Genomic DNA, 262,523 nt, shown 5'->3' with positions numbered 1-262,523 from the left:
TGTCTTTTATTTTGAAAACAGCATCAGTTCCTAGCTTCAGCTGCAAGCTTTACAGCTCAGATGCCGTTAGAGCCGTGCTCCTCTGCCTTCCAGAGCCAGGCTGGGTCGCCAAATACGCATAAATATGTGCTTTGATAATATCACTTGCGTACTGTAGTTGGACAGTCTGTCTCATATCAAGCTGTCTTAAGGTTTTTTCTTTTGAGAGAGAAAAAAACTTAGTACAGCTTGAAGTAGTACAGTATGGAGGACCACAAGAGCCACGCGCATCGAAATAAAAATTTCTGTGCTTTAATAATGAATTGTAGAATAAATTCTGCAATTGTAAATTCATTTTTGAATTCCAATTTAATAAACTGCATTTCAAAATCCTTTTTCCACTTGCATTTCAAAAAACTTTTTCCAATTGCACTTTAATAAACTACATTTTAAAATCCTTTTTTCAGTTGCAATTTAATAAACTGCAGTTCAAAATCCTTTTTCCACTTGCAATTTAATAAACTGCAGTTCAAAATCCCTTTTCCACTTGCAATTTAATAAACTGCAGTTCAAAATCCCTTTTCCACCTGCAATTTAATAAACTGCAGGTCAAAATCCTTTTTCCACTTGCAATTTAATAAACTGCAGTTCAAAATCCTTTTTCCACTTGCAATTTAATAAACTGCAGGTCAAAATCCTTTTTTCCACTTGCAATTTAATAAACTGCAGTTCAAAATCCTTTTTCCACTTGCAATTTAATAAACTGCAGGTCAAAATCCTTTTTCCACCTGCAATTTAATAAACTGCAGTTGAAAATCCATTTCCCTTTCCTGTTCGCTCCTGGATTAGCTGCTGGATTAGCTCCTGGATTAGCTGCTGGATTAGCTCTTCGATTAACAACTTGCTGGAGGCTATTCAAATTAGCCACACCGTGGGATGTAAGGAGCTCTCTGATTGGTTGGTCAGACACAGGCTGTCTGCCAGCCTGGATTTTTCTAGCTCATAGTTTCGCCCTGCTACGAAGCGTGTGTGCTTGTACAAAGGCCGTTCAGCGTCGGGATTTACACTCGGCTCAACACAATGAAGGGACCCTGCAGCGAAACGGAGAGCCAACCTCTGACTGAGTGCCCGTCTACACAGTCTGACCACCTGTTGAAGGTAAGGTGCTAACGTGGCTAACGCTAGCATCACCGCACGTAGCCCCGTTATTTTAAGGTCATCTTAGCTAATGAAAGTTTTACGTCGCAGCTGTACGAGCTCGCTACGTGTTTTGTAAGCTGCTGTGCTCTTCACAAATAAAGCTGGAAGCAGCTCAGACTGTTAGAACCAGCACTGAGCCCTGTTACATTTATACAGTGTTAGAGCAATGGCTGCAACCTACAGCCTTTAAACTAGCGATTAAAATGCTGACAGTAAACTCGTCAGTCCAGATGTTACCACATTACTCTGTGGTACTTAGAGTTAAAACAACTGAGACAGGCTGATTAAAATAACAGCTGTCATTTCTCTCATTCCTTATATCAAGACTGGAGATCACACTACTGATTTCAGTTCATTTAATATGTGAGTGCACAGATTCATTCTCAACTGGACATAAATGATGATCAAAGGTTGTATATATGATGAATTCATCAAATCCCAGCCTCTAACACAGTGCGCTGAATCTTAGCTTTGAATGTCCAGTATATTCTAATCAGTGCAATGTAAGCATTCACTGAACCTACAGTATCTACACCTGTGTGGTAAAGATACAGATAATGAAATTTAATTATTAATACAATATACATCATGGAAAATGAAAGCTGAAATTGATTCAGTTTAGTACTTTTCTCTGTATGCTCTGTGATTATAAAGGCCTTAAATTCTGTGATATATACTGTGAATGATTTTCACAGAGGTCTTAAAGTACTTAAATCACTGCTGATAGTCTGGTTGTTTATATTTTCACATGTTTTTGTGTCTGTAGGGCTGTTTGATGACGATTTGGACTCCTCTGGGAGATGAGGACACACCCACATCTGTTCCATACTGCAGCCATGGATGGTGTTACAGCTCTCAGTCAGCTTTGGGCCATCAGACGCACACACTGGAAAACCAGCACCTGGACTTCATGCAGGAGAGACGGCCTCGGTGTTGGACTCTGCATCCTCTACTTTACCTCCTAATCTCTTTCTCTTTAACACACAATTAAAATCAATCCAAAAGAGTGTAAACTTACTGAGGAAGTCTCTAACTTGTACACATTTGTACTTTTACTTGTTTTATGAGTTATTTTTAAGAAGAGTAAAGTTATTCACATAAAGTTGTTATTGTTCTGTATTTATTCTTTTGTATCATGTACCACAGTCATACTGAACTTTACAGACATGGTGAATTGGAGAAAAAAAAGATCACACACACACACATACATACACACATATATATATATATATATCATTCAGCTTCAGCAGTATTTCTATTCATCTTATGAATTCCAGTCTAATGTCAATTCACTGAGTTCAGTTTTGGTCTTAAACTCCAGAGAATACCACCTGGTTCAACAATGTTTTTTTATCTGATTATTGGCAAAATGTTTTCTTCTTTCAGAAGAAAACATTCTTCTGAAAGAAGAAATTGGGCTCAATTTTGCCTGAGGCTGAAATTGAGCCCAAAGAAACAACAACAAAGTTTAGTTCCTCTGGATTTTCCATGGAAAATTGTTTTATCACTCATCCAGGTGACTTCTCCAGTGTCACGGATGAGTGATGAATGTATCTCCCACTGGAAACCATTGTGTCCAGTTAAAGTCAATTGACTTTTTTTTTAAGGAGAGTTGTTAGATGCTGCGCTCATGAGGACAATGGGTTTTAACTTGCAGCACAACACAAAGCTGCCATACTGGATCAACGATCAAAACACTTAATTGAGCAGAATTAAGGCAAAATGTAATATCCTCATATGATGACACATCACACATGATCCAGCATTGCTCTAAGAATGCAAACTTTCTTATTGGAAGTTTCCACAGCTGCCAGAAAGGGACAGATTTCTGTATGGTCTTAATGAGTGGTCGTTGCTCTCTCGTTGTCTCTGGAATTGCTGCACAGAGGATGTAACACCCATGATAAGCACTGAGGTTTGTGTCCTTGTCAGAAATCAGCAATACTCAGCTTCCAGGTAAGGAAAAGTGGAACCAGAAGATATTCAAATGCATCTCTCCACAGCTGCTGATGAATTCTACGAAAAACAAAGTTAGTTAAAAACATTTGCAGGTGAATCACCACTGATTTATCAGTGACATCCATTTACTCAAAAATTACTGACAAGTGGATAACTAGGAGATAGAGAGATTATATATATCTCTATATCTCTCTCTCTATATATATATATATCTCTATATATATATATATATATATATATATATATATATATATATATCTCTATATATATCTCTATATATATCTCTATATATCTCTATATCTCTATATATATATATATATATATATCTCTCTATATATATATATATCTCTCTATATATATATATATATCTCTATATATATCTGTATATATATCTCTATATATATATATATCTCTATATACAGTTAAGCCCATAATTATTCATACCCCTGACAAATTTTGACTTAAAGTTACTTTTATTCAACTAGCAAGTTATTTTTCGACTGGAAATGACACAGGCGTCTCACAAAAGATAATAAGATGATGTACAAGACGCATCATTGTGGAAAAAAATATTTCTCAGCTTTTATTTACATTTGAGCAAAAAGTATCATGTCCAGAATTATTCATACCTTTTACAAACTGTCACAGTCTCTGGGAAAATCCAAAGTTCCATACCATTCCAAATAGTCAAAGCTGTTCTAAAGCATCCTAATTACCCTGATTAATTGGAAATAGCTGTTTTGATCAACTATACAGGTGAAAAACAGCAGCTCTCTGCAGGTGGTCTGTGGACATTCATGGCTAAGACAAAGGAACTCAGTGAGGACCTGCGGCTGCGCATTGTGGCTGCTCACAAGTGAGGAATGGGCTGCAAGGCCATATCCAAATGTTTTCAAGTTCCAGTGGCTACAGTGCAAAGTATTATTAAAAAATACAAGATGTTCCGCACTGTGGAAAATCTCAGAGGACGTTGTCGGAAGCCAAAAGTGAAACCTGTGCTGGCCAGGAGAATAGTGAGAGAGGTGAAAAAGAATCCAAGGATCACCACCAAGGCCATTCTGGTGAATCTGGGCTCTGCTGGTGGCAATGTCTCAAGCCAGACAGTCCAACGGACACTGTTGGGTTCCAGGGATGCAGACCAAGGAAAACGCCACTTCTCCAGGCACTTCTAAGGCATGCAAAAGCTCATTTGGCCTTTGCAAATGCTCATCTGGACAAAGAAGAAGGTTTCTGGTCTTCAGTGTTATGGTCAGATGAAACAAAAATTGAATTATTTGGTCACAATGATGTTGCCTTCATTTGACATAAAAATGGAGAAGCCTTCAACCCAAAGAACACCATCCCCACTGTCAAACATGGTGGTGGGAACCTAATGCTTTGGGGGTGTTTTTTAGCCAATGGACCATGGAACCTAATCACAGTAAACAGCACCATGAAAAAAGAGCAATACATGAAGATTCTCAACAACAACATCAGGCAGTCTGCAGAAAAACTTGGCCTTGGGAACCAGTGGACATTTTAGCACGACAATGACTCAAAACATACAGCAAACGTGGTGAAGAAATGGTTAGCAGACAACAACATTAACGTTTTGCAGTGGCCTAGCCAGAGTCCTGACTTGAATCCAATTGAGAATCTGTGGAGGGAGCTAAAGATCAGGGTGATGGCGAGAAGACCCTCCAACCTGAAAGATTTGGAGCTCATTGCTAAAGATGAATGGGCAAAAATGCCTGTGGAGACATGCAAAAAGCTGGTCTGCAATTATAGGAAGCGTTTGATTGCTGTAATAGCCAATAAAGGCTTTTTTCTATTGATTATTGAGAAGGGTATGAATAATTCTGGACATGATACTTTTTGCTAAAATATAAATAAAACCTGAGAAATATTTTTTTTTCCACAATGATGCCTCTTGTACATTGTCTTATTATCTTTGGGGAGACACCTGTGTCATTTCTGCTCAAAAAAGAACTTGCTTGTTGAACAAAAGTAACTTTAAGTCAAAATTCGGCAGGGGTATGAATAATTATGGGCTTAACTGTATATCTCTATATATCTCTCTCTCTATATATATCTCTCTCTCTATATATATATCTCTCTCTCTCTCTCTCTCTCTCTCTCTCTCTCTCTCTCTCTCTCTCTCTCTCTCTCTCTCTCTATATATATATATATATATATATATATATATATATATATATATATACACATATACACACACATACATACACACACACACACATATACACATAATTTCAAAAATGTCCTGTACAAAATGGAACTGTATATGACAAATGTGGTGTGGTGCTTGTGGAATTTTTAACAAGGACCCTACAAAACTTTACAGTACTCATGCTGCCAAACTTTTGACAGCTAGGTGTGCAGTAAGGCTGGGTATCGTCACTTATTTCTAGAATCGATTCATTTCCGATTCACAAGGTCCCGATTCAATTCAATTCGATTCAATTCGATTTGAATCTGGGAAATTTTGACAGTCAGAAATATAATTAAGATCAGTACATTGACATATTTTTGTATCTATAAAAAGGAAGCTGACACACGCAAGACTATCAAAGGTGTGAGCGTCACAGCAGATTTCTTTGTGTCAAAGTAGCTGAAGATAAAACAGAAAAACATGAAGGTGGTTTTCCTGGCCTGAGATTTTATAAAAATATGTATCTGCAGTACATCAAAAACGAAAGAAAACCATTAATCAACATATGAACGTTACCTCTGACGTTACAGCGGTTTTATTAGAGACACGGCTAAGCGTTTTGCATTTCGCATAACTTTAAAAAGTTTAAATATGTTCAGTATTGAACGGCAGAAATTAGGTTTTCTTTTCGGAAGTATGTAAAACGAAAAAAAAAAAAAAACAGCGGCCGACAGCGCTGTAAACAACAGTAGAGTTGCGCATAACAAGCAAGCAAATAATGCAGAAAACAGTACAGAGAGAGAGAGAGAGCTGTGCATGAAGTTTGATTTTATCGTGGGTGAAGCAAAACAGTAAAAGTCAGAGGGAATTCATGACGATGTTTACGTGAAGCGTAGTTTGGATCTTCTTTTGCTGCTGGTTCGGTCAATATTTTTTGGAGAGAGATAAAACTAACAGCTTTAGAATCAGCGCAAAAAGGGCGTGAACACAAAGTGCTACCCGCCGAAACATCAGAATCAGCGAGCTGTCGGCTTTCAGCCCCGACCGTGTCCGTGCAGTTGTTGTGCCAGAAAGTGATTGCCGTCGCGCGCAGACGCTTAAAGCTGCAGCGCCCGTCGGGTGAGAAAGGCGACATCTCACTGATTCTGATCCGCGGGTCGCGCTGTGTGTTTACGTCCTTGTGCAGAATCCGTGTACCTGCTCTCATTTACTGTCTTAGCTGTTTGGTGGTTGTTGAAATTTTGTGAGGTTTCACCTGAGATTCTGGCGTTTCGGGCAAAATAAATTTATATTAAAAAATCGATTCAGGATTTTAATGAATCGATTTCACGTTATCCAAGCCAGAATCGATTTTAATCGAGGAATCGATTATTAAAACCCACCCCTAGTGTGCAGTTCCTGCTTTAAATGCATTCAAAATCTAAGTGATAAGAGGCCAGAAATGTTTGAACTCGCTTATGAACCTACATCACTGAGGCCGTCTCTCCTGCATGAAGTATAGGCGCTGGTTTTCCAGTGTGTGCGTCTGATGGCCCAAAGCTGACTCAGAGCTGTAACACCATCCATGGCTGCAGTATGGAACAGATGTGGGTGTGTCCTCATCTCCCAGAGGAGTCCAAATCGTCATCAAACAGCCCTACAGACACAAAAACATGTGAAAATGTAAACAACCAGACTATCAGCAGTGATTTAAGTACTTTAAGACCTCTGTGAAAATCATTTACAGTATATATCACAGAATTTAAGGCCTTTATAATCACAGAGCATACAGAGAAAAGTACTAAACTGAATCAATTTCAGCTTTCATTTTTCATGATGTATATTGTATTAATAATTAAATTTCATTATCTGTATCTTTACCACACATTTGCCACACAGGTGTAGATACTATAGGTTCAGTGAATGCTTAAATTGCACTGATTAGAATATACTGGACATTCAAAGCTAAGATTCAGCGCACTGTGTTAGAGGCTGGGATTTGATGAATTCATCATATATACAACCTTTGATCATCATTTATGTCCAGTTGAGAATGAATCTGTGCACTCACATATTAAATGAACTGAAATCAGTAGTGTGATCTCCAGTCTTGATATAAGGAATGAGAGAACTGACAGCTGTTATTTTAATCAGCCTGTCTCAGTTGTTTTTAACTCTAAGTACCATAGAGTAATGTGGTAACATCTGGACTGACGAGTTTACTGTCAGCATTTTAATCGCTAGTTTAAAGGCTGTAGGTAGGTTACAGCCATTGCTCTAACACTGTATAAATGTAACAGGGCTCAGTGCTGGTTCTAACAGTCTGAGCTGCTTCCAGCTTTATTTGTGAAGAGCACAGCAGCCTACAAAACACGTAGCGAGCTCGTACAGCTGCGACGTAAAACTTTCATTAGCTAAGATGATCTTAAAATAACGGGGCTACGTGCGGTGATGCTAGCGTTAGCCACGTTAGCACCTTACCTTCAACAGGTGGTCAGACTGTGTAGACGGGCACTCAGTCAGAGGTTGGCTCTCCGTTTCGCTGCAGGCTCCCTTCATTCTTCACATATCCGTGTCGAGCCCAGTGTAAATCCCGACGCTGAACGGCCTTTGTACAAGCACACACGCTTCGTAGCAGGGAGAAGCTATGAGCTAGAAAAATCCAGCCTGGCAGACAGCCTGTGTCTGACCAACCAATCAGAGAGCTCCTTACATCCCACGGTGTGGCTAATTTGAATAGCCTCCAGCAAGTTGTTAATCGAAGAGCTAATCCAGCAGCTAATCCAGGAGCTAATCCAGCAGCTAATCCCGGAGCGAACAGGAAAGGGAAATGGATTTTGAACTGCAGTTTATTAAATTGCAAGTGGAAAAAGGATTTTGAACTGCAGTTTATTAAATTGCAGGTGGAAAAAGGATTTTGAACTGCAGTTTATTAAATTGCAGGTGGAAAAAGGATTTTGACCTGCAGTTTATTAAATTGCAAGTGGAAAAAGGATTTTTGAACTGCAGTTTATTAAATTGCAAGTGGAAAAAGGATTTTGAACTGCAGTTTATTAAATTGCAGGTGGAAAAAGGATTTTGAACTGCAGTTTATTAAATTGCAAGTGGAAAAAGGATTTTGAACTGCAGTTTATTAAAGTGCAACTGAAAAAAGGATTTTAAAATGCAGTTTATTAAAGTGCAATTGGAAAAAGGATTTTGAAATGCAATTGGAAAAAGGATTTTGAAATGCAGTTTATTAAATTGGAATTCAAAAATGAATTTACAATTGCAGAATTTATTCTACAATTCATTATTAAAGCACAGAGATTTTTATTTCAATGCGCGTGGCTCTTGTGGTCCTCCATAGTACAGTACTTAGTACATTGCTAAAAAAAAAAAAAAAAAAAAAAAAAAAAAAGTAAAGGGAAGCTCTAATATTTACAGTACAAACACAAAGTCAGTTAAACTTCTTTTCTCTAGATTTAGCATGAGATAGTACTTGCAGCCCATTTACATTGCACAGGAAATCCTGCTTCTCCAGTAAAGCACATCCATACGTGCCATTGCAAGGCTTTCTCTGACTACTAGCACAGGAGTTTGCCAGTGGGGCACTTGTACATGTTTCTGGCTAAACTGTCAGATGCAGAATCTCTGAGGGAGGTATGAGGGTCCAAGGTCCTCTACAGGGAGTCTTGAGATTCCATTGATTCACAAGACTATTTCATGCCTGTCACATATGCTCAGTGTGAACTCGCTGTCATCTGTAATACAGGTCCCAGTAAAGGATGGGGAGTCATACCTCAGAGTCTATTTCTGACGGTTTGGTCAGAAATATGGACGTGTGTAGTCTGCTGGAAATATTTTTGCAGGGCTCTGGCATTGCCCTTCATGTTCCTTCACTAACAAAAGAGTCGATATTGGTTGTGCTGCTTAGCTGATGTCCTTCTCCCATCCTGCCCAGCTTTCCTAGTGTAACAGCCTGTCTCCTCATATCTCCTCCACACTCTTGAGGCTCTGCTAGAAGACTCAGCAAAACGTCTTGTGATGGCTCGGCACATACAGGGAGTGCAGAATTATTAGGCAAGTTGTATTTTTGAGGAATAATTTTATTATTGAACAACAACCATGTTCTCAATGAACTCAAAAAACTCATTAATATCAAAGCTGAATGTTTTTGGAAGTAGTTTTTAGTTTGTGTTTAGTTTTAGCTATTTTAGGGGGATATCTGTGTGTGCAGGTGACTATTACTGTGCATAATTATTAGGCAACTTAACAAAAAACAAATATATACCCATTTCAATTATTTATTTTTACCAGTGAAACCAATATAACATCTCCACATTCACAAATATACATTTCTGACATTCAAAAACAAAACAAAAACAAATCAGCGACCAATATAGCCACCTTTCTTTGCAAGGACACTCAAAAGCCTGCCATCCATGGATTCTGTCAGTGTTTTGATCTGTTCACCATCAACATTGCGTGCAGCAGCAACCACAGCCTCCCAGACACTGTTCAGAGAGGTGTACTGTTTTCCCTCCTTGTAAATCTCACATTTGATGATGGACCACAGGTTCTCAATGGGGTTCAGATCAGGTGAACAAGGAGGCCATGTCATTAGTTTTTCTTCTTTTATACCCTTTCTTGCCAGCCACGCTGTGGAGTACTTGGACGCGTGTGATGGAGCATTGTCCTGCATGAAAATCATGTTTTTCTTGAAGGATGCAGACTTCTTCCTGTACCACTGCTTGAAGGTGTCTTCCAGAAACTGGCAGTAGGACTGGGAGTTGAGCTTGACTCCATCCTCAACCCGAAAAGGCCCCACAAGCTCATCTTTGATGATACCAGCCCAAACCAGTACTCCACCTCCACCTTGCTGGCGTCTGAGTCGGACTGGAGCTCTCTGCCCTTTACCAATCCAGCCACGGGCCCATCCATCTGGCCCATCAAGACTCACTCTCATTTCATCAGTCCATAAAACCTTAGAAAAATCAGTCTTGAGATATTTCTTGGCCCAGTCTTGACGTTTCAGCTTGTGTGTCTTGTTCAGTGGTGGTCGTCTTTCAGCCTTTCTTACCTTGGCCATGTCTCTGAGTATTGCACACCTTGTGCTTTTGGGCACTCCAGTGATGTTGCAGCTCTGAAATATGGCCAAACTGGTGGCAAGTGGCATCTTGGCAGCTGCACGCTTGACTTTTCTCAGTTCATGGGCAGTTATTTTGCGCCTTGGTTTTTCCACACGCTTCTTGCGACCCTGTTGACTATTTTGAATGAAACGCTTGATTGTTCGATGATCACGCTTCAGAAGCTTTGCAATTTTAAGACTGCTGCATCCCTCTGCAAGATATCTCACTATTTTTGACTTTTCTGAGCCTGTCAAGTCCTTCTTTTGACCCATTTTGCCAAAGGAAAGGAAGTTGCCTACTAATTATGCACACCTGATATAGGGTGTTGATGTCATTAGACCACACCCCTTCTCATTACAGAGATGCACATCACCTAATATGCTTAATTGGTAGTAGGCTTTCGAGCCTATACAGCTTGGAGTAAGACAACATGCATGAAGAGGATGATGTGGACAAAATACTCATTTGCCTAATAATTCTGCACTCCCTGTATTGACGAGCCATCCTGTAGGATCTGAAATAGCTGTGCAATCTGAATAGGCTGCCTGTACCATCTCACGCTGCCAGTAATTACACTGTGACATTATCACAAGACAAAACTAGAGAAAAAAACAGTCAGGAGAGATAAGGACTAGAGCTACATAGGTATCTGCTTCCTAACACTGTGATGATTAAGAGTTCCTTTAAATTTTTTGAGCTATGTATTTCATCTTTAACAGAGAAAAACACTCTCTGTGGTTTTTTTGTTTTGCAAAGCCATATCAGAATAGAGGATATAGGATTTACAGCAGAGGAACTAACTTCTGCAGTTTTGAACTCAGTTACTCATCAAACACAGAAAAAACTTTCTTATCTTTAGAGAGAGGTCATCCAACAGAAAGCAAATGTACATGGATGTAATGTTAAGAAACACGTTAAAGTAAAGAGCTCATCTTGTTCCCTTGAAATACTAAATCAGACACAGATTAGTGCTGTCAGAGACATCATTTCTCTCATTTTATTCATGTTTGCAGGCTGTTTGACAGGTCTCTTAGTTACACTCAAGTCTCTGTAGCATTGGTTACCACACAATTTATTCCCCCAGAGTAATCATTCAAAACCAGCTAGTAGAAAAATCTGTCCCTGTGTGCACTGTTGAAAAAGATAATAAAAACAGATTTTCATTTAATTTGTAACAAATTAAATATATTTTTCACAAAGTGCAGCTTTGTAAAGAAAACACCTTCTTTGCATAGTTTTGCATCAATTACACCCATCAAAGCTGATAAAAAGAGACCTGACTATAGTGGAAACAGGCCTCTACAAAAAGCAGCACACTTGCTTGACCCAGACTTATTGCCTTGCTCAGAAACAAACAAACAAAAAAACCAAAACAGAAATGACCAGCCCACTTCATCACAAGAAAAAACTTATCATCCAGAGCTACGACGAAAAGATTCCAGAGATTCATAAGGGGAAAAAACCAAAAAGACATTTACACCGATAAAATTTAAAAAATGGTATAACATGCAGAACATGACTTAGATGCCATTTGACACAGAAAGTTAGTTAAGTGTCAGTTAACAGAGTGATATCAATTCATAGCAGATGATGTGTTCTAAGTTGACAACAAAACTAAAAATGTGTAATTTGAACATCAAACATCCCTGGCAGTTAGAATTACAAGGCACTTTGAAAGTACAGTAGCCTGTTACTAGTCAGCAATATATTTAAAGTTAGAGTCATGCAGAGACTCAGTCTGGATACTGATACAAAGAAGAAACAGCATAAATTTAGTTCAATCTTTTTTTCTTTTGTACCTTACAAGACTTACACGTCCCCATGCTGCAGTTCACTCATAAAAGCAACAGAATTAAAATAAAATTTGCAAGTAATTTATAAAACAAACTAATTAGGAAGAGATACTTCATCTTATTCCATAACCTGGATATACGGAGAGCAAAATGGCAGTCTTCTATTTTTTTAAAAATACATTTTCCAAAAACATAAAATCGGGGCACGCATCCCCTAAAGGACAATTGCATTTCTAACTCCTGAGATTTGCACAAAGTGCTTATGGCATGTTGTGGAGCAGTAACTGCTTTTTCCAGGCCCCCTAAACACATTTCTGCTTCGCTTCTTTCTTGCCACAGTGTTCAGAAAAGTGAAAAAGCGAACCAATGGTTTGCACCAAAAAGATTGCACGAAACATTTAAAAATAACCACAAATTGTATTTTTTAAAAAGAAAGAAAATCATTCTGTGTCTTCATAGACAACTTTTATAGTAAAGTATTTGTTGCTTCTGAACAGTCTTATCAATGTCATATTAGTGTTACTTGCGGTGACCTTCATTCCTTAACATAACAACGTTTTTGCTAAAACAGAAGTAAAACTAAAACTACACCTTAGACTACCAAACTTGGCAAAAAACAAAACATACAGCTTAATTAACTAAATATACTTGAACTAAAGGCATGAATATTACTTGGTGCATGTATTTTTTTTTTTTAAATACCCTAAAAGTTGCATAGATATTTTTGCTTCTAAAACCTTTCTTGACAATATTTTGCATAGGCCACAGTTTACCTCAAAACACCAACACCGCACTGTTAAAGTGGTAAACAGCATTTTTTGGAATAATATACCTTGTTTTGGAAACAAAAGAGGACGTGGTCAGTGATTAGCCATAATGTCAGTTCTCCTTTAGGTTTGACAGTGGCATCAGGATGACGTCTCTGGGGGCAGAGTGAGAGTGAGAATGAGGGTTTCACGGGCAGTCGCTGCCGTCGTAGATTATAGACTTCTCCATGGTCAGATGGTAGAAAACCTTCTTGGAGATAAACCTGTTGAAGAATAGTTTTGTTTGAAAAGAAATTTAAAAATGTAAATTAAAGCCAAACACAAATGCCGGCACACATAACGGCATTTCTGTAATTTACACGCTTCTGCAAAAAAACAGGAACACACTGTTCTAAACTATCGTGACCTACCGAGAGAAAGAGTTGTCAAAGATAAGGGTGTAGAGACCAGGATGCCGAACTTTCAGCTGTCCTTGAATGGTTTCTTTATGGGAAACGCAGCGAGTGAGAGGAATCAGGACCTGAGAACAGAACAGAAACAGGCCTTTAAAAATAATCTCAGTGCACAGGTGAAGGATTTGCCGCAGGTTTTCATAACAAATATAAATAAAGAATACGACGGTCATCAAATTTGAACTCAATCAAATTAAAAAAACAAACAAACAAACATCAGGATATACCGACAAGGGAGGGAGTGGATAGAACACGAGATGAAAGGTCACAACTCATTTAAAACCTCTGACATTTGAAGTAAAGAATGTGCACCTCAACCTGCTGAGCAACAATGGCTTCCTGCAACGGTTTTCTTCAGTCAATAATGTTTGAAAAATAAAGCAAAAAGACCGTGCTCTCTGTAGGGGGTGACCATGAAAGCACACACAGGTTCAACCTGTTGGGTCTGGTGATAACTTCTGCTTTTAAATCATCACCTGTGAGTGTGGGGTATTTGAGTTTTGCAACAACCGAAAAGCCTTTCATTCAGGCTTGTGATTTCCTTCCACTTAAAATGATGTAATCTGCAACAGTTGCTTTTTTGGACGTTGCCAGTGGCAGACTTACAAGATGTGCACATCAACACATGCTCACAGTGTTTAGGCCTCTACACCGTGTACTCTGAGTCTCCAAAAGTTGATTCTGTTCATCTGGACGTAAATGTGGTTATCCCAGCTGGACTTTTGTTAAAGCAGGAAAGGCACCTGAAGAAAGCTCCAGTCGATCCAGGAGAGAAGGACAACCGCTGCCCAAGTGAAAACCTGTAGTGATCCCATATGTGTCAGGAGTATTGGAGCAGTTGAGACGCATTTTTTCTAAACACCGGGTCTCTGTGGCTTTTAAACCCCAAAACACGCTGTGCCAAAAATTGGTCCACCCCAAGGATCGGGTCCCCCGACACAAACAGAGTAACATAGTGTACGCTGTTAAGTGCCAGGAGGATTGGCAGGATTTATACATCGGGGAAACCACACAACCTCTGGATAAGAGGATGGCACAGCACAGCAGAGCTACCTCATCAGGCCAGGACTCTGCAGTCTATTTACACCTACAGGCCAGTGGACACTCTTTCAATGATGAGGATGTACACATCCTGGACAGGGAAGAACGCTGGTTTGAGGGCGGAGTCAAGGAGGCCATTTACGTGAAAAGGGAAAGACCATCTCTGAATCGAGGAGGGGGCCTAAGGGTACATCTGTCACCATCTTACAATGCTGTGATTGCAGCCATTCCCCAACTCTCTGTGAATGGGACTCATGGACATTGATCAATGGTTGTTGATCAATGGTCATGAGAATTTGCATAATTATGATGAAGGAACTGACCTCCCAGCCCATTGTTCCTTCAGTGGGCTGGTTTCAGTCATTATGCAAATGTACTGTTTATAAGATTGGGGAAACCTGCAGTCAGCTGAGACTGAAGAAGTCACCTGGATGAGTGACGAAACGTTTCTCCTGCTGAAAACGCCACGTCCAGATGAACAGAATCAACTTTTGGAGATTTACTTACCTGGATGATTGAGAATGCATCAAGACGTGTACTCTGAGGGCCCACAAGAAGCTATATAAAAAAAAAAGGTAGACAGAGATTTCCTGAGCTCACAGTAAGTTAACTGTACCTTTGACTGTTGCACCGGAGTGTCAGTGGACTCCCGGTAAACCACACTGAAGGAGATGCTCTTGGGCTCGGAGGAAAACATCCAGCTTATAGTTGGCCCAGAATCAATCACAGCAACAGTAATAACACTGTAGCTACTGGACTTAATGAAGAGCTCCCGGGAACTCTCACCAAACTTAGAGATATCATCAATGGTGAGAGGGACAGCCACCCTGTAATGATAATGAAGGTTTATGATTAGTGATCAGAATCAGAATCAGAAGACTTTATTTATCCCCAAGGGGCAATTAACAAACAACCGAGCAGCATACATTGAAGATAAGGACAATAAGAACAGGCAATAGGAGGGAAATAATAAATACACAGTATATACAGTTTTAAAATTACACAGTTTTAAAATTAAAGTGACTGAAAGGTGAATAAAGTGTCGGTAGTGTAAGAAGAGTGTAGTTTATGTTTATGGGTGTGTGAAATGTTCTTATCGGCTGGAGTTAAAAACACGGGTGGCTTTGGGGACAAAGGTGGCGCTCCTCCTATCAGTCCTGCAGGAAATGCAGCGGAGGCGTCGCCCACAGGGGAGCCACTGAAATGCGGGGTGAAGAATGTGAGAGGGGTCGTTGATGATTTTGGCTGCCTGTCTGAGGGCCTGTTGGCTGAAAACCTGTGCCAGAGTTCTGACAGGCAGGCCAATGATTTTAGAGCACACTGATGCAGTGTGCTGCAGTCTGTTCTTGTTCTGAAGGCTGAGGGAGTGGAACCAGCAGGTGATGGAGAACGTCATGATGCTTTCCAGGAAGGCATAGTAAAAAGTCATCATGATGGGTGTGCTGACTCCAAAGGAGTTGAGTTTCCTAAGGAGGTATAACCGTTGTCGGCACCTCCTGAGAATCTCCTCTGTGTTGGCAGAGAATTTCAGGAGGTTGTCAAAGATGGTTCCTCAACTACCTCCACTGGCTTCCTGTGGATGGTGGTGGTGACTGAAGCAGCCAGATCCCTCTGCCTGCTGGAGAAGCTCACCACCATCTCTTTGGCTTTGCTCACGTTCAGTTCAAGTTTGGAGCTGTCACACCACTCTACAAACTCCTGAAGAGTGGGCCCGTGGTGTTGTGAGGGGCCTGACAGCAGTGACAGGAGAACTGTGTCGTCAGCATATTTAACCAGGTGACAGTTGGGCTGTGTGGATCTGCAGTCATCAGTGTAGAGGATGAAGAGCAGGGGGGAGAGCACACAGCCCTGGGGGAGCCAGTGGAGGTGGAACGGAGACCGGAAAGTTAGTTGTTGACCCGAACTTTCTGAGTCCTGTTGGTCAAAAAGTCCAATATCCACAGGATTAGCTGATCATCCAGGTGAAATCGGGTGGAAAGTTTAGTGGCCAGGATATGAGGCTGCAGAGTGTTGAACGCTGATGAGAAGAAATCAGCAAACAGAAGTCTGGCGGAGCAGTCAGGGAGCTCCAGATGTTTGTGGATGGAGTCCAAGATGAAGATTTTTGCATCATCGACACCTCTGCGTGCACGGTAAGCAAACTGGAGTGGGTCCATCAGGGGGTCGGTTGCTCTTACGATGTGCTGTTTTATGATCTTCTCCATGGCCTTCATCACCAGGGAGGTGAGGGCCACAGGATGAAGATCATTCAGAGACTTTGGGTTGTTTCTTTTGGGGATGGGGATGACTGTGGAGTGTTTCCACAGCTGGGGGACGGTGTGACTGTGATGAGACCAGAACCAGAACCCATAGCTTTTAATGGACATTAAAAGGATACCTTTTAATAGCAAACTTCTGACTTCAGGCTTTCCAGCCATATACGATTTATTGCCAAGAAGGACAGCAAAGAAATAATCGCCCAAGTAGGGCTGTGCGATATGACCAAAATCTCATATCCCGATATTAAGACATTTATCGTCCTGATAACGATATAAATCACAAAAATGTAACATTTTCTGTCAATTCTGTGAATCTCGGGCAGCTCGACTTGCGTGAAGTGTTTCCAGCTGGGCGTCCTTTACCTGTAGTCCAGTGTTTTAACTGATGCATGAAACGATACATTTTTAGACATAGGTTGTAACCGCCGCCGTTTTCTTTGTATTTATTACACAGCGTGCTGCGGGGAAAAGCCTGTTCTAACGTTTGAGTCTAAGGTTTATTTTTTGGCTTCTTTTTGCTTCTTATCTGTAAACTCTGTATACTCTTTCACGTGATTTAGTTTATTTTGAACAGTCTCAACAGGGTCTCGAGCTTTATTGTGAAAGGTTTACGTGGAAAACAAACAAGTGGACAGCAGAGCCACGCGATGGTTTTACCATCACTGTTGCTAACGACACGTAAAAACAGGCGCTTGTCCGTCCGTAGTGTGGTTATATTAAATATAAGAGAAAGAGAGAACTTTAAGAAGTCAATATAGCCACTACAGTGACCATCAAAATGATGAAAAGATATTGCTGTAAACAGTTTATTTTACGACACCACGAAACAAACGATAGCGTGATAGGAAACGACAGACGTTTTTATATCGTCATCCGATATATATCGTTATATCGAACAGTAGGACTGGGCGATATATCGAGTTTTTAAATATATCGATATATTTTTATACGAGATATGAGATGTGACAATATCCTTTATATCGATATAGTCTATGTTACGTTATAATTATACTACAAGTTTGCCTCTTTCGTCCACTTTTGTCTCTACGCAACGTTACTCCACCTCGCCTCTCCTTCACTGAACACAACTCCCCCTCCCCCATCGCTTCACCTGCAGGCAACGACAAGATGGACACGGCAGCTATCAAAGAGGAGCTGGTCGGTAAAAAGAAAACATTTGAAGATTACTATTTTAGTGCTGTCAGCGTAACGTTAACGCCATAACTGCATTAACGGGGCAAATCTCCGTTAACGAGTTACCGCGGATCACCCCGTGCGTGGGGCTGGACGGCGTTAACGAGCTAACCGGGCTAACGTGTTGACGCACGGCCTAAAATCCTTTCATTTTCTCAAAAATCGACAGTGCGCCTTATGTATGAATTCTGGTTGTGCTTACTGACCGCGAACCGATTTTATGTGGTACACGGCGCACAGAAACCTTTCAAAAAATGTTTTGGTACGACTTTGGTAAGCTACGAAGCCGCACTGCTTGATGGATTGTCGGAGCATTACGGCTGCCGAGGAGCCTCGCAGAGTAATACGTACTGTGCTTCAACGTAATATTACCGTACTGTGTGTGTATAACGACCACAAATGGCTCCTGTTCAGAGACACGGTTACAAAGAGGATTTCAAACTCCAGGCTGTCAGTCACGCAGTAGAAGTTGGGAACAGAGCAGCTGTGAAATCTGTCTATGTTATTATGCTCAGCGTCTGTTAGTTTACATTTTGACTGCACAATTGTGAGCTCTTTGTTATGCACAAAACAACATAGTTTTCTTTTATTTATGGATCATTATTTTAATAAATGCTGATAATTTATTTCGGAGTAATTTTTTCTTGTACATCTGCGCTGTATGATAATAAAAGTGCCTGGTTGAGATTTGGGACACAGCTTTGACTAAGAACTCTCTTTTTGTTCTTACTTTATGGCTTTAAAAAAATATCGAGATATATATCGTATATCGCCATCCAGCTAAAGAATATCGAGATATGAATTTTGGGTCATATCGCCCAGCCCTATCGAACAGCCCTACGCACAAATACAAATTTCCTTAAGTTTTGTGCTAAGTTTAGGCATGATAAGTATTTGGACCATATGAAAACTCACGTGACTTCTCCTGATTTGAGAAGGTTGATCTCTGAATCCTGAACAGTGGGAACTTGCTCGTCATCAGGGGTTACTTCTCCTGTGCTTCTGCAAAATCCGAAACGAGACACAGAAAACAATAGTTATGAAAACTGTTATGCAACATTTCAGTGGCAAAGACATATTAAACAAAATAACTTGCATCAACATAAAACTCTACACTCTACACAGTGTAGCTAATTTTGCTGGGACATGCTCAAACATCATATGCATTTGAAGTGAAGTGATTTGTACCCACGGTTCAGTACTTTTGCATTTTAATGGATCATTTCTGCATGTTTTACCTCATTTCACCCAAACACAAATGTTTAATGTTAACACTGCCAATTACATTGATTTTCAGCAACCTCACATCTTTGCTGCATAAATGTTATGATGATGCTGGTTAAGTAACTTGTTTTACACTAATAAAGCACTTTTTTGTTATAAAAGTTTCTTTACTTTAAGAACTATTAAGAGCAGTACACACACGTGTTCTCCAGAAAATGAAAGTAATCTGGTGGTAGCGCTTCCTTCTCTTATCTGTAAATACAACCCAGCAAACATGATCGAAACCCCAACATAATATCCCTGGTCAAAACCGGTCGCGGTAGGACTGCAAACACCGAACCACAGACGGAAGCATGTTGTTGCTGTTTCCATGTAGAACAGAGTGTTTTTAACAAAGTGATACATTTATTCAGATTATTGCAACGAAGGAATTAAATGCATCTGTCTTTGTTTTTTTTAGAAACTGACAGCTAATTTGGTTAATGCGGGATTGTGAACAGATGGCCGCACATCTCTGTGCACAAAAACAAGCATTACCAGAGTCTCCTCTTTTAAAAAAAAACAGTTTTAGGTTATTTATGTTTGCAGGTATCTAAATGCTGTTTCATTTGTTGCAAGCTGAATTGAACTTTTCTATCTGTGATGTCAGCATAATAAATCCAGGGAACATAAACTAGTTGAGCAACAACTCAATTAGCTCAGTAGGATAAGATCATGGCTTGTGCATCGCCACTGAGGTGAATGTTTGTTCTTTTTATTCTTGCTGTAGACAATATTTTATTTTGTTTTATTATAATTAACTAAGATTATTAGAAAATAATTATCGAATGCCTCTTTCTTATGAGGCCTCTCAAAGTGATGTCAGTGGGGTTTTTAAACCAGGACTGGACGTTGACAAAAACGCCATCTGATGGTTATTCAACACTGAAATGCTTGCTTTGAAGGGTGTGATAGTGCCACGTTTATAGTCTTTTCTAAGAGCAAAGTGAGACACTCACAACAGTTATGTGTTTTAGACAGATAACGATGATGTTACTGTTGATAGTATAAGTTAAAAGCTGCTTAATTACTTGTGCTCAGCACTGTGGTATCTTGTGTTTTTACTGACTGATCTCTCCAGCTGAGTTTCACCTGAGGACCCTGATCAGTTAATGACAGAGTAACACGCTGACTCTGAAAACAACACGCAGAGCAATGACTCATCGGCATCCGCTCCGCTTTGTCTGCCCATTGACGCTGCACTCACAAATCCAGCGCTCCTGGATGCCTGCGGTCTTGTTCTCCCTCCAGGGACCCTGCAGTGGTCTGAGAGGTGGTATCACTGTCGTACACACCATTTACCTCCTCTTCTGTGATGATGTCAAAAGCTTCAGATGTGTTACTAGGATCTGACACTGAGAAGGAACAGGTAAATATAGCAGATTAAATGACTGAAACGGAACAAAGAACAATGTGCAGTTTGGAGTAAATATAAAATCATGCAAGTATTAAAAAGGAAAAATGTAACAGGATTGAATTTTGAGACTAATTACGCAGTTTGGGGTTTTTTTCTGAATTTGAGCCAAACTGCGTTTTTCTCTGAATGAAAATGTCATCATCTTCCCCATTTGTCTATTGCACAGAAATTCACTGTAAAGGTTTCTGTCCCCCTTCCTCAAATTAACAGTCCAGCTTTTCACTTCTGCTTACATGTTTACTGTTTACACAAAAAAGAAGAGTGAGAGCCAAATACGTACACCAATAAACTATCGGTCCATGTGTACATTTGTGAAATTAGTGAGTAAACATGTTTCTTCTTCTCACCTGTGACCCTGGGAGTTGGTATATATGGAGCTGGTTCGGGAGGTGGTTGAGGTCCAGGTCCAGGTGGAGGAGGCTGCACATCCGAGGGGCTTAACTCTGCTGCCGTGAACCTCTCCACCACTGCACTATGTTGGGTGTAGCAGTGCCTGCAGCAGCGCTCCTTTTTCCCACTTTGCTTGGTCACAACATAGTTGTTGCTGCAGTAGTAGCAGAAGATGCGGCCACAGAGCCTACAACATTACAAATAAATAACTGAGCACACATACACAAATAATTTTACCCATAATCCACATTTTTATCGTCACTTGAGTGTGAAAGTGGATTTGATTCTACGTGACATGCAGTGTGAAAATCAAATCAGGGTATGCACAAACATGAAAAGGAGAGGAGGCCTTGGTGCAGAACCAAACCTGCAATGATGTCTGCGCAGCCACCAAGTGAACTGGCCTTTGCAATCGAGACAGTTGGTGGCCTCCTGATCCACCAGCCACCAACGCTCCTCTGCTCGCAGTTTCTGCTCAAATTCCAGAGCATCGGACTTCTGCCACAGAGCATCTTTGTCCCTGATGTAAAGCACAAAAATGACAATTAAATGTCAGATTTCAGTCTTGTCTTCAGTCTAGCCTTTAAATTTTTTGTGTGGGATGGATTTGGCTCAGTTGCAACTCAATATTCAAAGCAGTTGAAGTATCGTGAACAATAACTCACTGAACAAAATTTGTCATTTAGTTGGACTTCACTGCTTTTATGCAAAAGAATGCATACAAACTGAAACATGGAATATCTCTCCATTTCTGAAACGATGCAATTAAGACAAATAATGAAGACGTGCATAATAAAAGAGCACAAATGGAAGAAATAACGTGGGCACATCTCATGGGAGTTGAATGAATCACTGTTTTTGTGTTTCATTCTATGCAGAGTATGAAAGCATTTGAGGTTTCTGAATACAGTGAATAATGGTACACAAAAAGCTGTTGTTTATGTCAGTAGAGTCTCTCACCAACATTTTCTGCTCTTGTCTCCATCAAAGACTTTCTGTCAAATCCAATCTCAGTAATTTAGCTCAGCATTTAGAGAAGCCTTTTCCCCTCACCCTGCTCCTCAGACCTAATGACACCTTTCCTCACTAAAATTTTCTCTCCTTGCTGCAACTGACAGTCTTGCAAAGAACTACAAGAGACAATGGTCATACTTTAAGAGCTCGATGAGCCGCTCTTCAAGGTTCGTCTTGGTTCTGTTGAGGTCATCGATCTCTGCAGTCATCTTCAGATGACTGCTTTGTTTGTCAGCTTCCGTTGTCTTCAATTTCTCCTTTAATTCCTCGCAGGTCTTTTGTGCAGCCAGGAGTGCTTCTTCAGCCCTTCAGACACAAGAAAATTAGTTGAGATCCCTTTTTCCATTAAAAGTTGGAATTCACAAGTATTACTGATTATGAATGTACCTGGTTGCTGCGTCTTTGAGTTGCTGAATCTCGCTTTCATTCTCACGAATGGTTGCTTCTGTCTTGGTGATGTGAGCATCTTTCTCTCTAGTTAGGTGCAAGTATTCCTCATTCTCAGCCTTCGTAAAACAAGGATTTTCCATATAAAAAACAACCCTATTAATAATTTATTATTTTTCAAAGCCCTCTTGCTCTATAGGAGGGTACAGAAAAATAAATGGGAGCAACAACAGAAACCTGTGTTAAACCAATATTTGATCAAATTAAGGCCATTAAAACACCTAACCTCATGCACAAACATATGACCTCAAGCACACTTAGGTAAGCCATTTATCTGATAAGGATCACAGAGCTTGTGTATCTACTCCACTTTTACAACTAAAGAAAAATTGTTCTTACAATAAACATGTCATTACCTGTGAAAAGAATAAAAGTAAAAGAGACTTAAAAGAAATCTGCTGAGGAACAAAACAAATAATAGAATTTGTCATATTTTATGCAATGTTTAGCTTCCTTTGCTCCAATCATTATGCAAATAATCAAAATGTTGATGTCTGCTCCAGGCTATATATTAAATATTAGACTTCTTGGTGATCTAACTAGTATTTTTCCAACATCACTTTGTATCTACTTGTGTTGTTGCCATAAAAGGATGGATTAGACTGCATTGAAAAATAAAAACCTCTTGTTCAGAAACTTTAGCCTGCAAGCTGGACTTGTTCCTCTGCTCCTCCTGTAGCTCGGCCGTCACCTTGTCCAACTGTTCGTTCAAACTCTGAAATGTGAGCGTGAGAGAAGGGTTTCACAGCCATGCTTGTGTCTTTGAACTAAACGATAATGAGCTCACAGATTATAATAACAATGTCAACATGCTGTTACTGATCGCCATTTTATTCTAGGGTGTTACCTAAAAAAAAGCTTAATGTGCTCATTAGTGCTAAACGCAAAGTACAGCTGGAGCTGAATGTTTTTGATCATAAATCAAAAGCTCTGAGACCAACTGAAATTTTATCGAGTCATGGCTCTAGATGAAAAAGCCAGAGGACGCCTGAAGGAAACATGTACACCAATTATTCTGAAGTTGTTTCATCTGAATTAACAATGACAACAGGTGCTGCTGAAGAGAAAGTCAGGGGATGACCTAAGTCATTAGGTCCAATCCACTGGTGGATGTGAACAGTTTTCTGAGCATTTTTTCTGAGATATTCTGGTGAAAGCAACGAACTGACTGAGATGTCTATCCCTGAGTTCAGTCATTAAAACGAATTACTGCTGGTTTAAGACAAGTCATGATTAACAAGTTTATTCATCTCACCTTTATCTGCACTTGATAGTTCATGCTCTCTGAGCTCATCTGGAACTTGATGGCCTCCATCTCCTCTCTGTTCGAGTCTTTAATGGTTTGCACTTGGTTTTTAGTCTTTTCCAGTTCTTCTTGGAGCTCCATGATAGTCTGCGGAAGTGCCTCTTTCTGTGTAAGCTCCTTTCTTAAACTGTTATTCTCCAGCTGTAGTTCCTCCATACACTTCTCTAGTCGCTCCACCCCTTTCTCCAGCTCTATAATCTTCCCAGAATCGCCTTCCCAGTGCCCTCTGACCTCCTCTTTTTCTGCACTGAGTTTACAGATGGTCATCCCCAGCTCTGCCATCTCAGTGTTTGCCCTGTGCAAACCCTCACGGATCTCGTTGTTCTCTAAAGCTAGCTTACTATTGTGTGCCTTCAGGGTAGACAACTCTTCTCGCATGGCAGCTGCAGCTATGGCTAGCTCGGCATGAGCAGCGACTTCGTGATCATGCTTTTCAATGAGCGCCTCTTCTTTCTTTTTGCACTCCACAAGCTCTGCAACATGCTTCTGATTCAGTGCCTCTGTCTGGGATTTAAGTTGCTCAGTCAGGGTCCTGAGCTCATTTCTTTGGGCTTCTGTCACCTCCAGCTGTGCTTTTAATTTTAAGTTTTCTTCCTCAGATCTCTGCACCTGCACCCTAAGGTCCAGGACCTCCGCCTGGAGTCTGGACACTTCTTTCATCCTGACTTCCAACTGGCCTTCAACCACAGCTAGTTTTCCGATTATTTCCTGATTTTCCTTGGCTTCGACAGCACTCCTCTCCAACTGCACCGTCTCCATCGCCTGTTTCTCAGAGGTCACACTTTTAAGCATTTCGCTCTGTTTAGCACAGGTGGCTTCAGCATCAGCTTTGGCAATCTCAAGTTCCTTCTCCTTGGCCTCCAAATCGTTTAGCCTGGACTGCAACTTAACAAGGTCAGTCTCTTTACTCTCGAGCTGGGCCTCTTTCACTTGAAGCTGTTCCTGAAGACTGGCTTCATTCTTGCGTGAAGCTCCTAAGTTTTTTTCCAATTCTCCAATTTGTCCATGAGCATTCTTCAAGTCTGCCTGGACGAGGTTAAGAGCTGCTTTCACAGTATTCTGCTCCTCTCTCAGACTCTGATTCTCCTGCTCCAGACGCTTCAATGTGGTCTCTGAGAGCTTTGCAGCCATGGTGGCTCGCTGCAGACTTTCATCCAGCTTACAGTTCTCTTCACGCAGTCGCTTTTCTTTTTCATCTACTGTCATCTTGGTGTCATCCAGCTGGCTTCTAAGTTGTTTCTCAGAAGCTCTTAAAGCTGCTAATTCAGCCTCAAGCACTGATCTGTTTTCTGCCATCTCCTTTTCTAGCTCGGAGTACTCCATCTTGCAGCTTTCTATCTTCGTAGCTTGTTCTTTGACATTCCCCTCCAGCTCAGCAATCCTAGTATTCAGTTTGTCTCTCTCTGTGATCAGACCCTGGTTCTTGCTTTGCAGCTGTTGTAGTGTCTCAAGGCTGGAGGCTAGCTCCACCTCTTTTCCTTTAAGCTGTTCTATAAGGGAAGCAACTTCTGCTTCTAAAGACTCTTTCAAGTCACCAATATTTTTCTGCATCTCATCTTTATCTTCTTGTGCCCTCTTCTTCACCTCTACTACCTCTTTCTCTTTCTCCTCTAGAGATCGTTGGAGGTCTTGCAGTTGCCTCTGTAGGTTGCTAGCCTCCTTCTCTTTCACTATCAAGGTCCCCTGCAACTTGTCAACTGTAAAGCACTGCTCTTCCACTTTTTCCTCCAACTTGACTTTCTCCTCAGACACAGACGAAAGTAATGCTCCGAGTTTTGTTTCAGCATCCTTTGCAGATGTCTCTTTGACTCTAAGCTCCTCCTCTAGCCTTTCTGTTTGCCTCCTCTTCTTCTCAACCTCAGCTACTGCTTCTAACTTCCCTTTCTCTGCTTCTTTCAACCTGTCCAGCAACTCATGTATCTTTTGTGCAGAATCAAAGGACTTGGCTGCCTGCTGGCCCTTCTCATTCAGAAACCCATCCAACTTGGCCATGAGCTCTATGTTCTTCCCCTCAGCAACAGCCAGCTTTTCCTGAAGCAGCAGCTGCTCAGCCTCCTTGGCTTGTTCCCCAGTTCTGAGTGCTTCTACCTCTCTGGATAAAGCCGTCTCTCTCTGCTGCAGAGCCTGAAAGTTTTCTTGCAAGCCCTTTTGTTGCTCATTGAGTGTAAGCGATGCATCCAGCTGTCTCTGCAGATCTACAACAACTCCCCTCAGCTCTTCACTCTCCTCGCCAAGCTGCTGCATCTTATCAAGGAGTTCTCGGTGCTTTAATTCTGAACGGTCAAGCTCAAGTCGAAGTTCTTCAACTTCACTGACATCTTCTCTGCAGGCAGGCAGCGACTCATTCAGGTCATTCAGCAGACCCTGACCATAGTCAGGGCTGGAAAGGAACTCAGATGCTTGCTTTATGGTTTCAAGGGAAACCAAAGAAGAAGAAAAGGAATAATGAAAATCTTGCAATCATTTCAAAGTTAATAAAAAATTAAATGAGATAGATAGAGACAGACATCAGTTACCTGGGAGTAAGAGCTGGCCAGACTGTTAATACTGGAACTGCGACTGGGTGGTTTCCACATATGGCCAGGTGAGTTTGCACTTCCCAGTGTCCTCCTGTTAGTTATAAAACAATTCAGATATTGATAAACACTGATTAATGCCAGACAACCTGACTAAGTGGGTTCAAAGGCAGAGATATATCACCTTTTAATGTTCTTTTAATTTTACATTATTTTCATTAGTTATCTTGTTACCTTGCAAAAGTCGGCCAGGAGGCATCAAGGTCATAACCTCTTGATGCTACGTCAAACTGGACTTCATTGAGCTCGTACAGGTGACTGATGATGTCCACACTAAGGTGGGGCTTCAAGAAGGGACTTCTTGCATAGTACCAGTCACTGTGGAGACCGAGGTGAGAAAGACATCATGACAGCACACAGCAAAACCACTAAAAATGAATTAAGTTTAAAAATTGAACTTTAATAATATACTTTTGAAAGTAAACACTAAAGAAAGGAAATGTCACCTAGAAAAATATACACACACACACACACACACAAACACACACACACACACACACACACACACACACACACACACACACACACACACACACACACACACACACACACACACAACACACACACACACACACACACACACACACACACACACACACACACACACAAACACACACATGTTAAGCTTCTTAGACTGTAGTAAATAGTCTGTAGCATCAAAAAGCAACCATATTTCTCTTTAAAGTTAAGATTGAGAATTTTGCATTTTTCCATTCATTAATATAAGTCTACCGCACTAAACACACTCATTTCACTCAAGTAAGTGACTGAACTGAAAATGTCTTACTTCATAATAACTAGACTGTTATACATACTCTACTATTATTTCCTAGGAGTGCTACTTCTAGGACGTTCATTAAGAGAACAGAAAACGATGACGTCAAACAGAAAAATCAACATCTGATTCACTTTCAATGAGTGTCAGCCATAAACAGCTGGCTCACTTCTGCCAGTGTTCCATGGGCTTCAATTCAACTTTAACAATCTTGTCCATTTAATCAAATGTGTGTGTTCTTTTGTTTTTTAATGTCAGCATAGAAATAATCGGGCTGTGACAGGCTTACCTGGTGACTCTCTGGTTCATTAGGCACTGCTGCAGCGTGTCAGCCAGTCGCTGATGTACGAGGGAGTAGCGAATAAATGCTCTTCCCTTCCCCAGAGATGTTTTTAGCTATTAAAGCAAATCAGAGATTATTACACATGGTCCTTAAAAAAACATACTTACTGACATTGCAGGGAGTCAAAGACTACAAAGAAAAATATCTTTCTGTTTAGCCTTTCCAAAAACAAAATGAACTCTAGTCTCAGTTTGTGAAGTAATGATCTAAATAACCATACAAAATCTGTCTAACTGAAAGACAGGCACAAATAATATAAAATTCACAACACGAAACACATTAAAAAGTAAACAAGAAAATTCACAATATGTTGTGAATTAAAGCCACAGGGATGAACAATACTTAAACTACTAAAATGTGTCCTGGGTTATATTCATATTGTTGGGATTTAGAGATTCTTTTATTGCTACCATATACTCTGCCTTATGATAAATGCATTAATAACATGTTCTACAGTATTATTTTATCAGTAATATTGTTTACAGGGTTCATATTGCATTGAATATGTTTGTCATCACATTCATTCTATTCACAGGTTTAGTTCATTTTATACACATTGCATAACTGTGCTTGTTTAGAGTTGATGTTCCATCCAAGAGGGTTTTAAGCTTCACTGGTGAGTGTCCAGGTGATACATGTTGAGGGAAGATGAGAACATAGCAGGTTAATTGCATGCATGCTTACAATACACATAAATCTAGTAGCAGGCCTGAGCGAGGGCCCAAGTGTCTTCTGCTTCTTATTTGAGACCTGCTGCAATTCAGTCTACTTAGTGATTGAGGACGAGGGTCCATTATTAGCCCTTAGAGGCCCTGAAGCTTGAAGTTATTACCTTAAAAGGAAGGTGTTATCAAAAAGAGAAGTTATATGTCTGTTCATAGTTATTAGAGATGTATAAGATGTACCCTTGTCTGTAAACAATGACTGGACATAATGTATTTTTGACCTGTATTGACGTGTATGTGGGGGTGTGATCCTCTATGCTATAAAACCAGAACTCAGTGTATTTTTGTCAGAGCAAATAAGCCATATGCTGATGGTTGTTCTCCGTTGTCAATAAACTCATCGTTTGATTGCACTTTTCTGGGGCCTCCGTCGTTTGTTGTCTGGTCTACAGTTGATCGATCTCGCTTCATTATATATACAGAGTACACACAGCAAAAGACTGTTCGCCGTTAAATGCAGAACTGACCCCCACAGGAAATCCTTCTTACCTGTGAAGGTAAGACTACAACTCTTTCTCGCTCTGTAGATGACTTTTTTTAGGATTAATATTAATGTAATTTTTGTCTTTTTACTCAGATTGTGCATTATTATTATTACTGTTATTCATCTGTATGTTATTGAATGTTTGTTACTGAATGTTTTTCTCATTCCCCCATTATATGCTGGTACTCTATTTTTATTCATTGCACCGACATTATGTCACTTGTATTCATAGTTATTTTAATTTATTTTATTCTATTCTTGTATACTAATTTTTTCCCTCTTGCTGCAGTGAACATGTTTATGACAAAAGAATTTCCCTTGGGATAAATACAGTTCTTAGATTCTTCAGATTCTAAGTAGCAAGACAAAAATTGAAATATGTAACTAACATGAATGTTTTAAGGCCCTTCTGATATTGTCACCATGCAAGCACAACTATGTTACTCTGTTTCCACACATCTCATTACTGTTTCTCACAACTGGCACAAAATCATAAATAGTCAACTTCAGATGGTTGAGATTAATGTGCCGCCTGAGGACACATGATGCCGACTCATTTTCATGAAATCACTTGACTATTACCTGCTCTATTCTCACGCGGGTGCACTGTAAGGGTTATAGGGGTTTAAGGTCTGACCCGACTGTGCTGGACACCTCAATCTGGTGATGTCTAGGAAAGTTCACAGCTGCAGTGCATTTGTGGAAAGTGGCTTTAGTGGTGTCATTATTAACAAATCTCACCTCAGTGATGGATTTGACAAAGCGAATACCGTCATTGGCTCCTTTGATCTTAGCCAGGCATTCACTGAAGTAATCCCAGTAGTCTTTCTTTGTGCCAAGAAATGTGGTCTTCTCCTTCTGGTCAAACTGAAAGAAAGGTATCAGAAACTGTAAGAAAGAGACATGGCACCCAAACTATCCTGAATTGAAGTCTATATGAGATTTCCACAGCTGCAAAAATGGTGAAAGAAGTATAAAGTTAGGTCCACAGGCTGTAAGACATCTTTTGCGGTTTTGACTGGATTTTTAAATCAAACAATCAAGATGTGATTAAAGCGCAGACTTTCAGTTTTAATTTAAAAGTATTTTATTAACTATTAAGAAATTAAAGCCACTTTTATGTATTGTGTGTATAGTTTCCAAGGCTCAAAAGTAATTGAACGCCTGACTGATAAATAGTTTTACAGCCAGATGAAGCCTGTATTAGACATAAAGGTTCTGGAGTTGACTCAAAGTGTTCAACTTTGAGGTCCAAACAGTTGCCAATACATGCGAATGCATTTGCCCGCTCAACAACACCAAAAGGCCTGAACGGCCACAGAAGACAACTAAAGTGGATGACGAATGAATTACAAATAAGATACACACCTTCATAACATCTAACCAAGTCAAGAGCAATCTCAGACAGGTAGGTGTATCCCTGTCAAAGTCTACAATCAGGAGATGCCTTTATAATTGTTAATACAGACCGTTTACAACAAGGAGTCTAAGGAGCTTGGAAAGAAAAGCGTCCAGACGCTTTTCTTTCCAAGCTCCTTAGACTACGATGACCTGGATGACTGAGAACCTTCACAGACATATTTACAACAAGGAGCAAACCACTAGTTGCAGTCAAGAACAGAACAGCTAGATTGGACTTTGACAGAAAACATCTGAAACTGTCTGTCCAGTTCTAGGGAACAGGAAAAAAGTCTTTGGTCAGATGAAACATTTAATGTATACCAGAATGATGGCAAGATGGAGAATGGAGAAAGAAATGAATAGCTCACCATCCAGAGCATACAACATCACATGTCAAACATGGAGGAGGCAGAGTTATGGCATGGGTTTGTATGGTTGCCAGTGGAACCAGGACACTGATGTTTGTTGATGTGATGGGTGACAGAAGTAGCAGAATGAAGGAAAGCTTACAAGGCCATGCTCTATGCTCAGATTCAGCCGAATGCTCCAAAACTGATCAGCGCTTCACAGTGCAAATGGATGATGACCAAAAGGACACTGCAAAAGCAACCCAAGGGTTTCTCAAGGTCGAGAAATACTCTTCAAAGGTCAAGTCAAGCCACCTGATCTCAACCCAACAGAGCAGCGGTGCGGGAACTCCAGGCCTCAAGGGCCGGTGTCCTGCAGGTTTTAGATGTGTTTTTGATCCAACACAGCTCATTTAAATTGCTAAATTACCTCCTCAACATGTCTTGAAGTTCTCCAGAGGCCTGGCAATGAACTAATTATTTGATCCAGGTGTGTTGACCCAGGGTGAGATCTAAAACCTGCAGGACACCGGCCTTTGAGGCCTGGAGTTTCCCACCCCTGAAATAGAGCATGCAATATCCAACTGAAGACAAAACTGAAGGCAGAGAAATCCACAAACGTCAACAACTGTAGATAGCTGCAATAAAAGCTTAGAAGAGCATCTGAAGGGAGGAAACAGCTTTTAGTGATGTCAACGGGTTCTAGACTTTAGGCAGGAAAGGATTTGATCAGAATACAAACAATCCTTATATTTAAAATTATGTTAGTCTGTCCAGTTAATTTTAAGCTTCTGAAAATGGGGTTTACGATGTATGATAAACAGTTAATGCAAATTTTCTGTTAAATCCCATAAATTAAAGGTGAAAGGTTGCACTTCAAGAAATAAAGAGAGGGAAAATTACAAAAAGTTGTCACAGTCAAAAAACCATTTGGACCTAAACTTCCTGTTGAAGAAGACTTTTTTTTTAAATTTCATATCAAGGCAGCAGAATTTTTTAGCATTTTTGACTCCTGATTCAATTTAGTGCCTGTAGAAGTCAAATGGGGAAGTAAGTATTTACAGACACTAGTTATGAAATTATGTTTCATCTAAGAAACTACGTGTTGTTCCTTAGCTAGCTGTATAACCTCACCTGCAGCAGGTACTCCAGTTTGTTGGCAAATTTCTGGAGATTGGTGCTGTCATCTGTGATTGGCTCCCCAGTTTCTCTGTATTCCTTTGCAAGCTCTGCAACAGACTCTGAAATAGACATAAAAATAATTCCAAACCGATCACTGACAAAGCAGGTAGATTATGTTGGAAAACACAGAAATACATAAACCACAAGTATCTAATGGGAACTGTTCATACATTTTATATAAAGCAAACTTAAAAACAGAAAGAAGCAGCATGTCTTCATTCAGCTAATTCATTAAGACAGGAAACTGAGTGAATGCAAAGTGTACATTTTGGTAATACAAAAACTCAAAAAGTCCTGGTACCTATAACTCTAACCACTTCTACTGTCACTCTCTTCCAGTAAAGCTGATTTTTACATAAAAACTTGCCTCTTATCCATCGTAAAAACTGGAAAGACACCCGTGATGGATGCACTCTGAGCACACATTCTCTGTCTCGCTGCATGCTGACAGAGGCTGCCACCACACCCTTACTACACAAACATGAGGTCAGATGCCTGTGCTTCCAAATGGTTTGTTGGCAAGGGCAAGTCAGTCAGTCTCCCTCTGCTAAACTGTACTCAGACTATACTCTAAGGCAGACACAGCTTGCTAACTGTCTTTCTCTTCTTCTCTGTCAGGCCATGTCAGTTAACAACTGACGTCTGCCAGTGTAATTGCACACACACAGTCAAACACACACACACACACAAAGCTGACGAACCATGCAAATCTCGGATAATCCTCTGGAGCTGGTTCTCCTCGACCCTAGTCCCCGCAGCCATGGCCCCACCTCTCGCTCCCTGGCAACCAGGGGTCACAGGGTCATATCAAGTCTGCTGAATCAGAAAATCAGAACAATTTAGGAACAAAAGGAGGATCACGGCTCCCTCTTTATTCTCTTATGGACACATATGATCCACACAAATGTGTGTGATGATGAGTACACTTCTCAAAATCTTTGCAGCAAATGCAGTTTAGGCCAGAAATTCAATCTAACAGAGGTACAACAGTTTGTGACAGAGCACTGTATATACTGTGGATATCAGGTTTCAACAAAAGGCTAAACATAAATACATCCTCATAGGTCTCGACTACAAAGCAAGTTTAATGCGTGGACGGTATCTTTCCGTTATCTGGATTCACTTCTCCTAACATTAGCAATCAGGATAAGCAGTCACACAAAGCTGGTTATTAATTCACTAAGTTAGCTCATCTAATCAGTGACAACTGTTGATAAGTGTACTGGCAACAGAGCTGCTGATTATTAAAAGTAAGATGAAACTGTACTATGAGAAAATACATAGCAGTTAATACAAAGTACAGACTGAAAGAATAGAAGAAAAGAGGTGCTATATTAATAACATAGTTTAACCTAGTTGAAGTCAGGAAAGATTGTTGACTGTGTAAGTTAACAATCTTATCAAAATCAGGTCTCTGTCATTACAGACAGGAGAATCTGATGGATTATAACTGAGTATTTTATTAAATTAATGTTCAAAGTACAGTTTTAGTTCTTATTCTTTAACCTACGGCCTCAGTGGTGTTTAACAGTCTGAGAGTAAAAAATAAATATATTTAAAAAATTCAAGCTTATCTTCAGGCTATGTGCAAATTTGGTCAGCAAGTTCAAATAGCTGTACTGTTTTAGGATCATACATTAACGCTTACAGAAAAAAAAAAGTTTTGTTTTTTTTTCAAATTGTTTGAAGCCATCAGGTTAAAAAAAATCAAACACAAAAACTTTAGAAGCTATTAAAAAACTTCAGAGCCTCTTACGATCTGAGGACAGAGGTCAGAGGAACCGTCCAGGAGTAGTGAAGTTACCTGAATAAAAAAATATCCTATTTTATAGTACAGGCCTCAGATAATTGAAACAGTAAGGCACAAACATTTGAAGGATCAACTGTAAAGGCAAATTCAATATTGTTGCTCACACACAGAGTAAACCTCGTTGGGGTGGTATGCTGGAAAACGACGCATATCGGCTTATAGTATTTATTAAAATTGTTGAGCTGTACATAAATACATTAAAACCACAACCAAAGGAAGTTAATACACAACGTGATAATCCTGTCAGGGGTATTACTTACAGCAGGCATTTCATAATTGGTTTGTAATTAGTATTGTATGTGTCTAAAACTTGGGAATGTAAGATAACACCCATTATGATAGCACGACGACCATTTGTGGTGTCGTCAACGTACGTTTTGGTTTAACGTTACATTTGTATGCTACCTGACCAGGTAATGGGAGTCTGTTGGTAACAACGTTCAAAACGCTGGTAACAGTTGTAACTAACTCTTCACTATCGCTTCTCCAAACCCCTTATAACCATACCTTAGGACACACAGCTGGTATATGAAACTCTTAATCACGTTCCTTTGTGTTTTTGTCACGGTGACGTTACTTTCGCTTCGACACATTTAACGGGTATTTTGAAAATAACCCTGACATCAGCGGGAAAAGCTAACTTAAATAATCTGACATGTTTCTACATAGCTGCTTAATAAAAATAACAAAAGAACAACAACTTTAACATACTTTTAGAGGTTCAACTCAACCCATAACAACCAACTCAGAGGGCTTAATGCGTCCACACAAACTTGTTAGGAGTGTCCTGATTGACAGGAAGTCACCCCATTGAGAAAGTGACATTCGATCTCCCCACCAATCACTGCGGGGCTTGTAGGCGGGCTCTAGATAAGCACTGGATAGTTTGTTTGCCTAGCAAAACAAACTATCCTAGTGTCCCTAGTCCCACGAGTGTCCCATTTTACTTGTCCTTTCCTTATACTCTTGTCAGCAGAGCAGCTTTGTGATTAGAAAAGGTTTGGTAGATTATTATACTCTACAAATCTGCCAAAAAAAAAAAAAAAATCTTTGCAATCAGCACTGCAACATCTCTCGATCAATGTTTGATTCATTTTTTATTTGTGTTTTTAAATATGTACCATTGTTTTTATATTTTATATTTATGTATTTATTACTTCTTTTTAAACCTTGTACTGAGGTTTTTTCTGTTTGTTTTAATCTGAGCTTGTGCATCGTAATTTTGTTCTGCATTGTGTCCTTGAGGTTGTGCTGAATGACAATGAAATGACTCTTGAATCTAATAGCATAAATCAATATGAATGTCCTTCAGAAAGCTTGTAATTTTTCAATATACATTTCATTCTAATTCATGAGTGTTTTCTTAAATAAATTTTCAAAAATTGGAAAGCAATCATTTGTTAATAATGTGGTGTGACGCAGAACAGACATCGTGACATCTAATTTGGATTTCTGTTTCTGTTTCTGGCATTTACTCTCTATTTTAAACCTTTACAACTTCCACAGGAGCACTAATAATTAGAAATGAACATTTTGGTGATATTACTATAGTTGAGTTAAAACAAAAAACAAACAAAAAAACCCCCCTGAAGATTCTGGTTTATGGCTGTGAATGCAAAATTTGGATTTTCTGTTCTTTGAGAAGCCAGAGAACTTACTTTAATTTTACTACCTGAACATTGAAGTGAAAGTGTAGTGAGTATCAATTCTCATTTCTAAAAGTGTAGTTTCATTTAAACTACAATACTCCCTGTATTTCCCTTACTTATAATAGTTTGTGACCATGTTGATTATTTGGGTTTTAACTGCTTAAATTTTTAGAGGAAGAAATAAGGTCAATGCCATTTGAATCAGAATCAAAACCAGAATACTTTATTAACCCCTAAAAAAATATGTAGTACAGTTGCTCCAATACAATAAAAGTAACAATAACACAATAACAATAACAATAACAGTTCTACGTAAGTAAGTAAGTAAGTCTAAGTAACACACTAAACTGAATTAAAGAATACAATATATTAAAAAGTTTCCAAAATATAAGAAGTAGCTCTAAAATATACAAATAGCTCAATTATAAATATTCAGATTATTACAGAGAAAAAAATACATATGATTGACATTTAACTCTAAAATGTAAAATTTTGTTATTTGCTATTTTCACTGTAGAGCATGCCCAAAAGTATGTAACTATAGCCCCTTTTCCATTACTACCTACTTGGATCGACTAGCCATGGATCTCCACGACTCGTCCCACGACGTAATTAATATGTGACACAAATGCTACACAAAAGGTGGACGTCGAGGCAAGAATATACTGGCTGCTCAGTCTGTGGCTTTTCGTCAGAGTCAGGGGAAAACGGCATTGTTTTTTGTAGGCATTTCCCTCATTTGCGGGTTTCAAAAATGGTGGATTTGATTTTTGTGAATGAGTCATGACTCATCGAGTGACACTACTGACCAGCCAATTGGTGGCATGTAGTCTGACGACATCATATTTTAGTACCTGCTTAGATTGCTTGGAACCCCGGGTGAGCAGCTACTAAAAAAGTATCTGGTACAAGGTACTATGACCTAATGGAAAACCCTGAAAACTGTGGCGAGTTGATCCGAGTAGGCACCAATGGAAAAGGGTTTTATTTCACAAGGAGTTGTAAAGAGAGATAGCCACAGGCAGGACTGATTTCCTGTGTCGTTCAGTGGTGCATTTGGGTAATCTCAGTCTCTCACTGAACATGCTCCTGTGATTGGCCAGCACGTCATGGAGTAGGTTGGAGGTATCGTCCAGCATTGACTTTATCTTGGACAATATCTGCCTCTCCGACACCATCTTAAGGGAGTCCAGCTCCAACCCCACAATATTACTGACCTTGTGGATCAGTTTGTTGTGTCTGTTGGCATCTGTGACCCTTAACTTGCTGCCCCAGAATGCAACAGCATAGAGGACGGCGCTGGCCACAACAGACTCATATTAAGTCCTAAGCATTCTCCGACAGATGTTGAAAGACCTCAGCAGCCTCAGAAAATAGAGACGACTCTGGCCCTTCCTGTAAAGTGCAGTGGTGTTTTTAACCCAGTCCACTTCATTATCTATGTGTACTCCGAGGTATTTATAGTCCTCAACAATGTCCACATTGACCCCCTGGATATAAACAGGGGTCACAGGTTCTCCTAAAGTGCACAATCAAATCTTTGGTCATTGCTATGTTGAGCTACAGATGATTCTGCTTACACTACGTGACAAAGGAGTCAACCACAGCCCAGTACACTGTCTCAACACCCTCACTGATGCATCCAACCACCGCAGAGTCAGACTTCTGAAGATTGCAGGTCTCTTTGCAGTGGCTGAAGTCTGTGGTGTATAGGGTGAAGAGGAAAGGGGAGAGGACAGTCCCATCTGTTGCTGATCACCTTGTCAGACATACAATGTTGAAGATGCACATATTATAGTTTTTCCTGATTGTTGTCAGGTAATCAACAATCCAGGACACAAGAGAGGACTTCACCTGCATCACCGTAAGTTTATCACCCAGGAGGGCTGGCCCGATGGTATTGAATGCACTGGAAACGTTGAAAAACACGACCTTCACAGTGCTCGCCGACTTGTCCAGATGGGCGTAGACATGATTGTGCAGGTAGATGATGGCATCATCGCCTCCAAGGTGTGGTTGGTATGATGATCCTGATGTGGCCTGACAATAGGTCGGAGCTGATCAAGGAGGAGTCTTTCCAGAGTCTTCATGACGTGGGAAGTCAGTGCCACAGACCTTTAATCCTGGTGGTCCCTGGGAAGTGGCGTTTTTGGTACAGGAAGGAAACTCTGCACACTCAGACTCATCATAAACAATGTATGAAAGACTCCACAAAGCTGGGGGGCACAGGCCTTGAGGACACGGAGACTCACCCCGTCTGGCCCAGCAGACTTGCCTGAGTGGAGTCTTCATTGTGTTTGAACCTCCTCATGAGTGAAAGTGATAGGTGGGGGACAGATGTCAATACTTTTACAGGAGGCTACGGTGCAATGTGGAAAGGGAGGGAGGGAGAGTAGTGTGGCTGTGTATTGCAGGCTGACTACAGGTAAATCAGTAGGGGGTGAGCATTCACTGCAGTTTTGAATCTGCTGAAAAACACATTAAACTCATTAGTTCTGTCCTCCTCCGCTGTTAGATGGCCTGAATCCAGTGATTGTCTTTGTGCCACTCCCCACCTCTCTCATGCTCTTCTGGTGGAGTTTACACTCCAGCTTTCTCCTGTAATTGTCCTTAGCCTCTCTGATCTTGCCTTATAATAATGCCTGAAGCATTCTCAGCTTCTCTCCATTACCTGCTCTTCTTGTCATTGCAGAGTGCTTTCCATGTTAACCCACTGCTTGTTATTTGGGTAACAATGGACACTCTGAGCTGGGACAATGATGTTGGTGGAGAAGGTTATGTAGTCAGTGATACACTCAGTAAACCCAGTGACGTCCTCACCGAGTGTTCCCATGTGTTCACACAGTATCTTCCAGTCACTTCAAAACAGCCCTGTAGTTCTGCTAAAGCCTCCTTCGACCACCTCCTAATACTTCTAGTGGTCACAGGCTCGCTCTTCAGTAGGCATGGAGCAGGGGGGTGAGGTGAATTAGTTTATGATCTGACCTACCCAGTGGGGGAGGAACTGTATTCATCCTTGACATTAGCGTGCAGTAGGTCTGAAATTCTCTCTCTAGGACAGACCACATACTGTGTAAAGTTTGGAAGTTTAGTGTCCAAGGTGACTGAAGTCAGGGCTGTCTTGGTTGACATGCTTCTACAATGTTGCATAGAGATCAGGGGCAGAACCTCTGGATTGGAAGACCGGGGTGGTGGTTCACATCTTCAAGAAAGGGGACCGGAGGGTGTGCTCCAACTATAAGGGATCACACTTCTCAGCCTCAGCCTCCCTGGGATAGTCTATGCCAGGGTGCTGGAAAGGACAGCCCATCAGTTAGTCGAACCTCGGATATGGACTGAAAACAATGCAATTTTCAACCCGGTCATGGAACACTGAACCAGCTCTTTAACCTGTTGTCGATACTTGGGGGTGCGTGGGAGTTTTCCCAACCAGTTTCATGTGTTTTGTGGACTTGAAGAAGGAATTTAACTATGTTCCTCAAAGTGTTTTGAAGAATATGGGGAGTCTGGTCCCTTGCTACGAGTCATTCAATCCTTATACAATCATTCCAAGAGCTTGGTCCACATAGCTGGCAATAATTTAGACTCGCTCCCAGTGGGTGCTGAACTTCCCCAGGGCTGCCATTTGTCACCAGCGAAGTGGCGGTAGGCTTCCACTTGGGCAGTCACAGAATCTCGTCTCTGCTTTTTGCAGACAATGTGGTTCTGTTGGCTTCATCACATGGTGGCCTCCAGCTCACACTTGATCGGTTTGCAGCTGAGTGCGAAACGGTAGGAATGAGAATCAGCACCTCCAAGTCTGAGGCTATGGTCCTCAGTAGGGATGGGTACCGGTGTCCGGTGCCATGATGGCACCGGTTCTGACATAAACGGTAGTAACCAGACCGAAAAGCAGCACACATTTCGGTGCTTTATTTCGGTGCTTTTTTTTTCCTGAGCCAATTCTAGCCAATCATTTTACGTTTCCGAGGATAGTAGGCGGGCCCAGGTACGTACGTTCTTTTAGAGCAGAGCTACAGATTAAAAATGCCCAAGGCGAAGCGGTCAAAAGTCTGGCTGTATTTCACAGCAAAAGATGCAAACTCAGCAGCCTGCAACAAGTGCTTTAAGCTGATACTGTGATACTGTCAAAGGAGGTAACTCCTCAAATCTGATGAAACACCTGGCGACACATAGCGGTTTTTTTTAAAGCCGAGAAATGCGCCGTGTTTGATAGCTTGCTGCGAGACCTCACACCGTGCACATCTGCTGCGGGTGTGGTGCCTGTTATCGGACCTGGAGTTAGCAACATCCCCCAAAAACCCGAAGGGGAGAGTCCTGGCCCCTAGCCCTGCCAGCGTAGCAGAAATGATGAGGATGATGATGGCAGCAGCAGCCGTTCTTCTCTGCGTGAGTAGCTTAATGTTGTTCGTGTGTAATTTACGTTGAGTACGCTAACCACATTATTACATTAATGCATGTAAGGTGAACTAGCAAACACCGTCGTCGTTACATGCGGCTGTCTTCTTGTTTGACGGCAGATACTCCCTTCACCCTGGCCAAAAAGGCTAAAATGACCAAAGAAAAAGTGGGAAACAGCTAAACATGAGAGGTTTTTGGACAAAGTTTGTGTTTTTTTCATTGTTTAAGCACTGCTTCCAGCGAAGAGTGAGACCATATATGCCCTATAGCTGCAGAAAAGGCTAACATTGTTATCTTTTTACAAAAAAAACAGCTGAACATGAGAGGTTTTTGGACCAATTTTGTGTTCTCCATTCTTTAAGCACCGGTTTGAGCACCGTTTAAGCACCGGCACGTTTCAAAAGTACCGGTTTGGCACCGGTATCGGATAAAACCTAAACGATACCCATCCCTAGTCCTCAGGGTGGATGGACAGCAATTAAAGGAGTGGGATCATCTAGCTTGTTATCAGCACATCTCTGATGGTATGGGGGTACATATTAGTGTCCATGGCAGGAGCAGCTTGACATCTTTTTTTTTGTTTGTTTGTTTGTTTTTGCTTGTCCTGTTCGGCACTTTAGCAATCAGAATTATTATCTGCAGGCCAAGAAAAATGCCTCAGCAGATTCATTTTTCCAAGTCGAAAATTATGGCTTTGCCATACTGGTCCACTTGATTGATGTTTATTATTATTTATTTAAAAAATATTTATTTATGTATATATTTATTTATTTATTCATTCATTCTTAACTTTTAAGTTATTATAATTGGAACAGACATGACTGGGGGATAGGAAAGGAAAAGAGATAGACAATTGACATCTTTTCTCAGGGAAGGTTTTGGAAAAATTTAGCAAGGCAATGCTAAATGGTATACCACATCTATATTCCAGGTGCTGAACTACACTGCCTGCAGTCCAGGTCCTTCACCAAACATCTGTCCAATCATGAAACAAAAACAACCCAGAATTGTTAAGCAGCTAGAATCCTGTATCAGAAAACAATGGAACAACATTCCTCTCATAAAAGTCCAGAAATTAGTGTCCATAGTGTCCACTTATTTACTGACTGTTGTTAAAAGAAGGGGTGCTACAGAGTGATAAACATGGTCCTATCCCAACTTTTTGTTAAATGTATTGCTGCCATCAAATTCAAAGGGACCTTTTTTTCTTCTTAGAACCGTACACTTTCTCAGTCTGAAACATCTGATATCTGATTCATTTCAGATATATTTGTGAATGTAAATAACTGCATTCTCTTTTATTGACATTTATTGACATTATTGTGGTGGGGCTTGTTTATTTGTTTTGTTTGTTTTCTTTTGTCTTTGCTTTACGTTTGCTCCATATGTTGTTTGTTTAATTTAAGGCTAAAAGAAAATTAAATCAATGAGAGGTAAAATTTGAGGGGGTACGGACTAATAAGTGCATACTTCTGCCTACTCCTTTTCAAACAAAAGAATGGAATGATATTTTGTAATGATTGTGAATGCACATGTTTGAAATAAAAATGAACTGAACATTTCAGTTCCAACTTCTTTAGAATTGGGGTTGTAAAATCTCAAAAACAAATGTATCCTGAAGTTGTATATTTCCTTGTTTTACCTAATGATATATTCTGGGAAAAAAAGACGCAGAAGAAACAAATGCAGAATTTTGGGCTCCATCATTATAAAGTCGGCAAATTTCATTTCACAGATATGCGGATAATGCTACAACCAAAAAAGATCACAGGTCACCTACTTACTATATGAGCAAAACAGGTGTGGCCACAAAAACAGAAGTAGGAAAAGAAAATGTCACGAGTTTATAAATGATTCTCTTTTTAAGCTTCCACAGAAGGTATCTCATCTAGGAAGCTATCGATTTCATCAAGCAGAAGGTACTTTATTTGAAATCTTTTCCATGCTGTTTTTTACTCATAAAGAAAAATCTATTGTAACATGTCACTAAAGTCATTTACTTATATTTATTTTGTAGGTACTGGTTTGACAGAAATGAATACTTCAACTAATGCCAGCTATGATCCATTCAACTTCAGTTATGACGATTACTACGAGGATGAAATCTGTGATAAGAGTGGAGTTGTGATATTTGGATCCTTTGCCATTCCGATTTTCTTCTCTGTTGTGATCACACTGAGCCTGACAGGAAACATTCTTGTCCTCATAATCCTGGCTTTGTATGAAAATCTTAAATCTCTGACCAACATTTTCATCCTCAACTTGGCCATCTCTGACCTCGTCTTCACCATCGGTCTTCCCTTCTGGGCCATTTACCACGTCCAGGGATGGGTGTTTTCTGAAATTCTCTGCAAAGTTGTGACTTTTATCTTCTTCACTGGGTTCTACAGCAGCATTCTCTTCCTGACCATCATGACCATCTACAGGTACCTGGCTGTGGTCCATCCTCTGTCTGACCTCAGCACACCTAAACACTCCATCGGGGTGTTTCTGTCTGTCCTGATTTGGATAATCAGCACTGGAGCAGCCATGCCCTCCCTACTCTTCAGCTCAATCACCAAGGTCCACCACAAAGATAAAGAGTCACAGGGCTGTGAATATAGTCATCCCATGTGGGAAACTGTTGGTGTCATCCAACAGAATGGTTTCTTCCTAGTTGCTTTTGCAGTCATGACTTTTTGCTACATTCAAATACTAGAAAGAATCACAAGAACAAGATCTCACACGAAGAACAGAGCAGTCAAGTTAGTCTTCTGTATAGTCACTGTGTTCTTCATTGGCTGGGTGCCGTACAATGTTGTAATCTTTTTGAGGGCCTTGCCTGCTCATGTGGTCCCGTCATTAGATGAATGTGAAGCAAGCATCCAGCTTGACTATGCATTTTACGTGTGTAGGCTCATTGCTTTCTCCCACTGTTGCCTGAACCCCGTTTTTTATGCATTTGTTGGTGTGAAGTTTAGGAGTCATTTAAAGTTAATGTTACATCGATTCATCCGACGACAAAGTCCAGTCGAGGAACAACAGGTTAGAATGCAAAACTTAGTCTCACATGGATCAATGTACTAGCTGCCCAGTTCATTTTCTTGCATTTACTGTAATATAACTGATTATTTCCCAAGTCCAGTGTGCATTTCACAAAATTCATTTAATCTACAGAAGAGATGAACTTACAGCACGGCACGTAGCAAGCTGCAAGCAGTTTCAACTGTTTTTGCTTGTGTGTCCATCTGTGTTAACATTTCGTAACATTTCTTATAGGATACATTACTTGGATAGTTACCTAAATGTGTTTTTTTAAATGTAAAAATAAATTTAGTCAAACAGATGTTGCATTTAATACTGCAATACTGAATTCATGCAATGACTCTTTAGAACAGGCTAATGCAGTTGATTAGTTTAAAATCCTTGTGTTGTAATGTTGGCAAAAATCCTTGTATATAATAATAGTAAAAATGATCAGCAGGTAAATATCAGCAGGTACTTTACATGCAAATTTGTGTATAATTACAATCATTATGGTGCCATTTGTCAGAAAATCATGTCATATAGAAACTACAGACAAAGTCAGTCGATTCATGTTTTTAGGGGTTTTTATGCAATAAATACAAATACCAGTGACTATTTTAATTAACCACGCTGTTTTTCTTTCTTTACAAGTCTCTATCAAACAGTAGTAGTGCAATATTATTTGGGGGCAATAATTTGAGGAAGCCAAGCAAGACCTACACGTATGTTGTTATCTAACTGATGCACTGTCACACAGTGTGCTCCCTCTCATAGTGATTAAAAAAAGAAAGATTCCTAACACAGTCAGGGAATTTTTACATTTTTAACTTTCACACCATTAAGGACCTCTGAGTTACATGTATTAAATCACAAACTCAGCTTTAATTATCTGATATACAAAAGTCCTGTTCATGTTTCATTATCATTCAAAACTAAATCAACTGTTAAGTCCCAACACAACAGACTAAAAACAGCACAGATCTTGCAGAGGCTCCAAACAACCACAGTCTAACCAGGTATCATGATTGCTTCCCTGCTGCGCTCTATTCCTGTGTAGTAACAACCACATAAAAACTGTTACTTCAGACACATGCAGCTAAATCCTCCCAGGCAATCTTCAGTGTTTACTGGCCTTTTCAATGCTATTTAACAGTATGAAAAATGCACACATATATGCATGAGAAAAATTGTATCTGTATAATAAGATCTGAGTATAATCCGATATTCTAGGATTATTTTTTCACTTGGCTTCTTCAAACTTAACCTCCGACTACTCCACTGCTATCATATGGTTTTCATTTCATAATATTAACAATAGTAAATAGTTTTCTGTGTGGGTTTTTTTAGTTTTTCTGTGTGTTTGTTTATTTTTTGTTCAGCACCTCCAGTGTTGTAGTGGTTAACACCTTTGCTTAGCAGCCAAAAAATTCAGATTCACAAATCTCTCTGGGAGTGTGTCAGGAAAGGCTTCTGGTGTAAAACTCTGCCAAATCAAACATATGGAGCTACCGGCTGTGGTGACCCCCTGCGGCAAAGGAGCAAATGAAAGCTGTTGTACATAGTTGTTAGTTAGCTGTTGGTTTTTTTGTTTTTGTTTTTTTAAATAATAATAATACTTTAGTCAAAGAGTTTATCAGTTGAACATTTGGACAGTTCTGTGTGTATTAAGTATTAACAGCCAAAGTGTATTTTTTGTTAATTTTTTTAATGTGTATCTATTAAAGACAAACAAAATGCATGTTTGTGAGACTTTTCTTTCTACTTGATCAATAAAACTTTAGTTATGTCGTGTAAACTTCTGTAGATTGTCATGAACTGGCTGTGTGCAGGCAGGAGAAGGACCCAAATGCAAAACTCATGGAAACAGTACGTGACCTCAAAAACACAGCTTTATTGCTGGGAAAAAGGCAAAATGCTACAAAAACTAAACTGGGAAAATACTCATGGTACGTACACGGGGAAAACAGGGAGTGTCACACAGCTAAGAAGGAGGACGCGCCACGGAACTGAGGGAGATGCGGACATAAATACACAGAAAGATAACGAGGGAGTGAGAACGCACGAGGAAAACAGCTGATACTAATAACCATAACAAGAACGGGAAACCAGACTGAACAGAATGAACATGAAAACACGGGACCTTCACAATAAAACAGGAAACATGATGCGGGAGTGGAGAAGAGGCTGACGAGAGGGAGCGAGGGAGAGAGCGAGGGAAACATGGATAAACATGATGGAATAAAACAAGGAGGGGGAACAGGGCACACGAACTTACACTCCTATATAAACACAGACACACAGAGAGACACAGAGGGCAACGACACAGGGGGAAATCTAATAAACAAAATCTAAACAGAATAACCTAGGGACTAAAGAATTAACCTTTAGAACAACGAGTGGACTTAAACATAATGTAAAATTACAAGAAACAGAGCAAAACTCAAACACTGGGTCAAAAGACCCAGGACCATGACATAGATATTTAAATAACAAGACATGGACTGAATGTCAGATTAAAATATTTTTTAAATAACCTATTAAATAGTACTCCATAATATGCAGTGTGATGTAATGTGTGATTCGATAATTTGCAGGTAGTGGATCTCCAGGTGGGAAGATGCATCGCATTAGAACATTCAGACTTTATTGCAAATCTGAACTTGGACTGTCCATTAATGACTGTTATAGAGCTGAGTCAATATCAAGATCTAAACAAATCACAGTCATGCTTACAAAACAAAAATTTGCTATGGCCCTGTGCTCAAGTTTCACTGCAAAATAAAGAGCAACACTACGTTTACATGTATTGTAATAGAAAACAAAAACAATGTTTGGGGCATTTTTACCACACAGTATTTTATATCATCTTCGAAGGGTTCCTATGGATTAACTTAAAACTGACAGATTTTTTTACTATATGTCTAAATATCTTATTTTTATAATCTCTAATTATTTATACGTTGAATGCAATTCATTTATCCCATATATTGGGATAAATGAATTATGCATAACTGGAAAAATATATATGAAAAATCTGTCTTAGGCTTCACATTTTTAAACCGTTCATGATGTTCATGTACATGTTCTTCACACAAAGTCAGCCATCAATTTTCTAATTTTTCTACAGACTGAAAATACAATTTAATTCAGTTCAGTTCAGTTCAATTTAATTTATACAGCATCAAATCACAACAGTTGGCTGAAGGCGCTTCATATCGTAGGTAGACCCTACAATAATACAATGGCTTTAAACACCATACAAAGGTTAAAGATCATTTTCCAAGGCTGTTAATGTAATAGCCTTGTAATTAACTCGTCTAATTAACCTAAAACTTGTTGGTTTGCCCATTATGTAAACTAAGGATTATTAGCAATGTGGCTTATATGATGATCATTCATTGAACACTTTATTTAAGTAAATCTAAAAAGGCAGTACAAATCCTGAAGTCTTGAATTTTCTCTTGTGTTTCTTACTAATGCCTGTCAAACTGTGTTATCTTTGACATTTTCAAAATGTTAATTAATAAATTAAAAGCTACAAAACAGGGGTTGAGTAGTCTGTCTCACTGTATCCATGGCAACATTATACCTCTTGTTTTTTTTGTCCGTGACATCGAAATATACCAAAACAAAAATAAAACCAAAGCCATAAATATTCGATGTTCAGCCTCGGATGTATTAAATTAAAACAGACATTGGCACTGCATTCTTTTTATTAAACACTTTGTATTCTAAATAGAAAAAGACAGATCAATGATTTTCATGTCCAGTTGGTGGAATTTATATTGTCAGTTGACTTTCCTGCTTTTGCTGATGTGGCTGCCATCTTATTGGTTGGATTTGAGTTGTTTGTTTGTTTGTTTGTTTTTCCGATGCTAAACTTGGGTTAGAAATTCAGTACTGTGCAAAAATCTCCAGCAACTCCTCATTTCTTTATATTTTATTTCCAAGGAGCCAGACTTCTTCTTTTTCTTTTTCTTTTTTTGTCTGTTAAGCCACTTAACTCTGACCTATGAGTCATCCAAGCATAAAAACAGCACCTAACTCTGGGAGTAAATCAGTGCTTTATCTACACATAACAAACCACTCAACAAGGAAGCTGGACTGGAAATCAGTGGCGACAGCTCGTATGCAGCGAAGAATGATTGGCAACGGCTTCATTTTTCAGCATGACAATGAACCTGAGGCATTAGACACCATGACAGATACTGTCAGATACTGACAGATTTGCACATAGAAATACTACATGATGCGGCTCATTTCATCAGTGTCATGACAAAGTCTTTGTCTGAATTTGTGAGAAACATTTAGATAAAAGTGGCCTATGTCTATATGTCCAAATAACTGCACTTTAACAGATTGCCATTAAAGCAATTTAACATTAAGCAATACTAAAAAGTGCTTTAGCTCATTCACAAGCCATGACTCCTGCCATTGCAGCTGCACCATCCTCCTCTTTAGAGCTCTTTCCTCTCGTTTCTCTAAAGTGGCTGCCACCTCTCCTCTCTCTCTGGATCTGTCGCCTCTTCCTCTCCCCTCTCTGCTGTTGCTGCCCTCTGCTGTCCATTCGTGCTGAAAGATTCTGACATGAGTTTGATTTCCAGTTCTTTCATGCAAAACTCAGATTTTCATCTGTCTTTAAACTCTTTGGTAATTTGAGAGATGTGTTGTTTAAAAGCTATAAAGTAAAAAGTATTCCAATGTGAGTAAGATGTTGAAATAATTTAGAAAAGAAATTAATAACATATTCAGAGATTCACTGTGGGTTAAAACATTCGTGGTTATAAATAATTAAAGCGTTTATACTATTTTTCTCTTGCCATGTTCTTTCAAGGCCAAAGAAGTAGGAAGTGTTTTTTTCTCTGTGTGTTCAATTCATTGAAGAAGTTATCTAATTCACCTGGAAGATTTTTTGGTTGTTTTCTTGTGTCACTTTTACCAAATGAAACTTGTCCTCTCTTCGACTGCAGAAGTCACCTGGATGAGTGACAAAACGTTTCTCCAACTGAAAACACAACGTCCAGATGAACTGGATCAACTTTCTGGGATGTTTTTACCTGGATGATTGAGCGTGCATCGTTATTCTCTCTTTGTTTTTGACATCTTCTCTGTTGTATAGTAAGGTATAGTCTCTAAAAAAAAACAGAAGAATTTTTTTTTTTTTTTTTTGCTTTTTCGATTTTTCTTTATTGCGATAGATTTATAAATATTGGAATTGAAAAAAACATGGAGCATGTAGTGGACATCAGGTCTTGTTTGATCACAGAATGATGTGATGTAGTAATGTTTCCATTGTGTCTGCATTTCTGGTAAAAATAATAATAATAACATAAAAATATTTTATTTAATTAATGCAGGTGAAGGAAAACAACTGAACAAAGTTAAAACATGTTAACTTAATTTTAAAACATAATTTTAACAAACAACTTCTCATAGCTTTTTAAAAAAAAAAAAAAAAAATTAAACTCCACCCTGCACACCTAACATAATAGTCACCTAAACCTGGGCCATGCCATCCACAGCACTAACAATGATCATGGCTGGTATGACCAAGGTTGGGTGAGGATTTTAATCAGAACTGTGGAAGTGTCGTCATACTTAGTGCTGTCAGGAGATGATGTGGAGGAGTGACACGTCATTCATGCAAGAAGGTGAAAGCTCAGAGGAGCTGAAGCAGGGCTGTGGCAAAATGATGGCACCCAGTGTCCATTATGGTTAAAAAGGAATGCGTAAACTTGGGCTCTGAAGTTGTGGGATTTGGTTTCCCAACTGCCACCGGCCTGTGAAGGGACTCTTTCCACGGTCTCAGCAGAATGAGGCAGTCTTGTTTCATTTTGTTTAAGAGAGTGCTTTTTTCTTTTTTCCTCACCAATAGCAAAAGAATGAAGGTTGTTTAATTAGATTAATGGAGTCTTATGTTGATAAAAACACAGATATCATATTCTTGTTCTTTTTGATGCTGTTTTATATAATTTGGTGCTAAAATCTGCATCAAAACAACTCAAAATTTTAATCACCCAATTCCACAAGAGGTTTGATTAACATCAAGGACCCAGGACCCTTTGTGACCGTTTTACTACATCACATTCTTCTTCAAAATGCCTTTATGGAAAAAGACTAATTTAAAATTGTTAATGAAACTTTTTGTAATCATGAGATAAGTCAGTTCAAGTTGTGATATCTAGATAATCATACTTGGGTATGTGGATATAACTGCATTAAAAACAGTCACTATGATCAAGAAATAAATGAATATACTTATTACACATGTCCTGAGGTTCTTGATGAAGTTATGTGGCTGCCTCTGGTTTGTGTGCTCTGACATCTGTTTTCTGTTTGATGTAATCAGAGGACCAGCTGTTTTAGTTGTGGGAGCGTTGTCCTATTTTCAGGTTTCATAAAGCTATATAACCTATAAACCTATTACTTTGCAATAAATAAATAAAAACATAAACTAAATCTGAGTATCGTTTATTGTCTAAACTGATATAGCAGTCATTTGCAAATAGTAATAATTACTCATGCCAAATGTGGATTTAGTTCATCCTTTTTAATTTACATTTGTTTTGCCCTTTTCTGTGCGTATTTCCAGATTGTGTGGAATACATGCACCCTTTCCAAAACCAAAGCAGTTTACATGTAATTGTTTGTCAACACAATGTTCTTATATTTTTTGGTGACTTTGGGAAAACTTACAACAGACAATTAGAAAAGATTTTAAATTTTAAGGAACTTTGCTGCTAGCTTCCTGTTGCAAAAACAGTTGTTTCCATTTCTTTGGCAAAAACAGCAAAGATAAAAAGCTCAAAATGGGTTTTTTTAATACCACAATGATGATCTCAAAGCTTAAAACTGTCAGGAGTTTTGTTCTTTGCAGCTTTTTGTCTCCTCCTCACTGCTCTCTCTGTGTTTGTTTTGTTTTGTTTTGTTCCTCTGGTCCTTGATTGGACTCATCGCATGAGATTGAAACATGTGGGAAACATATAAGTACACTTATATTTGTTTCCTAGATTTCAGTTCAACAGAAATTGATTATCTAATAAATTGCAGCTACGACCATGAGGAGGAATCTACACTCTTAGAAAGGATGTGTTAAAAAATGACACAAAAAATGTGTTGTTACACTATTAACACATTTTGTGTGAATTTTAACATAACATGTGTAAGAAAATGTGTAAACATTGAAAAAATGTGTAAAAAGCTTAACACACTTGATGTGTTGCACAGTTTAACATATTTTGTGTGTTATTTTCAGAATCTAACAACAGGACCTAAAATTAGCAGCGCTGTAATTTGATGCTAGCCCTGTGTTTAGTGAAATAAATTGTAGATGAACAATGTATTATAAGTATATTAACTGAGTAAATAAAATGTTTACTTATTGTTTGTTTTCCATAATCCTTTTCTTATTACTTTCAACAAATAAAACATTTTATAATGTAATGTGGACCAAGGTGTGTATGGTGTACTAAAATTCTGAAAGAGGATTAATTTTTTATTTCTCAGTGTGTATGGCATACCAATTAATGGCCATGGCTATACTATAAGCATAAGTATCCACACAGAACAGGCTTAATTTTGACCGTAACATGTGAACGAGGGCAATACAATTGAAGCAAAAGTAGAAAATGAAATGAGTAAGAACACACATGCTGGAAATTGAAACAAATTCTGCCCAGCAACATGACATACCAGCGGCGGGAAGGGGGCGCTATCTTTTCGCGCCACTGAGACAAAGGAGACAAAGATGGAGGTTACTTCGCCTATTATGTTGTCAGACCTTACAGTAAGTATAATTTAACAGTTTATCTTAATGTACTGAAAATATGTCGGGTTTCTGGAAGAATGTGAAACTTTGAATTTATATAAAATATAGGAGTTATGTAGGAGTTTTGAGTTTAAGTTAATTACTGCTTAACTATACCTAGCTAACCTTAATGTAACAGTCTTGCTAACATATCCTACTCTTAATTTTAGTATTAGTTCTTGGCTTTTGTGCCATACTTCATTAGAGTTAATGTGTTTTGGTAGTATTTTTATGTATTACTTTATTCATGTATTTATCTATTTACTTTATTTATGTATTAGAGTATTCAGAAATTGCCCTTAGAACCAGTGTTGTAGTTGAGCTAGCGGCTCCGACAGGCATTTTGGTGTCTATGAGCAACGCCAGAGTCAGCGCCTAACCGTAGCAGTGTTGTGTAAAATGACAATATTGTTGTTAGCTCTGAATATAGCAAATGTAGTTATCACCGAGACCATTCGTTTACTAGCACAGAATAGGAATAAAGACTGAGTAACTTTAACATGATATACCTCCTATTGACAGAGATAATTATTTTTTAAGCAGTTAAAGCAGTTTTTGCATCTAGTATGATTAACTAAAGTATGTGCGCATTCGTTTTTAAGGGTTATTGCTGGAAACATGCTCTGATATAGTTTCTTTTTTATGCAGAACTTCTGAGGAAGTAATAGTCAGTGTTAACAAAAAAAACAACAACAGCAACTTGACCATGCAAATTATCTTACTTATTCAGCCATTCGTTTCTTTTTTTCAGCACGCATATGACAACTTAGAATCTGTCAAAGTCCTTGTAACCACTTTTATAGATGAGAAGTAAATTTTTGTAAGTAAATTTATCATTTTAATAATGTAAATTCCACTACATACTGTAAATTGCACTTGTTCCCACTTACTGTGTATCTTTTAACCTTTATCTCATTATTTATTAGAGCTTTTTTTTCTCAGTTAAAATTGCTCAGCTGTTACCCATATACCTGTGTCCTTTCTTCCTCAGGAGCATTATTATGATCCAGTCTCCCATTGTGGATTCCTAAACTGCGCAACCTTAGACGGAATCTCGACCAGGGGCAGAGACGTTATAAGTAGCGAAAAGTGACAGATGACTGTGGTGAAGACAAGAAGCTCAGGCAAGAGGATGGGAATACCAGCAGCACAGATGAGTGGGTCACCCTGATCAAAAGATTGCGGCCCTCAGCTGAGAACCTTCCACCTATCATGTCAGGCATGGAGGAAACATAAACCAGTCGCAGAGCCTGGATTAGCAAGGACTCCCCCACTGCCGCTGAAATATTCAGAGAGTACCCACGGTTTTTGGACATGCCAAGTCTGGTAAGTTGCTTGGTTTCCTGGTAATTGTTTATGTACTCCTTCTTCACTCAGTTGTGTTTTGCATACAAAGTATGTAACAGGAGTGGATACATTTGGAGCTATGTTTATGAGCTCCTAGTGAATATTTTGAAAGTTTTATAATTTCAGAGTTGGATCATTATTCACTGGGCTTTTATTACAATGAGCATCACTTTTCACATGATCCAAAATCTTACTCGTACCACCAAATGACTATAATAGTCGGGACATCAAATGACAATGTAGAAGTACTGCTCATGGAAGTGAAAAACCTACAAAAAAATCACCTAAATCTGTATGAAACTCTGCTTTCAGCAGCACTATTTTCAGCACAAAAAGCTCTACAGGACAAACCGCAGACAGACAAAATAAGAAATTGGCTGCTAGAACATCAGCTAAAAAGTCCTAATTTTTTTCTAAGGGTCTGATGGGACCCAAATCATAGCTAAAATTAAGGAATAATGGACTTGTATTCAAATACCACTCCAAGTAAATTGTTATGTTTCAATGTGTAGGTAAGCTTGATGTGGAAGTGGGTAACAGAAATGTGATACTGTAAAGTTTGATTTTAGCCATACAGCTACCAAATGGGCAGAATGTACTTTTGATTTCATGTATTTAATGCTTTATTTTCAACTTAAACACTGTTTTTTCTCTCCATAAGGTGGACTTGGAGTTTGGCAAGCTTACAGGAGGAAAGACGGATCTCTTTTTATGGAAATGGGAAGCCAGTATCATTCCGAAGCTCAAATCAGTAGCTGCCCTGGAAACAAGAACCCCCCCCCCCCTCGCGCGCATGTTAACACACCTGCTCCCAGCAGTTGGTGCCAGTCGTTGCAGCTTTAAATCAGCTATAACGCACTTGGTTGATTTTGCACTGGTATGTATTCAGTAAAGTTCACATGGTATTCACCTGAGGAAGGCATTTGTCTACACCTCACTGAATACTTCTCTAAAAATCTATCTTTATCTTCCCCATCTCCAAGCCTGGAACAAGTATTACATCGTTTTGCAGTGATCCTGAAGCATCATCCACAACACACCAACCCCAGCTGATATGCATCGGTGATCTAAAGAGTGCAACCAGGGAGTACATCATTGTTGCTAAGAATGACAGAGTAACCATTTCTCTGAATGAAGCCCAGACGTGTGTTGTGGATAAGCTTTTCAAACTGTACTGGGTATGTAACTTGTCCTATCCAGCACCGCTTGTCTTCACCTTCTTTGAGTTTGTCTATGACCTGCCGCTGTCCACCCAAAGGAAAACCAAAGTACTGGAGCTGATTGCACATATTAAAGCATGCAAGTAAAATGTTCATCTGTCCAAAATGTAGAGAGTCTCTGTTCACAAAGGTGAGAAACCTCATTTGGCATCTTTGTCAAATACACTGCTTATCGGGACTCTGACCATTTTTATGCCTATGCAGTGGAAAGGTCAGACAATATGAACTGATTGGCTGAAATTTTTGATTTTCTGCCTTTATATATAGTGACAAGCTTTGATGCTAATAAGCTGTATTTAAACCCAAGGTACATAATTGTATAACCTGGATGCTATATTCGCCAAAATGTATGTTTTTCTGCTTGCATGCAACCTCACATTTGTTGAATGTTGACAATTTGTTGAAGATGACAATTGTTACCTTTAAAAGAATTTAATTCATGTATTGTCTGGACATGATTATATCAGAACGTGTGTGTGTGTATATGATATTTTGCCCTTTTTTCAATTTTTTTTGACATTTTAATGATCTAGAGAGATAGAAAATTAGTCAGATATGAATTTTGTTTGATTTTGTCAAGTAAAAATTGTGATATAGCTTTGGCTAAAATTGAATTTAAAACATTTTAATTGAAAAGATTCTGACAGCTGTTGTTTATTCAGTTTGTAATGATTTATAATATGCTAAATAAAAAAATGGAATTCAATAAATGTATAATATATACCCATCTTTTTTCTCCTTTTTTTCAAAAATTGAAATGTACACATTTTAACACATCTTTGTGTCAAAATAACACATCCTTGTGTTTACGTTTTTTAACACAGAAGATGTGTTAAAGGAGCAGACACATTAATTGTGTTAAAACTGACACATCATGTGTTGTCCCTGAGCTGATGCAGCACATGTGTTAAAATTTAACACATCATGTGTCAATTTTAACACATCCCTTCTAAGAGTGTATGATAAGAGTGAAGCGGTGATATTTGGATCTATTTCCGTTATGATTTTCTTCTCCTTTGGGACAAGCTGGAAGAGGTGGCTGGAGAGGGAGGTCTGCAGACCTGGTCCTGGATAAGAGGAAGAAGATGAATAATTGGATGCATGTAACATGGGCAGCGATTAAAGGAGAGGGAATGTCTAGCTTGTAATCAGCACTCAGTGCAAATGTCTGCACCTCTGAAGTACATTTAGTGTCCATGGCATAAGAAATTTGCCCATCTGAAAAGGCAGCATCAACACTGAAAGGTATCCTCCCATCCAGATGATATCTTTTCTCAGGGTGCATTCTGCTTTTATTTACAATTTATTTTTAACTTCTTAGTAATTGGGGTTTTAAAATCTAAACAACAGATATATCCTGAAGTCTTATATTTTAATGTGTTACCTAATTAGATATTCTTAAAAAGAAGAAGATAAAAAGCATAATTTTGGCTCTATGATTAGTTGGCAAGTATTATTTCACAGATATGCAGATAATACTACAACCAAAGAACCACAGGCCACCTGTTTACCATGTGAACAAAACAGGTGTGGCCACAAAAACATAACTCGGAACTGAAAATGTCTTTGACTGAAAATGACTTTATAAGGACATGCTTTAAGTTACTACAGTCTCATCCAGCAGCCTATCCATTTCATCTAGTAGGAGGTACGTTCATGTTTCATCTTTACAGTAATGTTTTGTACTCATAAACAGAAATCTGTTGTAACATGTCACTTAAACAAACACTTATGTTTATTTTCTACGTTCCAGTTTGACAGAAATGGCAAATCTAGTCAATTTCAGCTATGATCCATCTAACTTCAGCTATTAGGATTATTATGAGGATGAAATCTGTGATACGAGTGAAGCAATGAAATCTGGATCCATTGCCATTCCGATTTTCTTCTCTGTTGTGATCACACTGAGCCTGACAGGAAACATTCTTGTCCTCATAATCCTGGCTTTGTATGAAAACTTAAATCTCTGACCAACATTTTCATCCTCAACTTGGCCATCTCTGACCTCAGCACACCTAAAGACATCATCAGGGTGTTTCTGTCTGTCCTGATTTGGATTATCAGTACTGGAGCATCCATGCCCTCCCTACTCTTCAGCTCAATCACCAAGGTCTACCACAGTGACAGACAGACACAGGGCTGTGAATATAGTCATCCACTGTGGGAAACTGTTGGTGTCATCCAACAGAATGTTTTCTTCCTATTTGCTTTTGCAGTCGTGACTTTTTGCTACATAAAAAGTATGGAAAGAACAAGATCTCACACAGAGAACAGAGCTGTCAGATTTGTCCTCTGTAGAATGGTCATGTTCTTCATTGGCTGGGTGCCGTACAATATTGTCACCTTTTTGGGGGTGTTGCCTGCTCATTTGGTGCCACTATTAAATGAATGTAAAGACTAAGACTTTTGAAGTCAGTGTGAGTTACAGTGGAAAACTTCAATGTATCAATGTCTTAGGTGCTCAGTTTGTTTTCTTGCATGTATTGCTTTTTTGTTTTTTCCCAACATCTAGTGTGCCTTTAGTAAAATTTCTTATATTAAAAGAAGATGGAAATGGCCTCCCATCTCATTATATATAGCAACTTGCAATCAGCTTCCAAATTGTACTTTGCGCGCGCGCGCGTGTGTGTGTGTGTGTGTGTGTGTGTGTGTGTGTGTGTGTGTGTGTGTGTGTGTAAGTGATTTCAACATTTTACCCCATTTTTTTGTTTTTATGGTGCAGTTTTTAATAATAAACATAATTGTAATATATAGCAGTATAAACCACACTGAACTGTGTGAAATAAAATAATTTCTTTGAAAATAAAAAAAACATACCTCAAACATGCATTGTGAAAAATGTCAAATTTTTGTTTTTGTTTTTTATTTATAGTCTGTATCACATTTAAATGGCAAATGTTGATCCAAACTGCATTAGAGACAGGCTTATTTACAATCCAACAAAACAGAGTTTCAAAATACACAAAAAACTAGTTGTATTAACTAATTATTGTTAAAAAAAAATAAAATAAAATAAAAATCACAGTCATTTGGTGGTCATTAAAATGTGTTCAGAGTTTGCAAATTGAGGATGATTCATCTCATAAATCACGACACACTGCTCTCCCCTACATAACCTGCCTCTATTATTTAAAAGTATCGGTGAGTAAATAAATACCAAAAAATAACAACCAAAAACTCCACATGGGAAGACAAAGCAGCACCACTGTATCTGCCTAATTTTTCAGACCAGGAAATTAGACTTTTATCGTCGTTTTGTTTTGGAGGCAAAGCTGGTGTGGCCACGAGAATCAAACTAGCAGTGATGGGCAAAGAGACTTTGTGAAACAATGAAACATTTAAAGCCGAAGTTGTATCGAGGTTTCCCAAATATCTGAAATCAGTTTCCACAGTGACACCTACTGGCCAGTTTTGCTGTGTGAAACAATGACGCACACAAGTTAAGTCAAAGTAAACTTTATTGTCATCTCGGCTGTATCCAGTGCAGCATACAGAGAGACGAGATGATGAGCCTCAGTGCAAAAACAAGCTAATAAATAGATATAAAAAAAGAGAAGAAAATAATAAATATACGCTTAAGAGTTACAATTACAATTTACAGTTTGGTGTGGTTTTAAGCGTTGCATAATTCTAAAGAGGGCTTAAAAAAATACCAGGCTTTAAATAATGATTGACAGATGTTTTGGAGAAGTACCAAAGAATGAGACTGTTAAAGAAAACGAACTGTGACTGTATGTGCATCAGAAAATACTATTTTGTGATAAAAACACAGTATTTCAGCTGTTAACTCCCGAACTTTGCAATCCTCAAAGAAATGGTTACTGAAGCTTTCTGGTAGTTTCGTTTGGTTTGTTCCTCACACTGTTAAATAAAACTAGAAGCTGCCCTGATGTTTTATTTTTTTGGTTTTATTGGTTTGGTCACAGTTTCTTCATAAATAAGTATTTAAATACACAAGACTAAATTTGCTTTCCTTCTAAATAACTAAAAGACAAGTTTCATTATGTTATGGTATGTTTATTCTGACCAATTACAACAGTTCATTTCACACTGGCCAATTCCTTTTTAAATCTGAACATGTCATGGTACAGAAGTGGCTCATCGGAGGATAAAGAAGCCTTTTCTCACTTTATTTGTAATTTCCGGTGCCGCGGATGCTGTACCTTGTGACGTGATATGACGTCTGACTCAGTCTGAGTATCATGTTTTGATTTCACCTACCTTTGTTTGTGAGATATTTACAACACGTGTCAGTGGGAATTAAAAAAAGGAGGTGTATGTGAAGGTTAATGTGTCTTTTCTTGTAGTTTTGTCTTTAGGCTTTCACACTTTTTTCCAACAGTTTCTGGCTTAAGATGAAGTCGCTTAATGCAGCAAAATATTTTATATTTTCAGTTGAAAGTCGAGAAAAAGAGAATAGATGGGATATAGAGCTGAAAATGATTTCCTGCTTTATTTTTCTCTTTGAAAGCACAGCAGGTTTCTATTGCAGTAAGTTAATGAATGTGCCGCTCTCGCTCTCTCTGCTGATCTGAGTTAGTTCCGCTCACTCAGCAGTTCGCTTCTTTTTCTCATTTGTATCAATTTGTGTAATTAAGTGGATGGAAAGTTCACACTAGTTTTCACAACACGGCAAAAATGATAACGACACAGTTGGTATTTACCCTTATCCATGCGCGTGTGCTCGCTTGTAACAAACAGTTAAAAACGTGAATTCAGTCATTCATGTCAAGGTAAGTCACCTGCCGAAGCTGTGGCTAAACGCACCAAAATCTGCGTTTAGCGTCACGTCGCCACACGGTCACGTGATGCGGGTGTTTGACTCACACTTGGAAGTAGTGTTTAGAAACATCGGCGCTTCAGTGGCTCGACACACTGCAAAAACGTCAGCATCGAGTGTCTCATCCCAACGTACTATTGCAAAAAATAAATACATAAAAAATAAAGGTACCGCAGAAGGTGTTTCAACCAACAGACTTTTGGCATTTCATCAAGCAGAGGTACGTTATTTATTTATTGTCTTTACAATACTCTTTTGTATTTATAAAGAGAAATCCATTGCAACGTGTCATTAAAGTCATACCCTTGTCTCCTAGATTCCTGTGTGACAGAAATGGCTAATCAAGTCAGTTTCAACTTCAGCTATGACGATGACTACGAGGATGAAATCTGTGATAAAAGTGAAATGGTGATATTTGGATCCTTTGCCATTCCGATTTTCTCTGTTGTGATCACACTGAGCCTGACAGGAAACATTCTTGTCCTCATAATCCTGGCTTTGTATGAAAATCTTAAATCTCTGACCAACATTTTCATCCTCAACTTGGCCATCTCTGACCTCGTCTTCACCATTGGTCTTCCCTTCTGGGCCATTTACCACGTCCAGGGATGGGTGTTTTCTGAAATTCTCTGCAAAGTTGTAACTTTTATCTTCTTCACTGGGTTCTACAGCAGCATTCTCTTCCTGACCATCATGACCATCTGCAGATACCTGGCTGTGGTCCATCCTCTGTCTGACCTCAGCACACCTAAACACTCCATCGGGGTGTTTCTGTCTGTCCTGATTTGGATTATCAGCACTGGAGCAGCCATGCCTTCCCTACTCTTCAGCTCAATCACCAAGGTCTACCACAAAAATAATTACTCACAGGGCTGTGAATATAGTCATCCACTGTGGGAAACTGTTGGTGTCATCCAACAGAATGGTTTCTTCCTAGTTGCTTTTGCAGTCGTGACTTTTTGCTTCATAATAATTATGGAAAGAATCACAGTGACAAGATCTCTCACGAGGAACACAGCAGTCAAGTTAGTCTTCTGTAGAGTTGCTGTATTCTTCAGTGCCTGGGTGCCGTACAATGTTGTAATCTTTTTGAGGGTCTTGCCTGCTCATGTGGTCCCACTATTAAATGAATGTGAAACAAGCATCCAGCTTGACTATGCATTCTATGCTTGCAGGCTCATTGCGTTCTCCCACTGTTGCCTGAATCCCATCTGTTATGCATTTGTTGATGTGAAATTTAGGAGTCATTTAAAGTTATTGCAGGTTAGAATGGAAAACCTCATATCACGTAGAACAATGGACTAGCTACTCAGTTGATTTTCTTGCATAGGTTAATTGCCCTGTTAATTTTTTTCTCTCCCAGTGTGCCTTTAGTAAAATTTCATATCGCGTATTAAATTTATCTCATTAAAAAACACATAGGAACTGCTCCATTTGTAATATGTTGCACCCTGCAATCAATTTCAAGGCTTTTATCATGTGTGTGTCTGTGTCTGTGTGTGTCACACAGTAGGAAGTAATTATTTGACCCTGTGTTGTTTTTATAATGTGGGTTTTATTAGTAAACTTAGTCACTGTATTTTGTCTCCTTGTGTTTTGTTTCTTAGCGAAATTTCAACTCATATCTCCCCAGAAACTTTTCATATGACTGAAAGTCATGTAGAAACATCTTTTTTATTAAAAAAAAAAACAAAAAACATTTTCAATAGGCATTATATAAAGTGAAAAACAATAATCTGCTGGAATACCATGAAAAGCATACAACAATTGGACACAAAGGGTCACGAATCGCTGTGTGACAGGCAGGAGATTGGACCCAAATGCTGGACTCATGGATAATGAAGGAGTGAACTAAAGAAGGCAGCTGTAAGGCTGTAAAAACTCTTCTTACAGAAAACAAAACCGAAAACGGGGAACTAGAAATACAAACTTAAATCTAAACACTAAGACACTGGGAAACAGAGTTGGGAAATAGAACGAGCGCAGCATGTTGAGGGTTCGACGCAACAACAAGCAGGGGATGACGGGACTAAAATACACAGCAGGGTAATGAGGAAACAGGACACAGAAGGGAAACACAGCTGGGACTAATTGGGCAGGACGAGACAAGGGAAGCAACACAGAATACAGACACGTACCTTCAAAGTAAAACAGGAAGCACACCAGCAGAACTTACAGACTCAGAGACCCGATACTGACACAGTAGAGAGGGAACACAAGGAGAGGGATAACTTAGACAGGAGACGTGGGACCAGTGCAGACACAGAGACACAGACTAGACACTAAACAGAGGGAGCACAGAAACCAGAACCTAATAATAGCAATTCCGAATAAGAATTAATCCAAAACATAAGACACTCTTAATCCAAACAAAAACACTGATTCAACAGACTCAGGACCATGACACAAAGTTAGGTTGAGTCAACATTTCATTTAGTATTGTTATAATTTGTGATCTCATACTAATTTACCATGAAACAGTTATGTTTGCATTTAAAATGTTTTACGTTATTTCATGTTTAACCAATATAAGTTTTTATTTTAATCATATATTTTTATCATATCATATATATATACATAATATATTCTGTTATTATATCTGCTAAACCACTATCCACAAATATTTGTATTTTTTCAGCATTACAAAACTGTAAGATCATGGGCCAAAATATCCTTTGGCTTGATGAGCTGAATCTCAGAGTCTAGGAAAAGTCAATATAACAGCACTGACACTCTCACTGGAATCATCCTGGAAGAGAAGCACACAGAAGTGGAAGTGATCTCAGCACATTGTGGAGTCAAGTCTGCGTCCCTTTCTCCTGTACTTCATCCACTGAACTTCCAAACTATGCATTATTGAATCAGATTTTAAGTTAGTGTTAAAGCTGCACAGGTTGTGTGCCCTATCCCACAGATAGGTTCACTGACAGGTCCAGGAAGTCTGTGGTATAGAGCACCTTTGAAAGGTGATGCATCTCAAGATTTGCAGACTTCCTGTTCAAAAAAGAGTGTGGAAAAAAAGAGTCTTAAAAAGACTGTTGTTGTTGTAGCACTGCAGTTATTTTACTGTATTTTCATCCATATTTCCAGATGAGAGTGAGAGAAAAAATAAATACATTTGCCACATCATCATACAGAACATTTTTTGTTTACTGTAAAATACATTTCATTTTCACCACAGAGAGGTAAAGCATTCAGCACATTTACTCCCTGAAAATAAACCATCCATCCAACCTATTGGTGACACATGAAAGAAATAAAGTGATTCTACATATTTTTGTGTGAGACAGACAATACGTGTGTCGGTTCAGACTCTAGACATGTAGGAACACGTGAATTTAACCATCAAATGTTTACATATTCCTTAGTTTGTTCTTTTGTTTGTTTTTACAGACATAATTTTATTTCAAGTGTACATAGCTAAGGCAGCTCATCAAAATGTCAAAAGGTAAATTAAAATGAGTGTGATGAAGCCTAGGGTTAGAGTTAGTCCTGAAATCCTTTGTAGGTCAGTCAATTATATATATGACTTTAGAATAATAAATGAAATTACACAGATTTCCCCTAAAATGATATCTAACTTTCCAGAAATATTCATTGATACACACAAAAAACACAGAGTTTAGTAGTGTGTTTAACTAATGCATTAGACTTCCAGTCATAAAAACAAGAAAACACAAATATTTTAGAAATCTGTAGAAAAAGAAAACTTGTTTAAAACTGAAAACTGTAAATAACAAACTGAATTCACTTTTTAAACCCAAATCTGAGCCTGATCACTGGACTTCTCTTAGAAATCAGAAATGAATCAAAAACTATTTCTTTTCCTGTTTAGACTTAGACACCAATTTAAGGTAAGGCCATAACCTGGTGAGCTGAGGTGTAATGCTAAGTTTGATTAGGTATGTCTCTGAAGCACATGTATATGACTAAATGCACTCACTTGATGAAGTTGGAGCTTGTTGGTTTCCCCTGCCACACAAACACCCACATACATACATGGCATAACATGGCAACTAGCAACAAGTAATTAGATATTTTTAGGTACTGTTTCATTTTATCAGTAAAAAGGATTTGACAAGTACACAACACTCTCCTGAAAATGTATCAAAACAGAACTACTGTTACAAAATTAAGAGCTTTTGTTCACTAAAGCAGTAAAGCAGTTAATTTGAAAATGAATATGAAGAAATACAAAGGAGCAGATATAATCATCACCTCAAGACAGCTGGTGAGTGGGTCCATAGTGTAATGTTTAGCTCACTTAACTCACAAGTGAACAATCCACGGTTTGAGAATGGAAGGTGAGACAGAGGGTAAGATGGTTGTATTGCAACATTACACGTGTGCTGCCCCAGCAGCTGCTGCAGTTTTGTGGTGATGCCATAGCCTAATAATAAAGCAAATAATATAATGTCTTGATGCTCAATCATCCAGGAAAGTAAATCTCCAAAAGTATATTCTGTTCATCTGGACGTAGCGTTTTGTGGGAGAAACGTTTCGTCACTCATCCAGGTGACTTCTTCAGTCTCGGCTGACTGCAGGTTTCCCCAATCTTATAAACAGTACATTTGCATAATGACTAAAACCAGCCCACTGAGGAACAATGGGCTGGTTTCAGTCATTCGCCATCTTACAATGCTGTGATTGCAGCCATTCCCCAACTCTCTGTGAATGGGACTCATGGACATTGATCAGTGGGTTTTGGTCAGTGGTTGTTGATCAATGGTCATGAGAATTTGCATAATTAAGATTAAGGAACTGACCTCCCAGCCTATTGTTCCTTCAGTGGGCTGGTTTCAGTCATTATGCAAATGTCCTGTTTATAACGTCTTGATGCATTCTCAATCATCCAGGAAAGTAAATCTCCAAAAGTTGAATCTGTTCATCTGGACGTAGCGTTTTGTGGCGTTATGCAAATGTACTGTTTATAAGATTGGGGAAACCTGCAGTCAGCTGAGACTGAAGAAGTCACTTGGATGAGTGACGAAACATTTCTCCCACAAAACGCTACGTCCAGATGAACAGATTCAACTTTTGGAGACAAATAATATAATTAAAACAAATATCAAGATTCCATCCATCCATCCTGGAGCCCTGAATTGGGTTCATTTTTCTTATGAGAGAAAATGAGTAAACCCGAGTATACATTTTCAAAATGTATTAATATAAAGGTTCAAGTTAGTAACAGTGTCTCCTCCTCTGTTCAGCATGCTAAACAGAAAAAGAGCACCGTAGCCAAGCAGTAAACACTTTTATTATGAGACAGAAACAGAATAGTAATATGAATGGTTAAAAGTCATGGTTCAGACTTGGCTTCTCCCCTTATTTGGAGCTGGGTCCGGCCCTTGGGTCATCTTACATCTCCTGGAGCGGACATCTCCCTGTAATGAGAACAAAAACAGCTCCTCCCTACTTTTGCAGTTTCTATGGAAATGTTTTCCTCTTGGCTGGTGTCAGCCTTTACCAAACACCTTAAAGATCCCGTACCTTGCTGTGCTATCTACACCACAGTGCAGGAAGCATCCCCCAAACATTCCTAAGGCGGGGGCGGGGGGCTCCTTATTTGTGCTGCGTGTGTTGTATGGGTGTGCCATTTTGTTTCAACACTATAATACATATTTGTGTAATAAAAGATAAAATATTCTGTGATTGTGTGATTAAAAAAGATGTGGCAATTATGGAATATAAAATAATGAGATATATAAGCATCAAAGATAAAAAATAATAGATAAAAAATAGAAACAGATGACTATTCATCCTTAAATTAGTATCATAAATTAACCTAATCCCACACATGTCTTCAGACTCTGGGAAGAAGCCACAGTTGAAGCTTATAAAGTTGGGCAAACCTGCAGTCTGCTGAGACTGAATAAGTCACTTGAATGAGTGATGAAACATTTCTCCCACTAAAAACACTAATGTTTTCTCTGCAACATAAAAAATAACCTATTTAGCTGAATGAAATATTCACTTTTATTGTGAAAATGACATGCACAACACCTGCAATGTTGTTGTTGTTGCTGCAGAGCTCACTTGTCATGCTCAAAGGTGACACCCGATGGAAGTTGAGCAGAACTTTAAAAAGTATAAGAAATTTTAAAATTAAATGGTAACCCTTCAGGCTAGCTTACATGAATTTTTAGAAAAGTGATTATTTTGCAAGAAACATGTCTTGCATGTAAAGTATAATTAATAATTAATAATGCCAAAGTGAAAGAACATGATAAACATATAGAAACGTAAAAAAGGATCATATAGAAAACATGAAAGTTTTGTTGCACTCACATGAAGTTTGAGTATACTGTTGGAGCCCTGACAGGAGATTTGTTGCAACTTGTTGTATATTTTATATTAGATAGTAAGTCAAAATAATAGGAAATTTTGTGCGCGTGGCTGTTGCTATAATAATAATTTTACTGGATAAATTAACAGCTTCCTGAATGGCTTACAGAGCTGGGATGGTGATCACGAAGGACAATGAGAACGTTCTTACAAAACTTGGGTCTAAAAAGAATTTTTGCCTGATTTGAGGAAGACAAACTCATCATTTAAAATTCAAGCAGACGTTGTACTAAAGTCTAACAGTACAGTCAAAGTTCATTTCAAATATTCACAGTAGCCTCAAAACTTATAGTCGAGATCCTGGAATACTTTAGTATAGTCTTAAATATATGAACACCAGATAGGTATGGGTTTCATGTTTTTTTAGTCCTAACTTTTAGCTTTCATTCCCCCCCAAAAGGAATATGGTTGGAAAACAAATGTACCAAGAGCAATCGGTATACTGAATAATGAGATGCTGTGATGGTCAACACTACAATCTTTGGTTTTCATAATTTTCCATTGTTAAGATGCTCACAAGATGTGATACAAAGCTCTCCAAGGTTAAAAATTAGAAAAATGTTTGAGCATCTTCTTCAGACTCCTTTCATTTGAGTTAGTATTTCCGATAGATGTTTTAAAGAAACTGGGTGAAAAGATTCCATAATTATGGGGTGTGGGAGAGCACAGTTGAATGGGCTATCTAAGGGAGTTATATTTCCTCTTAGGCCACTGATCTTATCTTGAAAAAAGCTTAAGAAGTCATTGCAATCCATATCTGAGAAGACTGGTGTACATGGAGTTGGAGAAGAGATAATCCTTTTCACTGTATCGAAGACAACCTTAGGGTTTCTTTTTCCTACTGCAGGTGGTTTAGAGAAATAAGTGGCTCTTGCATCTTTCACTATATCGTTAAAGGTAGATAATAGTTCTTTCAAGTGGAGCTTATAAACTTCAGGTTTTGTGGCTTTCCAGAGGCGCTCAGTTTTACAGCAAATTAGCCTAAAGCTGCAGATAGCTTCTGTGAACCAGGGCAGGGATTTAACAGTGCCACCTTTCCTGATTTCAAGAATTTTTAGACATTGTGAATTGAAGGAGGCCACATGCTGTCATCAGTTCCAGGTAGATTATTATCAAAAAAATTCCACAAATTCTTCCACAACAGAGTCAGTAATTAGTCGTAAATGCTTCACATGAACAAAGGGCAGAGAGTCGCAGATAAAGGAGAGATCAAATAAAAGGTATTTATGATCGCTTATAAAAATGTCCTCACGACAGACTGGTCTGATAACCAGACCCAGTGACAGAATCAGATTTGATTCTGTGAATCTGATTCTGCCACAAAAAAGGTCTAAAAGATTAAGAAAATCAGAAGCAGCGTGGCATAAACTGTCACTGACATGGAAATTAAAATCCCCTAGCAGCAGGATTCTTTCCAGCTTGATGGTGGACGATAAAAAGTCCCCAAACTCCACAAAGAAACTCCTAGCTAATCCCGGTGGTCTATAGATTAATATCAGATAGAAAGGGTTAGTGCTATTAGGCTTCATCATCTGAATCTCAAATTAGTTAAAAGAAGAGGTCTTCATCAGATGACAGTTTAAGGAGTTTCTTGCTCTAACAGCCAGCCCACCTCCATCTCCTGAAAGTCGCGGTGTGGTTAGACAAATACTTGTAATTCAAGTATTAATAAATGGTGTAAAGAGGAAGTGGACCACTCAATCACAAGTTTCATCCACTTGAAACTACAGCATGTGCTGCAAACTGAAACCTTTGTTTATGTCTATGGTCCATTTGATGACTCACTCAGTTAAACTCTGCCAAGATACAGAGATGCATTTATCAACTGCTTAGAAAATGATTAAACTTGCTGTAACTTCCTGTTGTTCTTAGAGCCGTACTAATGTTCTTCTAGCAGCTTCAATGTATATCTTCATTTGGACACATGTAAATAAATGTAAAGAAATATTCATACTTGGTGTCAAATCTAATTTTAATGTTATCTATATAAAACATAGTGTCTGTAAACATAATTGTGAAAGGAACTTTTGAACTTTCAGGTTTCTTAAGAAGTGAGTCGTAACTCCTGCTTAGTAAATGATTGACTTCTTCTTGTGCTGAATAGATGTCAAGTCCTAGTTTCAAAGCTGGAGACTTTAATTTTTAGCAAACAGAAGGACAAGTTACAGCCAGTGGATGCTTTATTAGAGACCTTGCTGTCTTAATTCTTTGTGATTTTGGTCCATATTAACATCAGAGCCTCACGCAGTTGCTACGCATTTGTCGTGATCTAAATCTCCCATTTCATCACATCCCCCAAAAAATAAATGAGTAAAATTTGAATTACAAGTTTGCAGCTCTCAGTGTATTTGTGTAGATATCAATCTAAACATTTGTGAATGTGTTTTCTGTAACTGTAAATTTAAAACACAAGTGTGTGAAGATGAAAACTGAAAGTGAAATTTTAAAAATAAAGTTCACTGTTTTCCACACATTCTCACATTTAGAACATTTTTACCTTCACAAAGATCCTCTAGTGGATCTAGATTTCTGTTTAAAAGACACTATAACTGCATAAAAGTATTGCTAGGAATAACACAAATCATGCTATTGCATCTGGCTATCTTGAAAATTAAATTCATTACAACTAAATTATTTAGAGAAAAATATACTTATGGCTTTTTCAGGCAGATGATTGTATGTGACACTCTGTGACAGCATTTAGCGTATTTGTAGCATATATGAGAAAACAAGATCCCTTCTGTTTGTAAGAGAACTGCAGGTTATGACATCAACTGAAACAGAAACGTTAAAGACGCAGCTCATAGCTTCACCTCGAAACACTGGCAGGTTGTGGCATCACCCTAAAGAGCAATGGGATCATCCCCAAATGTAATGGTACCATTTTAAACACCCGTGGTATCGTCTACAAATGCAGCGGCATGACCTCCACATGCATCACCAACAAAATGTCGAGGATGTCATATCCACAGTCAGCAATGCCAAGGAAACTCACCCCCAAACACCGAGGCAAACACCGAGGCATGTTGTAGCATTTGAAGGCACCATCTCAAGTCACGGCTCAGTGTTCATTATGATCTCGACACACCCTTTCCAAAGAAATTTGACTGCACCATAATCACTTCTGATTAACCACTATTATGCTTCCACATCACAAACAAAATGCAATCTGTGTGTTTTTCTGCCCTCTGTTCATGTTTTACCACATCATGAAAAATACCTTTAGATGGGTTATGATTTAAAGCACTGCTGTAGTCCTTAAAATGCTACAGTGTATGTTTGGGTCGTTATAGAGGAAAATTCATGCCAAACATTTTTTGATGTTTCTTTTTGTTTGTTCTTTCTTTCTTTCTTCTGGTGGATTAACTTTAAACTGGACGGCTGCTTGATCTGAGGTGTGGATCAAGACGCTTCATGTACCTCAGATTTAAACCTGTATGGTCCTGTCTTTGTTTATGATTAACTATGAGTCGCACTGATAATCATAATTTGGCTCACTCACATCTACAATGACAACATTCACACAGCTCAGATCCTTCATAATTTTCCTGATTGGTTGTAGTACAATAGCACAATATATATGGACCCTAGACCAGTAGGGTCCACTAAAGTCAATGAATCTGGGACGGTCTGAATAACTTCAATCCAAAGCCTTACACATAACAGTATATCTGCTCACTGAGCCAGATTTATTGAACTGGTGATATGGATGTTGACACACACAGACACACTGCATTTAACATTTACTATAAGACATGTCAAAAGATTTTCTTAAGAACACCTTCAGGATACGAGGAAGTGAGAGACCAGGAAAATAATCTAAGATATGTTTTTCATTTCACAAGTGAAGGGAAATGTGTTTTGTTTATCACAATGTTCCAGCTTCCTCAATTACAGCTGTTGCACCGCCCACTAACACACATTGCAACAACTATAACTGTCCTGGAGGGTGGACTCATTTCTTCTGAGACATTTGCAGGGTTTCTTCTGTTTCTCTTAAAGGGACTTTCAAAGAGGAGATGTTTTTCTTTGTCAACTCAGATTTTCAGGTTTATTGAGATTCTCTCAGCTCTTTACAATATTGGATGTGGTGTACAAACATTTACTTTAAGGTAAGAAACAGTTCTTATTCAGTTGTTTTTGTCAGTCTGTGTTTAATACTTGCCAGAGAAATGTTGAAATCATTTTCTAGTTTAATGGATAAAACTGAGAGCTCTCTAAAACGGCCTTTTCCCCCCTAATAGTTTTCCTAGAGAAATCCACACACACTACCTCATGCTGGCTCTGTCCTCCAATAAAACTGAATTTGTAATCAAACTGTAGTTATATGGCAAAAAAGTTTTAACCTAACATTTATGTCCAGCAATGTGTCGGCTGCTCAATACTTGCAAATCTATGAATAACAATGAAATTATACTCTCAGGCATCTTTAAAGCAAACACTTTCAGTGTAATCTGCCTCTAGAAGTCTACATATATATGAATACTTGCAGAAGTAAATAAATATTTAGAGTGCCAATGGATGACCAGGTATCACTGTGATATTTATTTTACAGATGTGGATATGGATTCTGATTAGTCTTAACATCATCTCAAAGCTGCATGCGTATTCAGACGGTAGCTTGATAGAAGCATGTGACTCAATGTTACCCAATCATAATGGTGCAGCTCCTCAAACCACAGAACCCCCCTTCATGGTTGAATATGTGCCCGGCAGCTATCCCGGAGAGCCTGTTACAGGTACAGGGAACGTTGTAGTTTTTATTTTGTTACATTTGTTTATCACAGCAATCTCTGGTGTAATTGTAATTTACATATTTTTTTTTTTTTACAAGTTATTACAATTTCTCTTCATTCTCTTTTTCCCAAATCTTTGCTTGGATGAATTTTTGAAACAATTTTCAAGTTTTGCTCAAGAGCGAGGAATCCACATATTTTAGGGGGTTTATGTTAGAGGCTCGAGAGGTTGCAGATGAAAAACGTCTTACCGGAAAATTTGTTCTACTTGACCCTGAACAGACTCGGCTCCTGACATGTGGTGGTTTAGAAGTAAGTAGTTGGAATTTGATTCATTTATTGTTTTCATTTTTTGTAAATCTGAAGCTCTCTTAAGTTTTGCCACTCTTCTCAGGGTTCAGCTGTTAGTCACACACTCAATCTCGACAAAACTTTGATCCGAGTTAACTGGACTGCGACAGAAGCAGAGCAGGACATCACGTTCAGGTGACTTTAAAATTTCTGATATTCTGTGGCTGACGTCCGCGGTGATTTCTCTAATATTGCAATGCAACAGAAAATGAATTATATCAGCATTCATTCCTTTCTAACATATTTCAGAGCAACATTTCTTCACACTTTTGGAATATTTTGGGAAAATGTGAATATCATTTTACCTCAGCGCACTACTACTACAACTACTACACCAGAACCAACTACTACACCAGTACCAATTACTACACCAGAACTAACTACTACACCAGAACCAACTACTACACCAAGTACCACAAAGTGCAGCACCAACATAGAAGAAGTAAGTAACAACAGGTGGATTTGATTTTGTAACACTGTACACAAAGTGATTCATTAATCTTGCAAGAGCTTTTTTTGACAACACTGCTCCCTGTTTCTGATTTACTTTCAGCGAGCAGGTATTGCACTGATGTGTTTTGATTCTGTTTTGGTGGCAGAGATGAAAGTAAGTAGGATATTTAACGATACTCAAGTCATGCACTAAATGCTATTCAGCCCCGTCTTAAAAGAACAAGAGGAAATGTCATTGCGTTCTACTTCATGTCTTGTTAGGTAATATCCAATATAGGCAAAGTCTTACTGGCCAGTGAGGCTGTTTTTCATCATATAAATAAGGTAAGAGCTGGGGGCCTTTTGTGCTCACAGTATTTGATTATCTTCTTGTCCTGCATGTTTATATTGCTTCCAAGAATTCTTTGAGTATGTAGTTAGTTTGAAAGACGGGGGCTCATGGGGTGTTTTCATAGGGTAAAATATGGATTTTCAGGCACAAGGCTGTTTAACTTATAATATGCACTGTTTTTTTTATTTTTATTTAAATTTTGTAGGTGTGTAAGGTAGCAGGCAACGTGCTTTGTGTTGCTCTTGAAATCTCATCCCTGATCTTGTTTAGTATCGGTGATTCTTTCAAGGTGAGCAACAACTGGTGGTGTAAAACACGTCTCAATAACAACATCTGTTTTATTTTTCCCACATGTATTTTTCATGTGTGTGTGTATGTGTTTTTTTAGGTCATCTTCTTTGCTCTTGTGTGTGTGATGATAGTGATTAACTTCACTGGAATAGTAGTTGTGTCTCTGGGGATTAGAAGTGGTCCTGAAGGGTACGTTTAACTTCACTTTGCATGTGCAAACATATCAACTGACATGCAGTTTGTGCAAAATGTTTATTTCATGTTTCATGTTCTCTTTAAGAAAGAAGATTTGTGAATACGCTGCCAATGTTTGTTTTGTTATCCATAATATTTTTACAAGTAAGAAAATTCTTATACTTCTAAATGTAAGAGTCTTAACTTTACACCTTGAAAAAAAGAGTTTGGACTTTTCTGTGAAACTAGTTGCCACTGCCTTTGTATTGCTCTGATTTTATTTCCATGTTTGTTTTGGGCACAGTTGCTGTCATATTTGTTGGTGTTATGGAGAATGACTGCGGAAATAACATGAGGGACTCTTGGCTTCTGAAAGTGATGATTGCTTTCACAGTATGGGATTTCCTGAATGTAATCTGGATTGTCATTTTGAGCAGTGAAAAAAGAGGTGAATGCCTTGTGCCTGTCTAAATATAAGAGTCTGCATCAAATACAGCATGAATTCTAATGAGGAATAATAATATTCATATTTTTCTGTTACAGGCCATTTAGGAATGAGTGAGAGAAACAAGCAGCAAGTTCGTGTCTGTTTTTCTCATTGTCAGAGGAGACTCAGAGATGCTGTTGTTAATAGTGTATCAGTAATCCTCTTCGCTGGAGCCATTTCTTTTTCTATAGCCATCATTGTTGGCATATTTCCTTGTCAGAAACAATAGTTTTGTGGTTTGTTTGAATCACAATCATATTTCTCTTGTAGTTTATTTAAAGTATGGTTACGTCACACTTACTATTCAGAAAACTGAGCATATCACACTGTTTACCTGCTGCTTCCTCATTTAATGCAAGTAGTGCTTGAGGGTCTTATTTATTGTATCTCGTAATTTCTCAATACACCAGGCAGACTACATATTGCTTTAGCACACTACAGGGGCGATTCTAGGGTCAGAGCTTTGGGGGTGCTGAGCACCCAGAGAGCTGCCCAGCCAGGCACAATAAACTTTACTCGTCACGATGAGACTTCTTCCCCGTCTCTGTCAGTCCCTGCATCCTTAAATGTCTCCAGTTGTCCCGAGTTCTCTCTGACTGTCTCCTTGGTGCATTTAAACCCCTGTTCCTCCCTGTCCTCATCGTCTGTTGTCTTCATCTCTGTTATCAGTCATCATAATTTTACCATCTCTGTGCAAGTCTGCAAATTTCTTTATTAAATCATAAAATTCTTAAATTCATCAAGTCTCTCTGTGCCTGGGTCCTCGTCACAAAACATGACATCACTGTTTTTTACATTTTAACACAATTTAATCCCCACATTTGTGAAAGAAAAGCAAAACACTTTTTTGAAAAGTCTGTAACAAAACCATCAAATCTGATAAAGGTTATTTAAATGCTGCAAAAGAAGAATGGATTGGAATAAAAAAAAAAAATACATATCCTAACCGTAATTACTGGGGGAGAATAATGAATGATGCTCATAGTGAGTAAAAAGTAAACTGAGCGCATTATTTGGACAGAGATTCACTTCTAATGTGTATCATATAATACAGATACATAAAAAATACACTCCAAAAATAGAAGAGTCCTTGAAATGTACAAATGTACAAAATATTAATTAAAAAAAAGATAAAAATGGAGGCAACTTTGCCTGTGGTACAATATATACTATGTATGAAAAGATCTTTACTGCAGATACTACTATGGCTCTGCAGATTTTTTCTTTTGTTTAACCTTTGCCACCTCACCTTGAGGTTTGCAAATCTGTCTGTCACTTTTTGGTGGTCAAGTCTCTCAAGCATCTCTTTGCATCTCAGTGGTAACAACAGTAGGTTACGGACAATTTTAAGTTGTAGATTTTAAATAGGCTATATAAATTTCAATGGGAGCAACAGGACGGTCATATGTCGCTGATTTTACTAGTAGGACGAATTGTAGGGAAGCAAACATAGTCAGAAAACATGTTTCAACACTGCAGGTTACCTGGGTTTAATGTTTTTCAGCTAAAAAGATCTGATTCTCTGGTCTGACTCCCACCTAACTTTATAAAGAGTAACTGAAGGTTAAATGCAGCTAACATGTCCTGTTTTAAGCCAGGCACTCACACCTCCGCTCCGCTGCGTCTCAGCCACCATCGCTCTGGCAGAAAGGGCGCTAGAGCCAGAGGCGAGCTGGAACAAAACATTTTTTTTTGGGGGGGGGGGGGGGTTCCATACAGTACTCAACCAAGTACTGTATGGTTTTTATATTTTTAGTAGTGTGTCACACAAACAGCAAAAAAAAAAGTAAGAAATTTTGGGGGGTGCTGAGCACCCCCAGAAATGGGCTAAAAACGCCCCTGGCACACTACATAGCTTGTTTTTCATTTTCAAGGGAAGTTTTCCTAAAGTAGGTTAAATTATTTCTCAACAAAGTTAAGCACTACTTTGAGGATGAAGTTAGACCACCTGTGTATTGCCATTTCAAAGCCTTGCTGTGTCTTGGAGACATTTTCTTGCAGTCAGATTAAGAAAAAAAAGCCTAATGAAAAGCCACACAGAGGAGAGACATTATTAGGCAGTATATATTTAACAGCAGAGTGGAGAGAGTAGACAATTTCAGATACCTGGGTTTTCACATCACACAGGACCTGTCACACTAACACTCTGAAGGTGCTCAAGAACTTCTACTCATGCACCATCCAGAGCATCCAGCATCCAGAGCAATGTAAGCGTCCTGTTAATGTCGGCGGTGTCAGTTACACAATGGACCCAGAGCCAGCAGTGCACGGGCAAGGAATGCATTTCTTGCTTGAAAATTCCGACACAACTTCACATTTAAAGAAGAAAGGGATGGGCGAAATCTGACTGTGCAATGCAAACTCTGCCAGCAACCAAGCTGCTCTCAGTTTCAAAAGACTCCAAGCTAAAGAAACATCTGAAAGTACGTTTTTTAAAAAAAAACTAACGTCAGCCTACTGCAACTACCTTGTTTTAGTTGTGGTAGCTACCTGGGTTATGTGCCACTTCAGTATATTCAATGTAGGTTAGATCATAGACTGCTTTCAGAACTGCACATGATTATTTGCAGGTAGCAGGTTGTTAATGCTAATCATCAAGTCTAACAATCTGCAGTCTATGAACTAAGCTCAGCTAACACCAGCTAACAATGTTAGCTTCGTGGCGAGTAGCCTTCAGTAATAGTAACAAATCACACAGCAATAGTACATTCATGTAGTTGTAAAAAGCATGACAATATATTAAGTAATCCAAAGTATTCAGAATGCGTTACTCACATTGAGTAACTTCACGGAATATGTTCTAAACTACATTTTGGGACATGTATTCTGTCATCTGTAGTGGAATACATTTTACAAGTAACCTTCCCAACACTGCATATCACATCACTGTATCACATCACTGTGCATGCACTCAATAACAAAATAATGTATTTCAATAATTGTTTTTGACTGTTCACTGTAAATCTGCACACTGCTGATTTGCACACCTTTTTAATTTCCATTTTTAATTTGAGGTCATTCTTGTATTATTAATGGTCGACCACTATCAGTTGTAGAAGATAGGGGGTTAGAAAATGTGCTACAGTTAGGTTCAGGTGATCCAACTTTCCAACTGCCATGCCGAAAGACTATTTCAAGTCAAATTAAACAGCTTTATGACACTGAAAAGCAAGCAAAATGAGATGCATTACAGACAGCCCTGCTAATATGGAGGAACTACACCAGGAGCAAACAAGACTGGGGCAACAGAAAGAGCCACTCATACAGGATGTTTCCATGCTGGAGATGGTTTCTCGTCTACTAAAGAATCAAGAGGCTGTTTTTGCTGCTTTAAACAAACAAAAGCACAAGCTAGTCATTTTAACTCTATCAGAGCTGGTAAACTCCAAAAGCTGGCGACTGTCCTTGAGCCATGCAGGTAAATAAAACCATTTTTTAACTCATTGTTACTGCTTCTTCAAAAAGCTCTATAGTTGACAGTTATTGTGTAATAAATACTTTCTTGAACGGTCTACTACAGGTTTGTGACTGAACTTCTTGGAGGTTAGACATATGTCTCATGTTCAGTGGTTTTACCTGCTTTCTGCCACCTGCATCACAGCATGGAGGTCTCTGGTAATGACTCAAACTACATGGTGAAATTTAAGACTGCCTTCACAAAGGACCTATCCCAACATGTAGCTACACTCAACCATCAGTGGCTCAAGACAGCTACTGTGCTTGACCCATGCCTTAAGGATTTAAAGAGTCTTGCAAGGGGAGAGTGAGGAGAGGTTTGGGCCAGCCTTGAGGCCCTCCAGGTCAAATAACCTTTTATGTTTCTGGCATATTTTTTAAGAAGAAAAACTGCACTTTATGTTGAAATTTTTATTATTATTTTAAAGACAAATTATGAAAATGCACTTAAAGTACTTAAAATAGCACTTTATGTTTAAGTCTGCTCAATTTTGGCCAGGGATATTATTTTTATTCTTCTGTTTTGAATTGAAATGCAGTTTAAATGCTTTTTTCCCCCAGAAATTAAAAAAACTTGAGTTTACAATATTCATGTCCATGTTTATTATTTTATTCTATCGCCCACTAAAACCCTTTTAGACTTTGGGGGTAAATTTTCTTGTGCGATTAAATGCAATTAATCGAGATTAATTAATTACAAAGCCTGTAATTAATTAGATTATTTTTTTAAATGGAGTCCCACCCCTGTTAATAAACATAAATGGAAATATAAAATAAAGAGGAAGTGGACCACTCACTCACAAGTTTCGTCCCCATGAAACTACAGCATGTGCTGGAAATTGATGTCTCATGATTCAGCAGTAAAATGGCTTTTCTTTGGTGGTATTTCACTTTGAGTTCAAAACACTAAACACACTGCTGTGTAAAAGGTAGCCTTTGTTTATGTCTATGGTCCATTTGATGACTCACTCAGTTAAACTCTGCCAAGATACAGAGATGCATTTATCAGCTGCTTAGAAAATGATTAAACTTGCTGTAACTTCCTGTTGTTCTTAGAGCCGTACTAATGTTCTTCTAGCAGCTTCAATGTATATCTTCATTTGGACAAATGTAAAGAAATGTAAAGAAATATTCATACTTGGTGTCAAATCTAATTTTAATGTTATCTATATAAAACATAGTGTCTGTAAACATACTTGGTGAAATGGACTTTTGAACTTTCAGGTTTCTTAAGAAGTGAGTCGTAACTCCTGCTTAGTAAATGATTGACTTCTTCTTGTGCTGAATAGATGTCAAGTCCTAGTTTCAAAGCTGGAGACTTTAATTTTTAGCAAACAGAAGGACAAGTTACAGCCAGTGGATGCTTTATTAGAGACCTTGCTGTCTTAATTCTTTGTGATTTTGGTTCATATTAACATCAGAGCCTCACACAGTTGCTACACATTTGTCGTGATCTAAATCTCCCATTTCATCACATCCTCCAAAAAATAAATGAGTAAAATTTGAATTACAAGTTTGCAGCTCTCAGTGTATTTGTGTAGATATCAATCTAAACATTTGTGAATGTGTTTTCTGTAACTGTAAATTTAAAACACAAGTGTGTGAAGATGAAAACTGAAAGTGAAATTTTAAAAATAAAGTTCACTTTGTTCCACACATTCTCACATTTAGAACATTTTTACCTTCACAAAGGTCCTCCACTGGATCGAGATTTCTGTTTAAAAGACACTATAACTGCATAAAAGTATTGCTAGGAGTAACACAAATTATGGTATTGCATCTGGCTATCTTGAAAATTAAACTCGACTGTGCAATATTTACTTTTGATTAATCACTATTATACTTCCATATCACAAACAACATGCAATCTCAGTTTTTTTTCAGCCCTCTAGTCATGTTTTACCACATCATGAACAGTACATGCAAAACACTATTTTTTTCATCCATCCATTTGCTTCCACTTATCCTTTTTCAGGCTCGTAGGGGGGCTGGAGATGCCCTATCCCAGCTGTCTTAGGGCGAGAGGCAGGGTACACCCTGGATAGGTTGCCAGTCTGTCACAGGGCTAACACATAGACACAGACAGCCATTCGCACTCACATTCACACCCGTGGGCAATTTAGAGTGTCCAATTAACCTATCCCCACTAACTAACTACATATCTTTGGACTGTGGGAGGAAGCCGGAGTACCTGGAGAGAACCACACAAACACGGGGAGAACATGCAGACTCCACACAGAAAGACCCCGGGGAGTTAAACTCAGGACCTTCTTGCTGTGAGGCAACAGTGCTAACCACTGTGCCAACGTGCTGTATTTTGTGTTATTTTTAAATGGAACACAGAATGTTTGTTCCAATTTCTTTCTTTTTGTTTGTTCTTTCCTTCTTTCTTCTTGTGGATTAACTTTAAACTGGACGGCTGCTTGATCTGGGGTGCGGATCAAGGAACTTTATGTACCTCAGATTTAAATCTGTGTGGTCCTGTCATTGTTTATGATTAACAATGAGTCGCACTGATAATCATCAACAGTGACAACATTAACATAGCTCAGATCCTTCATAATTTTCTGATTGATTGTAGTAGAACAGCACAATAAATATATACCCTAGATAAATAGGGTCAGTGAACGTCCATAAATCATGTATCTGGGAGTGTAAAACTAACTTTACAGAGTAAAAATCCAAAGCCTTACACATAACAGTATATCTGCTCACTGAGTCAGATTCCTAAAGTTCACATTTGCTATTAGACATGTCAATAAAATTTTCTTAAGAACACCTTCAATACACGAGGAAGTAAGAGACTAGGAAAATAATCCAGGATATGTCTTTCATTTCACAAGTGAAGGGAGAGGCGTTTTCTTTGTCACAATGTTCCAGCTTCCTCAATTACAGCTGTTGCACCGCCCACTAACACACATTGCAACAACTATAACTGTCCTGGAGGGTGGACTCATTTCTTCTGAGACATTTGCAGGGTTTCTTCTATTTCTCTTAGAGGGACTTTCAAAGAGGAGATGTTTTTCTTTGTCAACTCAGATTTTCAGGTTTATTGAGATTCTCTCAGCTCTTTACAATATTGGATGTGGTGTACAAACATTTACTTTAAGGTAAGAAACAGTTCTTATTCAGTTGTTTTTGTCAGTGTCCTCCAATAAAACTGCATTCGTAATCAAACAGCAGTTAGATGATGAGAAAGGCAGGACGGTGGCACAGTGTTTAGCACTGTTTCCTCACAGCAAGAAGGTCCTGAGTTCAATTCCACTCTCAGGCAAAGGGTGTTTCTGTGTGGAATCTGCATGTTTGTGTTTCTCTCCAGGTACTCCTCCTGAAGACTTTCAATTCAATTTGTTTTATACAGCACCAAATCACAACAACAGTTGCTTCAAGGCGCTTTATTTTGTAAGGTAGACCCCACATACAGAGAAAACCCCAAGAATCATATGAACCCCTGAGCAAGCACTTTGGTGACAGTGGGAAGGAAAAACTCCCCTTTAACAGGAAGAAACCTCCGGCAGAACCAGGCTCAGGGAGGGGCGGCAGTCTGCCGTGACCGGTTGGGGACAGAGGGGGAAGACAGGATGATCATTAACTTTTTGAATGGTCTTTTTCATCTTAATCTCTCTAAGTCTCCAGCTTTATGTATCCTGGGTCTGTTACCTGACAGCATTAATCTCTCTGGAAGACAGGGGCTATGGGTGCGTATGGCTGTTATGACAGGTTGCAGGATAATACTGAGGCACTGGAAATCATCTAACTCTTGTTGTTTTAAAGGGATGGACTGAACAAATGACCAAAATGGCATTATATGAACAGGTTATGCACAGAGTTAAGGGGAGAGAAGATATTTTTAATCAGGTCTGGGGTCCCTTTTTGCAGTACATAGACGATATGTCTGTTAGATAAAGTGACAAGTGTTGTTCTTCGTTTTCTTTTTTTGTTTGTTAGTTTTGTAGTTGATTTCGTATCTTGTTCCTTTTGGGGGGGGGGGGGCAGATACCTGCCAATATGGTGATATTTATTCCTGTAGTCTATGTTCTGCTTTCAATCCAAATCATGAATAAAAAAACAGAAGCACACACAGTTAAAGTTGTTTAACCTGTTTAACATGATGGTTTGTGTACTGTGCAAACATTAGCTTTGATCTGTGTTTATTGCTAATTAAAGAAAACAAGCAGTGACTAAAAAAAAAGGAAGAAATGATACAAGAGATGCTGTGGAAGAGAGACAGACATTAATAACAAGTATGATTCTATATAGAGAGGTCTATTAACAGTGAGAAACAGTGAGTGAGAAAGGTGACTGAAGAAGAAATACTCAATGCATCATGGGAATCCCCCAGCAGCCTACAACTAAGGGAGGATTCAGGGTCACCTGGTCCAGCCCTAACTATATGCTTTAGCAAAAAGGAAAGTTTGCAGCCTAATCTTAAAAGTAGAGATAGTGTCTGTCTCCTGAATCCAAACTGGAAGCTGGTTCCACAGAAGAGGGGCCTAATTTAATTTAATTCTGGATTTAACAGGAAGCCAATGAAGGGAAGCCAATACAGGAGAAATCTGCTCTCTCTTTCTAGTCCCTGTCAGGACTCTTGCTGCAGCATTTTGGATTAACTGAAGGCTTTTCAGAGAGTTTTTAGGACTTCCTGATAATAATGAATTATGCTATGCCTTCTGATGATGCTGCCTAAGGGAAGCATGTATAATGTAAACAGAATTGGTCCTAGCACTGAACCATGTAGAACTTCATAATTAACCTTAGTGTGTGAAGAGGACTCTCCATTTACATCCCCCACGACCATGAAAAAGGATGAGCGGAAGCGATTGGATGGACGGATGTTTATGTCCAGCAATGTGTCGGCTGCTCAATACTTGCAAATCTATGAATAACAATGAAATTATACTCTCAGGCATCTTTAAAGCAAACACTTTCAGTGTAATCTGCCTCTAGAAGTCTAGGCAAGGCAAGGCAAGTTTATTTATATAGCACAATTCAACAACAAGGTGATTCAAAGTGCTTTACAGAGACATTAAAAACAAAATAGATAAAAAGCATGATTTAAAATTGATTAAGACAAGCAAACAAACAAACAAACAAACAAACAAAACAGTATATAAAATCAAAAATCAAAACAGTATATAAAATCAAAAATCAAAACAGTAGATAAAATCAGAACAGTAGATAAAATCAGTAGTTAAAATGTAAGTTTTGGAATTTAAGCTTAAAAGTGTGGATTTGGTGCTTTATTCAAAAGCAGCTGAGAACAGGTGAGTCTTCAACCTGGATTTAAATAAACTGAGTGTTTCAGCTGATCTGAGGCTTTCTGGGAGTTTGTTCCAGATATAAGGAGCATAAAAGCTGAATGCAGCTTCTCCGTGTCTGGTTCTGACTCTGGGGACTGATAACAGACCGGATCCAGATGACCTGAGGGATCTGGAAGGTTCATACTGGGTCAGGAGGTCACTGATGTATTTCGGTCCTAAACCATTCAGAGCTTTATAGACCAGCATCAGAACTTTAAAGTCTATCCTCTGACGGACAGACAGCCAGTGTAAAGACCTCAGAGCTGGACTGATGTGCTCCACTTTTTTGGTCTTAGTGAGGACTCGAGCAGCAGAGTTCTGAATGAGCTGTAGTTGTCTGACTGATTTTTTAGGTAGACCTGTAAAGATGCTGTTACAGTAATCAAGCCTACTAAAGATGAATGCATGGACTAGTTTTTCCAGGTCCTGTTGAGACATCAGATCTTTTATCCTTGAAATATTCTTGAGGTGATAGTAAGCTCATTTTGTTATTGTCTTAATGTGTTTTTCTAAGTTTAGGTCTGCATCCATCACTACACCCAAATTTCTTGCCTGGTTTGTGGTTTTTAGGTGTATAGATTGAAGTTCTCTGGTGACCTGTAATCGTTTTTCTTTGGCTCCAAAGACTATTACTTCAGTTTTGTTTTTGTTTAGCTGGAGAAAATTGTGGCACAGCCAGTCATTAATTTCCTCAATGCATTTACCAAGAGCCTGTACAGGGCCTCGGTCTCCTGGTGACATTGTGATATATATTTGTGTGTCATCTGCATAGCTATGATAGTTTATTTTGTTGTTCTTTATAATCTGTGCCAGTGGGAGCATGTAAATGTTGAACAGAAGGGGTCCCAAGATGGAACCTTGGGGAACTCCACATGTGATACTTGTCTGCTCAGATGTGAAGTTACCTATTGATACAAAGTATTTCCTGTTTTCTAAGTATGTTTTGAACCAGTTTAGTACAGTTCCTGAAAGACCTGCCCAGTTCTCCAGTCGTTTGAGTGGAGTCTACATATATATGAATACTTGCAGAAGTAAATAAATATTTAGAGTGCCAATGGATGACCAGGTATCACTGTGATATTTATTTTACAGATGTGGATATGGATTCTGATTAGTCTTAACATCATCTCAAAGCTGCATGCGTATTCAGAGGGTAACTTGATAGAAGCATGTGACTCAATGTTACCCAATCATAATGGTGCAGCTCCTCAAAACACAGAACCCCCCTTCATGGTTGAATATGTGCCCGGCAGCTATCCCGGAGAGCCTGTTACAGGTACAGGGAACGTTGTAGTTTTTATTTTGTTACATTTGTTTATCACAGCAATCTCTGGTGTAATTGTAATTTACATGTTTGGTTTTTTTTTACAAGTTATTACAATTTCTCTTCATTCTCTTTTTCCCAAATCTTTGCTTGGATGAATTTTTGAAACAATTTTCAAGTTTTGCTCAAGAGTGAGGAATCCACATATTTTAGGGGGTTTATGTTAGAGGCTCGAGAGGTTGCAGATGAAAAACGTCTTACCGGAAAATTTGTTCTACTTGACCCTGAACAGACTTGCCTCCTGACATGTGGTGGTTTAGAAGTAAGTAGTTGGAATTTGATTCATTTATTGTTTTCATTTTTTGTAAATCTGAAGCTCTCTTAAGTTTTGCCACTCTTCTCAGGGTTCAGCTGTTAGTCACACACTCAATATCGACAAAACTTTGATCCGAGTTAACTGGACTGCGACAGAAGCAGAGCAGGACATCACGTTCAGGTGACTTTAAAATTTCTGATATTCTATGGCTGACGTCCGCGGTGATTTCTCTAATATTGCAATGCAACAGAAAATGAATTATATCAGCATTCATTCCTTTCTAACATATTTCAGAGCAACATTTCTTCAGACTTTTGGAACATTTTGGGAAAATGTGAATATCATTTTACCTCAGCGCACTACTACTACAACTACTACACCAGAACCACCTACTACACCAGAACCAATTACTACACCAGTACCAATTACTACACCAGAACTAACTACTACACCAGAACCAACTACTACACCAGAACTAACTACTACACCAGAAACAAGTACATTTCTTCAGTCTTATGGAACATTCTGGGAAAATGTGAATATCATTTTATCTCAGCACACAACTACTATACCAAGTACCACAAAGTTCAGCGCTAACATAGAAGTAAGAACCCACAGGTGGATTTGGTTTTGTAACACTGTACACAAAGTGATTCATTAACCTTGCAAGAGCTTTTTTTGACAACACTGCTCCATGTTTCTGATTTACTTTCAGCGAGCAGGTATTGCACTGATGTGTTTTGATTCTGTTTTGATGGTGGAGATGAAAGTAAGTAGGATATTTAACGATACTCAAGTCATGCACAAAATGCTATTCAGCCCCATCTTAAAAGAACAAGAGGAAATGTCATTGTGTTCTCCTTCATGTCTTGTTAGGGAATATGCAATATAGGCAAAGTCTTACTGGCCAGTGAGGCTGTTTTTCATCATATAAATAAGGTAAGAGCTGGGGGCCTTTTGTGCCAGTGTTTTATTTTCTTCTTGTCCTGCATCTGCATCTTTGTATTGCTTCCAAGAATTCTTTGAGTATGTAGTTAGTTTAAAAGCCAGGGGATCGTGGAGTCCCTACCACAACTGTCATAGGGTAAAATACGGATTTTCAGGCACAAGGCTGTTTAACTTTATAATATGCAATTTTTCTTGTTTTTTGCTTTAATTTTGTAGGTGTCTAAGGTAGCAGTCAACGTGCTTTGTGTTGCTCTTGAAATCTCATCCCTGATCTTGTTTAGTATCGGTGATTCTTTCAAGGTGAGCAACAACTGGTGGTGTAAAACACGTCTCAATAACAACATCTGTTTTATTTTTCCCACATGTATTTTTCATGTGTGTGTTTATATGTGTTTTTTTAGGTCATCTTCTTTGCTCTTGTGTGTGTGATGATAGTGATTAATTCCACTGAAATAATAGTTGTGTCTCTGGGGATTAGAAGTGGTCCTGAAGGGTACGTTTAACTTCACTTTGCATGTGCAAACATATCAACTGACATGCAGTTTGTGCAAAATGTTTATTTCATGTTTCATGTTCTCTTTAAGAAAGAAGATTTGTGAATACGCTGCCAATGTTTGTTTTGTTATCCATAAGATTTTTACAAGTAAGAAAATTCTTATACTTCTAAATTAAAGAGTACCGTATTTTAAGGCGCAGCGGATTATAAGGCGCATTATGGGAAACAGCATCCTGCCATGCGATTGCATTTGTCCCTAACCATCAGGAACCCTCACGTTAACTTTTATCGAGTGGAAAAAAGTTAGCGTTCATCCTCCAGCTTCACTGTGTTTATGTTATGCTAACATAGCTGTGTAGCTAGCGATCACGTAGCACATCATTATATACCAGCTAGTCCAACTTCAGTAACCCTACAAACATCACTGCTGTTTAGTAACTCAGTGATCCCGTATTGTTTGTTTAACTTTGGGAATGAAGCGGACAGAGCTTTGGACCCAGATTACTCCGCGAGGCTCCTGACTACAGTAGCCGTAATGCTCCAACAATCCATCAAGCGGTACGACCTCTTAGCTTATTAAAGTCGTACTAAAACATTTCTTGACAGACTTTTGAGCGCCGTGTACCACATAAAATCAGTTCAAGGTCAGTAAGCACAACCAGAATTCATACATAAGGCGCACTGGATTATAAGGTGCATTGTCGATTTTTGAGAAAATAAAGGATTGTAAATGTGCCTTATAGTGTGGAAAATACAATATTAACTTCACACCTTGAAAAAAAAGAGTTTGGACTTTTTTGTGAAAATTGCTCCTGTGCCGTTTTGTCTGAAAGGTAAATGAGAAAAACTATACCTCTCTCACTATGAAGGCTGTAAACAAGGCAAAACAGCTCACTAGTGTATCGTAGGAATACAACAAATGGCTTTCAAACTGAAGACTGTGTTTATGTTACACATGATGCCAAAACTTATGTTAACTTTTTTTTTTGTCCAATATGTCCATTGTAAGAGGGGTTACGGACATAAACAGAGCAGCTCAAGGTTTTCTAGATCCAGTTTTAGAAGAACCTTTTGTTTTCTGCTGCAAGCTGTAGATGTTATTTAGCAAATATAAGAGCAGTATTGCAGATCCTCTCATCTAACTGTGGAAAAGCATGCAACCATATCTATTTTTATATTTCCCTTAAAACTTTGCCTTAAAACAAGAGACCAAAATTGGGGCTAGACCCATGCCTTCAGATAGTTGCCACTGCCTTTACATTGCTCTGATTTTATTTCCATGTTTGTTTTGGGCCCAGTTGCTGTCATATTTCTTGGTGTTATGGAGAATGACTGTGGAAATAACGTGGGGGACTCTTGGCTTCTGAAAGTGATGATTGCTTTCACAGTATGGGATTTCCTGAATGTAATCTGGATTGTCATTTTGAGCAGTGAAAAAAGAGGTGAATGCCTTGTGCCTGTCTAAATATAAGAGTCTGCATCAAATACAGCATGCTTTCTAATGAGGAATAATAATATTCATAATTTTCTGTTACAGGCCATTTAGGAATGAGCGAGAGAAACAAGCAGCAAAGGAAAAAGGTGAGAACTTGTCCACGTCATGTCACTATAACATGATGTAATTTGCTAATGTTTGTAATGTCACACTAAGTATCGAAGAGATATATCTATAACTTCTGTTCCCTGACGGAGCGGAACGAGGTACAACACATAAGTTTGGGATGTCACGCCCTCATGTGTCCTGGCTGAAGAAACCTTTATTCACGTCTTTAAGGCGGATGACCTGTGATGGCCTCCACATATACCCCCTGTCATTGTAGTCATCCCTCAGTTTGATAGCCGTTCTTCACCAAGCCAAGCTGCTCACTGGGTCCACCTTCTGTTCCTCTCCTTCAGGGAACAGAAGTTATAGACATAACTGTTTGTTCCCTTTCAGTCGATTGACTCGGTACAACACATAAGTATGGGATATATATACACGCCCCGCAGAGCAGCCACCGGACTGGAATCGGACCAGCACAACTTAGTGTGTGGTAGACCGAGCAGAAAGGACAGTATGAGCCACCGAAGGGGCTGTAACGTCCAAACGACAAAAATGTGTGGTGATGCCCAACTAGCTGCCGCACAAATATCAGCTACAGGTACCCCTTTGAAAAGAGCCCATGAGGTAGCCATTCTCCTGGTGGAATGAGCTCTCACTCCCTGGGGCAACACAAGACCCTTAGTGCTGTACGCCAGTAAGATAGCTCCTATACTCCAGTGGGACAGCCTCTGTTTACACAGAGCTCTACCTCTGGATTAGCACAGCAGACAACCAGCTGGTCAAATAAATGCACATTCTGAGTGCGCTCAATGTAGGTGCGTAGCACACGCACTGGACAAAGAGAATACATCCTCCTCTGCTCCTCAGATGCAAAAGGAGGGGAGCAAAAGCTCAGCAACTCAAACTCCATTGAGCTATAAGATGCAGGCATGACCTTGGGAAAATAGGCAGCATTTGGATGCAATACGACCTTGTGACCATCAGGAGAGAACTGTGTGCAGGAAGGATGCACAGACAGAGCATGAAGGTCACCCACTCGCTTTGCCTAAGCCAAAAGGAGAAGTATTGCAGTCTTATATGAGAGAAGTTTCATATCCACAGACTCAGTGGGTTCAAAAGCGAACCCCTTTCAGAATACGCATGGCAAGGGGATGTGCACCTGGTGTCACCCTTTCAAAGCCAATATGACAAGCAGATATAGCTGCTAAATAAACCTTTATTGCCCTCACAGACCCTTATCCAGCAGCTCCTGCAGGAATATCAAAACATCCACAATAGAGCACTGAAATGGGAGAGTGTGGTGGTCCTGGCTCCAATTCAATTCGATTTTATTTATACAGCACCAAATCACTCAAGGCACTTTATATTGAAAGGTAGACCCTACAATAATACATACAGAGAAAAACCCAACAATCATATGAACCCCTATGAGCAAGCACTTTGGCGACAGTGGGAAGGAAAAACTCCTTTTTAACAGGAAGAAACTCTCTAGAACTGGAGATATCATTTCCACTGGGGGGAAATGCATACAGGAGCACGTCTGGCCATTGGTGTGCTAGTGCGTCAATGCCCAAGGGTGTATTGTGGGCGATTATGGAGAAGAACGGGGCAGTGAGTATTTATCCTGGAGGCAAAAAGGTCTACTTGCGCCTTTCCAAATAGATCCGAAATCTGAGCCACTATCAAAAGGTGGAGAGGTTGGAGACAAGGTCTGCCTCCTCCGGAAGTGACGCGATGCACACAGGCGGTGAGAGAAAGTGCAGCACTGAAACACTCTCATCTTTAAAAGTCCAAGTGGCACTAAGGCGATCACAGATGCCATCATGCCCAACAAATGTAATATCGTCTGGAAACGCAGTCTGCGTCTCCAGCTGAAAATGAGCAAGGCAGCAGCCACTCTGTGCTCTGACAAACATGCGGCCGATGTCCAGCACATCAACGTCTTCCTGGGGAGCGCTGATGGGCTTCAACCCAGGCTGGAGCCTATCAGCAGTCCTGCATAGTTCCAGCTCCTCTTCTGTTAACTCATCAACGTATTCCATGTGGTCAGCCCAGCTAATTGTGGGGACATCAACCGGATAATCCTCGTATTCGGACTCTGATGAAGCCGGGGCTCCAGACTCAGAGAGGAGAGGTTCATGCTGTGCAACAGCCGTCTGTCTCAGCACTTATTCCACGTACATCTTCCATCTTTCTGGCACGTGCAGGTTTTGGGCTCCGTCAACATTCTCCTAGCATGGATGATTCCCAGGGAGACAAGTCAGGCATCGTACTGGTCGCTGTTGTGCAAAGAGAACCCCTGAGGAAAGGGGTGAACAGAAGATTTCTGCTTTGTTCGCTTCGGTTTGGAGTCCATTCCAAAACACAAAGCGAAACGCTGCATAGGAAAACTTGCAATTAGCGCTCTGCAGGCAACCTATGCACCAACTGCACTCTGGAAGCTAACATCAATAGGGGCAGTTGAGCTAAGTTCAAGTCGGAGACAATGGAGCTAATTAGCAGCAGCTAGCTAGCCCAACTCAGCAGAGGTGTTCTCAGCGAGGTGATGAGCGTACAAACTGAGGGATACTGTGATGACAGGGGGTATATGGGGCAGTGTGCATGTCATCACAGGTCATCCACCTTAAAGGCGTGAATAAAGGTTTCTTCAGCCAGGACACGCGAGGGCGTGATATCCCATACTTATGTGTTGTACCGAGTGATTCGACTGAAAGGGAACTGGAGTCTGTGCTAGTTCATGTCTGTTTTTCTCATTTTCAGAAGAGCCTCAGAGATGCTGTTGTTAATACTGTGTCAGTAATCCTCTTCGCTGGAGCCATTTCTTTTTCTACAGCCATCATTGTTGGCATATTTACTTGTCAGAAACAATAGTTTTGCGGTATGTTTGAATCACAATCAGATTTCTCTCATAGTGTTTACATATAGTATGGTTACATATACGTATAGTTATATCACAATTATTATTCAGAAAACTGATCATATCACACTGTTTACCTGCTGGATCCTCATTTAATGTAACTGGTGTTTAAGTGTCTTATTTATTGTATCTCACAGGCTGTATATTGCTTTAGTATACTATATACCTTGTTTTTCATTTTCAAGGTAAGTTTTCCTAAATCATTTCTTATCAAAGTTAAGCACATACTTTTAGGATGAAGTTAGACTACCTGTGTGTTGCTATTTGCAAAGCCTTGCTGTGCCTTGGAGACATTTTCTTGCAGTCAGATTCACTAAAAAAAGCCTAATGAAAAGCTACACAGAGGAGAGACATTTTTTAGCAATATATATTTAATGGGATCCATCACATCTAATAACAGCCATCTGATAAATGTTCACTCTGCTTTGATAACTACTTATAACTCAAATATTAATAAACATAATTGGTGTAAAAAGAAATTGGACCACAAGTTTGGCCCACATGAAACTACAGGGAGTGCAGAATTATTAGGCAAATGAGTATTTTGTCCACATCATCCTCTTCATGCATGTTGTCTTACTCCAAGCTGTATAGGCTCGAAAGCCTACTACCAATTAAGCATATTAGGTGATGTGCATCTCTGTAATGAGAAGGGGTGTGGTCTAATGACATCAACACCCTATATCAGGTGTGCATAATTATTAGGCAACTTCCTTTCCTTTGGCAAAATGGGTCAAAAGAAGGACTTGACAGGCTCAGAAAAGTCAAAAATAGTGAGATATCTTGCAGAGGGATGCAGCAGTCTTAAAATTGCAAAGCTCCTGAAGCGTGATCATCGAACAATCAAGCGTTTCATTCAAAATAGTCAACAGGGTCGCAAGAAGCGTGTGGAAAAACCAAGGCGCAAAATAACTGCCCATGAACTGAGAAAAGTCAAGCGTGCAGCTGCCAAGACGCCACTTGCCACCAGTTTGGCCATATTTCAGAGCTGCAACATCACTGGAGTGCCCAAAAGCACAAGGTGTGCAATACTCAGAGACATGGCCAAGGTAAGAAAGGCTGAAAGACGACCACCACTGAACAAGACACACAAGCTGAAACGTCAAGACTGGGCCAAGAAATATCTCAAGACTGATTTTTCTAAGGTTTTATGGACTGATGAAATGAGAGTGAGTCTTGATGGGCCAGATGGATGGGCCCGTGGCTGGATTGGTAAAGGGCAGAGAGCTCCAGTCCGACTCAGACGCCAGCAAGGTGGAGGTGGAGTACTGGTTTGGGCTGGTATCATCAAAGATGAGCTTGTGGGGCCTTTTCGGGTTGAGGATGGAGTCAAGCTCGACTCCCAGTCCTACTGCCAGTTTCTGGAAGACACCTTCAAGCAGTGGTACAGGAAGAAGTCTGCATCCTTCAAGAAAAACATGATTTTCATGCAGGACAATGCTCCATCACACGCGTCCAAGTACTCCACAGCGTGGCTGGCAAGAAAGGGTATAAAAGAAGAAAAACTAATGACATGGCCTCCTTGTTCACCTGATCTGAACCCCATTGAGAACCTGTGGTCCATCATCAAATGTGAGATTTACAAGGAGGGAAAACAGTACACCTCTCTGAACAGTGTCTGGGAGGCTGTGGTTGCTGCTGCACGCAATGTTGATTGTGAACAGATCAAAACACTGACAGAATCCATGGATGGCAGGCTTTTGAGTGTCCTTGCAAAGAAAGGTGGCTATATTGGTCGCTGATTTGTTTTTGTTTTGTTTTTGAATGTCAGAAATGTATATTTGTGAATGTGGAGATGTTATATTGGTTTCACTGGTAAAAATAAATCATTGAAATAGGTATATATATGTTTTTTGTTAAGTTGCCTAATAATTATGCACAGTAATAGTCACCTGCACACACAGATATCCCCCTAAAATAGCTAAAACTAAAAACAAACTAAAAACTACTTCCAAAAACATTCAGCTTTGATATTAATGAGTTTTTTGGGTTGTTGTTCAATAATAAAATTATTCCTCAAAAATACAACTTGCCTAATAATTCTGCACTCCCTGTACAGCATGTGCTGTAAATTGATGTCTCTCGATTCAGCAGTAAAATGGCTTTTCTTTGGCGGTATTTCACTTGAAATTCAAAACATTGAACCTGCTGCTGTGTAAAAGGTAGCCTTAGTTTATGTCTATGGTCCATTTGATGAGTCGCCCAGTAAATCTCTGCCAAGATACAGAGATGCATGTATCAACTGCTTAGAAAGTGATTCAACTTGCTCTAACTTCTTGTTTTCAGAGCCATACTAATGCTGTTGTAGCAGCTTCAATGTATATCTTCATTTGGACACATGTAAATAAATGTAAAGAAATATTCATACTTGGTGAAATGGACTTTTGAACTGCCAGGTTTCTTAAGAAGTGAGTCGTAACTCCTGCTTAGTAAATGTTTGACTTCTTCATGTGCTGAATAGATGTCAAGTCCTAGTTTCAAAGCTGGAGACTTTAATTTTTAGTAAACAGAAGGACAAGTTGCACCCAGTGGATGCTTTATTGAATACCTTGCTACTAAGAGTCTCAACAACTTTTTGCCTTCAGGACTGTCTTAATTCTTTGTGGAATAAACTGAACAAGGTGCGTGTAACAGAGATTTTGATCCATATTAACATCATAGCCTCACGCAGTTGCTACACATTTGTCGTGATCTAAATCTCCCATTTCATCACATCCCCCAAAAATAAATGAGTAAAATTTGAATTACAAGTGTGCAGCTCTGTGTATTTGTGTAGATATCAATCTAAACATTTGTGAATGTTTTCTGTAACTTTAAATTTAAAACACAAGTGTGTGAAGATGAAAATTGAAAGTGAAATTTTAAAAATAAAGTTCACTTTTTCCACACATTCTCACATTTAGAACATTTTTACCTTCACAAAGTCCTTTACTGGATCAGGATTTGGTAACTGTGGAGCCAATCTGAGTACAGTAGACAGGTTTGAGGTTAACTGAGCTTTGTTACATGGTGTGTTATGTTGTTTAATGCAGGTGGCTATAGTGTGGTCATAAACAGATGGACATGATCAGTTACAATACTCAGGTAGACTGTGGCATTTAAGCAATGCTCAACAACTATTAAGACTCTAAAATATGCCAAGAATTACATCGCCACCAACACCTTGACCGTTGAGAGAAAGAGGGATGGATCCATGCTCGCACGTTGTCTATGCCAAATTCTGACCCTACTGTCGCAACATTACAATAGACTCATCAGACCAGGCACCATTTCCTCCAGTCTTGTCTGGTTTGGCTGAGCCTGTAAGAACTGTAGCCTCGGTTTCATATTTGTACCTAACAGTAGTAGCCTAGCTCATCATTATCATAAACAATTAGACAACTCACTCCTCTATGTATCAAAATTATCTTTATTGATAATATTCAGGTGTTTATGAGCAAAACAAAACGAATCTCAGAATAACAAGAGGAATGAGATGTATGACAGGAAACAGCACAAACAAGTTCTGATGTTGTCACGTGCGCTGGTATAAATGACTGGAGAAAGTTTTTACTCTTATTAAATACAGTGTATTCTTCATATGTGTTTAAGGCACAGTCTGGGACAAGCTGATCAGTATTTATCCAAAATATTTTTTACAAATATAAACCACATTGCGAGTAGCTCACAATGTGAAGTGACAACACCTCCAGTGGTTTCTTTTTTGACAACATGTTCAAAAGACCATTTAATATCAAATACACATATATACACAGCTATAAAAAAAATACCTCAATCCAGGAAACATGTCACAAATATACATATTTAGAAAAAAGCAAAGAATATAAAATATTCACCTTAAAAAGCTGGTACTCAAAAAGACGGACACTCAAGTCAAAACCAAGCGATTCCAGCACACACACAAAATAAAGAATTAAATGAAGTTACCTGGTTGTCTTGGACAGCAGAATAAAAGATGAAATATAAATTTTCACTGAAAACAAAACTTTTTTTTTTTTTTAGTTCCAGTAAAGAAAAGCTGAGGATGATGAAAAAAAATGAGATAGTCATTAAAAAGCTGCTGAGAAACGATACACAAAAATTAAACAGCTCAGTCAGTCTCTGTTTCGTAGATTGCATGCACATGAGAAAAGATTATCACCACACTTGTGAGGTGGAATGATGGCGTAACACTGTAACCTCCTTTAACATGCATGCATGAGTAAAAACTGTTCAAACTTTTGTGCAGTTGAACCGAATCATATGCATTTGACTTCAATTTAAGTACAATGTAATCTCTGAGAGAAAGAGAATAATACAATTATCGAATGCTTTAAATGAATTATCACAGCACACATCATACTTCCACGTTTCTCCTTTCTCGTAGCTCCTTCTACAGTGCAAAGAAGAATCAGGCAGCTTGTTTGTTTTAGCATCCTTTCTTCTCCACCTCAGACACCACAGGCAGGACTACATGGGAGATGCGACTCCACAGGCCACCAAACTTATCATTATTCATTATATTGAAGGAAGTTTGGCCACCGGTGTCCACCAGCCTCTCCTTAAGATAGTCTTGCACCATCTCTTCCACCTCCTTCACACTCTTTTCCTTCGGGATCTCATCTTGAGGCAGCAACACAGAAAACAACAAGAAAACCCGCTTATATGCAGCATTCTCGTGGTCGCAGTAGCGATAAAAAATGAGAGTGGAGCCTGGTGGCAGCTCTTCCAAACGATGAATGATCGCCACAGGTTTTTCTCCCTCAAACGCTGCTTGCAACTGACTGTCAATGTCTAACTTCACCTTATCACTGTCCTGGTCCGCTTTGCTTTTTCCATCAATGTCAAGGAAAGAGGCATTGAGGGCAGATGAGAAGGAAGCAGCTAGACCCCGAGCAAGGCACTGCAGTGTCCTCTCAGCCTTTTGACCTGCAGTGAAAATCAGACTGACTGGCTCAGTTGGATGGGCTGTTTTAAGGTGCTTCTCCAGGTGGATTTTGCTCATCTTCCACAACTCAGGCCGCTGACTGGGGAACTGAGTCTGAAGATCAGACAATTGATCAGCAAACCTTTCTGGCTTCACAGCCCTGGATGACTGCCCTCCACCACGTGTCATGTCTTGGAGTAAAGGGACGATCTTGTATGTCAGCAATGTCCCAATCACAAATAGTACCAGGAGAACTAACAGGCGAACTAAACCCCACAAACACCACATGAACCCTTTAATAACACAGAAACAAAAGAACACACACAAAGTTAATAAATAATGTTTAAAAAGCATCATCAGGTCTAAAGATAATAATTAAAATGACTTACTTACCTCTAGAGGAATTTCTGGGGCGTGTCTTGGTAGCAACAGGTTTCTGTTTGTCTTTTTATAAAAGAAAACATGATTATATTAATGCACAGATGTCACCACTATAGCAGGTAGGGCTGTTCGATATAACGATATATATCGGATGACGATAGAAAAACGTCTATCGTTTCATTTTACGCTATCGTTTGTTTCGTGGTGTCGCAAAATAAACTGTTTACGGCAATATTTTTTCATCATTTTGATGGTCACTGTAGTGGCTATATTAATTTCTTAAAGTTCTCTCTTTCTCTTATATTTAATATAACCACACTACAGACGGACAAGCGCTTGTTTTTTATGCGTTTTCGTTAGCAACAACGACGGTAAAACCACGGCGTGTCCGCTTGTTTATTTTCCACATAAACCTTTCACAATAAAGCTCAAGATCCTGTTGAGGCTTTTCAAAATAAAACGAGTCACGTGAAAGATGCAGAGTATTAACGGATGAGAAGCAAAAAAGAGCCGCCAGGTGCTAAAAAATAAACCTTAGACTCAAACGTTAGAACAGACTTTTCCCCGCAGCACGCTGTGTAATAAATACTCACAAAGAAAACGGCGGCCGTTACAACTTACGTCTAAAAATGTATAGTTCCATGCATCAGTTAAAACACTCGACTCCAGGTACACGACGCCCAGCTGGAAACACTTCACGCAAGTCGAGATGCCCGAGATTCACAGAATTTATAGGAAATGTTACATTTTTGTAATTTATATCGTTATATCGACGATAGATGTCTTAATATCGGGATATGAGATTTTGGTCATATCGCACAGCCCTAATAGCAGGTGGTGCAGAGGACTTTAATACTGAGATAAAGCAGCAATACCAGATTCTTTGGGATGAATGGTCTCTTTTCTTGGAATGTTATTCACACGTCTTGGATACACACTTGGGGTAAGGTGGTTAACTTTGGATACATCTGAAGATGAGGCTGAATTTAGAAAAGAAAACATCTTTTCAAAGATCAAAATTCTTCACGCAGATGCTCAACCTTTCTATACAGAATATGTGCAGCACAATACCAGCGCTCTGGGCTTTGAGCACCATCATCCTCCTGTAGTCTTCCATGCTGGACTGCTTGAGAGCCGGTGAATCATGTTTGTTCACTGTCGCGCTGATATGTGCGACAGGCTTGGTGGGGGGTGCAGGTGCTTTAGGCGCTGGTGTTGCTGAAACTAAACAAAATAGGTTAGGTCAAATAACTTATACTATAATGTAACACTCTGAATGTCAAAGAAGATGGTGCATTTTTCTACCTTTCTTGGATTTCATCAAGTCAGGATCCTCAGTCTTTAGACTGGGTCTGCAGCGCTCACCAAGCACTACACGGGGATTTAAGTTCCTATCTCCGAGAGCATCTGTTTTAAGCAGAAGATTTTTAAGATAAAATCCTAATAAAGTCATAAAAGAAAAGTAACTTAACACAAAGTATTTGTATATTATTATATGGCATTATATAGTGAAAATAAAGTATTGGTCCAAGTTGTTTGCCTTTGTTTGTTTGTTTTTTTTTAATTTAAATGTGATGCATTCTCAATTACCCAGGTAAGCAAATCTCCAAAGGTTGATTCTGTTCATCTGGACGTAGCGTTTTCAGAGGGAGAAACGTTTCGTCACTCATCCAAGTGACTTCTCTAATCTCAGCTGACTGCAGGTTTCCCCAATCTTATAAACAGTACATTTGCATAGTTTCAGTCATTTAGCAAATGAACTGTGTATAAGATTTTGGAACAGATTGATGAACAGAATCAACCTTTGGTCATTTAAATGTGGTGTTTTGATAACTTAATTCAGTCCTGTTTTATTTACACTTTACACAGCCTCACTATTTCTTAAGTTACTGTATTATCCATTTGTTCTTTACATTTAATAAAAATAAATTAAAAGGGGATATTATATAATCTCTATGATTTATTTCATAATGAATAATCACTAGTTGTAGTCCAAACCTTTGTGTATGTTTGGCAGATCAGTGACTTTAAAGGAATCCTGATCAATATCCATTTCCTGGTCTTCATTTTCCTGAATGTCTCCAGATGATTCCTCAACGTCTCCAGATGATTCCTCAACATCCATCTTACTTTCAGCGCTCTTGTCAAACACTGCTTCTTCAGCATCCAGTCGGCTCTTCTTGCTAGGGGACTCTGTTAGATAACAAATAATAGACATGGATTGTTTGTTTTTTAACAGTGCCGAAAACAGTGAGGGTAACTAAGGGTAATCAGCCATTAAAATTAGGCAAATACTTAATTCCAGCAACTAACCTCCATCTTCAAAGTCAGGCTCCCCATCTTTGGTACCATTAACTGATGTAGGAGCATCAGCAGCGTCAGCTTGTGCTTTTTTTCTTTTGGTCCTCTTTATAGGCTGCCTAGGAGTTGCCTCAAAACTCGACCCTTTTTTAAAGACAGGATTAGAATTGAGTATATCACATGGGCAGCTCAGGATAAGTTATGTAGAGAAATAGAGAGGCAAGGCTGAGATAGTTTGGACAAGTGCAGATGAGGGATAGTGAATATACTGGGCAAAGGATGTTGAAAATGCAAATGCCAGGCAGGAGGAAAAGAGGAACACAAAAGAAGAGATTCCTGGATGATGTGAAGGAGGACATGCAGAGCTAGGGACAGGGTGAAAAAGATGAAGATGATCCCCTGTGGGGACCGCTGACGGGAGCAGCCAAAAGAAGAAAAAACCCTGAAACAGCACTGGTGTCCAGCCAGCCTCTATTTTGCTTTGTGTTCCCTATGTATTCTTTTTTTTTTTTTTAAACATATGTTTATTTGTTTTTTTTGTTTGTTTTTTTTCAACAGTATCCAACACAAAAATATAATGAACATATGGCAGGTATTAAAATAATAATAATAATAATAATAATAATAATAATAATAATAATAATAGAAATGTTAATCCTAAAAGAATTCAAAATAAGTGAATAATTAAATAATTTAAGATATCAAACAATACAAATAAATACAATTTCAAAAAAAAAAAAGAAAAAAAAAATCATAACGTAGGTTACACAGTATATTCCCAACAACAATTCAGACATTATTCATCATTATCTAGTTATCTTATTCACTCACCGCCCCCCCCCCCAAATCCCCACACCTCAGTAGATCTAGAAATATCTTCCAAATGTTGTAAAATTCAGAAGCCTTCTTTCTAACAATATAAGTCAGTTTCTCAAGAGCTAAACTCTATGTTAAGTTGTTTAACCAGTGGTTAAAGGAGGGGCAACCAACATTCTTCCAACATAATGCAATACAGCGTTTGGCCTGTAGCAAACAAAGATCGACCATTTTTCTTTCCTCACACGACAGAGTACAGTCATCTGGATACAAGCCTAAAATACATAACTTAGGGCAAAGTGGTACAGGGGAAGTTGTGATCTGAGAGATATATTGTAATGCTGAGCTCCAAAATTTTTGAATCTCTTCACATTTCCACAGGCAGTGGTATAGTGTACCCTGATGTCTATTACACTTATAGCATAGATCAATTATATTAGGATCAAATTTATTCAATTGCACAGGGGATATGTATGTTCGCATTATCCAGTTAAATTGTATCATTCTCAAACGAGTGTTAATGGTTTGAGTGTGTGCTTTTAAACATATTTTACTCCATTCAGTAGATGAAATATCTTCTTGTAAGTCACTAATCCACTCCCGTCTTCTGTCCTTATGGTTTTCAACTAACATGCTATAAAACTGGGACACCAGTCTTTTACCAAAACAGTTTTTTGTAACATGAGTTTCTAGGATGGAGAGTGGGGGTTGATGCACTGAGTTGTTTAAGTGTGCCAGAATAAAACTTCTAAGTTGTAAATACTTAAAGAAGTGTTTCTGTGGAATATTAAACTTTGCCCTTAATTCACTGAATGACATTAGAGAATATTCCTCATATAAGTCCTGTAATTTCGCAACACCCTTGTTAAGCCATTCTTTAAAGCCCAAGTCATTCTTAGCCGGAGCAAAGAGTTCATTACCCCAAATTGGGGAGAAACAGGACAACCTTGGAGAGTCATTCAACATTTTTTGTACTTCATGCCAAACAACAACAGTGTTTTTTACAAAGGGATTAGTAGTAGTTTTCTTTAAAGTTTTAAAGGGTGCTGAGTATAGATAGCTATGTAATGACAAACCCTTTGAGGACATTTTTTCAATTTCTAACCAGGGAAGGAAAATATCGTTTGAAAACCAAAACATAGTGGTCCTCAGCTGAGCAGCCCAATAATACCATTCTAAATTTGGAAATTGTAGCCCTCCTCTATCATATGGTAAATACAAGAGGGAGAGTCTGAGTCTTGGCTTCCTATTGTTCCAGATGAAATTAGAGAGGAGCTTTCTGGTCTTGGAAAAAAAAGGAGGAGGAGGGGCCAGCGGAATTGACTGAAAGATATATAGAAATTTAGGTAATATAGTCATTTTTACTATGTTTATTCTTCCCAGTAAAGAAAGAGGCAATGATATTAATCTAGTGATCTCTTCCGACACCTCTATTACCATGGGCTCATAATTGGCTGAACTAAGATCGCTTATCTTTGGGGTTACTCTGATGCCCAAATATTTAAATCCCTCTGTGGCATTCACAAATGGATGGGACACAACTGGTTTCATCCTCTCATTTACATTTAAAAACATAATGGATGATTTTTCTTTATTCACTTTGAACCCAGAAAAACTGCCAAATTGATCAAATAGCTTCAGGAGAGATGGTATTGATTCTGCGAGGTGTGATAGAAACAGAATAGTATCATCAGCGTACATTGCTGTTTTGTGTAGCGTCTCCCCAATCTTAATAACATGGATTGAAGGATGTGATCTAATTGCTATTGCTAAAGGTTCCATGGCTAGTACAAAAAGCAGAGGTGAAATTGGAAACCCTTGTCTGGTGCCTCTAAATAGCTCAAAAGGATGAGAGATGAGATTATTGGTAGATACCATTGCAACCGAATCAGCAAGTAAAATTTCAACCCATCTACGGAAGTGATCACCGAATCCAAAACGCTTAAGCACCTCAATTAGATAGGGCCATTCAACTCGATCGAATGCCTTCTCCGCATCGAGTGATAGTATTGCAGTATCAGGTGACTCTTCACATTTGTGGATTATATTGAGAACTCTCCTCACGTTGTGGAACCCCTGACGATTTTGAACGAAACCATTTTGATCTCCATGTATAATGGCTGGAAGAGCCCTCTCCAGCCTCATAGCCAGAGCCTTAGCTATGATTTTGGAGTCAGAATTTAACAGCGATATGGGTCTGTAAGAACCGCTTTCGACTGGCGCTTTGCTTGGTTTTAAAATGAGAGTGATTAGGGCACTACGTAATGTAGCAGGGAAGCAACCTGTTTTAAAGGATTCCAAATAAACATCTAATAATGGGGGAATTAATTTTGCTTTAAATAGTTTGTAAATGTCTATCGGAAGCCCATCAGGACCCGAAGCCTTACCTCCCCTCATGTTCGTAATGGCATCAGAAACGTCATTGAAATTTATTTCTCTCTCCAATTCATTCTTCATACCCTCAGAAATACAAGGAAAGACCAATCTAGGAAAGTATTTTGGTTCACCAGGTCTAGTGGACTGTCAGAATTATATAGGGTTTTATAATATGAGACAAAGGTGTTATTAATTTCTGTGGGATCCGTAGATAATTCCCCTTGATCGTTCCTAATTATATTAATGGCTCTGTCAGATTCAAGTTTCTTTATCTGCCAAGCTAGCAGTTTACCCGGCTTTTCTCCCTGATCATAAAACGTCTGTTTCAATCTTATTAGACCATCTTCAGCTTTAAGCATAGACAGCTCCTCGTATTTAGCTTTAAGGGTCAATAATTCCTGTTTTTTCTGTGTTGAATCATCTATGGTAACTTCTCTCTCTAATTCTCTAATTTTATTGTTTAATTCGTTCATTGTCTGTTTAAATTTGTTAAATTTAGAGCTGGTGAAACTTATCATTTGTCCTCTAATATATGCTGTAAAAGCTTCCCATCTAATGGCTGCAGTTGTTTGAGTTATATTAATTGAGAAGTAGAGATCAATATGTTCTCCTACAAATTTTATAAAGTCAGAATCATGTATCCATTTAGGGTGTAAGCGCCACTTGTTTGAGCGGCTATTCACTTGTTCTACCTTGTAAAATAGTGAGGTTGGGGCATGGTCTGACAATACAATGCTGTCATATATACACTTAGTTATATTGGGTAGCAAAGATGAGGAAATTAGAAAATAATCTATTCGGGAGTAGGATTTAAATACTGCTGAATAGCATGAGAATTCTCGTTTATTAGGGTTTTGAATTCTCCATGGATCACAAAGGTTCAGATCTTTCAAATATTGTTGTATTTTTTTCCTTGTTTGAGAGTGTGAAGTGTCTATCCCTGATGAGCGGTCAAGCTTCGGGTCCAAAGTACAATTTAAATCTCCTACCAATATTATCTTACCAGGAAGGGTAGCTATCAATAGAAATAAATTCTCAAAAAATGAAGGGTTATCATCATTAGGGCCATAAACATTAACTAAATTAAAAGTTTCTTTCAAGAGAGTTCCTTGAACCACCAAAAATCTGCCAGCTTTATCATAAATAGTGTTGTTTACTTGGAAAGGCACTGAATTATGAATTAACACCATAACCCCTCTCGAATGAGAAGGGCAACAGGATGCTAGCACTTTGCCTGGCCATCTCCTACGTACTTTCACCAGATCCTCTCTGAGTAAATGGGTCTCTTGGATAAACGCTATTGATGATGACTCAAGTTGTTTAAGCCTGGTAATAACCTGTTTTAGTTTAACCACTTTTACCATTCCTCTCACATTCCAAGAAATAAATTTAAAATTCTTATATGAAATCCTCATTCTTAATAATACATCAGATTGTGCAACATAGTATCATCTTTTGGTTGTTGGTAAACCTTTCAGTATCCCTAACTGTTGTGTTGGGAGTAAACCAGTAAAAAGCAACAAGTTGTGAAAAATACAAAAACACAAGCAAACAACATAAAATCTGCCATAAATGAACCCCCTTAGCTGTCAACCTGAACGAGACAGCCCCTCGCCTTACCCCACCCTCCCCCTGACCTTGGGGTGCAGTTAAGTGCACACGCTGATCCATCGTAAACAAGGGAGCAGCTAAACCGAACCGAGCTGACATTATGGTCAAACAAAACCAAACCACCTGGATAATTGCGTCTCCTGACGAAAATATATATTCTACATGAACAAGTATGCATATAATGATCATTACAAACTTTCTTGCAGCATAGCTCTCATCCCGGAGAGCCGACTGTATGGCGAACAATCAACACTCCAAGACACAAATGAAAGCTCAAACAACGAGTGGACGTGGCCATATATCTATAAGGGGTAAATAAAATGCCCATTACATCTGAGGAGAATGAAGGAATGGTAAACCAAAGTAAACACAAAATAAATAAATAAAATACTCTCCCCAAAAAATTTAACAGCAAGGATAAGCAATATTGGCCAGTAAATCCAACAATTTCAAATTACAGTTGTTATGGGCAGATAGAAAAGGATTAGACAGTTCCCATAGATAATTCGTTATATCTCTGTGTTCTGCAAACCTTGGATGAATTTTTCCGCATCTGCTGGGGTCTTAAAGACATGCGTATGTCCATCAGATGACACTCGTAGCTTCGCTGGGTAAATTAATCCGTAACGTAAGTTCATCGACCTCAGCTGCTGTTTTACCCGGTCAAAGCCCCTCCTTCGTCGGTGGAGATCTGTGGAAAGATCCGGGAAGAACATGACCTCTTGGCCCCCGCAGATAACTTTCCCTTTGGTCATAGCCGCTCGCATCACCCGAACTCTGTCTTGGAAGTTTAAAAACTTCACGATGAGGACTCTCGGTGTGGGTGGTCGATTGGGTTGCGTCCGGCCAGGCAACCGGTGAGCTCTTTCGATGAGAGGTTGTCTCGGGAATGTCGCTGGTCCCAGCGCTTCGGGGAGCCACTTCTCCAGGAAAGCCACCGCGTCATTTCGACGAGAACGGTTTTCGAGGTCCTCGAGTTTGTTCATAAGGAGAGCCACTTGTTTAACTAGCGCCTCTGTCTTGCCTTTCTCTGAGTTAACGGTGTCCTCCACGCTGCTAATGCGCTTCTCTGCCCCCTCCATGCGCATCGAGAAGTCCTGCACGTCCCTTTTAACATCTTGGATCGCTGTCAGGACCACATCAATTTTTGTGGAAAAGTCACTTCTGATCCCGTCGAGTATTTGAATAACATCCAAGTTGTGGGCCATTCCAACACTCACGTCTAAGAGACACCCAGAACTAGCATCACCTGCAGAGTTAGCTTGATTGTTAGCACCTGAGACGTCGTTTTCCTCACTCGGAGAAGAGTGTGCTTTAGATTTATTTTGTGCTTTCTTTGCCGGCATAATGTCGATAATAACTCGCTACAAGCAGTAGTTATCACTGTTCACGCAGTTAAAGGACAGTTTTCAGGAACTTACTGAAACATCGCCAGGAGCTCACAAAAATACGTGTGCCTAGTTCAGCAACATAACCACTCTCCCCTATGTATTCTAGTATTACGGCAAGAGACGTGGAAACCTGATTTCAAAATAAAAACCAACTTCAAGTAAACTTAGCTTGAACGTTAACCCTGATTTCAAAATAAAAGCATTCGAAACCTAATTGCAAAATAAAAGCCAACTTCGAGTTAATTAACAGACATGTTAAGTACATAATAACAAATATCATTTAGTCTTGTTTACACACTTCCATCCAAATGACACACCCTTGTACTCTAGTAGCGCCCCGTCAATGCCATCTTATTTTGGATTTCACAGTAAAAGCCTGTGAATTTTCATTTTTGAACTACTCTTTCAATGACTTCAGAATGCTCTTAAAAGGAAAACTCATATTTCCACAGACTAGTTGCACTCAATATCAAGTCAGTCTGACTTTGCTTTTCACACTGATATATGGGCAATTTTGAAATTGCCCATATATCAGTGTGTTTAGCGGCTTAATGAAAAAGCGAAAAGCGAAAGTTACTTTGTGATTTTAATTTCGCTTGTGCTGTAAACTGTTTCGAGACACAGCGCTATAAAACACAAACAAACAAACAAACAACAACAATAAGAAAAAAACCTCACATACATAATGGCTAATATATAGCAAAGAATTGCAATGTAACGAGATAACTCATTGGTTTTAAAGTTGTGCCTGAACTCGTACCAGGAATTGAAACATTAAGTTCATTTTAATACAGATTCCTATCTGAGGATAATTTACACCGGTGAAGCCTGCTAACATTAGTCAAAGCACCGATCCAAATCTGATTTTCTTTTAAACTTATGCGTAATAGGGAGCTAATTCCGACGGCTAAGCTAGTTAATTGACATACCACTCAAACAGTGCTCGCCTTTACCTGACATCCGTCGTGTCGATCTAGTCATGGGACGAGAGAGCTTATCTTCAGAGTCTCTGGTATCCATTTGTAACTCCAATTCAATTCAACAATGTCAAACAACTTCAACTAAACAATGCGACGTAACATCGCGCGCACAAACAAGCTACAATCACTGGACTTCCCTGTAGCTAGGGGGACATTTCTTGACAGAACACCGTTGCCGTCCGGAAAATAGTGCAACGTTTAGTTATCTCGATAGAAACAAAGGCACTAATAAACGTTCCGCTTCTGAATTTTGTCTGCTATGAATGCCACACATGCTAACTGAAAGCTAAGGAAGCGTATGATCTACGGCGATATGATCCATGACATATTAGGTATGGACCAGTAATCAGAAAAGCCCACGTATCGTTATGGCTTTTGAGTTACACGAAGGCATTTTTTTACAATAACACCCAAGTAATGCTTTGGTAACTGTTGGCTAAATTAGCATCTCCCTGGCTGGGCTAGCTTAGTTATCTTTTGTCACTTAAATAGCTAGCTCCCCTTAATTATGGTTACCAACAATTTACGTTTCGTGCATGTCATTAGAGCTTAGTTACCGGCGAGTAGTTATTTCTCTTGCAATAATTTATACTAGCTTTTCTTCGGCTTGCTTACTGTCACCTCGCAGCAAGTTCAGTTTCAATTTAGCAGCAAAGCATTATTTAGCAAATCCACGAAAGCACAGCCGCAAATTAATACTTCCAAATTGCAATGTTCATATTTCCTTTTTATTTAGTGTTTGAAAAGTTGAGGAGCGTAATGGTTGTTCTTGTTCTTCTTTAACTTTAGTGAGACTGCCTTTGAGCTTGGCTCTGTTGACATGCACGTAAGCAGATTTACAGTATTTGTTTGGACCTTTGAACATGTGACGACAAACTGTAACTCGTGGCTTCGCATAAAAAGAAAAAAATGTAATGTTAACTGGTTTTATACACGCTTGAACCATCCAGTGAACCCTGAGTGAAGAAAAGGAAGATCACCTATCTAAAGACATGGAAAACGAAGTCCCCAATCAGAACCCAGCAGGTAAAATTCTAATATTTCCTTGTTGCTCAGGCAGTGTTTGCTGTTTGGTGGTCGACTCGCTGCATTATTAAAGCAGTACAGACATAACTAATGTTTATCTCTATTCCAAGAAATACTGAACACATGTACGTTAATATTTGGCATTTACTTCAGTTATAGCATGTTTCTGAAATAAAATGTTATTTGTTTCTCGTGATGAAATATAAATGAATGCTAAAAAAATCAGTTATAACCAAGATCTGTATAGAACAAATGTATAAAAAAGGAATTACTGTAGCCCTGGGCTTTGGTAAAAGGAATCTCCATTAAGGATGCTGCAGATGCCTGATCCAAGATTATTTGGGGGGCACAATAATATTAAAAATGTAGAGATCGGAAGTCCTAGGTTGCTATGGAAGTTAAACTATTTTTATTTCATCAGGCACAAGTCAACCCGAGACACAGGAAGCATCTGGATCAACTGTTTCACCAGCCCAAGCTGTTGTTAACGATGGTGGTGACTGCAAACCAAAGACACCAAAAAAAGCGACATCAGCCGCAACAGAAGAGACAGGTCAGTGTTTCTGTCCAAGTGTTACAGCACATAATTCAGATATTACTCAACAATCAGTTATATTATATACCCCACTTTGGAACATCATCAATCAGCATTGTTTGTCTTAGTTATTAGTCATTTGTAAGTTTTGCTACTGCTGTGCTCCTAAAATGGCCAGATTCATTTTACAAATCTTGTTATAGACATAAGTCTTGAGCCACCCCTCACTTTTCCTCCTTTCTTTTTTCTTCCAACGAGGCAGACTTTATTGTTAAATAGCAATGACAGAGTTCTGCGGGCTTTCTGAAAGACTTTTAAAACGTTTCTTTGGACACTGGGTGCTTTTTTACTCATTTTCAAGGGATGAGCCGCTGTTGTAACAGACAACAAAGAACTGATTTTGATTTGTATTTTTAGGACCTTTGTTACTTTGCTAAAAACACATAATTTTTTCCCCCAGAGCTCTAAAAAAATGCTAAAGATGGGCATTTTGCACTAAAACAGGTGATTCCCAAAGAACTGTTGAGATAAAACTTGACATACTCAGCATGGTGTGTAGTGTGTTCTTAAAAAACAGAGGAAGGTGAAGAAGTGGAAGACAGAAGAGGAAAAAGCAGGACTCTGTCTTCCTGTGTCCCAACAGATTGCAGCTTTTCTTTTTGTTGCTGCTGGACTTAGAACAGATTTTCAATGATCAGGATGATTTTGATCCCTCAGCCATAAAAAGCTAATGGGGTATCATCGTCACCCTGCCAGGTGGGCGGGGCTAGCACCCAAGTTTTTGAATGTGATAAGTCGAGAATGAGGCGACATAGGATTTTGGAATTCATACCATAGGTACATCTAATAAAACCTTGGATGAGTTTGAATCTCAGTGACTTCAACTTAAGGTCAAGGTTGGAGGTCAAGTTTTCTGAAAGTGTTGCAAATGAGATTTCTTACCTAAGAGTTATTATCAGTATTATTGTTCTAAGATTGAAAAGTGAATTACTGTAGCCCTGGGATTTGTTAAAAAAAATCTCCATTAAGGATGCTGCAGATAACTGATCCAAGATGATTTTTGGGGCACAATAATATTAAAAATGTAGAGATCAGAAGTCCTAGGTTGCTGTGGAAGTTAAACTATTTTTTATTTCATCAGGCACAAGTCAAACCGAGACAAAGGAAGCATCTGAAACAACTGTTTCACCAAACCAAGATGATCAGATAGATGGATGCCAAGGTGAGAAAAGTGAAGAAATCTCAGCCATGGACAACACAGACTGTCAATCTGGAGACGGTGAGTCTGACCTTTCTGAAACATCACTGATTAGAATTCTTTCAACTTTTTGCTTCAGTCAGCTAACTTTCTGTGACCCCACAAACAAAACTGTGATTTCTTTTTTACAGAGTTCAATGAAGGAGAACTGTCAGCAAATACAAATCAAGACGGATCCTGTGAGGAGAACTTAGACAGTGATCAGGCTCCTTGTCAGGAAGTTACAGCAGGTAAATTGTTTGACCGTTCAGAGTCAAGAGAAAATTTGTTACCAAATGTTTCTACTGATCAAAAATTGCTTTGATCCTATTTAATCAGTCACAGCTTTACCATCTCAACGTGCTGACTGTAGCGACACTATTCAAGGTAAGGAAGGAATATTAAAGAGACCACGTGTGGGATCTTGAATAGATATGACAGATTTCATGGGCAATTAACATGAATGAGTCATGTGCTTATTGCAGACAGGGATTCGTCTGAAACAGAGGTGCGATCTGTTGCAGAAACAAATTCTCCCATTAAGGACAGCACACGGACGGAGAAGAAAAGCAATCAAAGTCAAACTGATGGCAAACAGTTGTTACCAAAAACTGAGAAACAAGTCACGATAGCGCCAAAATCAGGTTAGTGTTACTGTCAGAGTATTGTAACAGCTGATTCAGATATTATTATGGATTTATTTGAAAGACAAAGTGTATATTTAATTTGGTTTAAAACATACATTTAGCCTCGTTGTTCTAAGATTAAAAAGGAAACTACTGCTGTAATAAAAGTTTTTTAGTCATATTTAAAGATGAAGCACTTGCTTAATCCTATGGGACACAAGAATCATAAATGTTTAGAGATCCAAAGTCTTAGGCTGTTGTGAAAGTTAAACTGTTTTTATTTCATTCTAGTCTGAACTTGTTTTTTCCCCGTGAACAATTTTTCCGCTTCAGAAGAAAGACGGGACAAACCTGAGAGCACAACACAGGACAAGCAGCAGTTAGATGTCCGCAGTAATGATGTTGAAAACATCGGTCCTAACACCCCAGAGGCTACTCAACCTGAAGATCCACAAGTTACTGGCGGTAATCTTAGTACATTTGTTCTTTTGGTTTTTTTTTTAAATAGTTTTTTTTGTTATGAAGTAGATGCTTAAATAACACAGGCCTTTTCTCCGTAGGAAGTGGAAAATGCTGGCTAGGAGTGGCTATAGCAGTGGGTATAGCAGTGGCAATTGCTGCTATCGTGCTGCAGCATTTTCTTCAGCCAGAATCTCCGCTTCAGACGAATGATGTACGGCAGATAGACGTCTTCCTCAGGCAGCTGGAAAAAGTAAAGACTCGGTTTCCTAACCAGCGTGCCGAGCTCTGGAATAGGGGCAGGATCCACCTTAAGAGACACCTTCAGACCACACAGCCCACGGAGCCCGTGAGTCTGATTCTCACTGCAGGCCTCAGAGCTGAGAAGACGCTGAACTGCTTAGCTCGGGACCTGGCCTCCGCCTACTCTTCTGCCCGGAACGCCTCCGTCCTCCACATAGATGGAGCCAGCAAAGCCAGCCAGGACAGTGACCAGGTCAAACTGGACATTGACAGGAAGTTGCAGGGAGCTTTTGAAGGAGACAAACCTGTAGCCGTCATTCATCGCTTTGAAGAGCTACCTCCGGGCTCCACGCTAATTTTTTATCGCTATTGCGACCACGAGAATGCCGCATACAAGAACACTTTTCTGATCTTCACTGTACTGCTGGGGGAAGAAGACGAGATTCCTGCTAAGATTAGCTTGTGTGCTGTTGAGGAGATGGTGGATGACCACCTTCAAAAGAAATTCCTCACTCATGGCCACCCAGTGTCTTTTGACATGATGGACCTGGACAAATATGGTGGACTGTGGAGTCGTATTTCTCACCTTATCCTCCCCGTGGCAGCAGAGGAGAGAATAGAACTTGAAGGGTGCTAGAGAGCAGAAGCATTCATTCTAGTCTGAACTTTTAATCTGGGAACTAAGCTGGGCAATTGATCATTTGGGAGGCAGTAGACCTCAAGGATATTGAATATACAGATGTGGACTTCCATAATGAATGAGAATCCTTATGGTATGGGATTTAAAGTAATTTCTCTGATCAGATGTAATTATGAACAGATAATTGCAAGTTTATTTGGTCTCTGCATTATATTTAAAATTTTGAAGGTAATTTCTGCGTTTTAATAAATACTTGGAGTCACATGATAGAAGGAACAACTATTCTTTTGGTATCACGGCAATGGGCTTTTTGATTGTTATTGCAAATGTCTTCTGTGATTCAGAAACTTGCATGGCACCGACATGCCTTAACTGAACATACAAAGTCCTTTTTGTCTATATGTAGATGTACACGTTACACTACGGGATAAAGGATGAAGATAAGTACATAAATTATATGTGCCTTAAAGTAAAAAATAAACGCTGAAGAATTTTAAATGTCGTTTGTGACTGGAGTGAACACTGTTGCCACCAGAGGGCAGCAAATCCACATCTGAAACTTGTCTCCAGCGTCTGTGAAAAGGTTTGGTGGCATTTTGAAAAGCAGCATAAAGTTTGCATATGAAGTCAAACTACATCTTCTTTAATCTGGATCTGCAAATTAAATTGAACCTGAAATAAAATCCGAGTTTGGGGGTTGCATTTTAATCATGACTAACACTAACAAGCTGCACATCATGTCTCTGAAGTCTTTTGAAGCAGTTCAACTCCTCCTCGCCAGTTTGATCAGGCCCGCCTCCTGTCAGCGTTGCTCCAGCACCAGATGCCGGCTGCTCTCCCACAGGGTGCACTCTTTCTTCAGTCTCATCAGTCTGCGTTCATTGTGACTCTGAAAAAGATGACCCATGAAGCCTAATCCGGATATTTGATGTCATGTTTTCACGCACTCTCTGATTTCTAAAATCAGAGGTAGGGCTATGACTTTTTCGTGCACCTGAATTTATTGGTGACGGGCTATTTGTTATTTCTTTTATCTACGAGCCTCACATAATGTATAAGTTAGGCTTTGTCATTGTGATAAGCTGCGCGTTTGTTCCATGGGGATCTGGAGGGCCAAAGCCCCTGGCTGAAAATCCCAGGTCCCAACTTGAGAGCAGTGCAGAGCAAAATGACAGACTGCAAGAGGAGATAGAAGGCCGACAGAACATTCTCTCCAAGGTAGGATAAATAGCTGACTTAATTTGTTTCCTTATATCCTGCATTGTACACTTTGTGAGCAAAAAATGAAAAGTTCCCGATTGCTGTTGGAAAATACATCCGTCCTCTTCTCTTTATAGCTGCTGGGTGATTATGACAAAGTGAAAGCCCTCTCGGAAGGCTCTGACTGTCGGTGTAAATGTGTTGTCAGACCCCTGAGCAGGAGCGCCTGTCGACGGATAGAAGAAGGGAGCGCCTCCGCGCAGGACTTCTACACCGTGGAGACCATCACTTCTGGACCGGAGTGCAAGTGCGCCTGCATCGCCCCACCATCAGCGGTCAACCCCTGCGAGGGAGAGTACAGGCTAAAAAAGCTTAGGGAAGCTGGGAACGAAAATGTGAAGGTGAAGTTTCCTCCTGACCGTTTATCATGCCAGAGCCTCCGGTATCCACAGGTGTTCATGCTCCAGAGATATCTGACTGTTGATTTGTAGATGGACCTGGACCCCTGGTGGCATGGATGTCTGATATTTATCAATTTCCGAAAAGGATAATCCAATATTTTATCACAACCAGACTCTGAGTTTGAATGGACTGGGGATGTACCTTCATGCATTCTATGATTTGAATTCTTTAACTTTAACGGAATTCACTTGATCATTTTTTTTTTAGCTGTCCACCATACTTGAGCTGCTGGAGGGATCCTTCTATGGCATGGATCTACTGAAGCTGCACTCCGTTACCAACAAGCTCATTGATCGCGTGGATCACATCGAAAAGGTAGCGCAACAGGAAACACATGCAAACTCTCACTAACAGGTGTGCTTGTAGTGGTGGCTTCTGGAGGTCCCGTTAAAGACTCCCTTAGGTGCTGTTTTCAGATTTACAAGAAGCTTGACCAGGAAGCAGTGCTCGGAATTTCTGTTACATGTGGAACTTTATCTGCCAGAGCTTTTCTTTGGATCTTTGGATCCTTTTTCTTAGTCAGTAAATTACCAGACATTTTTATACAGTATGTGTTTGTTGGGCTTTAGTCTATAAACTTACACAAGAGCAAAACTGTAATTACAGCACGAACATATAAAAGTTCCAAATTACCTAAAAGCAGCACATTTAATACATTACCTGAATGTTTATGTTTATGTTCTTCTCATATGGAGTTCGAGTGAAGCAGTTGGGAGTTTGCTGAACTCGCTAAACTCCATATACTGGAATGAGCCAATAGCAACATAAACCATCAAGTTTTTCCCCTCGAACAGGTGCAGCAAAATGAACCAGAGGGTTGCATGCTTATGCAGACGAGAGTATAACTCTCATAACTGAAAACACCTGTCAGAGTGTGCTGTCAGTCTGTTAGCCAAAAACTAAAGATAGGAGCCTGCACCTACCAAAGTTGAACCACAGAGTTGAAATGTGGTCTACAACTGGCTACAAGATGGTTTTTTATGTGTGTCATTGTTTGCTGCTTTAAAACTTTGACTGGTTTCCTGATTTAATTCATATTAATATATTAACCAAATAATTTTTCTCCCTCTGCTAGTGTTATGATTGCTGATCATTAACAAAAATATAACATTTATGTTAGTAGCTTGATGTATCCATGTTTGCATTTAGGCGGTGTCTCTCAATCCGTCTTTGGATGAGGTGAAGACCAGGGAAGGTCCTACTAGTCAAACAGGTTTAACTGAAAGCCCGACTCCGCTTCCCCATCAGCTTCAGGATGGAAAGATAGTTGGAGAGGTTAGCAGAGCAGCAGCATATCAAGACCCAGAGGTAAGTGTAACATCTTAACATGGATATATCACAGCCTTAACCTATTGAGACGCTGTAATAACATAGTAACTACATAACTACTGGGTTCCACAGATAATTATTTGCCTGTCTTTAGCACCATAGCAAACTCTGTCTCTGCTTGGTAACAGTTGGTGTAAAATGTGAATATTATCAAAGGGAAAGCAAAATACAGTAACTAACTATTCCCTATTCATTTCACAAACCAAGAAAGTTTTTAGTTTTTGTCATTAAATTACACAACAAATTATGCCTACATGAAGTACATTCATCTCTAACTAGCACTTTTTACTCCACTTGAGCATTTTATACGATGTGCTTCATTCACACAAGCGCTTTTGTCTGTCTAATATTCATACTTTAATGAACCCATCGAAGAGAAACTTGGGGTACAGTATCTTGTTCAAGAATACTTTGGCATGCAGACTGGAGCAGCCAGGGATCAAACCACCAACCTTTCAATTAGATGACCTGCTCTACCTCTCGAGATACAGCCCCAAACAGCTTACTCACCTGATGGCTTATACTCAGGCATATCTAATGTTATATTCAGAGCAATTATTTCCGTTTATAGCAAATGAATAGGTCACTTGTAGAGATGTGTGGTAATGCCATAAATAGTGAGCAAAGATGCTAATCACACTGATTGCTAAACTGTTTTAGCACTTGTCCTTTTCATAAATAAGGACAAAGATTTTGACACATCACAGCAGTAAAACTACTCAAATGAATGATGACTGAATTCTATTGAGCTGCGGTGGTTTCATGATTGTTTATTGTCATGACTTCCAGTTTCAGTCTCTGCAATGAAAGTCCTATTGATGATCTGAGGTCTTTGACCCCCTAAGTTTTCCTTCCTCTGTTTCATATACAGCTTTAGAGGTTAGTGGTTTAATCACCATCATGTCTTTGGGTATGATGCATCCACTGGAGGCTGAAGATGTGTAAATGTTAGAAAATACTTAAATGTAGAGAAAAATGAATGAAGCAAGGCGTATAGAGTGCTTTGAATACTCAGGTAGAGTAGCAAAGTGCTATATAAGAACCAGTCCATTTACTTTTCACCATGTTTGCATGCAGTTGGTGTCTCTGAATCCATCTGTGGATGAGGTGAAGTTTTGGGAGAGTACTTCTGTTCAAGCAAGTGTGACTGAAAGCCGACCTACTCCTCTTCCCCATCAGTATAAGGATGGGAAGGCAGTTGGTGAGGTCAGCAGGGCAGCAGCAAATCAAGACCCAGAGGTAAGTGTGACAATACTGATATCACAGGCTTAACCTACGGAGACGCTGTAATAACATATTAGTAACTAAACAACTACCGGGTTCTACAGGTAATTATTTCCCTGTATTTAGTGAAATAACTGTTTGCTTATTAACTATTTAAAATACAGCTACAGTAAAATCCTTTTCAACTGTAAATGTTTTTTACTAAAAATTAGTATACCTACATTGTTCAGTAAGTATTGCATCAAGTACTGCAGAATTGCAGTATATCATGCCATCATAGGTAATATACTGAGATAACATTGTATCAGGAGTCACTTTTGATTTGCTCCACTGATATTTCATATTGAATGCAATGCTTTGACTGAAGGAAACACGTATCAAAGAAGTGATCACAGTCAGATGTTTCTGTTTAGCCTGCTAACATTCCTCCAAAGCAAAAGGAACAATTACGTGTTCTTTCCACAAAGTCCTTCATAAAAATCATTGTCTCCATGATTAAGGCCCAGAAATGTGTAAAAGAAAGTTATTGATGTAATTGAAAGGGTTGGCAGGACAATAGCAGACCTCAGACCACAGAGCATACCGCTGGGCCCTGACAGCTTCAGTATAAACTTGAGAGCCCATCCAGGAGGATTGCATGGTCTTGGACTCTAAACACAATTGATTCACTAGAAAATTTACAGGAAACATCCAACAAGGTTATTAAAGTGACAGTAAAACAAGGCAAACGTTTTAGATTAGGTTTTTGATTAAAACTTTCCTCTGCACTTAGAGATAATTTGGGATCATTGCAACTTGTTGGAGTTTCAGCTCTTCCGTGCTATTCTTCTCACTAGATCTGAACACAGTTTCTTTGCCACACTCTGACTCATTATTTACACAACTCCAAATTTTCTTTTGATGGTAGTGAAAAATGAAAAAATAACATACTTTTTGAATAACATGTTATGATTCAAGATTTCACTAATATCTTTGTTACACCCATCCAAATTCTTGACAGCTGTTTGTACAGTTTATAGCCAAAGGGTCGTAATTGATCTCGTCTTAATACGGAGTGAATTATTTCCTTAGAAGTTGTGTGTTCCTTGTTGTCTAACAGGAAAAGTATGACGGGAAACCCTTCTTACGCACAGACGGCTCTGGTCAGATCATTGAGGTCGGACCTCAGGTGACCCTCAAAAGTAGCGCTGATAAGGAGGCTTCTCAGGTGTCAAAGGCTGGATCATCTGGAATGATTATCAGAGGAATGACTTTTTATAAATCTGAGCCTGATCCGATGGTGGCAGATGATGGGGAGCCTGGAGAGAACTGTGAGTCTAATCTGTCTGTTACCTTAAGTGGCATTAAAGCAACGAAGACTATAGAAAAGTGTTTATTTGGGATGTATAATTATATTAATTTGTTCAGTTCAGGATGTGTCGTAGCAGTGAGAGATGGTCACAGAAGCTTTGCTGGCTCTCAGCTAACAAACAGCAGAAATTTGATTGTATTTCAACTGTGCTTCTAACATTTTCTTGTGGTGCTCAAATCTTTTTCCTCCCTTTCTTTTAGTTTTTGAGTATCATGGTTTGAGCGGTGACGGCCCAGATAACCTCTTTATCGAAGAGAATCTGCTTCAGCCCAGATCTCCTCGGCCCTGGACCAGAGAAGGACTGAGATTGTTTCGACCAAAAACAACAGGTCCTTTGCACACGCCTAAGAAGACCAGCCAATCAAAAAACACAAAAGAAACTGAGCCCATCTTAAAAACTCATCAAAGCTTTATCAGTGCCATGGGAACCACATCAGTGGATGTGTCTTCAGTTGCACAGAGTGACACATCCACGGTGAGAAGCATCAGCTTTGGACCACCCATCGCAGAAAACAAACAAAGGACCACGAACATCGCGCCTCAGACTACTCAAACAGTCACTGCTGGAATCACCAACAGGCCAGTCCCTTCGCTGACTGAAGCAGCAGACATTTCGTTAAGTATTACTCAACAGAAAAAGAACAAAACCTCAGTCCAAGCCTCTGAAAATACAACGACGGAGGAAAATGTACAAACATTCACAACAACAAATACACCCACCAGTGTGAAGGAACCCTCTGGTCTGGAGCTAAACCACCAATTGCAAACCATAGCTGGCAGTACTTCAGCTAATCCAGGTTCTGTTGAACTAAATCCAACAACAAAGCCTTTAACTACCAGCCTGGAGTCTACTATGACCCTCACAACCCACGCTGGCCCGACCACAGCACCAGTACATCCCACAACAGCTTCCACAACTGCTACCTCCACACAGGCTGCTACTACAAAACAACCAGAAGAAACAACATCCACCGACGTTTCAGGCTCAGATTTGCCACAGACACCAACAGCTTTGCTTCCTGCAGCATTAACTACCTCGTCTTCAACCACCACCACCAGCACTACTACCACCACTACCACTACCAAACAGGCTGCTCAGGTCAAACAGAGATACAAAATCAGCTGGGAAGAGGAAGGACACATGGAACTAGACGAACCGATGCAGAGGCATGAGGAATCCAGGCCAAAGAAACCTGGTAAATGATAAAGAACTTTGTGCCATCTGTGGCCACCTGCAGCCAGAGCCAGTGTATAGCCAGAAATTATTGTCAGCATGTGCCACTTCAAAAGTACGGACTTACCTTTATGTTTGTCACGCACATTTTCATTTAGAGAAACAGAAACTGATATTTGTTTGTGAATGACCGAACTTTACAAGACAGGGCTCTCTTCTCTGTGTTACCCCTCCCCTTTCCGTGATTCAAGCTGGTTAAAACAAAAGCCTTTAATTGTTTTCAGACCCTTTGACGTAGGTCTGGATGATGTTAAAGTGCCTTTAAAACTTTACTCAGAGCTCTCTGTCTTCTTTACAGAGGAGTGCAAGGACACTTTGGCAACAATCTCCGAGCCAGTCACTCACAACACCTACGGCAGAAATGAGGGAGCATGGATGAAGGATCCAAAATCTGATAATGGCAAAATTTATGTGACAAACTTCTATTATGGAAACAACCTTCTGGAATTCCGCAACCTGGAAGTTTTCAAGCAAGGTAAGAATGTGAGCTTTTTGGAGTTAGAACTAGCTTTAATTTGACATTTTTTGATAAGATTATGTAATAAATCTCATCTTCTACGTATCTTTTCAAGGCCGTTTCAGTAACTCTTACAAGCTTCCTTACAACTGGATTGGCACAGGCCATGTGGTCTATGGCGGGGCCTTCTATTACAATCGCGCCTTCTCCCGTGACATCATCAAGTTTGACCTACGACAGCGTTACGTGGCTGCCTGGACCATGTTGCACGATGCCCTGTATGAAGACTCATCGTCGCCTTGGGATTGGCGTAGCCACTCGGACATCGATTTTGCCGTGGACGAGAGCGGCCTGTGGATCATCTACCCGGCGCTGGATGATGAGGGCTTCTTACAGGAAGTGGTTGTCCTAAGTCGACTGGACCCCTCAGACCTCACCATGCAAAGGGAGACCACTTGGAGAACGGGGCTCAAGCGAAACCACTTCGGGAACTGCTTCGTTGTGTGTGGCGTCCTGTATGCTGTTGACAGCTATAACCAAAGAGACGCCAACCTGGAATATGCCTTCGACACACACACAAACACTCAAATGATTCCCAGAATGCCCTTCATCAACAACTACACCTACACCACCCAGATTGACTACAATCCTAAGGAGGGTGTTTTGTACGCATGGGACAATGGACACCAAGTCACATACAACATAAAGTTTGCCTATGTTGATGCTCAGTAAAGATCTGTTTTAAGTGTAATTATTAATACTGTGGTTTATGGATTGTAGATCAGTCCACATGGCTTTATGTATGGAGAGAACGGAGGGGCCAAATGTATAAAATTCAATATATTGTGTTCAAAATTGTTCTTATTAAGATTTTTTTTTTGTATTTCTACTTAAAATAAGTTAATAAGACTTACTCCTCAGTCCACACATCAAGTTGAGTTCTATACTCTCATCAGCCACTTTATTAGGTATACACTGCTGCCTTAATTCTTCATGGCACAGACTCAAGAAGATGCTGGAAACATTCCTCAGATTTTGGTCCATATTGACAGGATAGCTACACACAGTTGCTGCACATTTATTGGCTGTACCTCCATGACGGCAATCTCCCATTCAACCACATCTCAAAGGTGGGTTGCGATCTGGTGGCTGTTGATGCCATTTCAAGTTAACTAGTAAACAGTGAAGTAACAGGGAACTCATTGTCATGTTTAAGAAATGACTTTGAGTTCATCTGAACTTTGTGACAGGAAGCAGCCACCAAAGGATGGGTACACTGTCGTCATAAAGAGATGGATATGGTGAGTAATAATACTCAGGGGCACAAAATTGGAATAGAGCCTTTTGGTACTTTAAGGAGAGTGTGCCAAGAAACTCCCACAAGCATGGATGGCTCTTTCATGTTGTTTACACCAAATTTTGACCCAATCATCTGAAAGTTCCAGCAGAAATGGAGGCTCAGACTAAGAAATGTTCTTTTCAATCTTCTATAGTGCAATATTGATTAGTCTGTGGAGACTGTAGCCTCAATTTCTTGGTCTTTGCTGATAGCACCCAGTATGGTCTTCTGTTGTCGTAGTCCATCTGCTTCAAGGTACAACATGTGCAATCAGACATGCTCTTCTGCATAGCTCGGTTTTAATGAGTGTTTGTTTGAGTTACTGATGCCTTGCAACAGCTCATACAGTCCTCTGATCTCTGGTATCGCCAAGGCATTTAGAACTGCTGCAAACAGGATATTTTCTCTTTTTTTTTGGAGCATTCTCTATAAAGCCTACATATGGCTACGTGGGAAAACCCCAGTAGTTCAGCAAAAATATACAGACCAGCCGACCTGACAACAACAACCACGCCAAGTTCTGCAAAGTCTCCTAAATCACCTTTCCCCCATTGTAATGTCTAGTTTCACCAGATGGATAGGGCCGTTTCCCCATGCCTAAATGCACTCAGCTGCTGCAGTTTGATGGGCTGCATTAATAAGCAGTTGAACAGGTGTACCTAACAAAGTGGCCGGTGAATGAACATTGGAATGCTACAAAAGAGTAGCTGAATAATGTCGAAATGTTTCTGATCAACAGCTCTGTTCAAAGAAACAGAATTCATACACAGTTTTGTATCCTTTTTGAACTTTCAGCCTTATTTGCCACACATCCTTCCTCACATGAAAGTGCTTACTCCCTCCATATCAGACTGCTTTGAGGAGACTGCAATAAAGTTTTGAGATGCTAACAGAAAATGTCTTCATTGTCTGGCTAAACACGGATAATACCTAATTGGCTCTAATCATAGCTTGCACGTATTAATTAAACTCAAATGCTGTGAGGATAGAAGGAAACCAGGCAGGAAAGGACTAAAAAGAAAAGAACATAAATACAGACATAAAATGAATGACTGTTCAAACCTGTAATTTAAACCACTGTTACTGGTTGTAAAGTTATTGTGGGAGAAAATACCCTGGAACGGCTTTTCTACCTGAGGAAAAAAACAAATGTATTCTGTTTAGGGTTTCCCCCAACAGCTCAACAGATACGAACACACGGCTACAGAAAATCCAGTGTTTATTTTGGTTTCTGCACATACATAAAAAAAAAATAAAACAAGTTTTTTTTATTGTACTTTTTCTTTGCCCCCATATACAGCAGGGATGCAGCGAAAACACTGTGGTGACCCAAATGTATTTCTGTAAGCAGAAAGGAATTTACACACAAAGAGAAGGCCTGTGTTGGTAAAGAAAGAAAAAACAGCACAGCACAATCCTGCAACGAAAAGAAATTCACTTTTAGAGATACAGAGAGGACTTCGCTTTATCGCTATGTACAGGAACAGGAAACGGGTTACTAATTCTGATCACATATTTTTATCTATTTATTTTATGTGATTTATTATATAAGATCTGTCTCTATTCATAGCTTAACAAAAAAACAAATATAAGAAATTAAAAGCCAGAACAGTACATCCAATGTTCTGCATTAATTGTGCAAATTTTACCCTCAAATTAGCAAAACAAATCATAGACCATCATAATTAAACACAAAAATGCAACTGTTCTCAAATGCAGTAAATAAAAGCAGGAGCTGTGTGGACGGAGAAGTACTCACAGTTTGTTTTTTGAAACCAGTGGTTAAACATCAGGCCTTTTACTGTAACTATTAAGTGTTTATGCAACTGAAAAAGGCATTTTTTGCCATTATATCAATTGGGATTTATCGTCTCATAAGTTCAAGTTAGTAAGTTGAAATTTTGATATAGAAAACTGAAACTTGTTGAATGTTTTTATTTCAGTGGCAAAAACGAGCTTTTATAAGATATGATGAAGCTTTTTTTATGCCCTGGGATAAAATTTGAAGATGTCCACACAGTGAACTGAATAGAAGCTAGTTTTTATGCATAAATAGATTTTCTATCTGCCATTTATTATTTCATATATAAAACATGTTTTTCGGAGGCAACAGGAATAACAAAAAAGCATTTAAAAAAAAATCACCAAAATAAAAATGAACTAAAGCTAAAGAAAAAAAACAACTTGACTTCTGAATTTTTCAAAGGAAAAAAAATGAGGGAATTGGATTAAACCACAGATGTTTGCTGTTACAAAATAACAGCAATAAATATGTACAGTATCCAAACCTTTCCATGAATATAGAAACACAGTGAAGACCCGAAAAAATTAACTGGTGAAAATCTTCATCAACAGCAATAGAAACCAGCAGATAACAGAGCAATTAGCCAGATAGCGTTCAAAGATCACTTAACTTCCTGAGTTTGTGCCTCTGTTGCTGCAGATAACACATCTGTCATGTCTGACTACATCACTGATAAGATTTGCTTTATTCAGAGACAGAAAGAAATTATTATAGCACTCCATTTTGTAGCAATCAGATACATACAAACATAGGTCATTTTAAATAAAAATGCATTTTTAAAATGTATTTAATGTTTTTTAAGCACACACACACACACACACACACACACACACACACACACACACACACACACACACACACACACACACACACACACACACACACACACACACACACACACACACACACACACAGCTTTGGAGCTTGTGCAGAAAAAAAAGAGCCGACTGAAAGTAAGCTGTAAGGGGAAAAAGTATTTGTGTTATGATGGGGTAACTCAAGGTTCAACGCTCTGCCCCCTGCCGCTAAACAATTACCCTTACATAAAGCATCTGGGGTTACACGGGTAAGTCAGCGTTGCCACACAAAGAGCTAGTCTGCTGCTGCTTGGACCCCATTACAGTCCAGCTCCAGAAATCAGCCAGAAAGGGGCTGAACGGTGAGGACAAATTGAGCCTCCTTTGTAACCTCCAATGACTAGTTTTCTGCAGAGCACATTCATACAAATAAAAATGAGAAAAATTATTAACTGAGGTGTTATCTTGTGCTTGCCTTTATGAGTTTTAATGAGGGGTGTAAAGAATGCAGGAGTCGCTGATGATCTTACGCAGACCCCATTAGCACACCGACAGGAGGCGCAGACTTGTTCTCTGCTGGGGAGTTCTGGTAAAACGTGTCACTGCGGTTCACCCGGAACAGAGGCGGGATACTGGAAGATCTGATGTGGAGGATCCTGGTGTCTGTTACTTCACAGTCAATCTGCATCATCACCTCAAAGTCTTTGTCCCTTATAATGCTGTCTGTAAGGCAAGAAAGGGAGAAGAAGGCTGTGAGCTCACAATCTACAAACAAAGTTAGGGTACCTTCATTTTTGTGTTTGCTCGAGTGGAGCGGGTGGAAGTGTACTGAGTATTGTTTGAGACAGTTGACATTAGGTAGGGGGGATAACTGCAGGGAGTTTGGGTGGAGGCTAGGCTACACAGATGGAGTCCAGAGGTGAGTCACACGCTGGATTTCTCCATCGTGGAGATAAACAAAACATCTCTAACTAAGAGCAGGACATGCGAACTGGAAAAGGAGGAAAGAAGAAAAGTCTGGCGAGAGGGTGGGAGAAAGAAAGAGTGATTGCAGATGATGAGTCAGGATGCTTCTTGCTGGGCTGAGAGACGAAAAGAAAGTTTGGCAAAGCTGAAAAGTCAGAAAGTTTTCGGCGCTGATGAGTCAGGCTATTGTGTTTGAAGAAACCCGGGGAAAGCAGATGGTGTACAGTGCACAGACAACGTTAAATACTGTATGTTTCACAGAGTCATCTGAAAGCTTGACCTACAAATAAGCAATCTGCTTTTATTTTGGGAAATTAAAACTTGGAAAAAGATACTGGACTTCATACTAGTGGTTCATGGTTTGTGGTATCCAGCAAGATGTCTACACTCAGCCTGGGGGAAAAAACACCCTTTAAAGTGGACATTCTTATAAACTTCTTATGGGAAGAAATGGGAATTAAAACATGTTGAAGGATCGCTTATATATTCACATTAACAAATAACTCAAATAACTTGTGGCTTCTTTTGTGTGGGGGGTTGAGATAAAATTCCCCATATGGATCACACACAATCCAAACAGCCTGCAAAGATCTTTTAAAAAGCTTTGGTCGTTTTTCCAGATACCTGTGCAAGCCATCAGCTTCCTAATCTTTTGTCAGGACATACATTTGGAGGCATTGGGAGTTCATCTGATTGTACATAGGCTATAAAATAGCTCTTTCTCAAGATGGAAGATTCCACTGATGTTCATATCATTAGACAGCTAGTACCGGTAATTCTGAGCATGACTTCATCTGCTGATAAACCTCTGATTTTGCACCTGCACTGAAACCAGAGCTTTTCCAGAGCTTCAGTGTTTCAGCAGACATCTCTGGAAGTCATTCTCTGCATCTGGATTTGTCGCTTTATGACCATCTCAATTTAGGTCTGAAGGAGACTGGAAAAATTAATCACGTATATTGCGGCTCGATCAGTTCAAGGTCCTGTGCCTCTCAGAGGCTGGACTTATCACAGTGAGTTCACACATTTTTCGCCTTTTACGTTCAAAAGCAATAAAATTCACCCACGCCAAGGAACGCAGCTTTTGCTGCTACACTTGGTCTTATGTGACCACTTGCTTGCAGAGTTCAGCTTATGTTAGCAGACATTAGATGAATAAATACTGTTTTTGTTCAGCCAAGCGGTTACTTGAGCTAAATGCTAAAAACAGCCTACTAACATGCTGTGTTTACCATTTTAGTTCTATTTGTCAATTAGTGCTCCTGTAAATACAAATACTCACTATTTCAGTCGCACTTTGTTATTCCTTAATGAAATGACTGCACTCATACACCTACTTTTTAAGTGTACAGTAATGACCCTGTAATTTCTGGGCTACTGCCTAAATCATTATCCAAATTGAGGACTTGCATGTAATACTCGACTCTGTTTACATCAGTCTTTCACCAGAATGCCAAACTGTGTAACTTCTTTTTAACTAACAGCTTGTGAGGCCTGAACAGTGAAAGAGGAAACACACAAACACACAGCTTTCAAATAGCAAATCTTTGAAGAGGCTGCCAGATCTGCCATCCTGCTCTGCGTGGTCTCATTTCCTCCTTATACTGGTACCATCTGGATCTGTTTCAGAAACCTTCAGCGTCACAGCGAGCTGGTCTACGCTGATAAAGGCCTGATGTCTGGCAGCGGTGCATCTGAGGAAACCTGAGAGTGCATCTCAGGAGGATGTTGGCTGCCAGATTGGAACAAACTCTAAGGATATGTTCATGAAGGAAGGCCTTTTATTTTGTTTACATCAAAAGGAAGCATTATTCATCAGCAAGTATGCTCCCAAACTAAATAATGTGATTTAGGACAATGAAAATAAATGGAGGGCCACATGCACACAAACCATCAGTCCAGTTTTAATGAACTTTTCCAGTATGCTCGCCTTTAACTTACTAAACTACAAGCTATCATTCTACAGTAGAATGTAAGACTCAATTAGAAGCAAAAAAAAGTAATGCTCACCATTAGAAATAAAGAATAATACGCTTAGGTTTGACTTAGTAACTGCCAGTTGTGAGGGAAAAAACAAGTGTACTCCCCAACTGGCTGGTGAGAAGTTGCTAGCAGTAGTTGGGAAATCAATTGCTAAAGCCCCTGCAGTCTGTGAGCCCTCGGCCTTTGTTGATCACTAGGGAAACGTTTATATTCTGCAACTGGTTTGTGAGTGGTTGCTGGTAGTCTTTAGTGTGAAATCAGTCACTAAGAGGTAAATGGTGCTGCAGCGAAATCCTCCTTTTTAACTCACCAGCAGGTTGCTGCGGTCATTTCCATAGAAAATGCCATTTCTGCCAACCGTTCTGGATACAGAGACTGTCTGCCTTCAAAGTAAAAAAGCTGCACCTTTCAAAATGTGTTGGCTGCCATGGGACAGCAAAACCTTTATTTTGAAGGGAAATGTTCTCCATTTCCAGTTTGCATCAGAATATTTTGAGTTTTCAAGTTGGGGAATACCTTAGCAAGCAGAGGTTTCCAGAGGGATCACTGACTGGTCTCTATGACTGAAGCCTTACTGAATTCAACCAACAAGTGGTTAAGATTTATCTGAACCGCAGCGGTCAATGATGGACCAAACAACTCATTTCTAAAGGCACATAATCACTATAGTCACTGGAGTCTTATTTTTCTGGAGTGGCTTGAGTTAAACATTTGGTTTGGTGAGAGTGCTCTCCATTTCTGAGCACTGCTGTTTAGATTAGGCAAGTAGGAAAATCTGACCCTCAAGTCAATCAGCAGTATAGAGCTGTACATTGAACCCCCAGTGAAAGGCAGCCTGTTGGCTACAGTGCACATGTATAATCTCACAGAAGTAAAAATAGACTGCAGTGCGTCTCATACGTCCATCCACCTGTAAGTGATGTCAGCCCTGAAAAATTCCCCTCTTTCAAACACATCACTTCCAATTGATGGAGCTACTTTCAAACTCAGAGGATTACTGAATAAACACACCCCACAGCCCTCATAAGGAGCCACTGCTGTGGCTGATACATTTTTAGAGAAAATCAAATATGTCTAGGTTAAGTAACTCTACAGAATCCTATGAAATGTGGACGTTAGATCAAAAACTCCATCTTTAATGTTCAGTTATTGACCAAGACAGACTAAATGATCACTCCAGATTAGCCAAGCCTATCCATCTCCTCCAGATGAAAACTATTTAGTGACTAGAGAAAGAAAGCATTCTTAAAGCAGAGCAGCAACAGGGAGCTGGAAGGAATTATCTTCCAGTACAGCACAATTACTCTCCAGTAAGAGGACAGTGTTTCTCCTTCTCTCAGGGTCTCACCCAACTAAATATACATACATTTGCACTTAAACACTTCAAAGGTCCAAACAAGGACAGCATAAATCTAAAATGCTACTTGAAGGCTGCTATCTGTGCAGCACATGGAGCTCCATATCTAAAAGGAAAGAGGACCGTGTGGGGATTGTGCTTCAGGAGAATTACTGCATCCTTTGCTTTGTCAGCCTTCCCTGTCTTGGTTTTTGATTAGTCCTCAATTTTCAGTCACAAGGCAGGAGCAGTTGTGTTATTTCTGAACATAAAACGGGTGTTAGCCCTCTCCCTAGGAACTACCACATCATCGAGCCAACTTATTACACACAAAGACACGAACAGACAGGCATTAACCCGGTGTTTTGAATTTGTAACTCAATTCAAGCGTCCATGACAGATCATGCAAATTTGAGACCTTTGTTGAGCAATCGAGAATCTTTCCAGACCTGACGTTTCTTTATAAACGCCACCTTTGTTTGGCCATTTCAACAATTAGCTGACAAGGACATCTTGGATTTCAGTATTCACTGCTTATTTCAATGGTTTCGTTTGACTGGCATGGACCTTAACATTCCTCCCTGACAAGACCAACCAAGAACAATGTTTACCTCCATCTATCTTCACCTAACACCCATCTCACAGAAAAAAAAAATCTAAATGGCCTCGTCTCTTCTGCTGAGTGAGCGGCTCATATTTCACCGACTCACTCCTCCCAGGGATAGCTGAAACATTAATCAAACTGGATGCTTCTCCACTCCCAAGTATGAAGTTAACAGAAAAACAAAAACGTTCTCAAATAAGAATGACAACAGTGTGGTGTATTCCTATTTGCTTACATCAGACATAAACACAGCCCCTCTTGAGTGTGTTCTCTTTCAGCTCACTTTTACAGGTGCTTTGTAAAAATCAGGCCACCTGTTACTGAAGCATCTAATGACCTGACTTTGATAGAATGCACTGATAATCCTGCAGATCTGACAGCCGTGAAGGAAAGTCTCGATGAGGTCATGGATATCAAAAACACGCATACACCAATTTGTCAATAATATGAGAATATACGCACAAGTTCAAGTCTACGCTTTCTGCTGATCGAGTGTTTGTTTTTGAAGGCAAGTGGTGAAAAAAAATGAGCGACTACAACCCAAACGGATTGGTGGAAAGCAGCCCCCAGAATGCAACCAAGCACGCTCTGACTGCCACCCACTTTGTCCACAGCTGTGGACCGCAAGAGCGTTTTCAAGAGTAAACTGAGTTAGATGAGCTGTGTCTCTGCTCTACAATCTGAAGCGGACCTGAAATTTGCTTGAAGTTATTTGATTATTAAATGACAAGTTATTATGTGACTCAGTAACAATGAATGAATTGACCAGTGTACTCTGAGCAAAGTGCTTAGACTTTCAAGTAGGTTTAATAGTCAAGTGATCCACTCCAGGCAAGAAAAAAGGTTCTTCACTTATTTCTTTGCTTAACTGCTGCCTGTTGTTTAATTTGCTTCTAAACTAAAACCTTAAACACACAAAACCACAGAAGTAAAACCCAAAAAATGAAAACACACTCTTGTTCTAATAGAATTTCTAGCCCCTGTTAAAAAGAAAAACTTAATCGGGCACATTTTTATCCCCAGAGTTTTCTGTAAACGTCTTAGGTCACAAGTAATGCATTCTCGTGGGCAAACGTGATTGAGAATGTGAACCCGGTCTGCCTTTTATCTGTTACATCGCGCTGCACTTCCAAACTGTTGTGTCTGTGCTGCACCTCTTACCATTTATGTTCATGGCTGGCAACACGACAGACATCTTGGGTGGACTTCCTTTATTGTGGCTGGTGGCAGGAAGTAGGAGATGATCCTGAGAACAAAGAAGAGAAGGTTGGAAACTGGAGAACGCAACAAACTCAAAGCAAACAAAACATTTGGCTTGTATGTGTTTGATGATAAAGATGCAAGTCCTGTCACAATAAGTTTAGAGCCTTTTCTTAAAGAATACACACAACCAGCTTCAGCAGATTAACGAGGCTTCTGTCATCACAGGCAAGATAATAGGTGGAAGCTGGAAGATGTTACAAGTTACTTTGTATTATTTATCAGAGCATGAAGCAGTTTTTAACAGATGAGTAAAACTAGCAAAGCAAATACACAAATAAATTAATTAATAATAATGATAACAAAAACAAAGAAAATGAGGAGATTAAGACATAACAGAGTCTAAGAATGAAACAGGATGACAAAAGATGGTTCTTATTCTTTTCCCAGTTTGTGAGGCAAGAAAATATTTGTGAACCCTCAGAGGCTGAGAAAACCTAAACAGCTACATCGACGCCTGTTAAAGACAATATTATGTGACTGGTGTAACGTTTTAACAACAGGGAACCTCAGCAGGTAACTGTGAGGTTCTGGTGGCTTACCAGCCACCCAGAGACCAAATGTAAACAGGTTACAAAACTCTGCATGAGTGACATGAAAAATTAAGGTTGCTAAGGTGGCGGCAGACAGGAATATCGGTCCAGGAGATGGATTACAAAAAACAAACAGGACAGGGCAATGAGAGTTTCTTTTTCATAACAGTGAATACGAGAGTGTGCTTCGTAGTTTCTGTAACGTAGTTTCAAAATGGTGCAAAAATTCATAAAGAATTTTGTTTCGGTTAAGTGTATGTTGTGATCTATGCTCATGGGAACTAAATGTAAGCTGTGAGCCACCAAAGGTGAAATTATGTGTTAAAAATGACGACGTGTCTGTGATTGGAGAGTGGAAGGAAAAACAGAAAACACCAGCCACATTACTGCTCCTCATCAGGGGCTTGACAAGTCCACATGACAGCTGATGCTGCCATAGCAATGGCTGAAAGCTGGCAGTGTTTCCATCACGTTGCCCCAGTGCACACTTACATAAAGCCACAGGCGCCAAAACAGCATCATAAGTGACACAGGGCCACAAAATGACGGCAGAGTAAGACACGCCAGGACGATTCTTTCTTTAGCTTGCTGAGAGTTGTGTTTTCCATCGTCTTACCTCATTTACTACTTAAATTAAGACACAGGTGCTAACACATCTGCACGGCCTTAAGCTGCCTTCACCGAAACGTGACCCTTTTGCAACATACTGTACAGAGTGACTTCAACTGCTGGAAGGTGCAAGAACAGACCATAATGAAAAAATATTTTTGCCTCAAGGGACGAAAGTCAAAAAACTTTTGTGACTGGCTTTAAAATATAAACAATTTAATCCAGAACTTTGGCAGTCTTGTAATAACATCATACCAACTGGAACAAAAAAAAGCATTCCTGCTTTGTCAGACACACACACCCCGAAACCCAGGAAACCAAATACAGGCAAATAAACTGAGAGAGAAAAGCTAACAAAGGTCTGTGAGAATTAAAAAAAGGTCACACTGAATGACTGGCTTGTAACTGAAACACTTTACATGAAGTGTCTATTTATCATTTTGTCCTTCTTTATGTTTTTGTCATATTCATTAAAAAAGTATTTTTAATGCCATTTCCAGTTGAATAAAATCAAGATAAGATCTGAAAACACACACAAAAGAGAGGAATGGGCTGAAATGTGGAAAACGCAAGTGTAAGAGAAGCACTTGAATAAAGTGCAATTCACCTTTAAAGAGTTCAAAATCTAAGAAACAAATTCCTCAATCTAACAAATCTACTAAGCGCTTCATTATTTTTATTTTTTTCCCCTTTCTTTTCAGCTCCTGAACAATAATAATAATGATAGTAATAATAATAATAATGATAATAATAATGCCTTTTTTGTAAGGAAGGACTGGTTAATCAAACTAAAAAGCTGCCCTAAATTTACTTTTAAACGATTCAAATTTTTTAAAATATCCACTAAGACGACTTTCCTTTTGCCTAAAAACTTTTGTGGTTGAAAGTTTAAGAAAAAAGAGAGAGAGAGATTATTACCTGTAATGTTAATGGTTTCTGACATAAAGTTGTATTTTACTTTTCACTTGGAGAAACCAGATCACCCTCCTCCCCCTGCATCACAAAGCTGCTACAAACTAGAGGCCGGCTCCTTGACCTGCAAAGACCTTCACCTCGGGTACACCATTGTTCCCTTTGTCCTTGTCGTCACTATGCCAACCTAAAGCCAAACCTTTGTGTCTCGATCTTTGGCTACATATGTCAAAATTCTCAGCACCCTGAGCTTACCTTCACCGAGATTAACCAGCAGTCTAGAGTAGGAACATTCTTAGCCTTTCCAGTTAAACTCGGTCCAGCTTAATTAGCACCGACCACAGAAAAAAGAAAAAAAATGAAAAGAGAGAACAAAAAGGTGTTCCAGCTTCAAAAGAGTTTTTGATAGCCAATTTAATAATATCTTAATGGTATAACTTTGGAAGCTGCTGTGCGTTTTTGTTGTTCAGTGAGATGGCAAAGAATAAAATTCCTGTAAAACTCAAAGGAAAAAGTTTACCGTGAACCAAATTAGTTTCCCTTTTTTCCTGGTTAGAATGAAGGGATGAAAGGCAGATATGAATATCACGTCCCACACATCAAGATAAGACTACAAGCCACATTTAACCGTACATTTATATAGTGCTTTGTTCTATGAACTTGCAGGCCAATTTAAATCACCAATAAACCAAACATGCATGCTTTCCAGAAAACTGGAATGGCCGATGGAAGCCCGTAACGGCACTGGCAGACTCCACATAGAAAGGTTCGAGCAGAGCTTCTTGCTGTGAGATAACAGTAATAACCAGTACCCCCCTGGCACTTAGTCTCAAATTTAAATCCCTTGCTTAATTTTGGTTTAATGACAAATCACAATCTGACCAGATTCAAACGGAATGAAATCGGTTTAGTGTTGATGTGTAAAAACTTCCAGCTGTATTTTGCTTCACGTGCCTAATTCACCCATTCACCTCAGCTAGAAACAAGTCCAAACTTACCCTACGGAAAGACACGACATAGAAGGTGTCGCCGCGGCGGTTCAGCTCATCAAAGAAGTCGGTGTACGTGTGACGAGGGGCGTAGTACACCTGCAGCTCACTGCCAGGATTCCTGTGGAAGAAACACAGATAGGTATGAAAAAAACAGTTGTCAGCGAAACATGGTAGCAATAAAACCTACAAACATACAAGCATGCATACTGCAGATAGTAAATGTAGGATAATCTGTAATATATCTGGGCACTTTCCATGAAAATTTCAACTATATGATTTATATCACAGCGTTAGTCCTATTTGATTTCACCAAATAGGACTAACCAAAACACCATCAACTCAAACAACAACTAATAAAACATCGCAGTGGTCTGTGCCTCAGTATAACGGACTTGCCCAGTAATTTGCTGCTGGGACACAAAGTAAAGCCTAAAAACTGCTACTTCGCTATCTCACTGCAGCATGGGTACAAAACTGCATGCCTGCCAAATTACTTTTGAGTACTTCCTCCTATTTTTGGTGTTATTTTTTTTTCCCTCTGGCCTTACAGAGGTTAACTTCTGAAAGTGATTTTCTTTCATTTTCCTACGAACTCAGATATTTTGTTGCCAGATTTAAAAGCGCCAAAAAGCTATTGACACCATCTGTGTGATCTAAACTGTGCAGCAGACAAGTTTCTCGTTCATCGCCAAACTTCTAAAGCAGTGTGCAAGGGTCATCCTTTAAAAATCACTCCATCATAAATCGAATATTATAAAACTGTAAAACATAAAAAAAGGGACAAATGCCAAAAATGCTCCAGTTTCTATTTAAAGCAACGCTTTGGTCCAATTCTACTAAAACACCAAAACATGGCAGGTTATTATGTCTACAGGTGCATTAACTAATCAACCGTCATTAAAACAAAACACAAACACCTGAAATTTTCTGTAGCCGGTCTTTACTTACTTTTCCGCAGTAGTTTCTGTATATTGAACCGTCACAATCTGGCTACCTTCGTCCTCCTTATTTCCTGCTTTCTGTTGAGGAAAAACCAGACAATTAGCTATAATCTGTGTAACCACATCAATGCCCATCAAAGAGAGCAGTAAAAACAAACAGTACACACACACACACACACACACACACACAAGTGTCAAGGTTTTCTCCTGATAAATTACATCTCGTTCAGAAATTTTACAGCTGTCATGAAGAGATAAAGACTCAGGTGGTGATCCACAGGCATGTGTTACATCAGAGTGAGCAGATTTACTGTTCAACTCCAAAAGGATAAAACAGCTGAATACAGACAGGCAATAAACACCTCCACCTTTTCTGTTAATACAGATAAGAACAATGTGTGTATATATGAAGTGGGCAGATGGTCGGCTTTAGTAGACTGGACCTGCTGTGACAGATTTTGAAAAAAAAAAAGAAAAAATATGGAAAAAAGGAGCAGGGGGCACTAATCCCATAGCTCCCCTCTAAGTGTTATGTTTACTTTCTCAGGGCTGCCGGATTAAATTCAGCCCAATAAAGAGAAACGAGAGGCAGAAAAAGGGGTAGGTGTGACTGGAGGTGAAACAGTGGTGAAAGACAGGCTTTGGGTCGCCAAGAAACTTTTAAAGTGGAATGGCTTGAAATCCAAATGAGGTTTAGTTTGCAATATGTATTGCCAGCAGCGAATATCACGTAAATTTGTGCACGGACCATTACGTGTGTTTTACTGTTTTCCAAAACACGCTGCTGTGACTTACCAGAATCGTCCTGGTGGGTTTGTGGTTGCTGTTATTCTCTCGTCTCGATTTGGTCTGGTGAACTTCGTGACGGTGGACCCAACCCCTCAACTCATGGGCCAACCTGCCAAATTAACACAGTGCGTCTTTGCATTTTAGCATGAGGGAAACATATGGACAGTAAGCTGTATATGAAATAAAGTTACTTACTCAATGCACTTGGTCCTGTTGACAGAAGGCTGGCAGGGCGGAGATGGTCTGAGAAAGATGGGATCCTTTACCACCATCAGGGCTTTATCTTCAGATCTAAAACGGAATAAAAAGCACACAGATGTGAAATAACAAAAAAGCCAAAACTTTGCACAGCCACTAAGATACTTGAAAATCTACGTCAACCTGCTAAAAATATTCCCCACGTGCTGTGAAGCAAGAGCCAATATGGCGGCGTGCAGTTCACTGCAGGCAAAGAACCCATGGTGGAATAAGTAACAGAGAACAAAGTGGCACCAAATTGGAATTCATCATGGCTTTAATGTGGATGTGGTGATACTTACACTAAAAACTAATAAAATAGTTTTTTTGGTTCTTTTTGCTCAACATGTGCAGAGGTGGCAGTGAGCCAATCGCTGAATGCATGCATGAAGACGAATACTTGCATCAAAGGGGCGAGTGCAGCGACGCATGCTGCTGTAAATCCTGCGCACAATTATCATAACCATGCTACAGAGTTGAGCATTGCCACCCAAATAGCCACATATAGTCTGACTCTGAACACAGACAGATGAAAACAATCAAATGTTACCACGTTTAAGTTCAAATGATTAGCACCACACAGCACCTCCTGACTCTGGTTAGAGAGTTACAGAAAGTGAATGATTATATTGCTTGAGGTGCCGATGTAGACTATCCAAAGAAAGTGCCCACCTGTGCGGGGCTTGTTAAGAAAAATGTAAGTCAGCGACGTAATCCCTCCCCTGGGCCTCACTGATGTGAGCCAATTCGTTGACTGCGCCTCATTTTCCCGTCTCTTAATGTCCTGGAAATGGTTCCATGAGACAACATGTCAGACCAAAGAGGCCTGATAGTAAGTTTAAGAGAGGGGCCCATTTTAACCTTCAAGCACATGAGGGGCTTCCTGTTCAGTGGGACCCTAAGATTAGATTGCATATCTCCCCAATCATTCTTCTCACTGCTGCGTTTGGTGCTGTCACCCCTTTTGCAAAGGCTAATGTGTTCCTTCCTGCCTGTGCTATGTTTAATGCTGCTGAGAAACTTGATACTACACAAGAACAGTCTGCATTAACATGTGACATACTCTACGCAGAGATCTAACATACAACGCAGGTTGGCAATGCCTTGGAGACGTTAGATGTTTGACCACCTTGCAAAACATAATTTTCATGACATGGGGAGTCAGGTATGGTACCAAACAGGAATGTTATTCATGCAATTTACAAATGTAACTGCAGCACCTGGAGTGCATTTAGAAAAAAAAAATATACATAAGCACATAGAAAAATAAACTATTAACAATATAAAGCTTTCTGTCAAACAAGAACTGACCCCAATTTCTCACCTTGCAATTCAAAGCACAACTACTAGACTACTAGCAAGGACGCTGGAGGCATTCAAACGGCTGTTTGGACAAGCTAGGTGATCAGCTGCCACTTGTGTTTACATGGGCCTTAATGAGCTTCACCAGTTCAGACTGAGCACAGGCACAGGTGCATCCTGGTCTACTTACATACTGGATAAACATGCTGTTGTGAAGGCAGTTAGGGGGTTTATCTCATTACCTGTCGCCCATCTCAGACGGCCAGCTGCCAAGAGCCTCAGGACCCATCAGGTGTTCAATTTCCGCCTCCGGTGAGAAACCCAACAGGTGTCTACCACTGTGCTGCATGGAAGCAACTTCGAGCGAAGAGCCTGGGCCACCCTGAAACAGACTGAGGACAAAGAAAAAAGTGAGTTAAGAAAAACAAAAAACCCACAGGTGAGGTAAAATCAGGACACTTGAGGTAGAAAAGAAAAGAAATGTAAAAAAAGAACTTGGTGCTGGACTTAGATGACCGCTGAAATGCATGTGGCCCACATCCTGTGCACAGGAGGGATTTTTGTTTTTAGCCACGAGCAGAATCTGAACTCTGATCTCGACTGCACAACCCAAAGGGCGCATGCACACAAGCAAAAATACACACAGTTACTTTGAGTGGTATTACTACGCCGTGTGGCATTTTCATTTCAAAGGATCTAACCTCAAAGCGGGCATTTTTTACATTCCAGAGGAGAGCCCAAACACAGAAAGCCACAGATGTGAGCACAGGTAGAGGCTCACACACACTTCAGATGCTGTGAATACAACCGCAAAAGGAAACTCATTCGCAGTCCCAGGAAACTTATCCATGTTTAACCTCTAGATAAAAAGGAAAAAAAGTGGATTTTAGTAAAGAGAAGTTTCAGATCCAGAAAAGATCTGCTTGGATCCTTGTGGAGAATGCCATTCCCAGTAGGAAATAAACATTTTTATAAAATGAGAACAGAAAGTGTTTCAATACACTTGGAGGTGAACTGCGCTCTTGAGTTACACAACCCCTCCATCTGCTAGCTGAGAGTAATCAAGTTTTTTTCCCCCCTTGCTGTAGTTTTATATAACTCATTACAATTTGTCCCAATTGTTAATATTACAAGCAGAGATAAGAAAAATGACCATGTGCAAATGCTTTTTACGTTTCTTTCTTACGTTTGAAGCCAGAATGATTTTATTTTACTTTCGCGAGTGGTAACAGTTTACTTTTGCCCCAGCCCATCCCAGTGTTTTGAGAGTTATTCATCCATTAGTCAAGAAGTCCTATAAACTCTGGCAGCAACATCAGAGGACTGAACTGTACACACGAGAACAATACGGCACATATGAACTATTAATCGTCACTTTCTTTTCCAAGAGATTGGCTTTGGTCAGGATAAAGGTGGGCTTTTATAGTATGTGCATTAATGGACAACACACTGCTCAGTACTATGCTCTGGTGCTTGGCTCCAGAGCATAGTAGTAAAGTCTTACGGGGAAACCCCCAAAAGTATTATCATGCAAAGTCAATGACTTTTAATATACACAAATATTAGCTCAACCGATAATCGCCTTTTATTTCCTTTTACTTTTTTTTCAATATACTTGATAAAAGAGATTTTTCTTAGTTTTGAGGGAGTGAGGGGGTAAAAAGTTGAACACATCGTCTGAAAAGGAAAAAGTTTTTTGCATAATATCTTACATGTAGGGCGTGCTTCCCACTGTGAGTCATGGGGCTTCCCATTTCTATTCAATCAATAATCATGGCAGAAATATTCATGCAGCCTGATAATATCAGCCGTCATCAGCACTCATTTGGTTTGAATTGAATTTCAGCCATCGAACACTGTATCAAATTACTTTTTATGGCAAGTGAAAGCATTCATTTGTTCAGTGTCCCGCGCTCACCTCATTGGTCCGACATTAAGAACGAGGAACACCACGACCACCATGAGGCACACCGCTCTCCTTTTGGGTGCTGTTGCTTTCAGCACTGTATTCTGCAGAGAAAGCGAGGAAACACACTGTAGTAAAAACTACTTTCAACATTTGCAGATGCTCCTGTATCGTGAGGGAAGAGCTGGTCTTATCTCACCTCGCTCAGAATGCACTCCAGCTGTTTCTTGAGGTTGCCGTTCTCACTCTTGAGCACCTCGTTCTCAGACAACGCCACCTTCAGGCGAGCTTCCAGCGAGAGCAAATACTCTTTCTTCTTTTTCCGAGACAGGGACGCTGACTCGCGGTTTTTTATCATGCGCTGCTGTCTCTGGGACAACTTGGACTACAGTGGGAATGTGAGAAAAAACAGAAACAAGGACATCATTTATTATTGAAGTTACACCAATATTTTATCCTTCTTCCTAATCACCTGTTGGACTGCAGACCACAGGTTCTTCTGACTTGTGTGATAGTTGACTTAAAAAAAAATTATTATGAATCACATGAGAAGGTCTTTTTAGTAAAATGATCCAAAAGTGTCTTGGGAATGAGGAGAAAACTAGAAACATCTCGTGCTTCCAAAAAGTTAGGTTACAGTATGTATCCACGGCTGTCTCACCCAATATGCTTTACAGACATCATAAATACAGCATCAGAGGAGATTTACTCAATCACTACATCTCTACACAGTCACCACTGGTACAGAACTTACTTTCTGTTCCAGAGTGATCGTGCTGAATACCGCTGGCAAAACATTATTATTTCCCAGAGTAGCTGATCTTTAATCTTTTGAGTGTATTTTTTGGATAATTATGGGAAATAAGCGTGTGAACGTGTGCTTTGTGATTTCACAGTGACTTTGACCTTTGAGCGTCAAGTCCAATCAAGAACTGAGGATGGGATTAACAAAAAAGAAACAAAAAACACAAAATAAAAACAAAACAAAAATAAAAACAGATGGGACTGCCCATAAACACAATTACTCGGAGCACAGCTTCTCTGGGAAACTAAACCTCATTTTACAGTCAATGCTAAAGACGTACGTTATATTCATTTGTATTTACTGTCATTTCATTTCAAATATATGCTCCGACATCTGCTCTGTCGATTTCTTAAACCAACACCCACTCATTAACACTTGGAACACATGAGGTATATTGAAAAATACTGAGGAAGAAGAGGTGGGAGAAGGCAGAGGTTTGAATTGCAGAGGTTGGCATGAGAAAGAAGAAATCACAGGAAACGCAGAAAATAAATGGAACCAGGAAAGATAAACCCAACATAAAAGCCAGTGCCGACTATGTTATTCTCACCCGGAGACTCCCTCTGTTGCTGGTGCTCCAGTTTACTTCAGTGATAGAATAATAAACAGACACATTAAGGATGTGTTGTAAGGTTAATGACAATTCTTCAGCAAATCCTGGCATTAACATCGCTCCAAAGAGCCCTTAAGTGTATGCTTTAAGTAAAATATTTACACCAGGATCCTCGAGGGGGATAAAAGGTCACCTGCAATGCTTCTATTCTATATGTGTGTTTAGAAAAGGTGTCACTCATTGATAAATGGGTTCACATCAGGCACACATAAACACAGAAACAGTTTATATGTTAGTGGTCTAAATGTGGAAACGTAAGAACGGCCACAGCCAGCATCCATTGTTTTAACTCTCAAGGTAAACTATAAATAAATAAATACAATTCTGGCATTTTTTTTTCAGTTTAGATTTGTTTATCTGAGGCTTTTGTGTGAATCAAGACTTAAAAAATATCAACATAAACAAATTAATAAATAAATAAAGACACGCTCAAGTAGTCAGATTCTTTCCACTTGACGTCAGTAAGATGAGAACTGAAATCTAAGTCTCGCATGCTAACCCAACTAGTGCATATGTTAACATGACCTCTCTCAAATTAACAGAACCAGTGGCACAGATTATCCAAACACCTTCATTGTCCACCCACTCCCCAGCTATCTCGCCGCCCCTCTTCTCCAAACACAAACGTCCTCCTAAGCGTAAGTCTCTAAGATCCAGGGTCTAATAGCCCCACTGGTGATTAAGTTATTTGGATCCCTGTATTTGTGTTCTGTCTCCTGAGAAACTCTTCTGTCTCCCAGCCGAGCTCTGGGAGCCGTGCCACTAGCCCGAGCCTGGGAACATTGCAAGTAAGCAGTTACCAGGGAGTGAAGAGCATGGGGAACTTCATGTCGCGTCCACAATGAGGCTGGGCAGGAAGATGTGGGGCAAGGGGCAAAAAAAAAAAGAAAAAGAAAAAAGGGCTGAGTGGCATTTCTCAAGAAGCTTGGCGGGTTGAGAGGCTAACAGTGATACTCGTTCACACTCAAACTGTTTGAATGCCAGTGGGAAATGCAAACAAGGGGAAAAAATGCCCATTAGCTGAGCACAGCTCATATAGCAACAGCTGCAGACAGCTGTTGGTTTACTGATCAGTGCTGTGTGAATGCGTCTAATTGCATGATCATCCCAACTCCTGCTCAACAGCACTTCAACAGATGAATATGGGTGAAGAGAGAAAGGCGTACAGGGGTCTGACTGCCACAATGCAAGTGAGGAACTCCTCATTCAGTTCAACAGTTCAAGGACTGTTCCAAAAGGAAGTTTGTGATTAACCATTAATCTATCCAGATGATAGTGGCTTCCTCTAACAGGTCAGGGTGTAAATGTTTCATGATTTTACTGTGAGTCATAAACCCTTATAACTGTGAAATGGTTTCCATAGGTGAAATTTCAGTCGAGCGTGACACAGACAGCCGCCGAGATCACAAGTCCCCCAACAGTTGAAAGGATGCACAAAGTACCAACAAAGAAAACCTCTTTGCTAATGCAGGAGGAAGCCGGGAGAGAGACGTGATGAGTTACAGATCTGTAGTAGCCAATGTGGTTGCAATATGTTGAGCATACAGCAAGCAGAATGATGAACCCTACTTCAGCCATGAAGTTTGCTAATAGGGTGTGAGTGGATCAGAGCAGAGTTATTATTGTTGTGTATTTTCTAATGGGATTTTTGTTTATTTCGTTTTGACTTCTTGCTATTAATTCAGTTTAGTTTCAGTTAGTTTCCAGAGTGTGTTTGGTTGTTTCAGTTGAATTTTTATTGTTTAAAAATGTTTAGTTTTAATTTAGTTAATAATTATTATTGTATGGAGGGCATGAGCCAGAGGCAAGATTTAGGAAAATTAGTACAGGCAGTAGAACTTTTGGAAATCAGTTGACTCTTAATAAACACATCAAATTTAGTTAACTATAATAACCCTGGATCAGAGTTATGGCAGTGCAAAGACAAAATTTCGGAATTATGTATAAACAGTGTGCGATTAACTGTACTGTGCTTCTGAAAAAAAAAAGATATGTTAAAAATGTGGGGGAAATCAACTATATAACAGTTACTACTATTTTTCCCCATCAGCAGTATGCAGTGTGCTTGTACAGAGGGACTACAAAAAGGGGTCTTAAGTTAAGTAATCATGTGTTATTTACTCAGCGCCTACTTTGTTCAACTGCTAATGGCAAAAAAAGGTGATTTAAGTGACTTCTGAGTATTTCAGAAACTGCTGACCTACTGGGATTTTCCCACACAACCATTTCTAGAGTTTATAGAGAGTGGTCCAAAAAAGAGAAAATATCCAGTGAGTGCCAGTTTTCTGGGTGAAATGCCCTGTTAATGCCAGAGGCCAGAGGCACACTATGGGCCTATTAGTACCAAGTGTGAATGCCAAAGCCTACCACACTATTGTTACTGAACATGTCCATTCCTTTTTTACCACAGTGTACGCGTCTTACAGTGGCTGCTTCCAACAGAATACGGTACAAAGCTCTTCAACATGACAATGAGTTCACTTTACTCAAAAAGCCTCCACAGTCACCAGATCTCAGTCTAATGGATTAAGTCTGAGACGTAATGTATTGGAACGAGATTTGCAACATCGAAGTGCAGCCAGCAAATCTGCAGCAACTGTGTGATGTTGCTGCAAAACCTCAGAGGAATAGTTCCATGCACCTTGTTGAATCCATGTCACGAAGAATTAAGGCCATTCTGAAGGAAAAAGGGTCCAAGTACTAGAAAGGTATGCCTGGAAAAAAACTGGCCAGTGAGTGGATTCAATGTTTTTAATCAAGCTCAGTCTCAGCTGTCCAGCTTTAGAAATAGTTCTGATGAAAAAAAAAAAGTTAAACATGCCTAAATATCTAAGTTAGCTGTAAGCAGGGACCACCAGGCCTTCCTGGGGTCCACGCCTGTAAATCCTTCCATCCTACTAATGGGAACCTTTGTTGAGGCCTGCAATTTCAGACGGGATTGTTTTCCCTTGCATGTATGCACGTGCACACAAACACACACTCACACACACATAAATCTAAATCCCTTGCCGTTTGGGAGCCCATTACACTACACTGACCCAATCCCTGATGGGTATTTACAGCTGTCGCACTGCACAACACCTGTCTGAAGCATGTAATCCTTTGCAGCCGTTTAACATCCAGGCTTACGCAGGCCAAAATACAGTACTGTGGAGACCAGAATCAGCGACACACACAGACTTACTGTAGATACAACATGCAGCAACACCTGGCACAAGCATGCCATCTTTAACAGGCATTTTACACATCCACAAGCCTATCAAGTCCACCACTCTGCTGCAGCCAAACCACAATGAGTGAACACAGCTGCAGTGCGCTCTCACGAAGAGTCAAGCAGCTCACATTCGCCTTGTTGTGCCACAAAAACAACCAACTTCATTGAAATTGCTATAAATATAAAAACATTCCATCCTTAACAAAAAATGTGTAAAAACTGCCCCAGTTGTCCTTTAAAAGGCCCTTCAGAGGAGCTTTTTAAATTTCCACTACCTTTTTCTCTTGGTAAATAAGGTGAACTTCAAAACTTTGGATCTCTTTGTCCTGCTAACAATTAAATGTTTACAGACCCTTTCTTTTAATCACCTATTATAAACTTTATTGACTTGGTTGGCTTTACAAATGGCTGAGAGGAGTATTTGTTTTGGCTTCTGAGGTCTGGAATTCCTCGACATTTTTCTCGATGTCTGGCACAAAAAATGCTTCTCTAGACTGAATTATGCCCGTGATAATTGGACAAGTTCCTCTACGCCCTTTTAGGGGTGGACGGCTTTTACAGCTAGAGGTCAACCATTACATTTCATTAAAAAAACAAAACAAAAAAACCAGACACTTTTCAGAATCGTTTAAAAAAAATTAACCGATTAACCAAGTTAAGATGATGTGAACTTTTTTTCATGTTCACATATATCACTGCCCCATGAGATAATAACAGCAGAAATCTGGATACATTTTCCCACTATCACCACAGAAATCACTGCACATGGTTTTAGAGACATTCCACAAATGTGACACATTGTTTTCCATAATTAACAAAGGTTCAAAATATGTCAACTTTTCATTTTTGCAACTTTACTGTTCAGCCTAACGCTAAGGAGACATGCTGTGAGTGTGGAAGTCCTGCTAACAAAACAAACAAGTCTGAAAGAGGAGACAGAGTGAGAACATGTTTCTCAACCCAATAAAGGTCAGATGAGAACAAGACATGAGTAACTGCTGTGCTGGAGACCAAAGCCCGAAACAACAGCGAACTTGCTAAAAGTCACGGCATGTCGCTAGCCTCAGGTCTTTAAAAGATCACGACAAACACTCCCACACAAAATAAGACAAGCACTTGTAAAAGTTGGTGACCCTTTATGAAGAGACCAAAAAAAATGTGCCATAAACAATAAAAAAATACTACAAGTTTACTTTATGTCTTTTAAATTGCTGGGGCATTTTCTGCAGCAGTTAATGGGGCCGCGGTCGCATGTATACGCTGTCGTAAAAATCAACCAGGGAGAAATGAATGTGTGTGGGGAAAGCACAGCATTTATGAATCGCCGCAGCTGTCCTGGCATCACCCCTGAACGCATCACACGAAAGAATACACCCTCTGCCATTAATACTGAAAGCAATGTCCTGCTATGACACTGAACGCATCGTCTGAAAGACATTACATAACATATCTATCTTTCCAGTAAAATCCCACAGGTACAAACAGAGCAGAGGCCAGTGATGATCATCTATAAACTGATTGTGGTTCCATAAAACCTTCAGTAACTCTGGCTTGATTTGATTTTCAAACTAATCTGTTCTATTGTAGCAAATTTTAAAAAAAAAAAAAAAAACCCCACTCATCATCTATTTGCATTTTTACATGCGTGTGTCATCTCAGTGCTCTGCAGCATTCGTTCAGATTTATCTCCGATTACAAAGTGAAAATCATTCATTTTAGATCATAACGTGGTCTCAAGCCAGGGTTCTCAAAGTGTGGTCTGTGGTCACAAATGGTGGCCGTTGTTAACATTTTATTCGGCCCCTGCGCACAACAAACAAAGAATGTGATTCTCTACATTTCATACTACGTATAATAGTGCAAAATGAGACAAAAGGAACAGTTTTCTTCAGTTTTAACTTCTTAGGGGTGGCTGTGGTTTGGGAGATAGAGTAGGTGGTCTCCTAATGGGAAGGTTGGTGGTTTGTTGCCCAAGCATACTTTGGTATGATCTGCATGCCAAGAAATCCTGGGGCAAGATAATGAACCCTGAGTTGCTCCAAATGCATTCACCAGAGTGTAGGTGTATGCCATCGTTAGAGAGAAAGCACTGGTCTAGAGGCAAGGCACAGAAAAAGGTGCTTTGTGTGAATGCATGTGTGAGACATATTCTATAAAGCCCTTCGAATGCTCATGTAGAGTAGAAAAGAGCTGCATAAGAACCAGTTCATGTAACTTTCAGTTCTGCTCTAGACACCATAAGTCACCATAAGAAACAGAGTTGGTTTCAAGAAATGCCACTTCACCAGTGCTTAAAAAAAAAAGAAAACCCCCAAAAAACTACAAAACTTGCACAAAAATGACAACCACCAAGATAAACCATCCTCTGAGCAGTGACATTGCAAAGTAAGTGTTTCACATGTGGATTTCTATAGCCCTCCATCATAAACTGGCTCCCTACACTGGCACTTAGTCATCAAAACTTCGAGTGCCCCTGGTATAAAGTAAATTAACGTGCCTGGTACGCACTCTCTACGCAAAAAAAGCAGCAATTTGTGTCTTCAGTGACTGGCATGGTCCATGCAGAGTAATAACTTTTCTCTCAGTGTGAAAAATAGATTCATTATTATAAATAATAGCTATAAATGCTTTTTCATTTCCACCATTTTAACCAAAAATCAAAGTTAATGGTTTGTGAGATTAAAATAAATACAAAAAAAAAACAAGGTTAAAATGGGGGAGTTTAGGTTGGACAGGATCCAGTTCAAGCGTAAACACCAGGAGCACAGCATCACAAAGTGAGCAACTGCACGCACACTCACGATGCATAACAATGCTGCTCCATGCAAGCGCACACAGGCAAGTACTTGCATGTCGATGCACACACGCGCACACAAACACAGGTGTTGAAGGCACCATTTATTCCTGTGAATTACTTGGGCACATTGCTAGTTAGGTAGCAAATTAAAGACTACGACCATCACAGTGTTTCGTGAGCTTAAAAATCCTACCTATCCTTAAGATACTCCTCCACTGTAAGAAGATCTGTCGTTGAAATACTCATTAAAGGCCTGCATGCTTCTAAAACACATAGGGTTAAAATAAAAATGTTTTACAAGCATGTAATTTTATTTTTTTTGGTAAACTTGCTCTGAACGATAATCAGATATATTACTCCGGCGCTTTCTTTTAATTTTATATTTACTTTTAACTCCAACTCTGTACAGTTTGCAAAGCACTTTTTAACCTGTCTATGAAAAGTGGAACAAATAAGAATTATACTACTTATACTTATACCACCATATGTGCCTGCATTTAATGCACCTGATTTTAGAGTAAACACCCAACAAATCCCCACAAAAACAAGTTCAGTTAACAGTCAGCATACAAAGAAAGATGAATAATCACGACACACAAAATAAGAAAAAATCTTCTTATTTTTTTACTGTATATTTTATGGATAAGAGCTTTTAAACCAGAAGTGGTAACATCTCAGTGTTGAGTGATTATATAGAAACTCTCATACAAGAAGAACTCACATCATCCTCTGAGGATGGGGTCAAAAGTGTGCCTGAAACCACTGGTGGAGCAGCGACGGGTACAGACCAGTCCTGGCTGAGTGCTGGCATAGTGACCACACTCCCAGAGATGGCCTGTGGTGTTTGGATCTGCAGTAGCTGGCTTGGCTGAGACAGCAAAAGAGGGTGACCTGAGAGAGAGAGACACACAGGCTTTTTTCAAATTAAAGGTCTTAACCATGCTAATCATATTTTTATTGTGTGATTAACATAGACTAATGAAGATTACTTTGCTTCTTTCATCCAGCTTTCGTCTTGTACAGTGACAATACACAAGAGGAAGATGAGCCCAATGTGCCCTGTAAAAATGGTGCAGGTGGTACACTCCAGTTCCTCCAAACTCCTCCCTGCCTCTGGTGACCTACATACACCTCCTTCTCTTTAACAGGACTTTTTGGTTAAGATTACAGGTGGAGAAGATGTTTGCCATCTTGAGCCGTGGTCTTAAACTTGCACATTCCACTGTGATAGGTTTGTGATGTTTATGAGCCTAAACAGACATAAATGTGCACGTGTCCCCACACTTGAAGTACAACATAGCTCAAATGAAATAAACAAGGAAAACCTTAACATAATGCAAGACTGTCATTATAAATTAAGGCCTTGCTAATGCAGAAGCCTCCCAGAGTGGTGTGCCAGGAACCACTCGTCAAGCTGACCCAGCCACCTTCCCCTTTAATGCTAAACCTGTCAATGCTAATTGTGCAAGTGTTTGCCAGTTCTGCTAATGAATGTGTGCAGTGCCAACACCAAGTCCTGCGCCCACGTTCACCATGTGTAAGAATTCATAGGCCTAAAAAAAAAAGTCAAACATTTGCTTCAGCATGTTTGTTTGTTGGAAACTAATCAATAAACAGTTTCATTTCCTTTCTTTCTGTTTTTAAATCATCCCGTTGCTGAGGAGGTTTACTCCTCAGCTGTGAATGTTGATGAGCTCATAAAACAATACCCTTCATAGCACTGAGCATGCTTGAATAAATTTCCATCTGGGGTTTTGCATTTGAATGTCTTGGCCTTAACCATCTGCCATCTTGGCCGTTACAAGGCAGACAGCGGAGCCAAGTTCAAATTCACTTCGAGAGAGGTCAGATGCTCCACCCATTTGGGAACCAAGCAATGACATAAGTATTTACATTGGCTTAGATGCTGCTGATGTAACAAACACAGAGGGCCTGACTGGTCACCCAGAAAGGCTAAACCAGAAAGAAACAACAGCAATAATGACTCTAATGCACGAAACACATAGCAGCCCATAAACAGTCTCACTTTTTGGTTGGAAAGCAAGCTTGTTCGGCTATTTATTCAAAATAATGATTTCAAGAGAGCATATTTTTTTCAGATGTCAGGCAAATATGGACATATTTTGATTAGGATAATCTACTGTCTAATTTTATTCTTATGTTTTGATCATCAAGCAAAATAGTGAGACACAGAGCCTCACAGAGCAAAAACTGTGGTTAAAGCACCACCTACTGGCAAAGATACAAGAATGAAATGATTGCTTACGAAAGATTCAGTAGCACTGACAACATAATCCTGATATAATATCATCTCTAAATTATGAGTTACAAAGTATTATGAGTAACAAATATCAAATTGCCAGTTAATATGACTAATGCAATGGTCTGATTCAATACAGTGCAGTGAGAAACATGTCTTGACGTGTTGCAGTGTGAGCCCTGACCTGCAGGGGGTGCTGGTTTGATGTTGACTGGAGCTGGTTTTACCACAGGGAGCACAGTGGTCTGCAGGGGCTGGATGATGATTGTCTTGGCCTGCATGGGAGCTGCTGCTTGAGCCAATGGCACAGCTGTAATCAGTGGTTTGGGCTGGATGGAAACCTTTGGGCCAATCTGAATCGGCTTCTTGATTGACTGAACTGGCTTGGCTGGTGTGCATATGTCAAAGGACAGGGATGGAAGTAGTTAGACAAGGAAACGGTATTCATATAAATATCCTAAGCTCAGGAAAACAAATATGCATTTACAGTTATAAGTTATTCTTAAAGGACCCCTTTTTTTTTTCAGATCATCCCCACTCTTTTCAGACAGGACACGACATCCCAGAGTTTTGCAAACCCATATTGTGGTGCAAAAATAGCAAATCTTCCCTGTTTTAGTAATCAAATGTCTAAATATTGAGAAAAGCTGAATAGCTAGCAGACGTGTGGTGGCAGAAGCTGCCTCACCTCGTGCCACCTGATTGGTCCTCTTTGCAGCTTTTTTAGGTGGGGAAGAGATTTCAGAAAAGCCACTGGACTCTGAGCAGACTGAAAGAGGAGACGGCTGCGATTGTGGAGACAGGGCCTCATCCTGAATGAAGAAACAAATGAGATTTAGATCGTGTATCTTCGAGGACATGATCAGTGTAGTCACATCACTGTTTAAATACGTTTCACCTGTGACACTATAAATTAATTTGTGAAATCCACTTGTACTCTATGTGTGCTCAAGGCACGCCAGATAAAAACAGATAAAGTGTCCTTGTCAGTACTCAAAGACTCCAGCAGACAAATGTGTCCTTGGAGAAGTCAGGATGATTCCTTTAGCAGACAAATGCATGCAGACTGTGTTGGGGCCAGAAAAAGATGTAACCCTTGTCCTTGTTTTGACACGCTGTGAAAACATCTGCCTGCTAAATTATGCTAATATGCTTGAAGCTGTCAGCACCTTTTTTTCTGTTTTTAACGAGACGTTGGAGCACATTTCAGATGGATGGCAAATTATTAATCTGACAAGGTGTTTAAGGCTTTTGGTAATAAGTGTCTCAAGTGTGTGCATCACCATCCAAAAGGAAAGAGCAGCTGTCATTGTTTGAACACCATCTGGATGAAAATTTTTGTTGCTGCGACTGCTCAAAAGAGGGGCAAGCATGTAAATAATCACAATGTGAAACAAAGCGCAATTTGCATTGGAAATGCAATTCAAATGCAGAAAAACCAGGATGGACAAAGAGTTGAAAACTGTGTCTTACTTGCAAGGAGCACGGAGACAAAGCTTCCACTGAGGCGGGAGAGGGCACCGAGCTCAGAGTGTGGGCAGGTGACAGAGAGTCCACACTCACCTCACCATCTGGATGCACAAGGACATGGAAACATGGGCAATATGTGTGAGTCTTATTCAGCATAAGCCACTGAGTCTCTCAAGTATTGAACCATTCAATAGTTTTGTATTCTTGGACCATTAAACCTACTGCATGGTGGATGAGTTTGAAAAATAATGACTCATCAATGTTACATGCATGTAGTAAAACAGCTATATTATCCCTGAATAATATCTCTTTTAGATCTATTTATATATTCCTTATTTTGTGCTGCAGTGTGACACAACACTTGTGTTGCCGTACCTGTGGAAATGCTGCATGTATCCATTTCATTCCATGGTGGAATGTCGATGTCAAAGTCCAGATCTGGAACACCGTTGGCCTGAGAAATCAAACATATGGTTTTGAAAAAAATGGACTTCCTGAGAAAGCAGAATGGAAGCAAATGCATGTAGGAGAATCCAATAAATGAATCATTTATAGCTGATAAAATTAAACAGATTTGAATTCTGGAGCATTTATTTGAGTCTACAGTATTCGTTTTGCATGCACGATGTAGGTGGAATTTTTTATTTTTTTGGCGCATTATCTATCTTTGCATAACAAAATGTGGCGGTAGCCATCTTAGGCTCTACCCTCAGCACCACACAGTCAATTTTTTTTTTTCTGATTTGCACTGGGCAGATCTTTCACTTCCCCATGTATTTGCATATTAAGAGGATGAGTTACTCACATAGCCAGCATTATCAAGAGCCTCAAGCAGCTCATCTGCATCCCCCAGCTCATCGCCGAGTTTCTCCAGCTCATCGAACAGGCTTAAGTCTGTATGTCAATGAGAACAGAACACAGACAATTGCTTTCAGTCCATTACAAAGCCTTATCATGAGATTATTGAAGAAATGAATACAGAACAATTACAAAAAATATCTTAAAAATAGGTCTAAATGTTAATGAAAAGGTGTAAGTGCCACATTTGGCTTTTGTCTTTTTTCTTGCGGTGAACTACAAGTAAAAGAGACAAGCTGGTATGATCAAATTTACTGTATTTAGTTAGTTCTGCCATATTCAGTAAGTAGCCCATACAGGCAATGTGTACTTTGGAAATGCTATCAATACAATGCTATCAATACAGTTCATTTTGCCACAAAAACATGCATGCACAACATGCACAACACAGCATAACACAATTACAGACAAAACTACTAACACGAAAAAATGTACCCTTAAAAAAATGTATCTTTGGTTTTTTTTTGGTTTTTTTAGCATAAACTCTAACAGGCCAAACAAGTTTTTTATGGTCACACTTTAACAAATCTGTTTCACTTTCATTTTTAACATCTTATTTGTTTCTTCTATATTTTCTTCCTCGGGTTATTACACACTTCAGCATAAAACACAAGTAAGTGCAAACAGCAAGTCTATTATTAGTAACCTGATTAAAAAATAGCAGTAACAATGATAATAATAGATAACATTAAATAGATAAAATGTTAACAAGTTTTACTTTTCGAGACCTTAAAAACGATTATTAAAAAAACCAGTAAAAATTAGTAAAAAAATCGACATTTTTCGTCTTTTTGTTTTTTTAGGGGGAGTTGTGCACTTTATATATTATCAATATTTAGTATGACATATCTGTAATAATGATCAGACACTGCAGTGTGAAGTGTGCCCCGTCTCCAGTTACAGTCCTGATTATAACTCCAATTACCTGCTGTTACATCATCACAGCATCATGGCTAATGCTAAATGGCTAACTAAGACTTAGGAGTGTGACAAGCACAACACATAAACCTCCTACTTGTGTCTTTAAAACAACCGACTTATAAAAATTCCTCTTTTATTCGGTGCCTTGCTCGGTAACGTGTTGTCTCTGTTGATATCCTGGGTCAGCTACACTGCTCCTCTGTATGGGTCTTTCTAGAATGTGTGAGCTCCGCTGTTTCTTACCCCACTCTCCCCCCTGATCGATGGAGATGATGCCTGCCTCACTATCCATCACAGGGTATTGCCGATGATTTTCGAAGTCTAACGTTAAGTCGGATGACATCCTCTTTTGAATTCATTAGTATATTATCACACTGTAACAAAGCGCGATCCAGCGACCTCTCATACCACTGTTGATCAAGCGGCTGTTTAGGGATGAACTTCCCGTTTAGATACACGTCTGACTTTACCGTCAGTCTACGGGTGCCGCCGAGGGACTTACAACCCGTCGCGCAGCGAGCATGGGCCCGCAGCTGGGAATTTTATTATAATCATTTATTTTATTGCTCTCTGATTCTCAAAACAAAAAACAGTAACAGATACACAGAATAGAAGACTGAGTTATATAGCTATCTAAATGACAGTAAGCAAAATAAGCAGATCTTAAAAGAGTTACAAGTAAGACATGTATATATATAAATGCACACACACATATATAGGAAGAAAAAAAATGAACAAAAACAACAACAAAAAACAATGCGAGAGCGACAGTGACACTAAACAAAGACATTAAAAGCATTACAAATTGCAATGGTTTTAATGCTGCTGGAAAATTTGCATTGCAGCTTGTGGTTCCTAACTGCGCCACCAGGCAGCAGGATAGTACTGCAGGCTCCACGGTACGGCGTGAAACGCTTAGTGTTCAAAAGCTGACTTCTGTCGACACGCAGGAGCTGAGATCATGAGGCAGAAGTAAGTCACTTATGTTAAGTTCTAAAGCAAACTAGTAATTTTAAAGACTACACCTGCATTTCCGCAGTTTAAAAAAAAAACTGAAAAAATCCTGTAGTGGCCGAATATGGTTAAATAAAAGTAATGTTTTGGCAAGGGGTCATTTAAGAGACAAAAATATCTTGTCCATCAAACTGTATATTCAAAACGCAGTCTGCTTTGTGGTAGACTCCAGTGTATTCTTCTCAGTAATTCGTTTTAGTTTAAAGGTCTTTACTTTAAAATGACATCCACAGCCAGCTTTCTCGCTTTTTTTTTTTTTTTTTTTTTTTTTTTTTTTTTTGACAGAGAGGCAAGGCATTGAAACCTCTTGCCTCATGCACATGATGATGTTTCACCATGAGTCATTAAGGCCACATGCACATGGTAGTCATATGAGTTGTCAGAGACACAACAAATAAGGTGAAAAGTGATATCTAATCAGACCAGATTTTCACTGATACTTCCCATATGTTGGGTCTTATTGAAGCCAGAGTCAATTTTGTGAGAGAGAAAAAATTTTTAAAAACAAATAAAGGCATTTTTGGAAGACAGATTAGTTTACACTGGTCATTTTACCCCAGCAGCTAGCTACTGACAGGGCAGCTAGTTCTTAAGACAACCAAACATGGCTGTAATAATGGTCAGAGGAGGTGTGAATTGCATGGATACAGTCTATCCACTCTGTCCACTTCCTGGGGTCCTGTGCTGCTGTGCAGGTCCATTCTGATGTGAACTATACTTGAGTGTCAGAGAGCTCATCTTGGTGTGAAGCTTTTTTAAAAACACATACACAGCTTGACAGTTAGACAACTCTTCACACAGATTATATCTGCTACAATAATAGCTGGACACGCATAGACTTTGCTAGATGTTAGAGTGCATTTTCAATCCTAATCTTAGTTCTGTAAGTAAAACTTTATTTTTAGAGGTCTATAAAAAAGCATTACAGTAAAAGGGAAACATAAATGCAAATATTCTTAAACTATACTTATAGAACATGTGGATGTAAATCAGATCATATAAAATCATTCCGATTTTACAAGGAAAAAAGCATGTTAAGACATTAAAAATGTGTTCTGTAAATATGGACAAGTTAAGCGTCATCACTTCTGTAACTAAACTCAAAGCAGTCCTGCATCAGAGATTTATGTATAGTTGAATAACCCTGGTAATTAATCAACTCTTAAGAGTTATGTTTATGATTTGTGATTTTGAAATAACGCAGTCACTTTAAGTGACATTGTGTGCTAAAAATCAGCGGCAGGTGTACACTGGACTTAATCCTTCATGGGCATTTCAGGTCGTAGTGAGATTAACCTGAGGTGGTCTGGTTGATTCCCTGCTGGATTGGTTTGAAGCTTCTCTCAAAGAGAAATAGCCACTGGTTTTAACTTAATACTTCAAGGTAGAGACTTACATAGAGGTCATCTACATCTAAAAGTCCAGTATATTGTGTTTACTTAGCAGGATATGGTTTTCTATGGTTCCAGTCTAGGGTTTGACTATTAACAGATCTCAAAATGCTAACTTTGTGGTGTCTTGATTATGGTAACAATGCAAGCATATCTGTTTGGAGTCTGTGGACAGTTTGGGACTTATAATATTGAGCGTGCGAAAAGCCCCTGAGAGCCAGACACGAAGAGCAGATTAACAGGTTAACCTGATATGTTGGCTGAATGGTTTAACAGAACATTTGTGTAAAATGGATTAGAGGCTTTGGTCATATTGCTGCTGCTGTTGGTGTAAAAGCTGCTACAACACACCTCCTCCCTTTGTCTGAAATACACCATTCATGCTGACGCTCTGTTAATTTTTTTTAAAGTTTGAAGCAAACATTTTTTAAATCATCGTAGTAATTTTAAATGAACACCAGAGTAGAAATGATGATAATTAAGGGTGCCCAGTGTAATTTTGGGACAGGTAAAGCAGTCACATATATTTTATACAAATATGAACAGCTGATATAAACAGTGTATGTTGCCACTATAAATAACACACAGCAGAATAGGAACACCATGTTATTTGAATATTATGCCCACGTTCACACACTCACAACAAGCTTTTTTGTTGTTAATTTTTCACAAAATCCCTAAGAATAAAAGAATAACCTGTTATGAAACCAGTCTAAGTTACTTTACTATTAGCAGCCTGTAAAAAACCTACTTTGTTTCCATCTCTTGAGTTGAATTAATTAAAAAAAGCTAAAGACTGCACAACTTGACAGACATAAAATAGTACTTTTGCTCTATCAACATAATTCCCACTGGCTATTAGAATAGCACAACGTGTTGTTATTGCAGCATGGTGTGCAGTGTTTCCTTAGAAAATCTGAGGAAAATGGACAAAGGAACGGTGGACCTAAAAAAAAAAATCTAGAGATGAACAAAGTCACTCTTCTTAAGAAAGAGGAAAAAAAATCAGCCATTCAGCTCATCCATGTACTGTTCACTGAAGGGTCACCATAAATGGTCTCAGTGGAGAAGTGGCTGTCATAAAGTCATTCTTAAGGAAGGGAAATGGGTAGAAAAGCCTGAAGTATGCCAAAAAAATATTGAAGCAATGTAAGATGATAAAAGTGAAACAAAAAACTGGAGAACTTTTCCTGAAGACTACTTAAAGAAATTACAAGAAAGCTTGCCTATGAGAGTTCAGGCCATGTGGAATAATAAAGGTGGTCATACCACATATTGACTTTCAGGCCTTTTAGAATTGCATAAACTCTGGTTTTGCCTTATATACTTTATTTCAATTTATGTTGACATATATTTCAATAAATCATTGTAAGCACTTCTAATTTCCCAAGAAAAATAAAAGGAAATGAGTTTTAGCTTAGGATGTTTCACTGTACTGTAGATCAGTAAGTAGAAAAAAGCCCATTTTTTAAGCAGAAAAGGTTTTCAGTCTGTGTGTTCTTGTCTCTCAGTTCATTTTCTTTTTTTAATGCAAGATAACAGTTTCCTCTCATATTGCTTCCTCAAAGCACTTTTGAAAACAGGGTTAAATAAACTCCATTTAGACCAATAAGTGAAGATGTAGACGGTGTCCATGATTTCTCTAACAGGATTTTGCTCAGATGAGTTGTGAGCAGAAACAAGCAAGAGAGCAAGACTCGAGTCTGATGACTTGATGACTGAAAAAGAAGAAAAAGTTGATTACAGCATGTTACTATACTCAATTTATTGGTTGTTTACAGTAATTTGTTACAGTAAATGCTTTGGTGGTTACGTTCTGATGCTCTTGTTATTTGTCATGATGGTTAAAGAGGTGAAACAACACTATTGTTCACAGGAATCTAAATGCTGTGTAAGTAAATTTACATTTACTCATAAAACATTGAGGAGTATCTTGTTAGGAATGTATTGCTGAAACAAATAAACATATAAATAAAATAAAGACCACAGTGAGTGAACAAAGAGCCCCACGCTGGCCATGAGACAATGTAAACTTAATCAAGGAACCAAAAGTAGATGGTGTCATTTATTTGACAGCAGGCTTTAATTAGCATTTACCACAAAACAAATTCTTGTAAATGTGGCAGAGGCCTCATGCTTTGGTGAGCTGACAGCATGTTTCCATTCAGGCTTTTCATTCCTAAAAGATCATTTTGCTGCCACTGAGTATGTCTGTCACTTGATATTGAAATCGTGTCTACATATTTTATTGGGTTTTTGTGCAGTTGTAATTATGCACTGGTGTTTTATGAAAAGACAGCCATACTTTCCTCCCCTGTGGCCACAGGGAGAAGAACTTTACTTAGCAGTGAAAAGGAGCGAGAAAGTTGGGCTACAAGCCTCTTCTAAGCAAAGAGAAAACCCCTTTTGCGAAAGGGACTTTGAGCTACATTTCATCTTTTGTCTGCCAGATTGATGAGCTATGAGATGGATGATGTTCTGTAGTGCTCTGTGGCATTGTCTTATCCCAACCCGCACAAAGAGGGAGAACACTTATCATCGCAGGCTTATGTAGGCTATTGAGCAGGGGGCAGGGGTTGTCAGAATGGTGAAGAGGGGTCCAGGAGGGTGGGGGTGGTGGAAGTCCCTCGGATAAAGCGTGATGGAGGTGGGCTCATGGCTGCGGAGGCAGATGGAGAGAGTCATCTCCCATGACGACGCAGCTAGAACTTCCATCCCGAAGCCAGAGAAGGACGAATGCAGAAAGGAAGAGGGAAAATACAGGAAGCGGGCCAAAAGAATGGTGAAAGACTGAAAAAAATGAACGCACCTATAAGCTGGTGCTGTTTACATGAAAGCATGCGAAGGGGTGATTAAAGGTGACTTAAACAGACCATTTGGTTAAGGTTTCGGTTGGCCTCTTAGCTGCACTGTGACTTGTTAGCAGGTAGCCCAGGTTTGTCGAGCTTGGTTTAGGATTAGGCTTTAGGACATTGTTTGGTGGGAATGGGGCTGTGAATACAAAGGGATTAGCGCAAAGGGTTGCTTCGCTGAGTGGGCTTGAATGGGTGTGTGTGTGTGTGTGTATGTGTGAGCGGGGTGGGGAGGTGGGGAATGAGATCTGAAGTTGATGGATGTTAATAATGTGAATTTATTTTTTAATAAAGCATAAAAACCAGTATGAACATATGTTTTTAGAATTTCAAAATTTTCACTAAAGAAAAAAATACACATATAAACACACAGACTCTTCTATCTATCTATCTATCTATCTATCTATCTATCTATCTATCTATCTATCTATCTATCTATCTATCTATATGTGTAATTCCCACGTCCCCCCTTCTTGAGCCAGAGTGCAAAAAAAGCCCTACCAAAATCATTTCAATGCCTTGAACCATGTGCCACCATTAGGAAGACACAAAGAGAGAGCTGACAAATGACCATTTTAATGCCTCTGTTTGACTTTAATGAATTTATATGTTATCTGGCCCTAATGGAAGGCTGCGCTGAGGGGCTGGCGCAAGGCCATAACAAATGAAAAGCTCTGATTAGTGTAGAATGAGCTGAGAAAAAAATCCCATTCATCTTGGTTAGCATCCTCCTGTGCTCTTTTATGGGTCGCTGTTACAAGGACGGGAGTGCCGGGGTGCCTGTCCTATTAGCGGGGCAGCCCAAAGGCCCGCTGAGTGGTCAGCGGCCGGGCGTTGACGGAGCGTCTGCCCGCTCTGCAGTTCAAGACTGTGAATGCCTCAGTGCGGCTTGACTCCTAAATAACCTTCTGAGGTACCGGGAGCTTCACCCCTACATGACCCCGCACTGTGAACAGGGGTGTGTGTGGGGGGGCTCCGGGGGGGTACCCAGGCCAGGACTCACACTAACAATTAGGTAAACACTGGAGAGATCCCTTCACAGGAAGACGGCAGGAGATTAAAAAGAGTGTTTTGCATTTGGAATTGTCATAGGCTGTAGTCACAGATTTAATAGGCTTTAAGCAAAGCCAAATGAGATATTTAATTGGAGTTAATAGCCTACCAAATACAGATTAAGCCGGATAATTTGAGAGCTGGGAAGCAGGTGTTTGTTTTTGGAGTTGTGTGTAGGCTGCAAATAATGTAGCTAATTTTTTTAAATTGCAGACTATATGAGAAGAAGGTAAAGAATCTGTGTCAGGTAAGTACATACCTACAAACTCTAAAGTCAGTGGAGTAATTATTTTAAAATATAAGGATAACGTTATTTTATTGTATTTAAACTGGTTGTCATGCGCAAACATATCGCCTGTCATCAATAAAATCCAGCTTGCATTCCCTTCCTAGACGGACCAGATTTATTTTCATTGGCCTATTAAAGATTGATCTGATTACGCTGCCTATAAATAGGAAGAAGACAACGTGTAGGCTGTAAAACACCTTATTTCTTTCTTTCTGTCGCCAAAGTAAAATTTTACTGTGAAAATATTGCAACACAGTGTCGCTGCAGGAGAGATGTTTCGTCATGATCGTGTTGGAGCTTGATATCGACCACTGTTGTCATTGGGAGAAGCCCTGTTTTTGCCGCCCCCTCCCTCGCTGGGCCCCTGTGTAGAGCCGCCTTGCAGAGAGAGTTCAGTCGGGCTGGGAGAGGAATGTGCTGGGATGCGGAGCAGCACCGACTGTAGGAAATCGACGCAACAACTCGCGCAGTATGGACAGCAATGATCCATATCTACACCTCAGTGAGTACTCTTGAGTTATTTAGCCCGGGTCCGATCTTGCTGCGGTGCTCCCCGCGAAGCCGCTGCATTTTGTTGTGACTTCAGCGGCGAGCGCGTTTGTTTTATGGCGTCTTCTCTCTCCAGTCTGCAAGCGGTGCGCGAAAGTGTTCTCGGACTTTAACCACCAACTGCTGTGTGTGGATCCTGTTGTTACGCTTGCTCTTAAATAATCGCTTTAGAACAGCGCGAATTGAAACGAAAGATGCGGTCACTGCAAAAGTCAGGTGATCATGGCTGTGCCGGTCGGGCAAGGTCAGAGGTTGGCACTTTAATTGCGCTTATGTAATTTATGGTGCTTGTCGCGCGTCTCTTGCTAAACAGTTTGAGACAGAAACACAATTTATTGGTCTGGGTAGGTCGTCAGATCCAGAGAGGGGAAAAGCCTTCAACTGCGCAGAGGAATGGCGGATTTCCACTGATAAACAAACTTATAGGCTCCCTCTTTGTGGTAGAAAGGAGTGCAGCGTGCTAGACGCGCCCTGGTCACCGCCGTGGCCATATTCAACTGAATGACAGCGTGATGTGATTTTGCTCAGTAAAGCTGAAGTCTGGTCTGACTCGGTGACTTTGCCCTTGAACCAGTGGACTGGATTTGTTCTGTTATCCTTCTTGTGGCCGCTTAAAATCATCTGAGACAAGGAAATGGGACGTCTTGGAGCAACACGTGGGACACACTACTTACAGAAGTATCCTGTGCCATTTAAGTGTTTAGTTGAAACCAAACGTGGTCTAATAGGCTTGCGCGTATAGCATATAGTCTCATGAAGTCACACACACTTATCCTGTCATGTATTCTTAGCACAGTGATTGTAAAACCTAAAAAAGTGGTTTTACCTGTCTTGTGTGGGGAAAATAAAATCTAATTGCAGGCTATGTCTTTGAAGGCAAAACTGTACCGCCTGTTTATGCTATCACAGATATCTTTGCACCATTTGGAGGGGCTGAGTATTGTTTCCATAATGAATGTGGCTCCCAGGGGAATGACATGACATCTGGATAGGAGAGTGTGTTGAGAGAAACCCACAGTGTACAGAAGTAATGGAGCAGTCCCTCAGGGCTACACTCTTTCTTCTTTCTCTTTAAAGATCTGTTATGATTGGGCAATAGTGGCATCCTAAGATTTAGATATTAATAGATATTAGCCAATCGTGTTTCTGCATTAAAGTTCCAGTATGCGATTTAAACACTGTTTTTTTTTTTCCAAAAATTGCATTGGTCTTGGTTTAAACAGAGTCTGCTCTCCACAGTAATGCTGCTGCAGCATTACTCACTACCCGCAAAGGCTAAAAGTCTGTCTTAAACGCAAAATAGTCATAATTTTTGGTATGAAAAAATGAATTATGAATAAATCTTAAAGTAGTTCTCATAAACCAGGATTAGCTGAATCCTCCTCTAGTGCATTCGCTTTTGAATGTTGGTAGTAAAGCCACAGAGCTAAATGAAAGCCACAACCACTGAAAGTCATTCCAAATCTTGTTTTGTCTGTGTTGGCTCACAGCTATGATTTAGGATGCACCAAAGCACGTATGAAAACAGGGCCATAAACAGTACTCGTATTCTGACTTGAAAATGGTCACCCTTTGTAATCTGTTAGGAGCGTGAAGCTGAGGCAAAGAAGTGTGGAGTCAAAAAAAAAACCAGTCTGGTGATTATGTGCAGATTGCTTCATGATCCACCTCTTCCTCCTCTTCGGCTTTTCCCAGACTTGTTATGTTTCAGCAGGTTTGATGCAGGCCTGCTCGGAGCTTGGAGTAGAATCAGCATTTTTTTTCTCTCTCAGCACTTCAGCATTTTTTATTTTCCGTCAGTGGAAGTGATTCTAGACAAGCTGATGAGCGCTTATTTTGGTACATTTGACGGTGAGAACTTATTTGGCTCACACAACAGGGAGGTCATGACAGAAAGAAGAACTGGATTGAAACCCGGGTGGGGGATGGATGGGGGTGAGGGGGTGGTTTGAAAACTCATCACTTCCTAGGGATCAACGGTTGACCTCCCAGTGCACGCACAGACAGAAGCAGGAGGACACCCACACACATTCACACACCCATGCCTATTCTTCACAGCTGCGCAGTAGCTTGTATGAGTAACTCCTGTACAACAGACTGTGACCGTGATGGCACGTGACTTAAAGAATGCAAGTTTTACCTTTTGACTGTCAAGTCCCCGCAGTAATAAAACCTCCTCCCCTCCCACTGCTGCAGAATTAAATACACCACACAGGTAGAGAAGGTGTGGCTCTTTGCAGGTATTTGCTCAAGGATCCCATAGCTTGAGACATGCAGTACCTCTGTGTTCACGCATTCATTAGCACACAATACCTACAAAAGGTTTATTTTGAGGCACTTTTTAAGTGATCGTGTGCGTATTTGTGTTTCCGCGTAAAATAGTCAGCTTGCCTTGATTGTGTGTTTGAGTGGGTGCCAATTGTGAGAGCAGGATGAGGGAAAAGAGGGGGCGAAAAGAGGCCATTCTCTGGGCTAATTGCCAGTAATTAGTCATTAGTGAAGAAGGTCAAAGCCTTGATTTAATTCCAGCTTTAATCAAGCAGAGAACCTTCAAAGGCTCACGTGCTAAAGCAATGTTTAGTTATGAGATGTATTGAGCTATTTCTGATTTCAACAACCTATCTAATTTGAGTTTTTAATTTGTTCACTGCTTGGAAGGCATCTTAACATCTGGCTCCTTTTTCCATCTGATATTCAATAAATTGTCATTTCCTGCAACAGCATTTCTCAGTGTGTGCAAGCTTTAAGCTGCACCTGCGCACACAGAACTAAAGCTGTTAATGCATCTGCAATATTATTCCTAGAGGGAACATTACTTGATTACTTAATTGATAGAAAACTGTTTGCCAGCAGTGCTACTATTTGTTTGAGAAATGCAGAGTGGTTCACTCTTACCGCTCTGCTAAAAAGGCTGGAGTGCAGTGAATAATAGTAATAAAGATATGGAATCAAATAAGAATTAGAAAATAGTCACGCAGGAAAATATTTGAGGATTCAATAGTGAAAATGTAGTAATCCATTTGTGGATTTGTGCAGTTTTTTAAATTTAATTTAAAAATGCTAAATGTGTGTTAAAATCTTCCACTGGAAATAGGCCAAACGTTCCCTAGTTTATTACTTACATGATGTGAATTATTTCTTTGTTTTGTCTTTCTTTGTCATTTATAATTGCAGTTAAGTATTTACTGGTGTTTGCACAAAACAGGCAGTTAGAAGCCATAACCTTGAGTTCTAGGCCCATTTTTAGGCAGAGAGTTGTAAACTCTGACTCTGTAGGCAAAGGTGCTGGAAGTTTCTTAGGTTTACATTTGTAGCCCCAAGTTCTTTTCACCAATCACGTTCAGGCAACTTTGTTTGCATTTCAATAACTTTTAAACATTTTCTTCAGTTGTGTGCATACAATCACCTGTGAAATGAACAGGAAGGTTTGACCCGGATTTCCAGTATCCGCTGTTTGGATATCCTCGCCACACAGGAAGCTGTGAAAATTGGCCGTTGGCTTTGCAGGCCAAGTCAGCAGACTAGCTGATGTGTTCCCATGTTGAGAGATTAATGTATGTGGAGTCAGTTCCAAAACAAGCACATGCTTAGAAAGTTTAAGCACTGTGGAACTCATTTATACTATTACAGGAGTGTGATTAATGAGCGGAAGTTCATAACTCAATAGGTGCTAGTTTGACTGACCAGCCAAAATATTCCTCATGGTGCTTTTTTGTCCTGTGGGTGCACAAATGGCAGCAACAGGTAACAGCTAAGCACATTAGATCTCATCAAACCTCTCCATGAAGAACATGCTGGAAACCCCGCTTGGTTATTTTTAATGCTTTGAGAGTGCCATTTTAGTGTGCTGCTCCTGTCTCACTTCTACAGAGCATCAACATGTAGCAGAAGCACACACTACTGTAGCATAATTTCCCTGCTCTTTTCTGCTTTTCCACTGTATTTTCCTATAAATGTCTACCCAGCTGAATATGCCACATGATTATGTCCTCAGTGTTGTCAGAAATCGCTGCCGGCAGGGAGAGCAGGCCATAAGGAAAACCTTTCTCCTGAGATGACGGCACGCTGATTACATTATTAGAAGTTTAGATTTAAAAATGTAGCCTAAATTTAGGGCTGCCAATTATCTTCTTCCCGCGCCTTAACAAACCATAATACATCTGTGATTGCTAATTATGGCTCTCGGGGTTAATTTCACGTATTTTATGTGGGCCATGACACACTAATATAACACAGCGTGCTTTTCAGAAGGATTGCATTATTTTAATTTCTCCCTCTGGGATTTCTTAAAGAGACGCTAGCATTTCTCCTCTTCCGTCATGTTCTCCTCTTATGTGTCAGGCCGCTGAGTCACGGGAGGAGGACAAAGCCAAACGAGTGTCACTGAGAGTATATGGTTACTAGTGGTTCTCCTTTAAACACTGTATAGTCGACCCAATCACTTGCTGGGTAGTCTGCGCAAGAAAGCTCTGTTGAGTCGTGTAAGGAAAATAGATGGACGCAAGAAATGGAAGTTTCTGGTGCTATATCTCAGTTTGAATATCTGAAGAAGAACATTCGATACACTGGAAGGATAAATTAGAAGGAACACTTTAACATTTACGGGTTGGTCTATTTTGTGGCGATAATAACATGTTGCCTTGCCTCTGTCATTACTAAACAAGTAGAGCATCTACTTTTTGCATGCATATTTTTAAGTCTAAAAAATGGTTACCTGTTTTAAAAGCCTGCTATAGTAGATGCAGTCCTCCACCAAGGGTTGCTTTTGCAGATCAAATCTATCTCTGCATGGTTTATTTAGCTTCCCTCAGGATTTCTCATGTATTGTTCCTCGCTGCCTTTAAGTTATATTTTTGGCCTGTGTGTGCATCTGGATTTTCACTTTGCCCTGTGTTTTCCTGGCTATCCTAGAGCACCTAAAAAGACAATTCCTGACTTCCTGGAATGCTATCACACTTGTTAAACACACAAACATATTCACAGAGGCGACTCGACTAAACATGCTGCTAACAATACCTTTAAGCGTGAATGCTGGCACAGTTATTTCACAGTGTGATATGGTGTTAAGTTATTTTTGGTGAGACAAAATAGAACTTCAACCTCTGACCACTTCTTGTCACCCACTCAACACACGTCATTTATAAAACCTGCAAAACAGAAAGAGAATTTGTGATGGATGCTTTAAAAAAAAAAACAAGAGGAACATAGTGAAGAAATGTCACTGACATATAATGACCTTTGCACTGTATTAGTGTCTTCATGCTGTCTTCCCTTGCTCTTTAGTCCTGAACCCTTTTTAGAGGAAGTAATTGGAAACGTCTGGTTGTACTGTACTTTTAAACGACCCCTTCCACCATGACCTCCCCCAACCGCGCCCCCCTCCGGCCAGACCTCCTGGTTGTACCACTACAACAGGTGTTTCTGTATAGATAGAGGGGGAGATAAAGAGAGAGGAGAAACACGAGTTGAGTGGGCGGTAGAGGAGCTGATTTGTGCTGCAGTCGGGCAGCAAACAGTTCCTGTGGGATTGATCTCTGGGGAAGGATAATCTGGGTAATCCTATAACCGGCGCTGTTGGACTCCGCCTCTTTTGCTCTTCACGGAGGCCCCCCATCCCTCCCTCTACACGCCGACCCTTCCGTCACGTTCTTCTCTGAAAAGTGCTCGATTGAGCATCCACCAAGCCAGCACTTTGAGTGTGACACCTGGTCCTGAGCGACTCGTGTTCTTCCAGCGCTACCATTTGCGCCCGAAGACATGTGGCATCCAGTGGCATCACCTGGAAGTGGGGGCAGCCCTGGAAGGGAAATAGGTTATGGTCACTGTGAGTAGCTGGGTATTGTCTTTAGTGTGTGTGTGTGTGTGTGTGTGTGTGTGTTATTGGAAATGGAATCATTCTGATGCAACGTGTCTCGTCTGCGGGTTTCAACAGAAGTGAAGCTTGAGCACGAAAGCTAGTGGTGCACAGATGCATTTGAGTAATGCCTCTAATCCCTGTGCACTCTTTGATGAAGTTATTTTGAATTTCTTTCTTCCGGGGACAAACCAACAACTCTCATGGCAATTGCATCTGCAGATCGTTAAACCAGTTTTTTTTTTTTCTTTTTTTCCTATTATATATATTCTTCTCTCACCCATGTTGTATCTATTCCTCGGTAAAAAATAACTTAACATTTAATTATTTATTTAATCAAGCAACTGCATCTTTAAATCTACTTCCAGGATATTCGCTGCTAACAGATCAGTTCCCGCTTTTATCATCACTGGGTCATTTTAACAAGTTGTGGCAGGTACAAGGTTTTCCAGTTGGAGATCGGGATCTAGAACTAGTGACTCACTTGAATTCTCAGATGAGTTCAGCGGGGTTGTCACTCAGTCTAAAAGGATGCTTCCAGCTCTCTTTGCCTTGTCCTTCACTGTCTCTTTATCTCTCAACACTTGTCCCTTCCTATTAGCCCTCTTCATCCCGCTTTCTTTCTCCATTTGTGTCTAACTGCCCGTCACCTTTCCATCAACAGCCTCTGTGATGTGTTTGTTTCCTTTTTTTTTTCCTTTCTGTCCTTCCTGAAGAGGTGTGGAAAGCATTGGTGTGAGCTCAGTTAAACACATGCTGTAGTTGGCCTATTAAGTGGCTTCTCTGTCTAGAGAATATTTCTATCTGCAAATTGTGCATTTTAGAGCACCCTTGTGTTTTTGAGTGTCCTTGAGAAACACATTCTCCTGAAAATACTAAAGTTGTTCAGTGGATTTTCTTGGCCTGGGTGGAGGTATGGTGTGAGGACAGTAATATAGTCTAATACAGACTTTCCAACCTGGCAGTCCAAGTGTTTTATGTTCATGGTTATGCTTATGATGGGAGGTTGGCTCTTTCTGTTCTGGTCATTCATTAAAAGCACCGCAGGACATTTGACAAAGCTGTGATTAAATCCATATTATGCTGAGCTTCAGCTATGTTGATGAAATACAGTGTTGCCTATTTAATATCAGGAGCAATTCAATAAAACTTAAACAAACAACAGGACTATAGCTTAATAAATGCTGGCAGTTTTGCATGTTTTTCAACAGTCCAGTACAAATTGATTGATATGGCATTAAACTGGAGCCACCATATGGTTTCATATTGATTTTCCTTGTCTGAAAAAGCGATTAGTTTATAGGAACTTTTAAAGCAACCAAGCACTGGGTTTAAATAAATTTGATTCCATGCTAACTTTAAAGATATTTCTGTTATTTGATTTTCACATTTTAGTTGCTTTGGCAACGTGGAGTAAATCATAGCTAAGAATAATCTTTAGAAGATTAAAGGAAAATCGTGAAATGCTGCTTGTAGTTAAAGGGGTAGAGTGTAGTTATTCTGAGGGAGGGAATCCTTGTTTTTTTTTTTTTTTTTAAACTTTATTTTGTTGTGCTAAATGTGCTACCTCTTAGCATCATGCCCGAATAACCAGCAGCTTGCCTGACTTTAGCTGTTAACTTAAAGCAAAGCCGTTAACATGGCTATGGCTTAGAAGCTTAATCCTATCACTACCTCGCTTCTTGTCATTTAGCATTTTTCTTCTCATTTCCCGATTGGTCTGTTTATGTTTCTGTATATGGCCACAAGGAACACATTGTTTTTCATGTGATACGGTACCCCAAGACCAGACTGTCTGTGTTAACTCTAGCTGCTAAGCTGGTGTAAGTCCGACTGTCTTTCTAGGATCCAGAAAGCTGGTGTAAGTGTCGTCCTCTTTCTAGGATCTGTCTTCAGTTCAAGAGGTCAGGTCGGCCTGGTCGCACTCCCACAGTCACAGCATGACATGAATGGGTTTGTGTGTATTCTGTGTGTCCGTGTGTGCATGTCAACAGCACATGGCTATATCTCCATTGCCCCCTGTAACAGTGAACGACTACTTCTAGGAACTAATTTGAGTTACCTCAGCAGGCAAAGCCAAAAGGGCGGATGCTCGATTTGCATTGGGACTTTCGGCCCAGCTGTTTGTTTGTTTTCCAGGACTGCTTGGTCAGCCTGTTCTGTGTTAGCTCGTGTTGTTTAAGTTCCAAACTTTTATCACTTGCAAAACAGTCTTTATCTTGTCCCTGTCTCAGTTCTGGGCTCCTCATCGATTCTCTGTGGGCCTGTGTTTAAAAAAAAAAGAAAAAAAAAAAAAGGTCCCAGTAGCAGGTCTGTGTTTGATTTAAGAGAACTACAAACGTGGTCCGCCTGTGGGAAAACAATATATGTACTTTCCAAACAATTTGCTTTGCTTGTATGAATGCTTGTTATAGGGAAACTGAAAGAAATGGGGGGAAGAGTTCATTCCTCTTCTGTTCAGAAGTATATTTGATTTCACTGGAGGGTTTCACAGGGCAGAATTTGGGGTCAGAGAAGTTTGCTATCTGAAGCCCTTATGTTGTCACAGCCGTAAGCCTTTATGGACACAACTTTTTTTTCCCCAACGCTTTTCTTTATGTTTCCAACAAGACAGGAATGATACACAACTGTAACATCTGTTCTGCTGGTAAAATGAGCGTTATTAATTTTGGCTGACAAAGCAGTACGAAAATGGAACAGGTGTCCTTGAAGCAGCTTTGGACAGAGTGTTGCTTATGTAACAGTGGACTGTATCTTCATTTTCTATCACCAGCAACCATTTGTATCTCCTAAAATCACAGCTGTGCAGAAAATAAACAGGGGCTTTTCTCAACTCATGATCTAATGTCCTCGCACAGGCGGGGTGATTAGGAGTGTGTGGTGGTAGTGTTAGTGGAATCATGCGGGCTGGGAAGAGAAGGAGAGCAGTGCCCTCCCCCAGCCAGCCATCCAGCCATCCAGCCAGCCATCCGTTGCTACCTTCCTTCCTCCCTGGGTCTATTCGGCTCTCAGTCCCCTCCTCCCCGGGCCTCCCACCTTCTTGACAGCTGGCCTGCTGAGCTGCACATACTTACCCGGGGATAAGAGGATTTACTGACACAATTGATCAGACATCAACCTCATTTAGTCAAGAAATGAATGTTAAAAGGGTGGTGATTTTTATGCTGGTGTGTGCAGACAATTTGTGGGGGGTTTCCCCCCCCTCTTTTAGTGTGAGCGAGTATGTGCACATGCAAGGAGTGAGTGTGATGGTTTGCAGCCAGCGCGGAGATTTCTTAATTACATGTTCACTGAATCTAATGAGCTCCTCAGGCTGTCCGTCTGATTACTTTACGATGCATTCTGTTCTATGTCATTTGGTCACGGCACTGTCATCTACAGACTTGAACTCATTTTGCATAAAAACACATATAGAATAGACGGGTATTGAACAAATCCATGCACGTGCTGAGGATTCCTTTTTGTTGGGGTTCATGTGATAAATATTGAGGTTTATGTTGTCATTTAGGAGTGGGTCTGCTGCTCCCACCCCGTCATCCCCTCACTGTGCACTCCCAGTGCTGGTCTGCTTTCCAGACGGGAGATATTATTAGTTTGGTCTTATTGAATTACCACTCAGTGCAGCGCTCCATCCAGTTACAACCCAGTAATTAACTGCAAGGGATTTAGAGGGTTTGTGGTTTGTGATGTTTCTTTAAACCTGTTGATCATCAGATCAATGTGATGTATTTGTGGCTTTGGGTATTCCTTCCTTTGGCTTTCAAAGTAAATATGATCATCTGACACAGCAGAGGCAATTTGATGATGATGTTTGGATTTTTTGCATGCAAGGGAACAGAATAATGTGATCTTGTTAAGCTCGGTAAAGGTCATATTAAGAATTATTGTTAGTATTCACTGGTCTGGTTAAGTGGTTAGTCTATAAAAATGCCTTGGAGGAGAAAAGTACTAATCCCAATTTCCCAAAGACCACAGGAAAAACAGTCAATCTTGATGTGTGTGGACATGGGTTGTACAGGTAAGTTTAATATAACAGTAGCGTGATTGGTTTGTTATTGTTGATAACTGTGCAATCACTCGACATTCAAAGATCTTTCAAACACAATAAGCATATCAAAAGGGAGCTAAAATGAAAATAGGCTGATGTGCTGTAAAACTGTATGGGTTACATTTCTTGCTAAAAGAAGCTGTGATTTATACTGGGTCAATTTTTAGGAGCCTTTCATCACAAAGTCAGATCAAGCTGTATTTTAGCAGGTTACTGTGTGAGTCCTGCATCCCCGTCAGTGCAGTAATTTCTGGGAATGATCAGTAGAGACCTGCGCTGCTGCAGACAGAAAACTCTTTTGAACTTGGCTCAGGAGTTTGGTAACAAGTGACCTTTGATTTGCGACACTAGTGTTCAAAGGTGCCCTTCACTGCTCTGTTTGTTTGCTCTCAGATAGATGCTTGAGTTGCTGAAGCGTTGTATAGGTTTAAGCAAGACTGAGAGGGAAAAGTTAAACGACATATTTGTGAATGCTGCAGACTGCTAACGTACATTTCTGTGCCATGAAATGAATGGCAGGACTATGGTAGGATATAGTCTGGGCATTTAAGGGTCTTTGTTGTGGAAGTGACTTAGATTGGACTGCCGGTTGAGGCGGGTCATTCAAGGATAGGCTTCTTTGAGCCGCTCAGGGCCCATTTGTGCTTCCTCCACTGAGCATGTTGGCCTTCATACACACAGACACAAAACGCGCACACGCCCTTCCCAAAGCATGCTCACCTCTCGAGCAATTCCCTTTTAGGCATCCCACCAGCTGACTGTCCATGTGCTTTTCTTTTTCCCCTCTGTAATGCAGCCACGAACACGCTCAGATCTGGGCGAAGATTTGTTGTTAGTGTTGTGTCAAACATGTATGTTGTTTTTCAGAGTTTAAACGGACCCTGTCTCCAGAAAGGCAGGAAATTTGAACTTTCAGGTCACAAATAGAACTGCAGCGTAGAAATTCTATTCAGGTTTTTCTAGTTACAACTTCTCTATCCACCGATCTACCTGCTTTATTTTTCATTTCTCTCCATATTTTCCTCCTCATGTTATCTTTTACATCTAGTCTTGTTGGTCTTCAGAGCATGTTGCCAAACTATTGGCTGCTGGACTACCCTGTTGCCATATCTCCCACCCTGTACTAGAATAGAATGGATCTTTATGAACCCCAAAGGGAATTTGTCATGCACATAAAAGAGGGGCCATTGCACAAAATCAGACACAGAACATGTTGTACAGTGGACGTCTATTACATAAGAGTGTTGATTGGATGAAAAAGCACTCGGGAAAGTTGGGAACACTGCCACATAGAATTTCAATCTATGTAGTGCATTTTGTAACAGCCTGGACTGTGAAGTATATTTCTTTAATCCATTCAGCTCTGTGGGAGAGAGGGGAAGGCCCCAATCCATTTCTGCCTGCCAGGGATCACTCGTGGAGGGCTGGAGAAAGTGGGCGAGTAAAGAAGGGGGTGGAGGATATAGTTTCACTGCTAAACAGGAAGTTGCACAACATCTGTTCCTTTGCGTACAGAGAGGGAGTGAATGGCCAGCTGTGTCTTACTGTGCGTCTTTGTGCAGAAAGTGCTGCGTCCAGCCCGACAATATGACATTATTCCCTTTTTCACAATTTCTTCATATTTGAGTGCAATGGTCTTTCATTACTCAGTCACCATTTCCTTTAATGTGGTATAAATGGGCGCTAAAGGTTAAATATCACAGCAACATTTCAAAACTGTTTCAAAATGTTCGACAAATTGTTCTGAGTAAAGCCTTAAAACTGAAGTCACAAACTTTCTCAGGTCTAAAAGGTCAAAAGCAAATTGTGACACAACTTTTCCCCCAGAATCAGATAAACAAACAGATTAGCAGCTTTAGCATTTTTGACACATTTTTATCAGATCAGATAAGATGTGAGTTCCATTTCAAGTCACAGTGACAATGTTAGTAAAGAGGCCGGCAGAAAAAGCGATGACAGCAATGAAATTCAAAATAAATAAGATGATGTAAACTTCAAAAGCAGAGATTATAAATCATAATTGCAGACCAAACCATATGTATAGGATGTTTTCATTCAGTGGGAGCAGGAAAACTCTTGTTTTAGGCTGATATTTTTGGTAAAATCTAAAATGTACTCAATACATTTAAAAGCCTGGAAAAAGAACATGCTTTTGAAAGAGTGCTGACAAGTACATACAATTGAGATTTTGTGTAATTATGACATACAGGAGGAGCTGAGATGACTCTTTAGATTTAAGATTATCACACAGACTAGTCACAGCGAGGTCTAGGTCATAGCTGATACTTTATTTTTGTACCGTTGATTAGTTGCCAAAATCTTTTCTGTGGTAAATCATTCTTAAAAATGGTGAAAATTTCCCTTCTTTTAAATCGTGCAAGATTTTTCTAGATGTCTTGTTTTGTCTGCTCAACAGTCCAGCAATCCTTTGACATAATCAGTTACTGTCACCTAAGATAGGGGGAACCATCAAATTCTTCACTTTTGAGGAGCTAGAACCTGCAATTTATTGGTAACTGTGTGTTAAATGAGACTTCACAATAAACCAGGCAAACAAATCGACTAGCTGCAGCTCTTGCTGCCTGGCTAATCTCCAGCATCTCAAGGGTCATGCTGTAGTCACGCTGTTTTTGACTCATGATTTTAATTGATCATTTTCTTGTTATTTACAGTATTTTTAGCAACTTTTCAGATTTGCTTATAACCGTGAATCTCTACTAAATGAACTTTCAAGCGATAATGGATCCATTATTATCTGTTGGAAAGTGCACAATCCATAATCATCTTTTAAACTTTTAACTTTTAAAGTTAAATAAGTGTATTTTTTGACACTGGAGATTTAGGTTATTAGTAGTTGTGACAAAAAGACATTGGACCCTCCCTCGGGGCTCTCTCTCGTAGGAAAAAAAAGACCTTTGAAGATTATAAGAAACCCAAAACACAGGTGCTGTTCATTGCGTGTCTGTGCCATCATGCCACAACCCAGCTTTATAGACGCACACAGGACACAAGAATGTGACATTTAACTAAGAACAGTGGCGCAGGGCCCAGTATCACACTGAGTTTGTGTGTGTGTGTTTGTGTGTAAACGGAGGCAGGGGATATACACTGACAAAAAACCAAAAACTTCTGCAGACTTATCCAAATGTTTATGTGCATATGGTGGTCTGTCACTCTTCATCAGCAGCATTTTACTCAAGAAAACCCAGTTTTGTTCACGTCGTTGAGTCATCGCCATTAGCCCAGAGGGGTACTGCTTATTGCATCTGTCTGTATTATGATAGCCTGTGGCATTTGTAAATATAATGAATGTGTAAAGACGTGTCTTGGTCCCTTGCTTGTACGTACCATATGTATATAATGGTATTTGCTGAATTTGTGTTACTCGCAGCTACAACACATGCATGAAATTACACACCATGCCCTGTTACCCAGCTGACTGACAGCTTTTCTAAGTAGGTCATCTATGTAAATGCCAGCCTGTCAGTTTACATCAATGGCTGCCGAGCAAAGTCAGCATCCTGTGACCAAAATCAGATGGGCTTCACTCTGTGTCGCTAAATTTACACTGCAAAAGGACACATGGCACCACTGGCCAACAATATATAACCCAAACCTGGATTCTAATTAGATAACATCATCATTTTGTCAGTTGCTAGACTGTACGTTTTAAAGTGTGATTATTTAGTGTATCCATTCATGTGGAACCTTTAAACTGTTTCGAACCTTGAAGCTAATTTTTATATAAACGTATCAAATGACTAATGGTAATGTAGAGACGTCCTTTTTGAACAATCCACTGATTTCCGTCATCTGACTGTAGAGCATTATCCTGATCATCACTTTGGTTTTATCCTCCACAACTTTACTGTTCAGGTCACTCTTCGTTCTATAAATGTTGTTTCAGAAAAAAAACACTGTACACATCGGCTCAGTACCAAATGCCAAACTATAGCGGAGCCAAATTTATTTATTTTTTTCTCCAAGTTGGTGGAGACATGATAGCTAACTGGGGTTTGTTGTGGTTTAATTTTATTTTAATTTATTAACTCTGTTTATTAGTTTTATAACTATTGTATGTGTGATTCAGCAAATCTGTGGTATCCAGTTCAGCTTCATGAAGTCAGACAAGTCGGTATTGGTTTCAAGCTTGTTACACTGTCACCCAATACCCTGAAAGTCATGCATTTTAGATTCAAGCAGTTTATTTTGGATGCAGCTAAAAACTGGCCTTGGGTGCATATTTTGATTTTCGTAATACACAAAGTTCCCAGATTAATAGATCCAGTACTGGGTTATATAATGTTTCTGTTATTCTGCCGCTGTGTATATACCTAAATATTAGAATCGCCTTTGAATAGTCTGCTGTTCAAGTGGCTTTAGATATTGCCAATGACAAGCATGTGTGGTAGCATGGATGCATTTGTTTGTGTAGGTGTACCATCCAAACAAGCATTTGCATGTTCTTTTCAACATGCACTTTCTTCCTTTCCAGACTCCACAGGGCCGATGAGTACAGCCCACGCCCACCCCCCTTCGATGGGCAGCATGGTGGGTCACCCGTCAGTCATCAGCACCTCCAGGCCCTTACCGTCCCCCATGTCCACCTTGGGCTCACCAATGAACGGCCTGGCCTCTCCCTATCCAGTTATTACATCTTCCCTGGGCTCGCCCTCTGTATCGCTGCAGTCTACTCCCAACATGAACTTTGGACCACTCAGCAGTCCACAGGTGAGACATGTGGGGGTGTTTGGTCGTCAGAAGATAACAATGAATTGTTATTTCCCTAAATGGCTTGAGTATAAAGTTGCTTTTATGCATCCATGAAATTATCATGACAGGATGATGATTATTATTTTTTTTGCATTTATATTTGAAATGTTTGTTCTTCTTTCACCATTCCGTGTCAAAGCTAACTCTTAAGGCATAAAAAGTAAAAAAAATATGCACCACTCAGAACCCCATTTGGAAATAACAGAGAATGTGTTGTGAAGCAGAGTTTGTGTGTTTTAAGGTAGTCAAGAATGCAAATATTACTTGCTAGAACTGTTACTTTTGGCAAGATGCACTTGTATTAAATAACATGTTTTTCGGTGATCATGTGCCTTTATTGCTTGGGATCTCCTCCAGCAGACAGGACTTTGAAGGTTAGCCATATCCAATGTGTTTGGCAGGCATACCTTGGCTTTCCTCTCACTCTTCTACCCTTCTGCTGACCTTTAAACTTTTCTCCCTAAAGGTCATCCATGAGTTCTGAATTACTACACTCATGGAAGAGGACATATAAGACACAGTCTGACTATTAGCCCCTTAATGGATTCCTGAAAGACGGAGAAAAGGCAGCCTAATTTTTCCTGGTTTCTCCTTCTTCCTTTGCGGATATTTCTATTTACTTGTTTTACTTTTTTCTGCTCATTTAGGTATATACTAATAATACCAAGGCTCTTTACGTCACAGGAGCTCTGTTGCACTTTTTAAGCTCAGTGATTTGACAGTCAGCCATACAAATAGAAACAAAGATGTTTGGATGCGTGTGGTGCTTTCAAGGCTAGATTCAGGACAGTGCTGTTGGGAATAGCAGGCGATGATATAGATTTTATGATGGGGATTTTGGCTTTTTCGCTGCTTGCCAAAAGCAAAGCTGCTGGCAGGTCTTTTATCATGTAATGTATGTTTTTCACGGGTGAAGTGAAGATCACGACCATGACAGTGTTAGCAACATGGGGCAACTTAGGCAAATTCATGATTACAGCTTCAAGTCTGGCGAAATCATTATTTTAATTACAAGGAGAAATTATGTGTAAATTTGATTTATTTTATTTGACTGACTTTGAGTTTTACATCATCACATTTGCTTTGGGGTAGCTGATAACTGATTTTGTGATCAGTTAAATAATCAGTGATTTAATGAATTCATCAATCAGCAAAAATTTACTCAAAAAATCGTTTTCGTTTTATAGAAATTTTTACATCTAAATTTAAAAAACAAACACATGCATCACTCAGTAAACCTTGCATGTCTCATGCAGTGTTTTCTTCATACCATGTGTTGAATAAAGAATGTATGAAGCATCAATAATCCATATGCAGTGCTCGTAGCCCTTTTCTACAGCGTCCTGTTGTCGGTGTAAAGCTGCATGTTGTCTAAACAACTGTTTAATAACACTTATTTTTTAGGTCATGCAAAATTAATTATGAAAACCTACGCTACGCTGAATAGCTGCTCACTACAGACTCGCCAATAAGCGAGCACGCTGTTGCTGAAAGCTTATTTAGGGTGTGACCGTCTCCCTGCAGGCAACCAGCATGCTGACATTAAACTGAATGACGGCAAAAAGAAACACTCTTTTGTGATGGTCTCTGCTGTAAATTCATGGACATAGAGTCCTAAGTTCACACTGCCATTGGAGAATATTGAGAGTGCACTTTGTAAATAAGTGATAGGATCTGTCAGAAGGATGTCCTATACTGTATATCATGCTGCATCATATAGTACAAGGTATATGTAGGCCAGGCTTGTTTTTTTTTTTTTCTGGTTGGAATCTGGAGATCACGCAAATATGCTTTCCATGTGTCTCATCTCTGAGAGAGGATCGACAGGCTGGATGATAAGTGAAAGAAGCAGATATGAGGAAATCAGAGGAAGCTTAACTTGTTGCTCTGTTTTTTGGAAACATTTATTTCTAAATTAGGCATACTTTGTGGTTTGTAGTCTTGATGTACCATATTTGGGAGTTACTCGTATATCTCATGGGGTTCCTTGGGATCAGGAGCGAAACCCTACGTTGCAGTAAGAGATATAAATCATGTCAATTAAAGTGTGCATTATTGTGCATCTACTTGGGATTAAAAGCAGCTGTAAGCACTGCTTATGATATTAAAAAAAATGGCAGATAAAATACATTTGGCCTTCATTAGAGGTCTAACAGAAATGCCAACTAACTGTCATCACAAAGCATGAAATTCACCATGAGTTCCCTCTGCTGCTGAGTTTGAGAACTGCACCTGCTCCACGTGACTCCCCCTTCCTGCGACTCTCCCCGTCAGCAAACATTAAAAAACCTGTATGACAAGCCTCAGCCCCTCCTACAGGCTGAGCATGTGATCATAGCAAGATACTTTCACAATAAAGTGTGTGGGTGGGGAAACAAAAAAAAAATATATGAGCGAGCGGAAGACAAAATGAGAAAATAGGGGAAGGGAGAGAGTGTCATGAGACTACCACAAACTTTTCACTCTTACTTCCCCTCTGCTTCCTCCTCTGCTCTGTTCCGTTCAGCTTTGGCCACCTCAGCTTTAATTCTTTGTTCTCTCTTCTCTCTTCCTGTCATCTGCAGATGAACTCTATGAACAGTGTTAGCAGCTCAGAGGACATCAAGCCTCCGCCGGGCCTACAGAATCTGGGAAACATCAACTACCAGTGTACGAGCCCGGGAGGGATGTCAAAGCACATCTGTGCCATTTGTGGGGACCGCTCCTCAGGTAATGTTAGTGTGTAAGGACGGAGGAGAGGGATGGGCAAGCATATTTACACTCCCACTCACCACCACAACTCCCCCCGCCCAGATGAGAACAGATAGCAGACAAAGAAGGACTTGTTTGAAGTCGTTTGTTAAGTATTTTGTCAGGATTTGTACCGTATATTTCTGCAAATACATTTTATCGGTATGTTGTTACGAGTAGGTTGTCTGTTATACAGAAAATGGTTAACACATTTCCAATCCTAATTCTAAAGATGTGCCCAAATATTAGTCTAATGTAAGCCAGTGAGAACATCACACTTTATGCACTGTGAAGCAAGCTGAATAGTGGTCCTAATACATATTGATCCGGTGGCTTTATTCTCCTCAGGAAAGCACTATGGTGTGTACAGCTGTGAGGGATGTAAAGGTTTCTTCAAGAGGACTGTGCGCAAAGATCTCAGCTACACTTGTCGCGATAACAAGGAGTGCCCGATTGACAAGCGCCAGCGAAACCGCTGCCAATATTGCCGCTACCAGAAGTGCCTGGCCATGGGCATGAAAAGAGAAGGTGTGTATGGAGGGTTAGAAAAAGGTTGGTTAGAAATTTGTACAATATTTGACATTTTGCAGTTTAAGAAAAAATCACATGTGGTTTTGTCTTGTAGTATAACTATAATTTTCAGGTAAATTCAGTTTTGTTTATTGAATGTTCTATATAGCGCCAAATTCTGACAAGAGTCGCTTCAAGGCGCTTAATATTTTAAGATGAAGACGCTACAAGAATAGAGAAAATCCCAACGTTCAGACGTTCCCCTATGAGCAAGTACTTGGCAACAGTGGGAAGGAAAAAAACCTCATGGCAGAACCAGGATCAGGGAGGGGCGGCTATCTGTCACGACCGGTTGGGGGGGGTTTGTGTTATCTGTCAGGAGTTAAGACTGCTAATATTACGTATTTTCTAATCACCAATTCAGGGTGTTTAAAAGCTGTGCGTTGCACTTTAAATATGTGGGGTTTTTTTGTGTATCTGTGTGCAGCGGTGCAGGAAGAGAGGCAGCGTGGGAAAGAGCGGGGTGAGAATGAGGTAGAATCCACCAGCAGTTTCAATGAGGACATGCCTGTGGACAAGATCCTGGATGCTGAGTTGGCTGTAGAACCCAAAACGGAGACGTACAGCGACGGCAGCCCCGGGAACTCGGTAAGTAATACAGGCACTGCTCCATGTCTCTTTCACTGTTTGTATTATGAATCTGAGGCAGTTTTTCTGGGGAGAAACTAGATGCCAAGATGTGCTGTGCTATTAAGATATACTGATCTTATTATAAACATAAACACACAAGCTTGGCTAAATAGTTTTGAGTGTGAAGCTGGGACTGGATGGAATTGGGTCAGTTGAATATAAATAACACAAGCTGAGGAGTTTGTGGGAATAAATCTAGGCTTTAGTATTGCTCCAAAATTCTGACAAGCTACTTTGTGCAGTTGTCATAATCTCCTGGGTTAATCTGTCGAGATAATGTAGCCGAGCTGCCGAGTTGCTCTGGTCCAAAACTAACTCTTAAATCTGAGAAGTTAGTAAACAAATTAAGTAAACACTGATTTGGCAATTTACTGGGTATGAGCTCAAGCACTTAAATGAATTGTAAAACCTAGAGTTTGGGTAACACAGACACAATTTAAAAGCTGTGTGGAACTTGGATTGAATTGTGCTTTAAGATATTTCCCTTCGGTATGTAGAATTTAGGATTGTATTAAAACTACTACAAGCAATGAGAGGAAATGGTTGGTTTAAAAATAGCCACTGCTGCACCTGGTTACCAGCGGTTGCTAGAAAAAGTTTAGATGTCACTAACAGTGCTTACATCACATTAAATCGGTCTGGCATTTGTCCTCCATGTTCTTCTCCAGACCAATGACCCTGTCACCAATATCTGCCAAGCAGCAGACAAACAGCTTTTCACTTTGGTGGAGTGGGCGAAAAGGATCCCGCACTTCTCCGAGCTCCCCCTCGATGACCAGGTCATCTTACTACGAGCAGGTAGACGCAAACACAAACCAGTGCATGCGGCGAGCTTATGCTCACACAAATATCAGACCACACACTCATACAGAGCAGTTTCCTGTAAGGGTAAACAGTCCTTTCATCCTCCCTTTCCCCCTCACGTTTTGTGTAGTATTTTCATTCAGAGTAGTTGCCGAGCCGATGTCAGGCAGTCTATTTAAGTCTTACACTTGCTCAACACAATTTTTTTTTTTTTTTTAACATCTAGTTTAATGGAGCAGTGAAACCAAAATAACTGGACCATTTGCAAAGTCCCAGCAGTGCAGTTTGCTGCCAGTGCTGACCTCTGCTGGGAGGAGATTTAACACATGCCAGGACGATAAAGTGAAAAAGTCACAAAATGGATAATTAATTTTAAGCAAGCAGGGAAATCACAGAACTTGTTTTGTGTATTTAATTTACACAAACTAAAGACGGGCTTTAAGGTTACATAAAGGAGACGAGTGGATCGAGATGTCACGTTTTTCTTGTTCCTTTTTGTGTCCAGGGTGGAATGAGCTACTAATTGCCTCATTCTCACATCGCTCGGTCACGGTAAAAGACGGTATCCTGCTGGCAACAGGTCTTCACGTCCACAGAAGCAGCGCCCACAGTGCTGGAGTTGGCTCCATCTTTGACAGGTAGGAATCATTGAAAGATGAGGCAAAAAGATCAAATAATGTAATAATTCTGTGTATTTTGTGGTTGGAGGCAAAAGCCTCCCCCTGCTAAGTGGCTGTAAATGTTACTAATGTCTTAACTGCATTCATTCAGTGTCTTGTCATTTAAGCTAAGTACATATTTGCGTAGAAATGCAAATTATTTACTGAGAAATTATTCTAATTATTATACTGATTTAATTCAGTCCTATTTTTGTGACTCATCATTGTTTCTGTCTTGATTTCCTGCAGAGTACTCACAGAGTTAGTGTCTAAAATGAAAGATATGCAGATGGATAAGACGGAGCTCGGCTGCTTGCGAGCGATTGTCCTCTTCAATCCAGGTCAGTCTGGCCTCTTGAGGCCGTTACAAACCACCCAAAACAACATTTTCACAGACATTTCTCAGTTGTGTTATTTCACTGCTTATTTTAGTGACTGCAGAATCACTACACTGGAGTCATGAATTTCATTTGAACAAATTGTTAAGTGTAATGTTGGTCATCCCGATATTATGGCTAGTTGGAGAGACTTTACTGTGCACCCATGTATTCTTAATGGCTCACTCAGACTAGACTAAAAATAGGATAGTAATCTACTTTATATCAAGAAAAATCAGTGTTCGCCTGGTGATTGCAAGTAGTTGCAGCAACCATTTTCAATTGCACAGGTGTCTTGGTAGAAGACGGCCTGTTTGTTCCAATCGTGGTCTGAGTGCAATCACTTTCAGGCAGATTGGCAAAGGTTTGCCAGTAATTGCTTTCTAATTTATAAATGCACACTGCAGACTTTTAGCGTGCTCATCTATGTCCCTTTGCAATAGGGGACTCTAAACTGGCTGCATTCTGCTTACGTTCCTATATAAAAACAATGTTGCTGAGCACCTGTGTCATATAAATCAGTCAAATAACCATCCTGCAGCAATTAGGTCACTATTTGTGGAGGAATTTGTGAATCTCTGTTTAAAATTTATGAGGTTCTGGCTGGACTGTAAATGTAATGATGCGTTCAGTTTCCCTTGGAAGCAGGAGCTGGGAGTGACATCACTCCCAAGTTGAGTGTGTTCCAGTAGTGAAGTCAGAAAAACAGGATTTTGTTCCTTAGCAAGGTAGAGTCATTCATACCACAATCGGGACCCAAGATAATTTTAAACTGAAAAACACTACAGCAACACATTTATGGTTAGAGCCTGGACAGTTCTCTGTATATGGCTTATTTAGTGAATCAAATATATACAACAGTATTTTCACGGATGGAAAGTTGAGAACGGTGAAATTCAGACTTATAGCTTCAAATGGAAAACACTGAATTTCTGTATTGTTAGACAGCAACAGATTTGGAACAACAGATTTATGATTTTTGCTCACAGTTAACAGACATATCATCACAAACAGACTGCAGAAAATTGACTCCATTCAATCACAAACTAGCAGAGTGACTTGTGTGTTTTGTTTTGGGTCTTTCTTCCAGATGCTAAAGGTTTGTCTAACCCATCAGAGGTTGAGGGGCTGAGAGAAAAGGTCTATGCTTCATTGGAGTCGTATACAAAACAGAAGTACCCGGACCAGCCTGGCAGGTAGGAACTGTTCCATTACAACATCGATCATTTTTAAACACATTGCTGCATTGGCTGTAAAGAATAATAAGGATGACAGCTTGCATTATATTAGTACACAGCTCTTATGCAAGTAAAACACTTTTGCCTAACCACAACATTACATTTAAAAGGATGTAGGCTGATAACGCTATTTGTAACTGCTCATTGTTGCCATTGATTGTATTTTTTATTTGGGAGCTGATTGAGAGCAACAGGTATTAGCGATAAAAGCACACACTGCAAACTTCCTGAAAAGTCAACACATCACAGCTGAGATGCAGAGAGAAAATAATAATGAAGAATATTCTGGTCACTATTGAGATCACAGTTATTATTATTATTACCCCATGAATATTTCACCTCACTGAAAAAACGTTTAATGGTGAAATTATGACATAAAGTGCACATAATTGAAGTGAAAATACTGAATGTTAAGTGAAACTAACATGCCACAGCCCGGCAGTGAAAAAGGTCGCCACTGTAACATGAAGTGTACCACAGTAATACTTTTTCTTGTTTGTTTTCATTAATCTAAATCATAAATCTCCGTGAACTAAGAATTGTTTTTTGAAAGGTAAATGTAACACTAGCTTGACTTTCTTTCAAATGGCTTACTGTGTATATTATCTTATGAAAAGTGAGATGTTTTTACAATATTTATTAAAAAAATCTTTATATACACTCAATATATTCTTTATTAGGAACATCTTGCTAGTACTGGGTTAGACTTTCTTTTGCCTTCAGATATGCTTTAAGTCTTCATAGCACATGTTTAAGGTGCTTGAGATATTCCTCAGATTTTGGGCCATATTGATATGATCGCTGCATGTCCATGATGGGATTCTCAGGTTCCACCACACCCCAAAGGTGCTCTACTGCATTGAGACTATGGTGTTTTATCCTGCTGGAAAAGGCCATCAGAAAATGGGAACACTGTGATCAATAAGGGATCGATATAGTCAGCACCAATGTTCAGATAAGCAGTGGTGTTTAAAGCGATGCTCAGTTGGGGCCCAAAATGTGCCAAGAAAATATCTCCCGCACACACACTACCACCAACCAGCCTGAATTGTATACAGGGCAGAATGCATCCATGCTTTCATGGTGTTTGCACTAAATTCTGACCCTATTATTCTAATGTCACAGTAGAAATTGTGAGTTATTAAATGAGACATTGTTTTTCCATTCCTCTGTGGTTCAATTTAGGTGACGCCCTGTCATTTAGCGGGTGACCCGGTGTGGTCTTGTTGCTGCCGTAGGCCACCTGCTTTAAAGTTTAATATGCTGTGCATTCAGAGATGCTCCCATGCATATATTTTCTTTTTTGGACTATTCTCTGCAAACCATAGAGATGATTGTCACCTTTCGTCCTCATTATGTTGCTCATTTTGAACTTCAGCAGGTCATCTTGATCATGTCTACATGCCTAGATGCAGAGTTGCTGCCATGTGATTGGCTGATTAGATATTTGCATTACAAAGCAGGTGAACAGGTGTATCAAAGAAAGTGGCTAGTGAGTGTGTATAAAATGCCTTTAAAAAAAAAAAGAAGCTTTTTTTTTTTTTAACAACTTTGAACATTTGTGGAAGTGAGTTTAAAGCTCAGTTGTTCACGCCTCACCATTTGGCACGACTTTTTATTATTCTCAGGTTTGCCAAACTGCTGCTGCGCCTGCCTGCCCTGCGCTCCATCGGCCTCAAATGTTTGGAGCATCTGTTCTTCTTCAAGCTAATTGGGGACACGCCTATTGACACCTTTTTGATGGAGATGCTGGAGGCTCCGCATCAGATCACATGACACACGTCTTCCCCTTTCCCTTGTACATACTCCCGCATCATGAGCAATATGAAGATGGAATTAAAAAGACTTGATTGAAATGTAAAACAGCTTATTTTGTACCCATTTAAAAAGAAAATTGCAATTAAAATGTTTAAAAAAATGTGGTTGTGGGGATGGTGGAGTCATAACACGATAAATTCCAATAGAGTTGGTATGGGATTTTGTAAATAGTTAATTTCAGGTGTTTGTTTCAAAAGCCACCCAATGCAATTTGAAAAAAAAAATAATATTTTATTCAAAGCGGAATTGTATAAAACAAAAACCATCCCTGCATTTCTTAAACATGTCTGAGAATTCTTACAGAATAAAGTTATTTAAAAATCTACATGAAATGTTTTGTGCATTGTGTTAATGCCTTATCACATCCTCTTTTATTAGCTGTGTTTGGTATCAAATATAAGGTGAACCTGCTATTTTCAACCCTCGTCCACCAGATGGCGTCCACAGAGTGCCATCAAGACGAGAAACACTGCTTCTCAGCATATTTTAGATCTGATTCCTGTATCCTCCTCATGGCTACGGTCTGTCAGAGTTACATGACTCGTCAGGGCCTCTGCAGGCTTCAACATCACGAACTGCCAGGACCTCATCACAAAGACCTTTGATTTCATTGAGACTTCTTGGTGAAGATAATCCATGAAGAAATAGGAACCTACAGAGAACAAAAAAGAAATTCTACGTTGGAATATGTGCTTATACTGGAATGCGTCAGTATGTTGGCTGATGTGTAACAAAATCCGCACAGGTTTGCAGTTGTCCGCAATAGTTGCAACTGAAGCTAGAATAGAAAATAACATGCAGCCATATCTTGCTCACATGTTTCAATAGAAAAAAATAAATCTTGTTATTTTGCAAAAATCATCCGAATCTCTATGAATGAATCCCGTTTACTGCCAAGACTGGGCTAAAGTGAAACTTTATTAAGCCACTAATTCGCAGAACAACCAAACTGATCATTTAAAGATTTGAAAAAAAAAAAATCATCACTTAAGTGTGTGACCTTTTAACCTGCAGTTTACTTCATGAACATTGAAATATCATCAAATCACAATTTGAATACGACTGGCATTAAGGCTTGGCGAGAGAGACACACAAGCGTGGGAGAGAGAGAGTGACCGAGGGAGGAGAGAGAGTGCCTGGCAGAGAATGAGAGAAAGAGAGAGAGAGGTAACCTGCACCTGCACATGGAGGAAGTCTTACTCGTCTTTCGCGCTCGCTCTCTCTCACTCTCTCTTTCCCGTTCACCCCTAATAGGATAATTGATAGACAGCCCGAATAGTCAATAACTGTGGACTCAGCGAGGTCGCTCGAAGCACTACGCAGAAACTTTGATGCGCTGCTCTCTGCTCCGAGAAGCAAGTTGCAGGGGAACTTTGAGTGGCGGAGATGCTCTGAGCAGGACTGGGAGTTCATAACCAAAATCCTTCGCTGTTGACAGAAAACTCGCATTTTACAGGTATGCCACTCTTTAAAAAAAACACCCTTTATGTTAGAAAAATGTTTTCCTTAAATTAAACCTTGGTGAAAATATATTTCGCAGTTTCTTCAGGGAACAGCAATGGTGGATATACCGGATACATCCTTAGGTAAGTAAACATGTATTTTGTCAATATTTTCAGATTAGATTCGTTTATTTTAAGCAACTTCATTTATGTTTTTTTTTTTTTATCAGATCAACAAAATTACTCAGTTGCTAGAATTTAACAATTAGAAATTTTAAAAAGTGCTTACTTTAAAATAATTTTTTCAAATGTATATCGCTCTTATAAAACACACACACACACACACACACACACACACACACACACACACACACACACACACATTTTCCTCTGATTATAAAAGAGGAAAAGTCTGGTTAGTTTGCCAACCTTCGCCTAGTTCAGCCACTTGGTTACGCACACAACCAAATTTTTTTCTTCAGTTTTATCCTTCTCGCTGAACCAAAATATTTGCTAATTAAAGGATTTCCCCGCATTGCAGATGTGAATCGGAGGGCAGTGTGTGCCGGATGCCATCGGTTGATCAGAGACAGATTCCTGCTCAGAGTCACTGACGGCCTCTGGCATGAGGACTGTGTGCGGTGCGCAGCGTGCGGGGACGCGCTCACGAACTCCTGCTTTCTGCGGGACCGCAAACTTTACTGCAAACGGGACTACGCTGAGTGAGTTATTTTTTTTATAACTGTTTGGTTCATAGGTGGCGTAAGTAGCAGTTCCTTTTTCACGGGAAGTCACCAATTTCAGCTTTAACCAAGACGTGACAAAATAAAATTTGCAACTTGGGCACATATAATGCAACACACGCAGGCCTGTTAAGAAAAAAAAACCTACCTAATATTTCTCAAAAAAGTAAAAAATATATATTTTAAACGACTCTAACCAATAAAATGTTTGAATAAGCGTTTTAACACAACACTAAACTAATAAAGTTCTAAATAAGGTAGTCGTTTTTATGCAGCCTTCTGCAAAAATATAATCATGATATAGAAAAATATGTATTACCTTTTCTGCCATTTTTAAAAAGAATGAAAACTATATGTTATTTGACTTCAGTTTTGATCATTTTATTCTGAGGGCCAAACCTGATGGTGTATCATTAAGGTCATTTTTGCAACAGTACAGCTTTGTCCAGACTTGACCTTGACTAAGAAAGAAAGTGTGTGTGTGTATGTGTGCGCGTGTGTGTCTGAGAGAGCGATAAAGAAAATAACTTTCTCATAAGGCCAACATAAATATTTCTAATCCTTCTTAGTGTTGTATTGGGTAGACATGGATGCATTTTGTGTGCAGTTGTGTTTAAATGTGTGTATATGCTGTAATCTGACTTCCAGTAAACTTGGCACAGTGCACTGAGAGAACAAGGTGACTGTAGGAGGAAGGGGTGGCAAGGGAGCTGGAATGTAAGAAAACTATTGTATTGTGTTGTGTTCGTCCGTACATGCACATGCACACACACAATAATGTGGTCACACCTTCATGCACAACCAGGGGTAAGGCTCAACTGACACATTGTCAAAATGTGTTAAAATTTTGAGGCCCACTGGCGTGGCAACTGCAAGCTGGGGACAACATATGGTCCCCCACCCATCCACACACACAAAAAATAAATAAATTAAAAAAAATCACCTACTGCTCATGCCCTCCTACCTCATTCACCACCTCATCCCCCCTTCAGTCATCTTCCAAATACACTCTGCACACCCTAAAAGGCAACAACTCACATTATTTTTGAACAATTTGGTAATGGCTGTTCTGCCAAGCACGCAGGGAAGCAAGGAAATGTTTCAACACACTCATGTTGGAGGCATATACCTTAAAGGAGATGGAGTGTTTTAGAAAAATATGTAGATTTAATTTCTGTAAAACAAAACAAAAAATTAATGTACTTAGTGTCTTCAGTGGAGATAATAACACTTGGCGAAAAGACGTAATAAAGAGTTGTAATTAGGAGTGCAGAGCCATATGTCAGAAGGTCTGGTGCATCCCTACAAGAGGGACGGTGAGGATGGTGTGAACTTATTTTGGGGGACAGTGCGCTCCATGAGCCCTGGCGTTATGCGCCGTGGCATCTGGAAAGCTCTTCACACAGCAGCCCCTGTGTTGAGCAATGGGACAACGCCCAGCCGACCGTGAGTTATCTGACCTGATCAATTAGCAGGAGGCCTGGTGCCAAAACTCCACCTCTGAGTCCACCCGTCATCCTTCCACCCCTGCTGTCCTGTCTGGGGTTATGACACCCAATAACACATGAGCACTACTTTTGTCCACAATCAGGGTTTTAAAACTGTGCCAGTTTTTTTTCTTCTCACCAACAAACAATGTCCCGCTCCCCCGTTCTGCTGATGCAAAACAAGTGTGATTATTCCATACTGTGACAACATTTGTCTTTTACCACATGCTGCATCGTCTGACTGAATCTTGCTTTGTTTTTACCTTTGTTTCATCAGTGCCGGCTATACCATGAAGCCTGGCCCATTCATGTGGTTTATAAGACAGTAATGCCAATATTTTCCAGTACCAGAGGACCGTACAGATTTCAATTTTATATATATTTATGCATCTAAAATGTATTTTTTTAATAACAAATAGGAACATGAGGATATAATATATGTGTCACAAAGGACTAATAACATTAAAAAAGGGTTGAAAATTAAAAAATTAACTTATCAAAACGTATTGAAAAACATAATTAAAGTAGTTTATCTCTTTTCGGATTATCTAATATGTGTGATATAACAAACAAGATGCATAAAAACATTTTTGTTTTAACAGAACTTTACTGATTTTCATTGTCTGTCCCAGTTACTGTGGCAGACAAGACTAACTCAAGCATATTTAAACTCATTCAGTATCTGAGAAAGTAACCACAACCAATAAAATAAAATAAATTCCATGTTTTTTCATAGCATAATACTTTCTGACAGAGTCCTTTTCCCCCTGTAATTTAATTTTTGATAACATCAAAAACTTTAAATTAAATTTTTATAAAGACCCTCTGAGCAGTTTTTTTGGCACCTGAAGCGTGGGGGGGGAATCATCCATTTTTCTTCCTCTTATCCAACCCGAGGGTTGCATTGAAAAAACACAGTATTTAAGCTTTAATTATAAAGTCATCAGCAGTATGTGTGGTATTAGCTTACAGTTGTTGCCCCACATGTTAGAGAAGCTACTGAAGCTTTTCTAACTGTAATAATTAATTTACAATAATCTGATTCGTTTAGATGATTGAATGCAGTTGTTTGCAATATTTCTTGTTTTATTCCATAGTTTATACATTGGCTGTCTGACCTGTAGTGACTCCAGTTTTCTGAAACCGTATGCAGAATCCTGTCTGACAGCGTGTCCTCAGGTTGGTTAACTAAACGGTTCAGCGGGCAGGTGGACCGGACAGCAGATTGGTCGTCAGATCTTCGGTGTGACTTGCTGTGCACTTGACCTGATGATCTGTATCTGATACATAGCTCCCGCTGGTGTGTGCGTTCAGCAATGGATCCAAGTTAACCTGATCCAGAAACAAGATCTGTCTCTCTGCTTGTCCACTAGACCAGCAGTCTGTTTGCCTGACTGCCAAAGGTCAGCACTGAAGTCAGAGCAAGAACAATGAAAGAGGAGGGCTTGAGGAAAACTGTGAGTTTGTCTGTGTACATTTCTGCTAAACGCTCATCTTTTTATACAGTGCTTCCGCATTAGGAGTGGCTCACTCAGACCATGTCAGTGTGGAGGAGTGCAAAATTTTGCTGACTTATTCCTCTGTAATGATCTTGTCACTAATTGCCATGTCTAAATCCAGCGTGACTGAGTGTTCCCGCTCTCCTGGCCGAGCCTCTGAGCCAATCATGTCAGCGGAAACTCTGAAATATTAAACACCTTGAGCCACTCCATAAGTATTGGAGGTACTCTTACCTTTGCATTAACGACGCTTAAGAGTACTGGGGATAATTAGACGAACTGGATAAGGCGTATAATGGAAAAGCGCTTCTCGAAACACGAATGATCTCAAAACATTAATGCCCGTAGTTTCTTCTTCACTGGCATTAGCATCATACTGAGATGTCAAATCAAATACTTTGCGGTATCTCAGAGACCCAGAAACATTCAGGGTATTTCCTCTGCCACACTTCCTTTGAAATATTTGATTGATGCATCTTGTGTTGCCACAGGAATGCACATTCCACAGACGGTATGTTGACCATATTAAAGCACATACCATTGAAGCTGTGGGGCAGACAACTCAGATGGGTCAAGCAGACCGACCCTCCTGAGCTTCTGGGAAGGGGCTCTTACCATCGCCATAGTGACCCCAGAGCAACAGTAAGAGGTCTCAGCAATGTCTGGCTTTAGGACGTACGAGCTCCGGAGCCTTTGACAGGGATATGTCAACATGGTTGTTAGTTTTATGTTCAACTTAAACCTTTATTTGTTTGGAAATCTTGTTCTCAATTAGAATTTGAAATATATCCAAAATTTAATTTATTTGCTTAAGTTTGGGGTGTATTTTTTTCTAGGTAGTGTAAAAATTTGCAGTATCTTTGTACTATTACGAAGAAAGTCAATAAAAACAACATTACACCATCTATTCCAATTAACTAATTAAAGTAAAAAAAAATAGTTTCAGTGTGATTAGGACATGGAGAATAATAATTGTGGTTATTAATATGTCCATGCACAGTGTTAGAATAACCTCCAATGCTCCTATTTTTTGATGGTTTCACAGTATCAAGAAAAAGACTTTTCTCATGAGGCACATGGAGTATTTTTATTTGGAAACAAAAAAGGGGAAAAGCTGTCACTTTCTCATGCCTCTGTGCTGACTGCTCTGGTGACCTAGTCAAGTCTGGAGACAAACGCCAGCTCCAGAATGATGACGCATCATCCTGCGTGACAGACCCAAAATGCGGAGGTGCCAGCCAGCGGACAATGGTCCTGCTGCTTGAGGGCTGGCTCTGTCTTTGTCTACTTCTGGTTAAGCAGACTTACGGATAATTCCACGGATAATTCCTGGGACCAGTGGCTCAGTCTCTCCCACCAGGAGATCTGATTCCACCCCTCTGCCTGGAGCCATGGCCTGCCGAGAGCCTTTCTCCTGCCTCCCAGGAGCGCAGCCTCGGACACGGCAGTCGGAGCCACGGCAACAGTATCTGAGGCTAAGCTCACCAGTACTGGTTGCCAGGCGCTAAGATACACACCCGACACACTAAGGGTATGTGTCTGAGTGGTCCGGGCAGGAGGGGGGAGAAGGCGAGAGGAGAAGTCAGGCTGCCGGTTGTTTTGAGTGACAGCTCGACTCAGCAACATTCTCAAAGTCTATCCAGCATTTTTTGGTTTTCTCATAGAGTCCCGTCTTACTGATATGTGAGGGGGTCCTCAAGTGTCTAAAGAAAACAAAATCCCTATTCTCTGTTATTTACTCGGCTCTCACACTTTCTCTCTCTGTGTGCTTGCTTTCCTCCACTGTTCAGTCTGTTTGCAGTGCGTTGTGCAGGGTGCACAGAAGCCATCTCTCCTGCAGAGCTGGTGATGCGTGCAGGGGCCGCTGTGTTCCACCTGCGCTGTTTCACCTGCAGTGTTTGTTCCTGCCGCCTGCAGACAGGAGATCGCTGCGTCCTCAGGGAGGGACAACTACTATGTGCCAGAGAGGGCTACCACCAGTGTCTGGCCAGTCCTAGCTCTTCTGAAACAGGTACAGAAATTGCATGCTTCCATGCTGCTCTTTGCTATTGATTTCTAATAAATTCACAGTCCATTTTGATGATTAAATCCCACTTTAAGAATTCAAACTCTGTCCAGCATTGGGTAAAATAAGCACATTTTAGTTTGAGTAACTAACTGTAAACTGTCAAGTGGTAAAACGTCAGTTCGAGTTGTTCAGGGACATAAAAATCATCCTGGGAGACACAGAAAAGCCCAAAACTCAGCCGACATCAGCCAAGTTGATGTAAAGTATCTGCATTTTAAACAAAAACTAAAATTCTTATAAAAAAATATTTAAACATTAAACTTTTGTGTTTCACAACAAAAGAAAGAATTTCTGTTTTTATGCGAATATTTTCAATCATATCTATGCCTGTCTTCTAGGTAAAAGTGATGATGAAGATGAAGAAGTTGAGGAGGAATCTGGAAGGATTACAGGCAGGAAAGTTAAATCAGATGATGTGGAGAGCAAACGCCCCAAAAGACCTCGCACTATTCTGACCACTCAGCAAAGACGGACCTTTAAAGCATCCTTTGAGGTCTCCTCCAAGCCTTGTCGGAAGGTAAAGAAAAAAAAATCTTCTGTTACTTTGCATTCAAGTTAAAACTATGAATCTGTTTCATATGAGGACATAACATAGACTAGTGTTAGAAATTTTCATACAGCACTGTCTCAACTTTACACTTATTTTATTCATTGTTTAAAACAAGGTGAAAGGGCTAAGCCTTTTACTAGCTTGTACAATCCAGATACCCGTTTACTTCATATTGTGAAAGAAAACCATTGTATCATGTGTCACCTTGATAGAATGAACAAAAAAAAGAGAAAACTTCATTCAAAAATATGTGACATGGTTTCATGTATCTTCTGTACATTATTGTCACTGTACTGCGGGTGGGCAGTTGGGCAGTTATGTTATGAGTGACATTGCTAAATTCCTCATGAACCGACTTTAAAAGTAGCAAAGTACAGATTTTTGAAAACATAGCAGTTATTTTCACAAAACAAATAAGCATCATGAGTGTTTCTTTAAGCAGTTTCTGCCTCTTTGCTATATTTGTGATGTGACGCAGATTTTTATTATCCTTCAAATGACCTCCTCATTCTTTTTTTTTTACCCTCACATTCTGTCTTTGTGTTGCCCTCCTGAATCTTAATCCAAGGTAAGAGAGACCTTGGCAGCTGAGACTGGTCTGAGTGTCCGGGTGGTGCAGGTCTGGTTCCAGAACCAAAGAGCCAAAGTAATTCAAAGTACACACACACACACACACACACGCACACGCACACACACACACACACACACACACACACACACACACACACACACGCACACACACACACACACACACTAATAAAAGCCTTCTTTCTGCACTGTATTTGTAAGCCAGAGTGGAAATCAGCCTGGTTATCTCTTCATACAGGAAACCGATGACATCTCATGGAGAGATCACTGTAGATTAAACACAATATTTCCTCACAATTTGGGCTCATGTGTGGCTGCCCTCTACCTCATTCTTGATACTTTACAACTGAGTGAACACAAGCATACTCCTGGGTGGTAGATGGACTGTGTAGTGGGAGGACAGTTTTTTACAGTAGACTTGACTGGATTTGACTGCACTGAGGCATTAAAGAGCTTTAATGTCTCTTTATGCATGTTTTTAGATGAAGAAACTGGCCAGGAGACAACAGCAGCAGGAGCAGCAACAGACTCAGGAGCAGTGTGAACACCCATCGCATCACACAGGTATTATTCATAATTGCTTTTGTTTTCGCTGTAAGAAAAGGTGCCGTTTTCTCTATTTATTTATCTTTTTCTAATAGGTAATGGGAAATACCTTGACTAAAGATTTTATTCTGCCTTTAAGTTATACAAAGTTCAAATTCCATTTATATCAAGTTTAGCTTTTAATTGTTTTGAAGGGGTTTCTGGAGTTAAAACAGGCTAAAATCATTAACAGAGAACAAAAGCTCATAAACGCACAGCTCTGTGATCTGCTTTGGTTTCCTATGCTTCACAGCGCCCTCCCGTGGCAGTGTGACCTCTGAGATGAAGCACCTCGGGTCGTCTTATGTCCATATTGAGCAGCAGCAGATGGGAATGACCACACTGGAACAGCAGGACTGGGACATGGACCCCTTCAGACAGGGCCTGACCCCGCCTCAGATGCCAGGGGATCACATGCATCCTTATGGTAAAAGATCTCAACGCAGTCAAATCCTCAGCTTATTTTAAGCCTTTTATAAAACAAACATGAAATAAAAGTAATTTTAAAAGTAGAAAAACTTACTTTTGATATCTTCCAATAGTATTTGAGCATTGACACAAAACAATAATTTATATCTTTTTAAGGTTTCAAGAGCCTGTATGGCGATGTGGACAGAGAGCCGCTGTGTCATGTGGCTGACGGCGACTGCCTCTCTCTTGGCGACTCCTCGCCACTCACTCCTATTGACCGCCTCTACTCCATGCAGGACTCATACTTCACCTCATGAGGGTGGCTATCAGATTCAGACAGAGTGAATTTATCTCAGAAATGTGGTAATTTGGTACGTGGACGTAAAATGTTAAAAGGGGACAGGGGTACACTCACAGTGATACCATGCAATACTATACCATGTTCACCTCTATACAAACCCGATTACACTTCTGCCTCTTATGCTTTAAAATCTCTCTCAACAGTGCAGTCTCCTGTACGTGCATGACACTGAACGCTCTCATTATGTTTGAATGCTAGTTTATGAGAGCATAACTGCATCTACTCATGTAAATAATTGACTGGGTGTGTATTTGTATTTATTCTCAAAATGTGTGTGTATGCTGTTCATCTCGATCCAATTAACAATAATCAGAAAAATAATAAACACGAAACAGTGAATGTTCACTATGATGTAAGTACAAACCACGGGGTGATTTGTCCATATGAAAATGGGATATTCATGCTGAGGGTTAGAGGCAGGTCAGTCCATCCTCAGTGCTTATCAGTCCGATCTAGGTGACGGGTCAGTGAGACATCTTCTCCTGGCTGTTGAATGGATCGTCAGATTGTAAAATGCTGGGCTATGACAGCCGTATGGGTCAGTGGCAGGTAAGCATCACATCCACGCCGCCATCATCAACGCTCACATTGTGCTTCTCTTGGTCAAAGGCCTTCGCTGCATTTTTCTACCTTTTCCTTCCTTCAGTCAAAGAGGATGGGAGGAGGGGGAGGTGGGGGACCACCCAGGCGCTGTGCCCAGCTGGAATGCACCAATCATAGGAAGGGAGGTTGCGAAAACCCAGGGAGGGGGCTTCAGACAACGGAGTGGCTGAAAGCTGTGTCAGGGGAGAATGCCCAGGGTGACACGGAGATATGAAGCCCTACTGTATGGAGTGCCTCCTTGCCCCAGCCGTGAACCCTCTCCTGGACCCATCTCATATTTCCCACTATGAAATCAGACCTTGCACAGCAGAGAGCTCAAGTCAATGGTCAGGAACAATCTAACTGTCTGTCACCGTAGTACACTACTGCCAACACGAGCTAAAGAAGCAAGCAGCAGAGTATACCTACAGTACGTCTGTGTTTCGGAGTCCCTTAGTATCTGTTTCTGTATCTGCTCTGAGCGTCTGCTGGCATGTGTGTGTGTTCATTCTCATGTGTTAGAAGGAACAACACTCTTTGTTGTAGGGTCTAACATAACATAATGTATTCCTTGTATCTATAGGTGAATGAAAGGAGGGGGAAAAAAGCCTTAAATATCGGGGAAGAAAGCCAAGGTGGTCACCTGGGGGAGGCTTTTACCTTCTTGTCTGTGTGCAGTTGGCATACGTAGCGGGTGAGAAGACCAAAAAAAAAAAAGTTCACACTGTGATCATACGGTCACAGCGGGTAGCAATAACCTCATTATTATTCCAATGGTAGCCAAACAGTTTCCTGTCAACAGTGTGGTTATTTATTGCACGCTCCATGCCAACCACAGGCCACAAACCCTCTGTCTTTTAACTGCTATAATTGGCTTCATGCTGTTGCAGTGCCAAGACAGATGCACACGCTTTGCTGAACGTACTCCAAAGGATGCTTGCAGATCATAAATAAAGTCTGTCTGCACACATAGACCAGCAAGGTTTAATGCAGTACATACAGTCATACCATGGAAATGTATAATTTCAGCCATTGGACATATTCACAAATATGAAACACATTTCAATAATCAGTGTAATGGGGTGGGGGTAGTCATTGTGGGATCAGTGAGTTGAGACTGATAATAGATCACCTCCTCACCACATCCTATGATGTGAGCTTTCTGCTCACTAAATGTGCTAAATTGACAGTTAACGGCATTTCGGCAAGCCTAGAGATTTCTGGGAACATTCCCAATTGACCCCACAGCATTCAAATGCCAAATGTGTAAAATATGAATTTCTGATGACGACCTGACAGGACAGGGTTATTCCAAATTGTACCACATGATACTGGACATAGCTGAAAGAATGCCAGCAGTAAAATAAGACTTATTGAGTCAGGGAAGACTAAACAAAAAACAATGAAAAAGCAAATGTTTTCTGAGATGTTTTTGAATTTTATTTACTTTTGGAAATTTACAGGGAGGACCTAATGCAACAGCTGTAGACATACTTAATGTATCATGGATGAAGTCTGTATTATGAATTGCTATTGCTTATGCGGGAGCAAGTAGATGCAGTAACTACCAAACTTCTTAGAATAATAATAATAGCAAGCAAAAAGTAAAATCACATCTCAAAAAAGGAACAACAGGTCAAAACTCAAATGCTGGATTCTCTCTTTCACCCCATGTCGGGACATCAGAAGTGATCATATTTCCTAGAAAGATGAAAAGATGGGATTAGAAGTGCACTCACCCTGCTACACCACACTGTGTGTGCAAACGTGCATCACTACAGTAGGTCCCACCTGTTTTCTTTAATTGTTTCATGATCAGCATAGTCAGTCCTATCAGGAGAAGTATCCCAACAGCAATTCCCGTCCCTGCGCCAGTGTACAGCAACATGGCAGTCCCTATCGACATACCTGGCGTGGGATCACATAAAGATTTTAATGAAGCTTTAGGGAATTGTTCTCAGTGTATACTTCATGGCCAGCAGATGTCATTATTTTATAGTGTATGTTCATATAAGGTTTTGCCTGTTTTGCCTGTACGCAGTGTGCAAGCGAAGACTCCTATCTTAGAAAATGGTGTCATATATAAATTACGGGGGAAATAACATTTTAAACTACAGAAAATAATTTACCTGTGCAGCTGGGCAGGCTGTCACTCCAGATCCCAGTGGCAGAGCAAAGTATCACTGCTGTGCCATTGAGGGTGAATCCATCTTTACAGCTGAAAACGCATTCAGAGCTAAAGCTGAAATTCCCCAGAGGATGAGAGCAATTCATAGACAGGTCTGAGGAGAAGGCACGGATGGCCTTGCACTGTACAGCTAAAAAGGACAGCAACTACAATTACATAAGATCAATGAATATGTAATAACATTCAAAGTATTGCTATGCACTTACGTTGACAGATGGGTGGATCCTGATTCCAGTAACCTGAGGTGTTGCACATCATAGCTGATGTTCCTTTCAGCCAGAAACCTTTATTACATTTAAAGTCACATTGTGAGCCATAACTGAAAGGAGAGTTCAGATGGCTACAGTTCATCCTTCCGTGCTGTGGTGATTTGGCCAGCAGGGGGCATTGGCGTGCTGTGGATAAAACAGTGTAGGCTCAGTACAGCTTCACTTTTGACTTTCCGGGTGGTATAGAGTTTGATATTATTTAATGCATGGACACAGATTAAGAAGGACTTTATGTGGATGGCAACCGTGTCATGTTTTGGTTTATTACCCTGACAGGCTGGTATTTCTGTGCTCCATGTGCCCGCAGAGGTGCATTCAGTGTCAGCCATGCCAGTGAGTAGAAAGCCGTCCTCACAGGTTGATGTGCACCTGGAGCCAAAACTGAACTCACCATGAGAATGAGAGCAGTCTAAAGTCCCATGAGAAGGAGGAGTGAGAATAGGACACCTTTCAGCTATAAAAGAAAAAAGAAAGCCACAGCACATAGAGAGGAACAGAGCAGATTAGTAGCTTCTTCTTTTTTTTTAAGAAAAAAGTGTAGCTGTGCAACTTAAATTATGAAAATAGGAGTTTATCTGTCTGTTTCTGATATACTGGATATTGATACAAAGAGTGTTTTTACCTAAGCAATGGGGAATGTCTCTGTTCCACCTGCCTTGAGGTGTGCACTCTGTGATAGCTGTACCATTTAGCACAAAACCTTCTGCACATGTTGATGTGCACACAGAAGCAAAACTGTACTCTCTGTGGGGATTAGAGCAGACTAAGGACCCATGAGAGGGTGAGCTCAGAGTGGGACACCGTCTAGCTGCAAGAGGAATGAAGACACAGAGGTACGAAGACAAATAAAAAGCATCATGCCATTTAAACCTTTAAATTAAGCATTTATCTTTGATTGTCTGATCACTTATTACTGATAGAGGGTTTTTTCCTACCCAGACATTGAGGTATGTCTGTGCTCCAGTTGCTCATAGCTGTGCACTCGGTGTCAGCAGTCCCATTCAGCACAAAACCCTCATCACACGTTGTTGTGCAACGAGAACCAAAACTGAACTCTCCATGAGGATGAGAGCAATTTATGGATCCGTGAGCAGGAGAGTTCAGTGTGGGGCATTTCTTAACTGGAGATGAACAAAAGGAAAGATGTACACAAGGTATTAGGTTGATTTAGTGAAACATTGTTGAAATGCAAACTGAACCGTGAAATTACAAACTTTTAGCATGTTCTTTACCCAAGCACGGTGGAATATCTGTACTCCACTTGCCCATGGAGGTGCACTCAGTGCTGGATGTCCCATTCAGCACAAAACCCTCATCACACGTTGTCGTGCAACGAGAACCAAAACTGAACTCTCCATGAGGATGAGAGCAAAATATGGATCCGTGAGCAGGAGAGTTCAGTGTGGGGCATTTCTTAGCTGGTGGGAGAGAACAGACAGGGTAGAAGGTCAGCAATATGTTTTATATGACTAAAGTGGTAGATGAACACTATGTAAACCTTGAAATTACACATTCTTATGTTAATTAAAATTAAAATGCATGCATTTAGAATGTTTTTTTACCCAAGCAATGTGGGATGTCTGTGCTCCAGTTGCTCATAGCTGTGCACTCAGTGACAGCAGTCCCATTTAAGACAAAACCCTCATCACACGTTGTCATGCAACGAGAACCAAAACTGAACTCTCCATGAGGATGAGAGCAATTTATGGATCCGTGAGCAGGAGAGTTCAGTGTGGGGCATTTCTTAACTGGAGATGAACAAAAGGAAAGATGTACACAAGGTATTAGGTTGATTTAGTGAAACATTGTTGAAATGCAAACTGAACTGTGAAATTACAAACTTTTAGCATGTTCTTTACCCAAGCACGGTGGAATATCTGTACTCCACTTGCCCATGGAGGTGCACTCAGTGCTGGATGTCCCATTCAGCACAAACCCCTCATCACATGTTTTTGTGCACCGAGAACCAAAACTGAAGGAACCATTTGGGTCAGAACATGATATGGAGCCATGAGAAGGAGAACTAATTGGAGTACATCTCTTAGCTTAAAGAAAGACAGACATAAGAAGAGGCAGCTTCTTAACCTGTGGTTCACATTCAAAACAGTAAAAAAATAAATAAAAAAAATAAAATAAAATAAATATATATATATATAGTATATATATTTTATTATTATATAGTATATCAGCATTTGTCATACCCAGGCAAACAGGAAGTGCATGACTCCAGTTACCCTGTGAAGAACATTTTGTCACATTTGTACCAATTAGATCAAATCCTTCTTCACACTGAACAGTGCATATTGAGGTGTAGCTGTGCTTGTTTATAGGGTCTTGGCATTGCAGATAGGCATGAGGTGGAGCCTGAAGACTGTTGCACTGCACCACTAGAAGAGAGGAAACACTGCTCTTTCAACATCAGAGCATGCAATTTTTATTTCTATCCAGAAAGCGTGTGCTGCTTTGTGGTACACCAGAGTAGTTTGTGACACACCTGTGCATGTAGGTGTAGGTTTGCTCCATTGTCCCAAGGTCAGACAGAGGAGTACCTTGTCCCCAGTTAAATAGTAACCCTCCTTGCAGGTGAAGTTGCACCATGAGCCATAAGAGAAAGGCTCCACGGGGTCAACACAGGTCATGTGGCCCATAGCAGGAGAGAAAACTGGGGAGCATTTTCTCACTGTGGTCAGACACAGATATCAGTCACTCAGAGTTCACATAATGCAGATCAGTGCTCTTATATAAAATGTCAGTTTGAACAACTGTATGTTATGACTCCACTTTCACAAACATAGCTTAATCATGATGTGGAGGGGTGAAAAATCATGCTGAGATCATTTATGGTCAAAGAAAAAACAAAAAAACAGTTTACAGACCCATGAAAAAAAATCCCAGTGTTGTTTGTCCAGCACAGACTTAAATGAGTGTGAAGTGGAGTGATAACAGGCGTGACCTAAAGCTAATCTGCTGCACAGTCCAGACAGGATGTGAAAGTGTACTGAGTGCAGTTATGCAATTGTATATCTCGAAAGTAAATCTGTAAAAAGGGTTCAAATATTATACAAGTTCTGTGAAAAGTAAGTGACTCTCAAACACACACACAGACACACAAAATGAAAGCTATAATCAGTTTAACTAAAAATACAAATGAATAAACTAATTAACCACCATACAGAATGATTTAAATTAAAGGCAGTGACAACTTTACCTGTACATACTGGAACAGTGGCTGTCCATTGGCCAGTGTGCTCACAGATGATCTGGTTCTGCCCAATCAGTTCATAGCCTTCATCACAACTGAATTCACAGGTTGAGTTGTAGCTGAAGGGTGCGATGGGGTGGCTGCAGTTCATGCTACTCGCACTGAAGTTGGTGTATTTCAAATTTGGACACTGTGCAACTATGATAAGCAGTCAAAATATGTTTTGTAACTTTGCCATCTGAAATATCAGTTTTTAAAAACAGCTGGTTTCCTGTTGCCGTACCTTGACACAGAGGAACAGGGTGGTTCCAGAGCCCATTGGCTTGGCAAATCAGTTGAGGCGCGCCTATTAACCGAAATCCAACTTCACAGAGAAAATGGCAGGAAGAGTTAAAATGATTAGACCCATAGGGATTAGAACAGCGGTGAGAGCCTTGATCTGGATGCGGAAAAGGTTTGCATGTGATCGCTGAAGATAAAACAAATAAAAATATATTATGTAGAAAATTAGTTCATGTCTTTTGCTTAGATTTGCAAAAATATCTTTAACAATTGTCAGTAGGCTAAAACTAAAATACAGAAGTTCCTGAGGGACAAATGAGGGACAAATGAATAACAATCTAACCCTAAATGGACTGCTACGGTGAGGTTCTGGACTTACTATGCCATTCAGATATAAAACGGAGACAAACTGTTCCTTAAAGATAGTCAATATTATTCAAAATCAATCACTTGTAATGATGAATCTTGTGATTGAGTTGTCTAGTAACTTCATTTAATAAGTCTGAGGTGGTCAGAATGAAATATCAGGCTAATCCCGACTAGTTATTTAGTAATTGTATATTTGTTTATATGCAAATATTAATTTAGTAATTGTATATTTGGATTGCATATTGCAATATTCTACAGATCTTATTAGCTTACCCTCTTCACAGCGTAGGCCTCGGAAACCAGGATGGCACTTGCAGATGTGGCTTCCAATGCTTTCCACACAGTCTGCATGAGCACTGCAAGACTCCTGTTTGCAAGAGGCTGCAAATCACACAAAATGTGTCAGATGCTGTATTACATTTACTGCCAAAGTTTTCCATCAAACTAAGTGAAAAGTATTCTACCGGTGTAGCAGAGAGCTCCTTTCAACTTATTACAGTTCTCATTGTTCCACTTGGCTGTGTCTGTCCCCCTTTTAATGTATATCTCCACACAGTCCTGACGGCTTATGGTATCTGGCTCTGCTGATGCCCAGTTTTGAGCCTCTTCAGGTACACTCTGACTGGTGTTTACTGAGGTCCACAATCCAGCCACTCTGTGAATCCCTATCCAGTAATATTTTGGATTAAATGGCAGCAGATCATTGAGGAAATTAGTCTCCTCTTGGTTCCGACTGGCAACCATATCCGTGAAGTACTTCTGGCACCACTTGCGAGCCTCGTACCAGTTCTGGTTTGGACCAGTGCTGTAGTTGTACGTCCATGCCTGCGCACCTCCTCTCCTACTACTCAAGTCTAAAAATGTAGCATAAGGACAGTAAGATAAATGTGAACTGGTGAAGAAAAGTGTTTGGTGTGTGTATTATGCAGGCTTACCTACGGCAAACACAATCAGCGTAGCTATCAGTGTGTTACAATCAACTAACATCTGAAACACAAAGAAAAACAACTGAGAACTACACATGATTGCTACATGTGTGAATGAAGTATCAATTTCTATAGGTATGAATGAACAGCCGTTACGTGTCTTACCTTTTGAGCCGTCTTTAGTTACTAATTCTTGGCATTTAATTTTCACCTCTTCAGTAAATGGCAAAACAGTATTATCTGTCCTCCAGGGACTGAGCCAATGCCCAATTTTGTAATATCATTTCTGCCGTAGCTTCCTTTCAGGAAGGGTTTCACTCAACCACTCACAGCACTCTGCACACATGCACGCACACATCCAAAGATAATTATATATTCACAAAAAGACATGCACACACAGTCACTAAAACATTATTTTTATTCACATTTACATTTAAAAGCAATTTACAAGAATGCAGCACACATGTCTGAACGATACCATGATGACACACCATCGAATACACACAATTACATAATTTATAAGTATGCAACATATCAAATGTAACTTTTACAACATACTAGACAAAAGCCTTAGCTGATTGATATTTAAATCAGCATCCAGTGCATGTTTCAATCTCCTGGTTACTGCTGGATTGCAGTTAATGTGAGTGAAATGTCTTGGTGTCAAATATATTCTAATTAAGACGTGGGACGTTGTTATGGTTGTGTATCACAGGGTGGACTTCCTTCTTCGGGGGGCCTGTGCAGGAAAGAAAATTGTTCTTAGAATTTTCCCCAAAAATCTTTGAATGCTAAGTTAGCAAAGGCTGTGAGAAACGGTGGAGCAGCTTAAGACAAACGTATAATTTCAACACTGACCTTTCTTGGGAAAGTTTCTTTCCTGTGAGAAACAGAGAAATGGATTACTTTTGAGGGGTGTTGCAATAAGATTGCAGTGAATCTTTTATTTCTATAGAGAGTAGTTGAGAATGACTGACTTTGTCTGTGTTTTATGCAACAAAAACAGATGCAGCAGAAGGTAGAGAAGGCTCCACATCCAGCTAAAGCCAACAAAGCCTGTTTATAGCCTGAAAAAGAGGGGGAAAGCAAATTTTACCATTCAGTTACACATTATAGCACATCATTCATGTACATGCCAAAACTACTGCTTTCCATCAGAATAATTTAGCATGAGTTACTGGAAGCACAGTTCTTATGGCAAAGAAACTATAAAAACCATACATGAAATGGTCGGCCGCCCTATTTAATGTTTAACATTTTGCAAACATTTACATGATTCTTTTGAAATTACTTGTACAAATAGGTCTTGGGCCACTCCAGACTCCGGTCTCTCCACAAGTGACAGCTGGTGAGCCAATCACGAGGAAGCCAGGGTCACACTTAAAATGACAGGTTGTCTTGAATGTCTGATTTCCTGCGGAGCAGCTATGGTATCCATTATAAGTTTGAGGTAGAGGGGGACACTCCACAGCTGAGGGCACAAACAGGTTATATAACATCTTACACTATGTTATAATACATTTTAAAGCACTGTACTTTATTATTAATGTGTATTAGAGTTTGGTATTACTACTGCTCTAATCAGTGGTAACAGTAACTTAAAATGCTTCACTGGAAGCACAGTTCTTATGAAAAGAAACTACAAAATCAATACAATAAATGGTTGGTCTGTGTATTTTAAGAGGTTTTCAAGAACATTTAAACTTTTAGATGATTTCATGAAATTACCTGCACAAGTAAGTCTCGGCCCACTCCAGTCCCCAGTGTCTTCACAAGTGACAAATGACGAGCCATTTATGAAGAAGCCAGGGTCACACTTTAATCGACAGGTCGTGTTGAATGTTTGATTTCCTTCTAAGCAGCTATGGTATCCATTATAAGGCTCAGGGAGAGGGGGGCATTCCACAGCTGAGGGCACAAACAAGTTACGCAACATCTTATAATGATTTATAATAAATTTCAAAGCACAAACATGCTGATGCATGCGCATTTTAATGTCATATAAAAATGAATGTTTGATTTTCTCTTGAGCAGCTTTAGTATCCGTTATCAGGCTGAGGAAACGGGCATTCCACAGCTGAGGGCACAAACAGGTATGCAGGACATTATGTAATGTCTTGTAACAGGTTTGTAATATAAACATAACACATTTTAAAGCATTTATATTGTGTTTTTGTGGTCACACTGATGTAGGCTTAGTAATGATAATTTCAGTTTTTGAAGAAAAACAACATGAGTCACTGAAATATGTACAGTATAAAAAAGTGCGGACATCTAAAAGCGTGTGTGTCAGAATATACGACTCGGTCAGGATTACTTGACTTCACTGACTGCGGTAGTTTCTTCCATCCAAGTATGCCTGCACATTGTTTCACACATTACTAATAACTGTGAATGGCAACTCTTTACGCATTATAATAAATAACATTAAATTGCTCACCTGTTTGGCACCTGTCTCCCTTAAAACCACGTTCACAGAGGCAGGTTATACTGTTGATGGCCTCCTGGCATCTTCCTCTTTCACAAGATGATTCATTACACTGGGCTTTTAAGAAAAAGCACACCAATATAAGGCCACTTATCATTATAAAACCTACACAGCTTTTCTTTGTATAGAAGACACTTTATTTCTTTTCTAATAATGGATATTAAAAAAAAATAGAGTTTTAAGACGAGACATGTTGTCCTGAAGATGTTCGAAAAGTTAAACAGTGCAAACAAATAATATCTGACATTACTGTAATGGTGCATAGCACATTAAAATAATATATAAACAAATATACAACAATTTACATCAATAATAAATAAAAATAATATTTAAAACAAATATTATGAACATGTAAAAACTATTCTGAAATCAGCATAACACCTTAAAGGAAATCAACCATGCTTTTTCATAAAAATATAAAGTTATAATGTAGCCAAAAGAAATAAAATCAACAAAGCAAAATCAAAAATGTAGTAAAGACAGTACAGGAAATACTAGATGACAGGTTTACGTACTTTTAAAACATGCTGCATGTTTTAATTTGTTACATTTCTCATCGTTCCACTTCCCTCGATTTTGTCCAGTATTAGTGTAGATCTCTACACAAAACTCTGTTGCATGGACATTATTTGGTTCATTTGGTGCCCATGAATTGTTACCAATCCACGTGCTGTTATTGCCAATCCAAATCCAGCTTTCATTCATATGATTTCTAGTGATTCCAATCCAGAAATATGGGCTATTTTTCTGTGGCAGGATGGAGACCAGATAGTCATTCTCCGCTTGGTTTTGGATGACCACCATGTCTGTGAAATATTTCTGGCACCACTCTCTGGCCTGGGTCCAGTTCATTGTCTCGTTTGAGTAGTGATACGTCCAGCACAGCGTAGTCTCAGCCAAGCAACTACCTGAAAATTTTCAGAACAGCTTTTAATGTGATAATTAATAATGTTTTCTGACACGTGTCAGCCGGTCTTTGCCCAGCAGCCACACATTTCACTAGAATTGGAATTAAAACTTACCAAAGATGAGGATTAATGTCCACTTCATCTTCAAAGAGCAATTTATTGTCTGTACAAGGGGAAAAAAAGAGTATATTTTCATAAGTACTAACGAATTTCACCACGGAGAGTTGCTGAATAAGAAAATTGTGACTTACCCAGGATTAATATTATAATATTGTCCTTTGAACTGTTTGACACAAACTTCTACTTAAGTTAAATCCCTGTTTTTTCTGATCAACTCAAACATAAAACAAAAAGTGTTAGAGCAGAAAAATGTAAAGTTTGTTAGACGAAACTAAAGACCAGTGTCAGGCTTTTATATGTTCTCGTTTGCCATTCAGAGCAACATTATCATACAATAACTGGATGTTTACTGTTCAGGCTGAATGCATGTAACGAATGATTTACTGAATATTTTAATGACTTTAACAAACCTTTAGGGAAACCCCACCTATTTCTAGTAAAGGTGGTTTCAGGGGCAGATTTTAAATGAAGAAAAGGTACACAATGCCACAAGGTGCTTACTCATAGAGGTTGGATCACAGCCTTTCAAACACTGTTAAGCCTTTCATTTGTTACTACAATGAGTGTCTTCTTGTCTGTTTTCAAAAACACATCTTCTCCATATCCTGACATATTGATGTAATGGAAGCTCTTTTTAACAGCAGTGTCCTTCGAGGCACCTTTAGACTTATGAAAGATGTGAGATGTGAGTTCCTGTCCAACTAAAGTAAAAGAGGCTGGATTTTTTTAAACAATGAACACTGGGAGAAAAAAAAGAATACCTAGGAATATAATTGTTCCTTCTTTGAATACCTCTCACTTTTATATGTTTATTCTGCTTTGTCATGAACTTTATGATGGAAAGGCTCATGTTTTGGCAAGAGATCTGGGAATTTTTCAAAACACATCCTTCCTCAACCCCTGAAAAAAAACAGAAGGTGGTAGAAGGTCATGGCTGAAACCGGGAAAATAGGTTGGTTTATGATAGAACTGATGAGTCAGTTTATTAAGACTAGCTCCACAGGAGGCTATTACACACTCCACTGCTTGGCTAAGCATTCCTACCAGTGTGGTGACACTGACACAACTGGCAGAACTTTTTTAGTAGTCCTCATGCAGAAAAGTAATTGTTTTTTATTTTTTCGAATGAATATCAGAACATTTCCAAACATAGAAAACAACAGATAAAAAACAGCAAATGTGAAGTGTTACAGTAACAAAGTAAAAAAAATAGAACACACACACACACACACACACACACACACACACACACACACACACACACACACACACACACACACACACACACACACACAGAGAGAGAGAGAGAGAGACACACACACACACAGAGAGAGAGAGAGACACACACACAGAGAGAGAGAGACACACATCACCTTACACTTAGTAAAATTAAAAAATAATGCTTTTTTAAGAAAATAAATATTACATGAATTCTATATCAAATTATTTGCTGTTATGCACTAAAATGATAATTTACACATAATGTGTAAAACTATTTGTAGTTTTCTAATATGGCAAGTTTTTGCTATATTAGGCTGTCAAAACTGTTCTTGGAAAGTCTGTGGAGGAGCCTCTATGTCAGAGTTGCTGTAATAAAAGAGAAAAGAGGAAAATTCAGCAAACCTCAAAAGACACATACATGATTTAAAAGAGGTAAATTCTTCTCTAACCTGTTCAAGGTTTTTTGATTTCTTCAATTTTTTAAAGACCCACATAGCCATAGACACACCAGATAACAAGGCAATCCCTCCTGTGGCAACACCAGCAGTAACTGCAGTAACTGGAGCAGGAGCTGTGGAAACAGGGTGAAATGTGAATACTGTGAACTTTGAAGTCAAATTTGTAAAGGTGTGAATTTTTTTGTTTCTTCTTTACCTTGACAGGTGGGTTTCTCTCCAGTCCAGTTGCCATGATGATCACATGTTAGCAGCTCAGGTCCTTCTAATGAGTAGCCTTGGTCACAGGTGAAGGAGCACTGAGAGTTGTAAACTGACTCCGTGCTGGAGCAATTGATGTGACCGTTTTCAGGAGCCTCAAGCAACAGGCATCGAACAACTGTTGGGAAGGACAGGAAGATATCACATATTTAAAAAAATCAGATCTCACCTTAGAGTCAATAAATCCCTACTCAAAAATGTCTGAATATACAAATAATAATAATACAAGTAATCCAGGTAAAATGGGTTCACATATACCTGTACAGGTTGGTGATCTGGAGGCCCATTGGCCTGGATGTGTACACTCCATGCTGTGTGCACCTTGCAGCTCATGTCCTTCATCACATGTAAAATTACAAAGCATGCCAAGTGGATGGGGTGTCTCATGACTAACAAATGAAGACAGAGAAGGGCTGCAGCTTATCTGACCATTTGTTGGGACCTCTGGAGCAGGACATCCTTTTGCTACAAAAGAGAAACAGAAGGAGATCAATAAAATATATCATAGTTAAACAGACTTAAAATAAAAGTGCTACAATGAGCAAACACTGTTTGTAGTAAATATTGATGTAATTATGGTTTCAGACCTTTGCATGTAGGTATGTTTTTATTCCACTGTCCGTCCTCAGAACACTTGATGGTGTTTGCTCCCTGCAGTTCAAAACCTTCTTCACAGCTGAAGCTGCAGGTGGAGTTTGGTCGCAGTTCAGTCACAGAGTCACTGCACTGCATGAAGAGGGGAGCTTCTCTCTCTGGATTCTGGCAAAGGATGGCTAACACAGAAAAATGTGTATTTTATTGAATGTGTCCTCATTGTGTAGAAGATGTGTGGGTTATAGAGAGGGAGCTATACAAACATTATTAAACATGAATAATGTGAACCTTTTATAGCTCAAATTTGTTGTTTGTTTTATTCCGTTGTTTTTTTCACCTTGACAGGTGGGTTTCTCTCCAGTCCAGTTGCCATGATGATCACAGGTCAGCAGCTCAGGTCCTTCTAATGAGTAGCCTTGGTCACAGGTGAAAGAGCACTGAGAGTTGTAAACTGACTCAGTGCTGGAACAATTGATGTGACCGTTTTCAGGAGCCTCAAGCAACGGGCATCGAACAACTGTTGGGAAGGACAGGGAGATATAGTGAAAAAAATGTCTCACTTTCGTCATTAAACCACTGCTCATAAAGGTCTGAACATAAAAATAAAGTTATGAACTACAAGTAATCCAGGTAAAATGGGTTCACATATACCTGTGCAGGTTGGTGATCTGGAGGTCCATTGGCCTGGATGTGTACACTCCATGCTGTGTGCACCTTGCAGCTCATGTCCTTCATCACATGTAAAATTACAAAGCATGCCAAGTGGATGGGGTGTCTCATGACTAACAAATGAAGACAGAGAAGGGCTGCAGCTTATCTGACCATTTGTTGGGACCTCTGGAGCAGGACATCCTTTTGCTACAAAAGAGAAACAGAAGGAGATCAATAATATGTCTGACATGATCAAACACACATATAGTTAAAAGTCCCGTGACGAGTAAATAGTGTTTGCAAATAACTATTGATATAATTATGGTTTCAGACCTTTGCATGTAGGTATGTTTTTATTCCACTGTCCGTCCTCAGAACACTTGATGGTGTTTGCTCCCTGCAGTTCAAAACCTTCTTCACAGCTGAAGCTGCAGGTGGAGTTTGGTCGCAGTTCAGTCACAGAGTCACTGCACTGCATGATGAGGGGAGCTTCTCTCTCTGGATTCTGGCAAAGGATGGCTAACACAGAAAAATGTGTATTTTATTGTAATGTGTCCTCATTATATAGAAGATGTGTGGGTTATACTGTTAGTGTTCCTCTTACCTTCACAGTGAGGAATCTGCTGATTCCATGTACCTCCTGATGTGCAGGTCACGCTACTGGCTCCCACTAAATGGTAACCTTGGTCACAACTGAAGCTGCAGGTGTTTTTGTAGCTGAACCTCATATCAGCATCTTCTCCACAGCTGACAAAGCCATTTTTCAAATTTTGCAGAGCAGGGCACTGGACAGCTACAAAAGAGAGAGGCACCAGAAGGAGTTAAAATAAAGCTTTTTATTATAATCATCATGCAAATCAAACCCCCAAATAACACAATCTCCACAATGATGAAAGGTAAAAACATGTGGCCGTACCAACACAGAATGGCTGGGATGCATTCCAGTTTCCTGATGATTCACATTGCAGAGATGGAGATGCAGACAGTACATAACCTTCATCACAGGTAAAAATGCAAACCATGCCAACTGGATGTGTTGCCTCATGACTAACAAAAGAAGACAGAGAAGGGCTGCAGCTTATCTGACCATGTATTGGGACCTCTGGAGCAGGACATTGTTTTTCTAAAACAAAACAAAAAAAAAGAAGAAGAAAAAATGTTTAGTAACGTTTTAGAACATAATCACACAAACACTGTTAAAAATGTTATGATGAGTAAAAAGTGTTTGCAAATAACTATTGATATAATTATGGTTTCAGACCTTTGCATGTAGGTATGTTTTTATTCCACTGTCCGTCCTCAGAACACTTGATGGTGTTTGCTCCCTGCAGTTCAAAACCTTCTTCACAGCTGAAGCTGCAGGTGGAGTTTGGTCGCAGTTCAGTCACAGAGTCACTGCACTGCATGATGAGGGGAGCTTCTCTCTCTGGATTCTGGCAAAGGATGGCTAACACAGAAAAATGTGTATTTTATTGAATGTGTCCTCATTGTGTAGAAGATGTGTGGGTTATACTGTTAGTGTTCCTCTTACCTTCACAGTGAGGAATCTGCTGATTCCATGTACCTCCTGACGTGCAGGTCACGCTACTGGCTCCCACTAAATGGTAACCTTGGTCACAACTGAAGCTGCAGGTGTTTTTGTAGCTGAACCTCATATCAGCATCTTCTCCACAGCTGACAAAGCCATTTTTCAAATTTTGCAGAGCAGGGCACTGGACAGCTACAAAAGAGAGAGGCACCAGAAGGAGTTAAAATAAAGCTTTTTATTATAATCATCATGCAAATCAAACCCCCAAATAACACAATCTCCACAATGATGAAAGGTAAAAACATGTGGCCGTACCAACACAGAATGGCTGGGATGCATTCCAGTTTCCTGATGATTCACATTGCAGAGATGGCGATCCAGACAGTACATAACCTTCATCACAGGTAAAAGTACAGGTGGACTGATAGCTGAATGAGCCCAGAGGATCGGAGCATTTCATGGATCCATGTGTAGGCTCTGACATCTTCTCACACTGAATCACTGTAGACAACAGGAGAAAAAACATCAGGCCATGACTCCATCACTGTGTAGAAAGTCATAAAAAAAAACTACTAACAAAAAGTAGTAGTAATATTAGAAGCTATTAGTACTTAAACTCACATTCACATGTAGGGGGGTTTTCCGACCATTTTCCTGAGGCTGTGCACCTCAGAGGAGTCTGCACACTCAGCTTGTATCCTTCCTCACAGGAGTACTGACACAACGAGTCATAGGAGAAATTGCCATGCTTGTGAGAGCAATTTACATGTCCTTTATCTGGGACAATCACTTCAGCTTTGTTACACTGCACAACTGACAACAAAAACACACAGTTGGATATTCAATCCTTTACATGAGTTAAAATATGTATTTAAACTATGCTGTCAGTTTATTTTCTTACCTTGGTCACACTTGTCTCCAAAAAAACCTTCAAAGCATTCACATTTGTGGCTGTTGATGGTTTCAACACACTCTCCATGGAAACAGGAGTCATTCTTACAAGCCGCTGGAAAAAGCAGAGGTACTTCTATAAATGTTGTTAAATATACTAAAACAACATGTCAGATAAATCATTTTAAACTTTTAGATCAATAGATTACCTATTAAAGAACAGCAACACAACAGCAAAAATTCATTTTTCCAGAATATAATGCCCAAATGTTTGCTCACCTGTGTAGCACAGAGCAGTCTTTGATTTTGCACATCTCTCGTCATTCCACTTGCCTGGTTCTTTATCCCTTTTAATGTACATCTCCACACAATCCTCGTGCATGCCTGTATTTTTGTCACCTTCGTTATTATTAGGTTCTCCTTTTGCCCAGTTGGTTGCTTCTTCTGTCAGACGCTTGTTGGTTCCTACCCAGGTCCAGACATTATTAACCCTACGAATCCCAATCCAGTAGTAGCCATTTTTCTTGGGCAGCCAGTTGTTAAGATGCTCGAGCTCCTCCTGGTTCTGGATGGCCACCATGTCTGTGTAGTGCTTCTGGCACCAGCTTCGTGCACCATCCCATGTCATTGCGTCGTTTGAATAGAAGTAAGACCAGGACTCTACACTAGTCCACGTGCACAGCACTTAAATAGACACAGTGACATATAGTAGATGGGTAAATGGGGAGAAAAGGAGAGATTTAAAAAAAAAAATTCTATTTACTAATTTGTTCTCTAATGAGTCTTTTTTCTATTGGGTGCCTTTGTCTTGTTTTGTATAAATCCCTCCTGTATATATTCTTCATCCTGTATAAATTTCTCTTATTTGTTGTTTATTTTTGCTGTCTTACTATTTATATTTTATTCCTGCACACTTGGTGTGGAGCACCCACAATTTTGTCATACATGTACAATGAACACAGGGCTATTCTATTCTATTCTATTCTATTCTATTCTATTCTATTCTATTCTATTCTATTCTATTCTATCTGGTTCTAAAACTTTTTAGTGAGACACTCAAGGCTCTTCTGGCAATAAATTTACATACTTGAGCAAATAACGGTGAAGTTGATCCATAAGGCAGAGCTCTTATATCCATGGGTTAGTCCAAAGAAGGAATCCTATAAAAATTAATTTAAAGGTGCATTAAAATAAAACCAAATTAATTTACATTAAAATGAATAATATTTAAATTGATATCCCTTCCACTCACCATTTTAAATGATATGCCTGATAACCTCCAGGAGGCACTTGATTCTCTAGCTTTCAGCCTTAGTATGTGTAGGGATGATTCTCTGCGTTATGCACTGGATTTCCAGGTTTTATAAGCTTCTCTAGTGTCGTTCAGGAAACCTGCAAGGTTTCCATGGAATCCCCCCCAATACTGCTCCATTCCACAAAAGGCTTTAAAAACATTTCCTGTACAAAAGCATTGTCTGGTCTTTATCAGTACTGAACTCACAGGTTGAGTTTTAGGGTGCGATGGGGCTTACTTGACTCTGCAACAAAGCAGCTAATAGGGATCTGTTCCTCATGGGGTGACAAATGGGGTGACTGCAGTTCATGCTACTCCCACTGAAATTGTTGTGTTTCTAAGCTAGACACTGTGTAACTATGATAAACAGTCAAAACAGTTTTTTTAAACTTCGACATCTGAAATATTAGTTTTTAAAAAATTGTTAGTTTCCTGTTGCCGTACATTAATGTAGAGGAAGAGAATGGCTCCAAGGTCTGCTGGCTTGATAGATGAGTTGGGGCGTGCCTACCAACCGAAAGCCAAAAGGCAGGAAGAGACTAAACCTTTAGACCCAAACAGATAAAAACAGTGGTTAGAGCCTTGATCTGGATGGTGAAAGGTTTGCATGGAATTGCCAAAGATGAAAATAAAAAGAAAATATATTAATTTGAGAAAGAGGTTGGTTCTTTGGTTCAGGTTTATAAAAATATATATACATATACACTACAAAAGTCAAAAGTTTGGACACACCATCTCATTTTAATAGTTTTTCTTTATTTTTACTACTTTCTACATTGTAGATACAAACTGAAGAAATCAAATATATGAAGCAAGATATATAGAATTATTTAGCAAAGAAAAACTCTATAAATAACTCCAAATATGTCTTATATTTTAGATTCCTGAAAGTCGGCACCCCTCTGTTGACAGCGCTTCAAAACCTTGGCCTTTTCTCAGTGAGCTTCATGATGTAGTCACCTGAAATGGTTTTCATTTCACAGCTGTGCCTTGTCAGGGTTCATTTGTGGAATTTCTTGCCTTCTTAATGGGGTTTGGACCATCAGTTGTGTTGCGCAGAAGTCAGGTTGGTACATAGCTGACAGCTCTATTTGAAAAGTTAGAATTCATATTATGACAAGAACCAATCAGCTAAGTGAAGAGAAATGACAGTCCATAATTATTTTAAGAACTGGAGGTCAGTCAGTCAGTCATTTGAATATGTCCCCAAGTGGAGTCGCAAACAGTGAGACACAGAAAAAGTGAACGGATGGTCTCTACATACATGGATTCCACTGTGAAGCATGGAGGAGTGATGTTGTGGGGGTGCTGTGCCGGTGACATTGTTGGGGCTTAATTCAAAATTAAAGGCAAAAAGAACCAGCACGGCTCCCACAGCATCCTGCAGTGACATGCAATCCCATCCAGCTTGCGTTTAGTTAGACCATCATTTATTTTTTAACAGGACAATGACCCCAAATACACCTCCCGGCTGTGTAAGGGCTATTTGACAAAGAAGGAGAGTGACGGAGTGCTGCGTCAGATGGCCTGGCCTCCTCAGTCACCTGACCTAAACCCAATCGAGAAGGTTTGGGATGAGATGGACCACAGAAGGAAGGAAAAGGGCCAACAAGTGCTCAGCATCTCTGGGAACTCCTTCAAGACTGTTGGAAATCCATTTCAGGTGACGACCTCATGAAGCTCATTGAGAGAATGCAAAGAGTGTGCAAAGCAGTGATGAAATCAAAGGGTGGCTATTTTGAAGAATCTAAAATATAAAACTTTGTGAAATGGATATAAATTCACGGTACCAGAGAATGGACTGGGGGAGTGGGAGAACATCAAGAGTTGTTATTTTTTAATGTGTTCCAGTTTACGAAAAACAGCATATCACTTTTTGTGGCACATAAAAAGACAAACTAAGAATAAAAAGTTAGTAATGTTTGTGTGGTTACTAGTTCGTGCAACTCAGAAATATAACAACAATCCTTGGAAACTAGAATGACACTAACAGTTGTATTTTCACATGGTTTCCATATAGTATGCAATAACACTACAGGACTAGTGTTTGCACAAGATTGTAATTTGCAACCAAAAAGTCATAAATGCTAAAATAACTCCACAGTCAGGAAAGAGCTTCAGGAAAGGCGAAGGTGTAGTAGACAGTTTCTTTCTTGTTATTGCATTTATTTCTCATTGTTCCACTTGGTTGTCTCTCTCTTCCTTGCAATGTATCTCCACACAGTCCTGAAAGGGAATGTTATCTGGCTCTGCAGGTACCCAGTTTGGAACCTCATTAGGTACATTCTGATGATGATGTATCCGATATCCTCATGTTGGTGTTGTTCCTGGATCATCATAATTAATGTTGGTTCAGGTTTAACACTGCAAGTTACTAATCATATTTTTATGATTTCATAGTTTTGCAACAGGGGGAAAAAAAAAACCTGCTATTGTCCGCTCAGGAAAACATCCAACAAAGGTTCAAGGTTAGGGTTGGGGGTTAGGATGTGATCATCATTAGGGTTAGGGTCATGGGGCTATCGCTAGGGTTATGAATATGGGGTTAGGGTTTGGGTTTGGTGTATGGTGTGATGGTGTTTCCACCAAATGGCAAAATAGTATTATCTCCCCTCCAGGGACTTCGCCAATGATCATCATTGTAATATCATTTCTTCCACAGCTTCCTTCCAGGAAGGGTGTCACTCAACCACCAATAACACTCTGAGGACACATAAACACACAGACACATGCACACAAAGTACTGATAACCATGATATTTATACTGTATTTATTTAATTTAAGCACTGTACAGAAATATTTTACACAACATATATTGATAAAGAGATGTTATAGGAAATGACATCATTTACAACATATCAAACAGAGCTTTTACAGCTGCAACGGATCAGACAAAATCCCCCCAAAATAAACCTCTTATTTTTATCATGTAGTCATACAGCATGGTATACTAGTCTGACACTACTACTGCCATCATAATAATTTCATAATAAGAAGAAATAGACAGATTCACTGGAAAGCAAAGACACTACAAGTCAACCCATTAAATGGTCGAAGCCCAGACAGGTTGTTTTAAGTGTTTCTCAATTTTCCCTTGAGCAGCTATGGTATCTGTTATCAGGATAAGGCAGAGTTGCTTCCACAGTTGAGGGCACAAACAAGTGATGTACCATCTGTAATGTATTGTACTAAAAGTACCAACAAGCTGCTGCATGTACCACTCTTTTGATGTGCATTTTGAATGTGATGTAAGTATGTGGTAGTAGTACTACTGCTCTGGTCAATGTTAATAATAAATTGTAATGATTTTATAGAAGTAGAATCAATGTAGCAGTTAAAAACAAAACCAAGAACACTAGTCAGCCTTGACTTTTTTTTAGTATTTACTGCTATATCTAACTATATTTAAAGTTTTAATTTACTACTTGCATAAGTAGGAGCTGTTACGGGTCCGAAATTGAGGACGAGAGTAAAACAATGATGGTCCAAACGAGGTCAGTCAAACAATTGATTTTAATGAATGCACGCAGCATAGGGAGATGTAAACTGCAAACCATCAGTTGTAAATCCCCACCCAAAAATACACTTCAGATTGTTTTTATATTGTCAGGGTATTATAACGCCCCCTCTTGCGTTTACAAGCACATAATTTGCATCTTAAGAACATTCTTTGCCCCTTGTACAGACAATGATCTATTCTAAGTAATAAATGCAGACACAGAAGTTCCCCTTTCTGGCATCCTCTTTCAAATATGGTGATGATCTCAGGCCTTTGAGGTCCCGATGGACTTGTCCTCCTCTTTGCGTCACCTGTTGCTAGGCAAACTCAAATGCAACAAGAAGCTGAATCCATTCAGGCCTTCACTCAAGCCTGCTTCTTGATTATATGTATTATTACAAATGCTTATTATGTGGTTTAATGCAATGTTAATTAATACAATGATAATGCCAATAATAAGTATAAGTAGCAGTAAAATATTCCTTATTCCACACTCCCTCTTTTGACCCTGTTCACAAACAGGGTCACCACCCTCCGTTGAGTCACTCTTCAACCCACTCTGTCACCTCTGGATCCATTAATGGCATCATGGACCCCGAAACCACCATTCCCAGGTCCACTGCCTTCGCTCTGACCCTCTCTAGCCGTCCCCTGACTCAGCAAATCAGACAATAACCTCATGTCATCTAGGTGGTCCAGTAATAAAACGCCAGCTCCCACTTGAAAACACTTCATGCTTAAGTGGTCTCTGCTCCTTTTCTGGGTCCCTCTCTAGTGGAAATCTAGTGGAATGGACCCTCGTCCTCAATCACTAAGTAGACTGAATTGGCGCAGGTCTCAAATAAGAAGCAGAAGACACTTGGGCCCTCGCTCAGACCTGCTACTAGATTTATGTGTATTGTAAGCATGCATGCAATTAACCTGCTATGTTCTCATCTTCCCTCAACATGTATCACCTGGACACTCTCACCAGTGAAGCTTAAAACCCTCTTGGATAGAACATCAACTCTAAACAAGCACAGATATGCAATGTGTATAAAATGAACTAAACCTGTGAATAGAATGAATGTGATGACAAACATATTCAATGCAATATGAACCCTGTAAACAATATTACTGATAAACAATGCTGTAAAACATGTTCTTAATGCAATCATAATAATGCAGATTATATAGTAGGAATAAAAGAATTTCTGAATCCCCACATTTCCTCTTCTGACATTCCGACAAGGAATGTCACCACACCTTATGTTGTATCACTCCCTGCCCCACTTTATGGGTTCTAAGTTCATCTAATAGATGCCCTCAACCCAGCCAGGGTTCGCAACCCTTGCCATTATCTTTACCAACAATCCTCTGACACAAGGAATGATACAACAACTAGCGATGACCAGTATTCCCGAAAATACAGTCAAAGAAAACATCACTGACATAGCCACACCTTTCCATTGTCCAAACACAGATGTCATCCAGGACGCCAGCAGATTTTCGATACCTGAGTCTTCGTGCATAGTTTTAGACAAAGTTTTCAAGCCCTCCAGAGCTCGGGTTACTAAGCCATCTGGGGCAGTATTATTAGGGATAAAAGTGCAGCACATGTCGCCGAATATGGCGCACCCGCCTCCCTTCTCATGTTAAGGGCCATTCGATTTCCCATCAGCAAACTCGGACCCAATTGTTCTGCGAACCCCATCATGGCATCCCTGGTTAGGTTAGAGAGTCTCAGCAGATTGCAATGAACATGGTTAATGCGATCAACATTCTTATTAGGTGTCACCCAAAGAAATATACTTTCAAATTCTACCACTATCAGATTTACCAGCTTGTACTCATTAGGAACTCCCCTGGGCACTCCTATGGAGTCTATCCAGGTCGGCGAGTTCAAACGAGGATCATCTGCATGGGTAGCCTGGGTCCCTCTTTTGGCCAAAATGTATCTCTTACGTATGTCAGCTAAAGTTCGCGTGTTATGTTGTGGAATAGCCTTTACCTGGTTTCCAATAAGCATGAGCGGAGCTCCCAATCGCACCATCGCACATGTCCCTACGCTTCCCATAGGAACACGAGTACTTTCCCCACAGTAATAATAGAGCCCACTTCTTGCCCATGTTCCAATTACCGTGCTAGGGTCACTTACATTGTTGGTGGTTCGTCCCATGAGTGTGACAGCACACCTAGTTGGGTCGATCTCTCCCACCTTGTACTTTTCATTATCTGTAGAAAACTTGAAACATGTAATTATCTTATTTTAGCATAAATGGTCCCACTGTTGTCTGCTTTGAAATGAGAGGGAAAAGTCTGGACAACAAAATACACTTGCCAGTAGTCACTGCACTTCTAGTTAACTGTAACATACAATCATAGCCCCACTCATCCTCTAATGCAATGGTGCGGGCTCTGTAAGCAACCGTGACCTAGCTGAAGCACAGGCAACACAGTCAGATACATGTTGTTCTCTAGCATTTTGAGCCACCCAATCAAGCCAGAGGTTACTGTCCTTGAAACCCGTGGCGCGCTTTATCAACTCCTTAAGCTTCAGTCTAAAGTAATCTGTTGTCAGAAGTACTCTCCCTTTTGGTTCCTGTTCCTTTTGAGCTACTGTTCCCGAAGTTACCATCTGATCAGTCAGAATGGTGATTAAGCTTTCTGCGAGCGGCTTAGACTTTGCATCAACTAAATTTGCCCTAAGCATATCATGGGGTGATTGCAGACCTGGAGATCATACGCTCTCCAGCTACTACTAGCTCCTGCACACTTAATGACGTCACACAAATCAAACGTGAATGAGCTGGTAGACCCTTTACCATAATTCAACTCTATGCCCTTATTCCTGCTGAGACACTCATCACCTTTACCTGACACCTCGCGCTTTTGTGTTTTTACCGATCCCGTTTTAGCAACTACAGTCTCAGGAAGTGCTGGGCTGGACTGGCCTCCATGTTCAGACAAGTGGTTCGGAGTGCCCTGCAAAATATACACAATAAACAACACAGCCATAGTTAATATCATTGCGTACAATAAACATATAATTGTAAGGAACATTCTAATCAGTTTTCTCATTACGTGTCTCTGATTCCTGTGTTTGCATCATGTTATATAAACTTTGTATACTTTTTAGTGCATTATGCTAAACAAACAAAACCTTTCAATTCCCCAACCCTATCTGTCTCCTCAACGGGTTGTATGTTTTCAATGTTTCCTTATTATTTTGTCATAAAAATAAATCAAACAAATAACTTAAGCTGTGTGACGGCACCTTGCGTTTACGCCAGGCTGTGAGCTGCCCTAAATCTACTTGCTACACCCCCTTTTTCACCTAGTTTAATTTTTTCAATCCTAGTTTAGACTATTCCTGACTTCCCTCAGTGCACACTGTAAAGTGTAAAAGATACAATTAGCTTTCTCCTGGTAAAAGGTCCTACATTATTTTCTCAACCTTTGGAAACATCCTCTATCGAGTTAACCCATTTCATTTTTCAAACTTAGGCCTGTTTTCTTCGCCCCCTTTAACGGGTAGCGCATATCCGGTCTGAACACTGTGTTTGGGCAATTTACGAATTGTTGCAGGATTTCTATGTTATGTAAAGTTCCTCTCATCCCTTTTATGCTTCCATTATAACCTATGTCTAACAAGCTTTTGATCTTCTTTGTAATATAAACAACTAGGTGTATTTGTGCTCTGTTTTTCTCCTTTCTCTGGTTGGTTCCGTTCGGTCTGGGGCTTCCAGGATTCTCGCCCCCTGTGGTCGCTGTGGTCCTGAAATCTTCTCCTGTAAAAGATAGAAAACAAAAAGCCTCTCTCTGCTACACCTCACTAATCTACTGTGTTCATCCAATGTTCCTTTAATTATTCAAACTTGGTTCACAATATCATGTTCTGGGCTTTATCCTTTTTATTAACTTTACTTAATCTCAATGCTCTTTATGTGTGTGAGCAACGCTTTTAGTTCTATTAAACACACCCCGGGTAAAATATACACCATCCCCATGTCAGCCTAAATCTGCGCTAGAAAGCACACTTCAAAATTTCTATCAGGATTTACGCCTCTTTTTGCTTCAAGCATATACATAACATGCAAAAGTTACTGTTAATGCCAGTTAGACAAGTTTCCATTATTTACAACATTTTGTTTCACCCGTCTCAGCCTCACGTTTCCTGTTCACTTATTACATACTTATCTTTAACACCGTCTGCCTCACTAGTTGCTAAGCAGAAACAAAGAAATAAAAAGAAATCAAACATTTTCTACTCCTAAAATCTTCACTAGTTTTCCCCATAGCATATCTTTTATTCAAAAATGTCCCGCAATTTCCCTTTAAATTTGGTGTACCGCTTCTCATGAACACCGGCATTTTATCTTCTAAACAGGATTCAGTTCATTTTACTTTAAATTAAATTATCAACAACCCCAAAAGTCATAAAATGATCCTAGAACCCATCTCAAATTACCTCTTAAATTCCCCCTTTTTATTTGGACACACCAGATGTGTCCAAATAAATAAAAACTCAAAAACTCAAAATGCATCACCCGGGCTTAAGAAATTAAAGGAAAAAGGTTAGTCATATCATCTCTCAGAACAGCTCAGCAATCCTCCTCTCTGCTCCGGCCCTGAAAACCTGTGGTTAAGGAATGAAATCAATTTAATCATCATGTCAAATCTTCTCAAACTCCTTGCTCCATGCAAAAGTCTGGATCCTTGGAATTTCCTGGAAACAAAACCTGTACTTTACATTTCATACTCAACTCTCCCCCTTTATGATCCAATCTATGTTACAACAAAGACTAAACTTAAAACAGAACAGTTATCAATCATGTGTTTCTTCAGTTAATGGTAACATGAGTTATATCAAAAAATGTTTCCCTTTTAGCATTTAGCATTTTATAATGTAATAACATAATCCAACCCCAGTAAATAAAACAAAAATTCCCTCCGAGCAAACATCAGCATCCCCAGAATTAAGTCTTCCACTCCTCCTGTTTGTCAACATTTTATTCATCCCCACCTTGGTCCAATCACACACTCACTCACATACATTAACATCAGGTCTTGCTGATAGTGTGGGCTCCCTCGCAAATAATCAGAGTCTTCACTCTCAGCAACATGAGCTCATTCATTTGTTTTATTTTGTTTTCTCTTTTTAGGAAAATAGTCCTCTATACTTTTGACTGGATTGAATCGATACAATCCGTTTTTAGACAGAGACTCGCCGCCAATCAGGTCTCCTCCTCAGCCAATTATAATTCTGTAAAGCCCACCTGATTTTCGTACTTGGTAATTTTGTCAGCGCCGTCAGTTCACTCTCTTCCAGGCCTGCTTAGAACAAAAATGAGAAAAAAGAGAGCTGATTATTAGCTCATCAAAGTACAAAACAAAATCACCTGACAGGTTTTTCCTGAGTGCACTACTACAAAAAATTTTTCCCGGGCCCCTCTCAGACATATCCATGTCTAATCAAACACCCTCTCTGGAAATAAAACCACAGCCTCAAAAATCTGAAACAATCTCAGTGTTGTCACACGTGATGGCAGCTAGGAAAATAGCAAGAAAAAAATCAGGACTGCAAAGCTCATAACCATAGTTTAGGGTGGGGACATAGATCGACTAGTAAACTGACAACTCTACTTTTATGGCCAGCTCTCTCTTCACCACGCAGTGCAGTGTCCACATCAATGTAGCCATGATCCAAATCCATCTGTCAATCTCCCTCTTCCCTCTCCTCTAACCTGTGAACAAGACCTCTGTGATATTTAAAGTCTTCCACAGGCAGCAACTCAACATTAACCCAAAGTGGAAACTCAACTGTTTTCAGGCTTTTTCAGGACCATATGGCTCAGACTTGGAAGAGTTCAGTCTCATTCTCGCACTTGGCCGTGAACTGCTCCAGTGTGAGGTGAAGATCACCACCTCATGAAGAAAGCAGGACTACATCACCCACAAGAAGCAGAGATGAGATCCTGAGGCCACCTTGGAAGAAACCTTCAGCTACTAGGCTCCACCTAGAAATTCTGTCCATGAAAATTATGAACAGAATTGGTAAAAAAGAGCTGCTTTGGCTGAATCCACACCCACCGATAATGACTAAGAATAACTGGCACACAAAACAAACTTTGGCAACATTTGTGCACAGACCAAATGGCTTATATCAGACTATTTATCTTTCTAAAGTAAAAATCATAGAAGAGTGCATGACTTTAGGATGCTTTGAGCAATAGCCAGATCAAGTCCACATAAATTATGTAATTAAGTAACACACTGAAATACTTGTCAGAACAGAAACAAATTGTTGAAAGATTTTATGTTTTATGTGTTTTTATTCGTTGTTTTATTATCTTTCATTAAGAAGCATATCATGAAGTGTTCATATATTTCATAAGGTTTGCTGAACTTTTCCACTGCTTCGCAAGTTGACATTTAACTCTACAACACAAATAAGTTAAACAGGAAACAGATGCAGCACCCAAACCACTAGAGCTGAAAAGTGCACCACGTTTCCTAGAAGAAGCAGCCAGACACACATGTGACACACACACACCCACACACACACAACCGTTGGTTTAGAGGAACTTGTAAAAGAGGAAATGTGATGTGCTTGCATACGTGATGTAACCTATAAATAAAGAACTGTTGCCGGCACTCAGGGTGGGTCTCGCCAGAGTCCTCACCCGTGCACGGGGTCTCGCCAGAGGCCTCACGCATGCACGTTGCTGTTATTATATTCTAACTGTCTGAGTGTCTTTATTCAACCTGAAGAATGTCTTATTAAAAATAAACTCTTGACACAAATAATATATAATACATTACTGTTTTTTGAGTAATGACCCCGACACCGGTTGGTCCATGTGTGTCACGGTACCGGGTCTGTGGCCCAGTGTTTTGTGTGTGTTTTAGTTCAATTCTTTGATTTTTGTTATTCAAGGGCTTTGGTTCTGCTTGTGTTATATTTTTAGTCCTAAGATTTTGGTCTCAGGGTCTAGTCTGCGTCTTTGTGATTTTCTCGTGTTTCCTGTTTTACTTTGAAAGTCTGTGTCCTATGTCAGTGTATCTAGTTTTGCTTCCCGTAGTCTCGTTATGTCTTATTAGTCCCAGCTGTGGTTCCCCCGTTTTCTATTCTCTCATTACTCCCTTGTATATTTAAGCCCTGTGTTTTCCATTGCCTTTTGTTGTGTTGTACCACTTCCTCGTGCTTTGTGTTTCCTCACACCTAGTTTCTAGCGTCCCAGTTTCTAGTTTCCTAGTGTTTTTGTTCCTCGTCTTTAGTTTCTAGTTTTCTGCTTTTGGATTTTGTTTCTAGTATGTTTTTGCTACAGTGCAATAAAGCTGCCTTTTTGAGTTCACCCCTTCGTGTCTGTGAGTCCTGTATTTGGGTCCTACATCCTACCTGCCACACAAAGTAACCTGCCAATGTGTTGTTATTCCCAGTCTAAGTTCAACTTTTATTTGTGGGGTTTCTGATGAATACAGTCAAGAAATACAAGAAACAATATCTCTGTGGTAGGATGGAGACTAGGTTGTAATTCTTCTTTTAGTTTTGGATCACTGCCATGACTGTGGATCTGGCACCACTGTCTGGCCTGGGTTCAGTTCATTGTTTTGATAGAGTAATAATATGTTTAGAACTGAGTCGTCTCAGCCAAGCAACTACCTGGAAACATTCAGAACAGCTGTTAATGTAATAATTAAATGGAAGATGTGACAGAGTTCCAACTTATTATTGTCCTAATCTTTCCCCAGCAGCCACACATTTTGCTAGTGTTGACATTAAAACCCACCAAAGATAAGGATCAGTGTCCAATTCATCTTTAATTAGCAATATGCTGTCTGAACAAGGAATTAAAAAAATAAAATATGTAACAAAATGTTCTCTGGATGTTTGTTTTTTTCAATCAATCCTTCTTAGTTTTGCATATATACAACAACATTTCCAACCATCTAAGACTGAAAATATAACATATCAGTTTTAAAGCGTAATGGTAACTTAGCAAAACACAACTTTATACACACAAGAATCAGAATAAACATTCTCTTCACAAAATTCTTTAAAAAAATAAAGTACATACTTATTCGGAGTTATGCAATGAAATTACAGTTCACACATGATGCTATATAATATTTACAAAAACATGGATAATGCCACCTTCCCAGCATTTTCATGAAGTTGTAGAACAATATGTTCAATTTAAAACTCCCTTTTGGGGGAAATATATGTCAGCACATTTTGTTTTAAAAATTCAGCCAAATATGATCAAACCTATAATATAATCGGCAAATGTCACATCCACTCACTTCTTGTGACACTGGGTTTACTTATTTTATACTTCTTTTAAACTAATATATATGATTCATATTTTCACATTGCTGTTTTGAAATATATACTGTCTGTAGTTGTCTACTAAGAATGGAAATGTCTTCTATATCAGGCTGTCACTGCTTTTTGTAGCTCTGTAGAGGAGCCTCTATGTCAGAGTTGCTGTAATAAAAGAGAGAAGAAGATGAGCAAATAAACTCAACAAACTTAAAAAAAAAAAGTTTTGAAAAAAGGTGAAACCTAACCTGCTGAGTTCATACATGACTGATTTGTTCTTCGGTTTTTTCAAACTCAACATAGTCAGAAACACAGCAGATAACAAAACAACTTCAAAAGAAAAATGAAGGAAACAAAAGAGGTGAATCCTTCTCTAACCTGGTCAGCTCATATGTGTCAGCTTTCTTCTTCATTTTTTTCAAGAGCCACATAGCCATAGCCACACCAGATAACAACGCAGTGCCCCCTATTGCCACACCAACACTAACTGCAGTAACTGGAGCAGGAGCTGTGGAAACATTGTGAAATATGAATAATGTGAACATTTGAAGTCAAATTTGTAAAGGTGTGAATTTTTCTTTTCCCCTTTGATCTGTTTTTGTTTTTTTCACCTTGACAGGTGGGTTTCTCTCCAGTCCAGTTGCCATGGTGATCACAGGTTAGCAGTTCATGTCCTTCTAATGAGTAGCCTTGGTCACAGGTGAAGAAGCACTGAGAGTTGTAAACTGACTCAGTGCTGGAACAATTGATGTGACCGTTTTCAGGAGCCTCAAGGAACAAACATGTAACAGCTGTTGTAAAGGACAGGGAGATTTCATGTTCATGGTCATTAAACCACTGCTCGTAAAGGTCCAAACATGCATGAAGTTGTGAACTAAAAGTAATCCAGGTAAAATGGGTTCACATATACCTGTACAGGTTGGTGATCTGGAGGTCCACTGGCCTGGATGTGTACACTCCATGCTGTGTGCACCTTGCAGCTCATGTCCTTCATCACATGTAAAATTACAAAGCATGCCAAGTGGATGGGGTGTCTCATGACTAACAAATGAAGACAGAGAAGGGCTGCAGCTTATCTGACCATTTGTTGGGACCTCTGGAGCAGGACATCCTTTTGCTACAATAAGAAAATAGAAAAATATTATTAATATCTTTTGACATAATCAATCAAAAAACAAACAAACTTGAATAACACTGTTTGTAGTACATATTGATGTAATTATGCTTTCAGACCTTTGCATGTAGGTTTGTTTTTATTCCACTGTCTGGAGTTAATTATAAGGAGTTAAAATAAAGCTTTTATTTAGTCATTATGCAAATCAAACCCCCAAATAACAAAAACTACACAATGATGAAAGGTAAAAACATGTGGCCGTACCAACACAGAATGGCTGGAATGCATTCCAGTTTCCTGATGATTCACATTGCAGAGATGGAGATCCAGACAGTACATAACCTTCATCACAGGTAAAAATGCAAACCATGCCAACTGGATGTGTTGCCTCATGACTAACAAAAGAAGACAGAGAAGGGCTGCAGCTTATCTGACCATGCATTGGGACCTCTGGAGCAGGACATTGTTTTTCTAAAACAAAACAAAAAAAAAAAGAAGAAAGAAAAATGTTTAGTAACGTTTTAGAACATAATCACACAAACACTGTTAAAAATGTTAGGTTGAGTAAAAAGTGTTTGCAAATAAATATTGATATAATTATGCTTTCAGACCTTTGCATGTAGGTATGTTTTTATTCCACTGTCCGTCCTCAGAACACTTGATGGTGTTTGCTCCCTGCAGTTCAAAACCTTCTTCACAGCTGAAGCTGCAGGTGGAGTTTGGTCGCAGTTCAGTCACAGAGTCACTGCACTGCATGATGAGGGGAGCTTCTCTCTCTGGATTCTGGCAAAGGATGGCTAACACAGAAAAATGTGTATTTTATTGAATGTGTCCTCATTATATAGAAGATGTGTGGGTTATAGAGAGGGAGCTATACAAACATTATTAAACATGAATAATGTGAACCTTTTATAGCTCAAATTTGTTGTTTGTTTTATTCCGTTGTTTTTTTCACCTTGACAGGTGGGTTTCTCTCCAGTCCAGTTGCCATGATGATCACAGGTCAGCAGCTCAGGTCCTTCTAATGAGTAGCCTTGGTCACAGGTGAAAGAGCACTGAGAGTTGTAAACTGACTCAGTGCTGGAACAATTGATGTGACCGTTTTCAGGAGCCTCAAGCAACGGGCATCGAACAACTGTTGGGAAGGACAGGGAGATATAGTGAAAAAAATGTCTCACTTTCGTCATTAAACCACTGCTCATAAAGGTCTGAACATAAAAATAAAGTTATGAACTACAAGTAATCCAGGTAAAATGGGTTCACATATACCTGTGCAGGTTGGTGATCTGGAGGTCCATTGGCCTGGATGTGTACACTCCATGCTGTGTGCACCTTGCAGCTCATGTCCTTCATCACATGTAAAATTACAAAGCATGCCAAGTGGATGGGGTGTCTCATGACTAACAAATGAAGACAGAGAAGGGCTGCAGCTTATCTGACCATTTGTTGGGACCTCTGGAGCAGGACATCCTTTTGCTACAAAAGAGAAACAGAAGAAGATCAATAAAATATATCATAGTTAAACAGACTTAAAATAAAAGTGCTACAATGAGCAAACACTGTTTGTAGTAAATATTGATATAATTATGGTTTCAGACCTTTGCATGTAGGTATGTTTTTATTCCACTGTCCGTCCTCAGAACACTTGATGGTGTTTGCTCCCTGCAGTTCAAAACCTTCTTCACAGCTGAAGCTGCAGGTGGAGTTTGGTCGCAGTTCAGTCACAGAGTCACTGCACTGCATGATGAGGGGAGCTTCTCTCTCTGGATTCTGGCAAAGGATGGCTAACACAGAAAAATGTGTATTTTATTGAATGTGTCCTCATTGTGTAGAAGATGTGTGGGTTATACTGTTAGTGTTCCTCTTACCTTCACAGTGAGGAATCTGCTGATTCCATGTACCTCCTGACGTGCAGGTCACGCTACTGGCTCCCACTAAATGGTAACCTTGGTCACAACTGAAGCTGCAGGTGTTTTTGTAGCTGAACCTCATATCAGCATCTTCTCCACAGCTGACAAAGCCATTTTTCAAATTTTGCAGAGCAGGGCACTGGACAGCTACAAAAGAGAGAGGCACCAGAAGGAGTTAAAATAAAGCTTTTTATTATAATCATCATGCAAATCAAACCCCCAAATAACACAATCTCCACAATGATGAAAGGTAAAAACATGTGGCCGTACCAACACAGAATGGCTGGGATGCATTCCAGTTTCCTGATGATTCACATTGCAGAGATGGAGATCCAGACAGTACATAACCTTCATCACAGGTAAAAGTACAGGTGGACTGATAGCTGAATGAGTCCAGAGGATCGGAGCATTTCATGGATCCATGTGTAGGCTCTGACATCTTCTCACACTGAATCACTGTAGACAACAGGAGAAAAAACATCAGGCCATGACTCCATCACTGTGTAGTAATAACAATCAATAAAATATAGCATCTCAGAATTTTAGTAGCTACTAGTTAATGTCTCATCTCTTCATTTATCTTGTTACTGCAGATTTCCAACTCACATTCACATGAAGGGTGCTTATCTGACCATTTTCCTGAGGCTGTGCACCTCAGAGGAGTCTGCACACTCAGCTTGTATCCTTCCTCACAGGAATACTGGCACAACGAGTCATAGGAGAAACTACCATACTTGTGAGAGCAGTTTTGGGATCCTTTTTCTGGGGCAATAACTTCGCTTTTGTTACACTGCACAGCTGAAAACAAATAAAACACACAGTTAGATATCAAATCCTTTATGTGATTTAAAATATGTATTTAAACTAAGCTGTCATTTTGTTTTCATACCTTGGTCACACTTGTCTCCAAAAAACCCTTCAAAGCATTCACATTTGTGGCTGTTGATGGTTTCAACACACTCTCCATGCAAACAGGAGTCATTCTTACAAGCCGCTGCAGAAAGCAAATGTACTTTTATAAGCCTTGTTAATTATACTCAGAGATGAGCAGTAACACGTTATAAGTAACTGACCTTACTTTGAGTTTGATTCCGTAAAAAGTGACAAAAAAATTAGCGTCCGCTGCACACTGCGTGAAAAGAAAACTTTGTTTTACAGTGAAAAAAACCCCCTAAACTCCTGAGCAAGTACCTAGCAAGCTGCCATGGGAATGTGAAATTCACAGAGAAACCCCGGATCCCCCCACTGGCATGACCACTGTGGCACTGGGCAAACCTCTGCCTGCCCCACTCCTGCTAAAAGGTTCTAAATAGATTGAAGAACGACAGGACTCAGTGCCGCTGAGTCTTTGATTTCATTTATTTTCTGCTTTATTTTACTTGCATCTATTTCACAGAGTGAGTGTAAACACACACAAAAAAATTTATTCTATATGCTGGAATATGCAGAAAATAGATTTAAATGTTAAACAAATTTCTTCAAGTCAAACACTGTTGCATATAATTTTTTTGCTTGGTGCAATGTGAATGAAGTTAAAAGTTTAAAACTAAGAAAACAAATTTTAAAAAGAGACTTTTTCATTTGATTTTATATGACGGATTATGCATAAAAAATAGAATTGGGCTTTATTACCTATTCAGGTTGTGTATCATGTTTTTAAAAAGTAACTAAGTAACTAATTACTTTTGAAAATAACTAACCAGTAAAGTAACGGGATTATTTTTTTGGAGACGTAATCAGTAATTAGTTACTAATTACTATTTTCAAGTAACTTGACCAACACTGATTATTATGGAAGCCCGCTTCCGCCACTAAAAAAAAAATGAAAGGATCCATAACTCAAAATTTCAACTTATTTTCTCAAAATTTCGACTTATTTTCTCGAAATTTCGACTTATTAACTCAAAATTTCAACTTATTAACTCAAGATTTTGAGAAAAGTAACTCGAAATTTATAGTTAGCGCTGCCAATCAGTAATCTACGTGAATGACGTCATTTCCTTGTTACCCGGAAGCTGAAGCCCTCAGCTACAAATGCTACAGCTAAGCTACCAGTATTACATCCAGTCATGAATGCACAGATTGCTGAGTATTTTCAGCATGGCTTCAAAAATGATGAAATCCTTGTGTTATCAGCTGAATCACATTTGTTGCGATCCGGTTTTGAGTGCGCGTTACTCTGCGCCATATACTTCTGGGTAACAAGAAAGTGACCTCATTCACGTAGATTACTGATTGGCAGAGCTAAGTCGAAATTTTCAGAAAAGTAACTCGAAATTTCGAGCTATGTTTCTCGAAATTTCGAGTTAATAAGTCGAAATTTCGAGTTATGGATACTCTTTTTTTTTTTTTTTTAGTGGCGGAAATGGGCTTCCATAGCTTATACTACAAGAACATGTCAAATAAATATTTGCAAGCTTTTAGATCAGTGGAATAATGAACAAGAATATCAAACCTGAAGCAGCTAAAATAAGCTGCTCTAGTATGTTAGTCCCAAACTGTTGCTCACCTGTGTAGCACAGAGCAGTCTTTGATTTTGTACATCTCTCATCATTCCACTTGCTTGGTTCTTTATCTCTTTTAATGTACATCTCCACACAGTCCTCACTGATTTGTGCATTTCTGTCACTCTTGCTGTTGTTCGGTTCTCCTTCTGCCCAGTTGGTTGCTTCTTTTGTCAGAGGCTTGTTGGTTCCTACCCAGGTCCAGACATTATTGATCTTACGGATTCCGATCCAGTAGTAGCCATTTTTCTTGGGCAGCCAGTTGTTAAGATGCTCGATCTCTTCCTGGTTCTGGATGGCCACCATGTCTGTGTAGTGCTCCTGGCACCAGCTTCGTGCATTTTCCCATGTCATTGCGTTGTTTGAATAGAAATAAGACCAGGACTCTACACTAGTCCACGTGCACAGCACTAAGGATAGAGAACAGCAATATATATTAGATGCAAATGTAGCAAAAAGGATGGATTTTTTAAAAATTATTTTTAAAAGCTTTTAATTGAGACACTAAAGGTGTGGTTGCATTAAATTTACACACTTAAGCAAATAAAGGTGAAGTTGATCCATGAGCTCTTATATCCATGGGTCTGAATTAGTCCAAAGCAGGAATTCTGTAAACATCATATTAAAAAATGTTCATTAAATTAAAACTGAATTGATCTGCACTGAAATCTTCCCTAAAAAGAATAATATTTAAATTGATATCCCGTACCACTCACCATGTCAAATGATATGCCTGATAGCCTACTGAAGATGTTTGATTCTGTGGGTTTCAGCCTCAGTATGTGTAGGGATGAAAGTATTCTGAGTATTATGCACTGGATTTGCTGCTTTTATGTTCTTCTCTTGTCTCATCCAGGAAACTTGGAGGATTTCAGTTAAATCCCCCCCCCCCCCCCCCTCCAATACTGTCCAGTATTTCATCATTCCACAGAAGGCTTTAAAAACATTTCCTGTTCAAAACGTTTGTGCCATCTTACTCAATCAGTTCATAGTGTTCATCAGACGGTAACACCATAAATCTGCCGTCTATAGCTTATCACAGAGAATTTATTTCAACTGGAGTTTTATTTATTGCTTTTTTGTGTTTATTGGAGATCAGTAAGTAGGTTTCCATCCTTACCTACAAATCTACAGGTTGATTTGTAGGTAAGGATGGAAAAAAACATGTTAGACAACAACCTTAGCTGAGTGATTTTTAAAATATCTTCCAGTAAACATTTCAATCTACCATGCACATCTGTATATATATATATATATATATATATATAAAAGAGTTGCAATATTCTTCACAGTTGACGGATTTGCATTTTTAGGTGGTCTGGAAAAGACAAAACAAAACACTGAACATTTTGTAAAATTATTTAAATGTACAGGAAAGACTGTGTGAAAGGGTGGAGTAGCTCAGGACAAACGCCTCATTTCAACACTGACCTTACTTTGGTAAGTTTCTTTCCCTAGAGAAAAAAAAACAAAGAAGTTGATTTCTTTTGAGGTGTGTTGCAATAAGATTTCATTTTATTTCTTTTATTTCTTTAACACATAATTGAGAAAGTAACTGACTTTGTCAGAAGATGGTAGACAAGCTGTTTAGAGCCTGAAGAAAAAAAAGAGGGAAAAAAAGTACTCTCATACAGTGTGGTATGTCGATGTGACTACTACTGCTAAGGACCATGACCTCAGACTTGGATGCTCATACTCATTGCTTGACAATTGGATGTTAACTTCTCCAGTCCAAGCTGGATGAAACCAAAGGGCCACACCGACCGCAAAAAGCAGAGATGAATTTCTGAGGCCACCTGGGTGGAACCCTTAAGTCTGCACCGAGAAATTCTGTCCAGAAAAATTATGAATCAAAAACAAAGGAGACAAAGGGTAGCCCTGGCAGACCACTCATGCCCAATATCCATCAACAGCAAGTCCAACTTATTACTGGCAATTGTGCACTCACTGAATACCTTGTATCTAATTACCTTACTAAATAAAAATGATAAAAGACTGCATAACCTCAGAGCATCTGAGTGGCTAGAAAAGAATTCAATGCAAAATCCAGATCAAAATGCAACTAATAGGGATGGGTATCGAAAACCGGTTCTTGTTGAGAACCGGTTCCCACTGTTTCAATTCCTTGGAATCGTTTGCCATTTTTGCAAACGATTCCCTTATCGATTCGAGTCGCCCCGAATGACGTCACCACGTTGTGGAGCGTCGGAGCGTACCTGGCAGGAAACACGGCGCCTAAGCGACTCAAACGCTTAAAAGTTTGGTTATACTTTACCAGAACGGATGACAACAGGGCAACTTGCAATACTTGCAAAGTAGATATTTCATTTAAGGGAGGAAACACTACGAATATGCAAAAGCATTTGCTCACAAAACACGCGATGAACTTAAATGAATGTCGTGTTTTTAATTCCGCTCCGGAGTCGTGAATCTCAACCCAGCAGCAGCGGTTTGCACGTCCTCTCCCGTTAATGCGGCAGGTAACTAATCAACTAACAGTGCATATTATGTTAGCGCGATCTGCTTTATTACAAAACCTGCCATTACTGTGCATTTAGGTGACCATGATGAGACAGACAGACAGAGTCTGGCTGGCGCTCGCTGGCAGTTGTCGCTGCAGTCTACCGGTAGCGTCTCTTTTCAGACCCGAATGTCACCGAGCAGTGACTAAGTTTGTGGTAAAAACCTTGCACCCGTTTGCCACAGCAGATGGTAAGTGAATGTGTTTAATTGTAGGCAGGGACATTACTGGATATTCTTGTGTAATTGCTACAGAATAATTTATGTTATACTTTGTTATTGCTACAGAAGAATATTTATTTTATTATTTTACATTTACAATTTTTTTTTCCCGGGGACCCTGTGACACCCCACTGAAGAGCCATAGGCTGGATCTCTTAAGATCTCACTGTTGGGTTTATAAGGCCATGTTACTCCTAAATTTCTATCTTGTTCAAAGAGAAGATATAAAACAAAATTCTAAGCTAATCGACCTTAGTGTTCTCCTTTTTAAAAATAAGAATCGATAAGAGAATCGATAAAGAATCGAATCGTTAAACAGAATCGAAAATGGAATCGGAATCGTTAAAATCTTATCAATACCCATCCCTGGTAACTAATGTATAGTGGCTGTGCAGAAACACTGCTGAGTCTGGTTCTATCTTGAACATGGAAGGACACTTTCATTAGAGTTTTGTAAACTTTATAATATATTGTATTATTTAATTTAGTTAAATCTGTTACTGTTATTATCTTGGAGCAACTGTAACCACATAATTTCCTTAGGGATTAATAAGTGTTCTGATTCTGATTAAAATAATAAAACAAACTGTGATTTTTCCATATGTTCAATCGCAGGCACAAAGGTTCCAAGGACATCTTTGAGGCTGACTCTAATGTGTATAAAAATACCATACCAGCAACCAGCAGGGGGAGATAATATATTTAAATCCACTGAGTCGGTAGTGAGCTGAAGTACAAGCCAACATGAAAATAATCAGGGAAAGCATTTAAACAGACATTATTAACATATATATGTATGTATATGTATATATACATACATATACATACATATATATATATATATGTACATGCACGTATATATACATACACATATATATATATATATATATATATATATATATACACACACACTATTAACAACATCCATTCTCTTCCGCTTATCCTGTTAGGGTCCCTTGGGGGAGGGCTGGAGCCTATCCCAGCTATCTTAGGGCAACTATTTGCACTCACATTCACAGCTATGGGCAATTCAGAGTTTCCATTTAACCTATCCCCACTAACTGCATGTCGCAGCACCCACACAAACACAGGGAGACCATGCAAACTCCACACAGAAAGATCCTGGCCTGTTGGTGGAATTTAACTCAGGACCAGTGCAACAGTGCTAACCACCACGCCACGTTGGCATGGTATTAACAACAACATATTAAACAAAAACTTTAGCTTACTGATTTAAAACAGCATCCAGAGCATGTTTGAATCTACCTGTGTTACCACTGTATTGTAATTAATATAAGTAACTGTACAAGTGTCAAATATATTCTAAATAAGACTTGACTTGTTGTTTATAGTTGTCCATCACATGATGGACTCGCTTCTTCAGGCAGCCTGTGAATAGCAAGAAAAAAAGAAAGCTCTCAGCATTTTCTTTTTTCTGCATTTCTTTTTTTTAAATGCTAAGTTGGCAAAGGCTGTATGGAAGGGTGGAGCAGCTTAAGACAAACGCATAATTTCAACACTGACCTTACTTGGGTAAGTTTCTTTCTCGTGAGAAACAAACAGAGATATTATTACTTTTGAGGGGTGTTGCAATGAGATTTCATATGCTCTCTTATTTCTATAAAATATACTTGAGAAAGACTGAGTATGTTTATGTTTTATGTAGCAAAAACAGATGCAGCAGAAGGTAAAAATGGCTCCACACTCGACTGCAGCTAATAGAGTCTGTTTATAGTCTAAGGGGAAAAAAAACTAACAAACAAAAAACCCAACATGCAGTGACAGTACAGTAGCGTGACACTAGTATTGCTGATGTCTATCGTAATAACTTAGAATGAAGAAGCCTTCATATTTAACGTGCTTTCCAACAACATTTTACAGACATTTACACAATTTAATTAAATTACATGCACAAGTAGGTCTTGGGCCACTTCAGACCTCGGTGTGTCTACAAGTGACAGCTGGTTAACCAATCATGAGAAAGCCAGATTTACGCTTAAAGAGAACCCCGGCTATTAACACATGTTTGTGCTAAAATATGCACTGTACTTTCAATAACATATATGTGGTATTAAAATACGCCAAATGTTTTCCTTTTAAGCACATTTTATATAAAACCGATTTACCAGTAGGCCGCCATTGTTATTCACTTCTCAATGCACTCTGGGTAGTGACGTCACACGGTTGCACCGCATCGAGTTCACAGTTAGCAGCGCACTGGAAATGGCTTCTGTTCAATCTTTGCAGTTTGAACCAGAGCAATCCGAGAGAGAGACTGAAAATAGTCAACCAGTACTTAGTTTAGATGAAGATGAAAACAATCCGTCACACGAGGACGCAAGAGTGAGGGAAACTACTGGTATCTATGCGGCTACTGCTTGCCAATGGCAACGGTGTCGTGCCAAATTATATATCCCTGACAGAATTTGTTTCCCCTGCGTTGGGACCTTGGCAGAACATCGGACGGGATTATTTAAATAAACCAATGACATTTTGACTGATTATTATTTGTATCCTTCTGTAACTGTACTAAGCTAAAACCTCCAAAATTTCAGGAGCAATAAGTCTTTGGACAAGGGGAACAGGATCAGCCTGATATTATTTGTATCCCACTGTAACTTTACTGTATAAAGAGCTAACATCTCCAAAATTTCTGGAGTAGTTAGTCATTATAAGAAGTGTTTATGAACTAAAAATCATGAACGTGGGATACTGTTAGTCCATGATTTCGAAAGGCTAGTGTATGCTCCCGACGCAGGGGATATGCGATACCATGGATAGCTGCTGCCATAATTGAGCTCTTTACAACAATCGCTCTCAGTCGCCATTGCCATTGGCAAGTAGTAACCGCATAGACACCAGTAGTTTTAGTACTGGTTGACTATTTTCATTCTCTCTCTCGGATTGCTCTGGTTCAAACTGGAAAGATTGAACAGAAGCCATTTCCAGTGCGCTGCTAACTGTGAACTCGATGCGGTGTAACCGTGTGACGTCACTACCCAGAGTGCATTGAGAAGTAAATAACAATGGCGGCCTACTGGTAAATCGGTTTTAAATAAAATGTGCTTTGGCGTATTTTAATACCACATATATGTTATTGAAAGCACAGTGCATATTTTAGCACAAACATGTGTTTATAGCCGGGGTTTCCTTTAAACCGACAGGTTGTGTTGAATGTCTGATTTCCTTCTGAGCAGCTATGATATCCATTTTCTGACTGATCCAGAGGAGGGCATTACACAGCAAGTGCGCAAATGGGTTATGCATAACTTAATGTAATATAATTGAACAGGTTTCTAATATAAAAATAACAGATTTCAAAGTATTTGTATAGTGTTTTTCTAGTCATACTGGCCTCTCAAAGTGCTTTATACCAGCAGCAACATCTAATAATAGGTTCATACAGTACTTTAATCTCTACATTTTTAAGTATTAAAGAGTGTAGAATCACCATTTCATCTGACTTGTATTTCTTTGGACTGTGGGAGGAAACCCACACAAGCACAGGAAGAACACGCACACATAAAGGTCCCAACTAGGAACCTTCCTACTGTGAGGTGATCCTGCAAATCCACGTATTGTCATCAGAGCTCTGGCTATGTGATTACTGTAACAGTATGGTATTACTACGAGAAGCCCTGTTCATGCTAATAACTTATAATGATTCACCGGAAGCAGGATCGATGTGGCAGAGAAAAAAAAAAAAAAAACAGTCCTCTAAGGCTTAGGGCACAAACGGGTTAAGCAGTCATGCAGTTATTTAATATCTTGCAGTATCTTTGTAATACATTTTTAACGAAAGTGCACACATGACACGCAGCAGCGGCCCGTCACGACCGACGCTAGGACAATGCTTCATGGGCTGCCTCTGTCGACCAATACGCCGGGCCCCCGACAGTGAGCAGTGATGCCTGCAACGCCAGCTAAGGTACCGAAATACAACGGGCTAACCCCGCTAGAGCCCTACCTCTCACAAGTACGGCTAGCCGCGAGGCATAATGGCTGGAGCGACGAAGAGGCTGCTACACACCTAGCGCTAGCATTGGAAGGAGATGCACTGCAGGTACTCCTTGACCTAGCCCCGTCAGAGCAGCATGAGCTCCAGGCCCTCACCATAGCACTCGAGAGGCGGTTTGGGCAGCGGCACTCCACTGATCAGACCAGGGAGTAGCTGACCAACCGGAGCCGTCAGACGGGGGAGAGCCTGCGCACCTTTGCAGCGGATGTGTTGCTGTATGCTCGTCGTGGCTACCCAGAGTTCCCAGCAGCAGCCTGTGAGGAGCTTAGCCTGCATGCTTTTCTGCGAGGACTTTTCCCAGAGCGACTACGCCAACACGTCCGCCTGGCCATGCCTCAGACTCTCCGTGAGGCGCTCCGTGAGGCGCTCCGTGAGGCGCTCCGTGAGGCGGAAAGGGCCGAGCTTGTGCTCACCTCGCGACCTAACCAGCGGCTGCCCCCCCCAAACTACCCTCAAATCAGAGCCGCAGACTACGACAGGGAGGGGGAGGTCCCGGAGGTATGCCAGCTGCAGCCCTCAGTGCCCTGGAGGCATCCCCGTCAACCGACCGACCGCTGCTACCAGTGCGATGAGCCTGGTGTGTTTCCTGGAACATCCGGGCCACTTGTGATGGGTTGGTCGCCCATCAACACCCAGCTGACGGCAGTGACGGGGGAGAGAACTGACATGCGGGGGAAGAAACCGTTGCGGATCCGAGTGAAGGATTTGGAGCTGGTGCACGACTTCTGGCTTGCTGACATCCAAGACCAGTGCATCATCGGCCTTGATCTGCTGACCCGCTGGGGGGCCTGCGTTGACACTGCAAAGCTGGCTATCACTCTTGGTACAGAGACTCTGGCCCTCCAGTGTGGTCAAAAGCAGGGAACCAGAGACTGCAGGCAGACGCGGCTGGTTCAGCACACCATCGGCACCGGCTCTGCTCAACCCATCTGTCTGTGCCCACACCAGCTGCCCCTCTCGAAACGGCAGGGAGAGCGGGCCCAGGAGGCACGGGGCGTGGCTACTGCTCGGGCCACAGCCGGCGGAGGGGGATGGCTCTCGTTGACCATGCAGCAGCTGAAGCAGGAGCAGGAGGCTGATGCGACGTTGGTTCAGGTGGGGGCCTGGCTGGAGGTAGCACGACGCCCAGGTTGGACAGGGGTGTCAGGACAGGGGCCCAAAGTGAAGGCCTACTACTCCCAGTACAACAATCTGGAGACCCACGGCGGCCTCCTGTACCGGAGATGGCGGGTCCTCTGACAGGGCAAGGATCTCCTGCAGCTGTTGGTGCCTCGGTCGCTGCGGTCGCAGGTGCTCGAGCTTGTCCACAGCTCGTTGGGGGCCAGCCACTATGGAAATGCTAAAACTCTCCGCCGTCTCAGGGGACAGTTCTACTGGCCTGGTTGTCGACGGGATGTGGAACTTCATGTGCACTGCTGTGACACCTGTACGGCACGGAAGGGCCCCACTCAACGCTCCACTGCCCCCTACAGCGGCATCGGGTGGGGCCCCGATGGAGAGAGTGGGAGGAGACGTCCTAGGGCCTTTCCCCGTCCCCGAGGCAGGGAACCGGCGTGTGTTGGTGGCTGGGGACTGCTCCAGGAGGCTGAGGGAGCGGCCGTGAGTGGTTCGTGAATACACCCGCCAGGCCCAGGTCAGCGCCGCAGTACGACAGAAAAGAGCCTGCGACACCAGGTGCCGAGGGGGAGCTTTCGTGCCTGGCGACAAGGTTTGGGTGTACTGCCCGGTTCGCAAGAGAGGGGTGTCCCCCAGGCTGTGCGGTCACTGGCAAGGGCCGGCGGAAGTCGTGGGGCGGCTGACAGAAGTGGTGAACCAGATCCGCATGCCCGGCCCAGGGCGCGTGGCGGTGTTGCACCTGGACAGGCTCTCACCGTACCGCCCACCCGCTCCAGCAGCCGCTGGGGCAGGGGATGCTGGTGGCACCCCAGGTTCTCATCCGAGTGACTCTTCCCCTGCTGGTCGAGATCGGCCTGCGCGTCGAAGGAAGACACATGGACATTTGCAGGACTTTGTGTTGGGTAATGGGGTTGTCGGGGACGACTGACCCCTTAGGTGGGGGCTATGTAGCGGGCCAGGGCTGTTTGGGGTTTTGTTATTTACAGTTATGTTCTGTTGTCATGTTACCATAGTGACAGGTGACGCCCTCTCTCCGCGACGGTTTGTCCTTCCGGGGGGTGAGAGGGCGCCCTGTGTGTTGTTGTTGCTGTGCTGTTGCCACGCTGAGCAGTTGGCTAGCAGCAGTGTTCTCCAGTAAAAGCAGAACAAACGGCTGTGCTCCCTGGCTAACACGGCGGGAAGCAAGACCGAACAAAACCTCTGTCTCCTCCTTGTCTGAGCTCACCACAATATAGTACTTGTACTTCGGTGCTTTTTTGTTGATTGTGGAAATTAGCTTGTTGGATAAGAATGTCATGGTCCCTGTGTCTGCCCGGCCAGCCCTGCAAGGCTACATGTGTTTTTGTTTTTGTTTTGATCTCTTTTCCCCTCCCTCCTGCTCCTGCATCACCCGGCCGGGGCGGAGCTCACCTCGGGTTCCTGCCTTTGGCATACACACCTGCCGCTAATTACTCACCTGTAGCTCATCACTGTTTCTGGACACTGCTAAACGCAGCAGCTCAGAGCCTCTCGTCGCTGGAATATTGAATTACCACATTAGTGAGAATCCCGGCTTATGGATTCGTGTCCGATATCGTGTACCTTTAGTGATTGCTTCCCTTCCTGTCTTCAGATTCTTGGACCCTTCCTCTTCCCCGCTGTTTGGAAGATTGAGCGTGAGTATGAGCGGAGTGTGAGGAGCGGCTGAGACCCCGCGAGTGTGGAGCACCTGTTCCTTTCCCCACCGACCCGTGGAGCCCTTCCCAAAATCCCTCACTTTGTAAATAGCACTTGGTGTTCAATAAAGTTAAGAACTGTGAACGTGACCCGCTGCCTGCGCCTGAGTCCGACCCGCTAGCCCTGACAAAGAAAGTGGGTCGGACTCAGGGGCGGATCTAGAGAAATTTTCTTAGAGTGGCAAAGAAATCAAATGGGGTGGCAAAATCAAAGCCTTTTTTTTTTCAAACACATATGCAGGTGGTTACATATGGCTATAATGATTCAAATGCAGTAAGTATACACGTTTTTCATATAAATATAGTCTATAACTTAATTATTGTCTGTAGCCCACATAATTAAACACTTTAGTTACATAAAACATGTAAGTTTTGATGTTATGTACTGTATAGCCTGTATAATAAATAAACATATAGCCCAACAAGTATAAAATCCAGAAAGTTGCACAACAACGGGCGGTTCATTTGCAAACACAAGTCTAACTTAAGTTTCACACTGTTTTTTGTTAGAAAACAATCACGTTGTTAGATGCTTAAATTACACAAAATGTCAAAAATCTGCACTGTCATGAACAAAAATTTAAACCTAATTTTTCATGATTTGTTGGATTAACCCACTGAGGTCTGAAATACAACCGGCCACTTTTGACTCCTTTTGAGTTTACGTTTGTATTTCACCGTCAAAATGTTTCTTTTTATTTTTTTCCCCTTTGCCTTGTTTGGTATCATTCTTTTCAGCTCAACTGAATTTAGTTGTTTTTTCACTGACATACTGCATTAGTATTACTGATCTGAAATCACACAAAGAACTTAAAATCCTAGTAGTATTTTTTTACTCTAAAAAAAACCAAAGACATGTTGAGTAAATTTTTATAACTTGAAATGCAAATATAAATTGTACATTTTGTAAACATACAACTATTTATCTAAAAATGAAGCAAATACACCTGCCGTTTTTTTCATTTTGTACAACCTTTTCAAAATATTACTAAAACTAAAATGAGAGAACAATCAGGTTTCGCAATAAGATGCCCCACAAATGATGTGTGCCAGTAAAAAAAAGTTTTTCCACCAAAAGACAGAGGAGAGCAGCACAGGGATAAACCTGCAGGCCTGACAACAGCAGGTGTATCACTCCGCTGGTTTTCTACTTAGTGACAGTGTTTACATTGCAAATGTGCCTTTTGTGACATTCATTAGTGCCCTCACTGACACACAAAACAAAACGACTACACAACTACACAAGACAACACAACACACTAAGTGTACACTCCACACTAAACGTCACAAATCTCCCACATCTAAAAACTCTCTCTCTCTCTCACTCGCTCGGGGAAAGGATCAGTTGACAAAGAGCGAGTGAATTCGACAAAGTCGAACGCTAACGGCAGCTCGATGCCCTTGCTGTCTCGCTGGCGTTACCGTCACTCCCAAAACTTTCCCCTCTTCCTAAACAACCAAATCCCACGTGTTGACTTTTTTTTTTTTAATTGGTCGACATGGTACATTTTTCCACCGATAGGAAACAAGTGGCTTTTTTTCCCCTTTCTTTACTGTTTTCGCGCTGTCCTTAGAAAAAGCTTAAAACACACACACACAAAAACGTGACAACAGTATTTAGAAAAAAGCTTCACTTATATATATCATCATAACTCTGGATTTACTGGCCTGTAATTAAAATCTAAAAACTTTGAAGTCCGAACTTTCAATGTGGGCTGAAATAGAGACTCAGCGTGGCTGCAGCTTGTTGCTGTGTCAGCTTAAATCAGTCATGTGATTTGGAGATGCAGCGTGTCCGTGGACCCCAGGGGGTTAATAACACTCACCTTCCTTCCATTTCCAGAGTGTAACATCCAACCACCCGTGTAAAATCCGAAATTCCCATGGTGTTGTTCAAAATGTGCTCTGGCACAATCATAAGCATCGCTTGCTACTGAAAACAATAAAAAAAGCCAGTGGCGCTATGGGCTGAACCATTTGTTAATGGTGGAGGGGGGGAACACTATGCAATATTTTCAGTTTTAGCATTTATATTCACTGTTGACTGTAACTACGCTCAAAGTGTTAATGCTATCTTATTTTAATAAACAACACTGTCATATGCAAAACTAGGGTGGCACTTGGGGTGGCAAGGGATCATTTTAGGGTGGCACTTGCCACCCCATGCCACCCTTCTATACACGTGCCAAGGGTTAACTGATGGCAAGCACGACCATAGCTGGACTGGCCATCGGGCATTCTGAGCATTTGCTCCCTCGATGAGGGAAGGGGAGGCAGGAGGAGAGACCCGAGGCAGCCGCCGGTCGGAGCGTCAGGTGAACTAAACTTCAGGTAAGAAGTTATGACCTGCAGTCTATCTGGGTCAGATATAAACCAAGTTTAGGTGGAGTTTATTTTCATTATGCTGACTTTTTACAGTCAGTTACAATAACTCGTACTGCGCGCTAGCTAGCATGACGGAGTTTCTATACAGCTGGGCGGGTGCTATGATTTTATTGATAGTGAACTTTATTTTATTCATAAGGTTAGTTAGTAGAGTTGCCAACCGTCCCGTACAAACGGAATCGTCCCGCATTCAGAGAAATTATTACGCGTTTCGTGTTGAGCTGAGAAGGAACACAGTTTGTCCCGTACTTCAGCCAGGATGGAAAAAAGACACAAAGCTGGAGTTATTCTGTGTCTTTGCTGCACAGCTGCATCTTCTTCCCCTCTCATTCTCTCCCCTCTCTCTCCTGTTGCTACTTCAATCATGAAACTGATCAATGATCAGCTGACCAGCTTTTCTCTCTTGTTTGTTTATCGCTCACTTTGCGCCAGAAAGAGGAAACTGCCGGATGTCGCACTAAACAACAGCAGCACGTTTAAGCTTGGTCAGCTGTTGTTAGAATTTATTTAATATTAATTTCTAGTATCAGCTGAGGTTTTCTGGAGCCACAGCTGTAAAAGCTGCTGGTCATGATATCGGTTTGTATATCTGGTGAGAGGGAAACATGCAGATGAAACCAGGAGATGTCCTTACTGAATCATCAGAGCTGAACAGGTGATGGAGAAACAGGTTTACCTTTTAGGTGACATGAATGAGTTGAAGGGAAGTTATGAACTGTTTCTGAGAGACAAATAACACCAGGATCCTTTTCTATGTAGCTGACAGCTGGTAACTGTGCAGGGGCGGGTCTAGCAAAGTTTTGCCAGGGGGCCAGGTAGGGCATTAACAGGGAAAGGGGGGCACAAAGAAATACTTTCTTATTCTCATTTAAAATGTCTGGCTGTTATTAAATAATTATCTGAAGCTTACAACCAAAGTTTTTATCTGACGTAAAATGAATAGAAATCATACATTTACCAACAAGACAGAGTACATCACTGTCACAACAGCGTTTGTTTTCATTCAAAGGCTTTATGGCTTTAATATCTGGGGGGCCGGTCTTTAGTCCAAATGCATCCATAGACTCGAGACACAATGCATTTTTGGGACTTTCAGGTGTATGGACCAATGTTTTATTTTCTGATCAAACCAGAAATCTTTAATGAGCAGCTAGATTAGTCTCGCATTAACTGGCTGAGTTAATGCCAGTTAATGCGACATCGAAGCAGCTAGAATCCACAGCTGTGCATGTTCATGGAGCTTGCATTTTCACCTGCTGGACATCACTACCTGACAAGTTTAACTGTCTTCAGAACACTGCAGAGGCCTTATTGACAGTATTTGGCTCTACATATCTGTGTGAGCAGATTTTCTCTCACATGAGTGTCCTCAGGTAGCCGTCTGAATGCTGGACAGTGGGAGACCTGTGTCTCTGAGTGGGAGACATGAGATCACATTAACATGTGTGTCTCTGTATTAACAAACATACCATATTGGCCCAGTTTATTTTTCTTATTATTGTTGTGAGGAGACCATAAATAGCATTTGTATTTTCTGTTGTACAGTTCATTTGCTGTTATGGAGTTCTTGTTATGAATAAAAAGTGTCTTTTTTTTGTTTCAAAATAGCTGATAACTATTTGCTGATAGCTGCCAACATTTGCAAACAAATATAATTCTATAAAGTGGTTCTATATAATGTGTAACTGTTCATATAGAGCGTTATTAAATTTATTGCTAATGCAATCATATGGCACACTGACTTCTGAGGAAATTTTAAATGGCATTCGCCATCAGAAAGGTTGCCTACCCCTGTTATAAATTGTTCATTGTTTCACAAGTTACTAGGCTAATGACTTTGAATGGCAGCTACTAAACTGCTTACATGTTTGGCACCTTTCTCCCTTAAAACCACGTTCACAGTTATATTGTTGATAGTCTCCTCGCATCTCCCTTCTTCACATGATGTTGCATTACACTGGGCTTTAAGAAAAAGCACACCAATAAAAGGTCACTTATCACTACAAAACTCACACAGGTTCTCGTTTTTCTTTGTACAGATGACAGTTTCTTTTTCCTTGATGACTGATGTAAAATCATTAGTTTTAAGATAAGATTTATTCAGTTTATCAATTTTACTTTGGGAAATTGCTCTGTCACAATTGTTAAACACAAAAATAAAAATAGCTAAATTAAGTGGAATGGTGTATAGATCAGTAAAATAAAGATATAAACAAATATACAATCATATAAAAAACCTAAATGAAATAGATTACAGAATGAATATTTTATAAGGTAAAACTACTATGCTATGCAACAAAAATTGTGATACACTTCTTATCATTCAACTTCCCTCTATTTTTTCCTGAGTTAGTGTACATCTCCGCACACATATCTGTAGAGTGGATATTATTTGATTCATACGGGGTCCTTGAATAGTTACTGATCCACGTGCTGTTATTATCTGTCGTCTGCGCAAGTGAAAAGTAATAACAACAATAGTTAAGACTAACAGTACTTCTCATAAGTAACCATGAAGATCATGATGAAAATGACTGAATAAGAAAATCCTGACTTACCCAGAATTAATGTTGTAATAACATCATAAAATGCTCTCTGAACCTGTAAACACAAGGTGCTACTTCAGTTAAACATTTGCTTTTCTAATCAACTCAAATATAAAACAAAAAGGGGTTACAGCAGTAAAATAAGTGTGTGTTCGTTAAACACAATTAAAAAGTCAGTGTCAGGCTTTTGTAAGTTTCCCTTTTTTTATTCAGGTAAATATTATCATACAATAACTGGATATTCATAACAATACAAGGCACATGTTGTCACCTTCAGCCTTATGTAAGACATTAAGTCCTTTTCCTGTACCACTAAAGTGCTTGCACAGATAACAATCAGTTTATTAAAACAAACAATGAGCAATGGGGAAATAAAATACCCAGGAATACAGTTCTTCCTTCCTTGAATAACTGCTCATGACCTTTATGAGGGAGAAGCGAGAGGTTTGAGCTTTTTTAAAGAGGTTCCTTTTTCAGCCCCTGAAAAAACACACGGTGGCAGAAGGTCATTGTGAAACTGCAAGATTAGGTTGATGATGGGCAGAACTGATGACTCAAGTTTAAATTCTGGCTCCACATGAGGCTGGAATAGATCCTGCTTGGCTAGGCATTTGCAGCAATGTGGTAAAAAAGCTGGACATTATTATTAGTGTGGGACTCATGTAATGGATGGACACAGATGGAAGTATTGTAATAGATTTTGCCCCCCCCCCTCCATAATTTCATGCATTCTTATCATTGTTACGTTATGCATTCAGTTCTTTATTACTATTTCTGACACATACTGTGCTCACTGGCAATCCAGCTAGAATATTCTGGTCAATGATGATTCCCATGGGTGGTGCTCACTGTATCAGGCAGCTTTGGGGTCCTGTGTGTTTTACTGCACAGATAGCCTGCAGAGTGCAGCTACGCTAACTGAAGTGCTTGTGTTTTGTATTTGCAGGTGAGCACAAGTAATGTGATGTATAAACAGAATGATGTTGACGTATGAGAAATGTATTAGAGTAAGGTACTGTCATTAATGGAACACAACGCTGATGTCGGAGTTTGTGATTTACATGATGTACCTGAACTGGTGTTAAACGCAATATCACATGATTAATAAGGGGATCGAGAGGGTAGTCTCCAGGTGCTACAATACTAGTTGGATGAGCATGCGAGTGTGCAGAATATTGTAAGATGAACATTGGTAAGAAAATACTGAGTAAATGAGTACTTTGTTAACACAGGTTCAGTAGTTATGTGAAAAGTTGTCCTGTGTGTTTTTACTGCACAGATAGCGTAGCTGCACTCTGCAGGCTAACTGACGTGCTTGTGTTTTGTATTTGCAGTTGCAAATGAGCAAGTAAAAAGAACGATTCTGAACTCATGCACACCTGGAAGTGTCATTTGTCCAAGTGTGCAACATTAGTCCTGATGAAGAAAAGTGAATGTGCCAACAGCAAACAAAGTTGCTTTATTTTTTTCCCAAAACTGTTTATTAGGTTTGCATATATCCCAGAACATCATAAAACATCAACTGTAAAATTTCACAGTATAAAAAAACACAGTGAAGTTAAAAGAAAACACAACTTTATACATATAAACATCAAAATAAAAATTCAATTCAAAATATCCTATTTTAAAATAAATAGTAAATAAATACATATCAAAATATTCAGATTTGTGCAGCTAAATGACAATTCACACATAACGTTATGTAACATTTACGGTGACATGAATCGTGCCACCTTTCCAGCATTTTCATGAAGTTGTAGAACAATATGTTCAAGATGAAATTCCCTTCTGGAGGAAATACATGTTGTAACAACATTTCAGAGCAATTACAGATCTTTTTAAAGTTTCAGCAAAATTCAAATGTCACATTATGTCACTCCTTGTCACTTTTAGCGCATGATTTGTACTTTTTGCATTTCTGTGGTTAAATGTATAGCTATCTGTAGCTGTCTATGAAGAATAGAAGTTTCTTCTATATTAGGCTGTCAGTGCTGTTTTTGTAGCTTTGTGGGGAAGACTCTATGTCAGAGCTGCTGTAAAAACAAAGAGAGGAGAGGATAAGTATCCAAATCCAACAAACGTCAAAAGAAAAATGAAGGAAACAAAGAGGTGAATCTTTCTCTAACCTGCTTAGCTCATATGCGTCAGCTTTCTTCTTCATTTTTTTCAAGAGCCACATAGCCATAGACACAAACATTGCAGTGCCCCCTGTTGCCACACCAAAGGTAATTGCAGTAACTGGAGCAGGAGCTGTGGAAACATTGTGAAATGTGAATAATGTGGACTTCTGAACTGAAATTTGTCAGTGTCTACATTTACATTTTGTGTACCATTTGATCTGTTGTTGTTCATTTACCTTGACAGGTGGGTTTCTCTCTAGTCCAGTTGCCATGGTGATCACAAGTCAGCAGCTCATGTCCTTCTAATGAGTAGCCTTGGTCACAGGTGAAGGAGCACTGAGAGTTGTAAACTGACTCAGTGCTGGAGCAATTGATGTGGCCGTTTTCAGGAGCCTCAAGCAACAAACATGTAACAGCTGTTGTAAAGGACAGGAAGATATTGCATATAAAAAAAGTGATCTCACCTATGCTCGTAAGGGTCTGAACATGCAAATAAAGTTGTGAACAACAAGTAATCCAGGTAAAATGGGTTCACATATACCTGTGCAGATTGGTGATCTGGAGGTCCATTGGCCTGGATGTGTACACTCCATGCTGTGTGCACCTTGCAGCTCATGTCCTTCATCACATGTAAAATTACAAAGCATGCCAAGTGGATGGGGTGTCTCATGACTAACAAATGAAGACAGAGAAGGGCTGCAGCTTATCTGACCATTTGTTGGGACCTCTGGAGCAGGACATCCTTTTGCTACAAAAGAGAAACAGAAGAAGATCAATAAAATATATCATAGTTAAACAGACTTAAATAAAAGTGCTACAATGAGTAAACACTGTTTGTAATAAATTGTATGTAATTATGGTTTCAGACCTTTGCATGTAGGTATGTTTTTATTCCACTGTCCGTCCTCAGAACACTTGATGGTGTTTGCTCCCTGCAGTTCAAAACCTTCTTCACAGTTGAAGCTGCAGGTGGAGTTTGGTCGCAGTTCAGTCACAGAGTCACTGCACTGCATGATGAGGGGAGCTTCTCTCTCTGGATTCTGGCAAAGGATGGCTAACACAGAAAAATGTGTATTTTATTGAATGTGTCCTCATTGTGTAGAAGATGTGTGGGTTATACTGTTAGTGTTCCTCTTACCTTCACAGTGAGGAATCTGCTGATTCCATGTACCTCCTGATGTGCAGGTCACGCTACTGGCTCCCACTAAATGGTAACCTTGGTCACAACTGAAGCTGCAGGTGTTTTTGTAGCTGAACCTCATATCAGCATCTTCTCCACAGCTGACAAAGCCATTTTTCAAATTTTGCAGAGCAGGGCACTGGACAGCTACAAAAGAGAGAGGCACCAGAAGGAGTTAAAATAAAACTTTTTATTATAATCATCATGCAAATCAAACCCCCAAATAACAAAAACTACACAATGATGAAAGGTAAAAACATGTGGCCGTACCAACACAGAATGGCTGGGATGCATTCCAGTTTCCTGATGATTCACATTGCAGAGATGGAGATCCAGACAGTACATAACCTTCATCACAGGTAAAAATGCAAACCATGCCAACTGGATGTGTTGCCTCATGACTAACAAATGAAGACAGAGAAGGGCTGCAGCTTATCTGACCATGTATTGGGACCTCTGGAGCAGGACATTGTTTTTCTAAAACAAAACAAAAAAAAAGAAGAAGAAAAAATGTTTAGTAACGTTTTAGAACATAATCACACAAACACTGTTAAAAATGTTATGATGAGTAAAAAGTGTTTGCAAATAAATATTGATATAATTATGCTTTCAGACCTTTGCATGTAGGTATGTTTTTATTCCACTGTCCGTCCTCAGAACACTTGATGGTGTTTGCTCCCTGCAGTTCAAAACCTTCTTCACAGCTGAAGCTGCAGGTGGAGTTTGGTCGCAGTTCAGTCACAGAGTCACTGCACTGCATGATGAGGGGAGCTTCTCTCTCTGGATTCTGGCAAAGGATGGCTAACACAGAAAAATGTGTATTTTATTGTAATGTGTCCTCATTATATAGAAGATGTGTGGGTTATACTGTTAGTGTTCCTCTTACCTTCACAGTGAGGAATCTGCTGATTCCATGTACCTCCTGATGTGCAGGTCACTCTACTGGCTCCCACTAAATGGTAACCTTGGTCACAACTGAAGCTGCAGGTGTTTTTGTAGCTGAACCTCATATCAGCATCTTCTCCACAGCTGACAAAGCCATTTTTCAAATTTTGCAGAGCAGGGCACTGGACAGCTACAAAAGAGAGAGGCACCAGAAGGAGTTAAAATAAAACTTTTATTTAGTCATTATGCAAATCAAACCCCCAAATAACACAATCTCCACAATGATGAAAGGTAAAAACATGTGGCCGTACCAACACAGAATGGCTGGGATGCATTCCAGTTTCCTGATGATTCACATTGCAGAGATGGAGATGCAGACAGTACATAACCTTCATCACAGGTAAAAGTACAGGTGGACTGATAGCTGAATGAGCCCAGAGGATCGGAGCATTTCATGGATCCATGTGTAGGCTCTGACATCTTCTCACACTGAATCACTGTAGACAACAGGAGAAAAAACATCAGGCCATGACTCCATCACTGTGTAGTAAATAATATAATTTAAAAAAAAGTAGCAATATTACTAGCTATTAGTACTTAAACTCACAGTCACATGTAGGGGGGTTTTCCGACCATTTTCCTGACCCCGTGCACCTCAGAGGAGTCTGCACACTCAGCTTGTATCCTTCCTCACAGGAATACTGGCACAACGAGTCATAGGAGAAATTGCCATGCTTGTGAGAGCAATTTACATGTCCTTTATCTGGGACAATCACCTCACTTTTGTTACACTGCACAACTGACAACAAATAAAACACACAGTTAGATATCGAATCCTTTACGTGACTTAAAATATGTATTTAAACTACGCTGTCATTTTGTTTTCTTACCTTGGTCACACTTGTCTCCAAAAAACCCTTCAAAGCATTCACATTTGTGGCTGTTGATGGTTTCAACACACTCTCCATGCAAACAGGAGTCATTCTTACAAGCCGCTGGAAAAAAGAGACATGCTTTTAGAAATTTTACCTATTATAGTAAAATAATGTGTCAAATAAATAATCTTAAATTTTTCATCTGCTCTAGTATGTTAGTCCCAAACTGTTGCTCACCTGTGTAGCACAGAGCAGTCTTTGATTTTGCACATCTCTCGTCATTCCACTTGCCTGGTTCTTTATCTCTTTTAATGTACATCTCCACACAGTCCTCACTGATCTTTGAATTTATTTCACTCTCGCCATTGTTCGGTTCTCCTTCTGCCCAGTTGGTTGCTTCTTTTGTCAGAGGCTTGTTGGTTCCTACCCAGGTCCAGACATTATTGATCTTACGGATTCCAATCCAGTAGTAGCCATTTTTCTTGGGCAGCCAGTTGTTAAGATGCTTGATCTCTTCCTGGTTCTGGATGGCCACCATGTCTGTGTAGTGCTCCTGGCACCAGCTTCGTGCATTTTCCCATGTCATTGCGTTGTTTGAATAGAAATAAGACCAGGACTCTACACTAGTCCACGTGCACAGCACTAAGGATAGAGAACAGAGATACAAATTATATGCATATGTGGCAAGAAGGATGAATTTTAAGAATTTCTATTTGGTTGTAAAACTTGCAAGAGTTACACTGATGTTTCTGCTTGCATCAAATGTCAATACCTAAGCAAATAAAGGTGAAATTCATCCATGAAGCAGAGCTCTTATACCCCCAGGTCTTAAGTAGTCCAAAGCAGGAATCCTATGAAAATAAAAGTTAAAATAAACTTACAGCGTACTATCATCATTATATATAAGATAAAAGTGAAATAATGTTCTCTAAAAAGATTGACATTTAAATTAGTATCCCTTCTACTCACCATGTTAACTAATATGCCTGATAGCCTACAGAAGATTGTTGATCCTTCAGCCTCAGTATATTTAAGGATAAAATGATTCTGAGTGTTATCAACTGGGCTGCCTTCTCTTATATAGGACTCCATCCTCCTACAGGAAGTGCGGAGCCTTTCAGAGGAATTCCCCACAATATTTCCCAATGCTGAATTCCACAGAAGGCTTCAGGATCTTTTCCCGTAAGAAAGAAAAAAGACGAAAAGGAAACCTCTATTGTCCGTCATCATCAAAAAAGCATTAACTGAAATTAATTTAAACAAATTCAAATAAATTCAGTCAGTATAAGTATTGATAACTTTATATGCTCCAACTCTGGCTGCGTGCTGTGTTCACAGATTATCTGGTCCTACCGAATCAGTTCATCACACCTGAAATTACAGGTTGAATTCTACCTGAAGGGTATGAATGATGTGGTTGCAGTTAAATCTACTACTACAGGTTGATGTGTTTCAAAGGTTAACACTGTGTAACTATGATAAGCAGTCAGCATTTTGTTTCTAATTTTGACATCTGAAATATCAGTTAATAAAACTGTTGGTTTTCTGTTGTCTTTTGCTGAAATAGAGGAACGGGATGGTTTTCAGTGTGCAAAAGCTTTGCCAAAACAATTTGGATCTGGGTCAACTTCACAGACAGGAAACTTTTAGACCCATAGGAATGGAAACAGTGAGTAGAGCCTTGAGCTTGATGTGGAAAGGGTTTGCATGATTAAAAAACAGGGAAAATATATTCATTAGAGAAAAGGGTCAGGTCTTTGGCTCAGGTTTATAAAAATATTTGTAATCCTTTTCAGGTTAAACAAAGACACCGAAGTTTGTCACGAACAAGTGAGGGACATATTAATAATAATCTATTTATAAATGGGTGGATATTATGAGGTACCAGGGAACGGACTGGGAAAACATCAAATGTTGTTATTTGTGATGTTTTTTTAAATGTATCACAAGTGATGTATTTATTTATGTATTTGTGGTGCACAAAATGATGAACTTTTTGTGCACCACATATAACCCCCCACCACCAATATTTGTAATTGTTGCATGGATACTTGTTTATGCCATTTAGATAAAACAGGAATGAATAATGTGAGGAGAAAATGAACATTATTCATAATGAATAAGTTGTAATAATTCATCTCTCAAAGAGTTAGCTATCATGTTCAGTGTTGGTCAAGTTACTTGAAAAAAGTAATCAGTTACTAATTACTGATTACTTCCCCGAAAAAGTAATCCCGTTACTTTACTGATTACTTATTTTCAAAAGTAATTAATTACTTAGTTACTTAGTTACTTTTTAAAAAGACGATTTACAACCTGAATAGGTGATAAAGCGATAGATCTTTCAGCCCAATTCTACTTTTTCTGCATAATCCATCATACAAAATGTAATCAAATGGAAACGTCTCTTTTTAAAACTTTAAACTTTAAATCTTTTAACTTTATGCATCAAGCAAAAACTTAATTATATGCAACATTCTCTGACTGGAAGAAATTTGTTTAACAATTAAACCTATTTTCTGCACATTCCAGCACATAAAATAAAATATTTTTTTGTATTTACACTCACTCTTTCAAATAGATGCAAGTAAAACACAGCAGAAAATAAATAAAATCAAAGACTAGCGGTCCTGTTGCTCTATTTTCACCTGTAAAGCAAGACTGGGGTAGGCGGAGGTTTACCCTGGTGCAGGTGTGCCGCAGCGGTCAGTGGAAGAATCCGCGAGTTTCTCTGTGAATTTCACATTACGTCGTAGCGCACTCGGTGCTTGCTTGGAAGTTTAGGGGTTTTTTTCGCTGTAAAAAGAAGTTTTCTTCCCACGCACAACGGACACTAATGTTTTTGTCACTTTTTATGGAATCAAACTCAAAATAAGGTCAGTACTTCCACGCTTTGAACGCTGCATGCTCATACTCTCTCCCGCACTTGATAATATTATGATCTGCACACAGCTGTTGTCACGAACGTCGCACACGCTTACGTCACTGTCATGAGACATTCTCGCAAAAAATCACGGTTTTAGTAACGCAGTAACGCAGCGTTCCTACGGGAAAGTAACGGTAATCTAATTACCGTTTTTGCAATAGTAATCCCTTACATTACTCGTTACTTGAAAAAAGTAATCAGATTACAGTAACGCATTACAGGTAACGCGTTACTGCCCATCTCTGATCATGTTAAAAAAGTCAGAGTTATTCGGAATGAATTATCAGACTAGTCCTGCGTGGTTCCTTACTGTTCAGTAATTACTACTTTTGAATATGTCGTATCTCTGTCTATAAATAAGGATGAGTAATATTGTCTTATCTGTCTTTAGTTACTCATTATTGTCACTGCATTTACACTCATTCGTAAACTGAAAAAGAGCATTATTTATCCTTCTGGAATTGAGCCATTGGTAAATTTTGTGTTATCATTTTGGCTGTAGCTTCCTTTCAGCAAGGCTTTCACTCATATACACACATCCCCACACAGACACATGCACACACACTTCGGCAAGTCCTTCTGACTCATTTCATGTGAGATTATAGTAAAGGAATACAGTACAAATGTATGAATCACATCCTGATAATTTATGCAATAGGTCAAATGTGACATTCCTCAGAAATCTTTGTCCATAACATCAGGATATGGTCACACAGGTCATGCGCATATTTCTTTCTTGTGAAGAGTAAATAGAGCTCTGGATTATTTTGGACCTGTTTTGCCATAAAACTGCACTGAATCTCTTAGCAATATTATTTCTGTTCTAGTCAGTGGTAATAATATCTCATACTGAGTCACTAGAAGTAGAATCAATTGTAGCAGAGATATAAAAAAAAAAAAAACTAACAGCCCTGAATAGTCAGCCGTAGTCAGAAGTATTTATCAATATGTTTAAATGAAGTGAATGCATAAGTTCAATGAGGAGAATCTGTATTCACTGATCAGCTTGCATGGGTATTCAGGTATGTTAAATTATGTAAAAAAACCAAAAAAAATCCAATTTCAGTGTTTTAATGATGAAAAGTATAAGTTATTGAAATATGTAGAGCATGTTGTGTGGAAAGAAATATTTTAAAAACATTCAGACATCTGAAAGTGTGTGTATACTGTGGTAGTTTCCTCAGTTTATACTGTCCTTTACTAATAATAAATTACTAATAACTTTGAATTGTTATTCTTTGCCCATTCTAATAGCCATCTGCTCAGCTGTTTGGCATCTTTTTCTCTTACATCCTGGGCAATTATGAAAATCCCCCAAAACAAAGCATGATTAAAACGCTTGTTATTACTACCAAAATAATATTTCCTGTTATTCCTTTTTTCAAATAACAGCCTTATCCTTTTCCAAGCTGCATGCAAACGAATCAAGTTCAGGAGAAGATATGATATTCTTAATAAATCCCAAAGTTGGTAAATTTAATAGTTACAGCAGTTAAAGATGTGACAAATAATTACACAAATATAAATGTTCAATGAAAGTGATATTATGATGATAATATAACAATTTAAAATATTTCAAAATCAACAAAATAAGAACTGGATTTAAAATGGCATAAAATTTTGTATAGGAAATATCAGGCTTTAAAATAATCTTCACCACTTGATGTTAAATTGCTACATTTCCCATCATTCCATTCTCCTCAGTTTCGTCTTGAGTTAGTTTACATCTCTAAAAAAAAAAACCCCCTGTTGGCTCCTTTGTTGCTGATGAATCATTACTGATCCTCGTGCTGTTATTCTCAAACTGTGTCCAAATTTCACTCTTGTGGTTTTTTGGGAGTGGAATCCAGAAATACAGGGAGAAAATGTTTTTTGCAGCAGGACAGAGTCCAGACAGTCATCCTCCTCTTGGGTTCAACATCATGTCTGTGAATCTGGCCTGGCACCACTGTCTGGCCTGGGTCCAGTTCATTGTCTTCTTGGAGTGGTGATGCATCCAGCAGACAGTAGTCTCATCCAAAGAATTACCTGAAAACATTCAGAATAATTCATAGTGTGATGATTAGAACATGTAACAGTGTTGCATGTTCCATGACATCAGTCACGCATTTTGCTAGCATATAATCTAAAACCCAAAGATAATATCAACATCAATAACTGATATTAACCTCATCCTATATTATTAACCTGTCACCTACCCAAGGTGAAAGGTGGATATAATTTCATCCATTATGATGCATATAATCATTAAAAATTACTGATGAGAAAATGTCTCATTTACTCAGATGTTATGTTGTTTGACAGAAGCTGCTGCTGAAGTTAAATCCTTGCTTATCTGATCAACCCAAACATAAGATAAGAAAGTGCAGCAGCAGTAAAAATAATTGTGCGTCCATTCAGTGCATCTAAGGGTCATTGCCACATTTTTGTAAGCTCTCATTTTTACATTCAGGGCGAACTTAGCATAGAATAACTCGATGTTCACAACATGTTGTCATTTTCAGCCTTATGTAAGGTATCTGATCCTTTTCCTGTCCCACGAAAGTGTTTGCACAAATGACACTCAATTAAAACAAACAATGGACAGAATACCCAGAAATATACTTTTTCCTTCCTACCTCTCACTTTTCAATTTTATTCTGCTTTGTCATGTCCTTTATGACGGAAAGGTTGCTGGAGAGACAAAAGGTCCAGGCAGCTTTCAAAAGAGGTTCTTTCTCAACCTCTAAAGAAAATCATGGTGGCAGAAGGTCGTTGCTAAAACTGTGAGAATCGGTCATGCAGAATTGATGAGTCGTAAAAGCAGACTGCTTCAGACCCTGCTTGGCTAAGCATTTCTATCATTGTGGTGACAAAACAATGGAATATTTTTATTAATCATTATAACAAAACATGGAAGTGCCAAAATCAATTTTTTTAAAACAATATTTATTCGTTTTGCATGTACATGAGAACATTTCCAGCATATATGAGATACAAAACATTCATGTTTTAAAGTGTTAGAGTAACTCAGTAAATAAAAATATAGCTTTGTACAAGCAACCACCTGAATAAACATTTAATGCACAATTTTCTTTCAGAAAATAAATACCACATAAATACTAAAAGGAATACATGGGTATGCAGTGAAATGGCAGCTTACGTGTTATATAAGGTTTACAGTAACAGGAATAGCCACATTTTTCCAGCATTTTCATGAAGTTGTAGAACAATATGTTCAATATAAAACTCCCACTGGGAGGAAATACATGTTGAAACAACATTTCGGAGCAATCACAGATCTTCTTACAGTTTACAAAGGGATACAATGATTCAGTGCATGTTTGTAAATAAGCTCTTTTTCTCACATTGGCTTTGCCTGATTAGTGTGTTATACTAGTGCACATAACTCATATGTTTTGCATTAATGTGGTAAAAATTTACAGCATCCATATTTGTTTATTAAGAATATGAGAGATTCCTATATTAGGCTGTCAATGCTGTTTTTGTAGCTCTGTGAGGGAGACTGAGTGCTGCTGTAATAAAAGAGAGAAAATGATCACTGAAATTCAATGAACTTAAAAATAAAGATGATTAAAATGGTGAATCCTTCTCTAACCTGCTCAGGTCGAATTTGGTTACATTCTTCTTCAGTTTTTTCAAGACCCACAAAGCCATAGAGACACCAGATAACAAGGCAGTGCCCCCTGTTGCCACACCAGCAGTAACTGCAGTAATTGGAGCAGGAGCTGTGGAAGGATTGTGAAATGTGAATGTGAAACTTTGAACTGAAATTTGTAAGTTTGTGAATTTTAACTTCTTGTTCCCCTCGTTCTGTTGTTGTTCATTTACCTTGACAGGTGGGTTTCTCTCCAGTCCAGTTGCCATGATTATCACAGGTCAGCAGCTCAGGTCCTTCTAATAAGTAGCCTTGGTCACAGGTGAAGGAGCACTGAGAGTTGTAAACTGACTCAGTGCTGGAGCAATTGATGTGACCGTTTTCAGGAGCCTCAAGCAACGGGCATCGAACAACTGTTGGGAAGGACAGGGAGATATCACATATTTTAAAAAGTGATCTCACCTTAGTGTCATTAAACCACTGCCCGTAAGGGTCTGAACAGAAGAAAATCAATAAAATATATCATAGTTAAACAGACTTAAAATAAAAGTGCTACAATGAGCAAACACTGTTTGTAGTAAATATTGATATAATTATGGTTTCAGACCTTTGCATGTAGGTATGTTTTTATTCCACTGTCCGTCCTCAGAACACTTGATGGTGTTTGCTCCCTGCAGTTCAAAACCTTCTTCACAGCTGAAGCTGCAGGTGGAGTTTGGTCGCAGTTCAGTCACAGAGTCACTGCACTGCATGATGAGGGGAGCTTCTCTCTCTGGATTCTGGCAAAGGATGGCTAACACAGAAAAATGTGTATTTTATTGAATGTGTCCTCATTGTGTAGAAGATGTGTGGGTTATACTGTTAGTGTTCCTCTTACCTTCACAGTGAGGAATCTGCTGATTCCATGTACCTCCTGACGTGCAGGTCACGCTACTGGCTCCCACTAAATGGTAACCTTGGTCACAACTGAAGCTGCAGGTGTTTTTGTAGCTGAACCTCATATCAGCATCTTCTCCACAGCTGACAAAGCCATTTTTCAAATTTTGCAGAGCAGGGCACTGGACAGCTACAAAAGAGAGAGGCACCAGAAGGAGTTAAAATAAAGCTTTTTATTATAATCATCATGCAAATCAAACCCCCAAATAACACAATCTCCACAATGATGAAAGGTAAAAACATGTGGCCGTACCAACACAGAATGGCTGGGATGCATTCCAGTTTCCTGATGATTCACATTGCAGAGATGGAGATGCAGACAGTACATAACCTTCATCACAGGTAAAAGTACAGGTGGACTGATAGCTGAATGAGCCCAGAGGATTGGAGCATTTCATGGATCCATGTGTAGGCTCTGACATCTTCTCACACTGAATCACTGTAGACAACAGGAGAAAAAACATCAGGCCATGACTCCATCACTGTTTAGTAACAACAATCAATAAAATATAGCATCTCAGAATTTTAGTAGCTACTAGTTAATGTCTCATCTCTTCATTTATCTTGTTACTGCAGATTTCCAACTCACATTCACATGAAGGGTGCTTATCTGACCATTTTCCTGAGGCTGTGCACCTCAGAGGAGTCTGCACACTCAGCTTGTATCCTTCCTCACAGGAGTACTGACACAACGAGTCATAGGAGAAATTGCCATGCTTGTGAGAGCAATTTACATGTCCTTTATCTGGGACAATCACCTCACTTTTGTTACACTGCACAACTGACAACAAATAAAACACACAATTAGATATCGAATCCTTTACGTGACTTAAAATATGTATTTAAACTACGCTGTCATTTTGTTTTCTTACCTTGGCCACACTTGTCTCCAAAAAACCCTTCAAAGCATTCACATTTGTGGCTGTTGATGGTTTCAACACACTCTCCATGCAAACAGGAGTCATTCTTACAAGCCGCTGGAAAAAACAGATATGCTTTTATAAGCCTTGCTAATCATAGTAAAATAATATATCAAATAAACTATTTCTAAAAGTTTTATCAGTAGATTACCTTGATAATAATGAACCAGAATAACAAATCTAAGGCAGCTAAAATAAAGCATATAAGCCCCAGACTGTTGCTCACCTGTGTAGCACAGAGCAGTCTTTTTTTTCATACACCTCTCGTCATTCCACGTGCCTGGATTTTGGTCTCGTTTAATGTACATCTCCACACAGTCCTCAGTGACTCCTACACTTTGTCCAGCTTTGCCATTATTTGGTTCTCCTTCTGCCCAGTTCGTCGCTTCTTCTGTCAGAGTTTTGTTGGTTCCTACCCAGGTCCAGACATCATTGATCTTACGGATCCCAATCCAGTAGTAGCCTTTTTTTTTGGGCAGCCAGTTGTTAAGATGCTCGATCTCCTCCCGGTTCTGGATGGCCACCATGTCTGTGTAGTTCTCCTTGCACCATTTACGTGCATCATCCCATTTCATTGATTCGTTTGAGTAGACGTAAGACCAGGACTCAACACTAGTCCACATGCACAGCACTAAGGATACAGAACAGAGATACACATTAGATGCAAATTTTTGCAAAAATGCAAAAAATGTTACGTTTCTATCAGGCTCTAAAACTTGCAGGTGGGACAATGTCTGCATTGCACATACTTGAGCAGATAAAGGCAAACTGGATCCATGCGGCACGGGTCTGAAATAATCCATAGCACAATTTCTAAAAAAAATACGTTAGAAAGATGCATTAACATACATTAATGGCATACTATCAATCACAGGCTATAAGATACAACTGAATAAATCTGCAGTGCAGAGAATGGAATTTAAATTGATCCAACTTCCACTCACCATTTTAAGTGATTCTTTAGCCTTTGACTTCAGTGTAGATAGATATCAAATGATTCTGAGGGTTTTGCGCTGAAGTGCCTGACTTTATACAGATGGTTGGCTTGGTCCAGGTTTCCTGAAAGCTTTCATAACAATTGGGCTTTTCAGTGGAAACTCCACCCCGACTCTTATACTCCTCCACTCTACAAGAGGCTTTTCCTTTTGAGATAAAAAGAAAAGCAAAAGTTAAAAAGAAAAGCAAAAGTTAAAAAGAAAAGAAAATAACAAATGAAATTCTGTTATTTATTAACACAGTTGCTATTTTCATTAGTACTTTCAGTATCATTGTCATAAGCAGAAAACAAGTGTATTTACTTCGGTTTACAAACTATTTTCATGAAGTTACCAGTTACTAGTGTATTACATTTTGTGCTACTTTATATGAGTATTACACTACACTGCACAGCACGTGCAAATATTGCATTTTTAAACATTTGCACAACCCCTGCATATAGTGTTCTTCACTGAGATGCCATCAAAACATGCTGCTCAGAGTGCTTTAGAGAACAATAACATATGCAAAAAGCCCCACACAGTCCATCAGCCCTGCTACAAAAGCACCTGTTAACATCATTTAAGTGATCCTCTCATTAATTCAGGTGAGAATGTTGATGAGGAGAAGATCTGTCAAGCTAAACTGACTGAGTTAAAACAACAGGCAGTGGTTATTGAAGTCATTGTTCTTACTCTATTAACCATGGTTATCTGCAGGAAAACATGTATAGTCATCACTGCTTTGCATAAAAAGAGCTTCCCAGGGATACTGATGCTAGTAAGATTCCACCTAAATCAACCAATTATCAGAGCATGAAGAACTTTAAGGAGAGAAGTTTAGTTGTTATAAATACATTTTCAGGGCACCTGAGAAAGCCCAGCAAGCGCCAGTACCATCTCCTAAAGCAGGGGTTTCAAACATAAGGCAGGGGGCCAGAACTGGCCTGCCAAAGACTCCAATCTGGTCATTGGATAGTTTTGGAAAATGTCAATGAAAGGATACATTTTAGATTTTTAACTGCATTTTCTATATTTTTACAGCTTATGAAAATACCATGCTAAACTGAAATAGCAGAAAAGTTCCTGCTTTTTTACTGCCTACTAAATAATTTTTTATTTTTATTTTTTTCCATTCACTCACATTGTTAAAATAGGCATTTTTTGTTAATTAACAAGATGTTTCAAATTTTAGGACAGACTGGACAATGAGCTACCAGTCTTTAAGTTTACAAACTCATTTCTTACAATTTAAGTCCAAAGACTCATCCTGACAGATTTCTTTCATTTACTAAAACAGCATTTCTTTATCACGAACAAAAAGAGATGTACTGTTGAAACGTCTTTTTCTTATATCACAGGGTTTAAATGTGTAGTTAAACTTCTTTAGATTGATAGAAAGAGTTTCACTGGTCTACCACAGTGTAAAATGAGTTTGCCATGCCTGTCCTAAAGATTATTCAGCTGCTTAGGAAAGACAGCAGGCAGGTGTGAGTGTGTGAGTGAGACTGATGTTTTGCAAAAAACTACAGGTACTGCTGAGGCCTGTGTTAAAAGTCATTTTCTCTGATGAAGCGCCTTTACAATTGTTTGACACAGCCAGAGAAATGATTGTCCAGAGACGAAAAGGTGAGCTCTAACATCAGACCTGTGTCATGCCAACAAATAATGCATCTTGTAACTATTCATGTGTGGGGTTACTTCACATACATCGGCATGGGATCACTCACAATTTTGCCTAAAAACACAGCCATGAATAAAGAACGGCACCAAAACATGAAAGCATTTTTCCCAACCACCAACAAGAACATTCTGCTAAAAAACAATGCCATTCCCAGCATGCTGGAGCAAAAGTGATAGCTTAGCTTGGGGAACATCATCAAAAGTTAGGGTCCATAGCCAGGAAACTCCCCAGACCTTAATTCCACTGAGAGCCTGGTGGACAAACAAAAGCCCACAAATTCTGACAAACTCCAACCGCTGATTATGGAAGAACAGGCTGCCATCAGCCAGGATGTAACCCAGAGGCTGCTTGACAGAATGGCAGGATGCCAGGGCAAATGTCACAGGTCTTAAGAAAAGGCCAAATATTTTTACAAATATTGACCCTTTGCATAAACTTAATGTGATTGTCAATGAAACACATTTTGACACATATCCTCGGTGTGCAATACAGTACAGTACAGTATACAATAGAAACAGCTAATAAAAAGGTCTAAAAACACAGAAGCAGTAAACTTTGTGAAAAAGGCTTGGGGGGAAAAGAAGGACAAATTCAAAGACAAATCAAATTGTATGACATCAGGTACTTAAGCATTTCCTGGTGAAGCAACAATGGTACAGAGTACACACAAAAATGCACGTATTAAATATAAGGCCACTGAGAAGGAAATTCTTTTTCAAAGCTCTGAAATACTGGGAGGCTGATAAGAGTCTATCTGTGATTGACTTGTGTGCCACTGACATGTTTTCTTGGATGTCAGGAAAGAATATTTTCTTCATCAGCACTAATGAGGGTTTCTTGTGTTTGTATTTGTGTTTCAAGAAATCTGATGGCCCATGTCTAAACCTCAACTGTATGCAATGAATCATTCTGACTAATACACAACAACAGTACAAAGTGTGCTAACAGACAATGCATAGACTAAAACATGCTTTTCACACTTCAGAACTGACATGTCATTGCAAAGGAGGTGTTAGTAGAAAGCAAGAGGAAAGATTTTGTAGGAAAGATCACGACAGTCACTTGTTTACGAGTGTCTAGGCATGGAAAATTTGCGGCACATAGAAGCAGAGGTGCCTGCTGGCTGCCTGCGTTTCCAGAAGTGACAGTTTACATCCTTCCTGTCTGAACTGAGGCATGGGATTGTAGCTACTGTTATTGACACCTCTTAACCTTACTCCCTTCCACAATTAGATAAAATAAACTCTCTGATTAACTAACACAGCTATGAATAACAGAGCAATCACACAGTTGTAACTAGAATGGGACAGGCAGTTACACAACTTACCACTATTAGTTACAAAAGATCTAAATATTTATTTGACTTCCCTGTCTTATTTGGCATGGTTATATGGGAAAGCCTTTGTCTTTTTAGAGGTTTACCTTTCTCTGACTGTCCTAAAACTGTGTCCTTTGGCTCCAAGCTTAAGGTAACATGAAAAATTACTGCTTAATGAAGTCACAGTGCAAACAGGAGTCATATCACGCAAAGCAAAACTATGCATCCTGCTCCCCGCTGAAGCGTTCTTGATGTGAATCCAAAAAGATAGGATTCCTTTGGGGTAAGAACCAAAAGGCCCTCAGGGGGAGGATCAAACCTAACTCTGAGGTTTGATCTTGACTTCTGATCTCTCCGATAGACACTGGCAGACAATCTGCCGCATGCTGCAGGAAATGGCCAAAAGCAGAAAATTCTCGTACCAAACTTAGACATATTGACGATATCACTTGTGCGTCTGAGTAGTGTAACATAAAGTTTTCTAATGCTAATCCATCTGTATGTAGACAGAGACTACAAGGAACGCAAATTCAAACACTTCGCACTTACTGCCATATGAAGGCGCCAGAGTGCGAGCGCAGTGTTAAATCTGCACATTAATGCAACAAGTCGCGAATGTCCTGCCGCTTGAAGAAGCGAAGTAGAAATCCTGACCCAAATAAAGGTATCTGTGAGAACTACTCATGTTCTCTGTGGTCAGTAGACCTCTGCGCAGTTTCAGAGTCTACGGCGTTTTGCGTAAATCTACAGTCGCAATGGCAGACGCTCTGGCTAAAATCCCCGATGTAGAGATTGATCCAGAGGGAACTTTTAAGTACATACTGGTCAGAGTAAAAGCGAAAGATGGCGATGTGCATAAAGACATTGTCCGTGGCACAAAAAATGCCGAATATCACAGTAAGTTATTATAGTTTGCTTCAAGGAGAACGTCAACTGCGTCAGTTCAGCGCGAGATATCGTGCAGACCGGTGACTGTCGGTGCAGATGAAAACCTATAGCATGTAGTCTGTTGTGCAGTGTTGTCTCATTTTTATGGTTCCTTTGGTGGATCTTGCAGACGTGCATTGCGGAATAGATACTGCACAGAGCAGAGGAATGAAATTCATGCCAACCTAGTCGTTGGAGACAACTACCAAATTTCCGTATTTGATTCTAATTGCTATTTTTATTGAATTGTAACTAAATTACAGTCTCAATTTCTTCTAAATGTGTTCATAAATTTTCAGATCATATTTTTGAGAAGGTCAACCCTGCTATGGAGGCCTTGGGGATGGAGTGCAAATGCCTTGGAGGAGGGAAGATAGAGCACAACAACCAAGAGAAAAAAATAAGGGTGTTTGGAGAATCCACTGTAAGTTAACTAAAAGCTGAATGAAAAATTAAAATCTTCAGGAGTATTTAATTCACTAATGTCAGGTCTCTCACTCACTCGCAGGCCTTTGGAAAAGCTGACCATGCTGTTTCTGTGGAGAAGCTGAAGACTTTCTTCAGCGACTATGAGATCACCTGGTCAGACGACAAAAAATAGTTGTAACCTTTGTGACATTTCAAACATCCGCCTTTATTTAACAGTTCCGTGAATCAAACCACATAATGATGCTTTAACTGTTCTGTAAAGCAACCATTCAAATACAGTCCTTCTGCAGTTCACATTTGGTTTCTTACTCAATGAAAGCACAAGCTCTGATTCTCTGCATGTTTTTAAATGCAAAGTTGTAGACATTTTTGTCCCTTAGAATTGACTCGTGTATATGAACTCTGTAGATATTCCTGTAAATACCTTTTTGACTTTTAGTCCCCATTGGCCTCAGTTGAATAGGAGTACATTTGCCAGGCGTAAAGTCCATACAGGAAAGGGTGAGTCTGTTGGAATCACAGACATATCCTGTTACACAGGAGGGAAAGTTTGTTGAAAACCCAAAAGAGAGATAACAAGCACTTTCATTTAACCCATAGATAATCACTTTTGTTTTTAAGTCCGGATAATGATAAACATCAAGCTAAATTCAGCAGAACTCTTTCTAAATGGGAGTGCAATAATAAATAAAAACTGCGGTAAAATATCTCCAATCAAAAAACAAACAAGAACTCAGAGTGAGAAAATAGCCTGAGCTGAGTCATATTTTAAGTCACATGTTCAATTTTGAAAAGTTCTTCCGGCTCCAGCATTTTATGGCTTTAATCCAGTTCAAATTTCACTTTTACTTTTATGCTACGAAAAAAATGCACTTTTAAAATCTGTAGTAAACAGGTGGCACTTACACCAAACCACATGGTGATGTTTAGCAGGCACAGTGTTTGCTCTGATCAACTTCTATAGTTTGCATGTTTGCATGCAAACACTTTGGTACTTAGTAAAGGTCAATCCATTTGCAGATTCTGGGTCATTAACTTAAGCATAAATTGATGTTTTAATTTGATGACGACACTGTAAACTTTATAGTCGTCTTAAAGGGAACCACTTAGTTATGTCACGTGATCCATGAGCACATGTATGATTTTTGTTTTATGCCAGTCCCTGTTGTGATATGGTACTGTGCAAAAGTCTTGAACCACCACTCATTTCTTTGTTTATTTAAAAAAAAAGAAATATGTGCAAAAATACACAGAAATACTATTCATAAGGTAAAAACATAATTTGTACAGTTCTACTGAGCTTGAAAGGTAATATATGGAATGACCACATTTATTCTTTTCCAGAGCCTGAACTCGCTTAGGCAAGCTTTCTTGTCATTTATTCAGGTAGTCACTTCACTTTTATCTCCACCAAGCTTCCACCATGTTTTACAGATGCCTAAAGACACCCACTGTTGTACTTCTCTTTTGTACACGTTGACAATTTAAACCAAAGATTTTAGATTTGGATTCATCACTCCATAAGACCTGTTGCTGCTGATTTTCAGTCCAGTGCTTGTATAATTTGGCACTCTTACGCCTTTTTCCCCTCTTTTCTTCCTTAAGAATGGCTATATGATGAGAGATGACAGTAAAAACTCATCATACATAGAGATACAGTTTTTAAGGTTCAACTGAATCTCTCAGGTTCTAGGTCAGGTCTTTGTTGAATTTCTTCCTATTAAGAACATGTTGAGGTTTTTAGGCCTGCCACTTCTCCTCCACTTCACCACTTTGCTCAAATATGTTAAGGATACTCAGGCTGCTACTAACAAAAGGCCTAAAGATACAATTCAAAGTTGCTGCTTTACTATAATGTCTGTTATCTGTAGTCACAACACTCATTCTTCCCTTGAGTTAGACACCTTTTTAATGCATGACTGATTCATTCAAGTGGCCTGATTAACCAAACAACATTTGAAAATGGTCATGTACAAAGACATTGCTCAAGACCACTTAAAAAGTATAAAGAAATGAGTGGGAGTGACTGAAGAAACAAGACTCATTCTGGTGTTTATTTTTTAATGTGACACAGTGTGTGTTGTGTGTTTATCCTAAAGTAGAACACAAAGCGCCGCTTTTTCTCAGCTATGTTAGCAGTACATGAAAATACTTTGGGTGTATAAGTGACTTTACATTGACAGTTGATTGCTGTTTTTAATTTTAAAAAGTAGCTTTATTTTTCATTATAATGATGAAAGAAGTAATAGACCTTTTACCATAAAAGACTGCGTTTACATGAAATTCACTACCCAGTTTTTCCGATGACATTTAGGTTGGCAGCATGCTAAAATGTCACCACTGGCACACATTCCTGTACTTTCTGTTTCACTTTTACTCACTCAGTGCTTAAAGAATCACAAAGAAAACATTAAGATAGAGAGTGCCATGAAACTTTGCAGACAGGATTGGAATTAGCTCATGTTAACACTCTGAATAGACCTTAGTTCACACTGAGTCACATCAGAAGACTTAAAAAAAGTTACTGGCTAAATTCTGCCAAATACCCCATGACCCTAACAAAAAGAATAACAAAAGCCGTTTTCCTTCCACTTTGTATTCCAATCCACAACCGGTTTCCTTTAAACTGATAACCTTTCCATTATCTAGGCATGGGGAGGTCTGTGGGGGAGGTCTGTGGGGGAGGTAGGAGACTTATATTGAGTTAGACTCAGCCCTTTTCTTGTAAAATGAATAATTTACAGTAAGTAATTAGCAAATTCTTTGTAATCTTATTAGAGGACACCATCATAATATTTCCATTGTTTTTTAAAGCATATCTTTTTTAAATTACCCTATTTAAATGCATATTGCTTTGAAAGTTCACTGGACTATAAAAGTGTCTAATTTATTGAGATTAAACTGTAGTTTAGTTTGCAACCAAATTTTAATATTTAAGTGCAATGGGTTACACAGAAAAAGTCAAGAAAATGAAGAAGTTGTAGGACTGCTGGATTTTGACCTCACTGTCAATCAAATAAATGACATGCCTTAATTTTGGGGAACACTGAAAATATGAGTCTAGGAAAAGACAAACTATTACTGAATTCTACAGGATTCAACAATACTGGGGTCTTTTGTTTTTTCTTTTTAAAAAATTATAACATAGTAGTAAGGGGAAAAACCACCATATTGCCATTGTCTCGTGTATTTTTATACGTCCAAGTGTACTTCAAACAGGTTGGAGCCCCGTTTCCTGAAGAAGAATGTCCCTTCCTGTAGCAGCGCCAGCTCACACCTCAGGGTGTCTGGAAAAGAAGTCACAAGAATGACCAGCATGGGTTCACTTTAATGTTTAAGATCTTATCTCCAAAACAATAGCCAGTACTCCATCAGGTCAGAGTCAACAGAAATTCCAGATGTTCCAGATAAAGAAACATTTGGACATGTGTGTGTGTGTTTTTTAATAAATGAGTGATATTAATATGTTTTATTAATCTAACTCACTTTTTTTAATACCTGCATGCTTGTACGGTTAAAACATTTGTGTATAAAAATAATGCAGTTGGTTGAATGTTAGAAATAGCTGCAGAGACATGAACAGCTACAAATATCTAGACAGAAACTGCTTCCAACTAGGCCGAATCAAAACACTTCTATAGGACTTTACAGGGAGTGCAGAATTATTAGGCAAGTTGTATTTTTGAGGAATAATTTTATTATTGAACAACAACCCAAAAAACTCATTAATATCAAAGCTGAATGTTTTCGGAAGTAGTTTTTAGTTTGTTTTTAGTTTTAGCTATTTTAGGGGGATATCTGTGTGTGCAGGTGACTATTACTGTGCAGAATTATTAGGCAACTTAACAAAAAACAAATATATACCCATTTCAATTATTTATTTTTACCAGTGAAACCAATATAACATCTCCACATTCACAAATATACATTTCTGACATTCAAAAACAAAACAAAAACAAATCAGCGACCAATATAGCCACCTTTCTTTGCAAGGACACTCAAAAGCCTGCCATCCATGGATTCTGTCAGTGTTTTCATCTGTTCACCATCAACATTGCGTGCAGCAGCAACCACAGCCTCCCAGACACTGTTCAGAGAGGTGTACTGTTTTCCCTCCTTGTAAATCTCACATTTGATGATGGACCACAGGTTCTCAATGGGGTTCAGATCAGGTGAACAAGGAGGCCATGTCATTAGTTTTTCTTCTTTTATACCCTTTCTTGCCAGCCACGCTGTGGAGTACTTGGACGCGTGTGATGGAGCATTGTCCTGCATGAAAATCATGTTTTTCTTGAAGGATGCAGACTTCTTCCTGTACCACTGCTTGAAGAAGGTGTCTTCCAGAAACTGGCAGTAGGACTGGGAGTTGAGCTTGACTCCATCCTCAACCCGAAAAGGCCCCACAAGCTCATCTTTGATGATACCAGCCCAAACCAGTACTCCACCTCCACCTTGCTGGCGTCTGAGTCGGACTGGAGCTCTCTGCCCTTTACCAATCCAGCCACGGGCCCATCCATCTGGCCCATCAAGACTCACTCTCATTTCATCAGTCCATAAAACCTTAGAAAAATCAGTCTTGAGATATTTCTTGGCCCAGTCTTGACGTTTCAGCTTGTGTGTCTTGTTCAGTGGTGGTCGTCTTTTAGCCTTTCTTACCTTGGCCATGTCTCTGAGTATTGCACACCTTGTGCTTTTGGGCACTCCAGTGATGTTGCAGCTCTGAAATATGGCCAAACTGGTGGCAAGTGGCATCTTGGCAGCTGCACGCTTGACTTTTCTCAGTTCATGGGCAGTTATTTTGCGCCTTGGTTTTTCCACACGCTTCTTGCGACCCTGTTGACTATTTTGAATGAAACGCTTGATTGTTCGATGATCACGCTTCAGAAGCTTTGCAATTTTAAGACTGCTGCATCCCTCTGCAAGATATCTCACTATTTTTGACTTTTCTGAGCCTGTCAAGTCCTTCTTTTGACCCATTTTGCCAAAGGAAAGGAAGTTGCCTAATAATTATGCACACCTGATATAGGGTGTTGATGTCATTAGACCACACCCCTTCTCATTACAGAGATGCACATCACCTAATATGCTTAATTGGTAGTAGACTTTCGAGCCTATACAGCTTGGAGTAAGACAACATGCATGAAGAGGATGTTGTGGACAAAATACTCATTTGCCTAATAATTCTGCACTCCCTGTATTCATTCTAAAGAAGATATACTGATATTACATAAAGTAAGGGTTAAGGCCTAGGAAACTTTCATTTATGCCCATAAGACTTTTCAATAAATATGCAATGTTTTCAAGTGAAGGCATCTTCTTTCAGCCACTACAGTGGATCACCATCCTTCATCTTCCATCCTCTTCTGTCACATCAGCCCTCTGCATGTCCTCCTTTCCCACATCGATTAATATTTTCTGTGGTTTTCCTCTTTGATTAAATCTGGGGTCTAAGATCAATCAACTGAAAGAAAAATCAGCTGATTGAAAAATGCATTTCTAGCCTCTACTTATCATAATTGAGATATGGAGAAAGCGAACCTTTTAGACCCCAGAGAGAGATCTGAAATAAAATGCTATAGGGGAAAATACAGAAAAGGGAATTTTTCGTGTTTTTTTTAAAGGAAAGAAAGACATTGATTGTTTCCTTGTGTTCATGTCTAGTCTAGAGGTCATTACTGGGCCAGGTAAACACAGGGTTCCAGGAACTCAGTGAATTACTGTAAAAGGAAAGGAAGAGAGTAACTGCGGACTGGGTCCTCCTTACTGTAATTACTGCCCCACCAAACTGTGTCAAAAAATATTTGAATTTGCGGTGAGGATCAAGTCTCAAGCAGTGATTAAGTACACCAGATAGCAAAAACTGGAAATTTGTGAACATGGGAAAAAAGTCTGGTAAAGAAAGCCCCATTCTCTATGAAGTGCCAGATTTCCTGTCACCAGATGTAGTTTATCAGAAGGGAAAGTATGGAGACAAAGCTGTCGGTGTTGTGTATGTTTGGGTAAACCATTTTGGATTTGCACAAGGCGTCAACATTTGACAGCTGATGTAGTGAGAAGAGAAAAATGATCATAGAGACAAATAGATAAAATTCAAGAAAGAAAATGAAAAGATTTTGTTGAAATTGCTTAAAGACATTAAACGTGTGGAAGCATGAGGCAGAAAAAGGGGGAAAAGGGAGGATGAAACAGAAAAATCTTCTCAGAGAAAGTCTGCATCTCTCCTCAGAGCCTCAGTGTGTTATAGTGAATGGTGATCTCAACTGTGCTGCTCCAAAGGCTACATGTACTCCACCTTGACCTTCACCGTCACTGTACAACAAAGACACAGGACAGGACACGGTGCCAGCAGACAATTAAAGTGACTGATTACTGACTACGACCTAACACCGGAGGTTTCACATTAACAAGCTGATTCACTGAACATCCACCTCCACATCAGAGTTTTCTCACATAGCGCACCACACCAGACCAGACAGCGGCATGCAGGCCCTAGAACTTTCCCAATGGACAGCCTACTAGACTGTTGATTAAGCCATAACTTGTGACCATGAAATAGTTAATAACATCAACAGACAACATCACAAGTGGGACGATGATGACAATAAAGTGTACAGGCAGGCCATAATAGCACTGTGCAGACATTATGGCACATTAGCAATCTCTTCAGAGCCTAATGGAAGAGAAAAATGGAAAATAAATGGACTAGGACGTGACAGGCCTACCAATCTGTACAGGCTAAAGGCTCTTTGCCAGAAACCCTGACTCCAACCATTTGTCAAGCTCTAGTTGGAGGAAGACGTTGTTCCGGAAGAGGCCCTCTGTTTCAAACGCTATCAGAGGTGACATTGTGCTAGAGAAGTCCTCAACAAGGATAAACTTGATGATTGCAAATTTGGCAAGGTGGACTGAACTGGGGAAGACACGCAACTGCTGGGATTCAACTGATGCACGAGGTTGGAGCTACCACACCTACACATACAATAGCATCGGTTTACCCAGTTTGTGACAAGTCAAGTCAAATTCTCTGTGAATGTATATATTACTGGTCATGCCAGATACCTCAGTCTGACTTGATGGTGCATAGCCAACAAGTCACCCTCCTTATTGATTCAGGTGCTACACACCTGAATTTCCAACTCCTCCAAAAGTTAGTATTAACTGTGTTCATGCTCTAAAGGCATCTGGAGAAGATGCGAAAGAAATTTTGACTTTAGTCTTAAGTGTAATGATGAATGAGAGAAAATTTAAAACTGCTTTTTTATTCTTTGTTATGATCCCGCATTTTGTATTTGTCTCTCTTCTAGAAACTGTTAACTCACCTTTGTGCAAGTGGCCCTAACTTTCCTTCCACTTAAAGCTGAAGAAATCTCTCAGTGGATGCAAGATAACTGCACTAAGTGTACTTCTGTTGAATTTCTCTCATATTTAGTGTTTGTTCAGCTTGTTTGGATTTTTTGCTTCCTTTGACTCTCTCCACTCTCTCCTGTGCAGTTGCTTCCAGTCCTGACATCTGGCCCAAGAGAGAGAATCCTGCTATTAATCTTCTGTGCTATTTTTTTTCCTGTGGAAAGATTTCAGTGGATGTTATGCATGCCCATCTTCCAGTTCACATCTGAAATAACTGCCTTGCATAAATCCCCGTTTATCTCCAAGTGCCAGAAGGTTCAGTGTACACCTGACTCCCAGAAACAGTCTCTGTTTTGTTTCTCATAAATACTGCTATACACTAACAATGCCTCTTCAATGCAAAAACAATAGCATGCTTTATGTATGATACACAATGAGGACATTGAACCCATTTGGAGTTTTGAGTCAGATGTTTATGTTATATTATAAATATAATATACATGTGTAATTAGTGAATGATCAAAGGGAAGGAATGATTTAGTGGTGGAGGAAAATCGTCACAGCGCCACTGTCCCATATATGTTTATATTTCCGAGTACACTTCAAGCAGTGAAGAAAGACAGATAAGCATCAGTGTGGAGCCCTGTTTCATAAACAAAAAGTGAGCTCCCACTTTAAAGTTTTAGGAAAGCACACAACAGCAAGCAACAGCATGGCTTCATCTCAATGCTTAAGATCTTATCTGTAAAACAGAGGCTACAGAAATTCCAGATGGCTCAGATTAATGTAATTATTTTTTTGAATTTTACATATGCAGTCTTAATATCTAAATCCCATTATGGTTTAATTTGCCATAAAACTTTACAAGAAATATCAGCATGTTAGCATGTTGATTGCAAAGTATTCTTTTCTTAAGTGAAGTCTT

The 262,523-nt window shown here is 39.7% G+C and overlaps 14 protein-coding genes, 1 long non-coding RNA gene and 1 pseudogene across 31 annotated transcripts; 9 read left to right on the top strand and 7 right to left on the bottom strand.

The window, feature by feature from the left end:
* Positions 1-2,551: 2,551 nt before the first annotated feature.
* On the bottom strand, positions 2,552-6,814 carry LOC112843889 (uncharacterized). The gene is made up of 2 exons (XR_003216427.1): positions 6,755-6,814; positions 2,552-3,195 (listed from the first exon to the last, which is right to left on the bottom strand). It is a non-coding gene; the product is annotated as an uncharacterized LOC112843889 (long non-coding RNA).
* Positions 6,815-11,346: 4,532 nt separating this feature from the next.
* Positions 11,347-34,214, bottom strand: fyco1a (FYVE and coiled-coil domain autophagy adaptor 1a). 6 transcript variants are annotated; one of them, XM_005479088.4, is made up of 19 exons: positions 34,074-34,176; positions 33,309-33,356; positions 32,254-32,365; positions 31,505-31,611; positions 29,364-29,489; positions 27,360-27,466; positions 26,470-26,613; positions 26,236-26,329; positions 23,669-26,122; positions 23,036-23,128; positions 22,354-22,472; positions 22,105-22,272; positions 21,320-21,472; positions 20,910-21,139; positions 20,353-20,500; positions 18,798-18,884; positions 15,047-15,257; positions 13,348-13,457; positions 11,347-13,200 (listed from the first exon to the last, which is right to left on the bottom strand). In XM_005479088.4, the coding sequence occupies exons 3-19, from the start codon at positions 32,312-32,314 to the stop codon at positions 13,125-13,127; spliced, it is 4,488 nt and encodes a 1,495-aa protein (XP_005479145.1). In that variant the 5' UTR covers positions 32,315-32,365; positions 33,309-33,356; positions 34,074-34,176; the 3' UTR covers positions 11,347-13,124. The 6 variants fall into 6 exon arrangements, with proteins under 6 accessions (XP_005479145.1, XP_005479144.1, XP_005479142.1 ...); XM_005479087.4 differs by having other exon boundaries at positions 32,254-32,368; positions 34,074-34,169; XM_005479085.4 differs by lacking the exon at positions 33,309-33,356 and having other exon boundaries at positions 32,254-32,368; positions 34,074-34,214.
* Positions 34,215-41,218: 7,004 nt separating this feature from the next.
* Positions 41,219-44,156, top strand: xcr1a.1 (chemokine (C motif) receptor 1a, duplicate 1). Its single transcript, XM_005479084.3, has 2 exons — positions 41,219-41,331; positions 41,430-44,156. The coding sequence occupies exon 2, from the start codon at positions 41,447-41,449 to the stop codon at positions 42,476-42,478; it is 1,032 nt and encodes a 343-aa protein (XP_005479141.1). The 5' UTR covers positions 41,219-41,331; positions 41,430-41,446; the 3' UTR covers positions 42,479-44,156.
* An 8,724-nt stretch (positions 44,157-52,880) lies between these two features.
* On the top strand, positions 52,881-55,193 carry LOC112843929 (C-C chemokine receptor type 2-like; annotated as a pseudogene).
* Positions 55,194-57,433: 2,240 nt separating this feature from the next.
* Positions 57,434-59,137, top strand: LOC100691975 (chemokine XC receptor 1). The gene is made up of 2 exons (XM_003440025.5): positions 57,434-57,792; positions 57,889-59,137. Exon 2 carries the CDS (start codon positions 57,906-57,908, stop codon positions 58,875-58,877), a length of 972 nt encoding a protein of 323 aa, XP_003440073.1. The 5' UTR covers positions 57,434-57,792; positions 57,889-57,905; the 3' UTR covers positions 58,878-59,137.
* An 8,734-nt stretch (positions 59,138-67,871) lies between these two features.
* LOC102079386 (uncharacterized) lies at positions 67,872-87,487 on the top strand. Of its 3 annotated transcripts, XM_019351564.1 has the most exons (14): positions 67,872-68,029; positions 68,473-68,656; positions 68,823-68,965; positions 69,048-69,139; positions 69,254-69,340; positions 81,521-81,680; positions 81,792-81,845; positions 81,953-82,015; positions 82,241-82,324; positions 82,426-82,517; positions 82,609-82,667; positions 83,819-83,962; positions 84,058-84,101; positions 86,824-87,487. In XM_019351564.1, the coding sequence occupies exons 1-14, from the start codon at positions 68,003-68,005 to the stop codon at positions 86,932-86,934; spliced, it is 1,344 nt and encodes a 447-aa protein (XP_019207109.1). In that variant the 5' UTR covers positions 67,872-68,002; the 3' UTR covers positions 86,935-87,487. The 3 variants fall into 3 exon arrangements, with proteins under 3 accessions (XP_019207109.1, XP_019207111.1, XP_019207110.1); XM_019351566.2 differs by lacking the exons at positions 81,521-81,680; positions 81,792-81,845; positions 81,953-82,015; ... (4 more) ...; positions 84,058-84,101; positions 86,824-87,487 and adding exons at positions 69,385-69,446; positions 69,558-69,611; positions 69,719-69,781; ... (3 more) ...; positions 70,558-70,701; positions 70,797-71,255 and having other exon boundaries at positions 69,254-69,339; XM_019351565.2 differs by lacking the exons at positions 81,521-81,680; positions 81,792-81,845; positions 81,953-82,015; ... (4 more) ...; positions 84,058-84,101; positions 86,824-87,487 and adding exons at positions 69,558-69,611; positions 69,719-69,781; positions 69,994-70,077; ... (2 more) ...; positions 70,558-70,701; positions 70,797-71,255 and having other exon boundaries at positions 69,254-69,446.
* A 2,884-nt stretch (positions 87,488-90,371) lies between these two features.
* Positions 90,372-101,868, bottom strand: LOC100692243 (torsin-1A-interacting protein 2). Of its 3 annotated transcripts, none has more exons than XM_019351561.2 (8): positions 101,716-101,868; positions 94,581-94,712; positions 94,266-94,460; positions 93,573-93,674; positions 93,339-93,491; positions 93,143-93,247; positions 92,280-92,330; positions 90,372-92,179 (listed from the first exon to the last, which is right to left on the bottom strand). In XM_019351561.2, exons 1-8 carry the CDS (start codon positions 101,780-101,782, stop codon positions 91,389-91,391), a joined length of 1,596 nt encoding a protein of 531 aa, XP_019207106.1. In that variant the 5' UTR covers positions 101,783-101,868; the 3' UTR covers positions 90,372-91,388. The 3 variants fall into 3 exon arrangements, with proteins under 3 accessions (XP_019207106.1, XP_019207107.1, XP_025759211.1); XM_019351562.2 differs by having other exon boundaries at positions 93,143-93,235; XM_025903426.1 differs by lacking the exon at positions 94,581-94,712 and having other exon boundaries at positions 101,716-101,851.
* A 70-nt stretch (positions 101,869-101,938) lies between these two features.
* Positions 101,939-106,678, top strand: LOC100692512 (torsin-1A-interacting protein 2). 5 transcript variants are annotated; one of them, XM_025903429.1, is made up of 9 exons: positions 101,939-102,074; positions 102,693-102,768; positions 103,190-103,321; positions 104,445-104,525; positions 104,693-104,791; positions 104,880-104,927; positions 105,026-105,184; positions 105,500-105,631; positions 105,712-106,678. In XM_025903429.1, exons 2-9 carry the CDS (start codon positions 102,735-102,737, stop codon positions 106,503-106,505), a joined length of 1,479 nt encoding a protein of 492 aa, XP_025759214.1. In that variant the 5' UTR covers positions 101,939-102,074; positions 102,693-102,734; the 3' UTR covers positions 106,506-106,678. The 5 variants fall into 5 exon arrangements, with proteins under 5 accessions (XP_025759214.1, XP_013122602.1, XP_025759212.1 ...); XM_013267148.3 differs by having other exon boundaries at positions 104,445-104,582; positions 105,727-106,678; XM_025903427.1 differs by having other exon boundaries at positions 104,445-104,582.
* A 470-nt stretch (positions 106,679-107,148) lies between these two features.
* olfml2ba (olfactomedin-like 2Ba) lies at positions 107,149-116,896 on the top strand. Of its 3 annotated transcripts, none has more exons than XM_003440028.5 (9): positions 107,149-107,726; positions 107,846-108,109; positions 108,378-108,485; positions 109,320-109,478; positions 110,577-110,738; positions 111,823-112,033; positions 112,275-113,270; positions 113,607-113,783; positions 113,881-116,896. In XM_003440028.5, the coding sequence occupies exons 1-9, from the start codon at positions 107,559-107,561 to the stop codon at positions 114,495-114,497; spliced, it is 2,862 nt and encodes a 953-aa protein (XP_003440076.1). In that variant the 5' UTR covers positions 107,149-107,558; the 3' UTR covers positions 114,498-116,896. The 3 variants fall into 3 exon arrangements, with proteins under 3 accessions (XP_003440076.1, XP_019207104.1, XP_019207105.1); XM_019351559.2 differs by having other exon boundaries at positions 111,820-112,033; XM_019351560.2 differs by having other exon boundaries at positions 107,586-107,726; positions 107,917-108,109; positions 111,820-112,033.
* atf6 (activating transcription factor 6) lies at positions 116,607-145,486 on the bottom strand. The gene is made up of 16 exons (XM_003440029.5): positions 145,257-145,486; positions 144,040-144,128; positions 143,610-143,688; positions 143,238-143,335; positions 142,453-142,576; positions 141,949-142,152; positions 140,226-140,395; positions 132,275-132,460; positions 132,088-132,179; positions 130,412-130,561; positions 128,826-128,921; positions 128,637-128,739; positions 127,849-127,919; positions 126,907-127,018; positions 123,756-123,840; positions 116,607-118,428 (listed from the first exon to the last, which is right to left on the bottom strand). The coding sequence occupies exons 1-16, from the start codon at positions 145,354-145,356 to the stop codon at positions 118,232-118,234; spliced, it is 1,956 nt and encodes a 651-aa protein (XP_003440077.1). The 5' UTR covers positions 145,357-145,486; the 3' UTR covers positions 116,607-118,231.
* A 6,344-nt stretch (positions 145,487-151,830) lies between these two features.
* Positions 151,831-175,987, top strand: rxrgb (retinoid X receptor, gamma b). Of its 2 annotated transcripts, none has more exons than XM_025903116.1 (10): positions 151,831-152,114; positions 166,559-166,794; positions 169,401-169,545; positions 169,915-170,094; positions 170,564-170,724; positions 171,435-171,564; positions 172,076-172,208; positions 172,479-172,570; positions 173,697-173,802; positions 175,473-175,886. In XM_025903116.1, exons 1-10 carry the CDS (start codon positions 152,084-152,086, stop codon positions 175,618-175,620), a joined length of 1,362 nt encoding a protein of 453 aa, XP_025758901.1. In that variant the 5' UTR covers positions 151,831-152,083; the 3' UTR covers positions 175,621-175,886. The 2 variants fall into 2 exon arrangements, with proteins under 2 accessions (XP_025758901.1, XP_005479136.1); XM_005479079.4 differs by lacking the exon at positions 151,831-152,114 and adding an exon at positions 157,842-157,985 and having other exon boundaries at positions 175,473-175,987.
* Positions 175,988-176,101: 114 nt separating this feature from the next.
* Positions 176,102-185,727, top strand: lmx1a (LIM homeobox transcription factor 1, alpha). Its single transcript, XM_003440030.5, has 9 exons — positions 176,102-177,118; positions 177,203-177,248; positions 177,646-177,826; positions 182,624-182,844; positions 183,240-183,418; positions 184,020-184,097; positions 184,522-184,603; positions 184,878-185,051; positions 185,210-185,727. Exons 2-9 carry the CDS (start codon positions 177,221-177,223, stop codon positions 185,350-185,352), a joined length of 1,086 nt encoding a protein of 361 aa, XP_003440078.1. The 5' UTR covers positions 176,102-177,118; positions 177,203-177,220; the 3' UTR covers positions 185,353-185,727.
* A 1,666-nt stretch (positions 185,728-187,393) lies between these two features.
* Positions 187,394-250,019, bottom strand: selp (selectin P). The gene is made up of 49 exons (XM_019351179.2): positions 249,864-250,019; positions 249,669-249,732; positions 249,146-249,550; positions 248,872-248,976; positions 248,589-248,780; positions 248,253-248,438; positions 247,941-248,129; positions 247,671-247,856; positions 247,297-247,476; positions 239,395-239,580; positions 239,050-239,256; positions 238,738-238,926; positions 238,468-238,653; positions 238,141-238,347; positions 237,836-238,015; positions 218,142-218,327; positions 217,813-218,019; positions 217,499-217,678; positions 217,155-217,340; positions 216,808-217,014; positions 216,340-216,546; positions 216,041-216,220; positions 201,174-201,359; positions 200,829-201,035; positions 200,517-200,705; positions 200,246-200,431; positions 199,913-200,119; positions 199,599-199,778; positions 199,255-199,440; positions 198,926-199,132; positions 198,606-198,785; positions 198,401-198,522; positions 193,224-193,275; positions 192,753-193,142; positions 192,562-192,669; positions 191,921-192,106; positions 191,644-191,835; positions 190,930-191,115; positions 190,637-190,822; positions 190,295-190,480; positions 189,998-190,183; positions 189,668-189,853; positions 189,371-189,556; positions 189,058-189,243; positions 188,704-188,889; positions 188,373-188,561; positions 188,108-188,296; positions 187,770-187,886; positions 187,394-187,679 (listed from the first exon to the last, which is right to left on the bottom strand). The coding sequence occupies exons 1-49, from the start codon at positions 249,864-249,866 to the stop codon at positions 187,615-187,617; spliced, it is 8,844 nt and encodes a 2,947-aa protein (XP_019206724.1). The 5' UTR covers positions 249,867-250,019; the 3' UTR covers positions 187,394-187,614.
* LOC102078357 (P-selectin) lies at positions 193,555-197,968 on the bottom strand. Its single transcript, XM_013267966.3, has 8 exons — positions 196,725-197,968; positions 196,218-196,610; positions 195,655-195,759; positions 194,943-195,122; positions 194,506-194,685; positions 194,192-194,281; positions 194,073-194,094; positions 193,555-193,953 (listed from the first exon to the last, which is right to left on the bottom strand). Exons 1-8 carry the CDS (start codon positions 196,804-196,806, stop codon positions 193,911-193,913), a joined length of 1,095 nt encoding a protein of 364 aa, XP_013123420.2. The 5' UTR covers positions 196,807-197,968; the 3' UTR covers positions 193,555-193,910.
* LOC100708682 (L-selectin) lies at positions 219,207-221,821 on the bottom strand. The gene is made up of 5 exons (XM_019351812.2): positions 221,674-221,821; positions 221,493-221,565; positions 220,963-221,367; positions 219,343-219,582; positions 219,207-219,251 (listed from the first exon to the last, which is right to left on the bottom strand). The coding sequence occupies exons 1-4, from the start codon at positions 221,674-221,676 to the stop codon at positions 219,566-219,568; spliced, it is 498 nt and encodes a 165-aa protein (XP_019207357.1). The 5' UTR covers positions 221,677-221,821; the 3' UTR covers positions 219,207-219,251; positions 219,343-219,565.
* A 3,516-nt stretch (positions 250,020-253,535) lies between the features above and the next one.
* si:dkey-51e6.1 lies at positions 253,536-255,183 on the top strand. The gene is made up of 3 exons (XM_003439820.4): positions 253,536-253,792; positions 254,122-254,246; positions 254,331-255,183. The coding sequence occupies exons 1-3, from the start codon at positions 253,579-253,581 to the stop codon at positions 254,421-254,423; spliced, it is 432 nt and encodes a 143-aa protein (XP_003439868.1). The 5' UTR covers positions 253,536-253,578; the 3' UTR covers positions 254,424-255,183.
* The last annotated feature ends 7,340 nt before the right edge of the window (positions 255,184-262,523 follow it).

This window comes from Oreochromis niloticus, linkage group LG23, assembly GCF_001858045.2.
Source record: "Oreochromis niloticus isolate F11D_XX linkage group LG23, O_niloticus_UMD_NMBU, whole genome shotgun sequence".
NCBI lineage: Eukaryota > Metazoa > Chordata > Actinopteri > Cichliformes > Cichlidae > Oreochromis > Oreochromis niloticus.
Note: the sequence above shows the minus strand (reverse complement) of the source record. Positions and strands in the feature narration are given on the sequence as shown.

What these genes read in the sequence shown, in the direction of transcription:
- LOC100691975 (XM_003440025.5), top strand. Translation starts at nt 57,906, where the DNA reads ATGGCTAATCAAGTCAGTTTCAACTTCAGCTATGACGATGACTACGAG.
- LOC100692243 (XM_019351561.2), bottom strand. Translation starts at nt 101,782, where the DNA reads ATGGATACCAGAGACTCTGAAGATAAGCTCTCTCGTCCCATGACTAGA. An exon ending in ATCGACACGACGGATGTCAG is followed by an intron (nt 94,713 to 101,715) that starts GTAAAGGCGAGC and finishes TCTTTAAAAAAG; the next exon opens with GGTCGAGTTTTGAGGCAACT. An exon ending in CATTCATCCCAAAGAATCTG is followed by an intron (nt 92,331 to 93,142) that starts GTATTGCTGCTT and finishes TTTTATAAAAAG; the next exon opens with ACAAACAGAAACCTGTTGCT.
- fyco1a (XM_005479085.4), bottom strand. Translation starts at nt 32,314, where the DNA reads ATGGCTGCGGGGACTAGGGTCGAGGAGAACCAGCTCCAGAGGATTATC. An exon ending in ACCAACTCCCAGGGTCACAG is followed by an intron (nt 20,501 to 20,909) that starts GTGAGAAGAAGA and finishes GTTCCTTCTCAG; the next exon opens with TGTCAGATCCTAGTAACACA. An exon ending in CATCCAGGAGCGCTGGATTT is followed by an intron (nt 18,885 to 20,352) that starts GTGAGTGCAGCG and finishes CGGATTTTGCAG; the next exon opens with AAGCACAGGAGAAGTAACCC.
- lmx1a (XM_003440030.5), top strand. Translation starts at nt 177,221, where the DNA reads ATGGTGGATATACCGGATACATCCTTAG. An exon ending in TATACCGGATACATCCTTAG is followed by an intron (nt 177,249 to 177,645) that starts GTAAGTAAACAT and finishes CCCGCATTGCAG; the next exon opens with ATGTGAATCGGAGGGCAGTG. An exon ending in CCTCCAAGCCTTGTCGGAAG is followed by an intron (nt 183,419 to 184,019) that starts GTAAAGAAAAAA and finishes TCTTAATCCAAG; the next exon opens with GTAAGAGAGACCTTGGCAGC.
- xcr1a.1 (XM_005479084.3), top strand. Translation starts at nt 41,447, where the DNA reads ATGAATACTTCAACTAATGCCAGCTATGATCCATTCAACTTCAGTTAT.
- LOC100692512 (XM_025903427.1), top strand. Translation starts at nt 102,735, where the DNA reads ATGGAAAACGAAGTCCCCAATCAGAACCCAGCAG. An exon ending in AGCCGCAACAGAAGAGACAG is followed by an intron (nt 103,322 to 104,444) that starts GTCAGTGTTTCT and finishes TTATTTCATCAG; the next exon opens with GCACAAGTCAAACCGAGACA. An exon ending in CTGTAGCGACACTATTCAAG is followed by an intron (nt 104,928 to 105,025) that starts GTAAGGAAGGAA and finishes TGCTTATTGCAG; the next exon opens with ACAGGGATTCGTCTGAAACA.
- LOC100708682 (XM_019351812.2), bottom strand. An exon ending in CTTCACCTTTATTTGCTTAA is followed by an intron (nt 221,368 to 221,492) that starts GTGTGTAAATTT and finishes CTCTATCCTTAG; the next exon opens with TGCTGTGCACGTGGACTAGT.
- si:dkey-51e6.1 (XM_003439820.4), top strand. Translation starts at nt 253,579, where the DNA reads ATGTTCTCTGTGGTCAGTAGACCTCTGCGCAGTTTCAGAGTCTACGGC. An exon ending in AAAAAATGCCGAATATCACA is followed by an intron (nt 253,793 to 254,121) that starts GTAAGTTATTAT and finishes ATAAATTTTCAG; the next exon opens with ATCATATTTTTGAGAAGGTC. An exon ending in GGGTGTTTGGAGAATCCACT is followed by an intron (nt 254,247 to 254,330) that starts GTAAGTTAACTA and finishes ACTCACTCGCAG; the next exon opens with GCCTTTGGAAAAGCTGACCA.
- selp (XM_019351179.2), bottom strand. An exon ending in GTTTGCCTTTATCTGCTCAA is followed by an intron (nt 249,551 to 249,668) that starts GTATGTGCAATG and finishes CTGTATCCTTAG; the next exon opens with TGCTGTGCATGTGGACTAGT. An exon ending in TGCACTTCCTGTTTGCCTGG is followed by an intron (nt 190,481 to 190,636) that starts GTATGACAAATG and finishes TCTTTCTTTAAG; the next exon opens with CTAAGAGATGTACTCCAATT.
- atf6 (XM_003440029.5), bottom strand. Translation starts at nt 145,356, where the DNA reads ATGTCATCCGACTTAACGTTAGACTTCGAAAATCATCGGCAATACCCT. An exon ending in CAAACCAGCACCCCCTGCAG is followed by an intron (nt 140,396 to 141,948) that starts GTCAGGGCTCAC and finishes TCTCTCTCTCAG; the next exon opens with GTCACCCTCTTTTGCTGTCT. An exon ending in GCCAGCCATGAACATAAATG is followed by an intron (nt 118,429 to 123,755) that starts GTAAGAGGTGCA and finishes CTTGCCTTACAG; the next exon opens with ACAGCATTATAAGGGACAAA.
- olfml2ba (XM_019351559.2), top strand. Translation starts at nt 107,559, where the DNA reads ATGTATAAGTTAGGCTTTGTCATTGTGATAAGCTGCGCGTTTGTTCCA. An exon ending in CTGGGAACGAAAATGTGAAG is followed by an intron (nt 108,110 to 108,377) that starts GTGAAGTTTCCT and finishes TTTTTTTTTTAG; the next exon opens with CTGTCCACCATACTTGAGCT. An exon ending in GCGTGGATCACATCGAAAAG is followed by an intron (nt 108,486 to 109,319) that starts GTAGCGCAACAG and finishes GTTTGCATTTAG; the next exon opens with GCGGTGTCTCTCAATCCGTC.
- rxrgb (XM_005479079.4), top strand. Translation starts at nt 157,919, where the DNA reads ATGTGGCATCCAGTGGCATCACCTGGAAGTGGGGGCAGCCCTGGAAGG. An exon ending in TTGTGGGGACCGCTCCTCAG is followed by an intron (nt 169,546 to 169,914) that starts GTAATGTTAGTG and finishes TATTCTCCTCAG; the next exon opens with GAAAGCACTATGGTGTGTAC. An exon ending in ACGGCAGCCCCGGGAACTCG is followed by an intron (nt 170,725 to 171,434) that starts GTAAGTAATACA and finishes GTTCTTCTCCAG; the next exon opens with ACCAATGACCCTGTCACCAA.
- LOC102078357 (XM_013267966.3), bottom strand. Translation starts at nt 196,806, where the DNA reads ATGAAAATATACTCTTTTTTTCCCCTTGTACAGACAATAAATTGCTCT. An exon ending in GACATTAATCCTCATCTTTG is followed by an intron (nt 196,611 to 196,724) that starts GTAAGTTTTAAT and finishes GAAAATTTTCAG; the next exon opens with GTAGTTGCTTGGCTGAGACT. An exon ending in TTGCATAAAACACAGACAAA is followed by an intron (nt 194,095 to 194,191) that starts GTCAGTCATTCT and finishes TGTTTCTCACAG; the next exon opens with GAAAGAAACTTTCCCAAGAA.
- LOC102079386 (XM_019351564.1), top strand. Translation starts at nt 68,003, where the DNA reads ATGTGGTGTACAAACATTTACTTTAAG. An exon ending in GAGCAGGACATCACGTTCAG is followed by an intron (nt 69,140 to 69,253) that starts GTGACTTTAAAA and finishes AACATATTTCAG; the next exon opens with AGCAACATTTCTTCACACTT. An exon ending in TTTGAGCAGTGAAAAAAGAG is followed by an intron (nt 83,963 to 84,057) that starts GTGAATGCCTTG and finishes TTTCTGTTACAG; the next exon opens with GCCATTTAGGAATGAGCGAG.